Source organism: Panulirus ornatus, chromosome 7 (genome assembly GCF_036320965.1).
Source record: "Panulirus ornatus isolate Po-2019 chromosome 7, ASM3632096v1, whole genome shotgun sequence".
NCBI lineage: Eukaryota > Metazoa > Arthropoda > Malacostraca > Decapoda > Palinuridae > Panulirus > Panulirus ornatus.
Genome location: NC_092230.1, coordinates 48350646 through 48639003, shown reverse-complemented (window position 1 = coordinate 48639003; position 288358 = coordinate 48350646). Strand labels below are relative to the sequence as shown.

General features: G+C 40.0%; 5 protein-coding genes and 1 long non-coding RNA gene across 9 annotated transcripts in view; 4 read left to right on the top strand and 2 right to left on the bottom strand.

Moving 5' to 3' along the window:
• The window catches only part of LOC139749626 (transforming growth factor beta receptor type 3-like), a 141621-nt gene extending 140598 nt beyond the window's left edge, over positions 1-1023 (top strand). Inside the window, exon 16 of the mRNA XM_071663762.1 lies at positions 1-1023. This exon is cut by the window's left edge and continues 1643 nt beyond it. The gene's annotated coding sequence lies outside the window, so the exon portion shown is untranslated.
• A 24116-nt stretch (positions 1024-25139) lies between these two features.
• Positions 25140-61955, top strand: PIG-L (phosphatidylinositol glycan anchor biosynthesis class L). The gene is made up of 7 exons (XM_071663760.1): positions 25140-25470; positions 40791-40924; positions 44152-44301; positions 48995-49185; positions 53635-53734; positions 55530-55660; positions 55962-61955. Exons 2-7 carry the CDS (start codon positions 40810-40812, stop codon positions 56064-56066), a joined length of 792 nt encoding a protein of 263 aa, XP_071519861.1. The 5' UTR covers positions 25140-25470; positions 40791-40809; the 3' UTR covers positions 56067-61955.
• Positions 61956-79778: 17823 nt separating this feature from the next.
• Dhps (Deoxyhypusine synthase) lies at positions 79779-124849 on the bottom strand. 2 transcript variants are annotated; one of them, XM_071663758.1, is made up of 10 exons: positions 124524-124790; positions 123002-123097; positions 120200-120282; positions 115775-115884; positions 108121-108263; positions 99393-99633; positions 98621-98813; positions 93807-93910; positions 91805-91930; positions 79779-80919 (listed from the first exon to the last, which is right to left on the bottom strand). In XM_071663758.1, the coding sequence occupies exons 3-10, from the start codon at positions 120279-120281 to the stop codon at positions 80824-80826; spliced, it is 1095 nt and encodes a 364-aa protein (XP_071519859.1). In that variant the 5' UTR covers position 120282; positions 123002-123097; positions 124524-124790; the 3' UTR covers positions 79779-80823. The 2 variants fall into 2 exon arrangements, with proteins under 2 accessions (XP_071519859.1, XP_071519860.1); XM_071663759.1 differs by lacking the exon at positions 123002-123097 and having other exon boundaries at positions 124524-124849.
• A 5280-nt stretch (positions 124850-130129) lies between these two features.
• LOC139749621 (protein SCAI) lies at positions 130130-239004 on the top strand. Of its 3 annotated transcripts, none has more exons than XM_071663755.1 (12): positions 130130-130351; positions 140915-141097; positions 147510-147620; positions 151046-151142; positions 156843-157000; positions 165384-165477; positions 178165-178284; positions 199517-199703; positions 211271-211516; positions 219326-219499; positions 222768-222868; positions 237241-239004. In XM_071663755.1, exons 1-12 carry the CDS (start codon positions 130263-130265, stop codon positions 237382-237384), a joined length of 1704 nt encoding a protein of 567 aa, XP_071519856.1. In that variant the 5' UTR covers positions 130130-130262; the 3' UTR covers positions 237385-239004. The 3 variants fall into 3 exon arrangements, with proteins under 3 accessions (XP_071519856.1, XP_071519855.1, XP_071519857.1); XM_071663754.1 differs by having other exon boundaries at positions 199514-199703; positions 237241-237528; XM_071663756.1 differs by lacking the exon at positions 130130-130351 and adding an exon at positions 130428-130513 and having other exon boundaries at positions 199514-199703; positions 237241-237528.
• LOC139749622 (uncharacterized) lies at positions 237421-238308 on the top strand. Its single transcript, XM_071663757.1, has one exon. It carries the CDS (start codon positions 237421-237423, stop codon positions 238306-238308), a length of 888 nt encoding a protein of 295 aa, XP_071519858.1.
• Positions 239005-263116: 24112 nt separating the features above from the next.
• Positions 263117-268973, bottom strand: LOC139749620 (uncharacterized). Its single transcript, XR_011713002.1, has 2 exons — positions 268677-268973; positions 263117-267357 (listed from the first exon to the last, which is right to left on the bottom strand). It is a non-coding gene; the product is annotated as an uncharacterized lncRNA (long non-coding RNA).
• Between the last annotated feature and the right edge of the window lie 19385 nt (positions 268974-288358).

The window sequence follows — 288358 nt, the reverse complement described above, 5'->3', positions numbered from 1 at the left end:
AATAGGGCAGTTTTTTATTACCTGTTATGCATCTGCATCTGTGAAGATCACCATGAGGAGTATGCTATACTTGAGATTTCTTCAGTCCTGGAATATCTGGTATTACTCTCAGGTAGCAAACTAGGATAGGCAAGCAATACACCAGAGCTGGAGTGTTGTTGCCATGGTGGCCCCAGATTTGTAGATAATGTGAGCTTCTCATTACTATATGATCAACTGTTGTATAAAGGGACATCATTTGCTAGAAACAAAATTTGTTGGTGAAAGACAGGGGGAAGTAAAGCCTTTATTTTTGGGAAAATTTAGTGACAAGTGCTTAGCATAACTGATAACAAGGACATGTGCTTAGCATTGACTGATTACATGAACAAGTGCTTAGCATTAACTGATTGCATAGACAAATGCTTAGCATTGACTTTATTACTTGGAAAAGTGCTCAACATTAACTTATCACATAGACAGTTGTTCAACACTGACTGATCACATGAAAAAGTCTTTAGAATTGACTGATCTTGTGGATGAGTGCAAAACATTAACTGATCACATGAACAAGTGCTTAGCATTGACTGATCAATTGGAAAAGTGCTAAGCAATGACTGATCACTTGGACAAGTGCTCAGCATTAAGTGATCGCATGGACAAGTGTTCAGCTTTGTCTTATCACATGGGTAAGTGTATAGCATTGACTGGTTACATGGACAAGTACTTACCATTGACTGATCATATAGACATTGACTGATCGTATAGACAAGTTCTCAGCATTGATTGATCATATGGGCAAGTACTCAGTATTAACTGGTCTCATAGACAAGTGCTCAGTATTAACTGATCACATGGGCAAGTGCTCAGCATTGACTGATCACATGGACAAGTGCTCAGCATTGACTGATCACATGGACCCATGCTCAACATAACTGATCACATGGACATGTGCTTAGCATTGACTGATCACATGGAAAAGTGCTTAACATTGGCTGATCACACGAACAAGTGCTCATCATTAACTGATTACAAGGACAAGTGCTAAGTATTGACTTATCACTTGGACAAATGCTCAGCATTAACTGATCACTTAGACAGGTGCTCACTATTGACTGATCTCATGGACAAGTGCTAATCATTAACTGATCACATGGACAAGTACTAAGCATTGACTGATCACATGTACAAGTGCTGAGCATTAACTGATCACTTAGACAAGTGCTCATCATTGACTTATCACAAGGACAAGTGTTCAACATTGACTGATCACATGGACAAGTGCTTAGCATTGACTGATCACATGAACAAGTGTATAGCATTGACTCATCACATGGAGAATTGCTTAGCATTGACTTATCACATGAATAGGAGCTTAGCATTGATCACTTGAACAAGTGCATAGCATTGATTTATCACATGGGCTTTTTCATATATATATTTGTTTACTTGGATTGATAGTGTCTCTTATTAGAGAGATTGAAATAATGAAAGATATCCAGTGATACCCCTATAGATGGTTTATGTGACATGACTGGCTTACCTCGTTCTCTGTACCTGATTCTAAATGTGGCTCAATGAGAAGTTATCATACCTTGAATGGATTTTCAATAAGGAAAAATTTGAGCCTGTTGAACTACCAGCTAAAGGTAAAAATAGCTACTCATGTCACTGATACTAGACTGATGCGTGTAACAGTATGTAGGGTGTAAGAAAGTAGATGTAGTGGCAGAAGGCATAACACTGATGAGATCCACTAATGTAAAAGTTGGGTATTTAAAGCAGTTGAGCAGAAATTACCGAAATTGATAAGAATTATGCTTAGAGTGGTATTTTAAGAATGCTGTAGCTTGCCCAGCTAGCATTGATATCTTACAGTGAAATAATGGGTAGGTCATATGTGATGGACATGCCCATAGTATTGTCATAAACTCTTAAGGCAACTCATTATATCAAACCATGGCCCCCAGTCATTTATCACCACCAATTATATTACATCCCACAATCAGTCATGTGATGGGAAAATCCATACCATACCAATCATATCACCACAGTTCATGTCAGTTTATCCAGTCATGACCCACATTGACCAGGTATCTGTTTGTTACCATTCAGCACTTGCCATTTGTCATTTCACATTTTTGTTTTTTTCTGTCATACTACTACTTCCAGTTATGCTTAACTACAACCACCAGCCGTCATGCCACCAATTATGTCACACTAAAATGATTTATTATGACAGACACATTCACATTATGAAAAGAAGATTGTGTTCAATAACATATCTAAAATGATGGTGTATCGCAGGTTTATTAAATGTTTGTTATATCAAACTCGTTAACCTCTGCTCTATTGTCGAGGAAACCCATTTCTATTCTCTGACCAACAGACACTCCAGCTGGGAGGGATGGCTCGCCCATTCTCCAGGAAAATTAAGGATGTCATGAAATCTTGGGTTACTTTAAAAAATCAAAAATAATATCCCCAGTATTTCTCATTTATCACTTCTCGGAATATTGCAGTGATGAAGATACAGAGAACCGGTATGGTGTGAGTGGGTGACATTGTTTCCTGGCTGAAGTGCATTGCATTGGCCACATGCCTGTACATCATGAGAACCACTAACTTCTATGATAAGTTTCAGTAGTTATTTAAGTACAGTGGTTGTCCAAATATCTGCCATTATTTTGTATTCTTCATTCTAGAACCATATTCTTAGCTACCACTTAAGTAAGAGCATGAGAAATCCACTAATATTGTACTGGCAAGAGAGCACTTGTCTCACTTCATACCAGTACTTAAGTGGCCAATTTAAGAATTTGGAACTGAAATTTTGAGGGTAGATTATGATCTTTAGTGCAGCTTTCTTAAAGTTTTAAAGGTTAGTTTTTATCAGGTTGGAATAATATTTAGATATATATAATTGCTAACTTGCAAAAAAAAAAAGGATGAAAACATTCTTTATATTCTGTAATAATTAGATGAGAGTGATCAAGATGAGGATGCTTGATGATGGTGTCCTCATGTCAGCCAATGTCTGCAGATAATGTCCACTAATTCAAATGACTGACTATTATTTTTACAGAGTGCTCCAAGGAAATCTGTGTGGTATGTATCTTACCAAACCAATTTCAGGGTCTTCATAAACTCACTGCCCTGAAACAAAGGTGTGGAAACATGCGACACATTTTGGGTCTTGGTATTCTAAGATAAATGTAAAATATGTGTTTATTGAGCAAAGGGCAACTGAAAAAATATGACTGGATTTGTAACAGTATTCTGTTATGGCCTAAGAATATTTGAAGATATGATTTTGAAGTTAGTCTGTATACTTAAGTCCATACCTAATATTTGTTCTAGCTGCCTTTTGCCCAGCAATGATATTCTTGGTCGGCCACCCCTGCTTCTGTAAACAGTTGCGACAAGATGTGACTTAACTGAGCCTCATTCTTATAGGTTTTCTCAGGGTTTAACGTACAATGGTTTTGACGCAACTCAGACAGATGTTTTAGTGTTATTTAGCCCTTCTCATTTACCCTGTGTAGCTTTTTATATAGGTAACCAGAGTCTGTAGAGTGAAGATGAACTTTCATATCATGTTCCTTGCAAGAGTTGACCTGTAAATAGGTATGAATGGTCTAGATAAGTGCACATGAAATTATGGCAAGGCTTCCTGTTATTATTATTCTCAGATTATTACTGAACAGTCATGCAAGAATTAAGACAGATATAATGAATTTGTTTTAATTATTTGAGTGAATTCATTATGTTCTTGCCATACTTTCCTTTGAATTTGCTGAGAAACTGTATGCATGTAAAACATCCATTCACTATTGTAATTTTTGTACCATATTTGACAATTGGTAAGAAATTTATTCTCAGGAAAATACTGTACTGTTATGTCTATGCTGATGTATGATTAATAGTGTCATCATTCATATTATTAATGCCTAAAAATTTAGCTTTGGTATAAGGTTACCTGTTTCTCATAATCAAGCGAAAGTATTTGATTTTAGATTTTTTCATCAAGTTTCTGGTGTAAGTAGCAGTCAAAATGTTCAGTTCAAGAATGGAATTGAGATCTTCCTCACCATTCTTTAACTCATGTTATACAGTAGCAAACTCTGACTGGCCAAGACATGACATCCTCTTCTGTTTCATCACTGTAAACTCATTGACTGATGCCTGCAATCATCTGAATAAGTGAAGTATAATTACATAAGCTCTTAATTTTCTGTATTCAGTAGCTGTTCATGTTCATTAGTATTTGTTTGAAATGGTTTCAGTGTAAATCATGATACCCATGAGGTGAAATAGTACTCAAGGAATGCAATAAAAACTATTTAAATTGGCATTTGTCAAAATAGTAAGAAAGAACATAATCTTACATAAACAGTGCAGAAGATATGAGGAATGTGAATATACTGAATTACCTAGGTCCTCCCTGTTGATGATGGAGGATTAAAAACCATCCAGCTGTGTCTACAAAACCACTACTATTTTACTTCATATTTTATGCATGCTGAAATTTATTAATCTTTTTTATGATCAAAATTTTTTCTAAGAATGTATTAAGATACATACATTTCCCTTACCGTTACATGGTATCAGCAAGATCTGGAGCATAATCATTACAAGCATCTGAAGATCAGCTAGTCATTCAGACATGTTACTCGTTTAAAATGGAAGTGGTTGTTCAGAGGTCTAGCTGTTACTCACAACTCTGTTGGTTATTCACAGTAATGTTGGTTGTTCAGATGCATGCCACTTATTCAAAGATGTACTGGTCTAGAGAAATGCTATGTAATGAGATTTCTGTTGGCTGGTCAGAGATATATCAGTCATTCAGAGAGATGCTTTTGATTTAGAGATTTAGTAGATATTCAGAAATCTGCCTGTCATTCATTGTTCTCTCCTGTTCAAAATTCTGCTTTTTCAAAAAAAAATCAACCAATTGTAGAAATATTTGCCAGTCATTCAAAATTCTGCCAGCCACTTGTAGCTCTGTTGGTTGGTCAAAGATCTGCCATTTTTTCAGAGAATTGCTAGTTGTTTAGTGATCTGTTGGTCATTCAGAGGTCTTGCTGTTAAAGCTGCAGCACTATAAAGTACAAAATATATTGTGGTTTAGGCAGAGTGAGTTATGCAGCTAGTTAAAGGCCGAGACTGTGAGTGTATCAAAAGTTCCTATAAGTTTTACTTCTCACTTAGGGTCTCAGCATGTTTGATGAGTTTATTATTTCTATATGTTGTACATTTACATACACTGTACAGCATCTTAGTTACTTGTCAGTCAGCATAATACCTGTGTTGAGAAATATGGATAATGTGAAAATAATTGTTTTTCATCTTTCAGTGCAGAATCTTTTTATTTATGTTTTTTAGGCCTTTTTTATTGATATCAGTTGTGCATTATTTTCTGAAATTATTTTTCATAGTTTTTATCCTAAGTATATTGTTACATAACATGGGAAACCGCTACTCTAAAGTTGAGGGATGAAGTTAAACACAGGGATTAAAACTATTTACATTAAAAGATACAAATAATGCAAAAGGAAATGAATTATTTACAGGACACAACAAGTTACATTAACATAATCCGGATAAGTTTTCAAACCAAGAAATCTCTTCCTTCACACAAGCGTGATTATAAGAGTAATAGTATTAGTACAGTTTACGCAAGGGGGAAGGATATCACACAAATAAATGCAATGCATTTCAGTGGTTACAGATTATGGGCAAGAGAAAATTACACTTGCCTGGGCACTGGCAGCTGAAGGATTCAATCTCAAAACAACCCTTGGGGTAACTGTTAGAAGAGTAACTATGCAAGGGTCAGTTCTGATTGTTTGAGAACAAGAAATAGGCAAGTGATATGCCGACCTCACCCAGACATGCCCCCATCTTGACTGTGGTTAGCTAGAGATTGAGAACAAGAATCCTGTGAGCGAAATGCTTACACCACAGTCAAGAGATGAGCGTTTGCCTACCAGATGTGACAATTGACCCAACTGCATGTGTGCCCACCCTCTCAGCATCCACAATCTAAGCTGCAGACATGTGCTTGATTCTCAGTGCTGACTCTATATAATATGATACAACCCAGCACCCACAGAACAACACAATTTCATAACACACACACACACACCCTTAAGGAGAACTTTAAGAGTGGGATAAACAGTCCACAGTTACAATATTTTTACCAGCAACATGATGAATATTAATTATGTTCCTGAAGGAACGAAGCCCATCGAGTTAACTAATGATTTTTATCTCTAAACTTATTGACATATTTTAGGGGGTGATGGTCAGTATACACAATGATGGGATTGCCTTAAGGGCACAAATATACATGAAAGTGCTGTAATGCAAGTATTAAAGATAAAAGTTCCTCTTCAATTGTGGAATAGTTCTTCTAGGCTTGAATAAATTTCTTACTAGAATAGCTTACCAGATGGTCAATCTTTTCTTAGTCCAACTGCAAGAGGATAGCACCACACCTACATTATTGGCATCTACAGCTAATTTAGAATTAGTATGTTAAAATCAGGAGCCTGCGAAATTGGACCATTACAAAGTATGGCTTTTAACTGATGAAAGGATGTCTCATATTGTTCATTCCAAACATATTTTGAATCTTTCTTCAATAATTCTGTGATGGGAGCTGCAACAGTGACAAAGTTTACATTGAACATCTTGTAGTATCCAACCATACCCATAAAACATCTGAGTTTTTTCTAGGAGGGGCATGTATCTGGGCTAAAGCCTGGGCTTTTACTGTTGGTGGAGCTAGCTCACCTTGGCCGATCACATAGCCCAAATACTGTACCTTAACTTTTACAGTCACATTTGTCCTAGTTGAGAACAAGGTTAGCTTCACCCAAGACAACCAAAAGGTTGTCAAGTCTTTGTGAATGTTAGCCCCAACTTTAACTGTATATCATTCTGACTGTATATCTGATGAGAATGTCCTTAAGTTACTGAAATGTGGCAGGGGCATTTATCATGCCAAAAGGCATCACTTTACACTTATATGTCCATCCCAACACTACAAAAGCACTGATGTCTTGTGCTTTCTCAGTTGATTTAAGTTGCCAGGACCCTTTTTTGAGGTTGAGTTTTGTCAGATAGTGAGCATTGCCATCTTGATCTATGCAATTTTCCACATGTGGCATGGGGGATAACTGTCAGTCCTCTTTATCTCTTTGACTTTGCAGTAGTCGATACAGAACTGATAGGTCCTGTCAGGCTTGGGTACAAGGGTCATGGGCAAGGTCCACTCCGACTGACAAAGCTCAATCAGATCGTGCTCCAAGGATGGTTGCTCATTGTGGACTTACCCAGTAAGGAGTTTGTTTAATAGGCCAGGCATCTCCCACATCTAAATCATGGCTTGTTAGCGAGGTCTGTCCACGTGTGCTTCGGAAATCCTCTGGGTGTTTTGACAGCAGGGCAAATATATACATTTGTTGCTCCCCCATCAGGTGCAAGAGTTTTGCCTCCCATTTCCTGTCCATGGCTCTGTTAGGTCTCCAGGGCACCCATAGCTGGATTGTCCTCATCACACACAGCTCCTGCTAGAAGTTTGATCATACAAACTGGCACACTCTGAATAATGGGGAGAATCACGATTAAAATATGGTTTAAACATGTTGATGTGGCCTACTTTCTGCCCTCTTTGCTTGTTAGGAGTCAAAAAATGGTAATTTAAATCTCTTACCCTCCCAATTATTGTGTATGGACCCTGAAAACGGGCCACTAATGATTGTCCTGGTTGGGGTAATAGAAGCAATTCTTCGTAACCCATCAAAACTCTTCAGTTGAGATCGTTTGTCAAACCAGCTCTTCATTATTTTCTGGGTCTCTTAAATTATCTTGAGCTGCTTCCCAACATTTCTATAGTCTCTCCTTTAACTTGTTAACGGAGTGTAGCATCCAACACTCTCACTCTTGTTCAGCCATACATCTTTCAATAACTCGAGGGGCCTTCAGATCTTGTGAACAAATATCAGTTCGAACAGGGAGAAACCTAGAGTCTTTAGTGTTGTCGGCACAATACTTCTTCAGCATGGACTTTACTGTGGAATGGTAATGTTCCATCGTGCCCTGACTATGAGAGTGGTAAGCACTGGAAGTAATCTTACTGATACTCAGTTCTTTCAGGGTTTGTCAAAAAGTTCTTAACACAAGATTAGACCCCTGATCAGATTGCACCTCTTTGGGTTGTCCAAACTTCATAAAGAAGCTAAGCAGGTCCTGGACAACAGCTTTTGCACTCATGTTTCTTAAAGGTATCACTTCTGGGTATGTCATTGCCATATCAATACATTCAAAATGTAACAGTTGCCAGATAAGGTTTTTGACAAGGGGCCCACAATGTCAACTATAACATGGTCAAAGGGAGCCTCAAAAGGGGTAATAGGAACTAAGAGAGCAGCCTTCAGCTTTTAGTTAGGCTTCCCCATCACTTTACATTATGACATGTCTTTATATACTGAGCGACATCTCGGCAGACACCGGGCCAATACTCATTCTGCCACACTCTTTCCAGGATCACTCTCACCCCTAAGTGACCTGCAAAGCATGAGTCATGTGCAAACTTCATAATCTCCCCTCTTTAGGGATGTGGCATCACAACCTGCTGGACTGCCTGCCACTCTTTGTTTTCCTCACCCCATTACATGACACTGGATGCCATTTCCTCATTAGCAACCCATCCCAAATATAATACCATCAGTAGATTCTTCAGCCAACTTGAACAGTTTCTCAAATTCTGGTTTGGCCCTCTGTAATCTCTTCAGATTCTGCCGAGACAAATCATCAGCCTCACCCACTGATCCTTGTACAGATTCCAAACCAGCAAAGAAGGTATCACACTGCACCACTTCACTGGTTTCATCTTCAGAGGGTGTTCTCAGTTTCTCCGTCTCACCCTCTGTCTCCTCATGCACATGCTCTGCCTTACTATCTGTCATGGATTGATAACTGAGCACACTGGGAATAACCCTGGTACCTCTTCTTCAAGATGCTTTATTTCCATGGACTCCACCGATCTCACAGACAACACAGACACTGGACTCATTTTTTCTCCAACTAGGTCTTTGCCACAATCCCCACAAGAGCAGGTCCCGTGAAGAGATCTGTTTTCACACTTACATTAGCTAGTGGAGCTGCCTTGAAACTCCACAGCCCATCTAACAACACTCATTTTTCAGACTCTCCCATAGGCACCAAACCTAACATCAGAGACTGCAGCACACCACAATCATGCAATATGGTCAGGACCTTTCTTACTCCACAGCTAAAGACATATCCCTTAGACAGGAACACATTGTTGTTCCCCCCTATACAGATCTCACCTACAGACTTATTCCCATTCTTACAGCTCCCACTGTCACTAAGAGAAGGGTTAGCCTCAATTACATCACTAGGCTTTCACAAGGTTAAGACAAGATTGACTGGCTTATCTTTCTTAGTCTCTGGATTCTTTCAGTCTGGTCCAGCACTCCCTCACCTGATGTCCACCTTTGCCACAAAGATAACATGATCTAACTCTCTTGGGTTGTTACTCTTACATTTAGAGGCTTTCACCAAGGGGGCAGATTCAGATGGGGTTACATTATTATTGAATTTTCCCTTGCTTTCAAAATAATTCGGAGGTCTCTCCATACCAAGTTTGTGAGTTAGTGCATACTGGCCTTCTAGTAAGCCAGCCTTGTCAACAGACCTCACTTCTTTTTCAACCAAATAATTCATCACTTCAAAGGGCACACTGCACTTACATTCCTCGAGTAACATTAATTCATTAAGTTTCTCAAACTCACAAACTTGTTCAGAGCATAACCACCACATATATAAATCTCCCTTTTCATGAAAATATTCTACATAGGTCTGGTCAGAGTTTTTACTTTATTCCTAAACTTGTATGTATAAGCTTCTGGAGTTATCTCATAAGCTTTCAGTACAACATCTTGTACTACTTCATAATCAGTACACTGATCACTAGACAATGCTGTGTATGCGATGTGAGCCTTACCACTGAGAACAGTTTGTAACAAAGTAGACTGTGACGTCTTGGGCCAAGAGAGATTATTGGCCACATTTTCAAACATATGGAAAAGTTTAGTTACATCATCTTCACAGAACTTTGGTACGAATCTTACATGTTTAGTAAAATCAGACTCCGTTATTAGCTTTGACTCAACCTGCCATATTCTCTCTCTTGTTCCAAAGCTAGCGTAGTATGTTCAAGCCTAGTCTTTTCATTCATACCTTTGCATTAATCCTAGCTAGTACAGTATGTTTCTTCTGTGCATGTGTGTTAATTCTAGCAATTTCTGGTTGGAACTGCAGGTATTCAGGAATAACATTAAAATCACGAGGGAGCTGAGCAGGGGCTAAAACTTCATCCAACTTCATTGGTGGAACAGTATCATCAACACTTTTTTCAACATCATGTTCAGTAACCTCTTCTTTAACCTCAGGCACAGTACCTCTGAACTCCTCACCAACGAACCCATTTGTTACCAAATCCTTCAACTCTTCGAGCATTCCAGTCATACACAAATCCTAACCTATCTGCAACAAGCATCAACTCATAAACTAAGGTTTGATAGCATTTAGAGAAGGCTCAGACCGACAGAAGTGTTCCACATCGGTGTCTCAGGTCAAAAACATAATTAACTAATGAGGAAGAGACTTTAGGGTAAGAAAAATCCTGGCATGGTCGCCAATTTCTTGTTAAGCAATACAAGAAAACACTACTGTAAAGTTCAGGGATGAAATTAAACACAGGGATTAAAACTACTTGCATTAAAAGAAACAAATAATACAAAAAGAAATTAATTATTTATTTGGTGCTGAAAGTTACATTAACATAATCTAGATAAGTTTCAAACCAAGAAATCCTTTACACAAGCACAATTATAAGAGTAATAGTATTAGTACAGTTTACACAGGAGCAAAGTATATCACGCAAATAAATGCAGTGCAATACAGTGACTACAGATTATGAGCAATAGAAAATTACACGATCAGGCTGGGCGCCAGCAGCTGAAGGAATCAATCTCAAAACAACCCTCAGGGTATTTAGTAGAGTAGTTACTACACAAGGGTCAGTTCTGATTGGTTGAAAACAAGAAGTAGGCAAATGAGATGCCGACTTTCCCAGACATACTCCCATCTCGATTGTGGTTGGCTAGAGATTGAGAACAAGAAGCCTGTGAGATGCTGATGCCAATTGAGAGATGAGCGTTCACCTACCAGATGTGACACCACTGACCCGATTGTTTGTTTGCCCACCCTCTTAGCATCCACTTTCTAAGCCGTGGACATGTACTTGATTCACAATGCTAAGTCTATACAATATGATACAACCCAACACACACAGGTCAACACAATTTCGTAACAGTATAAACAGGAAAAGTACCATTCTTTATGTAATAGGATATAATTTCATTGCTTCATCATTATTATAATTTACAAAATGATAGCTTGCTTTGGTAAAATATTAGTTAACTTTCAATGTCAGTATGAATAATTGGCAGTGATAAAATAGCAACTAAATTTTAATGTTATTATAACCCCTTGCACAGCTGACTATAACCTGTTGTCTGTATAACCACTCCTGCCACCACTGTCTTTACTTGATGGGATTGGGAGAGTGCTGACGAACTAGAGTTTTGCTTAAGCCCCAACTATAAACTCATTTTTTGTATTAGGCCTTTGAGCCACATGTGGCCCAATTCCCTCAATTTTCAGTGTATGTAAGAAACTATATAAGAGTGACTGTTGAGAAGTGAATGATTTTTTTTTTTTTTTATCTCGGATGGCCATTCCAGCTAGTCGCCTGGGCTGTCCCTCATCATCAAATTAGAGATGAGCTACTAATTTTTTCCAGTATATTCATTTAGAGTAATTCAGATAAGGAAGCTGTAAGGAAATGCTGTTTTATGCTAACAGCAGCTTCTTTGGTTTTATTAGCTGAATTAACCAAATATTTTAGTTATGAGAAGTTTCTCAAAATGATTTCAGGGTCAAATTACTTGAATATTTATGGAAATATGTCAAGAGGTTACAGTGTGCCTGGGTAATTTACAATGGCTTTTAAGTCCTGCATTGATGGAATTCTGTGTGATGTTATAAAGTGTATCTATTAATACTAAGACAATCCAGACAATATTCAAGAAGATGCATACTTATACCATGTACCAACTTGTTTTTTATTCAAAATTCTTTTGTGTCATTCTTTGTAATATCAAAAGCTGTATGTGCTTCACCAGCAGCCAGTGCCCCTGTGTATGTACGGGTCCTATACTAAAGTTTATATAAGGGGTTGCCAGCTGTGGTTAGCTGAACAGCCAAGTTAGTATTGATTCTTCTCGAAGGGGAAATGTGTGGAAGGCATCAGTGTAGGAAATTGTTTCCATTGATCTGAAGTCACTGTGTAGGTATTAGATATGCTATAAATTTCAAGTATATTTATACATATGTTGTAGCTTGAAACTTGCTCATAGTGAAGTACCTGAACCAAGAGACTGCCTTCCATGCCTGTCTCATAAGTATTGTGTGGGTCAGTCTTTATTTCCATGCTAACAGCAATAGAATACATTTGTGCCACTTGATGGAAAAATTGGGTTTTTCACAGAATGTTATGGGCTAAACCTTATTAAAAACAATACCCACATTGTTCAATACTGCACTTGTCATTGAGCTCTTTCAGGAAGAGAACTGAAGTCAGTAACAGTAGGGTTGTATGAGAAATCATGTACTCCTGCTTGTATTGAATGTATCAGTTCTGCAGAATATACTGACAGCACCATAACATAATGTGAAGACCCTCCAAGTCTGGATTGTGGAAGTGCATAAATGTGCTTCTGATGTATGTATGTCAACATAGTGTGAAAGTTTAAAACAGAACTGAAATATAACCCAAACATTTTTATTGTTGTTAATGGGAATAATAATGGTAGTGTGGTTCTGCAGTACAAGATCATTTTTTCCTGTTATAGTACAGTATATGAAGAGGATTACACTTGTGTTCCGTTTGCAAGCTAAACTTTTAATACAGGAAAATTTTTTGTAATGAATTTATGATCTTAATTGTTCTTATATATCAGGTGCAGTTAACTGCAAACAAAATGAAGACCTGTAGTCTTGTCTTGGCATTAATGTATCAGCAGTGCCCACCTGATACTTAGGAAGAAACACTCACAAAGAAATCTGCCTGAGGTATCTAGATAATGGCATTTGCTTTTGTTGAGGTGACTTCAGATGCTGGGTTAAGGTTTTCATATTGCTGTAAGAGGCAGTAGAGAATTTAAGCTAAATGGCTTTTTTTTGCAGGTATTAACAAGACTAGAATTACTTCATTGTTTTATCTATTCTGTAAGTCACAGTAGACGCACTACAAGTGATGATATCTTCTGCATCTGAGGAGTGTTGACTATTGAAAGATCAAGTTAACATAAATCATACAAGCCTCAAGCTTTAAAGAATTTTGAAGCATGTTTCATAAAATGTAAAGTGAATCATGATCATATGATTTGATGCATTATATGTAAATTTTGAATTTCTTGTATGTTCATATTACTGTGATTAAATCATTCACAAATTATAAAGCAGCCCTTCTTTTTATAGATTGTTTTTTTTAACATTTATTGTTTCTTGGGCAGATTTGTATGTGAATGGTGAATATAACCTTAGCCTCGCTGAAATCATTGATTCAGGTTTCCGCATGTGCAGCCCCGGTCGTTCATTACTATGATTGACTGGCTGAATATCATTGTGTAGATTATTTTGATGAAATAAATGTTATTTTCTAAAATGACAACAGTATTTTTATCAAACCTACACTTCAAGTTTTAAACCACAGTAACCTCTAAAATCCAGATTTCAGAATACCATCAACTTAAGAAATATGGAAAAAATTTTCAAGATCTTGTCAAGAGTTATTTATTTTACGCATTTTTAGGGGGGCCTTCCTATTAAGTTTGCAAGTATTGTGACATGCATTTACACAGTATGAGAAAAGTAGAACAAAAAAGTCAAAAACCCAAACACTATCTTCCTCTTGAAAGCATACTTTGTTGCAGGATATCCCCAAGAAAGGAAAATGGTATAGTCCCTACCCACCTGCTCTCTCTTCATCTGCCTCCAGAGTGTTTGAAAACTTACGACTTTCTTAAATGTTTAGAATCCCATTTTTTTTTTTTAGCTCCAAAATGGATTTTGCCGAGCTAGGTCTACTGGTATCCTATGTAGTTCACCTCTGTTCCTCCTCTTTCCTGGGATTTTGTCAAGACTTTTGTGATAAATTTCATGTTGGATAGACTGGTAAGGATCTTTCAGCTAGACTTAAGCAACATTGTGTAAGAACAGGACAAGAATCAAATTCCATGCTTAATCATGTTAGAAATTATGATCATTGTATTGACTGGAGTAATGCTATCTCAGTTATTAACTCTTAACTCTTGTACCATGAGATATATTCTTGGATCTTCTATTATTGAATACACAAAGAATTGTAACATTAATTTTAGTGAAGGTCTATACAAATTAGATAGCTTTATTGTTGATAAGATTTGTAAACAGTTCCCTTTCTTGTCCACATAATAGGTTTATGATAAGCTTGTTGCCAGATTCATACACACCCGACCTACATTTGGGAAGTCACTTGTTTACCAAATGGTGTCCTCGCTATGTTTCTTCGTTGTATATCAGCTGACTGTTATATTTCTTTCTTGGATCTTCCATGATGACGTGATTATTACACAAAAGTGCATCTGTAACTTATTGTGTTTCATTTCCCCTAGCGCTGTCTTGATGAAGCAGGGGATAGCGATGCTGTTTTCCTGTGGGGCGGGGTAGCGACAGGAATGGATGAAGGCAAGAAGGTATGAATATGTACATGTGTATGTATGTAATGTCTGCATATGTGTATGTATATGTTCATATGTATATGTATGAATATGTGCATATGTGGGTGTTTATGTACATATATGTACATATAGCCAGAGGTTGAACCATTATGTGACATTCATTTTTTTTCATTCATTTCAAGCTAAAAGTTTGTTTTCTAAATTGTTTCTTACATTTTTCATATGTATATATATGTGTGTGTGTGTGTGTGTGTGTATGTGCGTATGTGTGTGTATGTGTGTGTGTGTGTATATGTATATATATATATGTATATTATCCCTGGGGATAGGGGTGAAAGAATACTTCCCACGTATTCCTCGCGTGTCGTAGAAAGCGACTAGAGGGGACGGGAGCGGGGGGCCGGAAATCCTCCCCTCCTTGTATTAACTTTCTAAAATGGGAAACAGAAGAAGGAGTCACGCGGGGAGTGATCATCCTCCTCGAAGGCTCAGAGTGGGGTGCCTAAATGTGTGTGGATGTAACCAAGATGTGAAAAAAGGAGAGATAGGTAGTATGTTTGAGGAAAGGAACCTGGATGTTTTGGCTCTGAGTGAAACGAAGCTCAAGGGTAAAGGGGAAGAGTGGTTTGGAAATGTCTGGGGAGTGAAGTCAGGGGTTAGTGAGAGGACAAGAGCAAGGGAAGGAGTAGCAATACTCCTGAAACAGGAGTTGTGGGAGTATGTGATAGAATGTAAGAAAGTAAATTCTCGATTAATATGGGTAAAATTGAAAGTTGATGGAGAGAGGTGGGTGATTATTGGTGCATATGCACCTGGGCATGAGAAGAAAGATCATGAGAGGCAAGTGTTTTGGGAGCAGCTGAATGAGTGTGTTAGCGGTTTTGATGCACGAGACCGGGTTATAGTGATGGGTGATTTGAATGCAAAGGTGAGTAATGTGGCAGTTGAGGGAATAATTGGTATGCATGGGGTGTTCAGTGTTGTAAATGGAAATGGTGAAGAGCTTGTAGATTTATGTGCTGAAAAAGGACTGATGATTGGGAATACCTGGTTTAAAAAGCGAGATATACATAAGTATACTTATGTAAGTAGGAGAGATGGCCAGAGAGCGTTATTGGATTACGTGTTAATTGACAGGCGTGCGAAAGAGAGACTTTTGGATGTTAATGTGCTGAGAGGTGCAACTGGAGGGATGTCTGGTCATTATCTTGTGGAGGCTAAGGTGAAGATTAGTATGGGTTTTCAGAAAAGAGGAGTGAATGTTGGGGTGAAGAAGGTGGTGAGAGTAAGTGAGCTTGGGAAGGAGACCTGTGTGGGGAAGTACCAGGAGAGACTGTGTACAGAATGGAAAAAGGTGAGAACAATGGAAGTAAGGGGAGTGGGGGAGGAATGGGATGTATTTAGGGAATCAGTGATGGATTGCGCAAAAGATGCTTGTGGCATGAGAAGAGTGGGAGGTGGGCTGTTTAGAAAGGGTAGTGAGTGGTGGGATGAAGAAGTAAGAGTATTAGTGAAAGAGAAGAGAGAGGCATTTGGACAATTTTTGCAGGGAAAAAAAGCAATTGAGTGCGAGAAGTATAAAAGAAAGAGACAGGAGGTCAAGAGAAAGGTGCAAGAGGTGAAAAAAAGGGCAAATGAGAGTTGGGGTGAGAGACTATCAGTAAATTTTAGGGAGAATAAAAAGATGTTCTGGAAGGAGGTAAATAGGGTGCGTAAGACAAGGGAGCAAATGGGAACTTCAGTGAAGGGCGTAAATGGGGAGGTGATAACAAGTAGCGGTGATGTGAGAAGGAGATGGAATGAGTATTTTGAAGGTTTGTTGAATGTGTCTGATGACAGAGTGGCAGATATAGGGTGTTTTGGTCGAGGTGGTGTGCAAAGTGAGAGGGTTAGGGAAAATGATTTGGTAAACAGAGAAGAGGTAGTAAAAGCTTTGCGGAAGATGAAAGCCGGCAAGGCAGCAGGTTTGGATGGTATTGCAGTGGAATTTATTAAAAAAGGGGGTGACTGTATTGTTGACTGGTTGGTAAGGTTATTTAATGTATGTATGACTCATGGTGAGGTGCCTGAGGATTGGCGGAATCCGTGCATAGTGCCATTGTACAAAGGCAAAGGGGATAAGAGTGAGTGCTCAAATTACAGAGGTATAAGTTTGTTGAGTATTCCTGGTAAGTTATATGGGAGGGTATTGATTGAGAGGGTGAAGGCATGTACAGAGCATCAGATTGGGGAAGAGCAGTGCGGTTTCAGAAGTGGTAGAGGATGTGTGGATCAGGTGTTTGCTTTGAAGAATGTATGTGAGAAATACTTAGAAAAGCAAATGGATTTGTATGTAGCATTTATGGATCTGGAGAAGGCATATGATAGAGTTGATAGAGATGCTCTGTGGAAGGTATTAAGAATATATGGTGTGGGAGGCAAGTTGTTAGAAGCAGTGAAAAGTTTTTATCGAGGATGTAAGGCATGTGTACGTGTAGGAAGAGAGGAAAGTGATTGGTTCTCAGTGAATGTAGGTTTGCGGCAGGGGTGTGTGATGTCTCCATGGTTGTTTAATTTGTTTATGGATGGGGTTGTTAGGAGGGTAAATGCAAGAGTCCTGGAAAGAGGGGCAAGTATGAAGTCTGTTGGGGGTGAGAGAGCTTGGGAAGTGAGTCAGTTGTTGTTCGCTGATGATACAGCGCTGGTGGCTGATTCATGTGAGAAACTGCAGAAGCTGGTGACTGAGTTTGGTAAAGTGTGTGGAAGAAGAAAGTTAAGAGTAAATGTGAATAAGAGCAAGGTTATTAGGTACAGTAGGGGTGAGGGTCAAGTTAATTGGGAGGTGAGTTTGAATGGAGAAAAACTGGAGGAAGTGAAGTGTTTTAGATATCTGGGAGTGGATCTGTCAGTGGATGGAACCATGGAAGCGGAAGTGGATCATAGGGTGGGGGAGGGGGCGAAAATTTTGGGAGCCTTGAAAAATGCGTGGAAGTCGAGAACATTATCTCGGAAAGCAAAAATGGGTATGTTTGAAGGAATAGTGGTTCCAACAATGTTGTATGGTTGCGAGGCGTGGGCTATGGATAGAGATGTGCACAGGAGGATGGATGTGCTGGAAATGAGATGTTTGAGGAAAATGTGTGGTGTGAGGTGGTTTGATCGAGTAAGTAACGTAAGGGTAAGAGAGATGTGTGGAAATAAAAAGAGCGTGGTTGAGAGAGCAGAAGAGGGTGTTTTGAAATGGTTTGGGCACATGGAGAGAATGAGTGAGGAAAGATTGACCAAGAGGATATATGTGTCGGAGGTGGAGGGAACGAGGAGAAGAGGGAGACCAAATTGGAGGTGGAAAGATGGAGTGAAAAAGATTTTGTGTGATCGGGGCCTGAACATGCAGGAGGGTGAAAGGAGGGCAAGGAATAGAGTGAATTGGAGCAATGTGGTATACAGGGGTTGACGTGCTGTCAGTGGATTGAATCAAGGCATGTGAAGCGTCTGGGGTAAACCATGGAAAGCTGTGTAGGTATGTATATTTGCGTGTGTGGACGTGTGTATGTACATGTGTATGGGGGGGGGGGGGTTGGGCCATTTCTTTCGTCTGTTTCCTTGCGCTACCTCGCAAACGCGGGAGACAGCGACAAAGTATAAAAAAAAAAAATGTGTATATGAGTGGATGGGCCATTCTTCATCTGTTTCCTGGCACTACCTTGCTGACATGAGAAACAGCTATTATGTGTATGATTATATACATATATAATTTTCCAAGAGAAGGAACAGAGAAGGGGGCTAAGTAAAGATATACCCTCTAAGGCTCAGTCCTCTGTTTTAATGCTACCTCGCTAATGTGGGAAATGGTGACTTTGTTTGAAAAAAAGAAAAATACATATATATTTATTTGTTTATTATGTTTATGATAATCGCTGTTTCCTGCATCAGCAAGATAACACCAGGAAACAGAGGAAGAATGGCCCATCCACTCAAGTACACACATATATACATAAATGCATGCATAGTGCCTTTGTACAAAGGCAAAGGGGATAAAGGTGAGTGTTCAAACTACACAGTCATAAGTTTGTTGAGTATTCCTGGACAATCATATGGGCGGCTATTGACTGAGAGGGTGAAGGCATGTACAGAGCATCAGATTGGGGAAGAGCAGTGTGGTTTCAGAAGTGGCAGAGGATGTGTGGATCAGGTGTTTGCTTTGAAGAATGTATGTGAGAAATACTTCAAAAGACAGATGGACTTGTATGTAGCATTTATGGATCTGGAGAAAATTTTAAGAGAATATGGTGTGGGAGGTAAGTTGCTAGAAGCAGTAAAAAGTTTTTACCAAGGGTGTAAGGCATGTGTACAAGTAGGAAGAGAGGAGAGTGACTATTTCCCAGTGAATGTCTGTTTGTGGCAGGGCTGTGTGATGTCCCCATGGTTGTTAAATTTGTTTATGGATGGGGTGGTTAGGGAGGTAAATGCAAGAGGTTTAGAGAAAGGGGCGAGTGTGCAGTCTGTTGTGAATGAAAGGGACTGGGAAGTAAGTCAGTTGTTGTTTGCCAAAGATACAGCTCTAGTGGCTGATTCAGGTGAGAGACTGCAGAGGTTGATGATTGAGTTTAAAAAAGTGTGTGAAAGGAGAAAGTTCAGAGTAAATGTGAATAAGAGTAAGATTATTAGGCTCAGTAGGGTTGTGTGACAAGTGAATTTGGATGTAAGTTTGAATGGAGAAAAATTGGAGGAAGTAAACTGTTTTAGATATCTGGGAGTGGGCTTAGCATTGGTTGGAACTGTGGAAGTGGAAGTGAGTCACAGGGTGGGGGAGGGGGCGAAGGTTTTGGGAGTGATGAAGAATGTCTGGAAGGAAAAAAACAAAGATGGGTATGCTTGAAGGAACAGGATGGGGTGAAAAAGATTTTGAGTGATCGGGGTATGAGCATGCAGGAGGGTGAAAGGCGTGCAAGGAATAGAGTGAATTGGAATGATGTGGTATACCGGGGTCGACGTGCTATCAATGGATTGAACCAGGACATATGAAGCGTCTGGGGTAAACCATGGAAAGTTCTGTGGGGCCTGGATGTGGAAAGGGAGCTGTGGTTTCAGTGCATTATACATGGCGATAGGGGAGAAAGAATACTTCCCATGCATTCCTCACATGTCACAGAAGGTGACTAAAGGGGATGGGAGCGGGGGGGCTGGAAACCCTCCCCTCCTTGTATTTTAACTTTCTAAATGGGGAAACAGAAGAAGGAGTCACGCGGGGAGTGCTAATCCTCCTTGAAGGCTCAGATTGGGGTGTCTAAATGTGTGTGGATGTAACCAAGATGAGAAAAAAGGAGAGATAGGTAGTATGTTTGAAGAAAGGAACCTGGATGTTTTGGCGCTTGAGTGAAACGAAGCTCAAGGGTAAAGGGGAAGAGTGGTTTGGAAATGTCTTGGGAGTAAAGTCAGGGGTTAGTGAGACGACAAGAGCAAGGGAAGGAGTAGCACTACTCCTGAAACAGGAGCTGTGGGAGTATGTGATAAAGTGTAAGAAAGTAAACTCTAGATTGATATGGGTAAAACTGAAAGTGGATGGAGAGAGATCGATGATTATTGGTGCAAATGCACCTAGGCATGAGAAGAAAGATCATGAAAGGCAAGTGTTTTGGGAGCAGCTGAATAAGTGTGTTAGTAGTTTTGATGCACAAGACCGGGTTATAATAATGGGTGATTTGAATGCAAAGGTGAGTGATGTGATGTGGGAATAATTGGTGTACATGGGGTGTTCAGTGTTGTAAATGGAAATGGTGAAGAGCTTGTTGATTTATGTGCTGAAAAAGGACCGGTGATTGGGAATACCTGGTTTAAAAAGAGATATACATAAGTATATGTATGTAAATAGGAGAGATGGCCAGAGAGCAATTTTAGATTACATGTTAATTGATAGGCGTGCAAGAGAGAGACTTTTGGATGTTAATGTGTTGAGAGGGATGTCTGATCATCATCTTGTGGAGGCAAAGGTGAAGATTTGTAGAGGTTTTCAGAAAGAAGAGAGAATGTTGGGGTGAAGAGAGTGGTGAGGTAAGTGAGCTTGGGAAGGAGACTTGTGTGAGGAATTACCAGGAGAGACTGAGTACAGAATGGAATTAGGTGAGAACAAAGGAGGTAAGGGGAGTGAGGGAGGAATGGGATGTATTTAGGAAAGCAGTGATGGTGTGGGAGATGGACAGATTAGAAAAGGTAGTGAGTGGTGGGATGAAGAAGTAAGATTATTAGTGAAAGAGAAGAGAGAGGCATTTGGACGATTTTTGCTGGGAAATAATGCAAATGAGTGGGAGATGTATAAAAGAAAGAGGCAGGAAGTCAAGAGAAAGGTGCAAGAGGTGAAAAAGAGGGCAAATTAAAGTTGAGGTGAGAGAGTATCATTAAATTTTAGGGAGAGTGAAATGATGTTTTGGAAGGAGGTAAATAAAGTGCTAAGACACGGGAACAAATGGGAACATCAGTGAAGGGGGCTAATGGGAGGTGATAACATGTAGTGGTGATGTGAGAAGTAGATGGAGTGAGTATTTTGAAGGTTTGTTGAATGTGTTTGATGATAGAGTGGCAGATAAAGGGAGTTTTGGTCGAGGTGATGTGCAAAGTGAGAGGGTTAGGGAGAATGATTTGGTAAACAAAAGAGGTAGTAAAAGCTTTGCAGAAGATGAAAGCTGGCAAGGCAGTGGGTTTGGATGGTATTGCAGTGGAATTTATTAAAAAAGGGGGTGACTGTATTGTTGACTGGTTGGTAAGGATATTTAATGTATGTATGACTCATGGTGAGGTGCCTGAGGACTGGCGGAATGCTTGCATAGTGCCATTGTACAAAGGCAAAGGGGATAAGAGTGAGTGCTCAAATTACAGAGGTGTAAGTTTGTTGAGTATTCCTGGGAAATTATATGGGAGGGTATTGGTTGAGAGGGTGAAGGCATGTACAGAGCATCAGACTGGGGAAGAGCAGTGTGGTTTCAGAAGTGGTAGAGGATGTGTGGATCAGGTATTTGCTTTGAAGAATGTATGTGAGAAATACTTAGAAAAGCAAATGGATTTGTATGTAGCATTTATGGATCTGGAGAAGGCATATGATAGAACTCATAGAGATGCTCTGTGGAGGTATTAAGAATGTATGGTGTGGGAGGTAAGTTGTTACAAGCAATGAAAAGTTTGTATCAAGGATGTAAAGCATGTGTACATGTAGGAAGAGAGAAAAGTGATTGGTTTGCAGCAGGGGTGCATGATGTCTCCATGGTTGTTTGATTTGTTTATGGATGGGGTTGTTAGGAAGGTGAATGCAAGAGTCTTGGAAAGAGGGGCAAGTATGCAGTCTGTTGTGGATGAAAGAGCTTGGGAAGTGAGTCAGTTGTTGTTCGCTGATGATACAGTGCTGGTGGCTGATTCATGTGAGAAACTGCAGAAGCTGGTGACTGAGTTTGGTAAAGTGTGTGAAAGAATGCTGAGAGTAGAAGTGAATAAGAGCAAGGTTATTAGGTACAGTAGGGTTGAGAGACAAGTCACTTAGGAGGTAAGTTTGAATGGAGAAAAACTGGAGGAAGTGAAGTATTTTAGATATCTGGGAGTGGATCTGGCAGCAGATGGAACCATGGAAGCGGAAGTGAATCATAAGGTGGGGGAGGGGGCAAAAGTTCTGGGAGCATTGAAAAATGTGTAGAAGTTGAGAACATTATCTCGGAAAGCAAAAATTGGTATGTTTGAAGGAATAGTGGTTCCAACAATGTTATATGGTCGCGAAGCGTGGGCTATAGATAGAGTTATGCAGAGGAGGGTGGATGTGTTGGAAATGAGATGTTTGAGGACAATATGTGGTGTGAGGTGGTTTGATCAAGTAAGTAATGAAAGGGTAAGAGAGATGTGTGGTAATGAAAAGAGTGTGGTTGAAAGAACAGAAGAGGGTGTTTTGAAATGGTTTGGTCACATGGAGAGAATGAGTGAGGAAAGATTGACCAAGAGGATATATGTGTCAGAGGTGGAGGGAACGAGGAGAAGTGAGAGACCAAATTGGAGGTGGAGAGATATATATATATTTTTTTTTTTTGCTTTGTCGCTGTCTCCCGCGTTAGCGATGTAGCACAAGGAAAGAGACGAAAGAATGGCCCAACCCGCCCACATACACATGTATATACATACAAGTCCACACACGCAAATATACATACCTATACATCTCAATGTACACATATATATACACACAGACATATACATATATACACATGTACATAATTCATACTGTCTGCCTTTATTTGTTCCCATCACCACCTTGCCACACATGGAATAACAACCCCCTCCCCCCTCATGTGTGCGAGGTAGCTCTAGGAAAAGACACCAAAGGCCCCATTCGTTCACACTCAGTCTCTAGCTGTCATGTAATAATGCACCGAAACCACAGCTCCCTTTCCACATCCAGGCCCCACACAACTTTCCATGGTTTACCCCAGACGCTTCACATGCCCTGGTTCAATCCATTGACAGCACGTCAACCCCGATATACTACATCGTTCCAATTCACTATATTCCTTGCAAGCTTTTCACCCTCCTGCATGTTCAGGCCCCGATCACTCAAAATCTTTTTCACTCCATCTTTCCACCTCCAATTTGGTCTCCCACTTCTCCTCGTTCCCTCCACCTCTGACACATATATCCTCTTCGTCAATCTTTCCTCACTCATTCTCTCCATGTGACCAACCCATTTCAAAACACCCTCTTCTGCTCTCTCAACCACACTCTTTTTATTTCCACACCACTATCTTACCCTTACATTACTTACTCGATCAAACCACCTCACACCACATATTGTCCTCAAACATCTCATTTCCAGCACATCCACCCTCCTGCGCACAACTTTATCCATAGCCCACGCCTCGCAACCATACAACATTGTTGGAACCACTATTCCTTCAAACATACCCATTTTTGCTTTCCGAGATAATGTTCTCGACTTCCAAACATTCTTCAAGGCTCCCAGAATTTTCGCCCCCTCCCCCACCCTATGATTCACTTCCGTTTCCATGGTTCCATCCGCTGCCAGATCCACTCCCAGATATCTAAAACACTTTACTTCCTCCAGTTTTTCTCCATTCAAACTTACCTCCCAATTGACTTGACCCTCAACTCTACTGTACCTAATAACCTTGCTCTTATTCACATTTACTCTTAACTTTCTTCTTTCACACACTTTACCAAACTCAGTCATCAGCTTCTGCAGTTTCTTACATGCCCCTCTTTCCAAAACTCTTGCATTCACCTCCCTAACATCCCCATCCATAAACAAATTAAACAACCATGGAGACATCACACACCCCTGCCGCAAACCTACACTCACTGAGAACCAATCACTTTCCTCTCTTCCTACACGTACACATGCCTTACATCCTCGATAAAAACTTTTCACTGCTTCTAACAACTTGCCTCCCTCACCATATATTCTTAAAACCTTCCACAGAGCATCTCTATCAGCTCTATCATATGCCTTCTCCAGATCCATTCTTTCGACTGTTTCCTTGCGCTACCTCGCTAACGAGGGAGACAGCGACAAAGTATGATATAAATTATATATATATATATATATATATATATATATATATATATATATATATATATATATATATATATATATATGTGTGTGTGTGTGTGTGTGTGAGTGAGTGGATGGGTCGTTCTTCATTTGTTTCCTGCCGCTATCTTGTTGACGCGAGAAACGACGATCAAGTGTAATAAAAGAAATAAAAGTGAAAATTAAAGGAAATAGACTAACTGATGAAGAGTAATTAGAGATGAGCTGATTTATTTTAAAAAGTATATAATGTGAGCATATGTATATATTCAAAAAAAGTTAGCATTCAAAGCATATGCGAATGCTGTTAATGTAGTCATAATACATGGCACACGGTAAAGAATAGCAATGAAAAAGTACAAAAATAGTTAAAAAAAAAAACAATGATTTATAAATGATAAAACGCTGATATTAAAGAACCTACTTATTAGCACTACATAGTTACTAGCAATAACGTAGAAGAATTCAAAGTTAGTTACATTTACATTAACATCCAACTTATTCCATAAAAAGGTTTTGTTTTTAACATTGTTAACAGAAAAAATACTAAAAAAAGAGAAATAAGGGAGATGAGGGGCACAAAAAAGTAAAGAAAAACATAAGTGTAGAGGGACAGTGACAGTGATGATAATCTTGGACAGATAAATGTTCTAAAGATTTTATGATGAAGGTACAGTAGGCTCGTAGCCTCCCAGGGTTACCGTAGGTGCGTATCCCGCTTTGTTTACAACAGTTTTCGTCTGCTCTGCCGTGTGAATCCTGGTCACATCTTCCGCCCACCATCAATATAAGCCGCACATACAAAACAAGAAGATCCTTTGATGATAAAAGCCTTTCCTCTAAGATACCTGAAACATGTAAAGTAACCGGGATCTTTATTAACCTTGTAGACATTACACACGAAGAACAAGAAGAATCAAGGAGACGAAAGGACCTGATTTGTTGAACCGAGGAAGAGGCGAAGCAGAGATGTGTGGGAGACTGTGCATCGTTGAAATCTAACCCTCAAGTTTTCAAATGTTGCTCTAAACACGACAGACAAACCATTACCAGTCAAAGGTTGGTGGCAAACAATGAAGCATAAGAAATATGTTTTTTAATTATAGAGTATTTCAAATGTTGAAATACAACTGTAGCTCATCACTACTATAAGCTTTGGAAATGCAGTAATTCTGTTCTATAATGTGTCAACACAATAAAGGTTTTGGAACATATAATGTTGAGCATTATTTTTCATTGAATGCTACTAGTTAAGACAATAATAGGGAGGGTTCTAAATCAGAGAAAATGTGGAAGTGATAATATTGAAACAGGAAACAAGTTAGATATTGAGAGAACTTGTAGGGGACTATTGCTGTTGTTTCATTTAGAAAATCCCAAGGATTTGAAAGGCTTTTTAAAGTCTACAGTACCTCAGATATATATATGTATTTATTTATTTATTATACTTAACCACTGTCCCCTGCATTAGTGAGGTAGTGCAAGGAAACAGACGAGGAATGGCCTAATCCACCCACATACACATGTATATACATAAATGCCCACACACGCACATATACATACATATATATTTCAACATATACATACATATACATACAGACATATACATATATACACATGTACATATCCATACTTGCTGCCTTCCTCCATTCCTGTCTCTGCCCTGCCAGACATGAATTAGCATCTCCCCTCCAGCAAGGCAGCGCCAGGAACAGACAAAAAAAAAAAGGCCACATTTGTTCACACTCTGTCTCTAGCTGCCATGTGTAATGCTCCAAAACCACAGCCCCCTTTCCACATCTAGGCCCCACAGACCTCTCCATGGTTCACCCCAGACACTTCACATGCCCTGGTTCAATCCATTGACAGTATGTCGACCCCAGTATACCACGTCTTTCCAATTCACTCTGTTGCTTGCATGCCTTTCACCCTCCCGTATGTTCATGCCCCAGTTGCTCATAATCTTTTTCACTCCATCATTCCACCTCCAATTTGGTCTCCCGCTTCTCCTTCCCTCCACCTCTGACTCATATATTTTCTTTGTCAATCTTTCCTCACTCATTCTCTCCATGAGTCCAAACCATTTTAAAATTTATTTATTTATTATCATACTTAATCTCAGTTTTCTACGTCAGCGAGGTAGCGCGAGGAATAGACAAAGAATGGCCCATCCACTCATATGCATATATATGCATAGATGCCCATACAAGCACATATACATATATATACATATCAACATATACATACATACACATACACAGCCATTTACATATATACACATGTACATATTCATACTTGCTTGCCTTTATTCATTTCTTTCACGATCCTGCCACAACAAACTCACATACACATGTATATACATACACGCCCACACATACACTTACCTATACATTTCAACGTATACATACATATACATACACAGACATATACATATATACACATGTACATATTCATACTTGCTGCCTTCATCCATTCCCATCGCCACCCCACCACACATGAAATGGCACCCCCCTCCCAACACACGCGTGAGTTAGCGCTAATAAAAGACAAAAATGGCCACATTTGTTCACACTCACTCTCTATCTGTCATGTGTAATGCACCTAATCACAGCTCCATATCCACATCCAGGCTCCACAAACCTTTCCATTGTTTACCCAACACGCTTCACATGCCTTAGTTCAAAATATACATATAAAATATATATATATATATATATATATATATATATATATATATATATATATATATATATATATATATATATATATCCCTGGGGATAGGGGAGAAAGAATACTTCCCATGTATTCCCTGCGTGTCGTAGAAGGCGACTAAAAGGGGAGGGAGCGGGTGGCTGGAAATCCTCCCCTCTCGTTTTTTTTTTTAATTTTCCAAAAGAAGGAACAGAGAAGGGGGCCAGGTGAGGATATTCCCTCTAAGGCCCAGTCCTCTGTTCTTAACGCTACCTCGCTAATGCGGGAAATGGCGAATAGTATGAAAGAAAGAAAGATATATATATATATATATATATATGTATTTTTTTTTTTTTTGCTTTGTCGCTGTCTCCCGCGTTTGCGAGGTAGCGCAAGGAAACAGACGAAAGAAATGGCCCAACCCACCCCCATACACATGTATATACATACGTCCACACACGCAAATATACATACCTACACAGCTTTCCATGGTTTACCCCAGACGCTTCACATGCCTTGATTCAATCCACTGACAGCACGTCAACCCCGTTATACCACATCGCTCCAATTCACTCTATTCCTTGCCCTCCTTTCACCCTCCTGCATGTTCAGGCCCCGATCACACAAAATCTTTTTCACTCCATCTTTCCACCTCCAATTTGGTCTCCCTCTTCTCCTCGTTCCCTCCACCTCCGACACATATATCCTCTTGGTCAATCTTTCCTCACTCATTCTCTCCATGTGCCCAAACCACTTCAAAACACCCCCTTCTGCTCTCTCAACCACGCTCTTTTTATTTCCACACATCTCTCTTACCCTTACGTTACTCACTCGATCAAACCACCTCACACCACACATTGTCCTCAAACATCTCATTTCCAGCACATCCATCCTCCTGCGCACAACTCTATCCATAGCCCACGCCTCGCAACCATACAACATTGTTGAAACCACTATTCCTTCAAACATACCCATTTTTGCTTTCCGAGATAATGTTCTCGACTTCCACACATTCTTCAAGGCCCCCAGAATTTTCGCCCCCTCCCCCACCCTATGATCCACTTCCGCTTCCATGGTTCCATCCGCTGCCAGATCCACTCCCAGATATCTAAAACACTTCACTTCCTCCAGTTTTTCTCCATTCAAACTCACCTCCCAATTGACTTGACCCTCAACCCTACTGTACCTAATAACCTTGCTCTTATTCACATTTACTCTTAACTTTCTTCTTCCACACACTTTACCAAACTCAGTCACCAGCTTCTGCAGTTTCTCACATGAATCAGCCACCAGCGCTGTATCATCAGCGAACAACAACTGACTCACTTCCCAAGCTCTCTCATCCCCAACAGACTTCATACTTGCCCCTCTTTCCAAAACTCTTGCATTTACCTCCATAACAACCCCATCCATAAACAAATTAAACAACCATGGAGACATCACACACCCCTGCCGCAAACCTACATTCACTGAGAACCAATCACTTTCCTCTCTTCCTACACGTACACATGCCTTACATCCTTGATAAAAACTTTTCACTGCTTCTAACAACTTTCCTCCCACACCATATATTCTTAATACCTTCCACAGAGCATCTCTATCAACTCTATCATATGCCTTCTCCAGATCCATAAATGCTACATACAAATCCATTTGCTTTTCTAAGTATTTCTCACATACATTCTTCAAAGCAAACACCTGATCCACACATCCTCTACCACTTCTGAAACCACACTGCTCTTCCCCAATCTGATGCTCTGTACATGCCTTCACCCTCTCAATCAATACCCTCCCATATAATTTACCAGGAATACTCAACAAACTTATACCTCTGTAATTTGAGCACTCACTCTTATCCCCTTTGCCTTTGTACAATGGCACTATGCACGCATTCCGCCAATCCTCAGGCACCTCACCATGAGTCATACATACATTAAATAGCCTTACCAACCAGTCAACAATACAGTCACCCCCTTTTTTAATAAATTCCACTGCAATACCATCCAAACCTGCCTGCTGCCTTGCCGGCTTTCATCTTCCGCAAAGCTTTCACTACCTCTTCTCTGTTTACCAAATCATATATATATATATATATATATATATATATATATATATATATATGTATGGTTGTTTAATTTGTTTATGGATGGGGTTGTTAGGGAGGTAAATGCAAGAGTCCTGGAAAGAGGGGCAAGTATGAAGTCTGTTGGGGATGAGAGAGCTTGGGAAGTGAGTCAGTTGTTGTTCGCTGATGATACAGCGCTGGTGGCTGATTCATGTGAGAAACTGCAGAAGCTGGTGACTGAGTTTGGTAAAGTGTGTGGAAGAAGAAAGTTAAGAGTAAATGTGAATAAGAGCAAGGTTATTAGGTACAGTAGGGTTGAGGGTCAAGTCAATTGGGAGGTGAGTTTGAATGGAGAAAAACTGGAGGAAGTGAAGTGTTTTAGATATCTGGGAGTGGATCTGTCAGCGGATGGAACCATGGAAGCGGAAGTGGATCATAGGGTGGGGGAGGGGGCGAAAATTTTGGGAGCCTTGAAAAATGTGTGGAAGTCGAGAACATTATCTCGGAAAGCAAAAATGGGTATGTTTGAAGGAATAGTGGTTCCAACAATGTTGTATGGTTGCGAGGCGTGGGCTATGGATAGAGTTGTGCGCAGGAGGATGGATGTGCTGGAAATGAGATGTTTGAGGACAATGTGTGGTGTGAGGTGGTTTGATCGAGTAAGTAACGTAAGGGTAAGAGAGATGTGTGGAAATAAAAAGAGCGTGGTTGAGAGAGCAGAAGAGGGTGTTTTGAAATGGTTTGGGCACATGGAGAGAATGAGTGAGGAAAGATTGACCAAGAAGATATATGTGTCGGAGGTGGAGGGAACGAGGAGAAGAGGGAGGCCAAATTGGAGGTGGAAAGATGGAGTGAAAAAGATTTTGTGTGATCGGGGCCTGAACATGCAGGAGGGTGAAAGGAGGGCAAGAAATAGAGTGAATTGGAGCGATGTGGTATACAGGGGTTGACGTGCTGTCAGTGGATTGAATCAAGGCATGTGAAGCGTCTGGGGTAAACCATGGAAAGCTGTGTAGGTATGTATATTTGCGTGTGTGGACGTGTGTATGTACGTGTGTATGGGGGTTGGGCCATTTCTTTCGTCTGTTTCCTTGCGCTACCTCGCAAACGCGGGAGACAGCGACAAAGTATAAAAAAAAAAAAAAAAAAAAAAAAATGTATATCTCCCTTTTAGAAAGTTAAAATACAAGGAGGGGAGGGTTTCTAGGACCCCGCTCTTGACCCCTTTAGTCACCATCTATGACACGTGAGGAATGCATGGAAAGTATTCTTTCTCCCAGGGAAATTATATGGGAGGGTATTGATAGCAAGGGTGAAGGCATGTACAGAGCATCATATTAGAGAAGAACAGTGTGGTTTCAGAAGTGATAGAGGATGTGTGGATCAGGTTCTTACTTTGAAGAATGTATGTGAGAAATACTTAGAACAAATGGATTTGTATGTGGCATTTATGGATCTGGAGAAGGCATATGATAGAGTTGATAGAGATGCTCTGATTAAGGTATTAAGAGTGTATGGTGTGGTAGGTAAGTTGCTAGAAGCCGTGAAAAGTTTTTATCGAGGATGTAAGGCATGTGTACAGGTAGAAAGAGAGGAAAGTGATTGGTTCCCAGTGAATGTTGGTTTGCGGCAATAGTGCGTAATGTCTCCATGGTTGTTTGATTTGTTTATGGATAGGGTGGTCAGGGAGGTGAATGCAAGAGTTTTGGAGATAGGGGCAAGTATGCAGTCTGTTTTGGATGAGAGGGCTTGGGAAGTGAGTCAGTTGGTTGTTCGCTGATGATACAGCTGGTGGCTGATTCGGGTGAAAAATTGCAGAAGCTGCTGAGTGAGTTTGGTAAAGTGTGCGAAAGAAGAAAGTTGAGAGTAAATGTGAATAAGAGCAAGGTTATTAGGTACAGTAGGGTTGAGGGTCAAGTCAATTGGGAGGTAAGTTTGAATGGAGAAAAACTGGAGGAAGTAAAGTGTTTTAGATATCTGGGAGTGGATCTGGCAGCGGATGGAACCATGGAAGCGGAAGTGAATCATAGGGTGGGGGAGGGGGCGAAAGTTCTGGGAGCCTTGAAGAATGTTTGGAAGTCGAGAACATTATCTCGGAAAGCAAAAATGGGTATGTTTGAAGGAATAGTGGTTCCAACAATGTTGTATGGTTGCGAGGCGTGGGCTATGGGTAGAGTTGTGCGCAGGAGGGTGGATGTACTGGAAATGAGATGTTTGAGGACAATATGTGGTGTGAGGTGGTTTGATCGAGTAAGTAATATAAGAGTAAGAGAGAAGTGTGGAAATAAAAAGAGTGTTGTTGAGAGAGCAGAAGAGGGTGTTTTGAAATGGTTTGGTCACATGGAGAGAATGAGTGAGGAAAGATTGACCAAGAGGATATATGTGTTGGAGGTGGAGGGAACGAGGAGAAGTGGGAAACCAAATTGGAGGTGGAAAGATGGAGTGAAAAAGATTTTGTGTGATCGGGGCCTGAACATGCAGGAGGGTGAAAGGCTTGCAAGGAATAGAGTGAATTGGAACGATGTGGTATATCGGGGTCGACGTGCTGTCAATGGATTGAACCAGGGCATGTGAAGCGTCTGGGGTAAACCATGGAAAGTTGTGTGGGGCCTGGATGTGGAAAGGGAGCTGTGGTTTCGGTGCATTATTACATGGCAGCTAGAGACTGAATGTGAACGAATGGGGCCTTTGTTGTCTTTTCCTAGTGCTACCTCACACACATGAGGGGAGAGGGGGCTGTTATTCCATGTGTGGCGAGGTGGCGATGGGAATAGATAAAGGCAGACAGTATGAATTATGTACATGTGTATATATGTATATGTCTGTGTGTATATATATATGTATAAATTGAGATGTATAGGTATGTATATTTGCGTGTGTGGACGTGTATGTATATACATGTGTATGTGGGCGGGTTGGGCCATTCTTTCGTCTGTTTCCTTGCGCTACCTCGCTGACACAGGAGACAGTGACAAAGCAAAATGATAAGATATATATATATATATATATATATATATATAAAGTATAAAAAAAAAAAAAAAAAAAGAATATATATTTTTTGCTCTGTCGCTGTCTCCCGCGTTTGCGAGGTAGCACAAGGAAACAGACGAAAGAAATGGCCCAACCCACCCCCATACACATGTATATACATACGTCCACACACGCAAATATACATACCTACACAGCTTTCCATGGTTTACCCCAGACGCTTCACATGCCTTGATTCAATCCACTGACAGCACGTCAACCCCGGTATACCACATCGCTCCAATTCACTCTATTCCTTGCCCTCCTTTCACCCTCCTGCATGTTCAGGCCCCGATCACACAAAATCTTTTTCACTCCATCTTTCCACCTCCAATTTGGTCTCCCTCTTCTCCTCGTTCCCTCCACCTCCGACACATATATCCTCTTGGTCAATCTTTCCTCACTCATTCTCTCCATGTGCCCAAACCACTTCAAAACACCCTCTTCTGCTCTCTCAACCACGCTCTTTTTATTTCCACACATCTCTCTTACCCTTACGTTACTCACTCGATCAAACCACCTCACACCACACATTGTCCTCAAACATCTCATTTCCAGCACATCCATCCTCCTGCGCACAACTCTATCCATAGCCCACGCCTCGCAACCATACAACATTGTTGGAACCACTATTCCTTCAAACATACCCATTTTTGCTTTCCGAGATAATGTTCTCGACTTCCACACATTCTTCAAGGCCCCCAGAATTTTCGCCCCCTCCCCCACCCTATGATCCACTTCCGCTTCCATGGTTCCATCTGCTGCCAGATCCACTCCCAGATATCTAAAACACTTCACTTCCTCCAGTTTTTCTCCATTCAAACTCACCTCCCAATTGACTTGACCCTCAACCCTACTGTACCTAATAACCTTGCTCTTATTCACATTTACTCTTAACTTTCTTCTTCCACACACTTTACCAAACTCAGTCACCAGCTTCTGCAGTTTCTCACATGAATCAGCCACCAGTGCTGTATCATCAGCGAACAACAACTGACTCACTTCCCAAGCTCTCTCATCCGCAACTGACTTCATACTTGCCCCTCTTTCCAAAACTCTTGCATTTACCTCCCTAACAACCCCATCCATAAACAAATTAAACAACCATGGAGACATCACACACCCTTGCCGCAAACCTACATTCACTGAGAACCAATCACTTTCCTCTCTTCCTACACGTACACGTGCCTTACATCCTCGATAAAAACTTTTCACTGCTTCTAACAACTTTCCTCCCACACCATATATTCTTAATACCTTCCACAGAGCATCTCTATCAACTCTATCATATGCCTTCTCCAGATCCATAAATGCTACATACAAATCCATTTGCCTTTCTAAGTATTTCTTACATACATTCTTCAAAGCAAACACCTGATCTACACATCCTCTACCACTTCTGAAACCACACTGCTCTTCCCCAATCTGATGCTCTGTCCATGCCTTCACCCTCTCAATCAATACCCTCCCATATAATTTACCAGGAATACTGAACAAACTTATACCTCTGTAATTTGAGCACTCACCCTTATCCCCTTTGCCTTTGTACAATGGCACTATGCACGCATTCCGCCAATCCTCAGGCACCTCACCATGAGTCATACATACATTAAATAGCCTTACCAACCAGTCAATAATACAGTCACCCCCTTTTTTAATGAATTCCACTGCAATACCATCCAAACCTGCTGCCTTGCCGGCTTTCATCTTCCACAAAGCTTTCACTACCTCTTCTCTTTTTACCAAATCATTTTCCCTAACCCTCTCACTTTGCACACCACCTCGACCAAAACACCCTATATCTGCCACTCTATCATCAAACACATTCAACAAACCTTCAAAATACTCACTCCATCTCCTCACATCACCACTACTTGTTATCACCTCCCCATTTGCGCCCTTCACTGAAGTTCCCATTTGCTCCCTTGTCTTACGCACTTTATTTACCTCCTTCCAGAACATCTTTTTATTCTCCCTAAAATTTAATGATACTCTCTCACCCCAACTCTCATTTGCCCTTTTTTTCACCTCTTGCACCTTTCTCTTGACCTGTCTCTTTCTTTTATACATCTCCCACTCAATTGCATTTTTTCCCTGCAAAAATCGTCCAAATGCCTCTCTCTTCTCTTTCACTAATACTCTTACTTCTTCATCCCACCACTCACTACCCTTTCTAACCAACCCACCTCCCACTCTTCTCATGCCACAAGCATCTTTTGCGCAATCCATCACTGATTCCCTAAATACATCGTATTCCTCCCCCACTCCCCTTACTTCCATTGTTCTCACCTTTTTCCATTCTGTACTCAGTCTCTCCTAGTACTTCCTCACACAGGTCTCCTTCCCAAGCTCACTTACTCTCACCACCCTCTTCACCCCAACATTCACTCTTCTTTTCTGAAAACCCACGTATTCCCTGCGTGTCGTAGAAGGCGACTAAAAGGGGAGGGAGCGGGGGGCTGGAAATCCTCCCCTCTCATTTTTTTTTTAAAAATATATATATATATATATATATATATATATATATATATATATATATATATATATATATATATATATATATTTTTTTTTTTTTTTGCTTTGTCGCTGTCTCCCGCGTTTGCGAGGTCTTCTTTCTTTTTCTTTTAAACTATTCGCCATTTCCCGCGTTAGCGAGGTAGCATTAAGAACAGAGGACTGGGCCTTTGAGGGAATACCCTCACCTGGCCCAATTCTCTGTTCCTTCTTTTGGAAAATTAAAAAAAAAATGAGAGGGGAGGATTTCCAGCCCCCCGCTCCCTCCCCTTTTAGTCGCCTTCTACGACACGCAGGGAATACGTGGGAAGTATTCTTAATCCCCTATCCCCAGGGAGGTAGTGCAAGGAAACAGACGAAAGAAATGGCCCAACCCACCCCCATACACATGTATATACATACGTTCACACACGCAAATATACATACCTACACAGCCTTCCATGGTTTACCCCAGACGCTTCACATGCCTTGATTCAATCCACTGACAGCACGTCAACCCCGGTATACCACATCGATCCAATTCACTCTATTCCTTGCCCTCCTTTCACCCTCCTGCATGTTCAGGCCCCGATCACACAAAATCTTTTTCACTCCATCTTTCCACCTCCAATTTGGTCTCCCTCTTCTCCTCGTTCCCTCCACCTCCGACACATATATTCTCTTGGTCAATCTTTCCTCACTCATTCTCTCCATGTGCCCGAACCATTTCAAAACACCCTCTTCTGCTCTCTTAACCATGCTCTTTTTATTTCCACACATCTCTCTTACCCTTACGTTACTTACTCGATCAAACCACCTCACACCACATATTGTCCTCAAACATCTCATTTCCAGCACATCCATCCTCCTGCACACAACTCTATCCATAGCCCAATCACTCTTGAAGTAGAACCTTCAGACACAATTGAAAATGTGAAGGAAAATAGTGAAATTGGAGAAAAATGTAGCTTAGACATTGAAGCTTATTGATACAGTGAAAACTGCTATTGACGTTTGTGTAAATAAGTTATACATTTCCTTTTTTCCATAGCCAGAGGTTGAACCATTATGTGACATTCTTTTTTTCATTCATTTCAAGCTAGAAGTTTCAGTTTTCTAAATTGTTTCTTACATTTTCTCATATGTATATATATGTATGTGTGTGTGTGTGTATATGTGCGTATGTATGTATATGTGTGTGTATGTGTATATGTATGTATATATGTATATTATCCCTGGGGATAGGGGTGAAAGAATACTTCCCACGTATTCCTCGCGTGTCGTAGAAAGCGACTAGAGGGGACGGGAGCGGGGGGCCAGAAATCCTCCCCTCCTTGTATTAACTTTCTAAAATGGGAAACAGAAGAAGGAGTCACGTGGGGAGTGCTCATCCTCCTCGAAGGCTCAGAGTGGGGTGCCTAAATGTGTGTGGATGTAACCAAGATGTGAAAAAAGGAGAGATAGGTAGTATGTTTGAGGAAAGGAACCTGGATGTTTTGGCTCTGAGTGAAACGAAGCTCAAGGGTAAAGGGGAAGAGTGGTTTGGGAATGTCTGGGGAGTAAAGTCAGGGGTTAGTGAGGGGACAAGAGCAAGGGAAGGAGTAGCAATACTCCTGAAACAGGAGTTGTGGGAGTATGTGATAGAGTGTAAGAAAGTAAATTCTCGATTAATATGGGTAAAACTGAAAGTTGATGGAGAGAGGTGGGTGATTATTGGTGCATATGCACCTGGGCATGAGAAGAAAGATCATGAGAGGCAAGTGTTTTGGGAGCAGCTGAATGAGTGTGTTAGTGGTTTTGATGCACGAGACCGGGTCATAGTGATGGGTGATTTGAATGCAAAGGTGAGTAATGTGGCAGTTGAGGGAATAATTGGTATACATGGGGTGTTCGGTGTTGCAAATGGAAATGGTGAAGAGCTTGTAGATTTATGTGCTGAAAAAGGACTGATCATTGGGAATACCTGGTTTAAAAAGCGAGATATACATAAGTATACTTATGTAAGTAGGAGAGATGGCCAGAGAGCGTTATTGGATTACGTGTTAATTGACAGGCGTGCGAAAGAGAGACTTTTGGATGTTAATGTGCTGAGAGGTGCAACTGGAGGGATGTCTGATCATTATCTTGTGGAGGCTAAGGTGAAGATTTGTATGGGTTTTCAGAAAAGAAGAGTGAATGTTGGGGTGAAGAGGGTGGTGAGAGTAAGTGAGCTTGAGAAGGAGATCTGTGTGAGGAAGTACCAGGAGAGACTGAGTACAGAATGGAAAAAGGTGAGAACAATGGAAGTAAGGGGAGTGCGGGAGGAATGGGATGTATTTAGGGAATCAGTGATGGATTGCGCAAAAGATGCTTGTGGCATGAGAAGAGTGGGAGGTGGGTTGATTAGAAAGGGTAGTGAGTGGTGGGATGAAGAAGTAAGAGTATTAGTGAAAGAGAAGAGAGAGGCATTTGGACGATTTTTGCAGGGAAAAAATGCAATTGAGTGGGAGATGTATAAAAGAAAGAGACAGGAGGTCAAGAGAAAGGTGCAAGAGGTGAAAAAAAGGGCAAATGAGAGTTGGGGTGAGAGAGTATCATTAAATTTTAGGGAGAATAAAAAGATGTTCTGGAAGGAGGTAAATAAAGTGCGTAAGACAAGGGAGCAAATGGGAACTTCGGTGAAGGGCGCAAGTGGGGAGGTGATAACAAGTAGTGGTGATGTGAGAAGGAGATGGAGTGAGTATTTTGAAGGTTTGTTGAATGTGTTTGATGATAGAGTGGCAGATATAGGGTGTTTTGGTCGAGGTGGTGTGCAAAGTGAGAGGGTTAGGGAAAATGATTTGGTAAACAGAGAAGAGGTAGTGAAAGCTTTGCGGAAGATGAAAGCCGGCAAGGCAGCAGGTTTGGATGGTATTGCAGTGGAATTTATTAAAAAAGGGGGTGACTGTATTGTTGACTGGTTGGTAAGGTTATTTAATGTATGTATGACTCATGGTGAGGTGCCTGAGGATTGGCGGAATGCGTGCATAGTGCCATTGTACAAAGGCAAAGGGGATAAGAGTGAGTGCTCAAATTACAGAGGTATAAGTTTGTTGAGTATTCCTGGTAAATTATATGGGAGGGTATTGATTGAGAGGGTGAAGGCATGTACAGAGCATCAGATTGGGGAAGAGCAGTGTGGTTTCAGAAGTGGTAGAGGATGTGTGGATCAGGTGTTTGCTTTGAAGAATGTATGTGAGAAATACTTAGAAAAGCAAATGGATTTGTATGTAGCATTTATGGATCTGGAGAAGGCATATGATAGAGTTGATAGAGATGCTCTGTGGAAGGTATTAAGAATATATGGTGTGGGAGGAAAGTTGTTAGAAGCAGTGAAAAGTTTTTATCGAGGATGTAAGGCATGTGTACGTGTAGGAAGAGAGGAAAGTGATTGGTTCTCAGTGAATGTAGGTTTGCGGCAGGGGTGTGTGATGTCTCCATGGTTGTTTAATTTGTTTATGGATGGGGTTGTTAGGGAGGTGAATGCAAGAGTCTTGGAAAGAGGGGCAAGTATGAAGTCTGTTGGGGATGAGAGAGCTTGGGAAGTGAGTCAGTTGTTGTTCGCTGATGATACAGCGCTGGTGGCTGATTCATGTGAGAAACTGCAGAAGCTGGTGACTGAGTTTGGAAAAGTGTGTGGAAGAAGAAAGTTAAGAGTAAATGTGAATAAGAGCAAGGTTATTAGGTACAGTAGGGTTGAGGGTCAAGTCAATTGGGAGGTGAGTTTGAATGGAGAAAAACTGGAGGAAGTGAAGTGTTTTAGATATCTGGGAGTGGATCTGGCAGCGGATGGAACCATGGAAGCGGAAGTGGATCATAGGGTGGGGTAGGGGGCGAAAATCCTGGGGGCCTTGAAGAATGTGTGGAAGTCGAGAACATTATCTCGGAAAGCAAAAATGGGTATGTTTGAAGGAATAGTGGTTCCAACAATGTTGTATGGTTGCGAGGCGTGGGCTATGGATAGAGTTGTGCGCAGGAGGATGGATGTGCTGGAAATGAGATGTTTGAGGACAATGTGTGGTGTGAGGTGGTTTGATCGAGTGAGTAACGTAAGGGTAAGAGAGATGTGTGGAAATAGAAAGAGCGTGGTTGAGAGAGCAGAAGAGGGTGTTTTGAAGTGGTTTGGGCACATGGAGAGGATGAGTGAGGAAAGATTGACCAAGAGGATATATGTGTCGGAGGTGGAGGGAACAAGGAGAAGAGGGAGACCAAATTGGAGGTGGAAAGATGGAGTGAAAAAGATTTTGTGTGATCGGGGCCTGAACATGCAGGAGGGTGAAAGGAGGGCAAGGAATAGAGTGAATTGGAGTGATGTGGTATACCGGGGTTGACGTGCTGTCAGTGGATTGAAGCAGGGCATGTGAAGCGTCTGGGGTAAACCATGGAAAACTGTGTAGGTATGTATATTTGCGTGTGTGGACGTATGTATATACATGTGTATGGGGGGGGGGGGTGGGGCCATTTCTTTCGTCTGTTTCCTTGCGCTACCTCGCAAACGCGGGAGACAGCGACAAAGTATAATAAAATATATAAATAAATAATATATATATATATATATATATATATATATATATATATATATATATATATATATATATATATATATATGTATATATATACATATATATATATATATATATATATATATATATATATATATATATATATATATATATATATATATATATATATGTATATATATACATATATATATATATATATATATATATATATATATATATATATATATATATATATATATATATATATATATATATATATATATTTATTTATTTATTTTACTTTGTTGCTGATATGTATGTATATTTTTATTTTATATTTATTTATTTATTTTATATATATGTGTACTGTCTGCCCAGGAGTCCATACTATATGAGGCTCCTGTAACACTCAGGAAACTGGCCATGTCTACCATACAGGACTATTATTTTGTTATTTACTGTTATACTTTATCACTGTCTCCTGCGTTTGCGAGATAGTGCATGGGAACAGACGAAAGAATGGCCCAACCCACCCACATACACATGTATATACATACACATCCACGCATGCACATATACATACCTATTCATACACAGACATATACATATTTACACATATACATAATTCATACTTGCTGCCTTTATTCATTCCCGTCGCCACCCCGCCACACATGAAATGACAACACCCTCCCCCACATGTGCACGAGGTAGCAGTAGCAAAATATAACAAAAGTCACATTCGTTCACACTAAGTCTCTCGCTGTCATGTATAATGCACCGAAACCACAGCTCCCTTTCCAGATCGAGGCCCCGCAAAACTTTCTGTGGTTTACCCCAGACGCTTCACATGCCCTTGTTGAACCCATTGACAGCACGTCGACCCCGGTATACCACATCTCTCCAATTCACCCTTTTCCTTGCATGGCTTTCACCCTCTTGCATGTCCAGGTCCTGATCACTCAAAATCTTTTCCACTCCATCTTTCCCCCTTCAATTGTATTTTAACTTTCTAAAAGGGGAAACCATACAGGACTATAGGTCATAAAGTTTGTTGATGATTGTGTGCTTATGTGTACAGAGAGTGCTGGGCAAATGAGTAGTAAGTGCATGGGGTTTTCATAGTGTTAGTTGCATCATGGGTATGAAGTGTTTTTGGATATGTTGAAATTATATATGTAGTTTTGTAGTGGTGGATGATGTATAGAGCATAGAATGGAAGTGTGACATGTATTTGAATGGGGGAGTGTGCCTTTTGATATGGGTATGTCTGGTGGGTTAGAAGAGAGTAAAATAGTTTTTTTTTTGTCTGGTTATTTGAGTGTGTTTGTATTTTGTCACCATTGTATTTGTTAGGGCTAGGGGAATGTATGAGTAGAGGTTGCCGAAGTTGAGGCAGGGGTAAGCTTTTTACTTCTGCTTGGGGGTTGGTGGTTAGTTATAGAATAGTTTGGATGGGAGGATTTGAGTGCTCTAACAGAATTGAATGCTGAGCATTTTGAGGTGGGATTACATTCAGAGGACATAAGATTCGTTGTTTCATCCCCCACCCAAAAAAATTAGTTTCTAAATGAGAATTTTTACAGGGTATTGGAGTGTAGCAGCATGTTTGACACCATTCTTGTGGTGGTCTGCTGTGCTGGCATCGGATTGACACTCTCATATTTTACACTTGGGAATTCTCGGATGCCCCAACACTCACAGGAGGAGACAGAAGCAGGTTTGATTAAATTTTTTGTGTTGTAGTTTTTGCCGTAATCATGGTTAAGGTAAATCTCTTGATTTTGTATGTCTGTTTCTTTATACCATGAAGTATCTGTCTGGCTGGAATAAGAAATTCTTAATTTTTGAACTGTTAAATAAGTACCAATTAATTTTCTTATTGTTTTGCAGTACCTGAGTTATGGTAATTGATAATTTTTTCTGCATTTACATGTGTCTTGTGCTTGAATTGAATACCTGCTGTTTCTCTTAAAGTGGCCAACATTCCTACCAATTTTTTTTAGGCTTATTATATGCCACATGTGTACTTTTTATATTTTTACAGTTCAAATATAAAGTAGACTTATTATCATAGAGTGATGAGGTATAATCACCCTTGATAGAGGTTTGATTTTAGATAAGACAGTATATTTTATGAAGATGAAATGGAGTAAGTAGACTAGAGGCAAAATTAAAAGATATTTTTTGAGAACACTTGTGTAAAAGAGTTGCTGGTTTTATTAGATGTGTTGTGATGATCAGAAAAGATGATGTATGTCACCAGAGAGGAAATTACATATTAGTCTCTAGATATTGTGTGTATTGTGTGCCATAGATGTCCATGTTAGGAATAGATCTGGAAAAAGATTTACTGGTCAAGACTAAAAAAAATCCAAGCTTCTATAGATTGAAAAACTAATGATTTCTAGTGCAGCACATTAAGAAGACTGCTGAATTAACTCACTTTCCAGAGTTGCCTACTATGCACTGTATAGAATCTTTTGAAATGTGCAGGTCTCTAAGAAAGATAGAAAACCTCAAAAGTCTTTTGAATTATGAGCTGATAGAGAAGGCCCAGGGAAAAGCATCACAGATGATACCATCATTAAATTATGTGTTACAAGTAAAGGTTAGAGGCCTTAAATTTGTCCACAATGGAAGAAAGAAGAGTGATGGGTGATTTGATCATAACCTTTAGATTCTTAAACCAGTTTGAAAGTTCAAGAGATGGGGTTGTATAAGTGTATAATTCTTTCCCTGTGCAGTGCAACTAGGTAATTGTAGTGTCCACAAAAACCTTGTCTGCCTCCCCATGCATTTTCAGAGGTGATGTCACACTTACACTTTAGTACTTTGTCATCTCTTCTTTGGCCTTGATCACCATGTGCAGATGCCTGGGCATGGAATTGGCAAGGTCCCCAGAGTACTCAAGGACCATGTTTTGGGTCCATAGTGTCTTGATATCCTGAATGAAGTGAGGCACTAATGAAGAGTTAAAGGAAGCAGCTGCCTGATCATGCACTCTGAGTGCCTAGTCACCTAGAAATCTCATGTATACCCTTATTTTTTTGCTAATAGGTGAGAGTATAGCCTTTTTTTTTCTCCATAGAAAGGTGGAAGAAATGCAGCAGTCTGAAACAAAATTCCCAAAATAGAGTAGCATCCTGGGTAAAGAAAGAACATCCTTTACTCAAGATAGCATGAGGCACCCTGATGCTGGTTACTGGTGCTCACACTGTTAGAAACACTTTTTTTAGTGACCAGATTTGTAATGCTTACACCCTGAGAGTGTCATGTGCTTTATCTCACAGTAAACCATAGCCATGTATTGCCTTTGAAACTACCTAGGAGTGGGAAGTGTATTTTTTAGACATATTACACAGTGTCTCACATTCACTGTGTTTAGTGGCAGGACATCAAACACTTAAACCTTTGTCTCAGTACTGTATAGGGGGGCCCATAAGTCCTAATTGAGTGTAATAAATGCAGAAATAACATGAATCAAAGTAAAAATGTTGCAATAGCCTTAGAAATATTAACATGTTTATGCAAAGTACAAAATATAGTCATCAATGGAAATATTCTTTCCTTAGCAGTCAATTATAGAAGTCTGAGCTACATCATAGATTACAGAAAGTTCTGTGTGATGCCATGCTCACCTGGATGCTCCCTTCAACATTTAAGAGCTAATCTTTGTGTATGCTTTGCAGGAGGCTGTTCTCAATTCTTCCATGTTATGTATATACCCTTTGCTCACTAGATCCTTTACAAATGACCAAAGCCAGTTGTTACACATTGTCAAATTAGGGCTATTTGCAGGCTAAGGTAGGAGTCCTGATCAACTGATACAGACAGGGAATTGGTGCGACAAGACCTCTTCATATAACTAGTAATGGGCTGATGTGCCCTGTTGTTGCAAAACATCATTGTTAATCAGCCCTTGTCTGTCCACCTTAGGAATAGGCCAGTGCTCCAGCACATCCAAATTGGACTCACAGGCCAACCTCTACTAATAAAACAATTATCATAAAAGAATGATTAATAGTGATATTAAAACATGTTTAAAAAGGATATGTTTTTTTTAGAATATCTTCATGTATCTTCATCCATGGGAATAGAAGACAAACCACTACACATATATCTCCAGCATGTCGTGAAAGGCAACTGCGAGGAGTAGGAGTCGGGGGGCTGGAATTCCATTCTTAGTGTATTATTTTTTCCAAAAGAAATCATAAGAAATAGGCATGATGAATAGTCTTTTAAGAAGTTATGGCCTTCTAGAATACATGATAAGATGTTTTGGTGTAGAAGGTATATGGTAGTACAGCTGAAGATGAAATGATTGTTAGACTACAGAAGGTTAATCGATGAAGGCTCTATGTATTCTAGATGATGTGAGATGGATAACTGTATTTTTGGTTCTGTGAAGTGTAGTTATATTATGTATGAAGTGGCAGTGTAGGTGGAGGCTTTGACCTCATTGATGAATGAATTCAACAAGTGAAGTGAACAAGAAAGAGTGCTTATATTAGCAGGGAAGTCCATGTTTTCCATAGTATACCTGTTTAAGAATTATGGTATGCCCTTAATGCACCCAATGTGAGTAGGAATAGAATTAAAGATATTAGATAGATAGGTAGATCAAGTATTAATGGAGACAGTGGTGCTTGCGAAGGATGTCATGACTTTTCAAGGAGGAAGAAACACTCAAACAGTAAGAGTAATGCTGGAGATAATTTTAATTGGAATCACATTTCATTAAATTACTATACTATATACATGCTTTGCATGTTACTGACTGTATGGTAGAATGCTGAATTACATTGCTTCTTGAAGAATTTTTCATAATATATTGATAAAGTTGGAAATAGTTGAGATTATAATTGAAATGGTCGTTTGAGTAATGATATAAGGTAATATTATGATATATAAACCATGTAAATTAAGTAGTAACAAAATTTTCAGAGAAAAGCTGTCTCCATGTAAAAGCTGGCAGAAGGAGAGTTCTGGTAGTGACAGCACACCCAGATGATGAGGTTATGTTCTTTGGACCAACCATATTGCACTTTACCCAACGGGAGGGTGCTCTAGTTTATCTCCTCTGTCTTTCCACCGGTTAGTACTGTTTTTGATAAATATCAGTTTTGTTACACAGATTTCAGTTTTTTGACAATTGTGAATATTCACATTAATTGAAATTCATTGAATGAAAAACTATATACTCAGAGAGGATGTTAAGTTTGTGTTCTTTCAGTTAGCTCTATAATTAAATGTGTTTGATGATTCTTATAAATTAAGCTTTTCCAAATAATCTTCTCTGATTTTCAAATATCTCTACTTGTATTTCACACATTGTTAATATTGTTGCATAGATGCAGCCCAGTGAATTGAAATTGGAATTTATCTTTCTGTATTCCAGGAATTCTTAAGATTTCCAACTTAACACTTTTCCATGAGTCTTTATTTTTATAACCAAAATAGAATGATGTCTTAAACTGTAGCCCAAATGTCCTCAGTTCTATGACCTGTGAGAAATGAACTTAGAGCTCAAAGTAAATAACTCATACCGCTGACAGCTTGTTTTCAATATCATAGTTTCAAGGAGTATGTGTTATGTATGTACTGTACAGTACCCCATGAGTGGATAATTTTCTTACCTCATGTCTTCATATTTCCAGTAACATCGTGTTGATTGTAACATATAGGTGGCATTATCAGACTCAGATATTACCTGCTATCATAGTGCTAGATGTATCCCAACTGAATAGTTGCAAAATGAAATTGTGTTCTTACTTTTTTGTTTCTAGGGTGTTAAGCTATTGATTATTTTATAAAAGCAATGAAAATTTATATGGTTTTCTGAGTTTTCTTTGAAACTTGGGTAGAGCTAAGTTAAAATGCTCATCAAGATTTTCATGCATTTTGAGAAGTCAAATCGTTATGGCACCAGCTTGCATTTCTGATAAACATGTCTTGAATTCAGGACCTTACAAGAGCAGCAGGCAACGTGATAGTCAGAGCTTTAAAGAAGGATGACCATTATAACCCTTTCTACTGTCATCCCATGACTGACTTTTACTGCTTCCAGAGTCTTTACATATCTCCTTGACTTCCATTTCCATAACCTTTTCATTGTACAGTTGATATTTTTCTCCTGAGTGCCCCAGAAAAACGGAATAATTTCTTTGTGTAGGAATAGGTGCATTGAAGTATGAAATGATCTTTTTTCTTATAAAGTACAGTTAAGACATATGCTATTTTCTTTTTTCTTACGTACTTTTTTGCCATTTTCTGCATTGGCAAGGTAAAGCCAAGAACAGATGAAGAAGTGGCCTCATTTGCTCACAGCCATTCTCTGGGAGACATATGAAATGCACCGAAACTACAGTCCCCTTATACATAACCAGACCCCCTTATGTAAAAAAATACATTTATTACCAGATTGATGAATCCTTAGTACAGTAAACCCTTGATTTAACGGACCCCAATATAATGGATTTTGGATTTAACACATAAATGATAATTCACAAACTAAGAAAAAACCCAACTCAAATGCCGCACCATGTGCATTTCATATCACACTTGTTTTTGGTTGCAAGTGGTAGACTCACTTTGTTCCAGTCTCAGTCTGCCTCAGGCTATCGTGCAGTCAGGTTGTATACAGTGTTTGTATCATTTCAGAATTGTAGCTTTATTTATTAAATAATTTTGCAGTCCAATTCAGAATAGCATCAAGTGATTGTAAGAGGTGCAGTGAAGGCAGGTAGTTAGTTCTCACTTTATAAAGAAGTATCCTTTCACTGGAGAGGGATGGCATCACCTCTATATCTGCCTGACTCCTGCCTCCAACTGCCCGGCGAGTATTCCTATGTTATCAGGTGCCTGCCACCCAACTATTATACCACACACTAAATCCTACAGTGATAGAGGAGTTAAAAGACAGTGTGTGAACTTGAATGTGGCACAGAAATAGGTTACATTTGATTTAATGGTCTTTTGGCATTAACGGTCAACCCTTCCCCCTATTAGTTTGTTAAATGGAGAGTTTATTTGTATGAATAGGTGCACAAAAAACTATCAAAACCATTATTTTTACATATGAGTTAAGACTTACCATTCCAAGATTAGGTAAACACCAAATTTACTGGATTGGCCAATCCCAAGGCTGCAGGGACTACTTTCAGTAGCAGGAATATAATGGACTCCTTTGGAGTGAGACGTTCTTTGACAAGACTGTGCATTCAGTGGTACATCCTCACCAAAACTATCTTTTCACTTACAGTGTAACCCCATGCAGGTGGATTCTGGTCAGTCTTATATATTTCAATTTTAAATTCCAAAAGTTGGCACAGAGGTAGTAGCCAAGCAAGAACTGCTCATACTCCTTGAAGGATCAGGTGGGGTGTCAATGTGTGTGGATGTAACCAAGATGGGAGAGATAGATGACATGTTTGAGGAGAGAAACCTGGATGTTCTGACTCACAGTGAAACAAAGCTCAAGGGAAAGGGGAAGAATGGTTTCAAAATGTATTAGGGGTTAGTTTGAAGGTGAGAGCTGAGGAAGAGGTAGCATTTCTGTTGATAGAGGAAATGCATGAAAGTATGTAACAAAATAAATCTCAATTCTGTTGATAGAGGAAATGTGTGAAAGTATGTAACAAAATAAACCTCAAATTGATATTGGTAAAATTGAAAGTGGATTATGAGTGGTGAGTGATTATAAGTGCTTATGCACCTAGAAGCAAGAGAGTGAGGAGGAGAGATGAGTGAATGTCAGCACTTTCAATGCAAAGGATGGGGTATTGATGATGGAGAATTAGGATGGAAGAGTGGATAATGTGGCAGTTGAAGGTATAATTGGGGGGCATAGGGCACAATGTGATATGAATGAAAATAATAAACATCTTGTTATGTGCTGAAAAAGAACTGGTGATTGGGAATGTCAGATTTTTACAGAGGGTCATATAATATTATACTTGGATGAGTAGGAAAAACCTTAAATGATCCACATAGGGTTATGCACTTACTGATCAGTGTGCAAAAGAGAGACTCTTGGATGTGAATGTGCTGACAGGGGCAGCTTTAGGGATGTTTGATCATTACTTGATGGACACAAATGTGAATTTTGTTGAGGATTTTAGAAAAGAGGCAATCATATTGGTGGAAAGAGGGTGGTGGAAGTGACTGAGCCTGGAAAGAGGCTTGTGTAAAGATTTACCTGGAGAGATTGAGTCTAGAATGGCAAAATGTGAGAGTAAATGAAACTAGGGGAGTGGATGGAAGGTGAAGTAATCTTGGTATGTGTGAGAAGTGTGTTTGTGTGTGGCATGCAGAAAGTGGGAGGTGGGTATATGAGAAAGTGTAGTAAGTGGTGGATGACAGAGTTGCTAATGAAAGAGAAAAGATGAATGTGTTGGGGTACTTGTTGGGAACAAGTGTGAGTGATTGGAAGATGTACAAGAAAAAGTGGCAGATTGGTAGGAAGGTGCAGGGACTGTAAAAGGAGGGCAAATGAGAATTAGGATGATTGCATATGAGCAGGTTTCATGGAGAATAAGAAAATTTTTTGGAAGGAGGTTACTCATTCGAGATAAAAAACAAATTGAAGCATAGGTGAAAGGAGCAAATGGGGGAAGTGGTAAAAAGCACAGATGGGGTGAAGAGGAGATAGAGTAGGTGCTTTAAACAATTTTTGAATGTGTTTGATGAAGGATGGCATGTAAAGTGAGAGAATCTTGGCAAGTATATTGGTGAAAAGAGAAGAAAGAGGTGCTAAAAGCATCACATAAAATAGATTGTGGCAGTGTGACTGAAATGCATAGGATTGCAGTTGAAGTTCTCAAGAAAGGAGATGGCTGTTTTGTTGATTGGTTAGGTATGATTTTTTTATTTATATATGGCTCACAGTGAGGGAAAATGCATGAATGGTAGCATTACATAAAGGTAGGGGGACAAAATTTAATGTTTTTATTTGTTGAGTGTACCTGATAAGTTGTTTGGCAGAGTGCTTGTTGAGAGGTTGGTGGTATGCATAGAGTTTCAGATTGAGCAGGAATATTGTGGCTTTGGGAGTTTGTGTTTACTTTGAAGAATGCATGTGAGAATACCCAGAGAAACAGAGGGATCCGTATGTGACATTTAAGAGCCTAGCAAAACCATTGCATATGGTTGATGGAGATGCTCTTTGAAAGGTGTTATGAATGTATGGTGTGGGAAGAAAGCTTCTGGGAGCAGTGATGAGTTTTTATCAAGAGATAAAGGTGTGTTTGCAGTTAGGAGAGGAGACTAAGGGATTCCAGGTCTGTTGTAGCGGATGTATGATATCACCATGACTGTTTAATTTGTTTGTGGATGGGATGGTGAGGAAGGTGAATGAAAGGGTCTTGTAGAAAGTAGCAGGTTTGAAGCTTTTTAGGGCTGGGGAAGCTTGGGAGGTGAGTCAGTTATTGTTTGCTGATGACACGACTTTGGTGGCAGATTCAAAAAGAAAACTGCAGAAGTTGGATTCTGAGGAGTCTTATGTTACACTTAATCTTAGTGTCTTACTCAGATATGCTCCCTTTTATTCATTCCTAATGAATCCATTTTTTCTCTGTATTTTCATCACCTCATCATGTTCTTTACTGTACCAATGATTTTTTTTCATTATTCCAAGATCTCTTGGTTTTCAGTCATCATTCTATCAGTTTTTCTAATTCCACAGTCTGTTACACAAGAAAATCCATGCATAACTTTTGTATTTCCCTCTCCACCATTCTGTTCGACACCCAGATTCAATTAGGTTACTGAATGGTTTAAGTTTTGTTAGGTAATTACTATGGACAAGGAAGGATTCGCTGTCAAGAATTGTGGGCAAGCTGCCGCCTCCTGGGTATGTCAAGAGAAAACATAATCTTATATAGATGTGATGACCTGCCAGATGACCCAGACATTATGTGGCCCACAGTGAAGACAGCCAACCTCATCAACCAATACCTTCATGCCCTTGATATTGATATGGTAAAGACATTGTTTTATTTTGGCTAAAGCCTTTCAGTAATCCTTACTGATTGTTTATAACAATTGTTTTTGTGTTGACCAGCAGCAGCTTTCAGACTTAAAACTGTAGCATCCCCTGACTCAGCAAAGTTTTTGCTGTGCCCTTTCATTCATGTTTCATGATTTTTTTTAATGATAACAGCAAATTCAGTATTTTGCTCTCCTTGTTTCTTTACACCATCATCAATGCCTTTACTTTGTTTTCTGTGTGTAGTGACATTTGCTATGAATTGCAAAACATATACCATGATGTTTAATGAATGCCTGTTTGTACTCTTGTTAGATGACAAAATGTCATGGAAAATGCTTGTGAGGAGTGAGTAGATGTGGAAAAAAAAAAAGAAAAGTTGGGAGAGCAGAGTGATGGTAGGTAGTAGTTGCTACACAGCCATTGACCATGGAGGTACTACTGGTGCTACCCGCATGGGTATCATGAAGGTTAATGGCAGCTGCGTAATGAGCCAACACTTCAGTGGTTGTCAAATTGCATTCCTTTTCTTTTTGTCTTACCCACATGTGGATTGCCAGCATTCTGTCCACAAATATACAATCTCCTTGTTACAAATAACACTTGGTAACACTTAACTAACACACCTCATTCTTTGTAACAATATTTTTCTGTGTTGAGTGCTGTGCACTAGCCCTGCCTTTTGGCAGAATGTTAGGAGCAGTAAACAGAAGTTGTAGGTGGGAACATTAGACTGGAGCATTAGGTGGAAATATTGGTAGGAACATTAATTAGGAGCATTGGATAGAAATAGTAGGCAAGAACATTAGGTAGAAATAGTCAGAAGGAACATTAGGTATGAGCCTTTGGAAACTCTATACTAGAGTTGCCCTTTTGGAAACTATATTAGAGTTACCCTTTGCCAATCTGCTGTTAAGTGCGAGGCACTAAAGGTTAAGAAGCAGCTCTGGAGTTTACCAGTTAGGGAGACTCATTTGCCGTGGCCACCCCGTTAAGGGAGTTTCAAGTGGGACAGGCATCAGAGAAATAGTTAGATAATCAAGTAGATAGAGTGATAGTCAAGTAATCTGGTTAGGTTATTATTATCACCAGTTCTTGTGCTTCTTCCTTTATTATTTTAGGCTGTCCCACTAAAAGACTGCACCCTTTAGGGGGGAAGGGGTCCCCCAAGCCCCTCAGTTTGGAGATCAGTGCTTGTGGGGTCTAAAAATCAAGACCAGCTCTTTTTGAAGATGATATAGGAATAGGGCAGCTTCAACAAGTTTGTAAAACAAGGAGAAGGGACCCCATGGAATATTATTTCAAAGCAGTAACAATTTGCTGTGATAGAGTAAGATGTAAAAAGAGTACTAGATGTGAGGGAAAATTGCTTGCGAATGATTCCAGTGCTGTAGCCAATGGGAATAGCTGGATATTTCATAATGATGAGGCATTACACTTGACAGCTAGAGAATGTATTTGAGAGAATGAAGCCATTTTCTTTTTCTGTTCCTGGCATTAATTCGCTAACATGGGAAATGGTGAACAAGCATGAGAGAAAAAATCTTGGTCATTCTTTGGTAATTATTATGAGAAGCATCATGGGCATACCTGGGATTAAGGTAATTAATAAGAAGTGTGTTTATAGAACTCTCTTACTCTCTCTACACAAATTTACTTAACTTACTTCATCTTGTTGGTGATTGGATTCTCTGAGTTTCTTATGAGCTACTGTCTTAGACAACATGCAGTTTTTTACTTCACTGTTCCACCAACTTAGTTTCATTTCAGAAATACACCGTCTGCTACGCATTGACACATATGTTCCCTCTGCTGCTTTGAAGGTTTAAATGAAGCTTTCCCAAGCAGCATTCATGTCATTTTCATTCACCATATCATCCCAGGTATGCCTGTCAAGAGCAATGCAATCAGTAAAAGTTGCATGTTTGAAAAATGACCTCAAAAGTAATTTATCGGTGACCTCTTATACCAAACTTTTCTCCAACTTCAACATTATTGATGAGATCCTTATTTGTAGTTAGAACTAAGTCTAATATTTTCTGTCATGAGCAGGTTTCTCAGCTAATTGGATTAGGGCACTGTCAGGCAAATTTAAGTAGAGTCCAACGGCAGAGCTACTGGAAAGGGATTCTCCCCATTTAGATACTGGTATATCACAATCACCTACTATGATAAAATCTTCGTTACAGATTTTGTGCCAACTGATCATTAAAATTTTTGTCTACCTCAGGTGTCTGTGTGGGGACCTATAAACTAGTCTTACTGTTAGTTTCTTTTTTATGTAGTTATTGATTTATTATACTTTGTCACTGTCTCCCACATTAGCAAGGTAGCGCAAGGAAATAGTCGAAGCAATGGCCCAACCCACACACATACACATGTACATACATACACGTCCACACATGCACATATACATACCTATACATCTCACCATATACATACATATACACACACAGACATACACATATATCCACATGTACATAATTCATACTGTCTGCCCCTATTCATTCCCGTCGCCACCCCGCCACACATGAAATGAAAACCCCCATCCCCCGCATGTACACGAGGTAGCACTAGGAAAAGACAACAAAGGCCACATTTGTTCACACTAAGTCTCTAGCTGTCTTGTATAATGCACCGAAACCACAGCCCCCTTTCCACATCCAGGCCTCCACAGAACTTTCCATGGTTTACCCCAGATGCTTCACATGCCCTGGTTCAATCCATTGACAGCACGTCGACCCCGGTATACCACATTGTTCCAATTCACTCTATTCCTTGCATGCCTTTCACCCTCCTGCATGTTCAGGCCCCGATCACTCAAAATCTTTTTCACTCCATCTTTCCACCTCCAATTTGGTCTCTCACTTCTTGTTCCCTCCACCTCTGACACATATATCCTCTTTGCCAATCTTTCCTCTCTCATTCTCTCCATGTGACCAAACCATTTCAAAACACCCTCTTCTGCTCTCTCAACCACACTCTTTTTATTACCACACATCTCTCTTACCCTTTCATTACTTACTCAATCAAACCACCTCACACCACATATTGTCCTCAGACATCTCATTTCCAGCACATCCACCCTCCTCTGCACAACTCTATCTATAGCCCAAGCCTTGAAACCATATAACATTGTTGGAACCACTGTTCCTTCAAACATACCCATTTTTGCTTTCCAAGATAATGTTCTCGACTTCCACACATTTCTCAATGCTCCCAGAACTTTCACCCCCTCCCCCACCCTATGATTCACTTCTGCTTCCATGGTTCCATCCGCTGCCAAATCCACTCTTAGATATCTAAAACACTTCACTTCCTCCAGTTTTTCTCCATTCAAACTTACCTCCCAATTGACTTGTCCCTTAACCCTACTGTACCTAATAACCTTGCTCTTTTTCACATTCACTCTCAACTTTCTTCTTTCACACACTTTACCAAACTCAGTCACCAGCTTCTGGAGTTTCTCAATGGATACAATAGTTTTTCCCATGGGATTTAAGTGAGCTTTAACAAAGAACAGGACACCACCGCCTTCTTTCTTTCCCCTGTCCTTATGGAACAGAGTGTACCCTAGAATTGAGTAATCAGTGAGGAAATCTCTGTTGCTGATATCTAACCAAGATTAGGAAATGGAAATGACATCATAATTTCCTTTTGACATTCTTGTCACTAACTCTGAGACTTTGACATTCTTGTCACTAACTCTGAGACTTTATTTCATATACTCCTGGCAATAAGTTATTTTTAGTCGAAACAGAGACCTATTTAGAAAGGTGCTTACGGAAGGGGTCTGCTCCACCTAGGCTGCATTATTTTGAACAAAACATGTGTAGGCTACTAAGAGCCTACCAAAGAGTACAGCTATCATTCAGGTGTAGACCTTCCATCATAAACATCCCAGACTGTGTGTAGAAATGCTGCCACAAGTTTATGAACTCCTTCCTGAACACTGAGGTTCACTGGTCTGTTATTTAGACTGAATGCCTTATTAAAGAAGGTATTTCTGGTGCCAATCCTGAGAAAAATTCCTGAAATCATAGAATTATTAGCTTTATCTCAAAAACGTTGAAGTGGGCAATATTTCTCCTACAGCTCTTCCAGTCTCTCCTCAAGTACTTTGTTAGTATGTACGTGACAAGTAACAAGTGTATTTTAGTTAGTGTCATCACAAACCTCATTCACAGTGTCAGCAACATCATCTACCATGGAACCTGGAAAACAAAATAGTTTATAGATATACTTTATTAGTAACATCATCTGTAATATTTACTTGGACACTGTATATTTATAATTAGGAATTGGCAAATATGGCAACATCAAGACAAACTGTTCCCTTCCCTTCCCCATTGCATCTGCAGGGTAGCTTAGAGTAATTCTTTTTTTCTCGTTTCTCTCCTCATCCTTTTCCATCTTTCACCAGCAGTATTGATTTCTCTCAGGTTGTGACCTTCGACATGGGAGGTGTCAGCGGCCACATAAATCACTCAGCATTGTTTTCAGCTATTCAGCACTTAGTAGATGAAGAGTACCTACCAGAAAGTGAGTATCTGTATTTTCAATTGATTTTTATATTTTTGATGTATAGAAGTCCTCTGTTTACCATGATGTTATCATCAGTGGTTTTGATTATGTGTTCTTGAAGTATTATTATTATTATTGTTACTATACTGATTGCCATTTTCTACTTTAGTGAGGCAGCACCACAAAAAAGATGAAGGAAGACCCATCTTTTCTTCTATTCTATTATACTTATTCGCTGTCTCCCACGTTATCCAGGTAGTGCAAGGAAATAGATGAAAGAATGGCCCAACCCACCCACATACATATGCATATACATAAACGCCCACACACACACATATACATACCTATACATTTCAACCTATACACACATATACATACATACACACACATACATATATACTTATTCATACTTGCTGCCTTCCACCATTCCCATTGCCACACATGAAACAGTAACCCCCTCCCCCCAAGTGCGTGCACGAGGTAATGCTAGAAAAAGACAACAAAGGCCACATTCATTCCACTCAGTCTCTAGCTGTCATGAGTAATGCACTGAAACCACAGCACCCTTTCCACCTCCAGGCCCCACAAAACTTTCCATGGTTTACCCCGGACGCTTCACATTCCCTGGTTCAATCCATTGACCGCACGTCGACCCCGGTATACCACATCGTTCCAATTCACTCTACTTCTTGCACGCCTTTCACCTTCCTGTATGTTCAGGCTTTTGATAACCATCACTTGTTAACTTATTTGTGCCCTCAGATAAGGCCTCTATGCCTAAAGCTAGTTTTTTGAATTGTGCTACCCCAAGGAGGGCAAGAAAAGCGATGTCGGTAGAGCAGAAAGTAAACTTACTTGACTGCCTTCCAAGTGGTGAAAGTACAGTGTCTCTTAGTATGTATTTTGGCATTAGGTAATTAGTAGTGTGAATTACAAAGAAACATGTGGCAGCCTTTTATGTAGCATAACTAGCTTGCTGCTTTATAGGAGTACAGGGGCTAAGCACACAGCATCAGGGATGATGTAATGCCATCATTCTATACAGCATTATTTCTTTATTGCATTTCTTTGCTATTATGTACATCATTTCTTTATAATTTTGTATGATAAATGTGTTCATGAAGTATTCATTACAGGCCTTAAGGTAAGTCTCTCGGTGGTCATTCACCCTAACTCCTCCTTTTTTCTGTATGCTTGTTACCTCCTTGATTATGCTTTTGCCAACCACAGGGTCTTCCAGGAACATAACCACTACAGTTCCCAAGGGACCTCTGTGCTTGTGTTTGTTACTTGATTTTTGTTTATTTATTCAGATCCTTCCCTGTACTTCCATGGTTGGAGAATTGTGCATCCCTGTAATGTACATTATTACATTTCATGGTAATAACAAGACAAGTAATTTTAGTTGTGAAGGGGACATGTTTGTACTTAATTGTACATGTACAGTTCTGAAAGGTAGCTTTACATTCATGGGCCTCCATCTCTTAAACTGGTTGTTATGTAAAGCAACTTTTTAAGCATATGTCTACTATACTCTCTTACTACCATACTACATTCTTTTCAGACTGTCTGAAAAGTAACTTGAAACATGTAGATACATACAGCTATTTTGAGCATTTTGTAATTGTGCTTATGATATAACTTGTTATGTAAACTAGTTTCATTTTGAGACTGGTTCTGATAGCTGTGAATAGTGAGTCATAAAAAACAATTCAATCTAACTTGTTCCCCTTTGTATCATTAATGCCATTTCCCACCAGTCATCATATATTTTTTTAGAGAATGGTAATCTGTTTCATTTTTCTCTCCACAGCCTGTGAAGCATTTTCCTTAGATACAGTAAATATCATCCGAAAATACTCTTCCCTTCTTGATGTCCCCTTGAGCTATGCACTCTCTTCATGTGCCTTCACTGTAGACTGTAAACAGCACTCTATTTTGCAGGTAAGTTTCTTGTGTGTATTAGCATTTTTTGGTCCTAAGATTTACATAGGAAAGAGACCAGTTCTTGCTCACGTTGAATACTTTCTCCAAGAACATGTAAGTAGTATCTTTAACTATAAGTTGAAACTTCATATTCATTCTGAATATCTTCAGTAAAGCTGAGTGACTAAAGGGTTTTTCAACACCAATTTAAAATTTTGCTTTTACAGTTTGAATATACTGATTCTGAGCCTGATTTTGTTGGGAGAAGTTTTTTTTTTCATATCAAAGGTTACTAGTGTATATATTTTTTCTGTTTCAGAGTGCCATGAGAGCCCACAAGAGCCAGTATGTTTGGTTTAGGAAATTGTACATGTACTTTTCTCGGTATGTTCTCATCAACACACTCACCAGAATCACCCCTTAATCAAAAATTTTTCTGTATAAGTTGCTGAAGACTCAAAGCATGTGTTGAGACTATTAGAGCTATTTTCTATGTAAAATCTATTTAGATAGTACTTAATTTTTAAGATTTTTAAGAAACTCTACTTTTCATACAGATCATTCTTGCTAATATTGATACCTAGACTGATATAGTCTGCCTTGCTGTCTTGGCATTCATACCATTCATGTGTTGGCTCCAGGTATGTAAGAATCATGTAATCAGCATAAAGAACAAATGGATGGCCAGTTTCTGCAAAGGAGAAAATGTGTTATGTTTATATTAGATTTTTTTGTGTATATCCTGGATAATATCTCTCACTGTGAGGAATAGTCCATACACATTCTTCCTCATTTGCTTCAGCTGTGCAAAGCAACTTGATGACTCATCTGATTGTTTAGTGATGTGTTTTGAACATATACGCCCTTCTTGGGTCAGCTTCTATTAATCCTGCTCTTAGATGAATTCACTTCATTGGTATCTGTGCATTCCTATAGCTCTTTAAGGAAAGTAACATGCACTTTAAGATAACCAAAACTTCTGATCCGTGATTCTCTTTACCTTTGAAATGGTAGACTACTTTTGTCTCCGGTCACCCTACTATAAACAGTTTCATCCTTGATCTACTGGTTAGACCTTTAGATTATGGATTTTTTATTTGGTTCATGCAATAAGTTATTCTGACTCACCATTTGGTCACAGTGGTAGGAACTTACAAGTACATCTGTAGGGTTAAATGGTGGGTTAAGTGTTTGTTTATTTTTTTCATTTTGTTGCTGTATTATTTGTGATTTGGCAGTTTAGTTAAGCTTTAATTTGTAATGTAGAATTTTATCTCTCTGTTATCATTAAGTGTTTTTCTATTTACTTGGGATGAATCAAGTGCAGACATTTACAGGTATGCACTATATGTGGGAATTCATTTTACAGAACTGGGATTTCCAACATGTCATGCTAACAGGATTTGCTTTGTTACTGTTTGTAAGAAAATTATATTTCGTGATGATAATCCCTTGGTTATCCCTTGATTCTTTTTGTAACTTTATAAATCAGGTAAGTTTTTTCATAGAGTCATAGTAGGATAGTTGATGAAGATTGACTCTTAAGCATTTGATTTGCTAAACTCCCATCTTTAAGTATCAAAGACTTATCAATAGTTCTTAAGATATTTATTGTACATATTCACCTTTTGAGTTGGTTATACCATACAGTCAAGTAAGCACTCTGTTTGCACCAAGAATGTACAGTGCTTTGAAGAATAAGGATTTCTTTGTAAGTAAGTGAAAAGGCAAAATCTAGAAGTAAGGAATCCAGTAAAGACACAGAAAGGTAGAAGAGAAAAGAGAAATTAATAGACATGGAAAATAGTGATGTTTGTAGGAAAATTGGAGTTTGAAAAATTGTGGAAGGCTATCAGCAGTTCTGTTTTTTTAATGTGGCTTTAGAAAAGAACCATAAGCAAAAGAGGAGCAAATCCTTAAATGCTCTGATAGTAATCCTTTTGTGGACAACTGAAGGTTGCTAGTTTCCCACAGATTTTAAACAAAGTCTGATTTCCTCAGATAAGAAGTGTAGGTTTATCAAGTGAGATAACACAAGAATTTGGGTAAGCATGTCATGATTACCTGTGGCTACTACTACATCTACTGTAGATGTTAACTGAAATTATATTCAGTTAAGTACTTGCATTCTTGTAGGAAAGACAGTGACTGGATAATCTGACATTTTTTTCTGTGCATGCTTGTGTGCTTTTGACAGCAATATTCTAATTCCCTTTCCAGGTTATGATTAGAGTAAGTATCATAGAAATTTACCCATGGAAGTGCTGATATCCTGACTTAAGAGTGTTAGAATTATAAATGAAACCATCTTGCATCCTGCATATCAAGATTTTTTTTGTCATACTTGTATGCCATTTCCCACATTAGCAAAGTGGCGCTAAGACCAGATGAAGTAAAGGCCTCATTCACTCACATGACTAAAATCACAAGCTATCCTCATCTACAAACAAGCCCTACAAGCCTCTCTGTGGTTTCCCTCAGTTGATACATACACCATGGTTCAGTCCATTTATAGTACATTGTCCCTTGTATACCACATCGCTCTATCACATGCACACCTTTCACCCTTCTGTATCTCCATTTTGATCTCTCTCCTCTCCTTGTCCCCCTCCACTTCTGACATATATATCCTATTTGTCACCCTCTTCTCACACATTCTTTCCACATATCCAAACCATTTCAGCATATCCTCTTCAGCTCTCTCAACTACACTTCTTATTCCCATATCTGTCTCTTATCTTTTTATTACTTACTCAGTCAAACTACCTCACACCACATATTGTTCTCATTCATTTAATGTGTAAAGCATCCACCCTTCTCTGCACATTCTCATCTATATCCCATGGCTCACATCCATACAACAACACTGGGATTACTGTACCTTCAAACATACCCATTTTTGCCTTCCCAGATAACAGTTTCTCTTTCCACACACTCCTCAACGCTCCCAGAGCACTCTACCCCCTCACCCACCCTATCCCTCACTTATGCTTCCATGGTTCCATTTGCTGCCATGTCCATGCTCAGTTCTCTGAATCTTTCCTCTTCCTCCAAACTCTCTCCATTCAAACACACCCCATCTAACCTGTCCCTCTGCCCTGCTAGCTTTAATGATCTTGCCTTGATTCACATTCACTCTCACCTCCCTTTTTTCACATACACTCCCTGACTGAAACACCAACTTCTGTACATTCTCTCTTGAATTTCCGCTAGTGCTGTGTCATCAGCAAAAAACAATTGACTCATTTTCCAGGCCCCCTCTCTTCCCCAACAGACTGCAAACTCGTTCCTCTCTTCAAGACCATTGTGTAAGATGAATTATAGCAGTGTGGCTGGAGTGGATAGTATTGCAGCTGAATTTCTTAAGATAGGGAGTGACATTGTTAACGATTGGTTGGTTAGGATTTTCAGTGTATGTATGGATCATGGAGGTGCCTGAGGCCTGTTGGAATGCATGTATAATGCCATTATATAAAAGCAAGGTGAGTGTTCAAACTAAAGAGGTATAAGTTTGTTGAGTGTAGTAGGTAAGTTGTGTGGGAGAGATATTATTAAGAGGGTGAAGGTATAGATAGAGCATCAGACTGAGGAGGAACAAAGTGGTTTTAGGAGTGGTAAAGGATGTGTGGATTAGTTGTTTGCTTTAAAGTATATGGTTGAGAAATACTAGAGACAGAAGGATTTGTATATGGCATTTATGGGTCTGGAGAAAGCATTTGATAGGCATGTAAGGCATGCGTGCTAGTGGGTAGAGAGGTGAGTGGTTCTGGGTGAAGGTAGGTCTTCTGCAGGGATGAGAGATATTACAATGGCTGTTTGATTTGTGTATAAATGGGATGGTGAGGGAGGTGAATGCATGGGTTTTACTTTTGGTCTTATTAAAAACTGTATTACCAGGCAAGACGTGATGTCTTTTCCTTATTTTCGGCATACACCTATCCCCCTTTTTTCACCTGTCGCCACACGTTTTTTTTTCTCCTTCTGTTACTGTTCCTCTAAATCTAAGAATTTTTTTTTAAAGTAAACTCCCACACTTGTCCATCCATACTATAGTTAATTCTAGAGCTGTCAGATTACTAGGGATGAGGTAGAACACAGGATTAGTAATATCACAGTCATGGTACTTATAGCTTGCAAAAAAATTAGCTCTAATATTTTGAGCCGAGTCTAAAAAATGCTTAAAAGCAATGCCTTAACCATTGGCTCATTGATGAAGACTTCACTCAGCTAGCTGTGATGTCATGTCACCAGATCTTGCTCCACTTACTGAACATGCACATGCCTCATCAGAGTTGTCAGGAGAGGTGGTCAGTAGTATTCTGATTGTTAAATTTGCCAAGTCATTGACTTAGTTTGCACCTTTATTGTGTGATATGTTTCAGTGAAGGCATGTACAGAGCATCAGCTTGGAGAGAAATAATGTGGTTACAGGAGTGGTAAAGGATGTGTGGATCAGGTGTTTGCTTTGAAGAATGTGTGCAAGAAATACTTAGAGAAACAGGGATTTGTATGTGGCATTTATGGATCTGGAAAAAGCACATGAAGGGGCTGATAAAGATGCTTTAAGGAGAATGATACTGATATATGGTGGGGGGAGGAAAGTTATTGGAAGCAGTGAAGTCATTCTCAGGAGTATAAGGCATGTGTGTTAGTAGCTAGAGAGGAGAGTGAGTGGTTCCAAGTGAAGGTGGGTCTGCAGTAGGGGTGTGTGATGTCACCATGGCTGTTTAATTTGTTAATGGATGTGGTGGTAAGAGAGGTAAATGTAAGGGTCATGAAAAGAGTATATGTGCTGTAGGGGGTGAAGGGGTCTGGGAAGTAAGTCAGTTTGAGACAACACTAGTGGTAGATTTGAATGAAAACCTGCTGAAGTTATTGTCTGTATGGGAGAGTGTGCGAGAGGAGGAAGTTCGAAGTAAATGTGAATAAAAGCAAGGTTATTAGGAAATTTGGAGGAAATGGTGTGTTCTTGGCACCTGGGAGTGGATATGGCAGTAATGGAACCATTAAATTGGAAGTGTCATAAGGTGGGTGAGGGGACAAGGAGAGGCAAGGATTGGGTGTCAAAGATTTAGAGTGCTTGGAGCTGAACATGCAGGAGGATGAAAATTAAGCATGGGATAGAGTGAGTTGTAATGATGTGGTATACAAGGGGCAATATGCTGTCAGTGGACTGAACCAGGGCATGTGAAGCAGTTCGGGAAAACCATGGAAAGGTCAGTGGACCCTGGTTGTGGCTAGCAGGATATGTTTTCAGAGCATTACTCAAAACAGCAAGAGAATGGATGCAAATGAATGAGGCTTTTTCTTTATCTGTTCCTGGCACTACCTTACTAACACTGGAAACAGCAAATGAGTTTAAAAAAAAAGGTAGTGGTTGAGTGGAATAAACTAAGTGATGAAATTGTGCATGTTGCTGTCAAACAAAAGCTTAAAAAGCTGTTGGACATTATGAAAAGTTGAAGTGTAAAACTCCCTCTGAGAACTGTACAAATAGGTGAATACTATTGGTTTCACAACTGCACAAATGAAAAGACTTGTTTTATTATTACTGTGAAATGTAATATGTTATTGGAATTCATGATTCCCAACTGTGGAAATAAAGTGAAGAATCTGAATTGCATCAAACAGAAATCAAGTGACAAATACGGAAGTACAGTTCCCCAAGTAGTGATGTCATATTCTGCAAAATGTTTCGGACAAATATACTTGGTATCTGGCAACTACCTCCACCCCTCACATCCCCAGGTCTTCTTTGTCTTTGCAGAGCTTCTCCTAGTAATAAGCAATTCATTAATCCATATTTTAAGTTTTATTCAGTTTATAGACATGAATGCATTTGGCGGTCCACCAATATATGTGTCAAGTTACTTACTTCCTTTGGTGAATCGAGGTGGATATGCTAGCAGACACTGCCACCTGTGATGCCATATTGCTGGAACTTTTATAACCCCACAGTTACGGAGTGCTCCTCTCATTTTAGATGATTCCAAAAACTCTAGCAAAATGTTATGATATTTTGGGAAGAAAAAAATCATAGACAGCTTAGAAATTTGTTGTGACTGAGCTTCAGCTGAGTGGGTATGAAAGAGTGAGGGGGGTGGTTACATTGATTCATAATATCTTAAATTGATAAGTAACATCTTTGTTATTCTTGTATTTTATTGTTTCTTTTATGCAGTGTCATGACGGGTGTAAATAAATATTTTTTTTCAATATGGTAGCAACACCTACTTGCTGGGGACACCTCCCTATCCATCCTCCACTCCATACCCCATCCCACCCACCCACTGCAACCTTAAGAACTGTTAAATGCCCTTCTGTGTGCAACCTGTGTTGAAGCTTATCTGTAAAACATTGATTTTGTCTGTATTTTACCCAGCTCCCTCCTATACCAGCCACCCTTTGCTCCACCTGCCTTGAATACATGTCACCCACCCTTAGACTTTCTTCCTCTCTCTGGAAATCGTTCATTGTATTATTATTATTATTATTATTATTATTATTATTATTATTATTATTATTATTATTATTATTATTATTATTATTATTATTTTTTTTTTTTTGCTTTGTCGCTGTCTCCCGCGTTTGCGAGGTAGCGCAAGGAAATAGACGAAAGAAATGGCCCAACCCACCCCCATACACATGTATATACATACGTCCACACACGCAAATATACATACCTACACAGCTTTCCATGGTTTACCCCAGACGCTTCACATGCCCTGATTCAATCCACTGACAGCACGTCAACCCCGGTATACCACATCGCTCCAACTCACTCTATTCCTTGCCCTCCTTTCACCCTCCTGCATGTTCAGGCCCCGATCACACAAAATCTTTTTCACTCCATCTTTCCACCTCCAATTTGGTCTCCCTCTTCTCCTCGTTCCCTCCACCTCCGACACATATATCCTCTTGGTCAATCTTTCCTCACTCATTCTCTCCATGTGACCAAACCATTTCAAAACACCCTCCTCTGCTCTCTCAACCATGCTCTTTTTATTTCCACACAATCTCTCTTACCCTTACGTTACTTACTCGATCAAACCACCTCACACCACACATTGTCCTCAAACATCTCATTTCCAGCACATCCATCCTCCTGCGCACAACTCTATCCATAGTCCACGCCTCGCAACCATACAACATTGTTGGAACCACTATCCTTCAAACATACCCATTTTTGCTCTCCGAGATAATGTTCTCGACTTCCACACATTCTTCAAGGCTCCCAGAATTTTCGCCCCCTTCCCCACCCTATGATCCCACTTTCCGCTTCCATGGTTCCATCCGCTGCCAAGATCCACTCCCAGATATCTAAAACACTTCACTTCCTCCAGTTTTTCTCCATTCAAACTCGCCTCCCAGTTGACTTGACCCTCAACCCTACTGTACTAATAACCTTGCTCTTATCACATTTACTCTTAACTTTCTTCTTTCACACACTTTACCAAACTCAGTCACCAGCTTCTGTAGTTTCTCACATGAATCAGCCACCAGCGCTGTATCATCAGTGAACAACAACTGACTCACTTCCCAAGCTCTCTCATCCCCAACAGACTTCATACTTGCCCCTCTTTCCAAAACTCTTGCATTCACCTCCCTAACAACCCCATCCATAAACAAATTAAACAACCATGGAGACATCACACACCCCTGCCGCAAACCTACATTATTATTATTATTATTATTATTATTTTTTTTTTTTTTTTTTCATACTATTCGCCATTTCCCGCGATAGCGAGGTAGCGTTAAGAACAGAGGACTGGGCCTTTGAGGGAATATCCTCACCTGGCCCTCTTCTCTGTTCCTTATTATTATTATTATTATTATTTTTTTTTTTTTTTTTTTTTTTTTTTTATACTTTGTCGCTGTCTCCCGCGTTTGCGAGGTAGCGCAAGGAAACAGACGAAAGAAATGGCCCAACCCCCCCCCATACACATGTACATACACACGTCCACACACGCAAATATACATACCTACACAGCTTTCCATGGTTTACCCCAGACGCTTCACATGCCTTGCTTCAATCCACTGACAGCACGTCAACCCCTGTATTCCACATGACTCCAATTCACTCTATTTCTTGCCCTCCTTTCACCCTCCTGCATGTTCAGGCCCTGATCACACAAAATCTTTTTCACTCCATCTTTTCCACCTCCAATTTGGTCTCCCTCTTCTCCTCGTTCCCTCCACCTCCGACACATATATCCTCTTGGTCAATCTCTCCTCACTCATTCTCTCCATGTGCCCAAACCACTCCATCTTTCCACCTCCAATTTGGTCTCCCTCTTCTCCTCGTTCCCTCCACCTCCGACACATATATCCTCTTGGTCAATCTCTCCAAACTCAGTCACCAGCTTCTGTAGTTTCTCACATGAATCAGCCACCAGCGCTGTATCATCAGTGAACAACAACTGACTCACTTCCCAAGCTCTCTCATCCCCAACAGACTTCATACTTGCCCCTCTTTCCAAAACTCTTGCATTCACCTCCCTAACAACCCCATCCATAAACAAATTAAACAACCATGGAGACATCACACACCCCTGCCGCAAACCTACATTATTATTATTATTATTATTATTATTTTTTTTTTTTTTTTTTCATACTATTCGCCATTTCCCGCGATAGCGAGGTAGCGTTAAGAACAGAGGACTGGGCCTTTGAGGGAATATCCTCACCTGGCCCTCTTCTCTGTTCCTTATTATTATTATTATTATTATTTTTTTTTTTTTTTTTTTTTTTTTTTTATACTTTGTCGCTGTCTCCCGCGTTTGCGAGGTAGCGCAAGGAAACAGACGAAAGAAATGGCCCAACCCCCCCCCATACACATGTACATACACACGTCCACACACGCAAATATACATACCTACACAGCTTTCCATGGTTTACCCCAGACGCTTCACATGCCTTGCTTCAATCCACTGACAGCACGTCAACCCCTGTATACCACATGACTCCAATTCACTCTATTTCTTGCCCTCCTTTCACCCTCCTGCATGTTCAGGCCCCGATCACACAAAATCTTTTTCACTCCATCTTTCCACCTCCAATTTGGTCTCCCTCTTCTCCTCGTTCCCTCCACCTCCGACACATATATCCTCTTGGTCAATCTCTCCTCACTCATTCTCTCCATGTGCCCAAACCATTTCAAAACACCCTCTTCTGCTCTCTCAACCACGCTCTTTTTATTTCCACACATCTCTCTTACCCTTACGTTACTTACTCGATCAAACCACCTCACACCACACATTGTCCTCAAACATCTCATTTCCAGCACATCCATCCTCCTGCGCACATCTCTATCCATAGCCCACGCCTCGCAACCATACAACATTGTTGGAACCACTATTCCCTCAAACATACCCATTTTTGCTTTCCGAGATAATGTTCTCGACTTCCACACATTTTTCAAGGCTCCCAAAATTATTATTATTATTATTATTTTTACACTCACATTAAAGCATTGGGATAATAAAACAAAAAATACGGTACACAGCTAATATTTAGTGTAACCTCCTTCAACATCTATGATTTTACTGAGTCTGTTTGGCAATTTGCCACAAGATTTTCACATATATTTGCCTCCCTTAAGTTTTCCCTAATGTTCAAAGGCATGCCGTGATAAGTTTTCCTTGTTTTTCACTTCCCCAGATTCCCATTCCCAGGACATATTTTATTCATAGATGGATTATTCATAACATGTAATCATCACTAATGTTCAAAGCTGGCAACACTGCCCAGTGCTCTCTCCCTCTTTGTGAGCAAAATTTTGTCATAATGCTTCATTTACCAATATTTCAGTCTGTAATGTGAACAATTTTGCTAGGTGATTAAGGCTTTATTCTTCACTCAAATAGTGAATGATATTTTCATTTCTTTATTTTATTATACTTGATTGCCATTTCCCTTATTGGCAAGATAGCTCCAGGAAATGGATGAAGAATGGCCCATCCACTCATATACACACACACACATATATTTATATAATTATATTTATTTCCTTATATATTATACTTTGTCGCTGCCTCCCGCATTAGCTAGGTAGTGCAAGGAAACAGACAAAAGAATAGCCCAACCAACCCACATACAAATGTGTATACGTACACGTCCACACTCGCATATATACATACTTATACATTTCAACGTGTACATATATATACATACAAAGACATATACATATATACACATTTACATAATTCATACTTGCTGCCCTTATTCATTCTCATTGCCACCCCGCCGCACATGAAATGACAACCCCCTCCCCCTGCACGCATGCTAGGTAGCGCTAGGAAAAGACAACAAAGGCCACATTCATTCACATTCAATCTATAGCTGTCATGTATAATGCACCGAAACTACAGCTCCCTTTCCACATCTAAGCCCCACAAAAATTTCCAAGATTTACCCCAGATGCTTCACATGCCCTGGTTCAATCCATTAACTGCACGTCGACCCCAGTATACCACATCGTTCCAATTCACTCTATTCCTAGCACGCCTTTCACCCTCCTGCATGTTCAGGCCCCAGTCACTCAAAATCTTTTTCACTCCATCCTTCCACCTCCAATTTGGTCTCCCACACCTCCTCGTTCCCTCTACCTCTGACACATATATCCTCTTAGTCAATCTATCCTCACTCATTCTCTCCATGTGACCAAACCATTTCAAAACACCCTCTTCTGCTCTCTCAATCACACTTTTTTTATTACCACACATCTCTCTTACCCTTTCATTACTTACTGGATCAAACCACCTCACACCACATATTGTCCTCTGACATCTCATTTCCAACACATCCACCCTCCTCCTCACAACCCTATCTATAGCCCACGACTCGCAGCCATATAACATTGTTGGAACCACTATTCCTTCAAACATACCCATTTTAACTTTCTGAGATATTGTTCTCGCCTTCCACACATTTTTCAATGCTCCCAGAACTTTCGCCTCCTCCCCCACCCTGTGACTCGCTTCCACTTCCATGGTTCCATCTGCTGCCTAATCCACTCCCAGATATCTAAAACTCTTCACTTCCTCCAGTTTTTCTCCATTCAAACTTACCTCCCAATAGACTTGTCCCTCAACCCTAGCGACCTCTAGCAGAGGTGATTTGCTTCATAAAATTCGAAGCACATTTCAACTGACCTATGGTAAGTCTCATGTACTTCATTAATTATACCTGATAACCTTGCTCTTATTCACATTTACTCTCAGCTTTCTTCTCTCACACACTTTACCAAACTTAGCCACTGAAGTTTCTCACCCAAATCAGTCACCGGTGCTGTATCATCAGCAAACAACAACTGAATTCCTTCTTCTACTACCAATAACTGCATGCCAGTCAGCAGCAGTCACACATTTTGATCTATATCTCACTATGTTTTGAAAGAAAACAAATGTAACTACCTTTCTCAATCTTCTGTTGTCCAACAGGCAGTTGTAATTTTCTAGATGTTTCAGTCTTAAAGGCTGAGTAGACAACTAAGAACTAGGTACTTTTGATTTGTTCAGTAATTTAGAAAAGATAGACATTAATACACCTCTCTTGTTTGTCAGATGTGTAGTGCAGGTTGCATAAATTCTTAGCTAGTGATGGTTAGAGTATTTAAAGCAGTCCATAAGTGAGGCTGGCAGCCTTAATAGGCCATGCTTTGTTTCATTCTTTAGCTGATTTCTGAGTTTTCAGTAAGTAAGGATTTTATTATGTGATGTGGTTACTAACCACAAGTGAGACACACTTTTGTTGATCCGAGTGATATGGCTTGCACTCGGTTCCAGTCAGACACACAATCTGGTCTGCAGCTGCAGCCAGTTGTTCAGGTGTGAGCTGAACAACTTTATAAGGAATTGCAGATGTTCAGCCAGCTTGCAGGTCTTCTAGAAAGTGTGCTAACTTTTATTTTACATTATGACACTGTTATCTTTCCCTTCTTCAGGTAACGAAAAGAACTAATGCATTCTGCCACAGAAGATGAGACAGAATATTCCTTCATATAATTGCATTTATCATGAAGGATAATGAAGGTGAACTTATGCATCATCACAGCTTTGTTTTGTGGTTCCTAAAATACCTGAGTTGTAGCAGATCATGGAAAACATTTTTTTGGCATCTCATTAGAATTAGACTGTTAATACCTCAACAAAACTTATTCTTTCATGATTGATCCTGAGTTTCCTTTCAGACAAATTCCTAAAAGTAAAAACAGTGAAGAACCTTGTCAAGGGAGATAGTTGTCAGAGATTAAAGATTAATTGAGTCAAGAATTGAGTACTGGAATGACATTTTTATATGCTTTTAAGCATTCTAGAATCACCTCCTTTGCTTACATCAATTCCAATTCCAGAACTTGCCACAGATGCATTTATTTATTTGGTATTTTTTTCTCTTGCTATATACTATATCCATTTTTTGAGAATCACCAGCAGACATCCCTTCTACAAGGCAGTCTGCACTTCCCAAGCTTCATTGTACAACATCTACCTCTCATCAATTCTGGGGAACTTTTTTCTTCCTTATATATATATTTTCTGGAAATTGAATGCTATTTGTGAAATCTCAGTACAGGTATGTTACAGTTATGAAAATGGATATAGCATTTAGACATCTTGTTGCTGAGTATGTTTTCCTTAACAAATCAGTGATAGTGACATCATAGAAACGTGAGATCTTTATGAAGTGAAATTATCTGTGAACACAAAACATTGTTCAGAAGATAGTTTTCCTCATTTTAGAAGACTGAATGTTGCCATGAAACTGAAATTACTTCAGTCTATTAGAGGCTTAAAGAGTCAAGATCCCTTTGAGGTAAATCACTCTGCCATTGAAGGAAATTGCCAATACAATGTGTCTCCATCTATTTCTGATTTCCATAGCTATGATTAATAAATGCCTTGTATACAGATTAGTAGGTATCCTTGTACCTTTGTCATCTTTCCTTTTTATCAGTAGTGGCAATTAAGCCATTTTAACTGAAAAGGCAGAGGAGTTCAGGTTGCTTTCTATATTCTGCCTAGTCCATAGTTCCCCATCTTGTCACAAAGAGCTATGTGAGTGGTGCATTTCAGGTGCATTCTGTAAATTCTCAAGTAGGTACAGTATTAATATCTCATGTGAAGGTATAGGTTTGTAAAGAGACTATATAACTTCAAGGATCCTCTTTAACATGTAGTTTTCATTCATTTTTATCAGTGCCCTTTTGATATATAAAGAAGTCAAGAGATAGATGGTATTATTGTTGAAGAGTTGCTTTTGGTTAGTTGAATGTGATAGGCTTCTGTGATGGTTCTCAAGCAATTCCATTACAGTTGAATACATTAACCAAGGATGTTAAGTACTTGTCCATTGCAGTTTTACTCGGAAGAAATATTTGTAAGGAAAGCTTTAGTTGTAACAGGATGTAGCAAGAGTTTTTACATGGACATGGATGGTAAGGTCCCACTGATGTGCCTCTATGCATGGGACTACCATATTTGCTGCCTGGGCAGTGCAGCCAGGTATGATTTCTCATTTTCCTCCCTATATCTCCACTGGTTTTGTGAGTAAAACTATACTTTTGGGTTCATGCATTAGGTAAGATGTTTCAAGAGACTGCAGAAAAATTAGTGTGAAATGAAAAAGTCCTGTATATTTTGATGAGCAGATGAATGTTAAGTGCATTGGTCAAATAACATTAATAATTGGTGTACTTATGAGTAATGTACATGCAGTGATATTGTGATTATTTCCCATATCATTAATAGTTCATGAGTTAGGCAGGATGTATCTAAGAGGATCTGTCTAAAAATCAGTTTGAAATGAAAAATGTAATGTATATTTTGACAGATAATGATACAGGATATGGTAAATGTTTAGGTTGAATAGCATATGTAAATAGTGTAATCATGGGCAATAATTATGCATTTATGTTGCGATTATTTTCCAAAGTATTACTTTAATGAGTCAGAGAAGTTTCTCAAGGGAAGTGTATAGAAATCAGTATAGAATAAAAAATACTATACATTTATAAAACGAAAGAAAAAATAGTAAGCATGTCAGTCAACAAGTGTTAAAGTGGTGTAATTACAAGCTGTAATTACATATTTGAATCATGATTATTTCCCTCTTTTTGAGTTTAAGACATAAGTGCAACATTTCTGGAGAGCACTGTACTAAGATCAGTATATGGTAAAAAGTGCTATATATATTGATAAGGACAAGAAAATAAATGTTAAGCATGACAGTCAAGCAACCTAGAAAAGTAGTGTAATTACAAATGGTATTTACACATTCATATCATGATTATTTTCCATGTTATTAGAGTTAGGTAAAATGTTTCTGAAGGGAACACTGTAAAGCTCACATTTACGTAGACATTTTTAAGCAGTTTTTTTACCAATTGGATGCATATGTGGCATCACTGGAGCCTGATCAGCATTGAATATATTGGATGCATGTATGGCATCATGTTAATCAAATTGAAGAGGTGATCCACTGCCTTAGCTTGGGTGTTCAAAGCTGAAAAGAATTTCTGAAGAAGGAAAGATTCTCATTTTTCTTTGTGTTGTTGTAAGAGTTTATTGAGAAATTGCTGTGTACTTTCCCCCCTCCCTTCTCTCTTTCTGAAATCTAGCTTCTGTACAGAAGTTTAACTAGTAGATCTGAATACTGGAGTGATTTGAGGCCTAGTGTGTGTGTGTAGTATGTATAAGATGTTATCATGTTATTTGCCAAACTTTACAGCCTGTTTTGTAGAGGCTGATGGCTGTTTAAAAGATTTTCAAGAATTTTTGGTACTTTGATATGCAGTGTACCCTTTCACAGGATGGTGAGGCATGAAATATCTTCATTCTCAACATCATAAAGCAGAGATGTATCTTCTTAATCATAACTCCTTTTTATTATGCAAGTACAGTGATATTTATTATATTTTGCATTTCATAATAATTTGCAAACCATCAATGGTGTGCAATTTTTTTTCATAAGCACCATGAAGGCAAATTAGTTTACTAACCATGTACTTGGAGTTCCAGACACTTAGGTATTTGGTCACTTAGATAGGTCAGTCCATTGTTTTTAAGTGTCCATTACAACTTTGTTGCAAAGTACTTCCTCTGGTTTAGAAACCTACAGGGAAAATTATCAAAAGGAACTTCACGTTGTATGAAGAGAATATACTCCCTTAGAAATTTTATAGGGAAATGTGAACTAGAAAAGTTCCCTACTGCATTAGGTTTTTTTTGGGAGGAGGCTCAATTCTGTTATAGGAAAAAAAGATTCAGTTTTCAAGAAAGTAATAAGGTTTTTTCCTCTCAAAAAGATGTAGGGTCTTTCTACTGTTATCACTGAAGTATGTGTCTAGCTTTGATTTGAAGGTATTGATAGTCTACACATTCACTAAATCTATTGGTAGCTTATTTCAATTTTCTAAAATTCTTTAAGTGAAAAAGTTATGTCCACATTGCATGTACATCTCCCTATTCATTTCATATTTTTATTTCTGGTTGTTGAATCTTTGTATGATGTAAAGAAATTTTTGTATACTATGTTACCAAAATTATTCAGAATTTTGAAAGTTACTGATAATCTCATAAAGTGTGTCCTTTTTAGGGAGAATAATTGTAGGTCTCCAAACTAAAGTTTGCTCATTTGATCAGGTTTAATGGCCAGAATTGAACAATGAAATACAACTGAGGTCTGGCCCAGGCATTCTGAAGAATGATGATTCTTTCTTGTTTTATAGATTTAAATGGTGAGAGGTGAATCCAAGAGTTTCAAGAGTGAGTGCTAGGTCTGCAGTATTCTGAGGATCAGGGATGGGGAGGAATGAGGTGAATAATTGCTGTTTCCAGATGATACGGTTCTAGTAGCAGATTCCAGAGAACTCCAGAACTTGGGGATAGAGTTGAGGTGAGTGTGTGAATAAAGAAAGCTGAGAATTAAACTCCAGAACTTGATGAGAGTTGAGGTGAGTGTGTGAATAAAGAAAGCTGGGAATTAATGTGAATGAAAGTAAAGTCAGAACTTGATGAGAGTTGAGGTGATTGTGTGAATAAAGAAAGCTGGGAATTAATGTGAATGAAAGTAAAGTTATGAGGTGCACTAGAGAGAAGAGATAGGATAGTTGAAGAGCAAATGTGAATTGGGAAGACCTAGAGGAAGTGGAGTACTTTGGGTACCTGGTAGTGGAATTGTTAGTGGATGTAAACATAGGAGATGAAGTGAGTTATGGATTGGGAAAGGGTGGCTAAGGTCCTGAGTACATTGAAGAATGTGTGGAAAGATGGGTCACTGTGTTTTAGGGTAAAGATGAGTACGGACTGAAGGAATAGTTGCCCTGACAGTGTTTTATAAGTGTGAGCTTTTGACCCAGAATGCAAAAGAATAGAAGAGGGTTGATTTTTTGTAAATAAAATGGCTGAGGACAGTGTATGATGTGAGATGGATTGATGAGAGGACTGATCAGTATGAAGCAAAATGGTTTATTCATATAGAGAGGATGCATGAAAAAAATGTTGAGGAAGAGGATCTATTATGTCAAAGGTGGAGGAAGAAAGTAAGAGGGGAAGACCAAGATGGAAAGGTGGGGTCAAATAGACTGGTTAGGTTGGTTATCAGGGTCTGAACTTTCAGAAGGGTAAGTGGCACACATTGAGTAAATCGAACTGGATTGATTTGATATACAGGGGCAACATGCTAGGAATGGGCTGAACCAGGGCATGTGAAACAGTTAGGGTAAACCATGGAATAGTCTGTGGACTTGGCTGTGGATGGTGGCATTTGCTGTCAGTGCATTACACATGACAGCTAGGGAGTGGATGTGTGCATTTAGGGTCCATTGTTCATCTGTTCCTGATGCTCCTGCTCTGAGGCAGGAGAAGCAGTTACATATAAAAAATGTCTGGTCCCAAAATCTAGCCGTGTGTTAGTTTCATTGCATTCTGTATATCATTGCTTTTAGGTCAGTTTTGGTAATCTCTCTTGAGATCTCTCTCCTAATTCTAATTATGGTTTACCAGACATTTCTATTCATGACTGATATTTTCATGACAAAAATGCATTACTTTATATTTGTTTATAGGGAAGTTCACTTGCCAAGTTTTTGAATCTTGGTGCAATTTTCCTTTGACTGAGCTATATTTCTTAATTTCATGTTATTGACAAATTCTGAAAGTACACTGGTGAGACCTGTCTCCAGATAACCAACACAGATTATAAAAAGTATGGTTCGAAGGACTGAGCCATGTAGTTGAACACTTTCCTGTTTAATATCATGCATTGTTTCTTGTCTGTATGGTGGTATGCTGTCCATGTGTACATATTGAGACATTGCTTGAAGAAAAGTCTGTTCAAAGGATCAAGGTAAATCTTGGCTAGGGAAATGTTAGGTTGGGTCTTAAGGCCCACTTTCAATTCATTTACTTTTTTTTTTCTATTGTATAAAAAAACTACTCTGAATTAGAAGACTTGCCACAAAAAACATTCTCCAAAGTGTAAACCAGTTTCATAACAAAGTCAACATACATAGTTTATAAAAGTGTGCTGCTAAATTTCACCTTTACCTTGTTAATGCATTCTGAAAACTATGCAACTTTGTGCCTCCATAAATAAATCTATATTCTATAAGAATTACCCCAACTGAGAGTACCACATGCACGATTCTCTCTTATGGTATATTCCAGTCCATTCTACATGTCAGCAAAATTATTGTTATTTAATAACTAACTGGCAGTTAAGGTATACCTGACACAAAACTTATTGCTGTATTTCCTGAAAGCACACTTTGTTTACTGTAGTTTTTTATTCATTTTACATGAACAGTAATCATCAGAACAGTAGACCTAGTTAATTTTCATTTAGTAAAAAATTTTTTAAAGAATGTGTTCAAGCAATCAAACCCCTGTAAGTTTACTACTTTTATTCATACTATATTGATGTACTTCTGCCTTTTACCATATGAGGAAGAATTTCTCCAGGAACACGGTTGTGGACACTGAACAAACCAAGTGAAGAGGAAGTAAATCTGAGCTGCACTGGAAATTTCAAAAGCCATTTTGATAAGATATAAAGGTAAGAGGTGGCACCCCAAGAATGTATGGCTATCTCCCCATATGTACAAATAGGTAACAAATTGATAACATTCACAGCAGGTTGGTGTGAATTTTTGGAAGCTACATATTACTTAAAGTTTATGTGCTATAAAATGTATAGACTCAGGACCATTCTTATTCTGATGCACTGAAATTCACCATTGGTTAGTGTTGCATCTCCTACACAAGTGGGTTGTTGTCTCTCTTACTACAGTACTGGTTACATGCCACTGATTTTTGCTGTTCTTGTCTAGTTTGTTATGTGTAGCCATAACCTCACAATTCTGAACAAGTGCCATATGTAAACTTCCACAACAGGTAAGAGACCATTCAGGTTTTTTAATCTTGGCAAACTTCCTGATATGTCCTTTACATGATTAGCCACTTGTGTATCTATTTAGCAGATCACTTACATTTTTTCAGAGAGTAATTCTTAGATTTGTGTGACTCTGAAGAAAAGGTTATATAGAGCAAGTGTAGTAATATGAAGATACCGTCCAAAGCATCGGTGACATTTGACAACTTACAAGACTGCTAAAGACTGTGTGGCATCCAGAAATCTGCTATAACTATTCTAAATGTCATGATTGATATTAGCATAATCAGTCCTCTGTCTGGAATGCTTGGCTTATGGAATCTAGTCTCATCTCCCGAAAAAAAAATTTTTTTGTCAAAAGTTATCAGCATTAGGTAACAAGTCTCAAAAATGCTGAGCTGCAATCTGTTTCATTTGCTTGAAGTGCAATTTGATGATGGAAAAGCTCATTTTAGATGATGATCCACAAGGCATAAAACCCTTGATCAGTTACTAGCAGCCTTTTAGGAAGGTAAGGACTTTTCTCAGCAGTAAAAATCTTGTTATATGTTTTATTTATCTAGTGATGTTTTTGAGTTGAAATTGCACAACAGTCACATGACATAATTCACCATATACTGCAGTTGGACTAGTCATGTGGTATTACATTTTCAGGACTATAGTTACTTAAGTTAATAACTAATTGGATATGTAGGTATCTAAATGTATCAATAAGTGTATAGGTACCAGTTTTATAGTTATAGGTTTTCAGGGTAACTGGATTTAGATACATGTGGAACTTTGGGTGCCATGATTAAAAGACACAAAAACTTGTCTTGGAGTGGTAGCCTAAGATTACTTGATATACCTGTGCGAATGTGCAAAAGCAAGATGTAACTAAACTGTTCTACAGTGTTCTTTATTTTTATATTTTGCTTTATTTGGGGTAGTGCATCATATTTGGGTGGGAGGTCTAAACTCCGGCATTTTATTTTTAGATGTACTGTAATAATATGTTCATCTTTAGATGTATGTAGCTGTTGAATCCCGTAAGGACCTAACTGTAGATGTTTTGAATATTTTGTGCCAAATATTGAGGTTTTATAATAAATGTAAGCTATTTAATATAATGCAGCAAATCATACTGAAAATATGTTAAAAAGCCTTCTAGTTGATTATAATATTTCTTAAGGAAATAGATATTTTAGATTTATAAAATATTGACAGTGGTGTAATCTATAATCAAGTTGAGAGGGAGGGCTTATATGTCATTGGTGCATGCCACTTTAAGGAAAGAGTTCCTCTCAGATTAAAGGTCTGTTGAGAACTGCCCTTGTAATGATTGCTAGTGTAGCTTTAATTTGATATTGTATTGAGATTATTGTTAAATCATATATTTATATGTATATAAAATGAATATATTAATAGAAGGCTGTTTTATTGAATTTATGTGTGTAAAATTAGTTATTAGTTACTTGGTTTGCTTTAGTATTTACCTAAATATGGAATGAAATGTTCAAAGTAGGTAGTGCCTTTTTTCATGTGTATATATATTCTTTCGTCTGTTTCATTGCGCTACCTTGCTAATGCGGGAGACGGCAACAAAGTATAATAAATATAGAAAAGAAAAGTGAATGTTGGGGTGAAGAGGGTGGTGAGAGTAAGTGAGCTTGGGAAGGAGGCTTGTGTGAGGAAGTACCAGGAGAGACTGAGTACAGAATGGAAAAAGGTGAGAACAAAGGAGGTAAGGGGAGTGGGGGAGGAATGGGATGTATTTAGGGAAGCAGTGATGGCTTGCGCAAAAGATGCTTGTGGCATGAGAAGCGTGGGAGGTGGGTTGATTAGAAAGAGTAGTGAGTGGTGGGATGAAGAGGTAAGATTATTAGTGAAAGAGAAGAGAGAGGCATTTGGACGATTTTTGCAGGGAAAAAATGCAAATGAGTGGGAGATGTATAAAAGAGACAGGATGTCAAGAGAAAGGTGCAAGAGGTGAAAAAGAAGGCAAATGAGAGTTGGGGTGAGAGAGTATCATTAAATTTTAGGGAGAATAAAAAGATGTTCTGGAATGAGGTAAAGTGCGTAAGACTAGGGAGCAAATGGGAACTTCAGTGAAGGGGGCTAATGGGGAGGTGATAACAAGTAGTGGTGATGTGAGAAGGAGATGGAGTGAGTATTTTGAAGGTTTGTTGAATGTGTTTGACGATAGAGTGGCAGATATAGGGTGTTTTGGTCGAGGTGGTGTGCAAAGTGAGAGGGTTAGGGAAAATGATTTGGTAAACAGAGAAAAGGTAGTAAAAGCTTTGCAGAAGATGAAAGCCGGCAAGGAAGCAGGTTTGGATGGTATTGCAGTGAAATTTATTAAAAAAGGGGGTGACTGTATTGTTGACTGGTTGGTAAGGTTATTTAATGTATGTATGATTCATGGTGAGGTGCCTGAGGATTGGCAGAATGCGTGCATAGTGCCATTGTACAAAGGCAAAGGGGATAAGAGTGAGTGCTCAAATTACAGAGGTATAAGTTTGTTGAGTATTCCTGGTAAATTATATGGGAGGATATTGATTGAGAGGGTGAAGGCATGTACAGAGCATCAGATTGGGGAAGAGCAGTGTGGTTTCAGAAGTGGTAGAGGATGTGTGGATCAGGTGTTTGCTTTGAAGAATGTATGTGAGAAATACTTAGAAAAGCAAATGGATTTGTATATAGCATTTATGGATCTGGAGAAGGCATATGATAGAGTTGATAGAGATGCTTTGTGGAAGGTATTAAGAATATATGGTGTGGGAGGCAAGTTGTTAGAAGCAGTGAAAAGTTTTTATCAAGGATGTAAGGCATGTGCACGTGTAGGAAGAGAGGAAAGTGATTGGTTCTCAGTGAATGTAGGTTTGCGGCAGGGGTGTGTGATGTCTCCATGGTTGTTTAATTTGTTTATGGATGGGGTTGTTAGGGAGGTGAATGCAAGAGTTTTGAAAGAGGGGCAAGTATGAAGTCTGTTGGGGATGAGAGAGCTTGGGAAGTGAGTCAGTTGTTGTTCGCTGATGATACAGTGCTGGTGGCTGATTCATGTAAGAAACTGCAGAAGCTGGTGACTGAGTTTGGTAAAGTGTGTGAAAGAAGAAAGTTAAGAGTAAATGTGAATAAGAGCAAAGTTATTAGGTACAGTAGGGTTGAGGGTCAAGTCAATTAGGAGGTAAGTTTGAATGGAGAAAAACTGGAGGAAGTGAAGTGTTTTAGATATCTGGGAGCGGATCTGGCAGCGGATGGAACCATGGAAGCGGAAGTGAACACCATAGGGTGGGGGAGGGGGCAAAAATCCTGGGAGCCTTGAAGAATGTGTGGAAATCTAGAACATTATCTCCGAAAGCAAAAATGGCTATGTTTGAAGGAATAGTGGTTCCAACAATGTTGTATGGTTGCGAGGCATGGGCTATGGATAAAGTTGTGCGCAGGAGGGTGGATGTGCTGGAAATGAGATGTTTGAGGACAATGTGTGGTGTGAGGTGGTTTGATCGAGTAAGTAATGTAAGGGTAAAAGAGATGTGTGGAAATAAAAAGAGTGTGGTTGAGAGAGCAGAAGAGGGTGTTTTGAAATGGTTTGGGCACATGGAGAGAATGAGTGAGGAAAGATTGAGTGAAAAAGATTTTGAGTGATCGGGGCCTGAACATGCAGGAGGGTGAAAGGCGGGCAAGGAATAGAGTGAATTGGATCGATGTGGTATACCGGGGTCGACGTGCTGTCAATGGATTGAATCAGGGCATGTGAAGCGTCTGGGGTAAACCATGGAAAGTTCTGTGGGGCCTGGATGTGGAAAGGGAGCTGTGGTTTCGGGCATTATTGCACGACAGCTAAAGACTGAGTGTGAATGAATGGGGCCTTTGTTGTCTTTTCCTAGCGCTACCTTGCACACATGAGGGAGGAGGGGGATGTTATTCCATGTGTGGCGAGGTGGCGTTGGGAAAGAATAAAGACAGTGTGAACTGTGTGCATGGGTATATATGTATGTGTCTGTGTGTGTATATATATGTGTACATTGAGATGTATGGGTATGTATATTTGCGTGTGTGGACGTGTATATATATATATATATATACATGTGTAGGGGGGTGGGTTGGGCCATTTCTTTTGTCTGTTTCCTTGCGCTACCTCGCAAATGCGGGAGACAGCGACAAAGCAAAATAAAGAGAATAAATAAATATTATTTTATTCTATTTTGCTATGTTGCTGTCTCCCGCGTTAGTGAGGTAGTGCAAGGAAACAGACGAAAGAATGGCCCAACCCACCCACATACACATGTATATACATACACGTCCACACACGCAAATATACACACATATACATACCTATACATCTCAATGTAAACATATACACACACAGACATATACATATATGCACATGTACATAATTCATATTTCCTGTCTTTATTAATTCCCGTCGCCACCCTGCCACACTTGAAATGACAACCCCTCCCACCGCATGCATGTGAGGTAGCGCTAGGAAAAGACAACAAAGGCCACATTCGTGCACACTCTAATCTCCTAGCTGTCATGTATAATGCATCAAAACCACAGCTCCCTCTCCACATCAAGGCCTCACAAAACTTTCCTTGGTTGACCCCAGACGCTTCACATGCCCTGACTCAATCCTTTAACAGCACGTCAACCCCAGTATACCACATCGTTCCAATTCACTCTATTCCTTACACGCCTTTCACCCTCCTGAATGTTCAAACCCCAATCGCTCAAAATCTTTTTCACTCCATCCTTCCACCTCCAATTTGGTCTCCCATTCTCGTTCCCTCCACCTCTGACACATATATCCTTTTGTCAATCTTTCCTCACTTATTCTCTCCATGTGACCAAACCATTTCAAAACACCCTCTTCTGCTCTCTCAGACACACCCTTTTTATAACCGCACACCTCTTACCCTTTCATTACTTACTGGATCAAACCACCTCACACCATATATTGTCCTCAACCACCTCTTTTCCAACACATTCACCCTCCTGCACACAACCCTATCTACAGCCCACGCCTTGCAACCATATAACATTGTTGGAATCACTATTCCTTCAAACATACCCATTTTTGCTCTCCAAGATAACATTCTCGCCTTCCACACATTCTTCAATGCTCCCAGACACACACACATACACACACACCCCGTGATTCACTTCTGCTTCCATGGTTCCATCTGCTCCTAAATCCACTTCAAGATATCTAAAACACTTCACTTCTTCCAGTTTTTCTCCATTCAAACTTACCTCCCAATTAATTTGTCTTTGTGCTCTCACTAGATCAGTCTCCTAAACAGCAATATATATGTTGAATAAAAACATTTCTCATAAAGTGAAAGAACATTACAAAAGTTTAATAAAACAACCAAGAAACAAGTGATATAAGCCTTACATTGACTAAATGTGTAGTGGTGTAAATGCAGTACAGAAATTGATTTGGATGCTGTTATCAGTAACCCAATAACAGCGAGCAACTGCTGAAGTCCCAGACCAATGCTCAAGTGCTTCCAGTACTGTAACCTTTATATCCAAGTTAAAGGCCTTCCATATCCTCTTGGCAGGTCCACTTTTAGCAGAGGTACCTGCTGGATGCTTAGGCATAATGGTGACTGGTACATATATGCAGAGGTGTACACGAAATACCCTTACTCAGTGAATGTCAGCAGAGAACTGACAGGATGGTCAGTATCAGCACTAACGCCACCTGACCTTATGTTGTATTACAATGGATAGTGGTAAAACAAAAAGATGGGGGTAATTTAGATGCTCGTGTTATATTTGCACTATATTCCAACCCGTCTGTAGAATAAATAACATTCTAGCAAGAATTTCTTTGATTAAATATGAATGAGCTACATAAATAATCCCTTTGATAATGAAAAACAAGAAGACCCACTGAAGGTAAAGCACAAGAGTGAAGTACATCTGACAGACTAGTAAGGTCACAGAAAACGATATATAAGACCAAAGTGATATAAAAGGCCAAGGTGAAACAATGTGACGGGTATTTTTATGCTGGAAAGAAAAGGGAGGATAAAAGAGTACAAGAGGCATATTGTGGAAACGTTTAAGGAAGAGAGAGAGAGGCAGTACATGTAAAAGAAGTGTTAGGATAAACACGAGGAGAAAAAAAAACAAGAAAAAGGCTTGTAAAATAAATTATAGTATGGAGGAGTGCAAGGCAAAAAGCACAGTGAATATTGTATGTGTGTGAGATGATAGCACAGAAATGAGGCAAATGGACCATCTGAAATACACATAAGATGCCATTTGGGAAATGTCAAGTAAAACAGTAGTGAAGGCATGCATGTGAAAAAGGTATCAAGGAAAACTGTGAGATATGTGGGCAAGGTGAGAGAGTGTACAGAAGAGAGGTTATTATGGAGAAGTAGTAGGAAGAAGGACATAGTAATAGAGCATGTATGAAATGTATTAGTTTGGAGAGTGCAGTAATAGGGCAAAGTGTGTGTGAAAGAAACAATAACAGCAAAATAGTGTAATTTGGCAAAACAGACTAATGGAGTTTGAGTGAAAGAGGTGTTCATACAGTGAAGAGTAAAGGTTAGAAAGCAGCATGAAGATTATTAGTGAATGAATAAGGCATCAGTATGGAAATTTAGGATGAGGGACTGGGTCATGGAATGTAAATAGGAGTGCAGTAACAAAAGATCTAAAGAAAGTTTTGCAAAAACTTTCAAAGCAGGTAAAAGAACTAATGTGTTTTCTCAACTCCATACTCATCCATGATATTTGGCCCTTGAATTTCCTTTTTAGAAAATCAGTTAGGTTTTTGAATATGTTTATTCTCCTTGATCATCTTTATGACTCTGATGATAATGTCTTGCAAATGTCTCTCCAACCAACAGTGGAAACACGAATGAAGCCTCCCCATACACCTGCAAAGAATACAATGTTTATCATACTAAGATGAACAGTGTAATTTATCTGACAGATATATATAAATGGTTTAGATAGAAAATCTCTCTCTCTCTATCAATCACACAGTCTAAAAATGCCACCATTCTCTTACAGAAATCACTGGAAGATATCAAATGGACTTTATATGAATATATGATCCATCTGAAACAAAATAGCTGAATTGCATTGTTTGATAAACTGTGAACATGTTGATATCAATGGTTTATCAGAAACATTTCTGAGCACAAAAAACAATAATCTGATTTGCAAGAACAATCTACCAGAATATAAATTAAAAGTATGATGGTCGGGAAGGCTGAACTGCAATGTATGTACAAATCTTACCTAAACCCCATCGAAATTCAGACTACAACATCTGCCACTGTTGAACACTTGTGTGCTCAGATTAGCAAAGAATTTTCCAAACTTTACATACATGTCATCTTTAGACACCCTAATAAACAAACAGATACTGACACTGTCATGTACAAGAGTTCATAATGAGTAATACAGGGTAGACTCAATCATTCTTAGGTATTTTAATTTTCTATTAACTGGCAGACTATCTCAGGAGTAGAAAGTGAATCTACTAGACTTATCAGATATGTCAAAAACAATTTTCTCTACCAAACCATCACCAAGCTAACAAGGGAACTAATGTACTTGATGAAAAAAGGGCCACATCTGTTCACATCCATTTTTTAGCTGTCAAGTGTAATGCATTGAAACCACATCCATATCTAGACCCCACAGACCTTTCCATGATTTACCCCTAATGCTCCACATGCCTTGGTTCAGTCCACTGACAGCATGTAGACCCCTGTATACCACATAATTTCCAACTAACTTTATCATATGCATGCTTTTCACCCTCCAGCATGTTCAGGCCCTGATCACTTAAAATCTTTTCACTCCATCCTTCCAACAATATGGTCTTCCCATTCTCCTTGTTCTCTCTCTGACACATATATCCTCTTTGTCAATCTTTCATCACTCATTCTCTCCATATGTCCAAACCATTTCAGCACACCTCTTCTGCTCTCTAAATCACACTTTTTATTACTGCACATTTCTCTTATCCTTTCATTACTTATTCAATTAAACCACCTCACACCACATATCATCCTCAAACATTTCATTTCCAGCACACCCACCTTCTCTGCACAGCCTTATTTATAGCCCATGCCTCATTTCCCATTTTATTGGGACTACTACTACTTCAAACATACCCGTTTTTGCCCTCCCAAATAACGTTCTCTCTTTCCACAGATTCTTCAGTGCTTCCAGAACCTTCATCCCCTCCCCCACCCCATGACTCGCTTCCTTTTCCATGGTTCCATTCACTGTTATGTCCACTCCCAAATATCTAAAACATTTCTCTTCCTCCAATTTTTCTCCATTCAAACTCACAACTCAACTGCTGAACCTAATAACCTTGCTTTTATTCACATTCTCTCTCAACTTTCTTTCACACACTCTTCCAAACTCAGTCACCACCAACTTGTGTAGTTTCTCACTCAAATCTGCCACCAGTGCTGCATTATCAGCAAACAACAACTGACTCACTTCCCAGGCCCTATCATCCCCAACAGACTGCACACTCACCCTTCTTTCCAAGACTTGCATTTAGCTTCTTACCAACCCAACCATTAACAAACTAAACAACCATGGTGATGCCACATACCCACTGCAGATCAACCTTCATTTATAACCATTCCCTCTCCTCTATTCCTACTCATAAACAAGTCTTAAACCCATCACAAAAACTGTTCACTGCTTCTAGCAGCTTTCATCCCTCAAAGTACATTCTTAAGATCTTCCACAAAGCATCCCATCAACCATACCATATGCCTTCTCCAGGTCCATAAATGCCACATGCAAATCTGTCTATTTTTCTTAGTATTTTTCATACACATTCTTTAAAGCAAACATCTGATTCACACATCCTCTACCACTTCTGAAACCACACTGCTCCTCCCTACCTTGATGCTCTGTACATACCTTCACCCTCTCCATCAATACCCTCTTATACATCTTGCCAGAAGCACTCAATAAACTTATACTTCTGAAGTATGAACACACACCTTTATCACCCTTGCCTTTACTTTATACAGTGGCATTGTACATGCATTCCACCAATTGTCAGGCACCTCACCATGATCCATATTTACAATGAAATCCTCACCAACCAATCAATAATACAAACACTCCCTTTCCTTACAAATTCAACAGGAATACCATCCACTCCAGCCACCTTGCAGCATTTCATCTTATACAAGGCTTTCACCACCTCTTCTCTCTTCACCAAACTACTCTCCATGACTCTCTCACTTCACACACTACCCTGACCAAAACACCCTACATCTACCACTCTTATCATCAAACAAATTTAACAGTCCTTGAAATACTCACTTCATCTCCTCACTTCATCACTACCTGTTCTCACTCCCCTTTTTGGCCCCTTCAATGATGGTCCCATTTGTTCTCTTGTGTTTCTCACATTATTTATCTCCTTCCAAAACATTTTATTCTCCCCAAAGTTTACTGATAATTGCTCACCCCAACTCTCATTTGTCCTCCTGTACACCTCCCAATAATTTGTACTCCTTCCTTGTAAGTAATGTTTCTACTCAATGCTCCGGGCTAATGTACCTACTGACTACCTCTATTTATTGCTCCTCCCACTTTGCCAAAAGGCAGGGCTGGTGCACAGCAGGAAAATATATTTACAAAGAATGAGCTGTGAAGTTAAGTGCAGTCAAATGTTATGTGTGACATAGAGAAATGTTTGTGGACAGAATGCCAGCAATCCATTTGTAAGTGAGGCAGAAAGAAAAGACAGCTATCTGGATCAGAGGTGTGCAACTTAACCATTGAAATGCTGGCTCACTACGAAGCCATTACTAAACATCCCGATACCCAGGCAGGTGGCACCTCCTGGTCAGTGGCTGCCTACAAACTAAAACCTCCCTTAACAGACTTATTCCCCTATAATAGCTACATACAACCTTAGCACCTCTTTCTTTGAACACAGTATTATTATTATTATTATTATTTTGCTTTGTCGCTGTCTCCCGCATTTGCAAGGTAGCGCAAGGAAACAGACGAAAGAAATGGCCCAACCCACCCCTACACACATGCATATACATACACGTCCACACACGCAAATATACATACCCATACATCTCAATGTACACATATATATACACACACAGACATATACATACATACACATGTACATAATTCATACTGTCTGTATTTATTCCCATCGCCACAATAATAATAATAATAGCATTCACCCAGTCCTCAAGCATAACTTTCTGTTTCCATGCTAAATTACATATCAAATGCACCTTATCTAAACCCATCCACTCCCGGTGCCTTTCCTCCCTTCAACCTCATTATCGCCCTTTTCACCTCCCTTCTTGCTACAGGGTATTGCACTTGTATCTTTTTCCTTCCAACCTCCAAACCCATGCATGTAACAACTGCTGCCTCACCTTCTCCCACATACATCAGTTCTTCAAAATACTTCTCACATCTACAATTCCCATCTTACATCAAGCTCTTTCCTTTTACACCTTCCAGTACAATTTCTTATTTTCCTTAAACTTTCCACTCAACTCTCTTCCAAAATCTTCAACCACTCATTCTTTGCTTTCCTCTATCAGCTTCGTAACATTCCATCTATACACTTTATATTCTTCCACTGAACTTTCACTGATAAACTCCTTTTGAGCAAAAACCACATACCATTTTCTTCAGTTCCAAGGCCTTTCTAATCTTATCCATCCACCATGCATATCCCTTTTTATTCTAATAGCTCAGTACCTCATATCCAATTAGTATTTTCTATTTCTTAATTTTTCCCATACCAGAGGAGTTGAAATTTTTACCTCCATTGAAAAGTGTTTTTTTTTTTCTTTTTTTGTTGCTCTATTAAAGACTCATTTATGTCTCTTTGTAACTTTGGCATCTTCTAGTGATGTGATTTTCATACTTATTCTTGTATCATCTGCAAAGGATGATATGAAACAGTAGCTTGTGTTCATGTCCATGTCAGGTTTAAGGAGGAACGGGACAGGTGCAAGTACATTTCCTTGGGGGACTGAGCTTTTTACTGTGAAGGCACTGGAGATAGCATTGTTTACAACAATGTGTTGTGATATGCAAGTTAAAAAGTTGTATAGCCATCTAACAATTTTTCCAATAACTCCCATCTTTTGCATTTTATATGCTATGATACTGAGGTCACATTCATCAAATGCTTTAGCAGAGTCTGTGTAAATCAAGTCAGTATTTTCTTTATTTTCCAGAACATCAACAATCCTATCATAGTGGTCAAGCAACTGAGAAAAGAAAGATCTTCCCACCCTGATATATTATCCTGGGTTATGAAGATTATTCTATCTATCTCTCCGATGCCTGTTCCCTTCAACAATTCCCTCAAGGGGGTGGCCATGACAAAAGTCTCCATAACTGGTAAACTCCAGTGCCACTTTTTGGCCTTTAGTGCATCAACCTTTAATAGGTCACCGGAAGAGGCAACTGTAGAGCAATGTTTTCAGAGGCTTTTACCTAATATTCCTACCTGCTACTTCTACCTAATGATCATATCTAATGCTCCAACCTCATACTTCTACCTATTGCTCCCACCTATTGTTCCTAACCAGTACTTCTACTTAATGTTTCCACCAAATGCTCCTGTCTAACATTCCTACCTATTACTTCTATATAATGCTCCAACCTAATACTTCTACCTAATGCTCCCACTTATTGTTCCTAACCACTACTTCTACTTAATGTTTCCACCTAATGCTCCTGTCTAACATTCCTACCTATTACTTCTATCTAATGCTCCCATCATTTTCAAAATCTAGAGTTACAAAGAATGAGTTGTCAGAGTTAGGTGTTGTCACGTGTTATGTGTGACAGGGAGAGATTGTATGTTTGTGGACATTTAGAGCATGTGTTAAAGATTTTTTTTTTTTTTTTTGCTTTGTTGCTGTCTCCCGCGTTTGCGAGGTAGTGCAAGGAAACAGACGAAAGAAATGGCCCAACCCATCCCCATACACATGTATATACATACGTCCACACACGCAAATATACATACCTACACAGCTTTCCATGGTTTACCCCAGACGCTTCACATGCCCTGATTCAATCCACTGACAGCACGTCAACCCCGGTATACCACATCGATCCAATTCACTCTATTCCTAGCCCTCCTTTCACCCTCCTGCATGTTCAGGCCCCGATCACACAAAATCTTTTTCACTCCATCTTTCCACCTCCAATTTGGTCTCCCACTTCTCGTTCCCTCCACCTCCGACACATATATCCTCTTGGTCAATCTTTCCTCACTCATTCTCTCCATGTGCCCAAACCACTTCAAAACACCCTCTTCTGCTCTCTCAACCACGCTCTTTTTATTTCCACACATCTCTCTTACCCTTACATTACTTACTCGATCAAACCACCTCACACCACACATTGTCCTCAAACATCTCATTTCCAGCACATCCATCCTCCTGCACACAACTCTATCCATAGCCCACGCCTCGCAACCATACAACATTGTTGGAACCACTATTCCTTCAAACATACCCATTTTTGCTTTCCGAGATAATGTTCTCGACTTCCACACATTCTTCAAGGCTCCCAGGATTTTCGCCCCCTCCCCCACCCTATGATCCACTTCCATTTCCATGGTTCCATCCGCTGCCAGATCCACTCCCAGATATTTTAGTCTAAAACACTTTACTTCCTCCAGTTTTTCTCCATTCAAACTTACCTCCCAATTGACTTGACCCTCTACCCTACTGTACCTAATAACCTTGCTATTATTCACATTTACTCTTAACTTTCTTCTTTCACACACTTTACCAAACTCAGTCACCAGCTTCTGCAGTTTCTCACATGAATCAGCCACCAGCGCTGTATCATCAGCGAACAACAACTGACTCACTTCCCAAGCTCTCTCATCCACAGCAGACTTCATACTTGCCCCTCTTTCCAAAACTCTTGCATTCACCTCCCTAACAACCCCATCCATAAACAAATTAAACAACCATGGAGACATCACACACCCCTGCCGCAAACCTACATTCACTGAGAACCAATCACTTTCCTCTCTTCCTACACGTACACATGCCTTACATCCTTGATAAAAACTTTTCACTGCTTCCAACAACTTGCCTCCCACACCATATATTCTTAATACCTTCCACAGATCATCTCTATCAACTCTATCATATGCCTTCTCCAGATCCATAAATGCTACATACAAATCCATTTGCTTTTCTAAGTATTTCTCACATACATTCTTCAAAGCAAACATCTGATCCACACATCCTCTACCACTTCTGAAACCACACTGCTCTTCCCCAATCTGATGCTCTGTACATGCCTTCACCCTCTCAATCAATACCCTCCCATATAATTTACCAGGAATACTCAACAAACTTATACCTCTGTAATTTGAGCACTCACTCTTATCCCCTTTGCCTTTGTACAATGGCTTTATTTTTATGAAGATTGAGTTCCAAGAGTCTGGGCATGGGGCTGAGTGAATAAGCATACTCTCAACAGCCCTCTCAAAATCTGCTATGTGTACACTTATGGGCTTACAATTTTAGGAAGAAGTCTATTGGGTCATTTATCTCTAATGTAATTTTTAGCTCAATGAATACTGATTTATGTTGCCTTTTTAGAATCTCACTTATCTCTTGGCAGTCATCTGTAAAAATACCCTCTGTTTTCAGAGGGCCAATGGAGTTTGTGGTCCTAGATTTGCATTAAGCATATGAAAAAAAGTATTTGGAGTTCCTTCTTGTTTCATTAAGGGCTCTTCTTTTTCCTAAGTTTCATATGACATTTTTAGTTTATGGTCTATGTCCAACAATCCACTTGATGGGTTTTCCTTCCTTCACAGGGTGAGCTGTGACTTCTTTAGTAGGTCTGTAATTCTTTTTCACCTCTTGTAGAGTGCTTGTTTTCCTCATTCTAAGCTAGACCTTTTGTGCTTTCTTGTCGCTGGTATATGTCCTTTGCAAGTTTGAAGTACGAAAGCAGTCATGTCATTTACACATTCCTCCTGTGTTTTGGTACTCAGCAGGGCTTCCCATTGTGTTGCACACATCTCATTGATCACACCCTCCTAATTCATCCGTTTAGAATTAAAAATGAGATTACTGAAATCACTTCCACTTATACATGTGCTCTAACTGAAAAATGTAATAATAAGAACTTTATATTTGAAAGATGGGAAGCTGATGAAAAATATGTTTAATGTAAGTATAAGAAGCAAAATTAACGTATTGTATGGTCCTCAACTAAGCAAGCTGAAATTATTAAGCTCGAGAGAATTCAGAAAACTTTACAACCTTTGCAGGTAGAGAACCTATGAACTTTCATGGAAGATGGTAACAACTTGAACAATACAGTTTAGAAAAAAGAACAGAGAATAGAATACTTAAATCTTTCATTAAAGATTGAAAGAAACTAAACTATATACTCTAGAAACAGAAAGATATATGATACTTTATGCTTGGCAGCAGAGACAGAATAGAAAAAACTTCCCTGGATTAAAGAATTCATAATATGGAAGAAACAAGTACATCTACAAAACCTCTGAGGAATATATCAGACTATATTTCTGACACCTGTTCCAACTGGATCTCCTTCAAGTGGGTGGCCATGGCAATACTTTCTCCATAACTAGAGACTTCCAGTGGCACTTCTTAACCTTAACTGCCTCACCCTTAACATGCCACTAGCAGAGGGCAACTCTAGCACAGTGTTTGCAGAGGCTCCTCCCTACTATTATTCTTTTTTTTCTATTATACTTTGTCGCTGTCTCCCGTGTTTGCGAGGTAGCGCAAGGAAACAGACGAAAGAAATGGCCCAACCCCCCCATACACATGTATATACATACGTCCACACACGCAACTATACATACCTACACAGCTTTCCATGGTTTACCCCAGACGCTTAACATGCCTTGATTCAATCCACTGACAGCACGTCAACCCCGGTATACCACATCGCTCCAATTCACTCTATTTCTTGCCCTCCTTTCAGGCCCCGATCACACAAAATCTTTTTCACTCCATCTTTCCACCTCCAATTTGGTCTCCCTCTTCTCCTCGTTCCCTCCACCTCCGACACATATATCCTCTTGGTCAATCTTTCCTCACTCATTCTCTCCATGTGCCCAAACCACTTTAAAACACCCTCTTTTGCTCTCTCAACCATGCTCTTTTTATTTCCACACATCTCTCTTACCCTTACATTACTCACTCGATCAAACCACCTCACACCACACATTGTCCTCAAACATCTCATTTCCAGCACATCCATCCTCCTGCGCACAACTCTATCCATAGCCCACGCCTCGCTGCCATACAACATTGTTGGAACCACTATTACTTCAAACACACCCATTTTTGCTTTCCGAGATAATGTTCTCGACTTCCACACATTCTTCAAGGCCCCCAGAATTTTCGCCCCCTCCCCCACCCTATGATCCACTTCCGCTTCCATGGTTCCATCCGCTGCCAGATCCACTCCCAGATATCTAAAACACTTCACTTCCTCCAGTTTTTCTCCATTCAAACTCACCTCCCAATTGACTTGACCCTCAACCCTACTGTACCTAATAACCTTGCTCTTATTCACATTTACTCTTAAATTTCTTCTTCCACACACTTTACCAAACTCAGTCACCAGCTTCTGCAGTTTCTCACATGAATCAGCCACCAGCGCTGTATCATCAGCGAACAACAACTGACTCACTTCCCAAGCTCTCTCATCCCCAACAGACTTCATACTTGCCCCTCTTTCCAAAACTCTTGCATTTACCTCCCTAACAACCCCATCCATAAACAAATTAAACAACCATGGAGACATCACACACCCCTGCCGCAAACCTACATTCACTGAGAACCAATCACTCTCCTCTCTTCCTACACGTACACATGCCTTACATCCTCGATAAAAACTTTTCACTGCTTCTAACAACTTGCCTCCCACTCCATATATTCTTAATACCTTCCACAGAGCATCTCTATCAACTCTATCATATGCCTTCTCCAGATCCATAAATGCTACATACAAATCCATTTGCTTTTCTATGTATTTCTCACATACATTCTTCAAAGCAAACACCTGATCCACACATCCTCTACCACTTCTGAAACCACACTGCTCTTCCCCAATCTGATGCTCTGTACATGCCTTCACCCTCTCAATCAATACCCTCCCATATAATTTACCAGGAATACTCAACAAACTTATACCTCTGTAATTTGAGCACTCACTCTTATCCCCTTTGCCTTTGTACAATGGCACTATGCACGCATTCCGCCAAACCTCAGGCACCTCACCATGAGTCATACATACATTAAATAACCTTACCAACCAGTCAACAATACAGTCACCCCCTTTTTTAATAAATTCCACTGCAATACCATCCAAACCTGCTGCCTTGCCAGCTTTCATCTTCTGCAAAGCTTTCACTACCTCTTCTCTGTTTACCAAATCATTTTCCCTAACCCTCTCACTTTGCACACCACCTCGACCAAAACACCCTATATCTGCCACTCTATCATCAAACACATTCAACAAACCTTCAAAATACTCACTCCATCTCCTTCTCACATCACCACTACTTGTTATCACCTCCCCATTTGCGCCCTTCACTGAAGTTCCCATTTGCTCCCTTGTCTTACACACTTTATTTACCTCCTTCCAGAACATCTTTTTATTCTCCCTAAAATTTAATGATACTCTCTCACTCCAACTCTCATTTGCCCTTTTTTTCACCTCTTGCACCTTTCTCTTGACCTCCTGTCTCTTTCTTTTATACATCTCCCACTCAATTGCATTTTTTCCCTGCAAAAATCGTCCAAATGCCTCTCTCTTCTCTTTCACTAATACTCTTACTTCTTCATCCCACCACTCACTACCCTTTCTAATCAACCCACCTCCCACTCTTCTCATGCCACAAGCATCTTTTGCGCAATCCATCACTGATTCCCTAAATACATCCCATTCCTCCCTCACTCCCCTTACTTCCATTGTTCTCACCTTTTTCCATTCTGTACTCAGTCTCTCCTGGTACTTCCTCACACAGGTCTCCTTCCCAAGCTCACTTACTCTCACCACCCTCTTCACCCCAACATTCACTCTTCTTTTCTGAAAACCCATACAAATCTTCACCTTAGCCTCCACAAGATAATGATCAGACATCCCTCCAGTTGCACCTCTCAGCACATTAACATCCAAAAGTCTCTCTTTCGCATGCCTGTCAATTAACACGTAATCCAATAACGCTCTCTGGCCATCTCTCCTACTTACATAAGTATACTTATGTATATCTCGCTTTTTAAACCAGGTATTCCCAATCATCAGTCCTTTTTCAGCACATAAATCTACAAGCTCTTCACCATTTCCATTTGCAACACTGAACACCCCATGTATACCAATTATTCCCTCAACTGCTCCTCCCTACTGTACATACTATTTCATAAAGACAACAACCAACATATTTGAGAGACCAACAACAAACAATGAGAGACTCTTCAATGTTATATGCAATAAGAATTCTACAAAGAGTACCGATACCTTTATAAGAAGACTGGACAAGTGGCTACAAACTGATCTGGATGAGCCTAAGGTATACAACTATCTAAAGTGTGGGGGCACCATGATGCAAGAGTCTTGTGAAACAAACAGCACATGTGGTAGGCACAGTGTGTTAATCCTGCCTCAGGGCAAAATATCGTCAATATTCTTTCCTCAAAAATTTTACCTTGTTGCCCATCACCTCAATCTGCCCAAGCAGCTGTACATAGATCTTACTTTGACAGGAGTGGCGTCCATCTTAATCTTGCCCCATGATACAGCTTCATCAGGCCGAGCACCACTATCACTACCATCCCATTCACTGGCTGTGTTTAAGAATACAGAGAAGTTTGCTCCATTCCTCTGCAAATGATAAATATTAAAGTTAAGAGAGTCATGATACCTAAAACAGTCCAATAAAGCAATTAAAATAACCTGTAGGGTATCATGCAATGTGATAAAATGGAAAAAATTCAAAGAAACAAATTATGTGAAAAATCTCCAATTCACTGTAACTCTTTAGGAAATGTTTCATTTGATAATAACATACTGTGACTCCTTTCGATGTTAACACATTTAGCCTACTCATGAGCTAATTCCAGCATGGGTCTCCTTTGAAGGTTAAAAAAACTAAGTCTTATCCAGTGAATAACCCACGAAGAGCCTCAATACATAATTGACAAAAAATGTAATACCACCATGAACTTTTCACAATGCAGTCTTAATTTATGATTAACAGGATTCTCACCATGGACTTAACCCCATCAAAGTCTCACATTTCACCTAATCTCTTAAAAGTTTTTCCATTCAGGTTACCCCACAAAAGTCTCAAAATTCAGTCAACTCAATAACAAAGAGCCTTAGCAATCAGTTAACCCTTAAAAGTCTCACCATTCAGTTAACCCCTTTTACAAGTCTCACCTTTCAGTCAACTCCTTAAAAGTCTCACCATTCGGTTAACCTTTTACAAATCTCCCCTTTCAGTTAACCCCTTACAATTCTCACCACTCAAATAACCCTATAAAAGTCTCACCATTCAGTTAACCCCATAAAAGTCTCACCATTTAGTTAAACCCTTAAAAGTCTCACCATTCAGTTAACCCCATAAATCTCACCACTCAGTTAACCCATCAAATTCTCACCATTCAGTTAAACTTTTAAAAATGTCACCATTCAATTCACCCATAAAAGTCTCACCATTTGGTTGACCTATAAAGTCTCATCATTCAGTTAACCCTTTAAATGTCTTACCATTCAGTTAACCTGAAACAATTTTCACAATTCAGTTATGCCCATAAAAGTCTCAACATTCAGTTAACTCTGTAAGTTTTACCAATCAGTTAACCCCTGACAAGTTTCACCATTCGGTTAACCTCTTAAATGTCTCACCATTCCCTCCTGGGACAGTACAAATAGGTGTCTCACCATATCCATTCTGTCTTACCAAGCAGATACCACTAAAATATTCTTACCATGAAATTAACACAGAAAAAGTCTCATCATACATTTAGCTTAGTAAATGCCTTATCATATACTTAACCCAGTAAAAGTATCATCTTTTGGTTAACATTATAAAAGTTTCATCCAGCAGTTAACCTAGCAAAAGTGTCACATTCTGATTAACATCATAAAAGTTTCACCCTAAAGTTAACAAATTAGAAGTATAACCTGTGGATAATCACTTTAAATTACCAAGATAAAGGTAAACCAGTAAGAGTTTCACCATAGGATTATCACACAAAATATTTCATGCAGATAAACAAATAAAGTCTCATCATTAATCTAACATAAACAATCTCCGTGTGTGTGTAATACCACAGTCTCACCAAATGTCCAACTCGGTACAGTCTCACCACACAGCTAATTAGATAAAATTTATGCTTTTTATTTAACACAACAAAGTCCCATCATAAATTTAACATATAAAAGTCTTGCTACATAGTCAAGACAGTAAAGTTTCAACATTACGATCACATATGATAAACCTAAGCAAAAGATAACATGACAAATTGTGCCAATGGTTTTAAATCCTCCCCATGCAGATAGGACAGTAAAAGTTTCAAGCTTAAACATTAAAGGAACCAAAATGCATCTTACACTAAATTTCTTACCAGGCATTTAACACTATAAAAGTTTCACTAAGCAGGTAACAAATGAAGTTTCATTACATATATGACAAGAGTTTCAGCATGCAATTAACAGGGAAAGCCTTACCAAAGGGTTAATAAAATAGACTCACCATAAGGTTGGCATTACAAATATGATGCTTGATGAGTCCACCACCAATAATGATCATGCCTGTGTTCAAAGACTTTACGGCAAACCGATTAAGTTTTTGCAGATCTGAAAATGATATTAATTATCAGTAATTTATAGGGCTTGGCTATGGATGTTAGGCTCTGATTTCAGTACATTATATATGACAGCTAGTAATTAGATGTGTGCAAATGAAACCATTGCTTGTTTGTTCCTGACCTACTTTTGGTGGGATGCTGAAGTGCTCATCAAGATGTATACGGAGTTACTTTTACATATATCAAACAGTGGGGTAGAACTGAACTCATATGTACATTTTAATCACAGTGCAGACATTCACACAAATGCAAACATGGATGTGGATGCCCAGGGAGAAAAGTTTTCCTCTACTTCAAAGAAGCAAATTAAAAATTAAAAAATTCCAGATTAGATTCACGTTAGGAATGTATTCCTGATATAAGTTACTAACACTGTGTAACAAAATTTTTTTTCCTAGGTAGTAAGTGTTATTTCCTAATTGCTTGTGTAAAAAATAGAGGAAAAGGCTTATTCCCTTCAAACTTTGCATTTGTGACCAAACAGTAATATTTTGAAATTTACCTATTTCCAATTGGACAATGGACAAATTTGCACATTTCCATTCACATAAAATCAGGAAAACAACATGTAAATCAAAATCAACATGTGTTTACACTAATGTTAAACAAAAGTGATCACAAAAGATTTAGAAGTGAGTAGTTTTTGGAGATTTACGATTGTACTGTAAATCACTTTCACGAATCAGACCCCAAATATGATCTTCCATCATGTTCTCGTTGCATGTTCCTTGGAAGCGGCTTTCAAAGTCCAGTATATCCTGGTGGAACTGTTTGCCTTGTTCCTTCAAATGTGCTCCCATGTCCTTGAATTTATCAAGATTTGCGTCAAGGGTATGTACTTTGAGGGTGATTCCGCACCCCATTTTGCCATAGTTCTTCCCCATAGTCTCCACCAGCTCCAGATTGTTTTTGGCCTTATGATTTCCCAGGAACCCCTGAACCACTAGGACAGAGCTGTACCAAGCTTATCATAAGGCCTAATTCTACGTGCACTGGTGGCATCAACTCCCTCCACGGGTCATCAGTGGCTCCCGCTTGACATTGTTCATCCCCACAGATAATTCAGTCCACTGTGGCCAGCCCCACCTGTGGTATTGCACCTGTGTCCCTGCTGTCCCAAAGGAATAGATAGCAGGCAAACTTCGTAAAATTGCATTGGAAACCCATCAGGAATGCCATCATTCTGAAGTCTCTGATGACTTCCCAGCTGTACTCATCATACTTCAAGGCATCTAGCAAGGTCTTGACACATTCTTTAAGGTGCACCAAGTGAGCCAGGGGAAGAGACGGGTACTTGTTCCTGTTATGGAGCAGCACAGCTTTGAGGCTCCTCTGATCAGCGATTTGCACACTTTCATCCAACAAGTTCCACTACTTGAGCCCAAATGTCAAAAGCTCAGCACTGGACTTTGTGAGACCATGATCTCTGATCATGTCACTGAGGTCTTTTTAATTAGGGTAGTATGGTTTTTTCCTCAGCTGCAACTCTGAAATTGTAATCTGGATCTATGTCTTCCTCTCCCTTTGACTTGCTGGTTTGTTCTGATGATGGTTGCTCTCTCTCCACAGGAGTGGATACAGGGAACTTAGGCCGTGTGGCACTGGGGCAATGGATGATAGAAGGTCTGAATGTGTGAAAGCAGGTGCAGTACTGCCAGTCCAACATATGGAAGGGTACACCATGGAGAAGAGTAACAATTGCTTGAGTGGTTAATGGGTTCCTGCCAAATTCTTAAGATAATGAACTTCATGGCTCTCTTTTCCCCTCAGTACCATCCTGCAAAAGAACAATATAAAATTGTGATTATGAAAAAAAATATACTTGTTAATAAATTTATTTCACCCAAGACTAATATGTAAGAGATTCTCTCAACATATTCCGTATATGATATTTTTCCAATAACACTGAAAATTTTTAAAAAACATAATTAGAATTTTTTAAATTTCAGAAATTCTAAAATTGCAACAAAATTCAGGCATCCAAATGATCAACTACTGTCTATCTTACCTTCCAGAGTTTTCCAGTGCTCACAGGTGAAATCAAATGCCCAGAATTTGTCTTGATCCATGACAGGCATGCCGAAATATGCCTTGTATGCTTCACACAGGTGATGTTGCCACGGAGTACATTTTCGCTCATTTTGATAAATTAGCCGCAAACATAGCAAAATGTGTCTGATGGACACTTGCAGCCTCTAGATACCATCTCAGAAAAATTTATGTATATGTATCCACTTAGGCAGCTAAATCTAAATTGAACTGGTTGGCTTACGGCTCTTATATCCATACTACTAATTATATTACTACTGAAAACTTCTAGAAAGTTCTATATCAGCCACTCAGCACTGAATCCATCTGGAATGTTCTGAAGAATTGGTAAATTTCAAAATATCTCTGTCCTGATCACAAAAGCAAAGTTTCAAGGCAGTAACAGCCATTTTTTATACTGTGTAGACTTAATCAATTAGAAAATAGCACTCATTTACCCCCCCCCCAAAAAAAAAAAGTTACATTGTGATTCACTGATATTGGGAACAAGCTAAGAATGGCAGCAGTCTGTTTTGGTGAAATTTAGGAGTGTGTTTTTGAAAAAAATAAAGAGCATGAAGAATGAGAAAAAATTTTCTTTATGAAAATGTTACTTTGTAAAGGACAGATACAACAAAAATGTTATGAAAGTTTACACATTTGGAACTATATTAAGTTCACACCTTACAATGGGGGCTGGCATGTAAGAAAATTCTGAAAGTTAAGTATGCTTCTAGAAGCCTTACAGGAGTAATGAAATTAGAATTTTTTTTTTTTTTTTTTTTATACTTTGTCGCTGTCTCCCGCGTTTGCGAGGTAGCGCAAGGAAACAGATGAAAGAAATGGCCCAACCCCCCCATACACATGTATATACATACGTCCACACACGCAAATATACATACCTACACAGCTTTCCATGGTTTACCCCAGACGCTTCACATGCCTTGATTCAATCCACTGACAGCACGTCAACCCCGGTATACCACATCGCTCCAATTCACTCTATTCCTTGCCCTCCTTTCACCCTCCTGCATGTTCAGGCCCCGATCACACAAAATCTTTTTCACTCCATCTTTCCACCTCCAATTTGGTCTCCCTCTTCTCCTCGTTCCCTCCACCTCCGACACATATATCCTCTTGGTCAATCTTTCCTCACTCATTCTCTCCATGTGCCCAAACCACTTCAAAACACCCTCTTCTGCTCTCTCAACCACGCTCTTTTTATTTCCACACATCTCTCTTACCCTTACGTTACTCACTCGATCAAACCACCTCACACCACACATTGTCCTCAAACATCTCATTTCCAGCACATCCATCCTCCTGCGCACAACTCTATCCATAGCCCACGCCTCGCAACCATACAACATTGTTGGAACCACTATTCCTTCAAGCATACCCATTTTTGCTTTCTGAGATAACGTTCTCGACTTCCACACATTCTTCAAGGCCCCCAGAATTTTCGCCCCCTCCCCCACCCTATGATCCACTTCCGCTTCCATGGTTCCATCCGCTGCCAGATCCACTCCCAGATATCTAAAACACTTCACTTCCTCCAGTTTTTCTCCATTCAAACTCACCTCCCAATTGACTTGACCCTCAACCCTACTGTACCTAATAACCTTGCTCTTATTCACATTTACTCTTAACTTTCTTCTTCCACACACTTTACCAAACTCAGTCACCAGCTTCTGCAGTTTCTCACATGAATCAGCCACCAGCCCTGTATCATCATATATATAAAGTTTATTGAAACAAGTGGTGCAACATTCAGTAACAAGATAGTTGGTAAAATGAAGGTGATATGGAAAATTTAAATGGTACATACAGAAAGAAAATATTAATGGAGATACTGAAAAAAGGAAAAACACTAAAGTCTACAATGGGTACAGATAAAGACAAAAGACTTTTTTATTATCATTCTTTATCGCTGTCTCCCATGTTAGTGCAAGGAAACAGACGAAACAATGGCCCAACCCACCTACATACACATGTATATACATACACTTCCACACACACACACATACATACCTATACATCTCAACGTATACATATATACACACTCAGACATATACATATATACACATGTACATAATTCATACTGTCTGCCCTTATTCATTCCCGTCGCCACCCCATCACACATGAAATGACAGCCCCCTCCCCCCGCATGTGCACGAGGTAGTGCTAGGAAAAGACAACAAAGGCCACATTCATTCACACTTAGTCTCTAGCTGTCATGTATAATGCACCGAAACCACAGCTCCCTTTTCATATCCAGGCCCCACAAAACTTTCCATATTTTACCGCAGACGCTTCACATGCTCTGGTTCAATACATTGACAGCACGTCAACCCCGGCATACCACATCGTTCCAATTCACTCTATTCCTTGCATGTCTTTCACCCTCCTGCATGTTCAGGCCCCGATCACTAAAAATCTTTTTCACTCCATCTTTCTACCTCCAATTTGGTTTCCCACTTCTCGTTCCCTCTACCTCTGACACATATATCCTCTTTGTCAATCTTTCCTCACTCATTCTCTTTATGTGACCAAGATATGTATTGAAATATGTGGAGTGACTATAATATTTTCAAAGGTTTCACCATGTGCTATCCAATATACAATGTAAAAAAGACAAGATATATTGTACATAATCTAAATTCTTTCATACCTGCATTTATATCCAAAATAAGACCCGGACTCTTGATGCTGTGGAAATACATCATATCTCCTAAACTTCCATCAGTAAGTGCTGGACTGAAGATTGGGATTTTGTTTTTTGCTGCCCAGTAAGCAATGCTCTCTGGATCATTTATCTCAGTACCCAAGCGAGCTATGATCTTAGATGGTGTCCAAATGACTCCCTGTTGAACATATTGGGATCATTTCTCTCCATAGATGCAGTAGATTAGAGTTAAGATGATACTTAACATACAAATACATTACATGGAGATTATAACTAATAACCATTCAAAGGCCTTTAACATATCAGGCCAGACTGGTCATGGATTCACTATCAAGAAACAAAATAGGTTATCTTCATTCCATTAACTATTCTTTGACAACAAACATGCTGTAGCACCATCAAGTAGTTTATACAAGAGCCCCATTTTTTCTACGTTCAATTTTCTTTATCGTTTCAATGCTCCCTCATACATTATCCTAAGTTCCATTTTCTGGGTATGTTTTCAATATCCCCTCTTACTATTACTTTTCTGACTTTTTATGCTTCACTACCTCTACCTTCCCCACTTATGTCTAACAGGTGATCTGCTTTTTAAGGACAGATAATAGAACAATCAACAGGTTACCGAGATGTTGCCTATCATTACCAATGAGAGTGGGAATCTCACACTTCCCCTGATCACTATCTGACTCCTGTTAGGAAGAAAATGTTGAGTTTGAATAATCTGAGAAACTTTCTTCCTATAAGTCCAACATACCTTGGTCTTCTGTTCCTCCAGCATATCTTCAAGAATTGGCATGACCCAATCCTCAAACTTGCAGTAGTTGTTGTTGGGCACAATGAGGTTACCTATCCTGTTGAGGCCCTTCACACGCAGATCCTTTCCCTTGAGGAACCAGTCACCAAGGTAGGTTGGGGCTAAGCACTTGATGAGGTCTTCCTCCACACCTCCTGCAGTGGTTACCAGGCAGTCCACCAGCTTATGCTCTACCAAAAATCTGTTAAGGTGAGACATCTGTCATCAATGTACAATCTCTAGTCATATCCAACATACCAGTTTTCATTATACACCAGAGCTTAGATTAAACAATCCTCCAGAAATTAAGCTCCTTTGTAACAAAGTCAGCAAAAATTAATCTCATCTATATCATACATGCTTTGCTCAAATACATAGCAAGGTAAGATGTGCAAGAAATCTTCCATACAGTATAGCTTTGGCATTCTTCCGCAAATTTCACAAATAAGGCATCCCTTTTTCACATCCATACTCCTTCACTCCATCCTATCATCTTACCTTCAATGAAGATTTACCATTAACATATAATAAAAGCTTATTTATCAAGTTATTTCATTACTGCATCTTTGAAGTCTTAAAACCTTTTTGTAACAGTCCATAATAATATTGCGTGTATTTGTTCATCTCACACATGAAATGAAAAACTTTCACTGATTTCTTAAACATCCATTCCAATTATGTTATCATTTTCAACAAATTTTATCACTATATTCAAGGCTTTGTTGACACTATAAAAGAACCACAATCTTATTTTGACATACTTTTTCTTCTATAGTACCTGTCATGGTACAGACAAAATGTGCCTCAAAGAAAGGCTATCTCTGGTGAAAGAAAAAGTGTATGTTCATTCCTTGATTGCTAGATAATAAAATAACCATGAGTTTTTAAATGGTCTCTTACGTTCATTATGTTCCAGGAAACTGGGCACAAAAATTCATTTAAGTATCAGCAAGTTTTAGGTACAAGAGATGTATAGGTATGTACATGTGCATGTGTGAACATGTATGTATATACATGTGTATGTGGGTGGGTTGGGCCATTCTTTCATCTGTTTCCTTGCGCTACCTTGCTAACGCGTGAGACAGCGACAAAGTATAATAAGATTTTTTTTTTTCTTTTTTTGCTTTGTCGCTGTCTCCCGCGTTTGCGAGGTAGCGCAAGGAAATAGATGAAAGAAATGGCCCAACCCACCCCCATACACATGTATATACACACGTCCACACACGCAAATATACATACCTACACAGCTTTCCATGGTTTACCCCAGACGCTTCACATGCCTTGATTCAATCCACTGACAGCACGTCAACCCCGGTATACCACATCGCTCCAATTCACTCTATTCCTTGCCCTCCTTTCACCCTCCTGCATGTTCAGGCCCCAATCACACAAAATCTTTTTCACTCCATCTTTCCACCTCCAATTTGGTCTCCCTCTTCTCCTCGTTCCCTCCACCTCCGACACATATATTCTCTTGGTCAATCTTTCCTCACTCATTCTCTCCATGTGCCCGAACCATTTCAAAACACCCTCTTCTGCTCTCTCAACCACGCTCTTTTTATTTCCACACATCTCTCTTACCCTTACGTTACTTACTCGATCAAACCACCTCACACCACACATTGTCCTCAAACATCTCATTTCCAGCACATCCATCCTCCTGCGCACAACTCTATCCATAGCCCACGCCTCGCAACCATACAACATTGTTGGAACCACTATTCCTTCAAACATACACATTTTTGCTTTCCGAGATAATGTTCTCGACTTCCACACATTCTTCAAGGCTCCCAGAATTTTCGCCCCCTCCCCCACCCTATGATCCACTTCCGCTTCCATGGTTCCATCCAGGTAAGTGATATGCCTATATCTTAGAAAGGAGATCAGGAAATCATGCTGAACTACAAGCCAGTCTCATTCATGAGTATGGTTTGTAAACACTGGAAAAAAAAATATGAAAACAAAAGCCCTGAAAGCATAGCAGAAACCATTTAACTGGAAAACATCACAATTTCAGAGAAAGGTTTTGAATCACATATCTTTAGAGCTCTAGGTCAGGGCAAGCTTTTTCTTAGAATAAAATGATGGATGGGTAGATTATGTGTTCTTAGACTGCCAGAGGGTCTTTGACACTATACCCCATAAATCTGATTAACACAATGACAAACTGATGACAAAGCTCTCATCACCTAAAGTGCTTACATAGACTAACCAATAAACAATACTTTGACACAGACTTTGAAAATTCACAGAAAACCCATCTATTCAACAAAAGTTTTAGGATGATTTTTCAATGATGTGCAAGATATCTCACATTATCTTTGAGAGAAGTGTGCATACAAGTGGAGTGGCATGGAAGCTGACCAAGCCTCACCACACAATATCCACTGTCTACCACCAAGCATTATGAATATATCATCACCTCTTTTTTTCTTTTAGTCCAAAGTGTTTAGTGTAAGTGATATGAATGTTATTATAGAATAATCACTTACAAATAACTTTATGCTAAAAAAATCATATGACAAAATAATGTCAGAAATTAGAAGAGATAGTAAAAATTTGTGAGCGATGCTGGAAGCTGCCTGATTCATCTTGGATATCAGCCACAATGGGTTAAGCCAGCTGCCTGATTTAATCTTAGATATAAGCCACAACGGGTTCACTAAAGTGTGAAGATATTTGAACAGGCAGGAATAAGTGGCAAACTTCTTCACAGAATAGATTACTTCTGTGAAAGGAAACAAAGGCTTCAGGTAGGAGGTACATCCTTGAAATGAGTTGAGTTTACAAGTGGTGTGCCACAGGGTTCAGTCTTGAGCCTACAACTGTCCCTAGTGCATGTATGTGACTTGCCTGATGGACTATACTCATACATACCATATCATGTCTGCAGATGATGCTATGGTCATAAGAGAAATAAGATATGACATCAACTGCATCTCCTGAAAGGGGACCCTAGAGAACCTCCAAAGTTAGTCTGACATATGGATGATAAGATTTAATCTAAGCAAGTGCAAAGATAATAAGGATGTGACACAGTGAAAGAAGGCTCTGGTGTGAATACTACCAAGTGGGAAAAAAAGCTACAATGCACTGATGTGTGAAAGAGATATAAGGTTGAAAGAGCACCCTATCTGACACCAGAGCTACACACCAAAGTACTGTACAAAATGGACAGTAAACTGTCTCTGCAAAATCAAAATTGCATTCAAGTATATGGTTAAGGAAATGTTTGGCAACCTATTCACTATATACATAGAGGTGGAGGGAACAAGAAGCTGGAGACCAAACTGGAGGTGGAAGGATGGAGTGAAAAAGATTCTGAGTGATCGGGGCCTATACATACAGGAGGGTGAAAGGAGCACAAGGAGTAGTGAATTGGAATGATGTGGTATACCAGGGTTGACGTGCTGTCAATGGATTGAACCAGGGCATATGAAGCGTCTGGGGTAAAAATTGGAAAGATTTGTGAGGCCTGGATGTGGTGCATTAGACAAAACAGCTAGAGACTGAGTGTGAACGAACGTGGCCTTTTTGTCTTTTTCTGATGCTACCTCGCTCTGTGTGTGTGTGTGTGTGCTGCTGTTGCCTGTGTGGTGGGGTGGCAATGGAAATGGATGAAGGCAGCAAGTGGAAATATGTACATGTGTATATATATGTATATGCATGTGTACGTTAAAATGTATATGTGCGTGTATGGGCATGTATGTCGACGTACTGTCGGTGGATTGAACCAGGGCATGTGAAGCATCTGGGGTAAATCATGGAAAGTTCTGTGGAGCCTGGATGTGGAAAGGGAGCTGTGGTTTTGGTGCATTATTACATGACAGCTAGAGACTGAGTGTGAACGAATGTGGCCTTTGTTGTCTTTTCCTAGCGCTACCTCATGCACATGAGGGGGGAGGGGGTTGTTATTTCATGTGTGGCAGGGTGGCGATGGGAATGAATAAAGGCAGACAGTATGAATTATGTACATGTGTATATATGTATATGTCTGTGTGTTTATATATGTGTATACGATGAGATGTAAAGGTATGTATATTTTCGTGTGTGGACGTGTATGTATATACATGTGTATGTGAGTGGGTTGGGCCCATTCTTTCGTCTGTTTCCTTGCACTACCTCACTAACACGGGAGACAGCAACAAAGCAAAATAAATAAATATAAATAAATACTTAATCGCCATGAAAAGACACTCAGTCTCTAGCTGTCATGTGTAATGCACCGAAACCACAGCTCCTTTTCCACATCCAGGCCCCATAGACCTTTCCATGGTTTACCCCAGACACTTCACATGCCCTGGCTCAATCCACTGACAGCATGTCGAATATATATATATATATTTTTTTTTTTTTTTTTTTTTTTTTTTTTTTTTTATACTTTGTCGCTGTCTCCCGCGTTTGCGAGGTAGCGCAAGGAAACAGACGAAAGAAATGGCCCAACCCCCCCCATACACATGTACATACACACGTCCACACACACAAATATACATACCTACACAGCTTTCCATGGTTTACCCCAGACGCTTCACATGCCTTGATTCAATCCACTGACAGCACGTCAACCCCTGTATACCACATCGCTCCAATTCACTCTATTCCTTGCCCTCCTTTCACCCTCCTGCATGTTCAGGCCCCGATCACACAAAATCTTTTTCACTCCATCTTTCCACCTCCAATTTGGTCTCCCTCTTCTCCTCGTTCCCTCCACCTCCGACACATATATCCTCTTGGTCAATCTTTCCTCACTCATTCTCTCCATGTGCCCAAACCATTTTAAAACACCCTCTTCTGCTCTCTCAACCACGCTCTTTTTATTTCCACACATCTCTCTTACCCTTACGTTACTTACTCGATCAAACCACCTCACACCACACATTGTCCTCAAACATCTCATTTCCAGCACATCCATCCTCCTGCGCACAACTCTATCCATAGCCCACGCCTCGCAACCATACAACATTGTTGGAACTACTATTCCTTCAAACATACCCATTTTTGCTTTCCGGGATAATGTTCTCGACTTCCACACATTTTTCAAGGCTCCCAAAATTTTCGCCCCCTCCCCCACCCTATGATCCACTTCCGCTTCCATGGTTCCATCCGCTGACAGATCCACTCCAAGATATCTAAAACACTTCACTTCCTCCAGTTTTTCACCATTCAAACTCACCTCCCAATTGACTTGACCCTCAACCCTACTGTACCTAATAACCTTGCTCTTATTCACATTTACTCTTAACTTTCTTCTTCCACACACTTTACCAAACTCCGTCACCAGCTTCTGCAGTTTCTCACATGAATCCGCCACCAGCGCTGTATCATCAGCGAACAACAACTGACTCACTTCCCAAGCTCTCTCATCCCCAACAGACTTCATACTTGCCCCTCTTTCCAAGACTCTTGCATTTACCTCCCTAACAACCCCATCCATAAACAAATTAAACAACCATGGAGACATCACACACCCCTGCCGCAAACCTACATTCACTGAGAACCAATCACTTTCCTCTCTTCCTACACGTACACATGCCTTACATCCTCGATAAAAACTTTTCACTGCTTCTAACAACTTGCCTCCCACACCATATATTCTTAATACCTTCCACAGAGCATCTCTATCAACTCTATCATATGCCTTCTCCAGATCCATAAATGCTACATACAAATCCATTTGCTTTTCTAAGTATTTCTCACATACATTCTTCAAAGCAAACACCTGATCCACACATCCTCTACCACTTCTGAAACCACACTGCTCTTCCCCAATCTGATGCTCTGTACATGCCTTCACCCTCTCAATCAATACCCTCCCATATAATTTACCAGGAATACTCAACAAACTTATACCTCTGTAATTTGAGCACTCACTCTTATCCCCTTTGCCTTTGTACAATGGCACTATGCACGCATTCCGCCAATCCTCAGGCACCTCACCATGAGTCATACATACATTAAATAACCTTACCAACCAGTCAACAATACAGTCACCCCCTTTTTTAATAAATTCCACTGCAATACCATCCAAACCTGCTGCCTTGCCGGCTTTCATCTTCCGCAAAGCTTTTACTACCTCTTCTCTGTTTACCAAATCATTTTCCCTAACCCTCTCACTTTGCACACCACCTCGACCCAAACACCCTATATCTGCCACTCTGTCATCAGACACATTCAACAAACCTTCAAAATACTCATTCCATCTCCTTCTCACATCACCACTACTTGTTATCACCTCCCCATTTGCGCCCTTCACTGAAGTTCCCATTTGCTCCCTTGTCTTACGCACCCTATTTACCTCCTTCCAGAACATCTTTTTATTCTCCCTAAAATTTACTGATAGTCTCTCACCCCAACTCTCATTTGCCCTTTTTTTCACCTCTTGCACCTTTCTCTTGACCTCCTGTCTCTTTCTTTTATACTTCTCCCACTCAATTGCATTTTTTCCCTGCAAAAATCGTCCAAATGCCTCTCTCTTCTCTTTCACTAATACTCTTACTTCTTCATCCCACCACTCACTACCCTTTCTAAACAGCCCACCTCCCACTCTTCTCATGCCACAAGCATCTTTTGCGCAATCCATCACTGATTCCCTAAATACATCCCATTCCTCCCCCACTCCCCTTACTTCCATTGTTCTCACCTTTTTCCATTCTGTACATAGTCTCTCCTGATACTTCTTCACACAGGTCTCCTTCCCAAGCTCACTTACTCTCACCACCTTCTTCACCCCAACATTCACTCTTCTTTTCTGAAAACCCATACTAATCTTCACCTTAGCCTCCACAAGATAATGATCAGACATCCCTCCAGTTGCACCTCTCAGCACATTGACATCCAAAAGTCTCTCTTTCGCACGCCTGTCAATTAACACGTAATCCAATAATGCTCTCTGGCCATCTCTCCTACTTACATAAGTATACTTATGTATATCTCGCTTTTTAAACCAGGTATTCCCAATCATCAGTCCTTTTTCAGCACATAAATCTACAAGCTCTTCACCATTTCCATTTACAACACTGAACACCCCATGCATACCAATTATTCCCTCAACTGCCACATTACTCACCTTTGCATTCAAATCACCCATCACTATAACCCGGTCTCGTGCATCAAAACCGCTAACACACTCATTTAGCTGCTCCCAAAACACTTGCCTCTCATGATCTTTCTTCTCATGCCCAGGTGCATATGCACCAATAATCACCCACCTCTCTCCATCAACTTTCAATTTTACCCATATTAATCGAGAATTTACTTTCTTACATTCTATCACATACTCCCACAACTCCTGTTTCAGGAGTATTGCTACTCCTTCCCTTGCTCTTGTCCTCTCACTAACCCCTGACTTCACTCCCCAGACATTTCCAAACCACTCTTCCCCTTTACCCTTGAGCTTCGTTTCACTCAGAGCCAAAACATCCAGGTTCCTTTCTTCAAACATACTACCTATCTCTCCTTTTTTCACATCTTGGTTACATCCACACACATTTAGGCACCCCACTCTGAGCCTTTGAGGAGGATGAGCACTCCCCGCGTGACTCCTTCTTCTGTTTCCCATTTTAGAAAGTTAATACAAGGAGGGGAGGATTTCCGGCCCCCCGCTCCCGTCCCCTCTAGTCGCTTTCTACGACACGCGAGGAACACGTGGGAAGCATTCTTTCACCCCTATCCCCAGGGATAATATACATATATATACACACACACACACACACACACACACACACACATACATATATATACATATGAAAATGTAAGAAACAATTTAGAAAACAAACTTTTAGCTTGAAATGAATGAAAAAATGAACGTCACATATATATATATATATGTATAAATATATATAGAGATATGACTGACGGATCTATAGAAGAGCAACCAAGATGTACTTGAATTATGATAACAAAGCCAAACTGAAAGGTTGAGGGCTACAAAGCTGTCCAGTATGAAGGATAGAAGAGAGATGGGTGACGTGACAACAGCCTTTAAGTTCCTAAATCAGCTGGATGACATTGACAGTAAACAGTCCTCCAATAGGTACAGTACCACAGTTACCAAAGACCACAAGCAGAAGCTGAGAAAGACGCTGGTTAGGAAGGATGTAAAAATATACTGAATTAACATAAGGGCAATGGACTGAAAGGTTTAAGAAAAAATAGTGAAAGCTGGAAGCTTACAAAGATTTAAATTTTCTTGACTGTAGAGAAAGTAAAGGAGATAGAGCCCCTAATGCACAGAACTCTCTCCTTATAATATGCAAAGAAGCATATTGGTAAATACAATCTTATACTCAAAAATACCCACACAAACACACACCTGAGCAAGAGTTCTCTCAGATACTCACATGGTTCTGTCCATAGGTGAAAAATGTATGAACAATCCTAGCCAAGTAATTAAAAAGGTTGCATCAACAGTAAAATGAATGATAAAAGATTAACACATGTTAACAAAAACAGTACTGTAAAAAAAGTATACCATATATACTATTCTTATGCATTACTAAGTGGAACATATTTAGTTTGTTATTCTGTTAATCTGAAAACATCTTTCAATGACAAATTTTACAAATAAATGTAATTCACCGATCTGTAAGTCAAAGCACATTAACTGACATCTCTTTCCAGTTCTTTTATACTGTATCTGTAAAATGTTAGGTCCTTATCATTATCAATAATGGCAAGAAAACATCCTCACCTAATAGTTTCTCTAACCCCACATGAGACCATGTTGGAGGTATAACCGAGGAAAATTGTGCAATTTTTTCGAACTTGAATAAACTCATCGCCTTCAATCTCATCACTAAGGTGTTCTGGCAAAGGCAGCTCCCTAGCTGCTATCTGAAATGATAAGTTCCTCTGATTATTCATTCTTACATCAAATTAAAAAAATCAGACAAAATAAAAAAACTAGCCTTTCTACAAACTTCACTGCTAAAGCATTGATGAACAAGATGTTACTGATTCACTTCTAATCCAAAATATATTAGACATCCAATCATCTTTGGCTCCATAATAAACAAAGAAATTATATTCCTCTCTTGGCATTTTGCGAGTCAAATTGAAAGCATCTATGCTTAGTGCAAGCATTAAGTAATATACACACTTACATTCACACTCTTCTGCATTCACTCTACCTCAATGACTCTATCACTCTCCCTGTCATCCCCATAAAGCAAAATATATAATATCCAGCCATCTATTATCCATTAAGTCCACTTATCCAGTTTATTTAGGAAAGGTTCTATTGGAAATATTACACCAACTTTCCAGCCATGAAAAACAGAGAGCTGGCCACCAAGCAGTATCACTGTTTAGATATAAGTAACATCAATCAAACATATACATAAGTTGCCCCAAGTCTTAACTCTGAATTATATACTGGAAAAATGGATTATTCCTCATACACTGATACAAATCCACTAACATAACTTATACAAAAGCAGTACTGCAAAAAAGTATGCTATATATACTATTCTTATGCATAATCTAAGGGAACATATTTAGTTAAGTTATTCTGTTAAACTGAAAACATCTTTAAATGGCAAATCTTACAAACAAATTTAATTTACTAATCTGCACAGTCAAAATACATTACTTATAACTGACATTTTTTTTAATTCCTTTATACTGTATATGTAAAATGTTATCTGTCTACCATTATCAATAATGGTAAGAGAACATTCTCACCTAATAATTTCTCTAACCCCACACAAGACCATGTTGGAAGTATAACCAAGGAAAATTGTACAGTTTTTCGAATTTGTTTGTGGATGGGGTAGTGAGGGAGATAAATGCAAGAGTCTTGGAGAGAGGGGCGAGTGTGCAGTCTGTTGGGGATGAGAGGGCCTGGGAAGTAAGTCATTTGTTATTCACCACTGAAACAGCACTAGTGGTTGATTCAAGTGAGAAACTGCAGTTGATGATTGAGTTTGGCAGTGTGTGAAAGAAGAATGTTGAGAGTAAATGAAAAGAAAAGCAAGTTTATTAGGTTCAGTAGGGTTGAGGTACAAGTTAGTTGGGATGTAGGTCTGAATGGAGAAAACTTGGAGGAAATGAAGTGTTTTAGATATCTGGGAGTGGACTTGGCAGCAAATGGAACCATGGAAGCAGAAGTGAGTCATAAGGAGGGGGATGAGGCAAAGGTTCTGAGAGTGATGAAGAACGTGTGGAGAGAATATTATCTCAGAGAGCAAAAATGGGTATATTTGAAGGAATAGCAGTCCCAACAATATCATATGGTTGTGAGGCATGGCCTATAGATAGGGTTGTGCAGAGGAGGGTGGTGTTGAAAATGAAATGCCTGAGGATATGTGGTGTAAAAGATAGTTTGATCGAGTAAGTAATGAATGGGTAAGAGAGATGTGTGGCAATAAAAAGAGTGTGGGTGAGAGAGCAAAAGAGTGAGGAATGGTTAACAAAGAGAATATATGTGTCAGAAGCAAAGGGAACAAGGATTATGAGAGATAGAAAGAAGAGACAAGGGAAAAAAATTATGAACTTTGGAGAAAGTGAAAAACTTGTTTTTAAAATCTTCCAGGTCATAGTTATTGGGACAGACATGAAAGGGTAGAGAGTTTCAAAGCTCTGAGGTGCAGGGAAAGAAACAGTTATCAAAATGACCCACTCTTGAGTTGCTAACAGCCACACAGCAATTATGTGATGCAGCAGCTTACCAAGTATAGTGTGGTCTAGCTAGTTGTGAGGACATACAAGCAGCCAGCTCCAGTAGCAAAAGCCAAAGTAATGAGTAACACCTACAGAAGAGGAAAAGTGAAGCAAAATGTGGTGTTGGACAGGATGCTCAAGTCTTGAAGAGTTTACAAGTCAGACCATTTTCAACTCAACTCTGTCAAGTAAGGATGCAGAGCTAGAACCATCCCAGATGTGAAAGCAGTGCTCCATACAAGGACAAATCAGTCCTTTGTATAAATGGAGCAACTGTCCAGAAGAAATGAAATTTTCACATCTAAACAGGATTCCCAGTTTCTTAGTGGCAGAATTAGCTATTTCCATAATGTGGGGTTTCAAGAAAGAGTGGATGTTACAGGAATACCAAGTATGTTCACCGAGTCAAGAGGTAGAATTACTGAACCATCAAGGGAGAAATGAGAGCTGTAAGGAGTTTTTGATAAAGCAATGGGTAGAAATAGCGTCTTGGAGGCATTAAACTTCACTAGATTTTGTCTACCCCACTGAGATATCCTGTCCAAGTATGTTTCTTGAGGAAGCTGTGTCAAGATGAGATGCAGATCAAGTGAGAGAAGGAGCAGAATTGAAGTATATGGATGAATGCAGTGTTGAGTCATGAGTATATGAGTGCATTTGGTTATTTGTGGAAGAAAGGAAATCATCATTAAGAGGAGAAATTGTGTAGGGGATAGGACAGAACCATGAGGGACATCCCTGTTGATGGAGAAAGGGGAGGCTGATCCATTAACAACCACAGAGAGACTGGCTGAAGAAGAAGCTACACATAAGGAGCAAAGTGACAGAGGGATCCAAAAGAGAGGAGCTTAGAGATGAGAGCCCAGTGCCACACCTTGTAAAAAGCAACATAAATTTCAAGCTCAGATTCACATTGGCATGAAAAATACTCCTTATGCTGATTTTTTAAGGAAATCTATTTTCCTCAAATATACCAAAAATTGCAGGTAATAGTTCAAGGAATGTTTTTATCCAGCAACACACTCAGGTGTTCCAGGAACACACACAGATGTTCAAGCAATACATTAAGTGCATCTATACAACATATTCCAAAATCTTTCAGGGTTGATGAACAGACATTAATAAGATAAAGAAGAATATCAAAAGTGGATCTCACCTTAAGAAAGCCATACTGGTGATAAGAGAGAAGACTAACAGTCAATTACTTATTTACAGGCCTTAATGTCCCCATACATAAATTTCAAGCTCAGATTCACTTTGAGTATTAAAAATACTCCTTATACTAATGTTTTTAAGAAAATCTATTTTCCTCACAAAAATACCAAAAATTGTAGTTAGTAGTTCAAGGAATTCTTTTATCCCAAAAAAAACTTTTTGTTTTCAAATTCAAATATGACATAAGGAAACCCCTTTTATACTTCATATAATCAGAGAAAATATATTAGAATGCTTACTTAAGTTGCCAGATACCCGATAAATATGAACCAAATAACATAATTTTCAAATGGACTAATAACTGATTACTTGTTTACGTGCATCAATGCCCACAATATATATTTCATCCCAATTCAAATTAAGCATGATAAATAGTCCATATACTGAGATTTTCAAGCAAATCTATTATTTTTACAAAAATATTAAAATTTACAGGGAATTTTCTTGCCCAAAAACCTTTTCATTTAAAAACTGAAATATGACAAAACAAAACCCTTTTATACTTGATAAAATAAGAGAAAATATCTTAGAATGCTTACCTAAGCAGACAGATACCCAATAGACATGAACCAAATAATTACACAATCACTGAAAGGAGTAATAATTGATTACTTATCTAGAGGCATTCTTATACTCCAATATATATATTTCAATGCAAAATTCACATTCAGCTTGATAAATAGTCGTTATACTGAGATTTTCAAGCAAATCTATTGTCTTCACAATAATATCAAAAATTACAGATAATAGTTTAGGGAATTTTTTAACCATAAACCTTTTAGGTCAAATATGGAACATGACATAATGAAAAGCTTTTACACTTGAGATAATCAAGGAAACTATCTTATAATTCTTCCCCAATCCGAAATATACTCAATCAATTGGTAGTCTCTTTACTCTCTCTATTCTGTCTATGTATTTCCTCATGTACAGGTACTAAATCCAAACACAATGTTTGAGATGGGGATGCACAAGTGACGTGTAAAGATTACCAATAATTTCCCTGAACTTAAATTCAATAGCCCTACCTATAAACCCAAGAATTTTGTTCACTTTTTTAAGTGCCTCTATGCACTGTTTACTTAGCTCTAGATCACCAGAGATTATTACATCCAAGTCTTATTCCTCATTTGCAGTTCAAAAGAATTCATACTGACACTTTCCTTTCCAGTTTTACTCCAGACGTAAAACTTTGCACTAATCGATATCAGAAAGTCATTAGCCTAGTCCATCATTTGTTTATGTCCATTTGAAGTTGTAGACATTAAATTTCTATTGTGGATTTGTTTCCCAACTTAGTATTGTCTGCAAATTTCGATATCTTACAATGCAGCCCATTACCAATATCATTAATGCATATGAGGCAGAGAACTGGTACCAAGATTGATGCTTGTGGTACACCATTTGTTATGTTTAACCATTCTGTGGTTTGACCATTAATCACAACTCTGTTTACAGCCAGTGAACCAAGATCCTAGCCACTGAAGTATAACCCCATCTATACAACGTCCCTTAACTTTTGTTAGTAACCTTCGATGTGGAACTTTAATGAATGCTTTTTAAATATTTAGTTAGATGACATCACCTGCTTTATTTTCATTGTACATGCTGCTTATATCATTAAAGAAATCAAACATATTTGTCAGACATGAACGATTTTGTTAAAAACCATGTTGCAAGTCATTTATTAATTGGTGGTCATCTAAATAGTTTACAATCTCACCCTGAGTGATGGCTTCCATAACTTTATCAACTTCAGACATTAAGCTGACTAGACGAAAATCTCCGGGCAGTGATATATTACCTTTTTTTAGAATGGGTGTTACATCAGCAAGCTTCCATTCCTCTAGTACTTTCTCCATTGCAAGTGACTTATTAAAGAGAATAGTCAAGGGTTTAACTATCTCATTTTTTGCCTCTTCCATTGTCCTTGGATAAATCTTATCAAGGTGTGGTGTTTTATCCATCTTTAATTCATTCAGTGCTGATACTATATGTTCAACACTAATATCCGTATGTTCAACACTTATATCAATATGTCACAAAATGTTTCCCTCTCTTAGGACTGGAACTGGATTCGGGACATGAGCAGTATCCTCAATTGTAAATACAGATACAAAAAAAATCATTCAAAATCTTTGCCATGCCTTCATTGTTGTGAAACAAATCACCATTTACAATTATCGATGGGCCAAATGACTAGGTGATGACTCTTGCTTCTAATATACTCATAAAACTCCTTTGGGTTTCTTTTGCTATTTTCAGCAATGTACGCTTCATACTGACATTAAATTTGATGTATGAATATCTTAGTTTCTTTATGTAGATTTACATAATATGCTTTATCATGCATATTATGGGTATGTTTGAAGTAACAGTGGTTCCAACAATGTTATATGGTTGCGAGGCATGGGCTATAGATAGAGTTGTGCAGAGGAGGGTGGATGTGCTGGAAATGAAATGTTTGAGGACAATATGTGGTGTGAGGTGGTTTGATCGAGTAAGTAATGAAAGGGTAAGAGAGATGTGTGGTAATAAAAAGAGCGTGGTTGAGAGAGCAGAAGAGGGTGTTTTGAAATGGTTTGGTCACATGGAGAGAATGAGTGAGGAAAGATTGACAAAGAGGATATATGTGTCAGAGGTGGAGGGAATGAGGAGAAGAGGGAGACCAAATTGGAGGTGGAAAGATGGAGTGAAAAAGATTTTGAGTGATCGGGGCCTGAACATGCAGGAGGGTGAAAGGCATGCAAGGAACGGAGTGAATTGGAACAATGTGGTATACCAGGGTTAACGTGCTGTCAATGGATTAAACCAGGGCATGTGAAGCGTCTGGGGTAAACCATGGAAAGTTTTGTGGGGCCTGGATGTGGAAAGGGAGCTGTGGTTTCGGTGCATTATACATGTCAGCTAGAGACTGAGTGTGAATGAATGTGGCCTTTGCTGTCTTTTCCTAGTGCTACCTCGCGCACATGTGGGGGGAGGAGGTTTTCATTTCATGTGTGGCGGGGTGGCAATGGAAATGAATAAGGGCAGACAGTATGAATTACATACATGTGTATATATGTATATGTCTGTGTATGTAAATATATGTATACGTTGAGATGTATAGGTATGTATATGTGTGTGTGTGGACATGTATGTATATACATGTGTATGTGGGTGGGTTGGGCCATTCTTTTGTCTGTTTCCTTGTGCTACCTCGCTAATGCGGGAGAGAGCGACAAAGTATAATAGAATAGCTTTATCAAGCTGGTTATTGGTCTCTTTGAGGTTCTTAAATGTTACTTTCCTATACAAAAGACACTTCTTTATGTCATCATTCCACCATTTTGGCTTCATATTGAAAAAAGACTGTCTACTATGAATTGGCACAAATCATCCCTCCACTGTTTTGAACATTTCACCAAAACTCTCCTAAGCTACATCCATATCGTTTTCACTTATAATATCATTCTAGGCTTCCGATCAAGAACAATGTGATGATGTTTAAAATGTACAAATCTAAATTTGGTATTTTTTGACAACTCTCATGACCACCATTATTAACAATACAGGAAGTTAAAGGAGATTTGCCAGAGATCTTTTGTACTCAACTTTTCTCTGACTTCAACATCGTTAACAAGACATTGTTCTGTCTTTGAAAGAGAAATACTTGAAAAACAATTTGATCCATCTTTCTGTTTATACCAACAATACAATAGCTGTTTCTTCTTACAGTACTACTCAATTTGACTTTTTTTAGTAAAAAATTCATGTCATGGAGAGAGGTCACCACTAAGGCCAGGCCTTGACTGAAACAAATATATCCATGATTAACAATCTCGTGGCATGAAGTCTTCATATATCTTCATGTATGAACCAAAGTTCCCTCAAGAAAATGATACAGAGGATGTACTAGAAAACTAAGTCACGTTCAAGTACATTGCTTCAATAGAAATATAACCTCCATAATCCAATTTTCATTCCAAAATGAAAGGCCACCAAAAACTGGGACTAATCTTGGGTAACTGGGTCTTATTCAATACAGCTTGTGATTCACCCAGACCTGAGCCCAAATCCCATCAGAATTAACTAAAATTATCCAAGATTCTACTGAATAAATCTGGCCATGATGTCTTGCATGTGACACCCCTGCATCTTTCTACTTCCTAATTAACATGACCCATCCTCTTATCTACTTAGACCAAACATCAGGCTACATGACAACTCTAGACTCTCTAGTCATAAGCCATTGAAATTTGATAGAGGAGCTGTCTGCCAAGTAAAATCTCTCATAGATCCACAGATGTAACCATCTCCATTACCTTATCTAGTTAAGTCAAACTTAATGCAATATGCAGAGACTAAGTGAAAAGACTAGGAAGGTGAAGAACATGATAAACACAAACAGGTCCTATAGAATATCATGCATTGATTACAACTATGCAGCTCAAGGAATAGTTTGGACACAGTAGCTTAAGTTTACCTACCATCTTATTGATTTCTTCCACAGCACAACCAAAGCTTGTTGCTTGAAAACCAGAATACCTGTATGTCTGGAACAATTTGTGGTAGTTGATGCCATTATTGAAGTCATAACCTGAAAAAAATGCCTTCAATCATCATCACAAATAATATCAATATTCTGTATAACAACACTACATAACACAAAACATCATAAAAACACCAAGAAATTATCTTTTAATGATTCTTTATCAAAAAGGCTAAGAATGCATGGAATTACAACAGTTAATCTCTAAATGTTCTGATTAACCTATAAACATGAGAAATGCAAAAAAGATTATCTTATCTTCTTAATACCTATTTCTGATAAATAATTGTTCAAACTTGCATGCAAAACAGATTACCTTATCTTCTTAATACCTATTTCTGATAAATAATTGTTCAAACTTGAAGATATACCAACCTATCAAAAGTCTTCATTGAGAAAATCAAATACAATGAATATAGCAAGATATACAATGATATCCTTTTTTGATTCCCAACATATAATAATTCAAAATAATCTCCAAGGGAGGCATATAAGGAGACCATTTTGCCATGATCATTCCCTTGATGGGTGTTCCCAGAGGGAACAGGCATCAGAGACAAAAACAGACAGATAATCTCAGAATCAGAAACCTCACCAGGCCACCAATTTTCCACTTCAAAGGCACCAACTTCACCCCACTACCAAATGCAGTGCAGCCTCAAGCTGTCCCTGGTCACTGAGCTACACCATGGGTCATACCTAAACACCTCACAATTACACACATACCAGGTACCAATACCAAGTACCTCCCCATTCAAATTCATACTCAAATATCCAGCCTTGCCATCCTCCTACTCATTATCTTGCTTTCAATCACATTATCTCTGATTCCTCCCTCCTTACATTTTCTTACACTCAAATTCACTTTTGAGTCTGTTGCAAGAGCCATATCATCTGTAAGCAGCAACTCACTCCCCTCTCAGGCCCATCCCATCCCGAGCATACTGTAGGTCCCTTGCTCCAAGACCATCACATTTACCTCCCTCACCATCCTGTCTATCAGTAAATTAAACAATCATCTTGGTATCACACACCCTTGGTGCAGACCTACAGTAGAGAATACTAAGGGATTTGTTTCATGTCTAAAACTGGTGCTGATAGGTGTTCTGAGGGAATTTTTTCAGTTTATGGCCACTGTACTGATGCTTGTGGCATGGAGAGTGAATGTTGTGTGCACTGTAGGTAATGCCTCATATGATTGGAGTTTTGAAGAGCAAGAGTGGTTGACAATTCAGGGATAGTGGAGGATGCAGGTAGGATTCATGTGAGTTTCTGGAGGGATGCAGACATTCTGTTTTGAGGGAGCCAATATTCTAATCATGTAATGTAGTGTTATAAGTTTGTTGTTTGAGTAATGTCAATGTGTCATGATGTGACTGTGAGGTCATCTGCAAATGATAGGACTTTCAGACACTGCTTTGCAGACAGTAAAGAGAGGTCACATAGGAAGAGACTGAACACAGTACGAGAAAGCACTGCTCCCAAGGGAACTCAACTGCAGAACATGAGGATTTTGGAGAAGAAACTGCTGTGAACGACTCTGGCTTGGCAGCAAGCTATGAAGCAGGCTAACTTTTTTTTCTCTTTACTGTGGTTAGGAATCATTTGTGTTACAAAAGACATCACAACAGCATCAAATGTTTTGTTGATACCTACTGGCACTAGTACTGTGTGGGAGTGGGAGACAGTTGGCTGAAGCAATCTAAAATGTGCTACGCAAAGTATGTAAGCTTTGAGGTACTGAAGCAGCTAAGTTTTAAGCCAACCTGGGTAAGAGTGGGATATTTTAGTGGACTCTGTCATGGAAGATTTATGAGGAGTTTGGATATTGACGATGGCAATGATACAGGGTGACAGGAGGATGGGGAACTGGGTGGTTTGGAGGGTTACAGGGTGGGTAATATTTTGGTGAGTTTCCAGATGTTGATTCTCTTGTGTAATCAGAATTGGTTGGAGATGTCCAAATGCACTTGGAATGCAACTGGGTCAAACTATTTTATGAGTACAGTTTGATATGATTCATGGCATACTGTATAGGAGTTCTTTAGGATTTCATCATTGCTATCATTAATATCATTATTATCATAATTATTTTGTAACCCTATGACTCCTTTCATGGGGCTCGTGTAGTTTCAAGGATGAACTCCATGCAAGAGTAAGAGTGGGGAAAGATAGGGTACTCTAAGGCAAGAAAATCCTTGTCATCACTTTACTTTTTTTGTCTGCTAATGATGATACATCCTCATAAAAGGTGGAAGTGTGGGTAGGGGAGGACGGAGGCGATGGTAGTGTAGGTGAGTCATGTAGAAAGAGCTGACGGAATGTGGGAGGGAAGGAAGGGAGTGGTGATAATGTGGGTGATGTAGAATGGGAAAGGTGGTGGTGTCAATAAGAGAGGGATGGGAAGGAGTCAATGGGGGTGTCAGCATAGAAGGAAGGGAGTGCTGGTCATGTGAGTGGGTTAAAGGGGAGTGGTGGTGGTGTGGGTGAGGGAAGAGGGGAGTGTTGGTGGAGTGAGAGAAGAAGGAAGGGAGTAGTACTGGTTTGGTTAAGAAGGGAGCAGTGGTGGTATGAGTAAGGAAGGAAGGGTGCAATGCTGACATGCGTGGGTTAGGAAGGGTGTGGTGTAGTGGGGGATGAAGGAGAAAGGGAACTGTGACAGCATGAGTGGTGGTGGAAGTGGTAGTGGTGGGAAGGAAGGGAGCAATGGTGGTGTGGGTGGCAGAAGAAGCAGTAATAACAAGCCACTCAGAATAGGGGTAAAAATCTCCATTCATCAGTTAATACCCTCAAACATCAAATAACTAGTAAGTATTTGACCATGGACAAAAATTTTCCTTATCATTTTCATAAATCAGTAATCAACAAAGTTTGGAGATTTTTCTTTATCTTTAGACATTATTAATGCATTATTCATATCATATGAATAATGAAACTGCCTAAATAAGCATCACATGGTCATTTTGTCATAGGTCATTTCAAGGCCATGGCTCCACAAATACAGCAGATTTTTTCTCAGCATACACTGTCCACAAAAACACTGTCTGCCCCATATATTTTCAAAGGGGATACAAGGCAAAAGTTTATTGTAGGTACAAGCATTTGATGCTCTCATGGTGAAGTCATCATACATCTGGTCACTAAAATTATTGTGTTTCTATTGTTGCAAACATCAGCAACCCACTTCAGTGTGCCTCAAGCTATGTGTAAGCACCAACAACCCACTTCAGTGTGCCTCAGTCTATCTTGAAGGAACCATGTTCTTTCTTTAATCTTCCAGGTGGCTGCTTCATTTTAAGAATTTCACTTCTGGGTGTTGCATTTCTTACACATGTGCTTCAAGACTGTTGGCTCTTACCTTTCTAAGGGGAAGAAAGACCAATTCTTGCCTGGAAGCAAGAAAATGTGGGTACATGTGAGATTTCTAGGTGCACTGGGTGCTTACTGCAACACCTCACCAATGCCTCACCTAATTCTGGGTATCAAAGTCCTATAGACCTAAAAGATGGACCACTAATACTTTAAGAACCTTGCCAATCACATGACCAGACATCTGGAGATGGTACTAAAATGTAATGTGACATTACTTAAGAAAATGTATGGGAAGGCAAACAAAGTTTTTTGTGGACACTAATATAATAGTAGTTTATCATGTATCATAAACCAATCTATAATCACTAATACTATCATGTTTCATATACCACTCTATTATCACTAGTAATATAGCATGCTTTTACTGTTCTTTATCACTTATAAATAAGCACAAGATAAATATTTTCTGTTGAAATACATATTAGAACCATTGTGTATAACATTTTCAATATAGTTCTCCTTATCAGTATCAAGGTTACCATAGTTAAAGAAGGTTCGAAGATTTCAGTTTTTCATTTTCAAGAAGAAGTAATGCACTATTCAAACTACTAAACATTTAGACCGAAAATGAGCACCACACGATGCGCTGTGGGCCACAGCCCCACACATGCATTTTTTCTTTCAAATGTAACATATTGTAAATGTATTGTTTAACCTAGCTTCCTTTAAAATTATTCAACAAATTTAACAGTTTTTATCACTATTAAACATGCAAAAACTAATTAAAAAACTAATTAAAATTAATTAAACTAGGTTTGAAGATTTTTTTGACAATACTAATGCACTGTTCATAATAGTTAAGTAATATGTGGTTACATTTTCCAAGATTAATTACTACAGCTCAAAGTACTTATAATTATTTTTTCAGCTAATCAGTCAAATCTGTTCACCAAAGCACATATCAATTTTGCATACTATCACCCTGGGGTAAACAAAAACTACAAAAGAGTTGTGCTTACATCCTCAGTCAATGTATTCATTAAAATAGTACCTTGGACTGTTGGTGTTTCTTTAGGTAATGGTTCAGAATGGACTAAAACTGCTTCCTTGGAAATGTCCTTTTCACCTTCCATCCTGCAAGGAAATACACAGTATTTTACTACAAAGTAAAGTACTCAGGTGAAACTGGTGTTTGGACAGAATAATAGCTTTTCAACTCTTACTTCAATACTATAATATTATAATTATCACCCAAAGAGAACAGTGTAAAGGATTGCACAATGTTTTAAATGTTTAAAGTTAACAAGTAGAATTTCACGTAAAAGATGTTTTAGGATATGGTACTGATCTCAGCTCTCTATATTCTGCTTTTCAGTTCACGTGTTATCAAGTTTATCTTCTAGTCTAGATTATCATGAGACTACAAGATTTTGAGTGGTGTCTGTGCTACTATACCTTTAAATGCATGCTCATATAGAAATGTATGATAACGTGTTGTAAAAATGTACTATATCAAAATGCTGTTTCATGTGTGGCGGGGTGGCGACGGGAGTGGATGGGGGCAGCGGGTGTGAATATGTACATGTGTGTATATTTATATGCCTGTGTGTGTGTATGTATGTGTATGTTGCAGCGAATAGGTGTGTATATGTGTGTGTGTGGGTGTTTGTATATATGCATGTGTATGTGTGTGGGTTGGGTCGCTCTTTCATCTGTTTCCTTTAGCTACCTCGCTGACGCGGGAGACAGTGACTAAGTATAATAATATATATATTATCCCTGGGGATAGGGGAGAAAGAATACTTCCCATGTATTCCCTGCGTGTCGTAGAAGGCGACTAAAAGGGAGGGGAGCGGGGGCTGGAAATCCTCCCCTCTCGGTTTTTTTTTAATTTTCCAAAAAGGGGGCTAGGTGAGGATATTCCCTCAAAGGTCCAGTCCTCTGTTCTTAACGCAACCTCGCTAATGCGGGAGATAGGGAATAGTATGAAAGAAAAAGAAATCAAATATTAAATGAAAATGAACAGCATAAATCCAACCACGACAATATTAGCCTTTGCAATAATAAGATTGCAATGATGGATATACTGACTTAAAAGTGTACATCTTTGCAGTTTTAGGCTAAACTGCAGCAGATCTAAAGGATCAAAGATTTTATCTGACCGGACTTTGAAATAAAGCCATCTTGCAATTCAATAAGATAAAAGATTTCATTCTGCTGGACTTAGAAATAAAGCCATCTCACAATTCAACTCTACCTGTAAAAGGGATGAAAAAAATTCACTACAGATGAATTATGTCAGATGCAGAGTAACATCAGACTTTGGTAATTGTACCATGAGACTAACTGAACTTGTTCACAAATAGTCTGAAGCAAAGAGACTGTCTAACAATGAGCAAAAGGTAATTATTACTCTTATATAAGGATGTATAGTACAAAATTAATATAAAAACTATGAAAAATGAAGATCTCAAAATTAATATAAAAACTATGAAAAATGAAGATGTTCCAGGGAATATGTACAATAGGAAATGCAGTGCTGATTAATCAGAAAGTTGCTGTGTTGGTGATACTGGTATATCCATGTATAATCTACTTTAACATCCTCATATCAATCTGATAACCACCTCTCTATCTCCACATCTTGATGAGAACACATGACACTTTCTTTGTGCTGATCAGTCAGGATTCTTCGAAATAAGAAGCAAACCTTTTCACTGTACAGATCACCATAGCACAAAGGATCAAAGGATGCAAGTTAGTGGAACATTCTCAAAATAGGCAGAGATCACCAGTGATGTGCTATTCTTGGTATAGGTAAATGATTTACCTGATGGACTGGACTCTTACCTCAATAATTTTGTGGATGATGCCCATGTCACAAAAGAAGAAAAGAACAATAATTGTATCAAAGGGAGACCTGGACGAACTCCAAATTTGGTCTGACAAATGGCTAATGAAATTCAAGATGAGAAAGTGCAAAGTAACGAGGATATGATACAGTGAAAGAATGCCTCACTCTAACTATGATACAGTGAAAGAATGCCACAATCTAACTATTACATTGTTAGAAATAATTAGCTACTGGAATATGTACATGAAAGAAACGTAAGGGGTGACATTGTGACAAACCTATCACCAAAGCTTGACATGAGGAGAATTGTGAGAGGCAAAATGTCAGCTTGCAAAAATCAGAATCCCATTTAAGTATATAGGTAAAGAAATACACAAATGGGACAATCATTTCTGTCCTCTACTCTTGAGGAATTCAAACAGCAACAGACTATTGGGTCACTTCAAGGCTGCATGTGATAGTGGAAGATATCAGAAACTTATAATTTAGTATTATAAAAGTAGAAAAGTATAGAGATAATTTGAAAAGGAAACCTGCAAATTGTCAATGTAACTAAATAGGTGCAAATAATGTTAGTCGTGGACCTGAAGCAAACTATTTATAAACCATTCTTAAATGTACCTACAGTACTGCTTTCAACCAAAGTAACTGGGAAATCATACCATATGTAACGCTCCTGTTAAAGAAAATGAACTTTGCCTCATTTGAAATAAAACATTTGCCCACAGCTTTGTAACCATTATAAGTAAAAGAAAATCTGAAGACTCAAGTCTTAATTAGCTTCATAGATCAAGATTATCAAAGCCTTTCATAATCTTGAGTACCTGTATCACATCATCTCTTAACCTCTTTTCTAAGCCAAATAGAATGAAGCCATCTGTTCCCAAATGATTAGTTTCTTGTTCTGAGAATCATCAAGGTAGCTTGAGGGAGTTCCAATTGGAACAGGCATTAGAGAAATAGATAAGATAAAATACTTTCCAAGCAGTAACACATTACCTTTTTTTGAATATATGTTTTACACTGGCAAACTTCCTTTCTTCTGGAACAATTCCAAAGCAACTGGTTTATAATTCCTTATTCCATTATTCAGACCTGGCACAAAGGAAACAATCAGTAAAAAAGAAATTAAATACGTATCAAAAAATACCACACAACACCTACTGGGCCCTTCTATCCCACATATAGTTGGCCCAACAGCCTTGAGGGCTCTATTTAAACCCATAATTAGCAGAAAATAAGTAAACTTCACTGATGGTTACTTTTTCATATTTTTAATCTTTTTTTTTTTATTTTTATTTTTTTTTTTTTTTATACCTCGTCGCTGTCTCCCGCGTTTGCGAGGTAGCGCAAGGAAACAGACGAAAGAAATGGCCCAACCCCCCCCATACACATGTACATACATACGTCCACACACGCAAATATACATACCTACACAGCTTTCCATGGTTTACCCCGGACGCTTCACATGCCTTGATTCAATCCACTGACAGCACGTCAACCCCTGTATACCACATCGCTTCAATATTTTTAATCTATGCACAAAAAATACGACATGTTGCAGACACATTCAGCATTCCAATAATCCAAAAAAAGGGAAATTTTTTGAAAAAATAATTAATGGAAAATACACTCAAGCAAATTTTCAATATCTGTTAAGATGCACACTATTTCCTAAGTAATCATTAAGGAATCAAATGCACATCTAATAAGTAAATGAAATAAATTTTCCTCAATATGGCATAATAAACCACTACCTTAGGGCAGACCTGATTATCCCTTGATGGACCCATTCTCCGGGAAGCAAAAAATTATTCAGCAGCTTTGTTATACCTTGACTGTCTTGAATCATCACCATTTTCTGCAATTAATGGCCCAGTTGACTGGGTGAAGATTCTTACTTCTATCACAACTCTAAAACTATAAATCATAAAACTCCCTCTAGATTTCCATCTACTTCGAAGCTCTTCCCACTTTGTTGGGACTTCATACTGAAAGAACTGAAGGTAAAATGCCCACTCACTAACTCAACTCCTCACTGTGTAAGCTATTCATTAGTACCACTTTGATCAAAATATATCTGACAGAACATGTATAGAGGGAATGCTCAACAAAATGTTAGTAAAGAAATAACTATCCGTTCAGAAGGCTGGAGAAATTGGGGTCCAGTACCGGTTCTGTATCATTACCGTTTCAGATGACCAGGTTTTGGTTAAGTTAGATTTGTTAAATCGAATCTCTTAAGTTATCTTTGGTTGAAAATTTTTCTATCACAAATCACTACTTTGTGATTTTCTACACCCAAAATCACGGTCGCACAGGGGATCCCCTAATATCGTTGGATAAAGGAAGGTGGGAAGGATATTTCAAAAGACAGTGATTTGAGGTAGAAATTAAGGCCAGAATCGAGTGAGACATCAAAGTGAATCGGAAAACAAAATTTCAACATGTAAACATGCAGATATCCCAGACGGCCATTCTACCTAAAGATCCACAATGAAAACCTTTGACATGAGATTACCTGAATTCACGGCCAGGAATCTCGTTGATATCGATACCATACAATTGCTGCCTAGCTTAGTCTCTAGCTTTAGTCTCGATTTCCTTAAGAGCCTCACGTATTCTTGTCCGCATTCCTTGAACTTGCTTGCTTTCAGTTATGATTTACGTGCTTTGCTATACAGTTTACTTGCAGTCTATTTCACTTCCGATCACTAAACACACTACCACTCGTCATTACTGAATCATGTGCTCGTGTTGGACTTTGCCGGTCATTCTTGAGGCAAAATATTTATGCTCGCTTGAAATACAAACTTAAGTTATTCCTTTTGGCACGTTTTCCTTTATAAAGCTATTTTTTTCTTACATGTATATTCTTTTTGCATATATCTATTTCAATAAATTTTGTGTAGCCTAAAAAATTGTATTTTGGTCACTTTTTCCCTTCGTTTACAAGGGTAATACCAGCGCGGACTGCATACATAATGCTGGCCCGCCCTCAATTTCCTCTCATTTATTCAGCCATCGACAGTAGTTTTTCTATAGCCTGAAACATCCTTGTTAGCCAAGCCTTTCGTTCATCTACCAGAGTCATATTCGACAGCGTTGCTCTGGTAAGGGCTGGGCTGCTTACCAGCTTTGGTGGATTCTCATCTGTCTCCCGGGCCATCAAGTTTGGGCTCATCTGTGTAATTGGATTGAACCCCCATCCCCCTCCCCCTACCTTAATACCCTCTTTAACAAGGCTGATATTTGCTTTAGCCTTCACCCGATGCCCTATCATTTCTCAATAGTAGTAGTTTGTTCTAGTGGACGAGATATCTTAAGATTTACCTAATAGGCGTATCCCATTTGGTCACATCACACAGTGATGTTATGTTTAAGTTTTAAAAATGTTGTTTGCTATATCTCAGCAATCTTTCTTGTAAAACTATTCTGAATTCTTGTTAGGTTACAATGATATTATCAAGGTCTCTAAGGCTCTTTCTCATTGTTGATGGTGAAGACAGCAGATCTCTCTGCCTTACCCAAGAACACCTACCCTCCCCCTCCCCTTTCTCTCTGTCCTTTTCCAGTTCCCGCATCTTTCACTGCTTTCTTCCACAACCCCGTCTCTCACTTCCTTCTCCGGGAGCCTCTGCGTCTATTGCTGCCGTCCCGGGTCTCCTGCGTCTCTCACTATCGTTGCCAGGTAAAATAGGGAAGAGTTGTATAGGGGAAGGTACAGCTGAGGAACAGTGTGTAGATATGTGGCATTGGTTTCACTGGAGTGTGTAGGTGGATTGCTGGATACATACTACTGTTGTCTTATCAATACACGCCCACGATCTGGTGCATCTTAACCCAATGATATTGTCGTGTTATGGTATCCTCTTTAATAACCAGACTAAATCAGTTCTCTTTATCACTTTAGATAAGTAAGATAAACGGATTAAATGGAATTTATCCTTCCTCCCTGGTCTACGTATGGACGAGATTTCAGCTGTTCTCCAGTGTTTGTGGTCATCCACAGTCGTGACTAAATTTTCTGCAGCGCAGCAAACTCCATCCCCTCAGTAACATTAAAGAGAGTATAGATAACACTGGTTGGAATGGTACATGAAATGGATCATCTTGCGACTCAGACCAGTCAATAGGTCCCTCAGTACCTGATAATCTTACGACCCAGCCCAGTTAACGGGTTTCTATTTGCCTGTACCTCTTGAGACCCAACCCAATTGATGGATGTCTCCGTGCCTGTACCTCTTTACCCCAGGGTGCTCCTCATTTCTCTAGGTAAACGTAAACGGCGAGGGATGAAGCCAGCTATAGTGTTAGATCATCCTTCTTGTCATTTGTTCTCTGATAACTTGCTGAAGGACGCCGTGATTATCTACCTAGGTTTCTCCCAAGCACATGTCAGCACTTCGACTGAATTTTCACACCAAGATGTTCCGTCAGTTATCTTCATGCCTTTAGTTCTGAGGAATCTTCAATACAGGGATCTTAGGAAACTTCAGTCTTTTAAGACGATATTGATCATTTGAATGGTGTTTCTATTTGTGGATATTTTGATACAGTTTCTTGCCATCACATGGAGTTAGTCTGGTCAGTAGATCCCGTGTGAGTAGAAGTACTGTAAGCATTTGTCACTGATGTCAGTAAGGAGAATGTGCTGTGCCAAGTCAATCACTTCACCTTCGGTCGTTGGTCAGAAATGTTTGGTGAAGGTAATGTTAGAGTGAATATAATATAAACAAAAACGATTGATTCATAGTATATGGTAAAGAATTAGAATTTAGGGATAGTATAAGGGGAAACACCTGATATTGTTGGAGTTGTGGAGACAATATTTACACCAGCGTGTGCGGCACATGATGGTCAGGAAGGTAAGGAGAAACAAAGGGAAGTGGAGAATAGGCTTTCCTAATATACAAACCTTAAGTTTCAGGAAATCCATCCACACTATACATAATGGGAAGGGTAACCATGGGAAAGAAATGATTAGTGGTGTTGATATCATCTTTCCAAGAATTTTAACGCACCAGATCAAACATAAATGACAACAATGATGAGAGGATGAAAGGTCAAAGGTTCTGGAACGTTGGGGAACGTGAAAGAAGAGGTGTCACTATCTGGGAGGGTTATAATGTGTATATATCAAGGCATGGGCTATAGATGAGAATGTACGGAAGAGTGGTGTTGGATATGAAATATCTGTGGACAATATGTAGTGTGAAGTAGGCTGATTGAGTAAATCATGCTTAAAGAACCTCTTAGATTTCTTTGAGAATGAGTTCAGCACTAGAGTAAAGAGAAAGCTGGGTGGATTACTTGTATCTGGACTGCCGGAAAGCATTTGCCACGATGCTATATTAGAGGCAACAAGAAACTGGATCAACAGGCACGAATAAATCCCCAGTAAAGTAGGACCTTTTTGGTTCTAACAGCGCGACTTGTAATATTCCTTGTGAGTTCTCTATCATCATGGTCGTCATTATTAATCTCCACGCACGTAATCGGGTCCTGAATTTATGCTCTAGCAGTGAAAACTCCTTTGAAGATGCCCAGTGGCTTGGGACTTCATAGTTGACCGGGATGACGACTGAAGCTTCTGTTCTAGGATTCACATAAGATGATTCGGTGAAGACTCAATTATGAGGGGATTAGAGAACACAAAAAAGTAGAGAGGCAAAAAGAAAAAAAATAGAAAGCAAAGACGTATGCCACATCCTCTCAAATATGTTGAAGATATTAAGGGCCAATATACAAGAAAAACATCGCTAGTCGACCAAGCACAGTGAAAGCTTTACTAGTGATCAGGAAGAAGTGATTGTGATTCTAAGAGTTAGAGATATTGTAATGAGAACATTAGACTCTGGGGAGAGAAGGAGATGAGTGGGCGACAGCTGGGAGTGAGAGATCTCCCTTATGGATAGACTGCACCACAGCAGCATGCACCACAGCAAACTGTACCACAGCATGATTCCGAGTGTGAAAAGTTTGAATTTTTAGACAGACAAAATAGGCGAGTGAGGATGGAATATAAATCAGAGGCACATTGTAAAAGTGTGGAGGAATAGACCCATAACAACGAGACACATGCTCAACAGGAGGTCATGTTCATAAGGGTTATGTTTACTGTGGGGAAAGCAGAAGAGATCGAAGTGGTGGTGTCTGTCTCTATGTTAGGCAGATGTCCTACCTGTCTGTGTTAAGGAGATATCTTACCTGTTTGTGTTAGGCAGATGTCCTAACTGTCTTTGTAAGGCAGATGTCCTAACTGTCTTTGTGTAAGGCAGATGTCCTAATTCTCCCTTAAGCAGGTGTCCTAACTGTCTTTGTAAGGCAGATGTCCTAACTGTCTTTGTAAGGCAGATGTCCTAACTGTCTTTGTGTAAGGCAGATGTCCTAACTGTCTGTTAGGCAGAAGGCCTAACTGTCTCTGTGTTAGGCAATGTCCTGACTCTATGTTTAGCAGATGAACTAACTGTCTTTTTGTCAGGCAGATGTCTTGACTCTGTTAGGCAGATGACCTGACTATCTGTTAGGCAGATGTCCTAATTGTCTGTTAGGCAGATGTCCTAACGTTCTCTTAAGCAAATGTCCGAACTGTCTTTGTAAGGCAGATGTTCTAACTGTATCTGTTAGGCAGATGTCCAAACTGTCTCTGTTAGGCAGATGATCTAACTGTCTCTGCTAGGCAGATTATCTAACTGTTTTTGTTAGGCAGATGTCCAAACTGTCTCTGTTAGACAGATGTCCAAACTGTCTCTGTTAGGCAGATGATCTAACTGTCTGTTAGGCAGATGAGCTGGTTAGCTGACCAGAGGCTCTGTCTGTGTATACTGGTGGTGATAAATGATAACGATATATCAGTATATCTTGTTACAGAAGCAGTGTTGGCACTATAGGTCCCGGGTGTTGGCACTATAGGTCCCGGGTGTTGGCACTATAGGTCCCGGGTGTTGGCACAAGTTTGGACACTTTGGATGGTGTGTGGAAGCTGAGGCAGTTCCCCCTTAAGTTGCGGCCAGCTTAAATCCCCCAGAGATCATGGCATCTAGGATTTAAAACCTCAGTTTCTATTTAGGGACAAGAATTCAAACTAAACTCAAGTATGTTGATGTTTTGTCTTACCGTAGATATACAAGATGTTTATATCCTGATGACAGAGCCTTCCTCCAGACGGCAAGGCGGCAAAGTTTATTGTCCTTCCACTCCTCCCACTCACACCCTTACTCACTTCACAGGAAATGTTCTGATATTCTCCAGGGAAATACATAGCTTATTAGGTGATAATGATGAAGTTAAAAAGAACTATATCAGATGTAATATTTATGTAGGACGATAGTATTTACATATACGAGAAGGAGTTAGTTATGCAATGCCAGGACCGTTTTATGGAGCTTCACCAGGTTGGAGGCTGCTTCTCACATGAGGGCTGGGTAAGGTGGGTTTCTTTGGGTCACAAATATCCTCAACAAACACGTGCTCTTTTCTGTCCTCTAATGATGACTCGTCGAGGGTAACACCGCTCGCGATCGTTGAGAGGTTACATTTCTTGCTGTCACTTTATGTCGATAAGGTTGATTTACCATATCGTTTATTTTTCTTCTTTATAATAGATCTAGCAATTTTGTTGCTCGCCCACCTGATTTTCGCGAAGATTTTGGATACTGTAATTCCACCAAATACGCTTTAGGAGTATACAGAAGTGTAAGCATAGTGAATGCTTTACGACTTAAACTACAGAAATCAAGAGAAAATAACATAAACTATGAATACTCTTAATAACACGAGTAAACATGCAGATCAATAAAGTATATCGCCATAATTCCGTCCAATTTAGGTTCTCTTGTTTTACATGTAAGAATATACTTGTCAAAAGTGCTTATAAGCAATCCCACTACGCTGACGTTTCCTGATATTAAATGGTTGATATAGCCAAATAATTTTCTAGGGTGGATTAAAGAACCGGCGGGCAGGTTCTCGAGGGGAGTTGGCGCCATCTAGCTGGTTTGTCTCTATTTCCTTACATGGCTAGCTACACCATCAAAGGAATTATTCGAAAGTACAATACACTTGAACATAATATTAACTAGCGAAATAAATAAATTATTGCGAAACAAACACATTCTCTGTGACTTAAACTAACTTGGCCTTGATCTTAGTACAACATGCATGGTGTAAATAGCCTCATGAGGAACTAGTGACGATCTATTATTAAGGAACGTAAGGTTTGTGTGAATGTGAAGATCGAGTGCCATCCTATCTTACCATGGCAGAAATGGACGAACATGAGAGGAAAATTGTGAATGAGTTCTGCCACTTACTAGAGAAGTCAAAACAGCTCTTTAATGGACTTCGGTAAGGAATCAATGATCGATTAAATGGGTTTTACTTATTTCGTCTGCAATGTTTACATTTTGTGACAGCGCGGGAAAGCAGACGACGCTTATAGGTCCGGTAAATAATGGATGAAGATGATGGGTGTTGGGTAGGACTCTGCTGGGCCACACATGACAGGCGGTGGGTACTGAAAATGGAAGCCATGGTTGGTCTAAGGGAACACAGGGGCTCGTGGTATCTTATCGGGCTTCTTGCTATTAAGATACAAAAAAGTATAACATCCTTATTTGAGACCTGTTTTTTTTATTTTAAGTTTTTGATTCATTTTCGTGGCATTACGGTTGATTTTGATATGAAGGATTTGTTGTTTTTGTTTTATTTTCTTTCCCTTAGTGCATTGAAAGTACAACCTTGTTCCTCATGACTTATTTGAACATGTCGACAGGTATCTACTAGTACCAAATTTGATATAAAAAGAGTAATTGTTATTCTGCCGACATTTCGTTCTTGTAACTTACCAGTGTATGGCGCTTGGCAAGTTACAGTAACGACATATCATTATTGTAGCTTACTAGTGGATTAAACTGTATTATGCTAATATTGTGCAACGTTATTCCTGCACCGCCATACTACTCATTACATTTACCATACATGTCACAATTCATGCAAAGCAATATTGATGAGTTGACAGATGAATTCTCATTTCATTAGGGGTCGTTGTTAAGCTCTTGTCTTGGTCATTTTGAAGTGCAAGGTAAATGTTTCATTAGACCAATCAAACCAGTTAGCTTTTCTAACTTAATTAGGGGTTCCATCCCTTGGCCCCCCTATCCTAGATTACTTGAACCTTCAGGTGGAAAGTAGATTATAATTGGATTAAGAACTTAGTGTGGTGATGTTGGTGTTATGATAGCATTTGATGTGCCCAGCCAATATGTTGACTTATTGAACCACTTGAATATTTACCTTTTCACTTATTCTAGGTTTGGTAAGTCGGGTTAGGAAAAAGGTTACAGACCTAACTTATCCTGGTTTAAGTTAGATTACAGTTTAAACCAACCCTAATCCAAGTTAGATTTGTGACCTACCTTACCCGTAGCCTAGACGAGTAAATCTTTTGGAAAAATAAACACTTCAAATAGAAAATTGCAGTAATTATTTATTTGTGCTTCCTTATTAAGTTACTTTTATTAAAAGTGACTTTATGTGGCAGTTGAATTTCTGCTCCTATGAGAAATTTGTTGTAAAGGAATAAAGACTTCCATGTACACTAAGTGCACTTACATATCCAGCCTCCCTGTGTTTTGACCCAATGTGAACTCTACCAAGTGGGATAGACTTTGAAGATAAAGGAAACTCTAGGGTTAAATATAGCAGATTTCATTGACAAATGACAGCCTGACCGCATTTCACTTAATATGACCAAACCTAACATAACACATTCCATCTTCTGCTATCTTATCCCAACCTAACCTTTCCTAGGATAGCTGAGCCTCACATAAGCTGTTGGCAGGTTTGGTTAGGGGGAGACTACGGAAATCTTTTATGGATTTGGAAGAAACTCGTATCACTGGACTTCTTTTACTTTGTACAAGGGATTCTTTTACTTTGTACGAGGGATTTAAATAAGCATTGCAATATTTTGAGGAGAAGTTTTAATTCTTTTGGAAGTTCTTTGAAGATCATGTAAACTGTAGGGTGTATTGACAATGATGTATGATGAGTGAAACAATTTTGGAAATCATCAGAACCTATGAAAGGCACCTTATAAATTCCCGACACATTTCAGTGTCGTAATGAAAATGCATCAGACACACCCATGATCCCAGCTTCGTGCTAGCTATCCCAAAATGAACTGTAAACATTGCAGACAACACAAGGCAGCTGATGGCTCTGCTACCCAACCATCTCACAAGGAGCCATTTTATGTAGTTCCCAGCAGTTCACCTCAGTAACACTGCTATATTTCTGCCATAAATTTTGGCTGCTGGGAGAAGTTAGGTGAGATTATTTTAGGTTCTGTCAATGTGAATATGTATTTCATGTTTATGTTAACCCCACATATTCGCTGATCTTCATAGCCTTCCACCCATATTACTTAATTATTAATGCTCCAAATATGTAGCACCAGTCTGAATCATGTATACTATGTGTAAGGAGTCCATTAAGAAGTTTCTAACAATCCACATGGGAAATACTTTATCCCTTTTTTCATAACTAATCTCTGGATCACTGTGTACTGATTTATCCCATGCCGTTGTGAAACATAACCCACAGACTGCCACTGTACTTTGTTATCAGTTAGTCTGAGGTTTTAGTAAAGGGCTACTATTGTTTTGAAAGGAAAACACATTGGCTGTGAAAAATTTACATAAGTTACACATATCATTAGAATTAACTGTTAGTAATATGTATTGGTCCAAAATTAACGAGGCTAAAAATCAACCTGAACTGTGGTAGAAAAAAGTTAATGTAATGACTACTTTCATTTATAAGGTAATTATAATGGGTGGTATTGCAATATATCAAAAATATACTTTTGTCACATAGGGTAAAATAACTGAATTTTTTCTCAACATATTGTAATATTTCAATATGCAATTACTTAAACTGTGTGTGGACAAGATGTAAAATCAGAACTTGCCATTACCTCTGATCTCAGGCCATGAAAACCTCACTTTTACCATCTTCTTGATGGAGACTCAGAACAGTATGGCCATAAGGTCACAGGACACTATCAGGAACTTGTGTATTTAATTCAGAGTTCATTTCATCTTACTGCTCATGAGACAGAATATTTTTTGCTTGTTTTAGGACTCAATGAAGCAGTCCATAATAGTCTTCCTAAAAGGGACCACCTTGGCTAAGGAAGAATATGTTACTGTCTGTTTCATATATCCTCTTTGGCAATCTTTCCTCACTCATTCTCTCCATGTGACCAAATGATTTCAAAACACCCTCTTTTGCTCTCTCACCCACACTCTTTTTATTACCACGTATCTCTCTTACCCTTTCATTACTTACTCGATCAAACCACCTCACACCACATATTGTCCTCAAACATCTCATTTCTAGCACATCCACTCTCCTCCGCACAACTCTATCTATAGCCCATGCCTCGCAACCATATAACATACCCATATAACATACCCATTTTTGCTTTCTAAGATAATGTTCTCAACTTCCATGCATTTTTCAACGCTCCCAGAACTTTCGCCCCCTCCCCCACCCTATGATTCACTTCCGCTTCCATGGTTCCATCCGCTGCCAAATCCACTCCCAGATATCTAAAACACTTCACTTCCTCCAGTTTTTCTCCATTCAAACTTACCTCCCAATTGACTTGTCCCTCAACCCTACTGTACCTAATAACCTTGCTCTTATTCACATTTACTCTCAGCTTTCTTCTTTCACACACTTTACCAAACTCAGTCACCAGCTTCTGCAGTTTCTTACACGAATCAGCCACCAGCGCTGTATCATCAGCGAACAACAACTGACTCACTTACCAAGCTCTCTCATCCACAACAGACTGCATACTTGCCCCTCTTTCCAAGACTCTTGCATTCACCTCCCTAACAACCCCATCCATAAACAAATTAAACAACCATGGAGACATCACACACCCCTGCCGAAAACCAGCATTCACTGAGAACCAATCACTTTCCTCTCTTCCTACACGTACACATGCCTTACATCCTCGATAAAAACTTTTTAACTGCTTCTAACAACTTACCTCCCACACCATATATTCTTAATGCCTTCCATAGAGCATCTCTATCAACTCTATCATATGCCTTCTCCAGATCCATAAATGCTACATACAAATCCATTTGCTTTTCTAAGTATTTCTCACATACATTCTTCAAAGCAAACACCTGATCTACACATCCTCTTCCACTTCTGAAACCATTCTGCTCTTCCCCAATCTGATGCTCTGTACATGCCTTCACCCTCTCAATCAATACCCTCCCATATAACTTACCAGGAATACTCAACAAACTTATACCTCTGTAATTTGAGCACTCACTCTTATCCCCTTTGCCTTTGTACAATGGCACTATGCAAGCATTTCGCCAGTCTACAGGCACCTCACCATGAGTCATACATACATTGAATAACCTTACCAACCAGTCAACAATACAGTCACCCCCCTTTTTAATAAATTCCACTGCAACACCATCCAAACCTGCTGCCTTGCCGGCTTTCATCTTCCGCAAAGCTTTTACAACCTCTTCTCTGTTTACCAAATCATTCTCCCTAACCCTCTCACTTTGCACACCACCTCGACCAAAATACCCTATATCTGCCACTGTATCATCAAACACATCCAACAAACCTTCAAAATACTCACTCCATCTCCTTCTCACATCACCACTACTTATCACCTCCCCATTAGCTGAAGGTGATACGCACTTAATCTACCTCCTTCCAAAACATCTTTTTATTCTCCCTATAATGTAATGATACTCTCTCACCCCAACTCTCATTTGCCCTCTTTTTCACCTCTTGCACCTTTCTCTTTTTCTCATTTTCTCATTTCTCTCTTTCTCATTTCTCTTTTTCTTATTTCTCTTTTTTTCATTTTTTTTGCACATATTCACCATTTCCTGCATCAGCGAGGCATTGTTAGGAACAGAGGACAGAGACTTAGGGGGAAAATATTCACTTGGCCCCCTTTTCTGTTCCTTCTGGTGATAGAGGAGAGAGAATGATTCTCACATATTCCCTGCATGATGTAGAAGGCATCTGAAAAGCATGGGAGCAGGGGGCTGGAAATCCTCCCCTGCGGTTTTACTTTTCCAAAATAAGGAACAGAGAAGGGGGTCATGAGAGGATGTTTGCTTGAAAGCTCAGTCATCTGTTCTTGACGCTACCCACAGACATTTCCATGGTCAACCCTAGACGTTTCACATGCCCTGGTTGAGTCCATTGGCAGCACATCGATCCTAGTATACCACACCATTCCAATTCACTCTATTCTATTATTGAGATGGCCATGATTAGGGCATTCAGTTGCCTATGCCATCTCAGCTAACTTAAGAAAAATTTCTACATCCGTATTGCCTCCAGGAATGATCAAGAAATAGATGTAGGTATTGTCAGAGAAGCAAACTAACCTCAAAAGTCTTCTTTCTCATGAATTCACTTTCTGGAAGTCAGTTGATAAGTTGATCACTTTACTGTGAGGATCACTGCAGTCTTTCCCGTTACATATCCCTGGTAAAAGTTTCACAAGGGATAGCAGTTGTTTCATATAAAACTGAAACAAATGGAAGATTGTTCATATTTGCCCCATGATACTTTTTCACCTCCAGTTCCAAGAACTAATCTTAGACAGTGATTTGAAGATTGGGAATTATGCACATGAATAATGAATTTCTTTATTTACCCACTGAGTTCTTCAATATAAAAGATATTCCACTCTGTTTATAAGATTTTTTAAGAACTTGATTAGTGAGGAGGACATTTTATTCTTTTTTAAGAAGGATTGTACCTATATGTTTTTTCCATTCTTTTTTTTTTTCACAGTTCTTGGGAAGCTAGTAACTGTTGTCTCTTATAAGATTGAGTTACTGATCAGTCTTTGAACAGATCTGGCTAAAACCTAAATACTTGTTGTTGAAGGTTACTCAGTATGCTAGTTTCCAAGCAATTTTCTTAGTCTTTCACTTGTATCCCTTCTCTTACATGTTATAAAATTGGTTTTCTTTTTAGACATAGGTACAAGAAGAGAACCTGAGTTATATGCCATACATCAGAAACTTAATTTTTTTAATCACTGCTTTGTTTGATTAAAGTTCACCAAGCATCAACGTCCTGACAAGATATGAAGTTGTTAAATTCAAGGATTAACCTTTCTGCATTCAAACTTGGAAACTTTTCAAGGATTCTTATCATTTCTTGTGTCAGGTTGAGTGATTCAAGTAGTTCCTCATCTTGATAGAAAACAGCCAAGAATACCCTTTCTGTCCTCCCCATGCTCCAATTCTCTTTCTGTATGAAAGATTGCCTTGAAATTTAGTTATTTTCCACTGTCACATCTTTCACTTAAGGCATATGACAAATGGGAGTCGCTCTCCACCTTAGTTTTCCTCCAGAAGTTAATACTAAAAGCTGGTGAACAAGGCTTGTGTAGACTACCTGTAGTTTTCTCATTTCTGTCTCTGCTTTGATTATGTTTAATGTTTGCAGACATGAGAAAAGAATAGTTCTTTAGAAGTTTCCTTCTATCTTCCACATATATTCTCGGATTCTGACCATGAGATGTTTTTGGATGACTGAAGACTAGAAATGTATTTCTTTACCATAGGGGAATGCCTTATAGGCATTAGCATGTCCTTCTTCTATCTATCCCAGTAGGTCTTGTTAGGTACTCCAGCTGTTGATGAGTTGGCTGGTAGGTGGATAAATGGACGTGATTACTCCTAGTCATGTAGAAGAATCCTAGTTATAGGACCTGTCCTTGCATCAAGTAGGTAGAAGGGGATGTAATGTGGAGAAATATTCTTCAGGTTCTTGTTACGTAGCATGATAATCATATTTCCTGAAGTGCTCTCTCAATGCCCTTTGGCTTTGGGTATCCAGCAAAGCAATGAATTTTTGTTATACAGAACCATTTATATGATTTCATTAGCTGCTAAGATAATATAGTACAATATATGTTTTTTATTATATCATGGAGAGAATGAGTGAGGAAAGATTGACAAAGAGGATATATGTGTCAGAGGTGAAGGGAACGAGAAGTGGGAGACCAAATTGGATGTGGAAGGATGGAGTGAAAAAGATTCTAAGCGATTGGGGCCTGAACATACAGGAGGGCGAAAGGTGTGCAAAGAATAGAGTGAATTGGAACGATGTGGTACACTGGGGTGGACATGCTGTCAATGGATTGAACCAGGGTTTGTGAAGTGTCTGGGGTAAACCATGGAAAGTTTTGTGGGGCCTGGATGTGGAAAGGGAGCTGTGGTTTCAGTGCATTACACATGACAGCTAGAGGCTAAGTGTGAACGAATGTGGCCTTTGTTGTCTTTTCCTAGCACTACCTCGTCCACGCATTGGGGGAGGGGATGCCATTTCATATGTGGTGGGGTGGTAACGGGAATGGATGAAGGCAGCAAGTGTGGATGTGTACATGTATATAGTGATGGGTGATTTGAATGCAAAGGTGAGTAATGTGGCAGTTGAGGGAATAGTTGGTATGCATGGGGTGTTCAGTGTTGTAAATGGAAATGGTGAAGAGCTTGTAGATTTATGTGCTGAAAAAGGACTGATGATTGGGAATACCTGGTTTAAAAAGCGAGATATACATAAGTATACTTATGTAAGTAGGAGAGATGGCCAGAGAGCGTTATTGGATTACGTGTTAATTGACAGGCGTGCGAAAGAGAGACTTTTGGATGTCAATGTGCTGAGAGGTGCAACTGGAGGGATGTCTGATCATTATCTTGTGGAGGCTAAGGTGAAGATTAGTATGGGTTTTCAGAAAAGAAGAGTGAATGTTGGGGTGAAGAAGGTGGTGAGAGTAAGTGAGCTTGGGAAGGAGACCTGTGTGAGGAAGTATCAGGAGAGACTGTGTACAGAATGGAAAAAGGTGAGAACAATGGAAGTAAGGGGAGTGGGGGAGGAATGGGATGTATTTAGGGAATCAGTGATGGATTGCGCAAAAGATGCTTGTGGCATGAGAAGAGTGGGAGGTGGGCTGTTTAGAAAGGGTAGTAAGTGGTGGGATGAAGAAGTAAGAGTATTAGTGAAAGAGAAGAGAGAGGCATTTGGACGATTTTTGCAGGGAAAAAATGCAATTGAGTGGGAGAAGTATAAAAGAAAGAGACAGGAGGTCAAGAGAAAGGTGCAAGAGGTGAAAAAAAGGGCAAATGAGAGTTGGGGTGAGAGACTATCAGTAAATTTTAGGGAGAATAAAAAGATGTTCTGGAAGGAGGTAAATAGGGTGCGTAAGACAAGGGAGCAAATGGGAACTTCAGTGAAGGGCGTAAATGGGGAGGTGATAACAAGTAGTGGTGATGTGAGAAGGAGATGGAATGAGTATTTTGAAGGTTTGTTGAATGTGTCTGATGACAGAGTGGCAGATATAGGGTGTTTGGGTCGAGGTGGTGTGCAAAGTGAGAGGGTTAGGGAAAATGATTTGGTAAACAGAGAAGAGGTAGTAAAAGCTTTGCGGAAGATGAAAGCCGGCAAGGCAGCAGGTTTGGATGGTATTGCAGTGGAATTTATTAAAAAAGGGGGTGACTGTATTGTTGACTGGTTGGTAAGGTTATTTAATGTATGTATGACTCATGGTGAGGTGCCTGAGGATTGGCGGAATGCGTGCATAGTGCCATTGTACAAAGGCAAAGGGGATAAGAGTGAGTGCTCAAATTACAGAGGTATAAGTTTGTTGAGTATTCCTGGTAAATTATATGGGAGGGTATTGATTGAGAGGGTGAAGGCATGTACAGAGCATCAGATTGGGGAAGAGCAGTGTGGTTTCAGAAGTGGTAGAGGATGTGTGGATCAGGTGTTTGCTTTGAAGAATGTATGTGAGAAATACTTAGAAAAGCAAATGGATTTGTATGTAGCATTTATGGATCTGGAGAAGGCATATGATAGAGTTGATAGAGATGCTCTGTGGAAGGTATTAAGAATATATGGTGTGGGAGGCAAGTTGTTAGAAGCAGTGAAAAGTTTTTATCGAGGATGTAAGGCATGTGTACGTGTAGGAAGAGAGGAAAGTGATTGGTTCTCAGTGAATGTAGGTTTGCGGCAGGGGTGTGTGATGTCTCCATGGTTGTTTAATTTGTTTATGGATGGGGTTGTTAGGGAGGTAAATGCAAGAGTCTTGAAAAGAGGGGCAAGTATGAAGTCTGTTGGGGATGAGAGAGCTTGGGAAGTGAGTCAGTTGTTGTTCGCTGATGATACAGCGCTGGTGGCGGATTCATGTGAGAAACTGCAGAAGCTGGTGACTGAGTTTGCTAAAGTGTGTGGAAGAAGAAAGTTAAGAGTAAATGTGAATAAGAGCAAGGTTATTAGGTACAGTAGGGTTGAGGGTCAAGTCAATTGGGAGGTGAGTTTGAATGGAGAAAAACTGGAGGAAGTGAAGTGTTTTAGATATCTGGGAGTGGATCTGTCAGCGGATGGAACCATGGAAGCGGAAGTGGATCATAGGGTGGGGGAGGGGGCGAGAATTTTGGGAGCCTTGAAAAATGTGTGGAAGTCGAGAACATTATCCCGGAAAGCAAAAATGGGTATGTTTGAAGGAATAGTGGTTCCAACAATGTTGTATGGTTGCGAGGCGTGGGCTATGGATAGAGTTGTGCGCAGGAGGATGGATGTGCTGGAAATGAGATGTTTGAGGACAATGTGTGGTGTGAGGTGGTTTGATCGAGTAAGTAACGTAAGGGTAAGAGAGATGTGTGGAAATAAAAAGAGCGTGGTTGAGAGAGCAGAAGAGGGTGTTTTGAAATGGTTTGGGCACATGGAGAGAATGAGTGAGGAAAGATTGACCAAGAGGATATATGTGTCGGAGGTGGAGGGAACGAGGAGAAGAGGGAGACCAAATTGGAGGTGGAAAGATGGAGTGAAAAGGATTTTGTGTGATCGGGGCCTGAACATGCAGGAGGGTGAAAGGAGGGCAAGGAATAGAGTGAATTGGAGCGATGTGGTATACCGGGGTTGACGTGCTGTCAGTGGATTGAATCAATGCATGTGAAGCGTCTGGGGTAAACCATGGAAAGCTGTGTAGGTATGTATATTTGCGTGTGTGGACGTATGTATATACATGTATATGGGGGTGGGTTGGGCCATTTCTTTCGTCTGTTTCCTTGCGCTACCTCGCAAACGCGGGAGACAGCGACAAAGCAAAAAAAAAAAAAAAAAAGTCTGTGTATGTATATGTGTGTATACGTTGAAGCGTATAGGTACGTATATGTGCATGTGTGGGCGTTTATGTATATACATGTGTATGTGGGTAGGTTGGGCCATTGTTTCGTCTGTTTTCTTACGCTACCTCGCTAATGCGGGAGACAGTGACTAAGTATAATAAATGAAAATATAGATATCTTTTTTTATGTGAAATAGGAAGATATCCTCTTAATTCAGTCATGTTGTAAAATATCTTCTTGAGAAAGCGGTGACGGGGCAGAAAGAGGGAAAAAAAGAAAAAAAAAATATATCCCTGGGGATAGGGGAGAAAGAATACTTCCCACGTATTCCCTGCGTGTCGTAGAAGGCAACTAAAAGGGAAGGGAGCGGGGGGCTGGAAATCCTCCCCTCTCGTTTTTTTTTTTTTTTTTTTAATTTTCCAAAAGAAAGGACAGAGAAGGGGGCCATTTGAGGATATTCCCTCAAAGGTCCAGTCCTTTGTTCTTAACGCAACCTCGCTAATGCGGGAAATGGCGAATAGTATGAAAGAAAGAAAAAGAAAAGAGAAAGTAGTGTCTCTGATGTATGCCTCTGGTCCTGTACATTTTTAGTTGTTTGATGAGCAGTAGTATGTAAACTTTTGTAGGTTAAAAATGAGGTTTATATTGAATATTGCTTTATGTTTCCTCATTCATGCTCTCAGTCTTTCATGTCATTTTTCAGAGACTTGCCTCAGTATGGCCACAAACAGTGGCAAGCATATTTTGGGCGCACTTTTGATATATACACCAAGCTTTGGAAGTTTCAGCAGCAGCACAGACAAATTCTTGATTCAAAGTTTGGACTAAAACGTTGGCAGATTGGGGAGATTGCATCCAAGATTGGTCAGCTTTACTACCATTATTAGTAAGTGGATGTCAAGTGCTCAATCAGTAAAGAAATGATAATCATTATTGATATGTGTGTTTTTTTTTTTTTTGCTGTCTCCCGCGTTTGCGAGGTAGCACAAGGAAACAGACAAAAGAAATGGCCCAACCCACCCCCATACACATGTATATACATACACGTCCACACACGCAAATATACATACCTACACAGCTTTCCATGGTTTACCCCAGACGCTTCACATGCCCTGATTCAATCCACTGGCAGCACGTCAACCCCGGTATACCACATCGATCCAGTTCACTCTATTCCTTGCCCTCCTTTCACCCTCCTGCATGTTCAGGCCCCGATCACGCAAAATCTTTTTCACTCCATCTTTCCACCTCCAATTTGGTCTCCCACTTCTCCTCGTTCCCTCCACCTCCGACACATATATCCTCTTGGTCAATCTTTCCTCACTCATTCTCTCCATGTGCCCAAACCATTTCAAAACACCCTCTTCTGCTCTCTCTCAACCACGCTCTTTTTATTTCCACACATCTCTCTTACCCTTATGTTACTTACTCAATCAAACCACCTCACACCACACATTGTCCTCAAACATCTCATTTCCAGCACATCCACCCTCCTGCGCACAACTCTATCCATAGCCCACGCCTCGCAACCATACAACACTGTTGGAACCACTATTCCTTCAACCATACCCATTTTTGCTTTCCGAGATGATGTTCTCGACTTCCACACATTCTTCAAGGCTCCCATAATTTTCGCCCCCTCCCCCACCCTATGATTCACTTCCGCTTCCATGGTTCCATCCGCTGCCAGATCCACTCCCAGATATCTAAAACACTTTACTTCCTCCAGTTTTTCTCCATTCAAACTTGCCTCCCAATTGACTTGACCCTCAACCCTACTGTACCTAATAACCTTGCTCTTATTCACATTTACTCTTAACTTTCTTCTTTCACACACTTTAGCAAACTCAGTCACCAGCTTCTGCAGTTTCTCACATGAATCAGCCACCAGCGCTGTATCATCAGCGAACAACAACTGACTCACTTCCCAAGCTCTCTCATCCCCAACAGACTTCATACTTGCCCCTCTTTCCAAAACTCTTGCATTCACCTCCCTAACAACCCCATCCATAAACAAATTAAACAACCATGGAGACATCACACACCCCTGCCGCAAACCTACATTCACTGAGAACCAATCACTTTCCTCTCTTCCTACACGTACACATGCCTTACATCCTCGATAAAAACTTTTCACTGCTTCTAACAACTTGCCTCCCACACCATATATTCTTAATACCTTCCACAGAGCATCTCTATCAACTCTATCATATGCCTTCTCCAGATCCATAAATGCTACATACAAATCCAATTGCTTTTCTAAGTGTTTCTCACATACATTCTTCAAAGCAAACACCTGATCCACACATCCTCTACTACTTCTCAAACCACACTGCTCTTCCCCAATCTGATGCTCTGTACATGCCTTCACCCTCTCAATCAATACCCTCCCATATAATTTACCAGGAATACTCAACAAACTTATACCTCTGTAATTTGAGCACTCACTCTTATCCCCTTTGCCTTTGTACAATGGCACTATGCACGCATTCCGCCAATCCTCAGGCACCTCACCATGAGTCATACATACATTAAACAACCTTACCAACCAGTCAATAATACAGTCACCCCCTTTTTTGATAAATTCCACTGCAATACCATCCAAACCTGCTGCCTTGCCGGCTTTCATCATCCGCAAAGCTTTTACTACCTTTTCTCTGTTTACCAAATCATTTTCCCTAACCCTCTCACTTTGCACACCACCTCGACCAAAACACCCTATATCTGCCACTCTATCATCAAACACATTCAACAAACCTTCAAAATACTCACTCCATCTCCTTCTCACATCGCCACTACTTGTTATCACCTCCCCATTTGCGCCCTTCACTGAAGTTCCCATTTGCTCCCTTGTCTTACGCACTTTATTTACCTCCTTCCAGAACATCTTTTTATTCTCCCTAAAATTTAATGATACTCTCTCACCCCAACTCTCATTTGCCCTCTTTTTCACCTCTTGCACCTTTCTCTTGACCTCCTGTCTCTTTCTTTTATACATCTTCCACTCAATTGCATTTTTTCCCTGCAAAAATCATCCAAATGCCTCTCTCTTCTCTTTCACTAATAATCTTACTTCTTCATCCCACCACTTACTACCCTTTCTAATCAACCCACCTCCCACTCTTCTCATGCCACAAGCATCTTTTGCGCAATCCATCACTGATTCCCTAAATACATCCCATTCCTCCCCCACTCCCCTTACTTCCATTGTTCTCACCTTTTTCCATTCTGTACTCAGTCTCTCCTGGTACTTCCTCACACAAGTCTCCTTCCCAAGCTCACTTACTCTCACCACCCTCTTCACCCCAACATTCACTCTTCTTTTCTGAAAACCCATACAAATCTTCACCTTAGCCTCCACAAGATAATGATCAGACATCCCTCCAGTTGCACCTCTCAGCACATTAACATCCAAAAGTCTCTCTTTCACGCGCCTGTCAATTAACACATAATCCAATAACGCTCTCTGGCCATCTCTCCTACTAACATACGTATACTTATGTATATCTCGCTTTTTAAACCTGGTATTCCCAATCACCAGTCCTTTTTCAGCACATAAATCTACAAGCTCTTCACCATTTCCATTATATATATGCTTCACATGCCTTGCTTCAATCCACTGACAGCACGTCAACCCCTGTATACCACATGACTCCAATTCACTCTATTTCTTGCCCTCCTTTCACCCTCCTGCATGTTCAGGCCCCGATCACACAAAATCTTTTTCACTCCATCTTTCCACCTCCAATTTGGTCTCCCTCTTCTCCTCGTTCCCTCCACCTCCGACACATATATCCTCTTGGTCAATCTCTCCTTACTCATTCTCTCCATGTGCCCAAACCATTTCAAAACACCCTCTTCTGCTCTCTCAACCACGCTCTTTTTATTTCCACACATCTCTCTTACCCTTACGTTACTTACTCGATCAAACCACCTCACACCACACATTGTCCTCATACATCTCATTTCCAGCACATCCATCCTCCTGCGCACATCTCTATCCATAGCCCACGCCTCGCAACCATACAACATTGTTGGAACCACTATTCCCTCAAACATACCCATTTTTGCTTTCCGAGATAATGTTCTCGACTATATATATATATATATATATAGATCTTCATTCTTTCATTCAAACTATTCGCCATTTCCCGCGTTAGCGAGGTAGCGTTAAGAACAGAGAACTGCGCCTTTAAGGGAATACCTCACCTGGCCCCCTTCTCTATTCCTTCTTTTGGAAAATTAAAAAAAAATAAGAGGGGAGGATTTCCAGCCCCCCGCTCCCTCCCCTTTTAGTCGCCTTCTACGACACGCAGGGAATACGTGGGAAGTATTCTTTCTCCCCTATCCCCAGGGTGTTTTGAAATGGTTTGGGCACATGGAGAGAATGAGTGAGGAAAGATTGACCAAGAGGATATATGTGTCGGAGGTGGAGGGAACGAGGAGAAGAGGGAGACCAAATTGGAGGTGGAAAGATGGAGTGAAAAGGATTTTGTGTGATCGGGGCCTGAACATGCAGGAGGGTGAAAGGAGGGCAAGGAATAGAGTGAATTGGAGCGATGTGGTATACAGGGGTTGACGTGCTGTCAGTGGATTGAATCAAGGCATGTGAAGCGTCCGGGGTAAACCATGGAAAGCTGTGTAGGTATGTATATTTCCGTGTGTGGACGTGTGTATGTACATGTGTATGGGGGGGGTTGGGCCATTTCTTTCGTCTGTTTCCTTGCGCTACCTTGCAAACGCGGGAGACAGCGACAAAGTATAAAAAAAAAAAAAAAATATATATATATATATATATATATATATATATATATTTTCTTTTTCTTTCATACTATTTGCCATTTCCCGCATCAGTGAGGTAGCATTAAGAACAGAGGACTGGGCCTTTGAGGGAATATCCTCACCTGGCCCCCTTCTCTGTTCCTTCTTTTGGAAAATTAAAAAAAAAATGAGAAGGGAGGATTTCCAGCCCCCCGCTCCCTTACCTTTTAGTCGCCTTCTTTATATATATATATATATATATATATATATATATATATATATATATATATATATATATATATATATATATATATATTTATATATAAATAAATAAATAAATGAATAAATGAATATATATATTTATTGATTTATTATGCTTTGGCGCTGTCTCCCGCATTAGCGAGGTAGCGCAAGGAAAGAGACGAAAGAATGGCCCAACCCACCCACATACACATGTATATACATACACGTCCACACACGCAAATATACATACCTATACATCTCAATGTACACATATATATACACACACAGACATATACATATATACACATGTACACAATTCATACTGTCTGCCCTTATTTATTTCCATTGCCACCCCGCCACACATGGAATAACAACCCCCTCCCCCCGCATGTGCATGAAGTAGCGCTAGGAAAAGACAACAAAGGCCACATTCATTCACACTTAGTCTAGCTGTCATGTATAAAGCACCGAAACCACAGCTTCCTTTCCACATCCAGGCCCCACAAAACTTTCCATGGTTTACCCCAGGCGCTTCACATGCCCTGGTTCAATCCATTGACAGCACATCGACCCCGGTATAGCACATCGTTCCAATTCACTATATTCCTTGCACGCCTTTCACCTTCCTGCATGTTCAGGCCCCGATCTCTCAAAATCTTTTTCACTCCAAAGATTTGGTCTCCAATTTGGTCTCCCACTTCTCCTCATTCCCTCCACCTCTGACACATATATCCTCTTTGTCACTATGATTCACTTCCGCTGCCATGGTTCCATCCGCTGCCAGATCCACTCCCAGATATTTAAAACACTTTACTTCCTCCAGTTTTTCTCCATTCAAACTTACCTCCCAATTGACTTAACCCTAAACTCTACTGTACCTAATAACCTTGCTCTTATTCACATTTACTCTTAACTTTCTTCTTTCACACATATATGAGGACAATATGTGATGAGGTAGTTTGATCAAGTAAGTACGAAAGGGTAAGAGAAAAGTGTGATGGTAAAAATAAGTGTGGTTGGGAGCGATGAAGTGGAAGTGCTGAAATGGTTTTGATATTTGGAGAGAATGAGTGAGGAAAGGTTTATAAAAAGGATGTATCTGTCAGAAGTGAAAAGAACAGGGAGAACTGGGAGAACAAATTGGAGATTGAAGGATGGAGTAAAAAAGATTTTGAGCGATCAGGGACTGAACATGCAGGAGGGTGAAAGGCATGCAAGGGATAGAGTGAATTGGAATGATGTAGGATAATGGTGTCATTGTGCTGTCAGTGGACTGAACCTGGGCATATGAAGGGCCTGGGGTAAACCAAGAATGGTCTGTGGGGCCTAGATGTGGATAGGATGCTGTGGTTTTTGTGCTGGTAGGGCTAGCACATTGGATTCACCTTTTGTCTTGTATGTTGATGAACAGTGTTTCTTGTGACTGCCTTCTCTCATCCCATCACTTGTCTTGCTTACGGACCATAGAGTCTGCTCATCTTTTGAATGTGTCTGTAGTCATTTAAATCAAGTTTCTTAGATCACCAAGTATCTTATATCTCTTCCTGCTAGATTTTTTAGAACTTGATCCCTACATAAAGTGAGGGATGAGTGCATTACAACTTCTAAATTATTTAATGTATTCAATAAACCCAAATAACAAATTTTTTTATGTGTGTATTACAACTTGTGAATTATTTGGTATATGTTATAAACCCAAATAACAGATTTTTTAAAGATACAAAATGACTGATTCCCCAGGCATTTTGGGTTACAGAGATTTTACTGTACATAACTCAAATTTTGAAGTTGTCACATCAGCAACTATTTTTTCAAATCATGCAATGGCTCTTGAACAATGTTAATGTCTACGTATTATTGTATGTCATGTCATGTGACAAGTTCAGCTTTTGTCATTTGCTAAGATAACCAGAGAATAGTATAGGGGAGCAATCCACTCTGCTATCCTTCATTTTTCGTGAATGACCCTCTTAGTAACAGATTTGTTGGTTACAGAATTAGTAATCTATTTCTTCCCTGGATGCTTCAATGATAAGATTTGCATGAAAAAAAAGCTGCGATTTATATGTAATTAGCCTTGCTACACCCAGGGGTTCACCCAACTCATACCATCATATGTCTTTGTGACCACCATTTTATCCTATTTTTATGCTGCTTTATCATTGGTCAAAAGAAAAAGTTGGTACAGAAAGCCTCAAGTGAGAAAGTTTAGTGCTTAACCACATGGAGTCTTGATAGTAATGTTTACTATCTACTGAATAGAGTTATTGATTTTCATTTATTTTTTTTCACAGCTTGAGGACAAGTGAGACAAACTACTTGAATGAAGCATTTTCTTTCTATGCAGCCATCAGAGGTCGGGCATATTATAGTAGAACCAGCAAAGATGATCGCTCAGTACAAATGTAAGTGCTACCAGTTAATGACAATCATTTCTTGTATGACAAAGAAACCTCAATAGTATCTTTTTGAAAAAGTCTCTATCTTACTCTTCATCCTTGTAGTTTTGTAAAGCTGTCAAAATCACATGGGTGACATCAGTGAGATTGGCAAGTGTATGAAAGAAGAGTCAGTCATATTTAATGCACACAAGAAGTGTAACTAATGTATCCTGCAAGGCACTATGACAAAACTGTTCAACAACACTGCTATGTAGGTCACACTGCAGTGTTTTCCTTCTCTGCTTTTTATGCCAATAGTCTCCTATTTACATTGAGTTCCTGAAGTTAGGCTTTGCTGTAGTCAAGGCTAAGCTGTATGTGAATAAGTTTGCCTTCTTCATTAGTTAGCTTCTTGTTCTTGTGAATACATATATGCCTTCTGTGTTTATACAGATAATACCATGCTAGTCAAATCATTCTGACAGTTGTGAACAATACTTGTAATAAGTTTTCTTGCTGATGGGCTAAAGTCAGAACTAAACCCACCTTGCTGAAGTTTGGTATGAACGTTTCTGTGCTTTTTTTCTGACTGATGACAATAGCCCACAAAGAAACATTATTTGTCAATGATCTGTCATTGGGGTCTTAGCATCCGGCTGTACTTATACTGTCCATAAGTATAGGGAGGAAGAATACTGCCCATTTATCTCCTGTGTGACTTAAAAGGTGACTAAGTGGAGTCTGAATGGGGGGCTAGAAAGCTTCCCTTCCTGTCCTACTTTCCAAAAGCTGAATCGGAGGAAGGAATCATGCAGGGATTTTTCCTTTAAGGCTCAGTCATCTGTTCCTGATGCCACCTTACTATGTAGGAAAAAGCAAACATGGAAGAAAGATAGAATATGCAAATATTGAAGATACAACACGTATCATTAAGTACTGATATCAGGTTAGACCCACATCTTCATGCATTTAGAGTAACTGTTAGATATTTGCTGATTGATAACAATGGCTTATAAGGAAACATGGTTTATTGATTATTTTTCTCAATGTTTTTCTTGAAAGAATCAAAAGGAGTTCTCTGTGAAATGTACTTGCCTAGTGAATAACATAAAGGTGTGGAGGAGAGACTAATGTTAGACAGCACAGTATAGACTGATATGCTTTACCTGGACAGTGTCTTCTTTGAAGTGTCAAGCGGTACAGTACATGCTGTGTAATGACAGTGTTTTGTGGATATTACATTTTTCACTGTTGCTTTTAGTGATTTCAGCATGGATCACTCAATAAATGCCAGAAAGTACTAACAACAGCTTAAGGCCCACAATTTTGTTTTCAAAGTGAAAATTTATGCCTTCATCAGAGTGATGGCATTGTCCAGAAGAATGAAACGTTTATTGGTCATCTGTTTCAGTGTTTTATAAGAAAGTCTGTATCAGTCCTTTTGTATATATCCAACTAGCAAAAGGTATAACAGTATGGAGAGACCTATGAAGTGTCATGAGGTAAAGTTCATGCTGACATGTTATTGCCTGTACAGTGTTTCATCATGAGGCAGTACAATCATTCTTTTGTGTTTTTGCCCACACTTTCTTATTATACAACAAGTAAAGTAATATATGTCCTTCTGACTTGACTTTGCTGATAGTCTTATCGTGTGATATATCAGGCAATACAGTGCATTCTGACATCTCTTTGGCTGAAGATGTTTTCCTTGAATGACAATGAGAGTGGTTTATGTAGTAATTTGCATTCTTGTGACATGTGATTATGAAGCTATTTATGAATCAGACTGGTTGAGTGATATGCACAAAATATGAGTTGGTGGACTTAGTGTCCTTTCTTGCCCATGAATATGCATGATGTGATAAAACATAGTCAGTACAGGTAAATGTACAGTACAGGCTCTTATAGTAGTCATGGTGATCAGACTTTCATAAGTATGATTCCTTCCATTATCATGTCTGATGCAGTTACCCATTTTTTGAGAGGCACATGGATATGGGTGAAAAACATCTTAACAAATGCTGTTAGCTATCCATGGGGATAGGGGAAAAAGAACACTGTCCACACATTCACATGCATGTCATAGAAGGCAACAAAGAGGGGTGGGAGCAGATGGCTGGAAAATCTCCATTCTTGTAATACTTTCTAAAAGAAGGAATAGAGCAAGAAACCATGCGAGGATTTTTCCCGCTAAGGCTCTGTCATCTGCCCTTGACACAATCTTGCTCGTGTGGGAAGTGACAAGTATGTATGAAAAAAATACTAATTGTATCTACAAGGATGGGGTTGTTAGGGAGGTAAATGCAAGAGTCCTGGAAAGAGGGGCAAGTATGAAGTCTGTTGGGGATGAGAGAGCTTGGGAAGTGAGTCAGTTGTTGTTCGCTGATGATACAGCGCTGGTGGCTGATTCATGTGAGAAACTGCAGAAGCTGGTGACTGAGTTTGCTAAAGTGTGTGAAAGAAGAAAGTTAAGAGTAAATGTGAATAAGAGCAAGGTTATTAGGTACAGTAGGGTTGAGGGTCAAGTCAATTGGGAGGTGAGTTTGAATGGAGAAAAACTGGAGGAAGTGAAGTGTTTTAGATATCTGGGAGTGGATCTGTCAGCGGATGGAACCATGGAAGCGGAAGTGGATCATAGGGTGGGGGAGGGGGCGAAAATTTTGGGAGCCTTGAAAAATGTGTGGAAGTCGAGAACATTATCTCGGAAAGCAAAAATGGGTATGTTTGAAGGAATAGTGGTTCCAACAATGTTGTATGGTTGCGAGGCGTGGGCTATGGATAGAGATGTGCGCAGGAGGATGGATGTGCTGGAAATGAGATGTTTGAGGAAAATGTGTGGTGTGAGGTGGTTTGATCGAGTAAGTAACGTAAGGGTAAGAGAGATGTGTGGAAATAAAAAGAGCGTGGTTGAGAGAGCAGAAGAGGGTGTTTTGAAATGGTTTGGGCACATGGAGAGAATGAGTGAGGAAAGATTGACCAAGAGGATATATGTGTCGGAGGTGGAGGGAACGAGGAGAAGAGGGAGACCAAATTGGAGGTGGAAAGATGGAGTGAAAAAGATTTTGTGTGATCGGGGCCTGAACATGCAGGAGGATGAAAGGAGGGCAAGGAATAGAGTGAATTGGAGCGATGTGGTATACAGGGGTTGACGTGCTGTCAGTGGATTGAATCAAGGCATGTGAAGCGTCTGGGGTAAACCATGGAAAGCTGTGTAGGTATGTATATTTGCGTGTGTGGACGTGTGTATGTACATGTGTATGGGGGGGGGTTGGGCCATTTCTTTCGTCTGTTTCCTTGCGCTACCTCGCAAACGCGGGAGACAGCGACAAAGTATAAAAAAAAAAAAAAAAAAAAAAAATCTACAAGGATACTTATTTTAGATTATCTTGTTTCTGTTTTCAGGACCCTGAAAGTTCATCTATAATGCTAGAATTTTTTTGTTACAGGTCAGATTTAATGGTGAAGAAGCTTCGATACTACGCTCGGTTTATTGTGGTGTGTTTACTACTGAAGAGAATGAAGCTAGTCCGTGATCTAGTCAGAGTATGTATGTGCCATTTTATTTGGGTATGTTCTCTTCTGGAAATGGGCACTGTAATAAGAATAGGAAGTCATAGAATTTTAATGAATACATATCTTGGCTGGATTCCTGAATGAAGATAAAGCCTTAGGAGCTTGGCATGGATCCTGCCTATGATGGCCAGGCTTTCACAGGAGAAACATAAGTTAATCTAAACCCTCATGCTTCCATAGCACAGTTGTGTAGACACACAGAAAGCAGTTTGTTATTATATATCTGTCTATGTACATTCAGTAAGCTTTCTCATGCTATACAAATGAGTGACAAATGCAAGATATCTTTTGTGCACGACAATCTTAATAGTTTTGGAGGTTTCTCCATCAAGAGTCTGTCTCTCCTACACATTAGCTTCCTTAATGTACCCTTTCACTGTACTGATGATGGGGGAGGGGGCGAAAGTTCTGGGAGCATTGAAGAATGTGTGGAAGTTGAGAACATTATCTTGGAAAGCAAAAATGGGTATGTTTGAAGGAATAATGGTTCCAACAATGTTATATGGTTGCGAGGCGTGGGCTATAGATAGAGTTGTGCGGAGGAGGGTGGATGTATTGGAAATGAGATGTTTGAGGACAATATGTGGTGTGAGGTGGTTTGATCGTGTAAGTAATAATAGGGTAAGAGAGATGTGTGGTAGTAAAAAGAGTGGTTGAGAGAGCAGAAGAGGGTGTTTTGAAATGGTTTGGCCACTTGGAGAGAATGAGTGAGGAAAGATTGACCAAGAGGATATATGTGTCAAAGGTGGAGGGAACAAGAAGTGGAAGACCAAATTGGAGGTGGAAAGATGGAGTGAAAAAGATTTTGAGTGATCGGGGCCTGAACGTGCAGGAGGGTGAAAGGCATGCAAGGAATAGAGTGAATTGGAACGATGTGGTATACCGGGGTCAACGTGCTGTAAATCGATTGAACGAGGGCATGTGGAGCGTCTGGGGTACACCATGGAAAGTTGTGTGGGGCCTGGATGTGGAAAGGGAGCTGTGGTTTCGATGCATTATACATGACAGCTAGAGACTGAATGTGAACGAATGTGGCCTTTTTTGTCTTTTCCTAGTGCTACCTCACGCATGTGTGGGGTAGGGGGTTGTTATTTCATGTGTGGCAGGGTGGTGATGGGAATGAATAAGGGCAGACAGTATGAATTATGTGCATGTGTATATATGTATATGTCTGTGTGTGTATATATATATATATGTATACGTTGAGATGTATAGGTATGTATATTTGCGTGTGTGAACGTGTATGTAAATACATGTGTATGTTTATGGCCATTCTTTCGTCTGTTTCCTTGCGCTACCTCGCTAACACGGGAGACAGCGACAAAGCAAATTAAATAATAAATAAAATAATATATATATATATCTGGGGATAGGGGAGAAAGAATACTTCCCACGTATTCCCTGCGTGTCGTAGAAGGCGACTAAAAGGGGAGGGAGTGGGGGGCTGGAAATCCTCCCCTCTCGTTTTTTTTTTTTTTATTTTCCAAAAGAAGGAACAGAGAATGAGGCCAGGTGAGGATATTCCCTCAGAGGCCCAGTCCTCTGTTTTTAACGCTACCTTGCTAATGCGGGAAATGACGAATAGTTTGAAAGAATAGAAAAAAAAATATTTATGATATCATGATATTGAAAATAACAGAAATGAGTGTGTGTTCCTGTTTGGAAACCAGTTCAAAACAGTATATGAAGAAGTGATGTTAATTCTAGAATAAAACGTAGGAAAAAACCAAGAAATAAGTTCATGCTTGAGAGGTACCTCTTTAAGAGAATTAATTATGGTAATAAAGTTTGAGTGTTAGCTTGAAACTTAATATGTTAAAGTGTTTTGATTATGAAAATATGGTAACAAATAATAAATTGAAGATTATGAGCAAAATGATTAATGCAGATAGTTTTAGGAGATCGGTATGTTTTTGCTCGTTCATCATTTTGAAATAGATCTTTGTTGTGTTTGCACCTTGTGAGGCATATTCAAGATATATTTAGTTCTCTTGCCGTGGAGTTTATGCTCCTGACCCTTCTTTTGCTTAAAAGTTTTAATTTTCAACCATATTGTTACCCAGCAGTTATCTGTGGGATTGTTCCTTCGCTAAGTGGTGCAAGCTATAGATGTGTCTGACCATTTCTACTTCAGATAATTTCCTAACCTTGTGATGTCCCTTTCAACTATTCCCATGTCTTATGGTTTAGCCATGCTTTAGACCATTTCTTTCCCTAACAGCTCCTACTTTGAAGCACTTCTTGCCATAGATAATTTACTTGCTTAGCAGCTTATTACTTTGTTTCCTTTCTTTGTCATTCTCACTCTGAACCATTTCTACACCTAACAGTATCAGCATATATTTACAGCTTCCATTCCTCCATCAGTTTGTGTACTTTCAGCTGCTGGGGATGGGTATATTTTATATGGGTTCATATTTTACTTCAGTATATTGCCTTATAAAAGGTCATGTTTCCTTCATCTCAACCAATTTTTATTTTGTATTGTCCCTTTCCTTTTTGTTCATATTTCCTTCTCTTGAGTATCATATTCTTATTGATTTTGATATGGATGGTACAGGAAGAGTTTTTTCTTGCTTTTTTTTTATTTGTGCTTCCACATATTTGTTACTGGATCCACTTTATGGAGTGGCCTGAATGGCATTTGCCACCCATAAGTTGTGCACTGAAGAACTGCACTACACTGAGTTCTGCAAAAGTGACCCATATGACTATTATTCTGTCTACAGCCCTTGCATCAAAGGGATCTCTGTGATTCATCCAGCTGCAAGGTCTACCACTCCTCAACAGAGTAGATATTTTCTCTCTCCAACCACACCAGTGTAAAGGAGAGTGAGATTGCTCTTTCCACAGTGATAGAACTGACAAGTTGCCCAACATTCATTGCTGCACACAGCTGATTTTATAGTTCATGTGAACTCTTTTGAGCATCACCAACTGTTGTATCTGACCATCATTTACAAGTCCATAAACCAGATTTAGCCATACATCACCAGTTTTATATCATAGGTCACTATTTTTATTGTCAAAACTAGCATGCACTGACAAAGCATTTAAAGTTTGACAGTTCTTGTACCTGTTCCCATGATGGAGATTTGATGCTGCGTCAATTCTGTTCCTGAATATGGAGAATTTCACTCATTCCTTGTAGTTCATCAGCTTCAAGCTTATATTTCTTTGTAACCTTAGTGCTCCCCTACCAGAATCAGCTCTGGTTGAGTTAAGAGCCCAGAAATCCAATCTACGTGTATTATGATGAATTTTTCCTTGTTTTATCTTTCTTCCAACATCTAAATCCCTCTGCAGTGGCTTTCTGAGCATCATTTTGACATGGTCTATATCCAGTCTTGCTCCAGAACCATATATTTTGCCACATCATTATTGGACATGTCCTAGAACAGGATTCTGACCCAGTAAAGGTGCTTCATGGAAGAACATTGGTATCTTCTAGACCGCATCTGCCATCAGTCCTCTTAGGCAACAGCATTGATTCATAGAACTACTGTTACTAGCAGATGACCTTAAGAGGCAATCAAGGGAGTCACCTCTTTCTAGTTAGTTAAGGCTGCAGTGAAGACATTGTATAACCTCCTCATTGTTTGACTCTTGTCAGTATCAAGAATCACATTAAATGAACTGGATCTGCCAACAGGCAGAACACCAAATAAGAACATGTCTCGGCTCCCTCTCCTTTGCTATTTCCTTAATCCAGCCCCAATTTTGCTTCACTAACAATTACACCTGATGATCACAACAAGTCTAAATGTTTAGTCCTTGGTATTACATGAGGAGAATATCTTTTCTCATGTATGATATTAAGGAAATCTCATGTTTGTTGTGTACCAAACCTTTTACAGCACACTCATATCAGTCCATTTGGAGGGTCTTCCAAGAGTTTGTAGCAAGAAGCCCAGAATGAAATCACCTTTTAAGAAGGCATGTGTCTTCACATCCTTTCTTCTCTGTTCCAGCAAACATTTAAGTGCCTTTTAGATGGGCATAGAATTCATTGTAGAATTCCCAAACTGACAAACTAGTGTATATTTTTTTTTCTTCGACAGCATTGAGCTCCTAGGATCCTAGGAGTGCTCTAGATATTTGCAGTCCATTACCTTCTTACTCACTTTCCTGCTGGTCCCTTATTCCTTAAGTCCCTGCTTCTTGTCCTTGTAGTACAAGAACCTAGAGAGAATGAGACTCCTCCACTGTTATCCTTGAGGAACCTCCTCATTTTATAAAGATCTGGATTTTGATAAGGATTCTTCCTAATCACAGATTTCTTGCAAAGAATGAAAGAGCAAGTTTATTGACAAAAACTTCAGTATTTTCATTTGGAAGGAATGGGGCATTCATCATATTCTTTGTCTAATAGGCATCATGAAAGCTGTTATGGATTTCATGATTAACTATTGTGAAAATCATCATTTTCTCTCTCCTTCAAACTTCCTCATCTGGTAAGAAACATTGCTGTATATATTAGACATCTCATTGTAAAGTCCCAGTCTGTATCATCATTTCAGTTCTATGATGTCATAAAGGTGATCTCCTCTCAAGCTTATATGTGTAACCTCTCTGGAGGATATTTGTCTTAGAAGGCTATGGAGTTCGACTAGCACTTTTGTCTACTTTTACCAAAGTCTGGATATGCAAGACTTTCCCTGTTTTTGTACTTTAGAGTCTGCCAGGCACCGCATCTTTACATACAGTGTGTCACATGTATATCAGCTTTAAGTTCAAGAGTTTTCTACCAGTATTCATTGATCATGGTTCTTATTTTCACTGTTCCCTGGTTGATCCCAGTATAAAGAAAAATAGTTTTGAATTCTTAAAAAGCTGTTTCTTCTTACAAAGGAGTTTGTTTAGAAAACCTAATTTCTTCCTTTCCTTCTTTACTCTCTTGTACTTTCTATAGTGTAGTTTAGGGTTTTGCAGGATTTGAGCTTATGAAGTAAGCCTTACCCTTCAGAGCAAGCATTGGGGAGCAGTGGTTCAGAATAGCTGATCCTTTCCCAAGGGACAGATCGAGAAATTACCACAGGTTATTGTTGAGATTTTGCTGGGTTCAGAACTTATGATAATTGAATGTTCCAAATTTGCCTTCATATGTTACCTTTGACCTGCACCTTCTTGTGGTCCAAAAAAGTTGCAGTGCTTGCAACACTCAGATTTCCTCCACCCACACAGCATTTGTTCCCTTCATTGATATATCAAGTATTATCATCACACCATCCTCAACTACATTTGCATTGTTTGCCCTGAGCTTGGTATTTTTCACCATTTCAGAATTAGTGTAAAAACCCAATAACAGCTTGTGGTTATCTTGTGTGTTTCACATGACTGGAGATTATGGCTGTGTGATTCAACACCTCAGAGGGAAAAAGATTAAACAGAACTTAATGAAACAGTGTTATCCAGCATGATAAAACTTTGTATTGTAATGAGATATGTGTTTCGTTCAATTGTTTCATGTGTTCCATTTTTACACCATAGATTGTACAGCTTCATAAACTGTTCTCTGCCTTCCTTGATATTAATTTTTTCTGTTTACTTATAATTACTGGTCAAGATTGACAAGAAAAATAAGAAATTTGTCTCTTTAGTTTTAGATACAAAAATGTTGTGTAGAGCAGTGTAACATTTTCATCTAATGTATTATTTGTATAATGGCAGGAACTAAGTAAACAGATAGATGAATACACGACTACATATGAACCAGAGGACCAGCTGGAGTGGTCACTTGTGCTAGCTGAAATCAAGTCCTTCATTGATGCTGATAACACCATCAATGTCTTAGATATGGACTCAAACACCATTGTGCTTTCTCATAGGTAAGCAAAACAGGATACTTTATGTGTGAGAGAGAGAGAGAGAGAGAGAGAGAGAGAGAGAGAGAGAGAGAGAGAGAGAGAGAGAGTCCATGAGGCAGGGCTATTTCATAGTGCTCACTGCATATTTTACTTGCATATTGTTTTCCTTTGTGGACAGACTTCTGTGGGACAGCTTGGTTGGGTAAACACACTGTGTGAGTGGAGTTGAAATTTCCAAACGTGGTTAGTTGTTCGAGCCTGGTTACTGTGGTTAGTTTTGTAGTTGGGTAGAAGGGAGGGCAGTGTGGGAGCAGCTAGCAGGTCTCACTATTAGTTTGTCACACTGAGATCATTGTATAAATTTAATTACCCAGCTGATGCATGATACATAAAATAGAATCTGACACTTTGGGTTGAGGTTATAAAGTAAACACAAAGGTTTCTTGGGTATGTATTAGTTTCAACATATCCTTAGGCAATAGGGTTGGTTTACAGAGGTGTCACTTCACCACACACACACACACACACACACACACACACACACACATGTTGTATGATAGTACAGAGTAGTCAAGAGATAAGGCCCCATGACTATAAAACTTATTCCCCATATTGGACAGTAGATAATTGTAGACACACACACACACACACACACACACACACACATGTTGTATGATAGTACAAAGTGTTCAAGAGACAGGGCCCCTTGAGTATAAAACTTACTCCCCATATTGGACAAATAGCTAATTGCACACACACACACACACACACACACACACACACACACACACACACACACACACACACACACACACACACACACACATACATACACACACACACAAATGCCTCCATGCACAAAAGCCAACCAACCCTGTGTTGTAACATGGTTTAAAACATTTAGTATGACTTGAATTTTGTATATCATTATCTGTGTACATATAAGCAAAGCTGGGGAGTATAGACCTTTGGTTAAACGCATTAATATTATATCTAGTATTGCTTTCTTTGTAGACCTCTCTAAAAAAAAATTCATTTTCCATTAGATTTTCCCTTATATTCATGTGTAATGCAAACAAGGAGAGTACAGAAATTTACTTTGCATTTTTGAGTATTATTTAATAACCTGTCCAGTCCACTTCCCTCTGATTGACCACATATTTGAGTGCATTAAAATGGCCCTCTACCTGGACCACTTCCCCCATACCATGGAGATGTGTCCATCCCCACACATTCAGAGTCTGGAAACCAGACCTTGCCTTTTCATGTGTGTTTTGTTTGTCAAACCTGTGACAGGGAAAAGAAATGACATTAGTCTAATTTTATGGGTTGAATAAACTGAATATACTGAACTCTGTTGCATAAATTCTTGTTTTGCCAAAGAATACGAAAGACATGAGAAAGTGAAAATAACAAGCTTAAACATGCAGAAGGATGAATGGTGTGCTCAGGATAGAGTGAATTGGAGCATTGTGATGTGCAGTAGGAGCAATGAGCAGTCATTGGATTGATTAAGGGCATATGAAACATCCAGGGGAAATCACAGAAAGGACTGTTGGGCCTAGTTTGGGATAGGGGATGTGTTTTCTGTGTATTACATATGATAGCTAGAGAATGGATGCAAGAAGTGAGGCCTTTTTTCCTGTATTTCTGGCACTACTTTGCTGCTGAAAAAAACCTCTCATTGCATAAATTCACATTTTGCCAAACAGTATGAGAGACACGAAAAAGTGAAAGTAACTTAAGAGTGTTGTTTTATCTTCAGCAGTGTAGCTTGCCATGAGGTGCACAATTGAGATTTTTCTCGTCCATGAAAATCACTCACAACTAAAGCTCCTCCCCAGACCCAGCGTACTGGTGTGCAAATTCAAGCCTTCCTTCCCAGTGACACTCGGTGAGGAGCTCCTTAGCCACTAAAACTCAGTGGTGTGTTTATGCCTCATGGCAGCACCTTACTGTCTATGTTCATGCCCCTCCAGGCGCAGGGTGTTGCAAATGTGCTGCAGCATTTGTTAGTGAATTTGCCTTTGCTGCTGTGACTAAAGTGCTGTCTGCAGCTGGCAAGATGGTGTGCCAACCGTGTGACCTTGTTGTGTTATCAAACTCTGATGCCTGTCCATGTTATTTTTAGTGGTTGCAGGAAATACCTAACAATGGCAAGACCCTCAACACTGGTTAACCATGAAACATGTCATATTGACTTATGCTGTATGGTTTTATCTATTATCAGTTATGAATAGATAAACCCACACTGCCCTCCAACCCAACCATCTACACTGCCCTTATGTCAACCTAAACTAGGTGTGTGGGAGGGTTGGAGGACAGTGTGGGTTCATTTGTGTATGATTGATAACATGTAAAATGAGTATGCATTAGTTAATTTTCTCCATGTTTTGCCCTGAAACACCTATGAACTTAAAAAGTATGAAAGTATGATGAATTTAGCATTTATATATTTTACTGTAAACTGAGATGTTGAGGGTGCTGTCATTGTCATATATTTCTCACAACCAGTGAAAGCAACTGCCTCCACAAGGCAAACATTCACCACTGAGTCCCACTGACAAAGAGCTCCTAACTGAGCATCACCAGAAAGGGAGGCTTATGTTTAAACGCTATGCTGAAGACAAAGCAACTCTTTGGATGTATGGAGAGGATGAGTGAGGAAAGATTGACAAAGAGGATATATGTGTTAGAGGTGAAAGGAACAAGAAGTGGGAGACTGAATTTGAGTTGGAAGGATGGAGCCTGAACATACAAGAGGGTGAGAGGCATGCAAGGAATAGAGTGAATTGGAAGGAAGTGATATACTGGGTTCGACATGCTGTCAACGGACTGAACCAGGGCATGTGAAGCATCTGGGGGAAACCATGGAAAGGTTTGTGGGGCCTGGATGTGGATAGGGAGCTGTGATTTCGGTGCATTGCACATGACACCTAGAGACTGAGTGTGAATGAATGGGGCTTTTTTTTTTTTCTGTTTCCCTGGCGCTTCCTTGCTGAAGCAGGGGATAGCTACGCTATCTCCTGTGTGGCAAGGTAGCAACAGGAATGGATGAAGGCAAGAAAGTATGAAAATGTACATGGGTATATATGTCTGTATATGTGTATGTATATGTATGTATGTGTTGGTATGTATATGTGTGTGTGTGGGCATTTATGAAAGAATAAGGGGATGGGAGCAGGGGGCTAGAAACCCTCCCATCCATGTATTTTAACTTTCTAAAAAGGGAACGGAAGGAGTCATATGGGGAGTGCTCATCCTCCTTGAAGGCTCAGATTGGAGTGTCTAAATGTGTGTGGATGTAACCAGGATGAAAAAAAAAGGAGAGATAGGTAGTATGTTTGAGGAAAGGAACCTAGATATTTTGGCATGAGTGAAACGAAGCTCAAGGTGGTTTGGGAATGTCTTGGGAGTAAAGTCAGGGGTTGGTGAGAGGACAAGAGCCAAGGGAGGAGTAGCACTACTCCTGAAGCAGGAGTTGTGGGAGTATGTGATAGAGTGATATGGGTAAAACTGAAAGTGGATGGAGAGATGGGTGATTATTGCTGCCTATGCACCTGGTCATGAGAGGCAAGTGTTTGGGGAGCAGCCGAGTGAGTGTGTTAGCAGCTTTGATGCAGGAGACTTGGTTATATTGATGGGTGCTTTGAATGCAAAGGTGAGTAATGTGGCAGTTGAAGGGTATAATTGGTGTACATAGGGTGTTCAGTGTTGTAAATGGAAATGGTGAAGAGCTTGTAGATTTGTGTGCTGAAAAAGGACTGTTGATTGGGAATACCTGGTTTGAAAAGAGAGATATACATATTATACGTTTAATTTGTTTATGGATGGGGTTGTTAGGGAGGTAAATGCAAGAGTTTTGGAAAGAGGGGCAAGTATGAAGTCTGTTGGGGATGAGAGAGCTTGGGAAGTGAGTCAGTTGTTGTTCGCTGATGATACAGCGCTGGTGGCTGATTCATGTGAGAAACTACAGAAGCTGGTGACTGAGTTTGGTAAAGTGTGTAGAAGAAGAAAGTTAAGAGTAAATGTGAATAAGAGCAAGGTTATTAGGTACAGTAGGGTTGAGGGTCAAGTCAATTGGGAGGTGAGTTTGAATAGAGAAAAACTGGAGGAAGTGAAGTGTTTTAGATATCTGGGAGTGGATCTGGCAGCGGATGGAACCATGGAAGCAGAAGTGGATCATAGGGTGGGGGAGGGGGCGAAAATTCTGGGGGCCTTGAAGAATGTGTGGAAGTCGAGAACATTATCTCGGAAAGCAAAAATGGTTATGTTTGAAGGAATAGTGGTTCCAACAATGTTGTATGGTTGCGAGGCATGGGCTATGGATAGAGGTGTGCGCAGGAGGATGGATGTGCTGGAAATGAGATGTTTGAGGACAATGTGTGGTGTGAGGTGGTTTGATTGAGTGAGTAACATAAGGGTAAGAGAGATGTGTGGAAATAAAAAGAGCGTGGTTGAGAGAGCAGAAGAGGGTGTTTTGAAGTGGTTTGGGCACATGGAGAGAATGAGTGAGGAAAGATTGACCAAGAGGATATATGTGTCGGAGGTGGAGGGAACGAGGAGAAGAGGGAGACCAAATTGGAGGTGGAAAGATGGAGTGAAAAAGATTTTGTGTGATCGGGGCCTGAACATGCAGGAGGGTGAAAGGAGGGCAAGGAATAGAGTGAATTGGAGCGATGTGGTATACCGGGGTTGACGTGCTGTCAGTGGATTGAATCAAGGCATGTGAAGCGTCTGGGGTAAACCATGGAAAGCTGTGTAGGTATGTATATTTGCGTGTGTGGACGTATGTATATACATGTGTATGGGGGGGGGGTTGGGCCATTTCTTTCGTCTGTTTCCTTGCGCTACCTCGCAAACGCAGGAGACAGCGACAAAGTATAATAGAAATAAATATAAAAAAATTAGGAGAGATGGCCAGAGAGCAGTATTGGATTATGTGTTAATTGATAGGCGAGTGAAAGAGAGACTTTTGGATGTTAATGTGCTGAGAGGGGCAACTGGAGGGATGTCTGATCATTATCTTGTGGAGGCGCAGGTGAAGATTTGTAGAGGTTTTCAGAAAAGAAGAGAGAATGTTGGGGTGAAGAGAGTGGTGAGAGTAAGTGAGCTTGGAAAGTAGACTTGTATGAGGAAGTACCAGGAGAGATTGCTTGCAGAATGGAAAAAGGTGAAAGCAAATGACAAGGGGAGTGGGGGAGGAATTGGATGTATTTAGGGAAGCTAACGTAACCTAACCTAACCTAACCTTGCACAAAAGATGCCTGTGGCATGAGAAAGGTGGGAGGTGGGCAGATTAGAAAAGGTAGTGAGTGGTGGGGTGAAGAAGTAAGATTGTTAGTGAAAGAGAAGAGAGAGGGGACTAGATGATTTTTGCAGGGAAGTAGTGCGAATGATTGGGAGATGTATAAAAGAAAGAGGCAGGAGGTCAAGAGAAAGGTGCAAGAGGTGAAAAAGAGGGCAAATGAGAGTTGGGGTGAGTGAGTATCATTAGATTTTAGGAAAAATAAAAAATGTTTTGGAAGGAGGTAAATAAAGTGTGTAAGACAAGAGAACAAATGGGAACATTGGTGAAGGGGGCTAATGGAGAGGTAATAACAAGTAGTGGTAAAGTGAGAATGAGATGAAGTGAGTATTTTGAAGGTTTGTTGAATGTGTTAGATGATAGAGTGGCAGATATTGGGTGTTTTGGGTGGGATGGTGTGCGAAGTGAGAGGGTCAGGGAGAATGGTCTGGTAAACAGAGAAGAGGAGGTGAAAGTCTAGCGAAAGATGAAAGCCAGCAAGGCGGCGGGTTTGATTGATATTGCAGTGGAATTTATTAAAAGAGGTGGTGACTGTGTTGTTGACTGGTTGGTAAGGATATCCACTGTGTGTATGATTCGTGATGAAGTGCCTGAGGATTTGCAGAATGCTTGCATAGTGCCATTGTACAAAGACAAAGGGGATAAAGGTGAGTGTTCAAATTACAGTGGTATAAGTTTTTGAATATTCCTGGGAAATTATATGGGAGGGTAAAGGCATGTACAGAGCTTCAGATTGGGGAAGAGCATGTAGTTTTAGAAGGGATAAAGGATGTGTGGATCAGGTGTTTGCTTTGAAGAATGTATGTGAGAAATATTTAGAAAAACAAATGGATATATATGTAGCATTTATGGGTCTGGAGAAGGCATATGATAGAGATGGTCTGTGGAAGGTATTAAGAGTATATGGTGAGGGAGGTAAGTTGCTTGAAGCAGTGAAAAGTTCTTATCAAGGATGTAAGGCATGTGTTCAAGTGGGAAGTGAGGAAAGTGATTGGTTCCTAGTGAATGTCGGTTTGCGGCAGGGGTGCATGGTGTCTCCATGGTTGTTTAATTTGTTTATGGATTGGGTTTTTGGGAGGTAAATGCAAGAGTTTTGGAGAGAGGGGCAGATATGCAGTCTGTTGTGAAGGAGAGGGCTTGGGAAATGTGTCAGTAATTGTTCGCTGATGATACAGTGCTGGTGGCTGATTCGTGTGAGAAACTGCAGAAGTTGGTTACTGAATTTGGTAAAGTGTGTGAAAGAAGTAAGCTGAGAGTAAATGTGAATAAGAGCAAGGTTATTAGGTTCAGTAGGGTTGAGGGACAAATTAATTGGGAGGTAAGTTTGAATGGAGAAAAACTGGAGGAAGTGAAGTGATTTTGATATCTGTGAGTGAATTTTGCAGCGGATGGAACCATGGAAGTGGAAGTGAGTCACAGGGTGGGGGAGGGGATGAAGGTTCTGGGAGCGTTGAAGAATGTGTGGAAGGCAAGAACGTTATCTCGGAAAGCAGAAATGGGTGTGTTTAAAGGAATAGTGGTACCAACAGTGTTATATGGTTGCGAGGCATGGGCTATAGATAGGGTTGTGCTGAGGAGGGTGGATGTGTTGGAAGTGAAATGTTTAAGGACAATATGTGGTGTGAGGTGGTTTTGATCGAGTAAGTAATGAAAGGGTAGAAAAGATGTGTGGTAATAAAAGATTGTGGTTGAGAGAGCAGAAGAGGGTGTATTGAAGTGTTTTGGCCACATGGAGAGAATGAATGAAGAAAGATTGACAAAGAATATGTGTCAGAGGTGAAGTAAAAAAGATTTTGAGCGATTGGGGCCTGAACATACGGGAGAGTGAAAGGCATGCAAGGAATAGAGTGAATTGGAATGAGGTAGTTTACCGGGGTCAACACGCTGTCAGTGGATTGAACCAGGGCATGTGAAGCGTCTGGGGTAAACCATGTAAAGTTTTGTGGGGCCAGGATGTGGAAAGGGAGCTGTGGTTTTCGTGCATTACACATGACAGCTAGAGACTGAGTGTGAACGAATGTGGCCTTTGTTGTCTTTTCCTGGCACAACCTTGCTAGGACGTGGGGGGGAGGCGGGTGCCGTTTCATGTGTGGGGGTTGCGACGGGAATGGATGGGGGCAGCAAGTTTGAGTGTGTACATTTGTATATATGTATATGTCTGTGTATGTCTTTGAATGTATATGTTTGTGTGTGGGCATTTATATACTTATATACTTGTGTATGTGGGTGGGTTGGGCCATTCTTTCATCTGTTTCCTTGTGCTACCTTGCAAACGCAGGAGACAGCGAATAAGTATAATAAGATAAGTATAAATGTGAGTGGATAGGCCATTCTTTGTCTGTTTTCTGGTGCTACCTTGCTGACGCAGGAAACTGTGGTTAAGTATAATGATAATTATATTTATAAGAATAATGATAATGATAAGATCTGTTTGATTTTTTCCCCAAGCAACAACTCAAAACAACCCTAACCTAATTTGAATGGCCAGCTCAACATTACCCAACCACATTATTCTGATAATCTCTGGCTTCATCTAACTAGTGCTTGGATGTATTTTAGCTGTACTGGTGCTTGATTTCTTTACTGTCAAACTGGGTTTATAGTGAGATCCTCTTTTGGGAGTCTTCTCATTCTCTGGGAACCTGGCCTGACTTTCTTGGTTCATTGTGGAATAGGCTTTAGCCAGTTACAAAGTGGAGTACACACTTTGTATGCTTATTGCTGAGCCAGATTCTTAGTTATGCAGCTGTTTCTTGTAATTTTGGGTTTGATTAGGCATGCATTTCTCTCCTATGCAAATATGGCTTGGAGTTTGAGTACTAACCATTTTTATTCTCCTGATCTTGTATCTGCTTTCACAGTGCAGAAATAAGCAACCTCACATAAAGCTTTCTTCTTTACAAAGATGGTATGTAGAATTTTGCCTGGATATGGTATTTTAGTGGATATTGTTCATATAGTACTGGTGCACATAGGAGGTTATAGTTTGATAAGAATGAGTGCAGAGGTAAAGTTATTGGAATTGGTACTTAAATAGCAGATTACATATGAAGGCTACCTTATGGGTATCTATCATCAATATTATTTTATATACAGATTGAGTGGCCACAACACCCCACCTGTGGAGAAGACCCCAATGATGAACCTCACTTTGCAAGAAATACTTATAGTAGGAAACTGCAATGAGCAGGTAAGATGATCCACAAATATTTCAGGAGTAGAACCTTCAGGAAATAGGGAAAATATTGAGGATTGGCAGAATGCTGGTGCTTTAGTATTGATAATGAAAGAAATGAAGATAATCAAGAGTTCCAGTGTCATGCAAAGGTAATAAAGAATATTTATATGGAATGTGGACATGGTGAGAAAATGGATGGAGCTATGAATACTTAAAGCATGTATGTAAATTCAGAAGTTTGTTAAAGCAGCTAGAGTAGATGGGATTGCAATTGAATTTCCTAAGAAAGGGGGTAACTATGTTGTTAATTGGTTAGTTAGGATTTTCATTGTATGTATGAATCGTGTGTGAGGAAGAAGAAAGGAGGGTTAATAGTTTCAGGAGAAGATGGATCTGCAGCAGGAATGTGTAATGTCTCCTAGGATGTTTAATATTTATGGATGGGGTAGTTAGGGAAGTGAATGTAAGTGTTTTGGAGAGAGGGCCAGGTCTGCAGTCTGTTGGGTATGGAGGTCCTAGGGGTCCCTGGGAGGTGAGTTAGTTGATATTTGCTGATGACAGCACTGGTGATAGATTTGAGTGAGAAATTGCAGAAGCTGGTTTCTGAGTTTGAAAAAAGTGTGTGAAAGGAGAAAGTTGAGAATAGATGTAAATAAACTCTAAGTTATTAGGTTGACAGTGGAGAGAAACAGGTTAGTTAGAATGTGAGTTTGAATAGGGAGAACATGTAGGAAGTAGAGTGTTTTAGGTACTTGGGAGTGGACATAGTGGGTGGACCCTTGGGTTATAAAGTGAACTGTAGGGTAGGTAAGGAGGCAAAGATCCTGGATGCATTAACAAGTGAATGGAAAGAGAGGTCTTTGTCTGTGAGGGCAAAGATAGATATGCTTGATAGTATGTACAGTAGTCCTGACATTGTTATATGGCCATGAGGTTAAGTCCCTAAATAAGAAAAGTATGGAACTGAGTGGATGTGTTGGAAATGTTTGAGAACAATATGCTTGAGGAAGGTTGATTGAAGAAGTGACTGGGTAAGAGAGAGGTGTGGCAGTAAGAGACATGCATATGAAGGGGTTGAAGAGGATGTGCTGAAATGGTGTAGACATGTAGAGAGGATGAGTGAGGAGACAGTGTCTTAGAGGATGTGCATGATGGAAGTTGAGGGAACAAGGAACAGGAGGAAACCAAGGAGGAGATGGAAGGATAGAGTAAAATGTGCTTGGAGATATTGGGGCCTGAAGATGCAGGAGGGTGTGAGGCATATAGTATAAAGGATAGAGTGATTTGGAGCAAAGTGGTATACAGGGGTGATGTGCTGTTGATGGGCTGAATAGTGCATATGAAGCAGTTGGGAAAACAGGGAGAGGTCCATGGGGCCTGATTATGGATGGGGGCTCATGTTTCCATGCATTATACATAAAGCTAGAGAGTGGACATAAGTGAAGTAGGTCATTCTTCATTTGCTCTTGGCATTACTTTACTATTACAGAAAATGACAAAAAATTTTAAACAATCATTACCTGTGTCATGCATAGGTAATGAACATGGGCAAGATGAGAAAATGGATGGAGAAATGATTACTGAAAATATATTTGTGAATGAGGCAAATAGAAAAATTATTGAATAGGGATGTTGTGGAATTAACTCCCTTCTTCCATCTTTTCATCTTGCTATGACCTTTCTACCTTTAAGATTCAGCTCTACAAACACTTGCAGAGCCCTGATTAATTTCTTTTACTTTTTTCCTTTTCACCCAAGATGGCCTTGGTTGAGGCTTGTCACATAAGAGACCAAGTGTTGAGTTTAACAATAGAAAATTGTTTGGATATATTTCATTTTGGTTTAGCATTATAGAGAATGTGCATGATCCATCATACTGTGTTACAGGGAATGGGAAGGCCATGGAAAGACAAGTTACTTGGTTATATTGTACAAATGTTGGATTGGTAGTAGGTTGCAGAATGGGATTTAGGTATAGATTTATAAATTGTGAGTCTGATTGCTCTTTCAGCTCATTAAGGTAATACACTGGCAATGCAAGGTCTTAGAAGAGTGACTGCTGCATACCAGTGGCATGGAGGAAGTGTCTTTGATTAAAGGAACATATGCTTCTGAAATGTCAAATAACCTTTCTCCAAAAATTCAAACTTTTCACTCAGTGATGTAAGTAATGCGTGCACAAGGATTAGCTTAGGCTTGACCTTCAGTGTAACATGCTTCATTAAAAGATCTGAGATATTCATCCGGTTGTATAAATTCTTCAAGGGATTTAGCAATGATTTGCAGTTGTGCTTGTTTTCATTAAATTGCAGGGACATTTATTTGGTGTCTTCTGGATCTTACAGGATGAGCAGTAATGCCATTTATTTGAATTACCCATTTGAAAATGGATAGTTTGTCAAATTCTTTGAATTTTATGAATTTATTAGAGTGATAGAAATGACAGAGCAAGTGAAGCACAAGAACTATAATTTCATGTTCTTGTGTAACCACAGCTGGCCGGAACTGGTAAAAAACTAGCTGGAAACACTGGCTGGAACAGGTTAATGTTGCTAACCATATCTCTTCCACCACCAGTTAATATCTCTCGATTTTTCTTACCATACATTGTGGTTCTCATTTAGCTGGGATTGTGTATAGAAAAATTACATACAATAAATGAAATCCATGATTTTTATGAACAACAATTATGTTTTGTTTTCATATACCTAGTAATGATGAAAGTTACAGAAACTGCCTAAAGTCAGGGATGTAAGGACATCAAGAACAATATTCATCACACAAAGATATATGGTGCTTACTGGTCTTCAGGGACTGTAATCCAACATGTACCAGCATGTCTCCTTACCATGTTTTGCTTTGCTAGGGGAAAATGCAGTTGAGTATTTCAAGCTTAAAATGGTAGAGTGGCTTACTTCTCCTGAAAGATGATATGTACAACTGAACATGAAATTCATGTCAGTATGATGAATGTCACATGTGACAGTGTGCTTTGTCTTTATACTTGTTGCTACTACAGAGAAAAACTTTTTCTCATTGAAATCACCAGGAGGAAGTAATTTCTGAACAACAGAAGATATCATTTACAAATATTAGATTTTTTATTTTGTTTGTTATTTTTGCTATATTTTGCTTTGAAGAAAGGAAAGTAAATTGGGTGTATATTGACACATGGTATCCACCTGGCAGCCACTTGGAGGTCAGCAGATTGTGGCAAGTGTGGGAGGGTGTGTTTATGATAGATTACTAAGATAATATTCACTAGTCTGCTAGCTACTACATGCACTTTATTTAAAAGATGCAGTAATGAAGAGCTGTGTAGACTAGAAAGAACATATTTAGGATTTGTGTAGTTTATGCTCTGTGCTACAGCTGGGCCTGGGAAAGATTGTTGTGTTCGATATAAGATGTACTGCATATGGTGCCTGGCTTAATATACAAAAGTATGGTGGAAAGAAATTTGCTTTTTCTGGTGTATTTTGGATCTGTTTCTGAATAAGTGTATGTAAACATACTGTTTATTGTTTGAATCTTCTCCCAAGCTGTAAGTAATGATTACCTAATGATTACACATGAGATTTTCTAGGCAGAGTGGAGGCTCAAAATGCACAATTAGGTGGCTGCTTCCTGCAACACCCTTTTCAGTGGCTCTCTTCATTCAGGAGATCAAGACTCTGTGGGCCTAAAACATGGACCTTGAATACTTTAGGAACCCTGCCAATTCCATGATCAGCCTTTTGCAGATGGTAATTTAGGCCAAAGGAGAGATGACTTAAGTACTAGAATGTACGTGTGCTGTTGCCTTTGAAAGTGTATGTGGAGGAGGACAGGATTTTGTATGGGCACTGTATGTTGCTTGATTCATCATAGAATTTAACATTTTATTGTTAGAAATGTGTCAGTAGTGGCTGAGCTTGACATGGAAAAAGGCACTGTATGGACTGAAACAAGTTAGCGTGAGTTATCAGATCACATCAGCATGCATTCTGCTGCTTGGTAAGGTGTAGGGGAAGACACTGTGTGGACAGAGACACATCAGCATGTTCACACATGAAAAAAGCACTGTGAAAGTAGAGATACTACGATTTGTTGTGTTGTTTAACATGTTAAAGGAATAAACATTATGCAGGTAAGAGAATATTGACATGTACTGACAGTTGTATAGGAAATGAAGTTATATATGCAAGACTCATCTGCATTTTCTGTGCTGCATGATATGTCTTTATGTCTCCATACCTCATATGCTGGGTAGATGTATGCTTCAGTGAGTGTCTCTTCATACTTTATGTACCTCTTGTTTGGTGGACACATGGTTACTGAGGAATGGTCTGTTCCGTGTACCTCTCAATAGGCAGGTAAATGCTTATAGGAAATTTTTCTTTGTGCTGTGTACCTCTTGCTAGGAAGGTACATTCTTACTGAGGATTTTTCTGTATCCAATGATCCCTTTTGATAGGCAGGTACTTGCTTATTGAGATTAAGTTTTTACCGTATATGTCTCATGATAGCTGGATACATGCTTTTTTAGTATTTCCCTGTACCCACTGTCTCCCTCAGTAGGTATTTACATGCTGCATTGAGTATCTATTCATATCCAGCGTGCCTATCATAAGGCAGTCATATGTTTCATTAATTTTTTTTCCCCGCTGAACCTGTGCCACCTATATTCTCTTTGTGCAGGGTCCTCCAAGTATTCTTGTAGCTCCAGGTGGATAAGGCAAATGGCTCACATGTCATATCTCTGAAGGGAATGTGCCTCTGAGCTAGCACCAGTCCTGCCTGCCTAATTTGCCCATGTTCAAAAACCCAGAACTTTTCTTCTGCTTGGAAGCTCACCATGATGCAGCCTCTCCTTAAGAAAGGGGACCATTAACCCCTCCAACTATTGCCCCATTGCTATCATTTCTGATATCTTCAGTCTTTTTGAAGTTCTAAACTCCCATTTTTCTAAACACTTAGAATTCCATTTCCTTCTTTCTTATCATCATTATGGCTTTTGCAGTGAACTTCTCTATGTGACTCATCTCAGGTCCTCCATTCTCAGGGATTTTAGTGAAACTTTTGTAATAGCCTTTGACATCTTCAAAGCACTTGGCTTTATGGTATAAGTCTTTGCTTTCTAAACTCTCTTTGGTTTCTCTCCTCTGTATCTCTGATGCACATTCCCCTTGGGAACTCCCTCCTCCTCTATTTGCTTATGCCTAGTTCCCTCTCTGGTTGTTCCATTGCATTAATCATCAATGGATTGACATCCCCCTCTTATCCTATTATTAGTGGTGTTGCTCAGGGTTTTATCCTATTGCCTACTCTCTTTCTTTTCTCAGTAAATGATCTCTTCTGTACTTCTAATCCTGTTCACTCTCATGCTGATGATTACACTTTACATGCTTCAACTCATTTTCTCCCATCTTCCTTCTTAGACTCATTCTCTCTCTTAATGATCATATATTTTTCTCAGTTTGGAGCAGTGCAGCATCTCAGAGTAGGGAAGCAGTAAACTTTTCAAACTCAGTAGTGCTAAAATGCAATTCCTTCCTATATTTTATTTAACAAGCCTTCATTTCCTACTATTCTATTACAAAAAACCACTTTTCAGCACCATAATAACATACACCTGTTGGGCTTAACCATATCCTCTACACTGTCATGGAAGCCCTATATGATCAAAGTCTGCCTAACAAAAGCCAGGAGTGTTGTATAGTTGTCAGAATTATGTCCATGTGTGCAGTATTTTATATTTTTGCATTCTTCTTTCTTTCATTTGTGTTTGTTATTTTCTGCATGAACGAGGTATTAGCTAGAACAGATGACTGAGCTTTACAGGAAAAAAGTTCATTTTGCTTTTCCCTCTGTTCTCTTTTTTGAATACAGGTGAGGATATTTAGTCCCTCACTCCTCCCCCTCAGTTGCTTTCTAAGACGTGCAGAAAATACATGGGCAGTATTCTTTCTCCCTTGCTTCCAGGGATATCTGTAGGAGTATTACTCACCCAAGTATGGAATACTGCCCGCTCATCTGGGATTTCTTATCCTCCACCTCTTTGTTGATCAGAGTTGAATCAAAAGCCTTTTGCCTTAGTTCTCCTGGCATTGTCTCTTCAGTGGTTTCTTTCAGTACTCTGTGATGTTGGTTTCTCTGTTTTATTGGTTTTATATTGGCCATTATTCTTTTTGTTTGTCTGCATGTGTCCCTGCACCCAAGGTTTGGACCTGTGTTTGTTTGCAGCTTCCCTCAGTATCTGTGTGAAGACCAGCCACTCAAGGCTTGGTTGATATACCTTCTCTTTCCCTTAAATAGCTCAGCTGTGGAATTCTTCTTCTCTCCTCTTTACATCCTCATATGACCTTTCTTCCTTTGGGAGTCAGGTCTACTAACACCCGTGGAGCCCAGACTAGTTTGTCTTTCTTTTTATTTTACTTTTTCTTTCACTTGAGATGTCTTTGATTGGTCTCAGTACACATACTATCTCTGCTAAAAGAATAACTCACTTATGTCTAGAGGCCAGTTCTACCAAAAAGTTTTGAAATTTAATGTTTTAAAGAGTGATTAATGTACAATTCTGTTTTGCAAAAAATCCAAAACCTTATCCAGCAGCCAAACCGGTTCCTTACTAAACAGCTTTGACTCACATGAAAACATGTCTTCGACAGTCTAGAAGAACCTGTAGAAATATCAGCACCAAATCTTAATTTCATGTGCTTTACCAGCATTGACCTGTACAACATTAGTTTGCAACAGACTAAACAAAATGGAGTAAAGTCTTGTCAAGGAACTTCTTACTCTAAAGGAGTTCATGATATCCGTTCTACTGATTGTAGTGTAGTCTTGAAGCTGCAGGAGCTGATTTTTCCATGCCTGCCCAGCAATAAAAGAGGCCTCTATAGGTTGGATATTTAAACAAAGGCTGGAAAACTTAGATCATGAAATGACAGTGACTGCTGTTACCCTAGGGAACATTATGTGATGATAGCCACACAAATTAAGTGTTAAGCAGCATTATTCATCACATGAGATCTTAGTGTTACCATGTTGCAAGCAAAAGAAAAAAACAACAGTTGTCATCAGTGCTGATGAGCATGTAAAAGATTTTGAGAAAATTCTGAGTGATATCATTTTGTCCATAAAGCAACAGTTACAATGTTGATGAAACTATTGTTTTTTAGTTGTTTCCATATCATAATGTGGTGATGGAAAGCCTTCTGCATGTGGTTTTAACCCACCGACTGTCTACTCAAGATATTTAATGTAACCCTACTGTAGCACTTCTCAGTCAGTTTTTTTTAGATTTTAATGATTTTTTTGTCTACAATGTGAAAAAGCTTTTTTTTTTCTGAAGAACAAAATATCTATATTCATATAGTGATATAGTAAAACATTACTTATGTAGTTAGCTTATTAAATGAATATATGTTCAAGCAGCAACTCCCCATGGTAGTGATGCTGTTTCCTGTGGGGCAGGGTCACACCAGGAATGGATGAAGGCAAGCAAGTATGAATGTGTACATGTGTATATTCCTATGAGTCCACAGGGAAAATGAATATTTCATAGGAATATTTATAGGAATATCTTGATCACGCACAAAATTGTGATCCTTTCCAACATGTGTATATATGTAAATGTCTGTATATGTATGTTTATGTATGTATATGCTGATATGTATATATATGTATATGTGTGTGTGTATGGGTGTTTATATGTATATATGTATATGAGTGGATAGGCCATTCTTTCTCTGTTTCCTGGTGCGACCTCGCTGTTGAGTATCCTTGGGAAATTATATGGGAGGGTATTGATTGAGAGGGTAAAAGCATGTACAGAGTATCAGATTGGGGAAGAGCAGTGTGGTTTCAGAAGTGGTAGAGGATGTGTGGATTAGGTGTTTGCTTTGAAGAATGTATGTGAGAAATCCTTAGAAAAACAGATGGATTTGCATGTGGCATTTTTGGATCTGGAGAAGGCATATGATAGGGTTGATAGAGATGCTTCATGAAAGGTGTCAAGAGAATGTGGTGTGGGAGGTAAGTTGCTAGAAGCAGTGAAAAGTTTTTACCAAGGATGTAAGGCATGTGTACGAGTAGGAAGAGAGGAAAGTGATTGGTTCCCAGTGAATGTCGATTTGTGGCAGGGGTATGTGATGTCTCCATGGTTGTTTAATTTGTTTATGGATGGGGCAAAAATCAGTCTGTTGTGGATGAGAGGGCTTGGGAAGTGAGCCAGTTGTTGTTTGCTGATGATACAGCGCTGGTGGCTGATTTGGGTGAGAAACTGCAGAAGTTGGTGACTGTGTTTGGTAAAGTGTGTGAAAGAAGAAAGTTTAGAGTAAATGTGAATAAGAGTAAGGTTATTAGGTTCAGTAGGGGTGAGGGACAAGTTAATTGGGAGGTACATTTGAATGGAGAAAAACTGGGGGAAGTGAAGTGCTTAGATATCTGGGAGTGGACTTAGCAGCGGATGGAACCATGGAAGCGGAAGTGAATCACTGGGTGGGGGAGGGGGCGAAGGTTCTGGAAGCATTGAAGAATGTGTGGAAGGTGAGAACGCTATCTCGGAGAGCAAAAATGGGTATGTTTGAAGGAATAATGGTTCCAACAATGATATATGGTTGCAAGGCATGGGCTATAGATAGGGTTGTGTGGAGGAGGGTAGATGTGTCGGAAATGAAATGTTTGAGGACAATATGTGGTGTCAGGTGGATTGATCGAGTAAGTGATGAAAGGTTGAGAGCGTTGTGTGGTATTGAAAAGAGTGTGGTTGAGAGAGCATAAGAGGGTGTGTTGAAATGGCATGGACACATGGAGAGAATGAGTGAGGAAAGGTTGACAAAGAGGATATATGTGTCAGAGGTGGAGGGAAGAAGAAGCAGGAGACCTAATTGGAGGTAGAAAGATGGAATGAAAAAGATTTTGAGCGATTGGGGCCTGAACATACAGGAGGGTGAAAGGCGTGCAAGGAACAGAGTGAATTGGAATGATGTGGTATACCGGGGTCGATGTTCTGTCAGTGGATTGAACCAGGGCATGTGAATCGTCTGGGATAAACCATGGAAAGATCTGTGGGGCCTGGATGTGGATAGGGAGCTGTGGTTTTGGTGCATTACACATGACAGCTAGAGACTGAGTTTGAACGAATGTGGCCTTTTTTGTCTTTTCCTGTTGCTACCTTGCTGGGGTAGCGGGATGGTGACGAGAATGGATGAAGGCAGCAAGTATGAATATGTGCATATGTATATATGTATATGTCTGTGTAGGCATATGTATATGGGCATTTATGTATATATATGTGTATGTGGGTGGTTGGGCCATTCTTCGTCTGTTTTCTTGCGCTTCCTCGCTGACACGGGAAACAGCAGCTAAGTGTAATAGATAAATTATTTTATATTTATTTATTGTGCATAATCAATGTTTCCCGCATCAGTGAGGTAGTGCCAGGAAACAGATGAAGAATGGCCCATCCACTCATATACACGTATATATACATAAATGCCCACATGTGCACAAATACATACATATACATATGAACATATACATGCACAGACTTATACATACATACACATATATATATATTCATACTTGCTTGCCTTCATCCATTCCTGTCACTACCCTGCCCCACAGGAAACAGTGTCGCTACTCCCTGTTTCATGATAAAATGTTCAGTGCCATATTTTTCATTCATATGTATATATTGTTTATATAAATCTGTAAACATTATTTATATAAATTTTCTTTGCTGCCTGGGTCAAAAAAATATGGTCAAAGGATTTAGGAATATCATCTGAGTTACTAATAAAATTTTTTCTGACTTGCTGCTTGTTTCTTACTCCACCTGGGATTTTTAATTGACCCAGACTCTGTACAGCACACTTTCAGTCAACTGCCAGAGGCATCCCATACTGTATAAGGCACGTCAGCAGTCTGTGGATTAAGAATATTGATATAGGGTGAGTATACCGACATACTCAAATGGTGCCAGAGCACATATTTGAATTGCTGAGTGATAGTGATATGTGAAAAATCACAGACTCTTAAGACTGTAACTGCAGACAACACTGTGTGGATAACACAGTTAACTCTATCAGTGTGGTTTGATTTGTGTTTTACTGTATAAGTGAAAAAGTGCTCATGAAAGCCATGCTACACAAAGTGAGTGATGCAAGGCTGTTGTTAGACAGGTACAAAACATAATGTCCACAAAACTCATCTGTCCACATATCACAAAGAAGATGTATTTGGAGCCAAATGATGACATTATAACATGTAATGTTATGTCATCCATATGTGCATATTCAGGTGTCTTGATGTCATTCACATCAGAGCTAAACTTTTTCCACATGTGCCCACAAAATTTGCTTTTGAACATGAAATGTCAACATTTTAAGTCTTAAACTAGCTTAGATTTGAAAACTTTAATATGAAAAGTACTTTCATTTTTGGTTTAAGGCTTCTGACAGCTTTATGATTTATAATTATGCTTTTTGTAGATGATATTGGAATGAGCACACCACTATATGTTCCATCTTAAGTGGAATGATCCAAATTTGGTGATTTATCTTCTCAGGAAAACCATTGTAATTCAAGGACATAAATATATCTTTTTGACTTCTAAGGGCCGTAACTAGCTCTTCACAGTTCACAGCTCATTTACTGGATGATGTACAATTACATAGATATTTATGCAAAACTATTGTGTGCTTGTGTGATCCTGCATCCCTTGGACATGAAAGATTTTAAATGCAAAGGGTATTGTGCCAATTACGCAAGCCAGTTGCATCATGTTCTGTCAACTGAGGATACTTATTGGTTTTAACTTTGCAAAAAATAGGTTCTGAAGTCTCAGAGATTTTGTTTGAAAAATAGATTTTCTTTAGTTCCCTGTGTCTCCCTGGAAGTTACTTTTCCTTGTGTCATTAGCTTGTTTTTTGAACTGTAGCCCACAATTTTTTTTACCTTCTAGTATTTTGGAGATTCTTTAATGTATGATGAGTGAACTAAATGACCTCAACATATTTTGATTAATTTTCCATACATTTTAGCTACCTTGCACTCATCTCACCTGTCAGGCTCAGAAAAAAGTTTGAACTAAAAACTCTTTTCAGAGACTAGACAGGGAAGCTCTGGGTATCCACTGCCATTATACCCACTCCATTGGTTCACTTGTTCTGGATAAGTATATTCTGACTCCTGCTAGTCAAATCACCCTGAAGTTGAGTGGTGGGATCAGGCAACAAGGTAAATGATTTTTTACAAAGGTTATGAATGGTTAAAGTTTGGTCGTTAGTCATTTGCAGTGGTTATGAGGGCTACCATACCCTTTTTTTTTCTTTTGGTAGGGGGGCTTACCATAGAAAATATACCTGGTAGTCCAAAAATTGTCAAGACAGGACTTCAGAGCTAGTATACCCTAAGCGTACCCCATCCTAACCTAGAATAGAGTGTCAGTTCTAAATGTTTTCATAATCTTGTTTATTAGTATCTTACCCTTTACACTTGGGAGGACAGTACCCTTATAGTTGATACATTCAGTCTTGATACCTTTTCATTTATACACTGCATTAATGTAGTTCTTTGGCACATTACCTGTCTTCCATGTCCACACATATATTGCATGAAAGTACAAGGGTACCATTAGGCCCCCATTTTTGATATGTAATGCATTTGTTTTGGTAAATGAAAATGATGATGGTTCATGACATAATCTCATTGATTTTTCATAGAAAGCTCAGCTGTTTGTTCCTGACGCTACCTCACTAAAGCAGGAAAGGCGAATAAGTATGAAAATAGAAATTAGGTGTATGGTGTTATTTGTTGATGAATGACAACATTGTCAGCTGAAGTTTGACGATGTAGTATGAATTCTGTTGTAGTGCAAATTAGGATGTGTTGTGTATTTATGTTTTTCAGTGAATTTACTCTAATTAGATTATTTTTGGCCTGTCTGTTATCCTTATATTACAGTATGGCCCATCTGAAGTCAGTGGAGCCTCTAATCTATGAGGCTTACGCTTCATTATGTGATGCACAATACCATTATTGATCAGAAGGAAATAAGTTATTAAAATTTTTATTAAATCACAGTAAATGATATATGTCCTTCCATTCTTGAGCAGTCTTAAACATAACTTCAGATTTCTTTATCTTTCATTTGAACGAGAAATGGAAAACAGTTTTTCGAAGACCTGGTGTTTCTTTAGAAAACAAAGTTTTCCATACTGAATGAAAGAGTCACATCATGATAGAAAAGTTAATAATATACTCCAACGGTATTTGTACTCTCAGTCACTTGTATTCTAGTTTAGCATCTCGAGCATACTTGTATTCTAGTTTAGCATCCATGTCAAAGATCCTGTACAGTGGTAGGATAAGTTATTGTGCACTGAGAACAAAGTGACCATTGGTTTTTAAAGATTAGTGGACAAATAAGAGTACAGAAATGGTAGATCATGCATTTTCTCATACCAGAATATTCTGGTAAAGGTAAAAATACAACATTTGATGTAATCAGATTCTGTGATATCTTCAAGGTTTTTATATGTTGAAATATTAATATTATAATGACAACTTAGTTCTATTCAGAACACATTTACAGCTCATTTAATGGTCTTCACATCTAAAAGACTTAATTTGAATTACATGTTAGGTATATATTGATAAATGATGAACATCTCATATCTCTTTACAAATGCAAGATGTTTTAATTTTCAGGTGAAGTTCAGTGAACTAACAATTGATATGTTCCGGATGCTGCAAACATTGGAGCGAGAACCTCAGGAAGATGTAGCCCAGATCTATGATTCTTCCCCAGCACCCAACAAAGTACCCTTTGTATGTATTTTGCCTGTTAAGAGTGATGGCATTGTTTATCTTGTATCTTTATGTTTCCTTGTTATGCTATCATTTTTTTTAAATGACTCTGTCTCTGCAGTTATCTATTTGTGCACATGGATAGGAGTCTAATCTCATAGGGTCCCATCTCTTAAACTTGATAACTAGTGTGCTATCTCCCTTCATATAGAAGTTTTATCCAAATACTCAGTAAAAGTACATCTCACTTTTCTTTTTTTCTTATTCTCTGTTGCAAACATACTTCTCTTTAGTATCCATCTTTTAACTTAATTGTCATGTCATCTGCACCAATTTCCATTTGTCTTCACTCATTTTTATCATTCCCCTCATATTCATTCCCTCCATTCACTTATGCTAACAAGCATTTTATTTTTATATGCTTTTCCTTTAGCTTTTTCTAATGATTATTATCATTATCTTTTCTCATTCTTGTCTGTCCTAATTCAGCTAATTTTGTCCTATTTATAGTTTACAACTGAGTTTTTCTTTCCAAAATTCTGCAAAATTTAACAATACTCTCTCACCCCAACTCTCATTTGCCCTCTTTTTCACCTCTTGCACCTTTCTCTTGACCTCCTGCCTCCTTCTCTTATACATCTCCCAGTCGTTTGCACTATTTCCCTGCAAAAATCATCCAAATGCCTCTCTATTCTCTTTCACTAACAATCTTACTTCTTCATCCCACCACTCACTACCCTTTCTGATCTGCCCACCTTCCACCTTTCTCATGCCACAGGCATTTTTTGTGCAAGCCATCACTGCTTCCCTAAATACATCCTATTCCTCCCCCACTCCCTTTACATCATTTGCTCTCACCTTTTTCCATTCTGCACTCAGTCTCTCCTGGTACTTCCTCACACAAGTCTCCTTTCCAAGCTCACTTACTCTCACCACTCTCTTCACTCCAACATTCTCTCTTCTCTGAAAACCTCTACAAATCTTCACCTTCTCCTCTCGAAGATAATGATCAGACATCCCTCCAGTTGCCCCTCTCAGCACATTAACATCCAAATGTCTCTTTCACGCGTTTATCAATTAACACGTAATCCAATAATGCTCTCTGGCCATCTCTCCTACTTACATATGCATTTTTATGTATATCTCTCTTTTTAAACCAGGTATTCTCAATCACCTGTCCTTTTTCAGCACACAAATCTACAAGCTCTTCACCATTTCCATTTACAACACTAAACACCCCATGTACACCAATTATTCCCTCAACTGCCACATTATTCACCTTTGCATTCAAATCACTCATCACTATAACCCTGTCTCATGCATTAATGCTGGTAATACACTCACTCAGCTGCTCCCAAAACACTTGCCTCACGATCTTTCTTCTCATGACCCTGGTGCATAGGCACCAATAATCACCCATCTCTGTCCATCCACTTTCAGTTTTACCCATATCAATCTAGTGTTTACTTTCTTACACTCTATCACATACTCCCACAACTGCTTCAGGAGTAGTGCTACTCCTTCCTTTGCTCTTGTATAATGATAGAAAAATACATATTTATTTTTTTCATTATACTTTGTCGCTGTCTCCCGCATTAGTCAGGTAGCGCAAGGAAACAGATGAAAGAATAGCCCAACTCACCCACATACACATGTATATACATACACGCCCACACACGCACATATACATACCTATACATTTCAACGTATACATACATATACATACACAGACATTCATAAATACACATGTACATATTGATACTTGCTGCCTTCATCCATTCCTGTCGCCACCTTGTCACACATGAAATAGCGCCTCCTACCCCTGGGCGCATGAGGTAGCACTAGGAAAAGACAACAAATGCCACATTTGTTCACACTCAGTCTCTAGCTGTCATGTGTAATGCACCGAAACCACAGCTCCCTTTCCACACCCAGGCCCCACAAAACATACCATGGTTTACCCCAGACACCTCACTTACCCTGATTCAATCCATTGACAGCACATCGACCCCAGTATACCACATCGTTCCAGTTCACTCTATTCCTTGCACACCTTTGACCCTCCTCTATGCTTACGCCTCGATTGCTCAAAATCTTTTTCACTCCATCCTTCCTCCTCCAATTTGGTCTCCCACTTCTCCACATTCCCTCCACCTCTGACACATATATCCTCTTGGTCAATCTTTCTTCACTCATTCTCTCCATGTGACCAGACCATTTCAATACATGATCTTCTGCTCTCTGAACCACACTCTTTCTATTACCACACATCTCTCTTGCCCTTTCATTACTTACTCGATGAAACCACCTCACACCACATATTGTCCTCAAACATTTCATTTACAACACCTCCACCCTCCTCCGCTCAACCCTATCTATAGCCCATGCCTCGCAACCATATATCATTGTTGGAACCACTATTCCTTCAAACATACCCATTTTTGCTGTCCGAGATAACCTTTTCACCTTACACACATTGTTCAATGTTCCCAGAACCTTCGCCCCCTCCCCCACCCTGTGACTCACTTCTGCTTCCATGATTCCATCCTCCCTGGGGATAGGGGAGAAAGAATACTTCCCACATATTCCCTGCGTGTCGTAGAAGGCGACTAAAAGGGAAGGGAGCAGGGGGCTGGAAATCCTCCCTTCCCTTTTTTTTTTCTTTTTTTTTTTAAGAAGGAACAGAGAAGGGGGCCAGGTGAGGATATTCCCTCAAAGGCCCAGTCCTCTGTTCTTAACGCTACCTCGCTAATGCGGGAAATGGCGAATAGTATGAAAGAAAGAAAGATATATATATATATATATATATATGTGTGAGGAAGTACCAGGAGAGACTGAGTACAGAATGGAAAAAGGTGAGAACAATGGAAGTAAGGGGAGTGGGGAAGGAAAGGGATGTATTTAGGGAATCAGTGATGGATTGCGCAAAAGATGCTTGTGGCATGAGAAGCGTGGGAGGTGGGTTGATTAGAAAGGGTAGTGAGTGCTGGGATGAAGAAGTAAGATTATTAGTGAAAGAGAAGAGAGAGGCATTTGGACGATTTTTGCAGGGAAAAAATGCAATTAAGTGGGAGATGTATAAAAGAAAGAGACAGGAGGTCAAGAGAAAGGTGCAAGAGGTGAAAAAGAGGGCAAATGAGAGTTGGGGTGAGAGAGTATCATTAAATTTTAGGGAGAATAAAAAGATGTTCTGAAAGGAGGTAAATAAAGTGCGTAAGACAAGGGTGCAAATGGGAACTTCAGTGAAGGGCGCAAATGGGGAGGTGATAACAAGTAGTGGTGATGTGAGAAGGAGATGGAGTGAGTATTTTGAAGGTTTGTTGAATGTGTTTGATGATAGAGTGGCAGATATAGGGTGTTTTGGTCGAGGTGGTGTGCAAAGTGAGAGGGTTAGGGAAAATGACTTGGTAAACAGAGAAGAGGTAGTAAAAGCTTTGCAGAAGATGAAAGCTGGCAAGGCAGCAGTGGAATCTATTAAAAAAGGGGGTGACTGTATTGTTGACTGGTTGGTAAGGTTATTTAATGTATGTATGACTCATGGTGAGGTGCCTGAAGATTGGCGGAATGCGTGCATAGTGCCATTGTGCAAAGGCAAAGGGGATAAGAGTGAGTTCTCAAATTACAGAGGTATAAGTTTGTTAAGTATTCCTGGTAAATTATATGGGAGGGTATTGATTGAGAGGGTGAAGGCATGTACAGAGCATCAGATTGGGGAAGAGCAGTGTGGTTTCAGAAGTGGTAGAGGATGTGTGGATCAGGTGTTTGCTTTGAAGAATGTATGTGAGAAATACTTAGAAAAGCAAATGGATTTGTATGTAGCATTTATGGATCTGGAGAAGGCATATGATAGAGTTGATAGAGATGCTCTGTGGAAGGTATTAAGAATATATGGTGTGGGAGGCAAGTTGTTAGAAGCAGTGAAAAGTTTTTATCGAGGATGTAAAGCATGTGTACGTGTAGGAAGAGAGGAAAGTGATTGGTTCTCAGTGAATGTAGGTTTGCGGCAGGGGTGTGTGATGTCTCCATGGTTGTTTAATTTGTTTATGAATGGGGTTGTTAGGGAGGTGAATGCAAGAGTTTTGGAAAGAGGGGCAAGTATGAAGTCTGTTGAGGATGAGAGAGCTTGGGAAGTGAGTCAGTTGTTGTTCGCTGATGATACAGCGCTGGTGGCTGATTCATGTGAGAAACTGCAGAAGCTGGTGACTGAGTTTGGTAAAGTGTGTGAAAGAAGAAAGTTGAGAGTAAATGTGAATAAGAGCAAGGTTATTAGGTACAGTAGGGTTGAGGGTCAAGTCAATTGGGAGGTAAGTTTGAATGGAGAAAAACTGGAGGAAGTAAAGTGTTTTAGATATCTGGGAGTGGATCTGGTAGCGGATGGAACCATGGAAGCGGAAGTGGATCATAGGGTGGGGGAGGGGGCGAAAATTCTGGGAGCCTTGAAGAATGTGTGGAAAATGTCTAATCTTTCACTGTGGACCATTATCTCGGATAAGCAAACTCTATTATGGGTATATGCTTCGAGAAGGAATTTAGTCGCAGGTCCATCCAACAATGTGTATGGTTGCGCGCGTGGGCTCTGAAGCGAGATCAGAGGTTACCCGTGTGTCTTGCAGGGGAGGGTGGGATAATTCAACCAATTTTTTGTGCTGGAAATTGTGAGATTTTTTGAGGACAATGTTGTGTGTGAGGTGGTTTGATCGAGGTAAGTTAACGTTATGCGTAGACAGAGATCGTTGTGGAAATAAAAAAGAGCTGGTTGACTGGAGAGCAGATCGAGGTTGCTAGTTTTGAATGGGCCTTGGGCACATGGAGAGAATGAGAGTGTGTCTGGACGCGAAAGGATTGACCAAGAGGATTGTGTACTGTGGTCGGAGGTGGAGGGAACGAGGAAGACGTGGCGAGACCAAATTGGAGGTGGTAAAGAGGGAAGTGGAACTCTAAAAGAATTTGTTTGATTGGCGGCACCTGAACATTGCAGGGGAGCGGTGTAGTATCACTCTGATTGAGGGCAAGGAATCTCGCAGTGACTCGCGGGATTACGATAAATGTATACATGCGCCACAATCATACCGCGTGTGTTCGCGCCGTGCTGTCAGCTGGATTGAATCCGGGCCATGTGCGCAGAACACGCGGTCTGGGGAAAACCCCATGGAAAGCTGTGTGGGGTATGTATTTTTGCTCTGTGTTGGACCATATGGTATATACATGTGTAGGGGGGTGGGTCTGGCCATTTCTTTCGTCTGTTTCCTTGCGCTACCTCGCAAACGTGGAGGGAGTGGGAAGACAGCGACAAAGCAAAAAAGAAAAACCAAAATGTACATATCTATATATATATTGGTTCTCGTGAATGTAGGTTGTCTGCGGTCAGGGGTGTGTGGATGTCTCCATGGTTGTTTATTTGTTTATGGAGCTGGGGTTGTAAGGGAGAGGGTATAATCAGAGTCCTGGAAGAAGAGGGGCAAGTATGAACTCTGTCTGTTTTGGCGCGAGTATGGAGTTAGAGCTCGCGGGAGTCAGAGTCACGATCGGGTTTCTGTTGTCGCGTCGATGATACAGCGCTTGTTGGTGTCGGGAGTTTGTCCTAGATGGTGAGGAAACATGCAGAGTGGTGACTGAGTTTGTGTAAAGTGTGTGGCCAAGAAGAAAGGTTGAGAGTAATTGAATAAGAGCAAGGTTATTAGGTGACTAGTCTCGGTGGTGGGGTCCAACTGTCAATTGGGAGGTGAGTTTGAATGGGGAAAAATGGAGGTGGAAAGCTTGATAGGCGTCTTTAGATACGTCTGGGTATCTGGGATCTCAGCTACCGCGGATGGAACCATGGAAGTGCGGAAGTGGATCCTGTAGGGTGGGGCGAGGCGGGCCTAGAGTATCCATATTAGTAGAGGGGCCATTGAAAAATGTTGTGGCATAGTCGACGAACATCATATCTCGGAAAGCACAATGTATTGTTGGTATGTTTGAGGGAAATGTGGGTTCAACAATGATGATGGTTGCGAGGCGTGGGCTTCATGGATAGAGATGTGCGCAGGAGGAGGATGGATGTGCTGGTAACTCCGAGATGGATTGAGGACAATGTGTGCCCACCCTCTGTCACCCAAACACATTACATTTTTCCTTTTCTGGGGAACAAAAACCCCTATACAAAAAATCTTCACCTTAGCCGTGTCGATCCAGGGGTTTGATATAGAGGATAAGAAGTTAATGACATGCTAGATCTCAGGATGGTAAGCAGAGAGTGTGGTAAATAAAAAGAGGCGGGTTGAGATGAGCCAGCAGATAGAGGGTTGTGGTTTCTGCAAAATGTTTGGGCACACTATGGACTCGAGGAATGCAAGTGACGCGAGAGATTGACAGAGGGATATATGTGTCGGAGGTGGAGTGGGAACGGAGGAGAAGAGGGAGCAATTGGAGGTGGAAGGATGGAGGTGAAAAAGATTTTGTGCGCCGATCGGGGCTGAACATTGCAGGAGGGTGGAAAAGGAGGGCAAGAGAATAGAGTGAATTGGAGTCATGTGGTATCAGGGAGTTGACGTGCTGTGTCAGTGGATTGAATCAAGGCATGTGAAGCGTCTGGGGTAAACCATGGAAGCTGTGTAGGTATGTATATTTGCGTGTGTGGACGTGTGTATGTACATGTGTATGGGGGGGGGGGTTGGCATTTCTTTCGTTCTGTTTCCTTGCGTACCTCGCAAACGCGGGAGAACAGGGACAAAGTATAAAAAGAAAAAAAAAAAAAAAAAAATCTATAATATATTATATAGTATAGTATAATATATATATATATATATATAATATATTATATAATATTTTATAATAGATATATATAAATATATATATATATTATCTATCTATATATATATATTATTTTTTTTTTTTTTTTTTTTTTTTATACTTTGGTCGCCTGTCTCCCGCGTTTGCGAGGAGTGCGCAAGGGAAAAAGAAAGAAAGAAAATGGCACCATCCCCCCCCCCCCCCATCCACTATAGATAACATACAACTCGTCCACACACGCAAATATTTTACATACCTACACAGCTTTCAGGGTTTTTACCCCAAGACGCTTCTTACTTGCGCTTGCTTCAATCACTGACAGCACGTAAACCCCCTGTATACAACATGACTCCAATCACTCTATTTCTTGCCCTCCTTTCACCCTCCTGCACTGTCTCAGTGCCCGATTCACACAAAATCTTTTTCATCCATTTTTCCACTCCATTTGGTCTCCCTCTTCTCCTGTTCCCTGCCACCTTCGACCACGCATATATCCTCTTGGTCAATCTCTCCTCATTCATTCTCTCTGTGCCCAAACCATTTCAGAAACACGCCTCTTCTGCTCTCTCAACCACGCTTTTTTTATTTCCAACATTCTCTCTTACCCTTACGGGTTACTTACTCTGATCAAACCACCTCACACCACACATTTCTCAAACATCTCATTTTCCAGCACATCCATCCTCCTGCGCAATCTCTATCCATAGCCACGCCTCGCCAACCCATACACATTGTTGAACAACTATTCCCTGCAAAATACCCATTTTTGCTTTTCCATTGTATTGATAATGTTCTTCGACTCTTCCACACATTTTCAAGGCTCCCAAATTTTGCGCCCCCTCACCTCCCTATGACCACTTCCGCATTCCTGGTTCCATCCGCTGACAGATCCACTCCCTAGTAATTAAAACACTTCATATCCTCCAGTTTTTCTCCATTCAACTCCCTCCCAATTGACTTGACCCTCACCACCCCTTATGGACTAATATACCTTGTCTTTTTTCGTACATTTACTCTCAACTTTTTCTTCCACACACTTACCAACTCAGGTCACCAGCTTTCTGCCGTTTCTAACATGAATCAGCCTTGTCTCAGCGCTGTATCATCATGCGAACAACAACTGACTCAATTCCCAAGCTCTCTCACCCCCAAAACAGACTTTCATACTTGGCCCCTACTTTCAGGACTCTTGCATTTACCTCCCTTACAACCCCATCCATAAACAAATTAAACAACCATGGAGGCATCACACACCCCTGCCGCAAACCTTACAATTCACTGAGAACCAATCACTTTCCTCTCTTCCTAACGTACACGTGCCTTACATCTCTCGATAAAAATTTTTTCACTGCTTCTAACAATCTAGCCTCCCACACCATATATTCTTAATACCTGCCACAGAGCATTCTATCAACTCTATCATATGCCTTCTCCTGATCCATAAATGACTATCATACAAATCCATTTGCGTTGTAGTATTTTTTCACATACATTCTTCAAAGCAAAACCACCTGATCCCACTCTCTACCTACTTCTGATACAGCACTGCTCTTCCCCAATCTGATGCTCTGTACATGCCTTCCCCCTCTCTGTCAATACCCTCCCATATATATAATATATATTTTTTTATTTTTTTTTTACCCATCCTATTTACCATTTCTTCGCATAATAGCGAGATTTTTCCGGTAGCGCTAAGAAAATATAAATAAAAAAGAGGACAGAGCCTTTGTGGGAAATATCTCACTTGGCCCCTTCTCTGTTCCCGTTTGGAAAAATTGATGAAAATATTGTATATTATATTTTTTTTTTCATACATATTTTCCATTTCTTGCATTAGCGATATTCAAGGGTTAGCGCTTTAGTTATTAAGAAACGAGGACATGAGCCTAATTGAACGAATATCTCAATTGGCCCCCTTCTCTGTTTCCCTTTAGGGGGAAAATTAAAAACGAGAGGGAGATCGGATGTATATAAGTGAATCTTCGAGGACAAGAGCAAGTGGAAGGAGTAAGCAACTTACTCTTATTGAATACAGGAGAGGTCGGGAGTATGTGATAGAGTGATAAGAAAGTAAAACTCTTAGATGATATGGGATTAAAAAATGAAAGTTGATGGAGATTAGAGTGATGGGTGTAATGTGGCATATCACTCTGGCATGAGAAAAAAAGATCATGAAGATGGCAAGTATTTTTTGGGGATGCAGTCTGAGTGATGGTGTGTAGTGTAGTTTTGATAGCACGAGACGGTTATAGTGATGGGTGATTTAAATGCAAAGGTGAGTATTATGGCTAGTGGAGGGAATAAGTGGTGTACCAGGGGGGTTTACTGTTGATAGCTTGTCGATTTATGTGCTGAAAAAGACTGGTGGATTAGGAATACCTGGTTTAAAAAAGAGAGATATTAAATAAAGTACATTCTATGAGTCCAGGGGGAAAATGAAAACTGAAGAGTTCCCCGTGCACTTTCGTGTTAATAATCAATCATCAGGGGAGACCACATGAGAGAAATAGACCAGTCAGTTGAAATAACATCGAAGAGACGAAGTTAGGACGCAATTGGTAAACATGTGATTGTCCGAAAACATGTTTTGGGACACTTACTATGGCCAGTGAGTGTTATTGGATTACGTGTTAATTGATAAGGCGTGCTGAAAGAGAGACTTTTGGATGTTGATATGCCTGAGAGGTGCAATGGAGAAAAAGAACAGGATGTCTGATCATTTTTCTTGTGGAGGCAAAGGTGAAGATATGTAGATGTAAGAGTGTATTTCAGGAAAAGAAAGATGGAGAATGTTGGGGTGAAGGGCTCTTCATAAAAGAATCAAGTGGTGAGAGTAAGTGAGCTTGGACGAAGACTTTATGTTGAGGAGTACCAAGGACAAGACTCTGAGTACAGAATGGAAAAAATGGTGTGAGAACAAAGGATGGTAAGGGGCAAGTGGGGAGGGATGGGATGTATTTAGGGAATCAGTGATGGATTGCGCAAAAGATGCTTGTGGCATGAGAAGCGTGGGAGGTGGGTTGATTAGAAAGGGTAGTGAGTGCTGGGATGAAGAAGTAAGATTATTAGTGAAAGAGAAGAGAGAGGCATTTGGACGATTTTTGCAGGGAAAAAATGCAATTAAGTGGGAGATGTATAAAAGAAAGAGACAGGAGGTCAAGAGAAAGGTGCAAGAGGTGAAAAAGAGGGCAAATGAGAGTTGGGGTGAGAGAGTATCATTAAATTTTAGGGAGAATAAAAAGATGTTCTGAAAGGAGGTAAATAAAGTGCGTAAGACAAGGGTGCAAATGGGAACTTCAGTGAAGGGCGCAAATGGGGAGGTGATAACAAGTAGTGGTGATGTGAGAAGGAGATGGAGTGAGTATTTTGAAGGTTTGTTGAATGTGTTTGATGATAGAGTGGCAGATATAGGGTGTTTTGGTCGAGGTGGTGTGCAAAGTGAGAGGGTTAGGGAAAATGACTTGGTAAACAGAGAAGAGGTAGTAAAAGCTTTGCAGAAGATGAAAGCTGGCAAGGCAGCAGTGGAATCTATTAAAAAAGGGGGTGACTGTATTGTTGACTTGTTGGTAAGGTTATTTAATGTATGTATGACTCATGGTGAGGTGCCTGAAGATTGGCGGAATGCGTGCATAGTGCCATTGTGCAAAGGCAAAGGGGATAAGAGTGAGTTCTCAAATTACAGAGGTATAAGTTTGTTAAGTATTCCTGGTAAATTATATGGGAGGGTATTGATTGAGAGGGTGAAGGCATGTACAGAGCATCAGATTGGGGAAGAGCAGTGTGGTTTCAGAAGTGGTAGAGGATGTGTGGATCAGGTGTTTGCTTTGAAGAATGTATGTGAGAAATACTTAGAAAAGCAAATGGATTTGTATGTAGCATTTATGGATCTGGAGAAGGCATATGATAGAGTTGATAGAGATGCTCTGTGGAAGGTATTAAGAATATATGGTGTGGGAGGCAAGTTGTTAGAAGCAGTGAAAAGTTTTTATCGAGGATGTAAAGCATGTGTACGTGTAGGAAGAGAGGAAAGTGATTGGTTCTCAGTGAATGTAGGTTTGCGGCAGGGGTGTGTGATGTCTCCATGGTTGTTTAATTTGTTTATGAATGGGGTTGTTAGGGAGGTGAATGCAAGAGTTTTGGAAAGAGGGGCAAGTATGAAGTCTGTTGAGGATGAGAGAGCTTGGGAAGTGAGTCAGTTGTTGTTCGCTGATGATACAGCGCTGGTGGCTGATTCATGTGAGAAACTGCAGAAGCTGGTGACTGAGTTTGGTAAAGTGTGTGAAAGAAGAAAGTTGAGAGTAAATGTGAATAAGAGCAAGGTTATTAGGTACAGTAGGGTTGAGGGTCAAGTCAATTGGGAGGTAAGTTTGAATGGAGAAAAACTGGAGGAAGTAAAGTGTTTTAGATATCTGGGAGTGGATCTGGTAGCGGATGGAACCATGGAAGCGGAAGTGGATCATAGGGTGGGGGAGGGGGCGAAAATTCTGGGAGCCTTGAAGAATGTGTGGAAGTCGAGAACATTATCTCGGAAAACAAAAATGGGTATGTTTGAAGGAATAGTGGTTCCAACAATGTTGTATGGTTGCGAGGCGTGGGCTATGGATAGAGTTGTGCGCAGGAGGATGGATGTGCTGGAAATGAGATGTTTGAGGACAATGTGTGGTGTGAGGTGGTTTGATCGAGTAAGTAACGTAAGGGTAAGAGAGATGTGTGGAAATAAAAAGAGCGTGGTTGAGAGAGCAGAAGAGGGTGTTTTGAAATGGTTTGGGCACATGGAGAGAATGATTGAGGAAAGATTGACCAAGAGGATATATGTGTCGGAGGTGGAGGGAACGAGGAGAAGTGGGAGACCAAATTGGAGGTGGAAAGATGGAGTGAAAAAGATTTTGTGTGATTGGGGCCTGAACATGCAGGAGGGTGAAAGGAGGGCAAGGAATAGAGTGAATTGGATCGATGTGGTATACCGGGGTTGATGTGCTGTCAGTGGATTGAATCAGGGCATGTGAAGCGTCTGGGGTAAAGCATGGAAAGCTGTGTAGGTATGTATATTTGCGTGTGTGGATGTATGTATATACATGTGTATGGGGGTGGGTTGGGCCATTTCTTTCATCTGTTTCCTTGCGCTACCTCGCAAACGCGGGAGACAGCGACAAAGCAAAAAAAAAAAAATATTTATATTGGTTCTCAGTGAATGTAGGTTTGCGGTAGGGGTGTGTGATGTCTCCATGGTTGTTTAATTTGTTTATGGATGGGGTTGTTAGGGAGGTAAATGCAAGAGTTTTGGAAAGAGGGGCAAGTATGAAGTCTGTTGGGGATGAGAGAGCTTGGGAAGTGAGTCAGTTGTTGTTCGCTGATGATACAGCGCTGGTGGCTGATTCATGTGAGAAACTGCAGAAGCTGGTGACTGAGTTTGGTAAAGTGTGTGGAAGAAGAAAGTTAAGAGTAAATGTGAATAAGAGCAAGGTTATTAGGTACAGTAGGGTTGAGGGTCAAGTCAATTGGGAGGTAAGTTTGAATGGAGAAAAACTGGAGGAAGTAAAGTGTTTTAGATATCTGGGAGTGGATCTGGCAGCGGATGGAACCATGGAAGCGGAAGTGGATCATAGGTTGGGGGAGGGGGCGAAAATCCTGGGAGCCTCGAAGAATGTGTGGAAGTCGAGAACATTATCTCGGAAAGCAAAAATGGGTATGCTTGAAGGAATAGTGGTTCCAACAATGTTGTATGGTTGCGAGGCGTGGGCTATGGATAGAGTTGTGCGCAGGAGGGTGGATGTGCTGGAAATGAGATGTTTGAGGACAATGTGTGGTGTGAGGTGGTTTGATCGAGTAAGTAACGTAATGGTAAGAGAGATGTGTGGAAATAAAAAAGAGCCTGGTTGAGAGAGCAGAAGAGGGTGTTTTGAAATGGTTTGGGCACATGGAGAGAATGATTGAGGAAAGATTGACCAAGAGGATATATGTGTCGGAGGTGGAGGGAACGAGGAGAAGTGGGAGACCAAATTGGAGGTGGAAAGATGGAGTGAAAAAGATTTTGTGTGATTGGGGCCTGAACATGCAGGAGGGTGATAGGAGGGCAAGGAATAGAGTGAATTGGATCGATGTGGCATACCGGGGTTGACGTGCTGTCAGTGGATTGAATCAGGGCATGTGAAGCGTCTGGGGTAAACCATGGAAAGCTGTGTAGGTATGTATATTTGCTTGTGTGGACATATGTATATACATGTGTATGGGGGTGGGTTGGGCCATTTCTTTCGTCTGTTTCCTTGCGCTACCTCGCAAACGTGGGAGACAGCGACAAAGCAAAAAAAAAAAAACCAAAATGTACATATATATATATATATTGGTTCTCAGTGAATGTAGGTTTGCGGCAGGGGTGTGTGATGTCTCCATGGTTGTTTAATTTGTTTATGGATGGGGTTGTAAGGGAGGTAAATGCAAGAGTCTGGAAAGAGGGGCAAGTATGAAGTCTGTTGGGGATGAGAGAGCTTGGGAAGTGAGTCAGTTGTTGTTCGCTGATGATACAGCGCTGGTGGCTGATTCATGTGAGAAACTGCAGAAGCTGGTGACTGAGTTTGGTAAAGTGTGTGGCAGAAGAAAGTTGAGAGTAAATGTGAATAAGAGCAAGGTTATTAGGTACAGTAGGGGTGAGGGTCAAGTCAATTGGGAGGTGAGTTTGAATGGAGAAAAACTGGAGGAAGTGAAGTGTTTTAGATATCTGGGAGTGGATCTGTCAGCGGATGGAACCATGGAAGCGGAAGTGGATCATAGGGTGGGGGAGGGGGCGAAAATCTTGGGAGCCTTGAAGAATGTGTGGAAGTCGAGAACATTATCTCGGAAAGCAAAAATGGGTATGTTTGAGGAATAGTGGTTCCAACAATGTTGTATGGTTGCGAGGCGTGGGCTATGGATAGAGATGTGCGCAGGAGGGTGGATGTGCTGGAAATGAGATGTTTGAGGACAATGTGTGGTGTGAGGTGGTTTGATCGAGTAAGTAACGTAATGGTAAGAGAGATGTGTGGAAATAAAAAGAGCGTGGTTGAGAGAGCAGAAGAGGGTGTTTTGAAATGGTTTGGGCACATGGAGAGAATGAGTGAGGAGAGATTGACCAAGAGGATATATGTGTCGGAGGTGGAGGGAACGAGGAGAAGAGGGAGACCAAATTGGAGGTGGAAAGATGGAGTGAAAAAGATTTTGTGTGATCGGGGCCTGAACATGCAGGAGGGTGATAGGAGGGCAAGGAATAGAGTGAATTGGAGTCGATGTGGCATACAGGGGTTGACGTGCTGTCAGTGGATTGAATCAAGGCATGTGAAGCGTCTGGGGTAAACCATGGAAAGCTGTGTAGGTATGTATATTTGCGTGTGTGGACATGTGTATGTACATGTGTATGGGGGGGGGGGTGGGGCCATTTCTTTCGTCTGTTTCCTTGCGCTACCTCGCAAACGCGGGAGACAGCGACAAAGTAAAAAAAAAAAAAACAAAAATATATATATATATATATATATATATATATATATATATATATATATATATATATATATATATATATAATATATATATATATATATATATATATATATATATATATATATATATATATATTTTTTTTTTTTTTTTTTTTTATACTTTGTCGCTGTCTCCCGCGTTTGCGAGGTAGCGCAAGGAAACAGACGAAAGAAATGGCCCAACCCCCCCCCCCCCATACACATGTACATACACACGTCCACACACGCAAATATACATACCTACACAGCTTTCCATGGTTTACCCCAGACGCTTCACATGCCTTGCTTCAATCCACTGACAGCACGTCAACCCCTGTATACCACATGACTCCAATTCACTCTATTTCTTGCCCTCCTTTCACCCTCCTGCATGTTCAGGCCCCGATCACACAAAATCTTTTTCACTCCATCTTTCCACCTCCAATTTGGTCTCCCTCTTCTCCTCGTTCCCTCCACCTCCGACACATATATCCTCTTGGTCAATCTCTCCTCACTCATTCTCTCCATGTGCCCAAACCATTTCAAAACACCCTCTTCTGCTCTCTCAACCACGCTCTTTTTATTTCCACACATCTCTCTTACCCTTACGTTACTTACTCGATCAAACCACCTCACACCACACATTGTCCTCAAACATCTCATTTCCAGCACATCCATCCTCCTGCGCACATCTCTATCCATAGCCCACGCCTCGCAACCATACAACATTGTTGGAACCACTATTCCCTCAAACATACCCATTTTTGCTTTCCGAGATAATGTTCTCGACTTCCACACATTTTTCAAGGCTCCCAAAATTTTCGCCCCCTCCCCCACCCTATGATCCACTTCCGCTTCCATGGTTCCATCCGCTGACAGATCCACTCCCAGATATCTAAAACACTTCACTTCCTCCAGTTTTTCTCCATTCAAACTCACCTCCCAATTGACTTGACCCTCACCCCTACTGTACCTAATAACCTTGCTCTTATTCACATTTACTCTCAACTTTCTTCTTCAACACACTTTACCAAACTCAGTCACCAGCTTCTGCAGTTTCTCACATGAATCAGCCACCAGCGCTGTATCATCAGCGAACAACAACTGACTCACTTCCCAAGCTCTCTCATCCCCAACAGACTTCATACTTGCCCCTCTTTCCAGGACTCTTGCATTTACCTCCCTTACAACCCCATCCATAAACAAATTAAACAACCATGGAGACATCACACACCCCTGCCGCAAACCTACATTCACTGAGAACCAATCACTTTCCTCTCTTCCTACACGTACACATGCCTTACATCCTCGATAAAAACTTTTCACTGCTTCTAACAACTTGCCTCCCACACCATATATTCTTAATACCTTCCACAGAGCATCTCTATCAACTCTATCATATGCCTTCTCCAGATCCATAAATGCTACATACAAATCCATTTGCTTTTCTAAGTATTTCTCACATACATTCTTCAAAGCAAACACCTGATCCACACATCCTCTACCACTTCTGAAACCGCACTGCTCTTCCCCAATCTGATGCTCTGTACATGCCTTCACCCTCTCAGTCAATACCCTCCCATATATATATATATATTTTTTTTTTTTTTTCCCCATACTATTTACCATTTCTCGCATTAGCGAGGTAGCGCTAAGAACAGAGGACAGAGCCTTTGAGGGAATATCCTCACTTGGCCCCTTCTCTGTTCCCCTTTTGGAAAATTAAAAAATATGTATATATATATTTTTTTTTTCATACTATTTACCATTTCTTGCATTAGCGAGGTAGCGCTAAGAACAGAGGACAGAGCCTTTGAACGAATATCCTCAATTGGCCCCCTTCTCTGTTTCCCTTTTGGAAAATTAAAAAAAACGAGAGGGAAGGATTATATATAGTGAGAGGACAAGAGCAAGGGAAGGAGTAGCACTACTCTTGAAACAGGAGAGGTGGGAGTATGTGATAGAGTGTAAGAAAGTAAACTCTAGATTGATATGGGTAAAACTGAAAGTGGATGGAGAGAGATGGGTGATTATTGGTGCATATGCACCTGGGCATGAGAAGAAAGATCATGAGAGGCAAGTATTTTGGGAGCAGCTGAGTGAGCGTGTTAGTAGTTTTGATGCACGAGACCAGGTTATAGTGATGGGTGATTTAAATGCAAAGGTGAGTATTATGGCAGTTGAGGGAATAATTGGTGTACCTGGGGTGTTTACTGTTGTAGCTTGTAGATTTATGTGCTGAAAAAGGACTGGTGATTAGGAATACCTGGTTTAAAAAGAGAGATATACATAAGTACATTCCTATGAGTCCATGGGGAAAATGAAACATGAAGAGTTCCCAAGTGCACTTTCGTGTAATAATCACATCATCAGGGGAGACACATGAGAGAAATATAACAGTCAGTTGATTAACATCGAAGAGACGAAGTTAGGACGCCATTTGGTAAACATGTGATTGTCCGAAACATGTTTTGGACAATTACATTGCCAGAGAGTGTTATTGGATTACGTGTTAATTGATAGGCGTGCGAAAGAGAGACTTTTGGATGTTGATATGCTGAGAGGTGCAACTGGAGGGATGTCTGATCATTATCTTGTGGAGGCAAAGGTGAAGATATGTAGAGGTTTTCAGAAAAGAAGAGAGAATGTTGGGGTGAAGGGAGTGGTGAGAGTAAGTGAGCTTGGGAAGAAGACTTATGTGAGGAAGTACCAAGAAAGACTGAGTACAGAATGGAAAAAGGTGAGAACAAAGGAGGTAAGGGGAGTGGGGGAGGAATGGGATGTATTTAGGGAAGTAATGATGGCTTGCGCAAAAGATGCTTGTGGCATAAGAAACGTAGGAGATGGGCAGATTAGAAAGGGTAGTGAGTGGTGGGATGAAGAAGTAAGATTGTTAGTGAAGGAGAAGAGAGAGGCATTTGGACGATTTTTACAGGGAAATAATGCAAATGACTGGGAGATGTATAAAAGAAAGAGGCAGGAGGTCAAGAGAAAGGTGCAAGAAGTGAAAAAGAGGGCAAATGAGAGTTGGGGTGAGAGAGTATCATTAAATTATAGGGAGAATAAAAAGATGTTTTGGAAGGAGGTAAATAAAGTGCGTAAGACAAGGGAACAAATGGGAACATCAGTGCAGGAGACTAATGGGGAGGTGATAACACGTAGTGGTTATGTGAAAAGGAGATGGAGTGAGTATTTTGAAGGTTTGTTGAATGTGTTTGATGATAGAGTGGCAGATATAGGGTGTTTTGGTCGAGGTGGTGTGCAAAGTGAGAGGGTTAGGGAGAATGATTTGGTAAACAGAGAAAAGGTAGTAAAAGCTTTGCGGAAGATGAAAGCCGGCAAGGCAGCAGGTTTGGATGGTATTGCAGTGGAATGTATTAAAAAGGGGGGTGACTGTATTGTTGACTGGTTGGTAAGGTTATTTGATGTATGTATGACTCATGGTGAGGCGCCTGAGGATTGGTGGAATGCTTGCATGGTGCCATTGTACGAAGGCAAAGGGGATAAAAGTGAGTGCTCAAATTACAGAGGTATAAGTTTGTTGAATATTCCTGGTAAATTATATGGGAGGGTATTGATTGAGAGGGTGAAGGCATGTACAGAGCATCAGATTGGGGAAGAGCAGTGTGGTTTCAGAAGTGGTAGAGGATGTGTGGATCAGGTGTTTGCTTTGAAGAATGTATGTGAAAAATATTTAGAAAAGCAAATGGATTTGTATGTAGCATTTATGGATCTGGAGAAGGCATATGATAAGAGTTGATAGAGATGCTCTGTGGAGGGTATTAAGAATATATGGTGTGGGAGGCAAGTTGTTAGAAGCAGCGAAAAGTTTATATCTAGGATGTAAGGCATGTGTACGAGTAGGAAGAGAGGAAAGTGATTGGTTCTCAGTGAATGTTGCTTTGCAGCAGGGTTGCTTGATGTCTCCATGGTTGTTTAATTTGTTTATGAATGGGGTTGTTAGGGAGGTGAATGCAAGAGTTTTGGAAAGAAGGGCAAGTATGCAGTGTGTTGTGTATGAGAAAGCTTGGGAAGGGAGTCAATTGTTGTTTGCTGATGATACAGTGCTGGTGGCTGATTTGGGTGAGAAACTGCAGAAGCTGGTGACTGAGTTTGGTAAAGTGTGTGAAAGAAGAAAGCTGAGAGTAGATGTGAATAGGAGCAAGGTTATTAGGTACAGTAGGGTTGAGGGACAAGTCAGTTGGGAGATAAGTTTGAATGGAGAAAAACTGGAGGAAGTGAAGTGTTTTAGATATCTGGGAGTGGATTTGGCAGCGGATGGAACCATGGAAGTGAAAGTGAATCATAGGATGGGGGAGGGGGCAAAAGTCCTGGGAGCCTTGAAGAATGTGTGGAAGTCGAGAACATTATCTTGGAAAGCAAAAATGGGTATGTTTGAAGGAATAGTGGTTCCAACAATGTTATATGGTTGCGAGGCATGGGCTATGGATAGAGTTGTGCGGAGGAGGGTGGATGTGCTGGAAATAAGATGTTTGAGGACAATATGTGGTGTGAGATGGTTTGATCGAGTAAGTAATAATAGGGTAAGAAAGATGCGTGGTAATAAAAAGAATGTGGTTGAGAGAGCAGAAGAGGGTGTTTTGAAATGGGTTGGTCACATAGAGAGAATGAGTGAGGAAAGATTGACCAAGAGGATATATGTGTCAGATGTGGAGGGAACGAGGAGAAGTGGGAGACCAAATTGGAGGTGGAAAGATGGAGTGAAAAAGATTTTGAGTGATTGGGGCCTGAACATACAGGAGGGTGAAAGGTTTTCAAGGAATAGAGTGAATTGGAAAGAATTGGTATACCAGGGTCGACGTGCTGTCAATGGATTGAACCAGGGCATGTGAAGCGTCTGGGGTAAACCATGGAAAGTTTTGTGGGGCCTGGATGTGGAAAGGCAGCTGTGGTTTTGGTGCATTACACATGACAGCTAGAGACTAAGCATGAACGAATGTGGCCTTTTGTCTTTTCCTAGCGCTACCTTGCCCAGGGGGGCAATGCTGTTTCATCTGTGGCAGAGTGGTTACGGGAATTGATATAGGCAGCAAGTATAGATATGTATATGTGTATATATGTATATTTCTGTGTATGTATATGTTAAAATGTGTCGGTATGTATATGTGCGTGTGGGCTTGTATGCATATACATGTGTATGTGGGTGTGTTAGGCCATTCTTTTGTCTGTTTCTTTGCACTACCTCGCTAATGCAGGAGACAGTGACAAAGTATTATAAAAAAAAAGATAATGGTATATATATATTGCATGAGGTCACAGTGGTGCATGTTATATAATGTATGCATAAAAAAACAAGGTAAATGAAACATGATAAGTTCCTAAGAGCTCTTTCATGTACTGATCACATTATCAGGGGAGATACAAGAATAAAATAGAAGACATAGAACAGGCAGTTGATATACAAGGAAAAGGCGTAGCTAAGATGCCATTGCTAAACAAGTGTTACGGGGATGGTCATAAGATTTTTATTATGTGGATATGAGAGGGAACTGTTTACTAATTTTGCCTTCAACAAAGCTATCCATTTGTACAGACCTTCTCTAATATTAATGTTACAATTCTTTGTGTAATTGATAATAGAAGATTAAATGATATTTCTTGTGGTAAAGGAGTTACAGTTAGTAACTGAATTAGCATGACTCCAGTCAACTCACTGGTCATAGTTTTTAACATGATTAAACAGAGCATTTGATTTTTGTCCTTTTCTTATAATGTATTTATGTTGCTTATGTGTAACATAAAGATCCTTACCAGTCTGCCCAATATAAAACATTAATAGTACAGTTTTTACAAGGGATTCTGCAAACACAGCCTGCAGAATTTTCCAGTGAGTTTTTGATTAAGATATTCTTTATAGTATTGCTATTGCTGAAGGCTACAATTACATTGAAGGATTTAAACAACCTGGGAAATAATGTAAAATTATCACTAAAAGGGAGAATTAAAAGATTCTTGGTATCAAGGGGAGGTTTGAGTTTAATGCTATAAATTATTTCTTTGCCAGCTTAAAGGATTTATCAATGAAAGATCTAGGATACTTTAACTTAGATACAATAGAATATACCTCAAACTCATCTTCATTAAATTCCAGACTGCATATACTTAATGCCCTAAGGGACATCGACTGGAATGATGATAGTTAACTCTGTCATGAGCTAAGTAATGATGAATATAAGAATAAACATTGGTAGGTTTTTTGTATATATTAAACTTAAACATGTTTGTACCCCTATTGATCCTGCAGTCTAAAAATGGCAACATACTATTATTTTCCAATTCCACAGTAAAGTTGATGGAAGGTACAAAATTGCTTTAGAGGGTAAGATATCCCATAGTGATTTTGTTTCAAAGCATTCCATGCAAAAAATGCTTAATACTGATGAAAGAGGGTTACCCATTGCCAAATTAAATTTCTGAGAATAGTATTCTGGATCAAATTGAAATACACAGTCTTTTGTACACAATTTTATCAATTCAGTAACACAGAATGTGAAACAGGTAAATTAAGATTATCCAGAATATCAACCAAATATTCTAAGAGGTCATCAACTGGAACTTTTGTTTTACCATTTATGATTTTGCCATTGAGGTCCTGTCTGCTAAGGTTAAACAATGGCTCCAGTGCTAACTTAAGTGCCTTTCACCATTTCACCATGAACATTCAGTTGATTCATCGAATGACACAGATATGTACTAACACATGCGCTCTCATAGACAGAATGACTTACTGCCCTCAGTCAAAAATGTTTTCTCTGGCATCCATATCTGAGATACCTTTAGCTTTAGTGGATTCACTTACTGCATTTGCTTATCTCTTCTACAGTCTGCATTTTTCTTCATTTACCTTCAACTGTACTGCCATATGTCATTTTTAAATGAGAGTATTTAGTATGTATTATAAACAGAGCTCACTGTGTTAATTGATACCTCTCTGATTTTTTGTGATAGAGATTATGTGAGTGTTATTTACCCAGGAGAATGGAGATGCAAGTGCCAGGACACTTAAGCGAGAGAATCCACACAAATACCTGCTGTACAAACCCACCTTCTCTCAGCTGATGGTATTCTTGGCATCAGGCTTCAAAGAACTACCAGCCAACGGGGCTATGCTGCTGTACATCTCTGCTGATGGGGCATTCACCAACTCTAAGCATCCTCAGGACTGTTAGTTAATTTGTTTATTTTTTGTATTCAAATTTTAGGAAACTGAGAAGTTAAATTTAATGTCCATAGCTGAGAATGCTAAAGTAACATAACTGTTGTCAGTGATGCAGTTTGAATTTAACTTTTAACTCACAGTTACTGTGTGGGCCATGTGTGTGTGTTGTTGTCATAGTGGGGGCTTGTGTTTGTTGAGAGCAGATATCTTTGACACTTATCCTAAAAACAAAACAAAAAGGTAAAATTGGATTAAGAAAAGGGAAGAATGTTAAAGAATTCCCAGTTAATGTTCTACTGCTTCACCACATGGTAATGCATGTTTGTCCTTGAGAGACACGAGACCTACTCGCCATGCCATAGCTTCCATGTGTCCAGTGACTCGTTGATAGTGAATTTTTATAATGGACTCTCTCTCTCTCTCTGTCTCTCTCTCTCTCTCTCTCTCTCTCTCTCTCTCTCTCTCTCTTGTCTCTCTCTCTCTCTCTCTCTCTCTCTCTCTCTCTCTCTCTCTCTCTCTCTCTCTCTCTCTCTGTCTCTCTCTCTCTCTCTCTCTCTCTCTCTCTCTCTCTCTCTCTCTCTCTCTCTCTCTCTCTCTATTATTATTATTATTATTATTTTTTTGTTATCCTTGATTGCCATCTCTCACATTTGTGAGGTAGCTCCGGGAAACAGATGAAGAAAGAACCATCCACTCACATACACATAAATAAACATATACACACATACATATATAATATATATATTGACTGAACCAGGGCATGTGAAATATCTGGGGTAAACCATTGAAAGGTCTGTGGGGCCTGGATGTGGATAGGGAGCTATGGTTTTGGTGCATTACACATGACAGCTAGAGACTGAGTGTGAATGAATATGGCCTGTTTTATCTGTTTTCCTGGTGCTACCTCAGTGATGCAAGGGGTGGCGATGCTGTTTCCTGTGGGGCCGGGTAACACTGGAAATGGATGAAGGCAAGCATGTATTAGTATGTACATGTGCATATATTATATGTCTGTATATATATATATATATAACGCGGGAGACAGCGACAAAGTATAAAAAAAAAAAAAATATATATATATATATATATATATATATATATATATATTTTTTTTTTTTTTTTATACTTTGTCGCTGTCTCCCGCGTTTGCGAGGTAGCGCAAGGAAACAGACGAAAGAAATGGCCCAACCCCCCCCCATACACATGTATATACATACGTCCACACACGCAAATATACATACCTACACAGCTTTCCATGGTTTACCCCAGACGCTTCACATGCCTTGATTCAATCCACTGACAGCACGTCAACCCCGGTATACCACATCGCTCCAATTCACTCTATTCCTTGCCCTCCTTTCACCCTCCTGCATGTTCAGGCCCCGATCACACAAAATCTTTTTCACTCCATCTTTCCACCTCCAATTTGGTCTCCCTCTTCTCCTCGTTCCCTCCACCTCCGACACATATATCCTCTTGGTCAATCTTTCCTCACTCATCCTCTCCATGTGCCCAAACCACTTCAAAACACCCTCTTCTGCTCTCTCAACCACGCTCTTTTTATTTCCACACATCTCTCTTACCCTTACGTTACTCACTTGATCAAACCACCTCACACCACACATTGTCCTCAAACATCTCATTTCCAGCACATCCATCCTCCTGCGCACAACTCTATCCATAGCCCACGCCTCGCAACCATACAACATTGTTGGAACCACTATTACTTCAAACACACCCATTTTTGCTTTCCGAGATAATGTTCTCGACTTCCACACATTCTTCAAGGCCCCCAGAATTTTCGCCCCCTCCCCCACCCTATGATCCACTTCCGCTTCCATGGTTCCATCCGCTGCCAGATCCACTCCCAGATATCTAAAACACTTCACTTCCTCCAGTTTTTCTCCATTCAAACTCACCTCCCAATTGACTTGACCCTCAACCCTACTGTACCTAATAACCTTGCTCTTATTCACATTTACTCTTAACTTTCTTCTTTCACACACTTTACCAAACTCAGTCACCAGCTTCTGCAGTTTCTCACATGAATCAGCCACCAGCGCTGTATCATCAGCGAACAACAACTGACTCACTTCCCAAGCTCTCTCATCCCCAACAGACTTCATACTTGCCCCTCTTTCCAAAACTCTTGCATTTACCTCCCTAACAACCCCATCCATAAACAAATTAAACAACCATGGAGACATCACACACCCCTGCCGCAAACCTACATTCACTGAGAACCAATCACTTTCCTCTCTTCCTACACGTACACATGCCTTACATCCTCGATAAAAACTTTTCACTGCTTCTAACAACTTTCCTCCCACACCATATATTCTTAATACCTTCCACAGAGCATCTCTATCAACTCTATCATATGCCTTCTCCAGATCCATAAATGCTACATACAAATCCATTTATATATATATATATATATATATATCCCTGGGGATAGGGGAGAAAGAATACTTCCCACGTATTCCCTGCGTGTCGTAGAAGGCGACTAAAAGGGAAGGGAGTGGGGGGCTGGAAATCCTCCCCTCTTGTTTTTTTTTTTCCCCAAAGAAGGAACAGAGAAGGGGGCCAGATGAGGATATTCCCTCAAAGGCCCAGTCCTCTGTTCTTAACGCTACCTCGCTAATGCGGGAAATGGCGAATAGTATGAAAGAAAAAGAAAATATATATATATATATATATATATATATATATATATATATATATATATATATATATTTTATTTTTTTTTTTTTTATTTTTTTTTTTTTTTTTTTAAATTTTCCAAAAGAAGGAACAGAGAAGAGGGCCAGGTTAGGATATTCCCTCAAAGGCCCAGTCCTCTGTTCTTAACGCTACCTTGCTATTGCAGGAAATAGCGAACAGTATGAAAAAAAAAAAAATATATATATGTATATATATATATATATATATATATATATATATATATATATATATATATTTATATAAGGAATAGAGTGAATTGGAACGATGTGGTATACCGGGGTTGACGTGCTGTCAGTGGATTGAATCAGGGCATGTGAAGCGTCTGGGGTAAACCATGGAAAGCTGTGTAGGTATGTATATTTGCGTGTGTGGACGTATGTATATACATGTGTATGGGGGTGGGTTGGGCCATTTCTTTCGTCTGTTTCCTTGCGCTACCTCGCAAACGCGGGAGACAGTGACAAAAAAAAAAAAAAAAAAAAAAAAAAAAAAAAAAAAAAATATATATATATATATATATATATATATATATATATATATATATATATATATATATCCTCCCCTCTCATTTTTTGATTTTCCAAAGGAAGGAACAGAGAAGGGGGCCAAGTGGGGATTTCCCTCAAAGGCTCAGTCTTCTGTTCCTAAAGCTACCTCGCTAATGCGGGAAATGGCAAATAGTATGAAAAAAAAGAAAAAATATATATATATATATATATATATATATATATATATATATATATATATATGTTATCCCTGGGGACAGGGGAGAAAGAATACTTCCCACATATTCCCTGTGTGTCGTAGAAGGCGACTAAAAGGGAAGGGGGCAGGGGGCTGGAAGTCCTCCCCTCTCGTTTTTTTCCTTTTTTTTTTTTCCAAAAGAAGGAACAGAGAAGGGGGCCAGGTGAGGATATTCCCTCTAAGGCCCAGTCCTCTGTTCTTAACGCTACCTCGCTAACGCGGGAAATGGCGAATAGTATGAAAAAAAAAATATATTTTTTTTTTAGGGATAATACTTCCCACGCATTCCTCACATGTTGTAGAAGGCGACTAGAGGGGATGGGAGCGGGGGGCCAGAAATCCTTCCCTCCTTGTATTTTAACTTTCTAAAATGGGGGGGTAAGAGAGATGTGTGGTAATAAAAAGAATGTGGTTGAGAGAGCAGAAGAGGGTGTTTTGAAATGGTTTGGTCACATGGAGAGAATGAGTGAGGAAAGATTGACCAAGAGGATATATGTGTCAGAGGTGGAGGGAACGGGAAGTGGGAGACCAAATTGGAGGTGGAAAGATGGAGTGAAAAAGATTTTGAGTGATCGAGGCCTGAACATGCAGGAGGGTGAAAGGTGTGCAAGGAATAGAGTGAATTGGAACGAATTGGTATACCGGGGTCGATGTGCTGTCAGTGGATTGAACCACGGCATGTGAATCGTCTGGGGTAAACCATGAAAAGTTTTGTAGGGCCTGGATGTGGTAAGGGAGCTTTGGTTTCGGTGCATTATACATGACAGCTAGAGACTGAGTGTGAAGCAATGTGGCCTTTGTTGTCTTTTCTTAGTGCTACCTCGCACACATGCGGGGGGCCAGGGTTGTCATTTCATGTGTGGCGAGGGTGGCGACGGGAATGAATAAAGGCAGCAAGAATGATATACACGAGTATACATGTGTGAAAAGGAGGGATGGACATTGTGCATTATTGGGTTATATAGTAATTGTTAGGTGTGTAAAAGGGAGCCTTTTGGATGTACATGTGCTGAGAGGGGCAGCTAGTGGGATATCTGATCACTATCTTCTGGAGGGTAGGATGAAGATTTTCAAAGAAAAGGAAATGTTATTGGGGAGAAGAGAGTGTGAGGTTAAATGAGCTTGGAAAAGAGACTTGTGTGAAGAAATACCATGAGAGATTAAGAGTAGAATGACAAAAGTTGAGAGTAAATGAAGCAAGAGGAATGGGAAGGAATGGGAGGTATTTAGGGAAGTAATGTTGGCATGTGCAAGTGATGCATGTGATCTGGAAAAGGTTGGAGATGGGTGGATTAGAAAGGGTTGTGAGTGGTGGGATGAAGAAGTAAAGTTACTAGTGAAAGAGAAAAGAGAGGCATTTGGGTAGTACTTACAGGGAAGGAGTGCAGATGATTAGGGGATGCATAAAAGAAAGTGGCAGGAGGTCAAGAGGAAGGTGCAGGGGTTGCAAAAGGGGCAAATGAGAGTTGGGGTTAGTGAGTATCAGTAAACTTTAGAGGGAACAAGATGTTTTGGAAGGAGGTAGATAATGTGTGAAAGACAAGAGAACAAACAAGAACATTAGTGAAAGGAGCAAAAGGGGAAGTGATAACAGGTAGTGATGAAGTGAGGAAGACATTGGGTGAGCATATTGAAGGAATGTTAAATGTGTTTGATGATAGGGTGGCAATTGTAGGGTGTTTAGATTGAGGTGGTATGCAAAGTGAGAGAGATATGGAGAGTAGTTTGGTAAAGAGAAAAGAGATGATGAAAGCTTTTTGCAAGATGAAATATGGCAAGGCAGCTGAAGTGGATAGCATTGCAGTAGAATTTATTATGAAAGGGATGACTGTGTAGTTGATTGGTTGATAAGAACTTTTAGAATATGTATGGATTATGGTGAAGTGCCTGAGGATTGGCGGACTGCATGCATAGTGCCATTGTATAAAGGCAAGGAGAATAAAGGTGAGTGCTTAAATTACAGGGGCTTAAGTTTGTTGAGTATGCATGATTAGTTGTATTGGAGGATATTGGTTGAGAGGGTGAATGCACATACAGAGCATCAAATTGGGTAGGAGCAGTGTGGTTTCAGAATTGGTAGAGGATGTGTGGATGTGTTTGCTTTAAGTAATGTGTATGAGAAATACTTAGCGAAACAGTTGGATTTGTATATGGCATTTATTGATTTTGATAAATCATATGATAGTGTTGAAAGAGATGCCTTGTGGAAAGTCTTAGGAATATATGGTGTTGAAGGAAAGCTGCTTGAAGCAGTGAGAAATTTTTATCAAGATTGTAAGGCATGTGTGTGAGAAGAACGAGAAGAAAGTGGATAGTTCCAGGTGAAAGTTGGTCTGTTGCAAGGGTATATGTTGTCACCATGGATGGGTTGGTGAGGAAAGTAAATGAGAGAGCCCTAAAGAGAGGGGTGAGCATGCAGTCTATGAGGGATGAGAAGTCCTAGAAAGTGAGTCAGTTGTTGTTTGCTAATGATACAGCACTTGTGGCAGATTCGAGTGAGAAACTGTAGAAGTTGGTGAATGAATTTGATAGACTGTGTGAAAGGAGGAAGTTGAGAATAGTTATGAATAAAAGCAAGGTGTTTAGGGTTAGTAGGGTTGAGGGACAGGATAGTTGGGATGAGTTTGAATGGATAAAAATTGGAGAAAGTGAAGTGTTTAAGATACCTTTGAGTGGACATGGCAGCGAATGGAACCATGGAAGCAGAAGTGAATCATAGGATGGGAGAGGGGTTGAAGGTTCTGGGAGCTCTTTCCATTCAAACTTACATTCCAACTAACCTGTCTCAGTCCACTGCAAAATTACAGTTACTCTCAGCTTTCTTGTCTTACCCAATTCCCTAAACTCAGAGACCAGTTCCTACAGTTTCTCTTTCTCATCTGCCACTAGAGCCATGTCATCAGCAAGAAATAACTGACCTCAAGGCCCCCAACCCTCAACAGACTGCTAACCCTCCCCCTGGCACGAACACCCCTCACATTTACCACCCTCACCTTCCCATCCATGAGCAGATCAGATATCCATGGTGACATTGCACACCCTTGCTGCTGATCCACATATATTTGGAACCATTCACCATCCTTTCTTCTTACATGCACACATGCCTCACTCTTTTGATAGAAACTTCTCACTGCTTTTAGTACTTTTCTTCCCTTCACCATATATTCATAACACCTACTGCAAAGCATTTCTGTTGACCCTATCAAATGCTTTCTCCAGATCCAGTAATGCCTCATACAAATGCATCTGTTTCTTTTAGTATTTTTGGTGCAGATTTTTTGAAGCAAATGCCTGATCCATACATCCTTGACCACTCCTGAAGCCACATTTTTCCTCCCAAGTGTGATGCTTTATGTATGCCACCACCCTCCTCAGTCATACAGTTTATCAGGTACACTAAGCAAACATATAGATAAAACCTCTGTAATGTGAAGATTGTTTAGTAACCTTGCCTTTATAGAGACAATGTACAGGCATTCCACCAATCCTTGGACACCTCACCTTGAGTTATACATACATTGAAACTCCTAGCTACATAGCCTGCAACATTGCTGCCGCCTTTCTTAATATATTCAACTGCAGTCCCACCACTCCAGTTGCTTTACCGCAGTCATTTTACGTAAGGCATTCACTACCTCTTCCTTTTTCACCAAACCACCTGCCTTGACTCTCTCACTTCATGTACTCCATGCCTTGAACACCCCATATTTGTTAACCCTATCATCTGCATTCAGCAGTCCATCAAAATACTCATTCCATCTTCTTTTCACCTCTTTGCTTGTTACTGCTGCCTCATCTTTTTCCTTCTCTGATGACAATGCTTCCTTGTATTACAAGACTCTGCCTGAACATGGTTACACTGCAAACAAGTAGTCAGCTTCAGCAAGGTTATAGAATCATCAGTGGATGGAAAGGAGTACAGTCTCATTAAGGAACTTCTTGCTCCGAAAGAGTCCTTCATTTCTTGCTTTTTTATGGAGTGCAGCCTTGAAACTGCAAGAACCTCATAAAAGGGGTCTTACTTCGTGTAATGATACTGCACTGATACAATTCTTCCACACCATCCTAAACTACACCTCGCCTGCTCGGTCATCCACTGTTTCAAATGCATATATTGAATTTACAAATGAGATTGCTCAGAACAGTCACTGGAGCTTTGCAACAGTAGACTTTTAACACTTCTGCAACAAAACCAGAATTCTTCCAATACAGTCCCTGCCCCCATGCTTTGCTTTCAGTTTGTTATAACAGCACTAGACCTCTTCCACCCAAACCTCTACATAACCAACAACCAACCCCGTGCAGAAAGAAGCTCACCCCTGCCTCACTTATCACCTTATACTCACAAAATGCTGGGCCCTTTCCCAACAAACACAACATAATGACAGTAACTGAACAGCTGCCCCTCAATCCAGTTTTTAAATTCCACTTGACTAGACATACATCCTGAGGAAACTATACTCCCCAGATATGTACAAGTTACTCTTTCACAGCAGTATTCAGGACACCATCCATCTCAGCAGCATTACAGACATTGATTCACTATATCACATGACCCATTGTTACTAACATGCAACATCTACACTGAAAACATTGAACATACACCCTTCACTTGTCCCACACTCACCCCTCAAAAACAGCAAACAAAATCACTACACTTCTTGACCTGTGGTTCTGCCATAGATTGGTTTCCTGGGGCAGAAAGGGAAGGTAAGGTACAGATATAGTTATATGTGTTCCAAGGCTCCTAGGTTTTAGGCTAGACAGAGACAGGCTCTCAGTATGATAATGAGAGTTTTTGAAGACAACTGATTAAGTTTCTGCTTATCAGAAATGTTTTATCTGCTCAATATGAATGTTTCATTTTTTAAAGATATCCTATCAGTGTTTCATTTTGTTATGACATCTGTCTCATTGTTCTTCCCTGTGGTCATCTTGAGTTTCTTCATTTAGTGGAGAATAAGTATGGATAATGGAACATTTTAGGATCAGGAACTTCATGCTTCATTTGTAGAATCACCAAATGCCTCTAAAATCATATTTTCATCCTTTGTCAGCTTGTCTTTGTAGTCTTTCTGACCATCAGTGAAAAAATATAGATATAAAAGTAATTTTTCATTATATACAGTATTATCCTTTATCATTGTGACATTGTTGCTCATTGTGAAAGAACATATAGATATTCACCAATTTTGCTGCATTTTATTGGTGTGATAACTATAAATGTTAGTAAATAATTGCCTGTGACATAATTTGAGTAGAAACCCTGCTTCACTTTGCATATCTTCCCAACCCAAATACCTCATATCTGCCACCTAATCATCAAATGCGTTCAATATTCTTTTAGAGTACTCACTCCATCTCCTCTTGACCCCATCTCTTCCTGTTTACCACTGTCCTTTTTGCCCCCAATCATTGATGCTCCCATTTCTTCTCTCTTTTTTTCTCACACAATCCTTTTCATAAAAATTGCCAAAGTATTCTCCCAGTTCTTTTCATAAATCACCCCTTTTACTACCAAGTGCATATCCACTAACAGTCACCCACCTCTCATAGTCTGCTTTCATTTCAACCCACATCAGTTCTGAATTCACTCCTTTATACTCTTTGATGCAGTCTTACAGTATCATCATCAGCAATACTACCTTCTCTTTTGTCCATGCTCTCTCACTAATGGCATGCTTCATCATTTGAATATTCCATCCCCTTAAACCTTAGTTTCACTCAAAGCCAGAACAACTGGATGTCTTTGTCAAACACAGCACCTATATCTCTTTATTTATAGCCATGGAAAATGGTGCTCCAATTCTTCTAAGTGGTTTCCTACAATATGCAAATGATATATGGTTAAAATTCTTACTCAACTGTCCCTGGGGATTTATTTCATGCGCATTTGCTTCCACTTTAGTGAGGTGGTGCCAGGAAGAAATGAACAATGGCATCACTTTCACATGTCCACTCTCAGACTGTCATGTATAATGAATTGAAATCAAAGACCCTAGAGTGGATGATGGGGCAGGTGTAATGTAGTTTAGGATGGAGTTGATGAAAAGTGTTTAGTGGATGCTAAGGAATTCATTTTCTGTACACATCTGGTATGACTTGGTGTTCTGAGAGCATGTAATTTGTTTTCTGCTTTTGTTTTGGTGATTGCGGTTTGGGAAGTGAATTTCATGTGTGTTTTATGTATTGCCCAGAACATTAAGTATTTTGATAAGTGGAAACGATTGACCCTTCAGGAAGACAGGATTGTTTAAGTTGGATTCATGTCTGTTGGGTTAAGAGAGTGATGATGGACTTATGTATGTAGTGATGCATTGATTTTGTTCTGGATGACCCAGTGATCTAGTTGTGTGATATAATGTTGCATGTTTTTTGTTGCTTTGATAGTTGCACGGTGCTGTAATGGGACTGAGGTCATCCACATATGAAAGAACTTTCACAGTGTGTTCAAAAGGAGATGAATGAAAGGCATGTTGGAAGAAATCAAAGAGAATTAGAGAACAGGCTTCTCCATGGGATACTCCATTGTAGAGCTCAAGGGTTTTGTGAGTGGGCAGAAATGAAAGTGGATTACAAGAGGTGGGTGATTATCAGTGCTTATGTGCCTGGAAATGATAGGACTAAGGAAGAAAGGTGAGTATTTTAGGGAAGCTGAGTTTGTGTGTTATCAGTTTTGTTACAAAGGTTAAAGTATTACAGATGGATGATTTGAGTGCGAGAGTGGGTGACGTAGTAGTCAGGGGTATGATTGAGGGGCATAAGGTAATGTGGAGTCATTTGCTGGAAAAGGACTACAGATTGGAAATACCAGGTATAGAAAGAGAGACATGCATAAGTATCCATGGGTTAGTAGTAAAAATGTTAAGGGAGCATGTACATGAGAAACTCTTTGATGTGAATGTGCTGAGAGGACCAGCTGTTGGGATGTCTGATCATTACTTGTTGGAGGTGACTGAAGATTTATGAAGGCTTTAGGAAAAGAGACAATTATATGGGTGAGAAAAGGGTGTTGAAAGTGAGTGAGTTTGGAAAAGAGACTTGTGAGAAAAGATACCAGAAGATATTGAGTGTAAAATGGCAAAAGCATAGAGTATATGAAGCTAGGGGAGTGGGTAGTTAATGGGAGGTATTTAGAGAAACAGTAATGACATATGTAAGAGAAGTTTGTGGCATGAGAAAGGTTAGAAAGGGCAGTGATTGTTGAGATGAGAAGGTTAAGTTGCTAGTGAAGGAAAAGAGAGAAGTGTACAGGTATTGTTTGCAGGGAAGGTAAATAAATAAGCCCTCCCTTTTTCATAACTCTCTTGCCTTTCATTATATTAGTACACTGTTGGAAGTGTCGTGTGTTTTTTATGAGAATGAATGGATTGGATGTGCTCAGTCTATTTAGATTTGAGTTTAAGATGTTAGTTTTGTATGTGGAGAGATGTCGGAGAGCAATAGTTCAAGCAAGGTGATCCTGTCCTGGGGGGCAAATAATCGGACTACCCACTAGTAGTTACTGTGATTTGGTTTATTATTTCCAAAGAGAGAAGAATCCTCCTATATCCCTTGATCATGAGAGTAGATTCCTCTCATATCCTTTGCTCATTGGTCTCATCTGCAGGAAGAAATAGATTTTCAGTCATTCAAGATTTATTATTTTAACTAGACATGCTGAACAGTTGCCATGGCCTGTTACATATTCGTGATAGTCTAACAGGTTTGAATACTCCCATATATTTTGACACAAAACTTATTATGAATGTAGGTTGAAGTAGTATCTTTACAGTTTTGCACAGAATACAAATTTATATTCTTCAGAATTTTAGATGAATTAGGAAATTAAATAGAACTTGCTTCTTGTTGTATTTGATATCCCTCTTATCCTTCTTCTACCAAAGTCTTCATCCTGTATCCCTCTCTATACTGGGTTTTTATTTCATATTCCCTCCTTCTCTCCCTAATCTTAAAGTACTTACTATACAGTGAAGTTTATGATGTCACCACAGGTATATAAGATACATAAGTTTTGTCTGTTTTTGGATGTTATTTTTTAAACATCTTGATATCTGCTTTACTTCCACAACACTTGCTTTACTAACTTTGGGTGATGCTTCAGCTGGCTATGATTATGGGGGAGTCGTAACAAACAGCAAAAGAGATGCTGAGCATACCAACAAACGTGCAATGCAACTCAAGGACATGCACTGCTTCTACCCTGGGGACCTCTATGCTTTCACTCGTAAACCTCTCTTCATTGTGGTGGACTCGGATAACTCTCCAGTGTTTGCAAATATGCCTCATTACTTTGGCCAGCCTCTAGTTGTACTTATGTCAGCACAAGATACCCCGCCACAATTCCATGGTGAGTAAGTTTCCAAATAAATGTATGTAGTTTGATGCCCCTTTTGATTATGTTTTTAGTATTTAGAAATATTGTAATGGAAAAGAATTTTTTATATGTTATGTTATAGCTGGTGACTGAGTTTGGTAAAGTGTGTGAAAGAAGAAAGTTAAGAGTAAATGTGAATAAGAGCAAGGTTATTAGGTACAGTAGGGTTGAGGGTCAAGTCAATTGGGAGGTAAGTTTGAATGGAGAAAAACTGGAGGAAGTAAAGTGTTTTAGATATCTGGGAGTAGATCTGGCAGCGGATGGAACCATGGAAGCGGAAGTGGATCATAGGGTGGGGGAGGGGGCAAAAATCCTGGGAGCCTTGAAGAATGTGTGGAAGTCGAGAACATTATCTCGGAAAGCAAAAATGGGTATGTTTGAAGGAATAGTGGTTCCAACAATGTTGTATAGTTGCAAGGCGTGGGCTATGGATAGAGTTGTGCGCAGGAGGATGGATGTGCTGGAAATGAGATGTTTGAGGACAATGTGTGGTGTGAGGTGGTTTGATCGAGTAAGTAACGTAAGGGTAAGAGAGATGTGTGGAAATAAAACGAGCGTGGTTGAGAGAGCAGAAGAGGGTGTTTTGAAATGGTTTGGGCACATGGAGAGAATGAGTGAGGAAAGATTGACCAAGAGGATATATGTGTCGGAGGTGGAGGGAACGAGGAGAAGTGGGAGACCAAATTGGAGGTGGAAAGATGGAGTGAAAAAGATTTTGTGTGATCGGGGCCTGAACATGCAGGAGGGTGAAAGGAGGGCAAGGAATAGAGTGAATTGGATCGATGTGGTATACCGGGGTTGATGTGCTGTCAGTGGATTGAATCAGGGCATGTGAAGCGTCTAGGGTAAATCTTGGAAAGCTGTGTAGGTATGTATGTTTGCGTGTGTGGACGTGTATGTATATACATGTGTATGGGGGTGGGTTGGGCCATTTCTTTCGTCTGTTTCCTTGCGCTACCTCGCAAATGCGGGAGACAGCGACAAAGCAAAAAAAAAAAAAATGTGCAAGTACAGTAGCTGGTTAGTTGTTTTCCACTTTCCGTCTGTTCTCATATATGTCCTCTCATTTCATAGACACATATTCTTTAATTATGCAAATTGTATTGAAGCAGGGTCCCAGAAGTTAGAGAAATGTCAGGAGAATAAATGGTAATCAGAGATAAGGTATTTCATATTTTGGTTAATAGCTGATACTATGTCTGTGTACACCCATGTATAATGTTATAACAACAGTTTCTGTATCTTTTGATATACGCTATAGTTCCTTTATATGCAACTCATTTAGGACCTGGCCAGAGTTGGTTAGGCAAGACTTGGTTAGCTGGACCTTATTCATAGAAAAGTAGGTTTGAAAATAGAAATCTTTTTCTCTTTCAGGTGTTATTCCAATCACTCTATTCCTTGCATGCCTTTTGCCCTTCTGCATGTTCAGGCCCTGATCACTCTTAATCTTTTTCACTCCATCCTTCCACCTCCAATTTGGCCTCCTGCTTTTCCTTGTTCTCTCCACCTCTGACACATATATGCTCTTTGTCAACCTTTCCTCACTTATTCATTCCATATGTCCAAACCATTTCAACATGCCAGAGTTGAATAGGCAAGACTTGGTTAGCTGGACCTTATTCATAGAAAAGTAGTTTTGAAAATAGAAATCTTTTTCTCTTTAAGGTGTTATTCCAGTTCACTCTATTCCTTGCATGCCTTTTGCCCTTCTGCATGTTCACGCCCTGATCACTCTTAATCTTTTTCACTCCATCCTTCCACCTCCAATTTGGGCTCTTGCTTCTCCTTGTTCTCTCCACCTCTGACACATACATGCTCTTTGTCAGCCATTTCTCACTTATTCATTCCATATGTCCAAACCATTTCAACATGCCCTCTTTTGCTCTCAGCCTCACTCTTTTTATTACCTTTTCATTACTTACTCGATTAAACCACCTCACACCACATATTGTCTTCAAACATTTCATTTCCAACACATCCACCCTCTGTACAAACCTATCTATAGTCCATGCCTTGAAACCATATGATATTGTTGGAACTACTTTTCCTTCAGACATACCCATTTTTGCTCTTGGAGGTAACGTTCCCTCTTTCCACACATTCTTCATCTCTCCCAGACCCTTCACCCCCTCCCCCACCCGATGACTCACTTCCACTTCCATGGTTCCATTCGCTGCCAAATCCACTCTCAGATATCTAAAACACTTTACTTCCTCCAATTTTTCTTGGTTCAAACTTACATCCCAACTAACCTGTCCTTCAGTCACCAGCTTCTGCAGTTTCTCACACGAATCAGCCACCAGTGCTGTGTCATTGGCAAACAACAATTGACTCTTTTCCCAGGCCCTCTCATCCCCAACAGACTGCATACTTGCCCCTCTCTCCAAGACTCTTGCATTTACTTCCCCAATCACCCCATCCATAAACAAATTAAACAACCATGGGGATATTGTACACCCCTGCCACAGACTGACCTTCACTGGGAACCACTCATTATCCTCTCTTCCTACTCATACATATGCCTTTTACCTTTGATAAAATCTTCTAACTGCTTCTAGCAGCTTACCTCCCACACCATATATTCTTAACACCTTCTACAAAGCACTTCTGTCAAGCCTATCATATGCCTTCTCCAAATCCATACATGCTACATACAAATTCATCAGTTTTTCTAAGCATTTCTCATGTATATTCTCTACCACTTCTAAAACCACACTGTTCCTCCCCAATCTGATGCTCTATGCATGCCTTCACCCTCTCAATCAATACCTCCCCATATGATTTTCCAGAAATACTCAACAAATTTATGCCTCTATAGTTGGAACACTCACTTTTATCTCCTTTGCCTTTGTACAGTGGCATTGTACATGCATTCTGCCACTTTTCAGGCACATCACCATGATCCATGCATACATTGAACATTCTTACCAACCAAACAAAAACACAATCACCCCCTTTCTTAACAGATTCAACTGCAGTACCATCTAAACCCGCCACCTTGCCAGATTTTTCCTTCTGCAAGGCTTTCTCATTTGTGAACCAATCATGTTCCTCACCAACAAAGGGTTCAGTGACTCTTTTAGAACAATCAGCTACTATCCTACCATACTCCCTTTTCCTTTTACTGTGGGACATTTACTACTTTCATTTAGTCATCAGACACCTCACCACTTTCCCATGCTTCCATACACACTTCCCAAATCTAGTCCTTTGCAGTTTCATCTCCATTCTTCACCTTCTCACTTACCACTTCACCTACTTTTCCACCTTTTCCAATATTTGAAATCTATATTGTTCTTTTTATTTCCTATGTAATATTCAGAATCTATATTATTCTTTTTATTTCCCCTCTAATATCTTTCTCTTCCATGTAGCTATTTTTTCTCTTCCATGCAGCTATTTTTTTCTCTACCTATATTCCTACTATACAAGTAGACATGTCATCACCAATCATTTGTTTAAGATGTCTCTAATGAACTTCATCTTTAGTTACAAGCATTATCTTAGACTTATTAGATATACTTCACTACTTACATATCCCTCTGTTGAACTCTTAATTAATCACCTAGAATAGTTTGTTGTTTTCTTTTAAATCCTGGTTAATTATTCTTTGAAGCTCCTCATTTGCCAAACTTTTATTAATATATACAATCCTTTTAACTCTTGTATTTTCTGCTTTATATTTTACACTCTGTGCTCCATGCATTACTGTTTTACAGTAGATTTAGCTTCTCCTTTCAGATATTTTCTATCACCATTTGTCCATATATCTATATCTCTGATGCCAATTCCCACCTGAACCCCCACAGTGCCTCTTCTTAGCTTTTGATACCTCACCCTCTACAGGCCACTTGTGAAGGGCAGTTCAGATGCAGTGTTTGCAGAGGCTCATACCTACTGACTGCTACTATTTAATGTTCCGACTACTTTTTTTTTTTTACCAATTGTTAATTGAGGATGAGAGGAAGCTAACTACTGAGGGGAGAAAGGATACTAGCTACTTGTAGATAGTGAAGCAAGTTGTTATTCAGAAATGTGTAGGTCACCAAGAGGAAGGTAACAGATCAGACTGCAGATAACAAAGCCAGAAGTAAGGAGAGAACATTGACAGTTTGGAAAGGTGGTTAGATATATCCTTACCCTGAACCTCAGTAGGATCCCTCATCATTGCATGCCATCTGTTCGGCCTGACAGACAAGAGTAGCAAGCTTACCCTGACGAGATGTTTACTTTTCCTTCTTGCCAAACCACTCTTGGGAACTGGTACCTGCCATGGTAGCCTTGGAGTTATGACCAGATCCAACACTCCACAAATGTACAAAGGAGACACCACCCATGCCAGCCTGAGGGCCGACACCAGATGTTACAGGCAGGCTGACTGATCTTAACCTGTGCTCTTGGACCACATCCTGTAAAGGGAATGGGTCCAGGTTAGGAGGGCCTTCATGGAGCACACCTTGAAGTCCCAGTAGGAAAACCCTAACCTCCTGAGAGCACTTGCACTCTCCTTACACCATGCATCATGCCAGTTCAGAGTAGCTGATGAGATCTGCTTGGAATCTTTACCAGCTGAGAGTGCAAAGTAAACTCCAGAGACTTGGGTGTCAATGATGACAGTCTCTGTACCTTTGAAAGCCATAATGTCTGGATTCCTAAAGGACCGTGCAATGGGGATACAAGGCTCACAAATCACATCGTATCCCTTCACACGCTTTTCCAAACTCAGTCACAAACTTCTGCAGTTTCTCAGTGAATCAGCAGCTAGAGATGTATCATCAGCGAACAACAACTGACTCACTTCCCAGGCCCTCTCATCCTCAACAGACTGTATACTCGCCCCTCTCTTCAAAACTTTTGCATTTACCTCCCTAACCACCCCATCCATAAACAAATTAAACAATCATGGGGACATCACACACCCCTGCTGCAGACTGACTTTCTCTGGGAACTAATCACTCTCCTCTCTTCCTACTCATACACATGCCATACATCCTTGGTAAAGACTTTTCACTGCTTCTAGCAACTTACCTCCCATATCATATACTCCTAATACCTTCCACAAAGCATCTCTATCAACCCTATCATATGCCTTTTCCTACATACAAATCCATCTGATTTTCCAAGTATTCCTTACATTCTTCAAACACCTGATGCACATATCCTCTACCACTTCTGAAACCACACTGCTCTTCCCCAAACTGATGCTGTGTACATGCCTGTACCCTATCATTCAATACCCTCCCATATAATTTTCCAGGAATACTCAACAAACTTATGCCTCTGTAGTTTGAACGCTCACCTTTATCCCCTTTGCCTTTGTACAGTGGCACTATGTATGCATTCTGCCAATCCTCAGGCACTTCACCATATCTCTACCACCAATCAACAACAGTCACCCCTTTTTTTTTTTAGTAAATTCCACTGCAGTACCATCCAACCCTTCAGTCTTGCCAGCTTTCACCTGCAAAGTTTTCACTCCCTCTTCTGTCTTTACCAAACTATTCTCCCTGACCCTCTTGCTTTGCATACCTCCCTGACCAAAGCACCCTATATCTGCCACTCTCTCATCAAACATATTCAACAATTCTTCAAAATACTCACTCCAGTTCCTTTTCACTTCATCACTACCTGTTATTACCTCCCCACTTGCCCCCTTCACCGATGTTCCCATTTGTTCTCTTGTCTTATGCACGTTATTTACCTCCTTCCAAAATATCTTTTCATTCTCTCTAAAGTTTAATGATACTCTCTCACCCCAGCTCTCATTTGCCCTTTTTTTTTCATCCCTTGCACCTTTCTCTTGACCTCCTTCCGCTTTCTTTTATACATCTCCCAGGCATTTGCACTACTTCCCTGCAAGTATCGCCTCTCTTTTCTCTTTTACTAACAGCCTTACTTCTTTATCCCACCACTCACTACCCTTTCTAATCTGCCCACCTCCCACTTTTCTCATGCCACATACACATTTTGTGCACACCATCACTGCTTCCCTAAATTCATCCCATTGCTCACCCACTCCCCTCACTCTCACCTTTTGCCATTCTACTCTCAATCTCTCCTGGTACTTCCTCAGACAAGTCTCCTTTCCAAGCTCACTGTTCCAATTGGACCTCTCCCAAAAGGGTGGCCATGACAATAGAGTTAAAAATAACAAGTGAGCTCCAGATAGATAGATATGATCTGATAGATATCTTCCCATTCTTCTCCTAGACTGCACACTACACTATTGGCAAGAACATATCAGTCATGATCTGTTCACCCTGTGTCTGTATCTGTACCATGTTGTCTACCCTGTCTCTCTGAGTCTGTACCATGTATATTTATAACCACTTTTATGTTTAAAGTATGTATTTGTAGCACTCATGCCTGATTTTCACTTTCTGTGTATGGAAATTGACATTATGACTGAGAGTCACATACCATCTATTCAAATGACTTGCCAGAAAGACTAATTTATGTATGAGTACGTTTACAGATAATGCTTGAGTCGTGAAAGAAATGAAGAATGATGAGATGATCTCAAGATACAGAGGGACTGAGACTAGCTTCAGGGTTGTCTGTTACATAGCTTTTGACATGGGGTAGTGATGTGTGTGAGGACTGTAGATGGCAGTGTAATGTGTTTTAGATATCTGGGAGTGGATCTGTCAGCGGATGGAACCATGGAAGCGGAAGTGGATCATAGGGTGGGGGAGGGGGCGAAAATTTTGGGAGCCTTGAAAAATGTGTGGAAGTCGAGAACATTATCTCGGAAAGCAAAAATGGGTATGTTTGAAGGAATAGTGGTTCCAACAATGTTGTATGGTTGCGAGGCGTGGGCTATGGATAGAGTTGTGCGCAGGAGGATGGATGTGCTGGAAATGAGATGTTTGAGGACAATGTGTGGTGTGAGGTGGTTTGATCGAGTAAGTAACGTAAGGGTAAGAGAGATGTGTGGAAATAAAAAGAGCGTGGTTGAGAGAGCAGAAGAGGGTGTTTGGGCACATGGAGAGAATGAGTGAGGAAAGATTGACCAAGAGGATATATGTGTCGGAGGTGGAGGGAACGAGGAGAAGAGGGAGACCAAATTGGAGGTGGAAAGATGGAGTGAAAAAGATTTTGTGTGATCGGGGCCTGAACATGCAGGAGGGTGAAAGGAGGGCAAGGAATAGAGTGAATTGGAGCGATGTGGTATACAGGGGTTGACGTGCTGTCAGTGGATTGAATCAAGGCATGTGAAGCGTCTGGGGTAAACCATGGAAAGCTGTGTAGGTATGTATATTTGCGTGTGTGGACGTGTGTATGTACGTGTGTATGGGGGTTGGGCCATTTCTTTCGTCTGTTTCCTCGCGCTACCTCGCAAACGCGGGAGACAGCGACAAAGTATAAAAAAAAAAAAAAAAAAAAAAAAAAAAATTAAGTATGAGTTGAGAACATACTTTACATGAATGAGCTGTGGCTATATGTATTTTATCCATCCCATGTAAATAGGAATAAAGTTGAAAATTTTAGATACATAGACGTATTTTGCTTACGTCAAATCACCAGGTAAACAGTGAACATTTTTGATAATTGAGATCTGGTATAGAGGATGAGGTGATCATTAGGCTAGCTGTTAGTTTGTTAGGTTAGTATGTTTAGTTGGTATGTTCATAAATCATTAGTTAGCAGATAAGATCTTTGAGAGTGATCTTACCATTGTGGATCAAAGGAAATTTTGAAAAGTTGTCCCGTGCACTGTAGCGAGTGAAAGAGGTATATACTGAAATAAGTGATAATCATGGTGGTATAAATTTACAGATCAGCACCACAGAGGGAATCTCTTCACGTTATTCTTGCACTGTCCGCTGATGGGCATGTGTTTAGTGAGTTCGCTGTGTGATATTCCAATGAACTTATGGGAAAAGTGTCAGACGCTGGTTGATAGATTCATCTCAGAAGCATCCAGATTAGTTACGCGTGGAAGGAATGTTGGTAAGTTTTGAGGCTTATTTTCAACTTTTGCAATTTTAGATAGCATTTATCTTTAGTTCCTCTTTATTTCTTAAGTAGTTGGGTATTTACCAGAAGTGATGACAGAATTTGTAGGTATGGGATTATAGTATTATTAAGTGAAATGGGCCCCATGCATCCCATGGAACTGGGAAGATTTTGTGATTGATAGATATAATGAATATGATAGGAATATTGCATATTTACCATTTCCAGTAATCTGAACTACCAAATTTAAGATGCTTTTTTGTGAATGCCTTATTTCTTTCTGCAAGAGATGATTAAGAATCAGATAATGTGATGGTTGTGGTAACATGGCCTGATTTGGCCATTGAAAAAACAGTAACAAAAGAAGAATAAGACACATTCTTCCATTAGAGGTTCTTTGTCATCAGCTGCTTCCACATAACAGGTTATTATAGCTGTCCATCAAGTGATCTCAGGATTCGCCTTATCCTTTAACCCTTGAATGGCAGCCACCGATATATGATGTTATCTAACAGGACAGCAACTAATATCATATGATGTTTTTAACTTTCCCCACGGCTAGTTAAATATCCAGCTGGTTTATGGTAGCTTTTGTAGCCTGATGAGGTCTCTTTCTTCAACCAACAGGCTTGGGAAAAATTCTTGCCTCAGTACTCCATCTCTAACAATTGTAAGTTTGTGTCTGTTGACAACAGTAGTCATATATGCGTGACCCCAGGAAAATACATAGGTTACTGGGTGACCTAAGTGATGAGGAGGACTACTTATCATGAGATAAATCAGCTGGTGAGGAAAGTGAAAAAAAATACATACGTGAAGAAATAAGTGACTTAGAGAATAGCAGGAATGACATTCCCTATTTTCCCTTGATGAGGGAAGATTGCTTAGATGTGTCTGCCACACCCCCTCTCACACTAATTTTTAGTGTTTATAGTGTAACATTTCTAAAGACATTCACATTATTCACTACCAATGTTGTATCTGTGTAAGAGATTACAGTATTATAACATGTTCAAGAGAATGAAACAAGGCTTCTTTGTCCTCCCCTCTTATCTTGAGCTGTGAGACTTATTGGCTACATACCCCCTCTTGCTCACACAGCACTCCATCAAGCCATCATAAAGGTTGCTGTTATGAACGGTGATAAAAGCTGAATGGGAGCTAAAGGCAGGAGAGTGTTTCCAAGCCTGATATGCCTGATCCCTTGTCTAAATGGCCTCAGTACAATAACGGTTGAACCATGGATTGGATGAAGTGGTCTTGGAGGAAGAGGGGATAAATCTTCCATTCCCACAAGATACCTCTAATAACTACTAATTCTTGAACGTTTATTAGTCTTTCTGTGGACATTTTTAACTCCTCATTCACATATGACCGCTTCCCTACATTCACAGCACTTTCATCTAAACTGTTTCATTCTTCTTTTATAATCCTCCTTGCATTCTTTCTGATTCTTCTTCTTGCTTGCCAACACTTTTACATCTCCATTCTTCCTCATGTCATACTTCCACTTCTCCCTGATTCTCACCTCCACTAGAACTGAAAAATTATCAGAATCTCCAAAGAATCCTCTCATAACTTTAGCATCCAGCATAACCTTTCTCAGCCTTTCATCTGTTGCCACACAGTCATTCAAACACTTTTGTTCTTCCCTTCCGTCATTTCTCATTCACATGTATCGGTGAATCATCTTGTGCTGAAAAAAAAAGTGTTATAAGGATTAAACCCCTCTCAGCATAGAAATCATTTCATATTTAGTTCATATATTAAAGATGAGTATGATACTTGGTTTTGAGCTAGGAAAATCTCTGTCTGTTATTGTTCTACCCTCTGTAGTCAATATAAAGTTCAGGAATTGGCATAATTTCTTTCAGATATGGCATTTGGATTATTAGGGCTATTCAGGATTGAGGTATTTCCCATATCTTAGTTGCTTATGTTTTCTAGGAAAGTTTTAGTAATCTGCATTAACTTAGCTAATGCTATCAAATGATTGGATAACTAAGTAAGACTTTCATTTGTTGTGTAAACTTTAAATTATTGATTTATAAAATCTTATTTAGTGGTCCAAAATAGATTGCCTGTTTTGCAACTTGTCTCTGCAGCTTTGTATCAAATTCAGAAAATCGAAATAAATGTATGACTTATTTTTACCAAATCATAGATTACCTGCAGGGATGTAGTTTCCTTCCCATCCACCCTTTATTCTTTAAGTGTCTTCTTTAGGATGTTACAGGTTTCATGATATATCTGAGCTTAAATGGTGAGGTAGTGTCATGGGCATTGTGGGATGACAGTAATTGCTAGTTTGCACTTTGACTCCAAATTCTGGTGAGGTAGTGTCATGGGCATTGTGGGATGACAGTAATTGCTAGTTTGCACTTTGACTCCAAATTCTCTTTGCTTGTCTTTGTTTACAACATCTTATCTTTGGTTATGTAATACATACTTGACTTTCCATAGGCAGAACTTGACAGCTAGTCTTTTGGAATTGTGTAAGTACACCATTTTTTATACATGGGATGATTGGCTATAAACTTGTCTTTAAAGATGATCTACATAAATGTACAAAACTAAGTCTCATTTTCATGTTCTTTTATCATCTTAATCTTTTTTTTTTTTCTATCCATGTGCTATGTTTCACATTCTGGGCAGGTTGGCATAGATAGCATCCTTCCATCCATAATTGCACTACACAGTCTGCCCTAATTCAGATGTGGAGAATAAGTGTCTAGATATTGATTGGTAAGTCTCCCTCAGTATCCACCTTCATGAGACTTGAAGCATTTGTAAATTAAACTGTATATCGATTTGAGACTAGATATTTGAAATATCTAGAAATATAAAGAAGTTAGCTTTTATTATCTGTCTTTTGTGTGGTGGATGACACTTTTAGTAACTGCTGCATTCATTGTGCTTTGTAATACAATTCTCTTTCTGGTTTTCTCTCAGGATGGTACAGTAATCTGTTGATAATGAAATCTGTGTCCAGACATATAGCTACACAAAAAGAAAAATGATAAGAATTATCTGTATGCCATTTTCTCAATGTACATGTTACTATACCAACCTGTAAGTAATTAAGTAATTTGACCTGGCATGTAGTGTCTTTTAGGGCAGGACATATATGATGTGTGTGATTGATACTGCAGTGCTACTTTACTGCTGTTGGTTCTTCAGAAAAGGGAGGACTATATCATTTATAATCTCAGCGGTCATCAGCTTTGTTGTTCCTTTAAGTTGATTATTTTGTATATTCCAGATCCATCTTTTCTTCAGTTTTTTGGTGACGACTTTCTGAGACTGTTGACGCTGAGGTTTATTTTCTGCTCAACAGTTTTAAGGGCACACAGAGCTTTTAAGGTATGTTAGCTTTTTTGATCTTTTTAAACATGCTTACAGAACTTTTAATGGTTGTAAGCTGTGGACATCTTTTTTATATAAACACAAAGTTTTCAATGTATGTTAGCTTTGTGGATCTTTTTAAATATTCACTGATCATTTGATTTCATATTGTAGTTGTTAGAAGCACAAGCACTATTAGGAAATATTTTTGTACATAGAGATATCTAGATCTTTTAAGTTAGGTAAATTTCCTATCTGATTTTGTCTGTCATATAACAGATAAAGATGTAATGTGTTTCTATGTATCCTTCAACACTTATTATTATTATGTATGGTTGCGAGGCGTGGGCTATGGATAGAGTTGTGCGCAGGAGGATGGATGTGCTGGAAATGAGATGTTTGAGGACAATGTGTGGTGTGAGGTGGTTTGATCGAGTAAGTAACGTAAGGGTAAGAGAGATGTGTGGAAATAAAAAGAGCGTGGTTGAGAGAGCAGAAGAGGGTGTTTTAAAATGGTTTGGGCACATGGAGAGAATGAGTGAGGAAAGATTGACCAAGAGGATATATGTGTCGGAGGTGGAGGGAACGAGGAGAAGAGGGAGACCAAATTGGAGGTGGAAAGATGGAGTGAAAAAGATTTTGTGTGATCGGGGCCTGAACATGCAGGAGGGTGAAAGGAGGGCAAGGAATAGAGTGAATTGGAGCGATGTGGTATACCGGGGTTGACGTGCTGTCAGTGGATTGAATCAAGGCATGTGAAGCGTCCGGGGTAAACCATGGAAAGCTGTGTAGGTATGTATATTTGTGTGTGTGGACGTGTGTATGTACATGTGTATGGGGGGGGTTGGGCCATTTCTTTCGTCTGTTTTCCTTCCGCTACCTCGCAAACGCGGGAGACAGCGACAAAGTATGAAAAAAAAAAAAAAAAATTATTATTACTATTATTATTATATGGATGGAACCATGGAAGCGGAAGTGGATCATAGGGTGGGGGAGGGGGCAAAAATTCTGGGAGCCTTGAAGAATGTGTGGAAGTCGAGAACATTATCTCGGAAAGCAAAAATGGGTATGTTTGAAGGAATAGTGGTTCCAACAATGTTGTATGGTTGCGAGACGTGGGCTATGGATAGAGTTGTGCGCAGGAGGATGGATGTGCTGGAAATGAGATGTTTGAGGACAATGTGTGGTGTGAGGTGGTTTGATCGAGTAAGTAACGTAAGGGTAAGAGAGATGTGTGGAAATAAAAAGAGCGTGGTTGAGAGAGCAGAAGAGGGTGTTTTGAAATGGTTCAGGCACATGGAGAGAATGAGTGAGGAAAGATTGACCAAGAGAATATATGTGTCAGAGGTGGAGGGAACGAGGAGAAGAGGGAGACCAAATTGGAGGTGGAAAGATGGAGTGAAAAAGATTTTGTGTGATCGGGGCCTGAACATGCAGGAGGGTGAAAGGAGGGCAAGGAATAGAGTGAATTGGAGCGATGTGGTATACCGGGGTTGACGTGCTGTCAGTGGATTGAATCAAGGCATGTGAAGCGTCTGGGGTAAACCATGGAAAGCTGTGTAGGTATGTATATTTGCGTGTGTGGACGTATGTATATACATGTGTATGGGGGTGGGCTTGGCCATTTCTTTCGTCTGTTTCCTTGCGCTACCTCGCAAACGCGGGAGACAGCGACAAAGCAAAAAAAAAAAAAAAAAAAAAATTATTATATGTAGGAAGAGAGGAAAGTGATTGGTTCTCAGTGAATGTAGGTTTGCGGCAGGGGTGTGTGATGTCTCCATGGTTGTTTAATTTGTTTATGGATGGGGTTGTTAGGGAGGTGAATGCAAGAGTTTTGGAAAGAGGGGCAAGTATGAAGTCTGTTGGGGATGAGAGAGCTTGGGAAGTGAGTCAGTTGTTGTTCGCTGATGATACAGCGCTGGTGGCTGATTCATGTGAGAAACTGCAGAAGCTGGTGACTGAGTTTGGTAAAGTGTGTGAAAGAAGAAAGTTAAGAGTAAATGTGAATAAGAGCAAGGTTATTAGGTACAGTAGGGTTGAGGGTCAAGTCAATTGGGAGGTGAGTTTGAATGGAGAAAAACTGGAGGAAGTGAAGTGTTTTAGATATCTGGGAGTGGATCTGGCAGCGGATGGAAACATGGAAGCGGAAGTGGATCATAGGGTGGGGGAGGGGGCGAAAATTCTGGGAGCCTTGAAGAATGTGTGGAAGTCGAGAACATTATCTCGGAAAGCAAAAATGGGTATGTTTGAAGGAATAGTGGTTCCAACAATGTTGTATGGTTGCGAGGCGTGGACTATGGATAGAGTTGTGCGCAGGAGGATGGATGTGCTGGAAATGAGATGTTTGAGGACAATGTGTGGTGTGAGGTGGTTTGATCGAGTAAGTAACGTAAGGGTAAGAGAGATGTGTGGAAATAAAAAGAGCGTGGTTGAGAGAGCAGAAGAGGGTGTTTTGAAATGGTTTGGTCACATGGAGAGAATGAGTGAGGAAAGATTGACGAAGAGGATATATTTGTCGGAGGTGGAGGGAACGAGGAGAAGAGGGAGACCAAATTGGAGGTGGAAAGATGGAGTGAAAAAGATTTTGTGTGATCGGGGCCTGAACATGCAGGAGGGTGAAAGGAGGGCAAGGAATAGAGTGAATTGGAGCGATGTGGTATACCGGGGTTGACGTGCTGTCAGTGGATTGAATCAAGGCATGTGAAGCGTCTGGGGTAAACCATGGAAAGCTGTGTAGGTATGTATATTTGCGTGTGTGGACATATGTATATACATGTGTATGGGGGTGGGCTGGGCCATTTCTTTCGTCTGTTTCCTTGCGCTACCTCGCAAACGCGGGAGACAGCGGCAAAAAAAAAAAAAAAAATTATTATTATTATTATTATTATTATTATTATTATTATTATTATTATTATTATGCAGACCCAAGGACCCTTTTGTAAAAGGGGTCTTGGGGCTATAACCACAAAACCCTTAGTCTAAACGCTCCTTGCAGCCCAAGGCTGCAATACTCTGCTGAAGTGCGAAGTTCTTTAACGAGACTTTACTCTCTTCATCAAATGATAATGGTACAGCCTCATGCTCTTTTCATCAGATGGTATGGTACAGCCTCACCAAAGGTGACTTTTCTTTTGTGATGTAGCCTCAAGCAGGCAGAGCCTGGTAACACCACAACAGTTAGTAGACATATATTTGATCTGTTTAGTCATGACATCACTTGACTTTAGTTCACTTACTTAATAAAACTTTTTATACTAATAGTTTACAATGAATCCTTGTTCAGAGTAGGTTTTTTAGAATGTTGATTCATTTATCAACATTGAAGGAATGGAACACTTATTTCCTGAAAATCTGTGGGTTAGAATTTGGCATACTGTGTGCCATATAAATGTAGCATAATGTTGGCATCTTTCAGCATTATTCCCTTTGGAAAAAGCTTGCACAATGGGAATTCACATTACTCATTGTAACATGTAAGAGATAGGGATGTGTTCCTAATTCTTGGCCATCCTTCCTTAAACCCATTTTTGTGACTCGTTCATGACATTTGTAAGACGGAAATATATATATGATGCACCTAATTGCAGCAATAATATTAACTGAATATATGGTATATAAAGTGTATGGTATGGAAACAGTACAGAAGGTAAAAAAAAGTATTCGCCAGTATATGTAAACATGCAGGCTTTGGTAGACTCTGTAGTGAAGGTTGCCGGTTGAGTTCTGTTTGGCATATGGAGCGGGTAATATATAATATAGTTCCAGTGATTACTCAGATTACTGAGGAGTAACCCATAAGCTTGCTTAAGGAGCTCTTAGATTTATAAGATTTGGTTAACTGTCCACATATCTGACCATTAATGATTAGAAAACAATCAATTCGTATGAGGAGAGTGTGATTAGAGCATTCAGTCTCAGATGAGAATCAATTCTAGGATAAGCCACCTTTGCCAGAAGGCAAAATATACAACCAGTGATGCATGTAGTTGCATTCCATGCATTGTTTTGAGACAGTACAGCCTATTGTTTTCCATAAATTGGTAAGTCTATGCAAAGGTGCCAGCACAAGATTTGCACTTCTGTGTTATGTAATGCTTTTTTTTTGGAGCTGTGTCACTCTTCCAAAATGATAGACATATTTAATGAAAACCCTAAATACTCATATTCTTCAGTAACAAAAACAATAACAAAGATACCAAACATCTCAATTTGCTTGATGATACTCGTAACGTAACTTTTATGAGTAGCAGCAGTACAGCACAAGCTAATAGGCTTGTGTCCTAGCAGATTGAGTTGATTACTGTTTAATTAGAAAATGATATTCAAGCTAACCTTAATAGCAAATTCACAAAGTTTTAATAATAAATCAGATTTTGCTCTCACAGAGTGTAGTACATATTGCAGTTGTCTCAGACAAAGTTAAAATCAAATGTAGGCATAAGATGTCATTAGATGGAGATCATCCCCTAGTTCTCACACTAGTATTGATTCTGTAACATTTGTAGTAGACGGAGGCAATAATAGGATTGTATTAAGTAAATACTGAGTATAAAGGTATTCCCTGCATGCCATAGAAGGTGACTAGAGGTGGGTGGGAGTTGAAACCTTCCCCCATCTTGTATTTCAATTTCTAATTAATGGAACAGAAGGACCAGGCAGGGAGTGCTCATCCTCCTCAAAGGCTCAGGCTAGGATGTCTAATGTGTGTGGATATAACCAGGATGAGAGGAGAGCAGAAATAGGTAATATGATTGAGGAGAGAAACCTTGATGTTCTGACTCTGAGTGAAACAAAGCTCAAGATTAAAGGGGAAGAATGATTTGAAAATGTTGTAAGGTAAAGTCAGGGGTTGATGAGAGGACAAGCAGTAGCAATAATCTTGAAGCCAGAGTTATGGGAGTATGAGAAAGACTGTAAGATAGTGAATTCTAGACTGATATAGGTAAAAATGAAAGTGGATAATGAGTGATGGGTGATCATTAGTGCTTTTGCACCTGGCCATGAGAAGAAAGATCATAAGAGGCAAGTGTTTTAGAAGCAGCTGAGTGAGTGTGTCATCAGTTTTGTTGTAAGACACCAGGTGTTAGTGATGGGTTATTTGAACATGAAGGTGAGTAATGTTTAGGGTATAACTGGGGAATGGGGTATTCAGTTTTATGAATGGAAATGGTAAACAGCTTGTGGAATTGTGTCCTGAAAAAGGACTGCTGATTGGAAATACCTGCTTAAAAAAAGTAGTGGTGGCCTGTGCAAGAGATGCATGTGGCATGCAAAAGGTGGGAAGTGGGCTGATTAGAAAGGTTAGTGAAGAAGTAAAGTTGCTTGTGAAAGAGAAAAGAGAAGTGTTTAGGTATTATTTACAGTAAAGGAGTGCAAATGGTTCGGGGATATATAAGAGAAAATGGCAGGTCAAGAGGAAGATCCAGGAGTTGAAAAAGAGGGCAAATGGGAGTTGGGTTGAGAGAGCATTGGTAAACTTTAGGGAAAATAAAATGTTTTGTAAGGAAGTTAATGATGTTCAAAAAATAAGAGAACAAATAGGAACATTGGAGAAGGGGGGTAAAAGGAGAAGTGGTTATAGGCAGTGATGAAGTGAGGAGGAGATGGAGTGAAGGACTCATGAATGTGTTTGTTGACAGGGTGGCAGGTGTAGGGTGCTTGGGTCAGGTTGGTATGCAAAGTAAGAAAGTCATGGAGAGTGGTTTGGTGAATGGAGAAGACGTGATGAAAGCCTTACATAAGATGAAATGTGGCAAGGTGGCTAGAGTGGATGTTATTGCAGTTGAATTCATTAAGAAGGGGGTGACAGTGTTGCTGTTTGGTTAAGGATTTTCATTGTACATATGGATCATGGTGAGTTGCTTGACGATTGGCAGAATGCATGTAAAATGCCATTATGTAGAGGTAAGGGGATAAAGTTGAGTATTCAAACTACAGATGTATAAGTTTGTTAAGTGTACCTGGCAAGTTGTATGGGAGGGTAGTGATTGAGTCAGTGAAGGCATGTACAGAGCATCAGATTAGGGAGGAGCAGTGTGGTTTAATAAGTGGTAGAGGATATGTGGGTCAGGTGTTTGCCTTAAATAATATATGTGAGAAATATGTAGAGGAACAGATAGATTTGAATGGGGGATTTATGGATATGGGGAAAACATATGATAAGGTTGCCAGAGATGCCTTGTGAAAGGTCTTAAGAATTACAGTGTAGGAGGTAAGCTGCTAGAAGCATTGAAAAGTTTTTATCAAGGGTGTAAGGGATGCATATGAGTAGGAAGAGATGCGAGTGAATGATTCCAAGTGAAGGTTGGTCTGTGGCAGGGGTAAGTGATGTCACCATGGTTATTCAGCTTGTTAATGGATGGGATGGTGAGGGAAGTAAATGCAAGAGTCTTGGAGAAAGGGGCAAGTATACAATCTGTGAGGGATGAGAGGGCTTCGTGAGTGAGTCATTTGTTGTCTGCTGATGATACAATACTGTTGTCAGATTCAAGTGAGAGACTGCAGTAGTTGGTGACTGAGTTTGGAAGAGTGTGTGAGAGGAGGAAGTAGAGAGTAAATGTGAATGAAAGCAAGGTTATGAGGTTTAGCAGGGTTGAGGTACAAGCTAGTTGGGGTGCAAGTTTGAATGGAGAATATGTGGAGGAAGCGAAGTGTTTTAGATATCCGGGAGTGGACATGGCAGTGAATATAACCATGGAAACAGAAATGATTCATAGGATGGTTGAGGGGATTATGTTCCTGGGAGCACTAAAGAATGTCAAGTTACAGTCAATGGAGTGAACCATGGCATGTGAAGCATTTGAGGTAAACCATGGAAAGGTCTGTGGGCCTTAGTTGTGGATAGGATCTGTGGTTTTGATGCATTACACATGACAGCTAGAGAATGGATGTAGGCTTTCTTTGTGTGTTGCTGACACTACCTTGCTAATGCAGGAAATAGTGATCAAGCATGACAAAAAGTAAAGGCAGGAAGAGGTACAGTATACACGATAACAGCCAATCACAGGGGGTGACTGTAGTGGGAGGAATGGCTGTGGTGGAAGGGTGTATGAGAGAAGAGATATACACAATAGCAGTCATTGGCAAAATCCAGCTGTGAAAAGGAAAGTGGTGGTACAAGGGAGGGACAAGTGGTGGAGAGCATATACATGTGCAGTGAGATGCTCTCTGTGTAGCCGTTGTTCCTTACTGCACCCCACAACCTCCACTTTCCCCTCATCACTTTGGGGATTAGCTATTTTTGTGCAATAGATTATTGTTTTTCCTTTCATTTCCTGGGTTTGCAAGGTAGCCCTAGGAACAAATGAAGAAAGGCCTTATTAAGTCACATTTATTCTCTAGTTGTTGTGTGTAATGTATTGAAACCATAGCCCCCATCCACAAAAAGGCCCCACAGACCTCTCCATGGTTTCCCTTGGCTGCTTCACATGCCGTGGTTAAGTCCACCAACACATTGCCCCCATGGACCATAATACCCCAGTTCATTCTGTCCTGTGCATGTCTTTAACCCTCATGCATATTTAGGCTCTGAGCACTGAAATTCTTATTTTTGTCATCTATGGATGTGATAAGACTCAATATTAATGAGAATACATTACATCATGCAAATTCATTCATGACACAGTAGAAATACATTTTTAGAAAAACTGTTTATTGTCTTATTTCTTTTCTTATGCATTTGTTTTGAAATGAGTTATTGATTTGGGCAAAATATCAATGCACAATACTAAAATGTTATAGTGTGAATACTATGTATGAGTAAATGATGCTCTAGAGATATGCATCCAAGATAGATTGCTTCAGTATCTTTCTTTTCTGGTGTATTTGTACTGAAATTAGATTGATTTATACCAGCACTGTTCCAAACAAGTAGTAAACTACAAGTATTATAGTATGGTATTTAGTTTATAGTAAGTTATAGTAAGTTAATTGGGTGTACATCATGTGCTGGCTGTATTGTAGTGACATAAGTATACCTCAGGATTCAGATTTAGATTATCTCAAGATTCAGTTTTTTATCTCTAGAATCAAGTTTAATATACCTTAGAATTAAGTTTAGTTTGCCTCATGATTTTTGTACTATACATCTTCAATGCCTCAAGATTATCACAGGAAACTTGATTGGTGAGTAGCTACAGTATATACTGTAATGTACTTAGTATTTATTTAGTTCTATTTCGCCTGTGTTGTCACTGTTTATTGTTTTATTATCAAGCAACGTTTCATGTTTTTGATACTGTTTATTATTTTCTATGTATGTAATGCATATGAGAATATGTGCAGGCAGTGTAATGTGATTGCAAATCTCGCTCAGCCATGGTAAGTAAGCAAAAAAATCTTTTTATTTTAATTTTTGATTGCGTCATATTGCCATTATTAGAAATGTACATCATATACTTTTAGACCATGTTTTTGTAGTATACTTAGCAGCAAGATAAGATCACAGATACTCTATAAAGCATATTTGCACAAATGATAAAGCTAGTGAATATCAACACATGACAGGTGGTCTCACAAGGTAGGGCATGTACAATCATTCCACAGGCATGCAATCTATACAGTTGATATCGGTTCATCCAAAAATTTTCTCCAGTATTGGACATTTTTTCAATCATTACGGACTGCACTGAATGTCATCAAGGGGACCTGGAGTGAAGTTGAACCATCTACAGTGGATGTATACTGGCACTATCTTTGGCATGCAGTTGTGAACAACTTCAAGGAGTTAGCCACTGTTGACAAAGAAACTTCCAATATCATGAATTTAGCCAAAAAACTTGGAGGGTAGATGTGCATGACAAGTGAGATGCAAAAAGGCAGAAGAGCTGCTGCAGTCTTATCTCAAAGAGCCAACCAGTGAGGAGCTTCAAAAGCTAATAACATCTGGAAGCAGTGACAGCAGTAGTGATGAAGAGGACAGACGTGTTATGCCTATTCTTTCAAAGAAGGTAGTATGAGGCAAAAAAGCTAGAAGAGAATGGGTTTGACATGGATCAAATAATTGAGAGAGGTCTCAGACTTTATAGGGAACGTTAGGTACTCCTGGCAGTTTACAAGGAGCTCTTGAAAGATTAACAAAGTACAACTAGCTGTCACCATCTCTTTTGAATCTGTGATTGTATCTTCTCAAGCATCCACTGAAATGTTGTTTAAGGCTGATGTTCCTACAGCCTCGTACAGTTAACCCCTAATCTCCCCAATGCATCATCATCATCAATCCTCGTCACTCATCGATGAGTGCAGAAAATCACATACATTACTAAATTCTTATTATTTCATTTCAGTATACAAGTACAGTATCTGCATGCATATTATATCAATATATCCTTGTTTTGATATTTGTTTAGTTCATATCTGTGCATAACTATTCACTCTTAAAGCTTTTAGTAAGAGAAACAACATATTTTTCTGTATGTTATGTACCACTTCTGCTTTCTTCTGTTCCTATATATCCTGTAAGGTATTAATTTGTACAATGCAGTTTTCCAAACAAGCCATTTTCCTGGATTGTAACCCCTATGTTGGACAAGGATTGATTCACTTTCATGAATATGTTAGTGAGAATTTTTGATTCATCTATTTTACTTGCATTTATGGTTTATTCTGTTTTCTCTATATATTAACAAATTTATGCTGTTACTAGATCTGTTCTTATTTGCATTTCCATGTAAAAGCTGTCCCTTAATTTTTGTTTTTAAAAAAAGATTCTTGATTGTTCATATACTTTATGTAAAAGTCGACCTTATTTTCAAAGGAAGTGTAACCTAATACTTTAAGAGCCTGGGTACAGTTCTAGGGACATTTGATGATGCTGAGTTGTCAAGGAAGAATGAACTTAGTTATATTTCATTCAACAGATTTGGACCTTTATTTATATTCATCACAAGAGACTATACAATATATTTAGAATATATTGAAGAATAGGGGTTAGGGAGAAAGAATGCTGCCCTCATATTATCTGTGTCACAGAAGGTGACCCTTCCTTCCTCTTAATCACCAGTCTTCCATACAGTTTACCATACAGCTCCTGCCTATTACTATTATTTTTTTTTTCATGTTGTTAGTATAGGGTGACAGGGAACTAACTACTACAGGGGAGAGGGGATACTAACTATGTGTAGATAGTGAAGCAAGCTGTTAATCAGAAGTGTGTAGGTCATCAGGAGGAAGGTAAAAGATCAGACTACAGATAGCAAAGCCAGAAGTAAGGAGAGAACATTGACAGTTCGGAAAGATGATACAATACCTTATGTCACCCCCGGAACCTCTGTAGGATCCCCCATCAACTCACACCATCCAGTGCAGCCCAACTGACAGGAGTAGCTGGCTTACCCTGCTGAGATGTCTACTTGTCTATTCTCCTGCCTTGTCAAACTGCCCTCCACAAATGCGTGAAAGGGTACAACTCATGCCAGTCCGAGGGCTGACTCCAGATGCAACAGGCAGGCTGACTGATTTTAACCTGTGCTCTTGAACCACATCCTGTAAAGGGAATGGGTCTGGGTTAGGGCCTTCAGGGAACTCACCTCAAGGTCTCAGTAGGAAAGCCCTAACTCCCTGAGAGCACTTGCATCCTCCTACCACCATGCACTACTCCAGTTCAGAGTAGCTGATGTGACCCACACAGTCTTTACCGGTATATCCCATATACCCTGTAAGACTTCTAGGGTACCGTAATAGCTGCTTTTGTGTTCTTGTGCAGCAGAGAGCATAAAGCAAACTCCAGAGACTTGGATGTCGATGATGACAGTCTTTGTACCTTTGGAAGCCATAATATCTGGCTTCCTAAAGGACCCTGCAATGAGAATATGAGGCTCACAAACCACGTTGTATCCCTTCTATTTCACCCGGCCAGCCACAAAGTTACTGATATTATTGTAACGTTTAACTCTACCCCATGGACGTTTCTACTTAATGCTCATGCCCAAATGGTCCTACTTACAACTTTTACCTATTGCTCCTTCCATTTTGCCAAAAGCCAGGGCTAGCACATAGCACTCACCACAGGAAAAGCTAGAGTTACGAGAAATGAGCATGTGAGTTTAGTGTTGTCAAGTGTTATGTATGCCAAGGAGAGATTGTATGTTTTTGGACAGAATACCAGTAGTCCACATGTGGGTGAGGCAGAAAGAAAAGACGGCTTCATGGGTCAGAGGAGTGTAACTTGACGACCGCTGAAGTGCTGACTCACTATGCAGCCATCACTAACCCTCCTGATACCCAGGCGGGTTGTACTGAGAACTGGTAATATACCTCCGTAGTCATTGGCTGCTTACCAGCTACTACCTGGTACTTCTCACCCATATTCTTCACAGTAAACACCTGATCTACATATCCTTACCACTCCTGAAACCATATTGTTCTGACCCATTCTGATACTTTCTGCATACCACCACTGTCTCATTTACCATTCTTCCATACAACTTACCAGGTACTCAGCAAACTTATATCTTTGTAAGACAAACTTATATCTTTGTATTTCAAAATCCCACTTTTGTTTCCTTGCTTTTATGCAATATACAGTTCCACCAATCCTCAGGGACCTCGCCTTGATCTATATGTACGTTAAAAATCCTAATTAACCAATCAATGTCACAGACACCCCTTTTTTTAAGAATTTCAGCTGCAATCCCATCTGCTCTTGTTGCCTTGTCACATTTCATCTAACAGAAGGCCATTACCACCTCTTCTCTTTTCACCAAACCACTTGCCATGACTCTCTCATATCACATACCTACCCAACCTTGACCTGACATTTCCTGGATGACCTCACTCAGGTAAAACTGGACACAAGGCTTACTTATGTAATACAATATATACTCAAGAATATCTGATAAAACATTTTATGATTTTATCTACAATAACTGGGTGTAATTTGTACTTGCCTTGACTAATATTCAGTACATTGTCATGGTGTTTGATTATGGTAGATTCTGTTATATCGCTTTTATCCCTCTCTCTACACTTATCCTTGGCATTTTTCATGGAAAAAATGACAAGGTTATTCCTAAGTGTAGGGATAGGGAAGAAAGACATGGAATAGCACTAGCATGATTAAACACCATCATGATAATGTATTGAATGTCAGTCAAGGTATGTACAAATTAGATCCATTCATTGTAGAAAAATGGTAAAAAATGTTATCAACTGTTTTGGGATTGTGTTGTATTATGTAAGTCAACCTTATGCTCAGTTTACCTGAGTGAGGTCATCCAGGAGATGTCAGGTTAAGGTTAGATAGAGATTGGGTCACATAGACCCTCATGCCAACCTTGCCTCTCATTAATTGCAAGGTCACTTGACTTCATTCCATGTTTCCTTTGGTTCTTTATGTATAACCTCTGTTGTATCTATTTTCTCTCTCTGTAATACAGAAAAGTGCTCAGGATTCTCCTGTTTCCTTTTCATAATGGTGTTTTAGCATATAGTATATAGTAGTTTGGTGGAAAGAAGAGGTGGTGAAAACCTTGCACAAGATGAAATGCGGCAAGGAAGCTGGAGTATATATTATTGCTGTTGAATCCGTTAAGAAAGGGGATGACTGTGTTGTTGATTGGTTGGTAAGGATATTCAATGTATGTATATACTGAGGGAGATAAATGCCAGGATCTTGGATAAATGGGTGTGTAAGTGTGCAAACTTTTGGGGGTGGAAGAACTGGGAGATGAGTCATTTGTTGTTTGTTGATGATACTGTGCTTGTGGTGCATTCAAGTGAGAACCCACAAAGTTGGTGACTGAGTTTGTGAGAGTGTATGAAAGGAAAAAATTTGAGAATGTATATGATTAAAAGCAAGGTTATTAGGTTTAATAGTACAGAGGGGCAGTTATTTTTTTTCTTTTTTGGGTTGTGAGTTTGAATGGTGAAAACTTGGAGAAAGTGAAGTATTTCAGGTACTTGAAAGTGGACATGGCAATAATGGAACCATGGGAGCAAAGGTGAGTCATAGGGTGAGTGAAGGGGGCAAAGGTCCTGGAAGCATTGAGGAATGTGTGAAAAAGAGTTCACTATCTTGGAAGGCAAAAATTTTTAGATTTGAAGGTATGAGTGTCCCAATGATATTGTAAGGGTGCATGGCATGGACTATATATAGATGAGGATGTACAGAAGAGAATGAATACATTGGAAGTGAAATAGCTGAGGACAATATGTGGTGTAAGGAGGTTGATTGAGTAAGAAATGATAGGGTAAGAAGGTGTGGTAATAAGAAGAGCATGTTTGAAAGAGCTGAAGAAGGTGTGCTGAAATGATTTAGATGTACAAAGAGGAGGGGTGAGATGTTGACAAAGGGAATATGTGTGTTAAAAGTAGATGGGACAGGAAGGAGGGAAGACCATATTGGAGATGGGCTTGATTACACATAACAGGTAGATAATGGATGCGAATGAATGAGACCTTTTCTTTGTCTGTTTCTGGCACTGCTTTGATAATGCATGAAACAAGTATGAAGGAAAGAAGAAAATAATGATGATGGTAATAATGATATTCATAAATGATTCATAAATTTGTTCATTCATCTCTTCAGTATTTGTCTTTGTATACACTTTACTACTTCACTGAAGATATTTGTTGTGACATGACTCACTCTGATTCAGGTACTTTCTCCTGGCTTGGATCTGCTTCTTATGGTTAAGCTCTTCTCTCATTACAAGTACATATTCCATCTCAAAGATCACAAGTACCTCATTCTTGCTATTATTATATGTAAAAATTATATCTATCCTTGTTGGCCTGTAACTACCTCAGGCCCCAGTGAACTCCATGATATGCTGGCACACCGAATTCTCCAGTACCCTTTTAGGACCTCAATCGCCATGTTGTGTCACCCCAATGCAGGTCCAAGTTTAACATGTGTATTTCCTTGTATTATAGTTGATTTCCATATGGGAGGATTGTAGTAAGGTAATGTAGCTGAAAATTGAATAGACACAATGGTTATATAAAAGATAAGTTATAAGAAATGGAAGTAATAATAAGTTTGCATTGTACAGTAAGGTCTGGAGCTGATTATGGAAAGAATCATGAAAATTCAAATGGCACATTGAAAAAGGAGTAAGGAAGATTTACTGTAGAATATTTTTTCCCTGAGATCTGCACTATGAAATGATTCTCTAGAAACTAATACAAAATAAGAGTGTGTGCAAAGCATTTATTGACTCGAGGTCAAGTAGACAAAGTAGTGTCAAGTGTATGAAGAGTGTGTTGCAAGAGAGGAAAGTATGTGAAACAGAGAAAACCACAAAAATGAGTGTATTATGTGCTTTGGACAATAGTTAATTATGTGTTTGGTGTAAGCCTAAAGTTGAAGTAAGATAAAGCTTTCTTCTGTTGTAAGTCTTGTAAATGTGATCAAAGATGGAGTCACCATCTAATTTGTCTTGTGCTTTCAGGGACGGCAGTTCTATCCCCGATGTCATCCAAACTTACCAGAGGGTGAAGTATTGGATCACCCAAGTCTGTATGCCATAATTCTAGACTTGGCCACTACACTCGATGTATCACATCTTTTCTATGACACACATGACCTCCAATGACCTTCTGCTACATGCTGACCTTCAGCTAGGGCAGGAATGCGACATGGTGCAACATTTATTAGTGAGGTACACCGGCTCTCTAACTGGGTTGGGTCTTTTTTAGTGAGCCAGTCTGAAGGTGAACAAAGAATGATGCATTATGCCAGCAACCATGTGACACAAGTAACAGGTGATGGCAGTTATGTGTCTCACTCCAGGGTACAAGGCAGTGTTGTTGCACGAACCAGAGCTGAAAATCACATAGATTTTCATGCACAAAATGGGATTCACTATGTCTCCAGAGGCCAGAGCAATCAACTGTCATACCGGATGACACAACAGAAAGGGAAGCAGACCAGCAAAAGTAAAAGCTCAAAGTTAAGTGCACCCTCTGCAACTCTCAGTGCACCAGTTGCCACCAGTTCAGACCTCAACTGGAGTCCAATTCCAAGGCGACATGCTTCAGCTTCAGGAAATCTCTGCGTTGCTCTGTATTGTGATGATGGCTGGGAGGAGGGTGAGGATGCATCTGCAGACTTGCAGCCTGGTCAGTCTGCTCAGTCACATATGCCAAGCTGCAGCTCGCCTAAACCCAGCCGACCTACTCTCAGGAGCCTCACCTTTGGCGATGAAGTGCCAGACAACATCCCTGACCACACTTCACTTTCTCCACCTCAAAGTCCTGCTTTACAACTTCGGCCATACACTAATCCCAGGGACACTCCTACCCACCACCCTCCCATTCTTCATAGCCCAACTCACCGTCTGGCTCCTGTTCCAGCTCATGACCTAACGCTTGAATCACTACATGACCTGAACTGGTTGCATGAGATGGAGCCAGAGGATCAGGTTGTTCTTGAGGTTCATGTTATATGGTCCATTTTATCTCTCATGGTCGTCCTTCTAGCATGCTACACTTTGCATCATCAACCTCTCACTGGTTAAAGATACATGAATAAAAATAGAAGGTTTACCAGTTAAAGTTTTATACTCAGCAGTTAGTAAAACAAGCCAACATTATAACCTCATGTGCAAGTCTTCTCTTTGAATGGAGATGATACATTTGGAAACAGAGTATTTTACCTTATCTTGAAAAAATTCTTAATTATTTATTGATAATCTGACTGACCAAGATGACACTGCCCTAAAACTAAGAACGGTGCTGTACATAACACTGTGAATTGTTCAAGCTAGATGATTTGGAATGAAGTTAGACTCGTTCTAAGCACTTTGTATATTTTACATATATATGTATATGTATATAAATGTCTATAAATAAAAAACCTACAGCTTCCTTTATCATGTAATGTAAGCATAGAGAAGTGAATCTATACTGAGCAGATACTTTATTTATATTCATTTACGGTATTTACTTTGTGAGTTCAGTTGAGAATTGAAAATTTTAGTGAATGAAATGTTAATGTTACAGCTAGAGGTTGGTGGTGTTTAAGATGAGAGATGTCTTATGTCAACTTTTATGTGAACAGGTTGTTATTCACCTCATAGTTTAATATCTTTAACATTCCCTTATCTGTTATACAGCCAGTATCACAAGTACCTTGATGTGTATGTATGTTGCAGGTTTTTGTACCAGGATTTCCTTTTCAGTTACCATTATGTTTGCTGAATGATAGTTTTACCAAATATGTTTTCCTTCAAACAAGAAGATTTAAGTATAGCTTTTTTTTTTTTAGCAACAATCATATTCCAGATATTGAACAATAATTTTGTTTGTTCCTTTGAAGCAAGTATGTTGTATGTACAAATATATAACATACCTCTAATGTATGTCATACCCAGAATATATGTGCCAGGATATGATTTATCTAGGATATGGTACAGATGTGTTCCATGGTGTACAACATGCCCAAGGTATATGTCCTTAGGATATGTAACATACCCAGAATGTGCAACATACCTAGTATGTGTGATATACCAAGGTTGTGTAACATACCCAAGAAATGTTACATACTAAATACTTTGTTTTCTAAATACAAGGACATACCTGGGTATGTGACATACCAAGGATTATGAAATACCCAGAATAGGTGACATACTCCTAATATGGTATATGGGAGCCCCAGAGAAGGGGATCCTGAGATAGGAAGGTAAAGTAAGGTGCCAAGGCTATTTGATACTTAGGTTATATAATGTACCAGGATTCATATTAAACCTAGGATGTGATATAACTCCAGGTAAGTGGCACATTTAGGATATGTGACATGTTCAGGATATGAAACATACCCAAGCAGTGTATTAAGTCTAGGATATATGATAATCTCAGAATAGGCAGTACAGTCAAGAAATATTATGTATCAAGGATGTGTGACCTACCTAGGATATAACATTTTTCTTGTGCATACAGTGTAATTTTCCAGTCATTCAGCCTTGTGATTTAAAATTTTGATGTCTGTAACCAGTTGTACACCATGAAACATCATATGAAAAATACATTGTTTCGATGAAACAAGGAAGTCACCAAAATGCTGGAGTTTACTAACTTCAGCATTCTTTGTTTTGAAAAAAATAACATCTTTCTTTCAGGTTTCACATCTATATTTCCAGGTTTTTATTTTTTCATATATTTCATGTGTAAGCTAAAAAGATGGATGGAAGAGTGTTTTGTTTAATGCTTGTTTAACCCTTTTCTTCACTACTGACATTTTTTTGTGAAATGGGTACAACATTTTGAGTTAACTCTTGGCTGGTCTCTCTGATATGCTTGTGGTCAGTCACCCTGAAATGTTACATTCTCATATGATTATCTCACCATCATACACTATTACATTTGTTTGGTCAGTTTTCTTCCAGACACTCATTGCTGGTCTCTCATACATTATGCTCATTATTGGTCCTTCTGCTTTGTCTTGCTTGGGGCTGGTCACTTTGCTGGGTTATGCTGATGACTCTATTATATATGTGATGCTCATAGTTGGTTGTTCTACTGTATTATACTCATGGCTAGTCACTATACTATTTTATACTCATGGCTTATCTTCATGTGTTATGCTCGTAGATGGTCATTATGCTGTGTTATGCCATTGGATATTCACCATTTTATGTCATGCTCTTGGCTAATCATTGTGCTGTCATAACTTATGGTAAGTGTGCTCTTTTACACTCATGGTTGATCACCATTTAATGCTCTGCTTATAAATGATGACCTTATGTAAGCTTGAGCTTCTTATGGGTGGGAGGTTGTGTATAAGATGTTGCCATCAGTTGTGAAATTCAGAGTGCAAACCAGTGTTGTTGCTCCCCTCGGGGAAAATATTTCATCAGTTGCTGGCTTTGATGCTTATGTTTGATTTCACAAATGTACTTGAATCAAAGACATAATCAGTATTTTTCATGTCTTTCATAAATATGTTATTTCTAAGTTCCATAGAATATAGGATTGATCTTATTTGGTGTTTAGTTTTTATTTGGTACTGTACTCTGAAAATTGTGAGATGTAAACATGCCATCAGTACAAAGAAAAATATACATATGGCTGAAAAAAAAGGCATAAAATGAAGTGTTTTTCATGCGTCAACTTTTGTCAAATGATTTATTTATATTTTCTTATTTTTCACACAGTTCCCAAAACTCCATATAGAATCCTTCAGTACAGTATGTTTGAAACATTACAATTGGAAGTGGAGAATATGGAGATAGTTAGGAATGAAGTATGGACAAAATTTTGCATGAGCCATTATGCTTTGATTATGGGAAACTGGGATGATATTAGTTCATGTAATGTTTATTTTTGTTTCATCAAAGATATTTGTCAGGAAGATATTATTTTTTAAAACATGTATAAGAAGGTCATCATTTTGAATGAAGATACATTTTCTCATTACACCGTTGTCATACTTTGACTGCCATGATGAATGTTCCGTTGTCCATGTTTTTTTTATCTACACTCAGTTAGCAAAGCTTTGTCTTTACTTTTCAAGATGCCATTTAAGTTGGCTCAAGGTCTGCATGAGGTATTCATGAATACACAGAAAAGTTGCATTGCAAATGTTACTGGGTACAGTAGTAGTAATAGAAAATAAAACAGAAATGAGAAACCAGTCAAGAGGAAGTTTTCATTTCTGTCAGAAAACACATTCTCTTGTAGTTCATATCAAAAAACATATTCTAGTCGAATTAGTCATATTTAGCAAAGTTTTGCATGACAGTGTCTTATTTGATCAGCATGTGTTTACAGCACAAACAAACAAATGCCTTGGGATGTGATTTAAGATCTTACTTATTTGAATATTTTTTCAAAGTTTCCTGATTGTAATTAGATACAGTATTTATAAGATATAGCAGATTGTAGAAATATTCTTAGAATTTAGTAGTATACTCAACAGATGCAGGAATATTAAGTGGTATCTTATTATGCCTTAGAAATACATCATTAAAGATGCTTATCCAGGCTGCAAGTGCAAATAGTGGCAGAATTATTGATACTGAAAAGTTCTTCATCTAAATGTAAGGTAGTTTTGTAATATTTGTGTATTTCACAGTGTGGGTTGATGAAAGCACCAACCATTGACCTTACATTTGGCCAGCCATGCCAGAGATGAAGACTTACATTAGTATTTCAAACCACCACTTCCAAGTAGACCTCAAGAGAAGACATAACCATTAGCAATAAAGGGATCAATATTGCCAATGAATTACTGATTTATTTTTTTTAGTTATTGCCCCAGAATAGTTACAAAGAAGATATTAAAGATAAATGTTTCATAAGTGAATTTGAAGATCGTGAAGTATGTGTACCTTCATCACCAGAATGGTGTTTAGTTAGTAGATTAGACTGAGGGCTTTTTGAAAATAATTCATTTACATTCCATTTATGTCCTAATTTTGCAGATTTCAGATAGTTTTAAGTTATATTTCATTCACCCAATTAATTTGGCATAAGTTTTAAGTGACTTATACATTGTAGCTCTAGTCATGTATATATGGGTTGATCTCTCCATTTATTATTCAGCTATCAGTAAATACCTTTCTACAAGCTTTCATACCCTTATTTTAATGCTTGTTCAAATTTTGTGTCAATCTTGTTAATAGACGAGTCACTTCCACAACCATCCTCATGTGTGTTTTTTCATTTTAATGTTCAGCTTTAATTTTTTCATCCATCACATTTTCATCACTTGCATCTTGTTCACTTTATCTGTGCCTTGCATATACACTTATTCATTTTATTTCATTTTGACAAATTTCATATTCGGTGATAGGATTCATGATATTTTTTTATATGTTTTTTGTGTGCATATTCATGCATCATTCTTATTCTTACAGTTATTAATGTGTGATCCAAAGTCATATGTTTCAGGCAGCTTGGGAATATTCATTTCTTTGAAACTGATATATAAGACCTATAAGGCTCTTAATTTATTCATTCATTGAATTATGATTACCCCAGGACCAATTTCTGTGAAAGAGCCTTGGTTTTACATAGGACCTTTCTAAAGGCTCCTGCAGCCCAAGGCTGCACTACTTTCAATAGCAGGTAAATGTTAACTCCATTGGAGTGAGAAGCTCTTTGACAAGACTGTACTCTCAATGATATAGCCTTGCCAAAGGTGACTCTTCATTTATGATGTAATCTTTAGCAGGCATAGTCTGGTAATGCTGCTATAAATTTACATTTCACCATTTTATTCTCCTATGACAGTTGCTGTAGTGTTATATTTTATCATCTTTATACATACCACTTTTTTTGTACTTTGTTACTAACATTCACACTTTAAGACAGTTGTGTTTACCTTACAAAATGATCTCTCCTCTTTTTTCATATATATTTTATTACTGTAAGTGTTGCACTTCATTCTTGGTAATGCTAGTTGGCTGCATTAAATTCATTGTATATATTGTACTTAAGATTTCTTAATTTCAGTGACCAATTTAAGCTAGCACTAACCAATTTAACATCCCTTTCTTATGTCCTTGATACAGTTTGCAATATTTTTTGTATATTGTGTATTCTGATGTACATTTTTTTTAAACTGGTATTCTTTATTTGATTGTTACAATGAAAAGATGACATAAATGATCATGTTACAATGAAAAGATGACATAAATTATCATAATTTACTTTCGTTTGGAAATATGACAATTTTATATGCATTTTGTATCTTCTTTTGAATGCTGTTTTAGGGAAATTTCTTAAATTGGGTTGTGTTCTGAGTATACTTAATCTCATCTTGATTTTGTCTAGAAGTTATCAAGAATTACATGACCTCTCAGTTTGAATTTTGTTATCACTGACTATTTTTTAGGTTTTATAAAACTTCAGGATTATGTTCTAACTCAATTGTCCTTATTCTTAAGTATGATATAGCAAAAAAAATTCACTAGTTTTGATTGTATATAGGGCAGCAGTCAGGTCAGATCAATTACTTTTCTAAATTACTGAAATTGTGATAACCCAGGTATTGGGCATCCCTGCCCTTTTCCAGTCTTCAGGGTCAGGGACCCCAGTACAGCAAAATTAAATCCAGCAGAAGATCCAGGCCTGTATGCACTTGATCCACTCAACAGAAATGGGATTAAAGTTCATGATGATATATAGGTATTATCTACATTAGATACAAGGTAGTATGATAAACAAATGATAATGTGAATATTTATAAACAGTATTCAGCATATTACGGTTAAGTGCTGTTATACCACATAAACTAATTAGGTAAATTTTAAACATTTAGCCGATTTTTTTAGTTTTGATTTAGTATAAATTACTCTTTATGGCTAATCACTACAGTAGTTGAAGTTGTGAACTTTTGATGCAATTCCTTAAATGGTTTTCCTCATCTATTCCTTCTTGAAAGTTGTACAAGTATTATCATACTATTTAGGAATGTGGCATGAATGAATTTGTGACCTGTTCTGCTGCTTATTTCTATGTAAAAACAATTATCTTTTCTTAAATGATTTTAATATTTGTTCAAGATCATCAAATGTGAAATGCTACTTTAAGCTTGTAGATGTGTTTTGACAAATCTTTCTACTGTTTAGAGTGTATTATATAGTTTGGTATATCACCAGTTATTACTGTCTGTATTCGCACATCTGTGACATTTTGTCTTCTAAGACTCTTTCACTTATTATGTGTGACTTACTAAATTGATGGCTAAAGAATAAGAAGACATTTGACTTTACTAGAGAAACAATAGACATTTGACTTCACTGTTTTATCCTCCATCCAACACAGAGCCTCATTTTGAAGTCTTCTTGGTTAACCAGATTGAGGAACACTTTCAAATATATAGAGAGGTTTTTTAGGGCTTAACCAGGAAATTTCTCAAAAAAAGAGGAACACCTGGGCTATAGACATATATTAAGTTGGTATGTGCCCAAAAACATTCAGAAACCAGTCCCAGCTGACTGATAAATAAAGGTTTCTCAGGCCATCTGTTTCTCCTAGATCAAGGGTTATTCTGTAGGAATACTGTAATCATACTACAGCAGAGGGATTCACTCAAATACCACACATCTTTTGTTGAGTTAATGGTAAGGTGCCACAAATAGCAAGCCAAGGGAAAGTAACCCTCTTTCATGTTTGGATACAAATAGGACACTTAAGTCTTACTGATGTAATTTACATGGTCATTAAAGCACACTAATCACACAGTAATTGGGTTTCTTCTTGGATGGGGTGTCATTATGAAAACATTATTGTCATTGCAGTACTGTATATAGCATCAAATGTGGTTTTAATGTCACCAATCTTTATTTCTCAGAATTGCACATGTTGTTAGCTATTTAGAATACTGAGGGCATTAATCAACAAAATCCTTATGAGTACTTTATGGTTTAGAGCTACCGCCATCATGGGATATGGAGAATAGTAGGGTCATGTGAATGTAGGCCATGTTCATAAATGTTCATTTAGGGCCATGGAAAACATGGAGCATCATGAAAAAGGGGGATTTTTAGAGCTTAATTTTAGGAGATAAATGATTTTTAAAAGCTGTGAAAATCAATGGGCAACTAGCAGAATGATGATTGCATTGGATATTATCTTGGAGGTTTTAAGGTTATGAAGTACTAGTCAGAATGCTAAGGGTTTTGCTGAACATATTTATGGCTAAAAACTTGTTTAGAACCATGGAAATCAGAGAGTACCTAAAGCACTGAGTGATCTGTTGAATATCCCCTTCCTTGATAGATGATAGTTGAATCATACAAATCATGAAGTAACCATAACCTAGGGATCTATGGGAGATGATCCTGAATGTTACAAAGTTTTAGTGTGATTGTTGAAGTTCTGCATTTATGTATCATTTTGGAATAGTGCAGTACAACTGAAGGTTGCAGTTCCTTCTGCAACATTCATGGCACAGATAGTAGCGTTGCTAGTGTCACTAGTTATAGTGAGCAGAATCAAAGAATGTATCAATAATTTCAGAGTCTGACAAGCAAATGAGGACACTTACACAAAATTTGATTCAGTATTTTGTTTTGAGCAACAGATTATGAAGAAAAAATCCACAGAATTTGACTAGAATGGTCCTATCATTGCCATGATGTCAGAATAGTCCTATCATTGCCGTGATGTCAGAATGGTCCTATCATTGCCATGATGTCAGAGATTGACAGTTTGCTCTCATTGAAATGAAAGTACATTCCTTTTGCATTCCACTTCAGGCTCTCAGTAACCAAATCAAATGCAACCATTTTTAGTTTATTTCAGATTACAGCAGAATAATGTAACAAAATTAATACTTTAGGTAATTATATTACTGTAGTGCACAGAATTTCATTACTCATAACCCTGTGTTGCAACCATCATCCTAAGGGGTTATTATGTAGTGTGTACATTCTATGTCTGCAGCTTTGTCAATAAAACTTTTCCCAGTTTAGAACTAAAGCTCTTTCAGTGTGCTCTTCAAGAAGTTGCTTTAAATTCTGGAGAAACAATAATACTTAATTTGAATTTAACCTTGAACAAGAGAGGCTTATTACTTTGTTTTTCACATGTCCTCTGGGAGATGCATTAATATGAGCTTTCCTTAGAGAAATGGGCCAAAAAGACATATACGCCTATTGTAGTATCTGGGAAAAGATTAAGGTTCAAGATGATCTTTGATGGTTTTCTCAAAAGAATGTCAAAGTATTTGTTCATAATTCAGAATATACATGTCTTTATGCCTCCTGAGGTTAGTACTATCATATTTACATACTAAAGCCCCTTTGTATTCTGAGTACCCTTTGTCCACACTATGCTTACTCTGTGGTACTTTCGATATGCTGACTGCAACTTTCTCATCACACCAAGACAGGATTTGGCCTTGATATAACTGAAGATTGGTTCTAAAATATGTTCTAATCATTTCTCTTCATCTTAGCTGATCTTTCTTTTATAAGTGTTTGGTATTTTTAGTCAGCCTTAGCCACTTCCATTAAGTATGTGCTTGTGATATCAGGAGGGCACCCAGTTTTGCTATGAGAGTGGTTTGAAACTTAAAGGGGAGATTGGTAACCTCAGTTCACTTAAAATATCTCAGCTGAGCTTGTCACATGTAGCATGTGTACCTGAGTTGTGTCTTTTTTAAAGTCATATAACCACTATTTTTCAAGCGTACTAGGCTCTGTGACATGAAATCATCTTTCAGGATAATGTTACAAACTTGGCTGATAAAAGCAGACATTTTTACAGGAGTGCAAGCTAAAAAAAAAATCAGTAGTCAGCTATAAACTCTTCATAATTCTTAGCATGCTTAGCAGTGCTTGCACATGAATCTTTCAAGAGAGATATTGTGTTACACAACTCCTGCCTTCTCTGGTCATAAAGCAATCCTGGATTAGTAATTGGAGACATACTCCATGTAACACTCCACACTTCACCTTACAACAACAACATGGATACTGAGATGAATGTAGTACAAAGAATGAATTCAGTTGCACAGCTTCTCATGCTTAGAAATAACCATATACACATAGCTTTCATACTCCAGCTTTAATTTCTTTAATCCATTCAAAAGCATTATTGAGATAACTTAGCTCTTAGTTATAATGCCATATCATACAGAAAGGACACCTTATCCCATCTGAAATTATTGCCTAATTTTATGCATGCAAAAACACTTGCAATTACTTTGAAACTGCCACCATTACAGAGGGACATATTTTGCCTCAGGGTTTAGCGTAGCCAGTGACTCAGTTTACAGATGAATTGGGGAGCAAGGCAGGTCTCTTTCACTGTGCTCCAACAGTTTCAAATGTACTGCCTTTAGTTTTACTCTGTTTAGTTTATGCATCCTTCACCTAAGAAAGTAAAACAAATGGTATGTTCAGGAAGTCAAAGCACTGTTAAACATTAAAAAAGGTGTACAGGAATCTACATTTTCAAGCATTCATTGCAAAGTTGATGACAGTTACAAAAATTATTTAAGAAAAATAACCATTTTGTTAAAAAAAAAGTGACCAGTGGGAGAGCAGCTGCAGTCATAAGTAAAATGGTTCGACAGTGAATAAGTTGACTGTCTATTCTCTGTTCATGGAGGGGAGGGTGGAGGGGAACATTCATTGTTAGTTTTATGGATTTTTATATATTTACCCTATGAAGTGCACATTAGGTTAGTATGAACTTTGCTACTCATAGGTGGTTGATGGGATGATTCTGAAGTGAAACAGCTATAGTACCTACCCAAGTCATTGTATACACTTCTCGGTACTCACTGGTTGTAACACTTTTATCCCAATGCTCCCAGTGCTAGGGCCTGGTATGAGCTTGAGAGAAAGTGACCACTTTCCCATTTTATCCACTCCCCAGGATAGGTAGGAATCTCAAAGTAGTGAGGATTGCTCAGGTTTGTGACTCCTTTATTTTTCTGGACATGCACATAACATTTTTTATTCTTCTTCATATCTGTAGAACTTTTCACAGGCAGAGAACCAAGTACCATTTAATTTCATTTTCTTTTTACCTACCCTCAGCTTCTAGGATTTGAGTAGAATGTATTTCCAAGTTCAAATTAAGGTGAGAACACAGATGCTACTCCAGCCAATCCTTAAGTTCACTTTGACTGGGCAAATGATATCAGTTATCTTGAGAATATGAAATAGGCCACTATCATCCTCTTGTGGGCTTTGACAAAAAGGGTGAAGGTTTTTCTTGTAATTTTTTTTTTATATGTTACCTGAGACACCATCAGCAACAGAGGCCCTAATCAAGGTATTAAGAATATATGGTGTGGGAGGCAAGTTGTATGAAGCAGTGAAAAGTTTTTATTGAGGATGTAAGGCATGTGTACATGTAGGAAGAGAGGAAAGTGATTGGTTCTCAGTGAATGTAGGTTTGCGGCAGGGATGTGTGATGTCTCCCTGGTTGTTTAATTTGTTTATGGATGGGGTTGTTAGGGAGGTGAATGCAAGAGTTTTGGAAAGAGGGGCAAGTATGAAGTCTGTTGTGGATGAGAGAGCTTGGGAAGTGAGTCAGTTGTTGTTCACTGATGATACAGCACTGGTGGCTGATTCATGTGAGAAACTGCAGAAGCTGCTGACTGAGTTTGGTAAAGTGTGTGAAAGAAGAAAGTTAAGAGTAAATGTGAATAAGAGCAAGGTTATTAGGTACAGTAGGGTTGAGGGTCAAGTCAATTGGGAGGTAAGTTTGAATGGAGAAAAACTGGAGGAAGTAAAGTGTTTTAGATATCTGGGAGTGGATCTGGCAGTGGATGGAACCATGGAAGCGGAAGTGGATCATAGGGTGGGGGAGGGGTGAAAATCCTGGGAGTCTTGAAGAATGTGTGGAAGTCGAGAACATTATCTCGGAAAGCAAAAATGGGTATGTTTAAAGGAATAGTGGTTCCAACAATGTTGTATGGTTGCGAGGCATGGGCTATGGATAGAGTTGTGCGCAGGAGGGTGGATGTGATGGAAATGAGATGTTTGAGGGCAATGTGTGGTGTGAGGTGGTTTGATCGAGTAAGTAACGTAAGGGTAAGAAAGATGTGTGGAAATAAAAAGAGTGTGGTTGAGAGAGCAGAAGAGGGTGTTTTGAAATGGTTTGGGCACATGGAGAGAATGAGTGAGGAAAGATTGACCAAGAGGATATATGTGTCAGAGGTGGAGGGAACGAGGAGAAGTGGGAGACCAAATTGGAGGTGGAAAGATGGAGTGAAAAAGATTTTGTGTGATCGGGGCCTGAACATGCAGAAGGGTGAAAGGAGGGCAAGGAATAGAGTGAATTGGATCGATGTGGTATACCGGGGTTGACGTGCTGTCAGTGGATTGAATCAGGGCATGTGAAGCGTCTGGGGTAAACCATGGAAAGCTGTGTAGGTATGTATATTTGCGTGTGTGGACGTTTATGTATATACATGTGTATGGGGGTGGGTTGGGCCATTTCTTTCGTCTGTTTCCTTGCGCTACCTCGCAAACGCGGGAGACAGCGACAAAGCAAAAAAAAAAGTATATATATATACATATATATATCCCTGGGGATAGGGGAGAAAGAATACTTCCCACGTATTCCCTGCGTGTCGTAGAAGGCGACTAAAAGGGGAGGGAGTGGGGGGGCTGGAAATCCTCCCCTCTTGTTTTTTTTTTTTAATTTTCCAAAAGAAGGAACAGAGAAGGGGGCCAGGTGAGGATATTCCCTCAGAGGTCCAGTCCTCTGTTCTTAACGCTACCTTGCTAATGCGGGAAATGGCGAATAGTTTGAAAGAAAGAAATATATATATATATATATATATATATATATATTTTCTGGAAGGAGGTAAATAGGGTGCGTAAGACAAGGGAGCAAATGGGAACTTCAGTGAAGGGCGTAAATGGGGAGGTGATAACAAGTAGTGGTGATGTGAGAAGGAGATGGAATGAGTATTTTGAAGGTTTGTTGAATGTGTCTGATGACAGAGTGGCAGATATAGGGTGTTTGGGTCGAGGTGGTGTGCAAAGTGAGAGGGTTAGGGAAAATGATTTGGTAAACAGAGAAGAGGTAGTAAAAGCTTTGCGGAAGATGAAAGCCGGCAAGGCAGCAGGTTTGGATGGTATTGCAGTGGAATTTATTAAAAAAGGGGGTGACTGTATTGTTGACTGGTTGGTAAGGTTATTCAATGTATGTATGACTCATGGTGAGGTGCCTGAGGATTGGCGGAATGCGTGCATAGTGCCATTGTACAAAGGCAAAGGGGATAAGAGTGAGTGCTCAAATTACAGAGGTATAAGTTTGTTGAGTATTCCTGGTAAATTATATGGGAGGGTATTGATTGAGAGGGTGAAGGCATGTACAGAGCATCAGATTGGGGAAGAGCAGTGTGGTTTCAGAAGTGGTAGAGGATGTGTGGATCAGGTGTTTGCTTTGAAGAATGTATGTGAGAAATACTTAGAAAAGCAAATGGATTTGTATGTAGCATTTATGGATCTGGAGAAGGCATATGATAGAGTTGATAGAGATGCTCTGTGGAAGGTATTAAGAATATATGGTGTGGGAGGCAAGTTGTTAGAAGCAGTGAAAAGTTTTTATCGAGGATGTAAGGCATGTGTACGTGTAGGAAGAGAGGAAAGTGATTGGTTCTCAGTGAATGTAGGTTTGCGGCAGGGGTGTGTGATGTCTCCATGGTTGTTTAATTTGTTTATGGATGGGGTTGTTAGGGAGGTAAATGCAAGAGTCTTGGAAAGAGGGGCAAGTATGAAGTCTGTTGGGGATGAGAGAGCTTGGGAAGTGAGTCAGTTGTTGTTCGCTGATGATACAGCGCTGGTGGCGGATTCATGTGAGAAACTGCAGAAGCTGGTGACGGAGTTTGGTAAAGTGTGTGGAAGAAGAAAGTTAAGAGTAAATGTGAATAAGAGCAAGGTTATTAGGTACAGTAGGGTTGAGGGTCAAGTCAATTGGGAGGTGAGTTTGAATGATGAAAAACTGGAGGAAGTGAAGTGTTTTAGATATCTGGGAGTGGATCTGTCAGCGGATGGAACCATGGAAGCGGAAGTGGATCATAGGGTGGGGGAGGGGGCGAAAATTTTGGGAGCCTTGAAAAATGTGTGGAAGTCGAGAACATTATCCCGGAAAGCAAAAATGGGTATGTTTGAAGGAATAGTAGTTCCAACAATGTTGTATGGTTGCGAGGCGTGGGCTATGGATAGAGTTGTGCGCAGGAGGATGGATGTGCTGGAAATGAGATGTTTGAGGACAATGTGTGGTGTGAGGTGGTTTGATCGAGTAAGTAACGTAAGGGTAAGAGAGATGTGTGGAAATAAAAAGAGCGTGGTTGAGAGAGCAGAAGAGGGTGTTTTGAAATGGTTTGGGCACATGGAGAGAATGAGTGAGGAAAGATTGACCAAGAGGATATATGTGTCGGAGGTGGAGGGAACGAGGAGAAGAGGGAGACCAAATTGGAGGTGGAAAGATGGAGTGAAAAGGATTTTGTGTGATCGGGGCCTGAACATGCAGGAGGGTGAAAGGAGGGCAAGGAATAGAGTGAATTGGAGCGATGTAGTATACAGGGGTTGACGTGCTGTCAGTGGATTGAATCAAGGCATGTGAAGCGTCCGGGGTAAACCATGGAAAGCTGTGTAGGTATGTATATTTCCGTGTGTGGACGTGTGTATGTACATGTGTATGGGGGGGGTTGGGCCATTTCTTTTGTCTGTTTCCTTGCGCTACCTCGCAAACGCGGGAGACAGCGACAAAGTATTAAAAAAAAAAAAAAAAAAAAAAAAAAATTCTTTTTTTCTTTTAAACTATTCGCCATTTCCTGCGTTAGCGAGGTAGCGTTAAGAACAGAGGACTGGGCCTTTTTTGGAATATCCTCACCTGGCCCCCTCTGTTCCTTCTGTTGGAAAATTAAAAAAAAAAAAAAAGAGAGGGGAGGATTTCCAGCCCCCCGCTCCCTCCCCTTTTAGTCACCTTCTACGACACACAGGGAATACGTGGGAAGTATTCTTAATCCCCTATCTCCAGGGATATATATTTTTTTTTTTTTTTATTTTTTTTTTATACTTTATATATACTTTATATATATATATATATATATATTTTTTTTTTCATACTATTCGCTATTTCCCGCGATAGCGAGGTAGCGTTAAGAACAGAGGACTGGGCCTTTGAGGGAATATCCTCACCTGGCCCTCTTCTCTGTTCCTTATTTTGGAAAATTAAAAAAAAAAAAAAAACGAGAGGGGAGGATTTCCAGCCCCCCGCTCCCTTCCCTTTTAGTCGCCTTCTACGACACGCAGGGAATACGTGGGAAGTATTCTTCCTCCCCTATCCCCAGGGAATGTATATATATATATATATATATATATATATATATATATATATATATATATATATATATATATTTCTTTCATACTATTCGCCATTTCCCGTGTTAGCGAGGTAGCATTAAGAACAGAGGACTGGACCTGGGAATGTCCTCACCTAGCCCTCTCCTCTGTTCCTTCTTTTAGAAAATTAAGAAAAAAAAAAAAAACGAGAGGGGAGGATTTCCAGCCCCCCGCTCCCTTCCTTTTTAGCTGCCTTCTACGACATGCAGGGAATACATGGGAAGTTTTCTTTCTCCCCTATCCCAGGGATAATATATATATATATAAACATACCCATTTTTGCTCTGTGAGATAACATTCTCTCCTTCCACACATTATTCGTCACTCCCAGAACCTTCATCCCCCTCTCCCACCCTGTGACTCATTTCTGCTTCCATGGTTCCATTGGCTGCCAAATCCATTCCCAGATATCTAAAAGACCTCTCTTCCTCCAACTTTCTCCATTCAAACTTACATCCCAATTAATTTGTCCTTCAAACCCGCTGAACCTAATAACATTACTCTTATTCACATTTGCTCTCAACTTTCTCCTTTCACACACTGGAAATCCTCCCCACCCATTTTCATTTTGTCCAAAAGAAGGAGCAGAGAAGGGGGCCAAATGAGGATATTCCCTCTAAGGCTTAGTACTCTGTTCTTAACCTTGCCTCACTAATGCAGGAAATGGCGGGGTGGCAATGAGAATGGATGAAGGCAGTAAGTATGAATGTATACATGTGTATATATGTATATGTGCGTATATAGGCTTTTATTTATATATATATATTTATATCTATTTTTATTTATTTTGCTTTGTCACTGTCTCCTGCGTTTGCAAGGTAGCGCAAGGAAACAGACGAAAGAAATGGCCCAACCCACCCCCATACACAATGTATATACATACACGTCCACACACGCAAATATACATACCTATACATCTCAATGTACACATATATATACACACACAGACACATACATATATACCCATGCACACAGTTCATACTCTGCCTTTATTCATTCCCATCGCCACCTCGCCACACATGGAATGACATCCCCCTCCCCCCTCATGTGTGCGAGGTAGCGCTAGGAAAAGACAACAAAGGCCCCATTCGTTCACACTCAGTCTCTAGCTGTCATGCGATAATGCCTGAAACCACAGCTCCCTTTCCACATCCAGGCCCCACACAGCTTTCCATGGTTTACCCCAGATGCTTCACATGCCCTGATTCAATCCATTGACAGCACGTCGACCCCGATATACCACATCAATCCAATTCACTCCATTCCTTGCCCACCTTTCACCCTCCTGCATGTTCAGGCCTTGATCACTCAAAATCTTTTTCACTCCATCTTTCCACCTCCAATTTGGTCTCCCACTTCTCCTCGTTCCCTCCACCTCTGACACATATATCCTCTTGGTCAATCTTTCCTCACTCATTCTCTCCATGTGCCCAAACCATTTCAAAACACCCTCTTCTGCTCTCTCAACCACGCTCTTTTTATTTCCACACATCTCTCTTACCCTTACATTACTTACTCGATCAAACCATCTCACACCACATATTGTCCTCAAACATCTCATTTCCAGCACATCCACCCTCCTGCGCACAACTCTATCCATAGCCCACGACTCGCAACCATACAACATTGTTGGAACCACTATTCCTTCAAACATACCCATTTTTGCTTTCCAAGATAATGTTCTCGACTTCCACACATTCTTCAAGGCTCCCAGGATTTTCGCCCCCTCCCCCACCCTATGATCCGCTTCCATGGTTCCATCCGCTGCCAGATCCACTCCCAGATATCTAAAACACTTTACTTCCTCCAGTTTTTCTCCATTCCAACTTACCTCCCAATTGACTTGACCCTCAACCCTACTGTACCTAATAACCTTGCTCTTATTCACATTTACTCTTAACTTTCTTCTTTCACACACTTTACCAAAATCAGTCACCAGCTTCTGCAGTTTCTCACATGAATCAGCCACCAGCGCTGTATCATCAGCAAACAACAACTGACTCACTTCCCAAGCTCTCTCATCCACAACAGACTGCATACTTGCCCCTCTTTCTAAAACTCTTGCATTCACCTCCCTAACAACCCCATCCATAAACAAATTAAACAACCATGGAGACATCGCACACCTCTGCCGCAAACCTACAATCACTTTCCTCTCTTCCTACACATACACATGCCTTACATCCTCGATAAAAACTTTTCACTGCTTCTAACAACTTGCCTCCACACCATATATTCTTAGTACCTTCCACAGAGCATCTCTATCAACTTTATCATATGCCTTCTCCAGATCCATAAATGCTACATACAAATCCATTTGCTTTTCTAAGTATTTCTCACATACATTCTTCAAAGCAAACACCTGATCCACACATCCTCTACCACTTCTGAAACCACACTGCTCTTCCCCAATCTGATGCTTTGTACATGCCTTCACCCTCTCAATCAATACCCTCCCATATAATTTCCCAGGAATACTCAACAAACTTATACCTCTGAAATTTGAGCACTCACTCTTATCCCCTTTGCCTTTGTACAATGGCACTATGCAAGCATTTCGCCAATCCTCAGGCACCTCCATGAATCATACATACATTAAATAACCTTACCAACCAGTCAACAATACAGTCACCCCCTTTTTTAATAAATTCCACTGCAATACCATCCAAAATCCATACCTGCTGCCTTGCCAGCTTTCATGACAGCTAGAGACTGAGTGTGAACGAATGTGTCCTTTGTTGTCTTTTCCTTACGCTACCTCGTGCACATGAGGGGGGAGGGGGTTGTTATTTCATGTGTGGCGGGGTGGTGATGGAAATGAATAAAGGCACAGTATGAATTATGTACATGTGTATATATGTATATGTTGGTGTGTGTATATATATGTATACATTGAGATGTATAGGTATATTTGCGTGGGTGGACGTGTATGTATATACATGTGTATGTGGGTGGGTTGGGCCATTTCTTTCGTCTGTTTCTTTGGGCTACCTCGCTAAAGCGGGAGACAGCAACAAAGCAAAATAAAATAAATGAAAATATATATATACACACACATAGAATTGAATACGACAGCATATTTAGTCACTTATCTTTTTTATATTCTCTAATTTTATCAATATTTTTCTGCCATTAGGTGGGTGCTCAAACACCAGCTTTCCAAAATTATCCATTTTACTTCAATCAAGCTTTCATTTCCACAGAGGCATAATCAGGAATCTAAAAAAAAAAAAAATTGACCTCACAAAACTTGGGTGCAAAATGTAAAATGCAAACAACATGTACATAAGATTCAAACCACAGTACATTGAGTGCAAAAAGTGTGGTAAAACAATATAAGTGATACAAATTAATGATATCATGATGGATAGTATGAGCTACAACCTAAATACAAAATATGGATACAGAAATATAAAAACTTACAGAAGCGGAAGTACAGAACAATCTCACATGAAGTAGGACTATAGACAGTCCATCACTAACTACGCCATGTTAGATCAAGTGAGACCGTTCTTGTCATTGTGACACTTAGGTCAGGTAGGGCTCATCTGATTCTGGTGTTTGAGCACCCACCTAATGTCATAACAATATTGAGGAAATTAGAATAAAAAAGATGATTAATAACTCAATATGGATACAGAAATATAAAAACTTACAGAAGCGGAAGTACAGAACAATCTCACATGAAGTAGGACTATAGACAGTCCATCACTAACTACGCCATGTTAGATCAAGTGAGACCGTTCTTGTCATTGTGGCACTTAGGTCAGGTAGGGCTCATCTGATTCTGGTGTTTGAGCACCCACCTAATGTCATAACAATATTGAGGAAATTAGAATAAAAAAGATGATTAATAACTCAATATGCTGTTGTATTCAATTCTATATGCTTTAGAGAAAACCTGCTCCCAGCTTACTCTAATACATATATACACATTTGTGTATTCATGCTTGCTTGCTTACTTACATTCCTTCCCAACACCACCCCACCCCATAGGAAACACCACAAATGCATAAAGGAAAAGAATAAAGATGACATATTCATTCTCTTCTCCCCTACACCTGCTCACCGTCCCCCGCTGGCTCCCCTACACCTGCTCACCTTCCCCCGCGCCAGCGAAGTAGTGCTAGGAAACAGACAAAGAGAAGCCACATCCATACACAAGCTGTCATGTATAATGCACATGATATAGATACACCTTAGTATTAGCCAGATACTCAAGTTATTAGACCAGCACCTGGGAGAAGGTGAACAGCTGGATTGAGTGTGGACTGACTGCTTTAACTAGGATTCAAATCCAAGCGCTCAACCCTGGGTGGCCCATGAGTGCATCATGGTCATGAACATTAACCACTACACTCTTAAGTGTTTGCGTGGCTGTGATTGTCAGTAGTTTATGAAATTGCCATTATCCTGTGGTTTGTGGAAATATACATGTAATTTATTACTCAAATGAACCTAAATCTGTTTATAGTTGTGTCCTTGTCTATCTCTTTAGGCTTAAGATTATATCTCTCAAACCCATTTCATTTGCTAAAGAATCCTTTATTGCAGTACATTGCCTCATATTGAAAACCTTTCATAATTTCTGTTTACTCTCATTTGTTAAACCATATTTCCTTTGTAGATACTTATTGGAATAATGCTTAACTTTTGGAAGCATCTAAAATTAATGGTTATTTTTTGGCTACTCATACTACATGGTGAAGAACTATAATTCCAAGAATATAATACAGATAGTTTAACAGCCATGAGGATCCCTATAGTGGAGGCTTGAGTCACAAAGGAATTAGTTCCGGGAATTAACATTTATTGAAGATGCAGCAGCAAAAATTAACACATGCCAAAAGCACTGTTTTAGGCACAAGTCACTCAGGTTCTGACATCAATAGTTGAAGTGTCATTACAGGACCACTTTTAGAAGTATACATTCACACTGGACCAACATAGAAGTTAGGACTCTAGTCAGCCATTGTGGAGGGTTAACAATAATGAAAGACCAATCTTGTAGATAATAATATCACACCAGACTAGTTTTAAGGTTAAGAATTACTTGGGTCCCATTGTTGAATGTTAGTAATTGAAGGGTGACCCAGAAGTAAAATTTGTCATCAGAGTCCTAGTATTTAAGGTCAACAATCGTAAGGGGACCAGCAGTCCAAGTGAACAACCACTGGGAAGTGCATCATTAGTCTTATTCTTTATAGTATCTAGCACAAAGTTTGGCTTTTTACCACACTTCTTCATTCATCTGGCACCAGTTTTCATTTCTAATTGTTCCTTGTCTAAAATACAATATTTATTATAATAAAAGTTGTGTATATTAAATGTTATAAGTGTGTAGTAATGATTACAGTCTTATGGAAGAGACTTATTTATCTGATTTAGAAATTAATTACATTTTGAATGTCTAGATCTGTGAGTACGTGTGGTTGTAGATTTACCGTGTGTCTTTCCATATATACTTAAGAATATGAACTTTCAAGTATGTGTACTATAATATCAGCGTAGAAAATTCAAAAATTTATTTCATTACCAGTTGTTTTGAACGTTCTTTATTTCGGTACTTGTAAACAGTGCTACCACTTCTTGCCAATACCTGTTTCTGGTCATTTGTGTATGAATGATTTTGGCAGACATCTGAGTTTTCCTCACCAGAGACCTAATAAATCAAGTTAGGAGTAAAGAATTTTATGTAAAGGAATCATATGAAAGCCATTTCCTTAAACAATTTAATCACTCTTAAGAGTATTCTCTCTTCCTTCTTCATTTTTTGAGGGAGTTCCATAGCTTATGCTTGCACCATGACACCAGTCATCATTTGATATAGCAAATGAGCATTTTTGAATAATTCATGTGTTGTATCATCTATGAGAAGACTCTTGGACCTTATCATGTTTTCCATTCACATTTATTCATCTTGAAAGATTGCTAACATGCATAAACTTTCATGATTTCCATTTTTATTTTTCAGTCATTTACAGTATGTAAACTTAGATCATAGACACTTCACATGCTGCTTTTTCAACTTGATTGAAATGCATAAGGAAATCTGCATCTTAGTGTTACAGAACTCTTATGCTTCTCGGACAGTTCAGAAGTTTCACTCTTGATAAAATTTTCTATGAATCCTTGATGATCACAACTTACTGTTTTTAAGATTACACTGTAAATATGAAAAGGAGAGATGAATGCAACATGCTACAGGCTAACTGTGTACTGGTGTAAGTACTGAGGAGGTGGATGGAAGAAACCCAGTCACTCTGTGAGTTCCTCTGTTGTTGACACTAGCAGTCTTAATCAACTCTTACTCGTTCAAATTCCCCCCCGCCTCTGCACATGTGCATGCACACACACACACAAACCTGCTACACAGGTTTGGTCACCACACCTAAAGAAGCATGAACTGCTAATAGGGAAGGTCCAGGGGTGAACAGCAAAGATAATAGCTGAATCATGAAAGCAGGGTGACATGGAAAAGTTAGAGGCCTTAAATTTGCCCACCTTGAAAGAAAGAAGAGTGAGGGATGACCTGATTATACCCTTTAAATTTTTAAAACAGACTGATGACTTTGACAGTGAGCAGTACTTTGAGAGATGAAATAAAGGAACAACCAGAGAACAGAGTGAAACATGATAATAAAAGGTGAAGAACTACTTTTAAAGTGAAAGTAGGGTAGACAAATGTACTAAAATGACAAAAGACATGTTTAATGCAGACAACATACGTAAATTCAGTTAGTATAATGTTGGAGAACATTCATAAGATGGGGCCCCAAGAGTGCAAAACTCCCTCCAGGTCGAGTACAATACTGTAATTACAACAAGCACAACCACAAAAAGTATGTGGATACTCAAGGTTTGCTGTAGGCTGAATTATAGATGGTAGAGATAGCACTGTTGTTTATTAGAACATCTTTTTATTTACTGATTTTTTTTGTTAAGTAGTAGAAATGATGAAATCAGCAAGATCCCAAACCTTTTACTGTGTGTACTAAAGATTTTAGTAGAAGTAGTGCAAGTGTTCCATCATTTGCAGCTTGAAATCCTGAATTTGGCATGACCAACAGCTTTGTGTACCAATTATCAGTGTCCTAATTATCTAGTCAGACAGATCTGATTATAACTCTAAAAGTTCATTAGTCTTGTAGCATTTGGCAAACAATTACGAAATTTAAAGCCTTTGCCAATGACATTTAATATGACTCAAATTATGAAAACATTGCTGCCAGCTTTTATTATTTGCACCTACAAAAGTAGTTTAACCACAAATTTTTTAATAGTCTGAATTTACATGTGCAAGCAATTTTGAATCATGAATTTATGTATAGTTTAAGAGAAACTCAAATATTCTTGTGTAATTATTGAATACTTGTTTCTAAATAATTATAAAAGTAATTTCCATGTAATTAAATAATAGCTGTTAATCAATTATACAACCCAAGGGCCCATTTTATGTAGTTCTTTTGGCATCATACAGCACTCAAAGCCGGAGCAGGAAAATGATGGACACCTCCGGAGCAATAAGTTCCTCAATGAGACTGTACTCCTCTTTTGTTCAAAGACAATAATACAACCTAGCTAGAGAGGGAACTGTTCTCTTGCAGTGTGACCACACGCAGACGGAGTCCAGTAATACTTTGCAACAATTCATTTTTAAAGTAGTTATGAGAGGTTCTACAACTTATATCCCATGTCATTACCTTATACACAAGGTAATGACCCATCACAGTAAGTTCTGAGATTACTATTAACATGAAAGTTGTGAAAATGGTTTTGTTCAAAAAGTATATTCTTCATAATTCAATGAAATAATTGAACAATAAACCTGTCATTCCAAAGTTTAAGTATTGTTCAAGAAAATTCATCAGGTCTGAAATGCCTCTCAGACTATGTTAAGTAAATAAGAATACAGTAATTAAATATTAGAAGACATACTGCTATCATCAACTCAAGTTCCATCATATCAGTACAACATTTTAGGATAATTTTAGTAGTATGTCACTTTAGATATGGTGATATACCTAAAGTTTCTTGACATTTTACATATTCAACAATGGACCCATTATTTTTATTATACAAGAAACCAGTAGGTCAACAGCTTATTGAATTTTGGCATTTGAGGTAACATATAGTAAAGAATTATTCCTGCATATTAATGTGATATTAATTCATACATATCATTTAGTTCCCTAACGGAAAATTATTGCCTTATGTGTTAGAGATGATCCTCTATTTGACCCTCAATCAGATCCCTTGTTCAGACCTGCACAATACTCTGACATGTTGTCTTTGATACTTAAAAAAATCCTTGCCCGTGTTGACTTTCTGCTTTTCAGCAGATGTGTATTTTGTATCATGCCTGACAACCATAAAGTTGCTTAAGCAAGATATGGTGTCACTTTGCTTACTATTTTTTTTTTCTTCATACATTACATCATTTATGATACTTTGGAAACTGTGCGATGTTACCAGTGTTATGAGTCTTATTGTCTGTAGTGCTATCAGTATTTTTCATATCTAGAATGAAATAAGAAAATTATGATGTATCCTTCCCAACAGGTATTATTTATTATAAGTTAAAAGCTGAATGCATATGACATGAATCACTGGCAGGAACTCGTTTTCATTCTAGAGAAACATGACATCTGAATACTCGAGTTTAAGTTTTCAGTATACATTCACTCTCATACAATATATAGGTACAGCATTAACTTGTTTATAGATGTCCTGTGACATTTCGTTCAACGTGATAATGCTCACAGTTTTCTCCTACCAGAGGTACTTCTAGTGCTCATTACCATATCTTTCTAATGGATTTCAAACAAGATCATTTTCTCATAAACACTTGCTTTTATAATTAATAGGGTTCAACACTAGATAATCTTTTGTTAATTAAAATTCAGTCAAATTAATAATGTATATCACATTTTCTCTATGTATGAGCCATAAATAATAATAGTAGCCATGACTGCCATGTTTCTGATGAGGAGATGATGGTTTAAAAGAATGACATGAAATATAAAATGCATTTTGAGTGCTTTAATGTTAAGCAGTGTTTAAAGGAGTGTCCAGAATAAACTTGGACTTTTAAGAAAGTTGTGATTTTTTCCTGCTTATGTGTTGAATGTGAAGTATAGAACAGTTCTGAACATTGTTTAATACATTACTGTAATGTCTGCTCTTTTATAGTGGTTGTAGGATTCAAGAGATGAGTTAACTCTTTTGGTGCAGCAGCAGGTACACAGCACAATCCTTGAACTCAGGCAAAATTACCTTTAAAAGTATAAAACACCTAAACAACATTGAAACTCCAAAAAAATATAAAACTATTGCCTATAACATTTGTTGGCAACACAATAACCTAAAACTAGTGGTGAAAGGGCAAACAAGTTTACATTCCGCCCACTAACAGACACATCAACATGTCTTATGGTCCACATTATACTTGTACATTGATCTGTACTGACTATCCTTGAAGATAGATTCATATTTCAAGGCCACTGTTTTGTGTCCACTCGGGGTGTACATAGGTGACAAAAATGTAGAGATATAATGCATAACTATTTCATGGGAAAAACATTAAATAAATCGTAAAATTTTAGTAAAAAGAATGAAATATGGTGACAATGGTTAGCATATCATGACATCACTCTTTTTCATTTGGGCGAATAAATTGTGGCCTTGGGAAACATACAGTCACCATCGTAAACAAACTAGTATACTCTTAAAGGCATAAGATTTAAATTATCAAAAGTCTTGATTTGATCAGAAATGTGAAGTGGATGAATGTCATGGGATGCATGGAGAGGGTTAGGAAGACACTTTTATGTTGTAGTTCATGAAATAATGCAGTTAATTTACCATAGTGTTAGTATAGGAAAAGTTCTCTTTAAAGTATCATCAGTTGCACATGGCAAGTGATAAGTTATCTAGTTTAAAAAAAGTGATGAAATCTAACTTCTTGGGCTAATAATCTTTCCTACAGTCATGTCATCTTTCAACATTTCTTATCATTTTTCATGAGATCATGTAATTGGCCTTTATATTAAGCAGCCAGAAGAGTTGTATGAGATGACTTTCCAATGCATGATATCAGTGACGATACGAGAGGAACATAAGATTCTGTTAAGTGACACACCTAGTCACAAATGTACTGGGGTCTACTGTACCATAGTAATCTTTGGGGCTTGGCTGTAGTTGTAGGCTCAGGTTTCAGGCACTGTACATGACAGCTACAGAGTGTATGAGTGCAAATGATGTCATTGTTCATTTGCTCCTGATATTACCTCACTAAAGCAGAGAAGGCAATTAGGTATAAGAAAAAATTTATCTGAATGACACAATACAACAAGGGGGACGTACCATTCAATAATCATGTGTAATGCATGACATAAGTGTAGCAACAGTGATTATCTAAGCTTACCTTAGTAACTTTGTAATGATCTAGTAGGAACAGTATGGATAATATCAAGGGTGACAATAAGTTAGACATATAATATTTTGTTGGATAACATTAAATGGCAGTGGTAGGGATATAACATCGACTTGTTGACAAGGGATGATGATAACATGAAGATAAAAATTCAGGTAACTGACACATCAATAAATGAGGAACATATTGATAATGTAAATGACAAAAGGGAAGGGAATATTACTATGCATTGAGCGACATGGTGATGACATTAAAAGAATACTGAAGGTGGATGACATTTTAATCATATAGTATGGTGAAGTGATATTTTAGGTGACAATCTTAGGGGAACATAATATAAGTTACATATGTAGAAATGATGTTATAGTTTAGTTGGATGCTAAGAACAGCAAAATTGTAAGGAAAAACTGAACTGGTTGTTGTAAGGAAGACAGCACACAGTACTAGGGAAAGTGCTTCATAACATGGAGGTGATAACAAAGTGGAGACCACATTTAATTCACTGATGAGGTAATGACATAGTAGACCTGATATTTACTCAAGCAACAAAGTGGAAATATTGCCAACAACAGGACTGACAACATGGAAATATGTTTAAATGAGTGACCTGGTGATTATAAAATGGGAAAAGAGTATGGCTGGGAGACCCAAACTGGAAAGATGGAATCATAAGTGTTCTTGGGTGACACGGGGTAATAACATGGTAATCCTGTAATTTTGTAATTAATTACTGTACAGTAATAATAAATGTAGTAAAATACACATAGTGAAATTGTGACCTGTCATACTCTTTTCAATGCAGTACAAGGTATAATTATCACTTCGATCATTATGTATGAATTTACTTTGTCAATGATGTCTTCTTGTGCTTAGGAAGTCAAATTATTTTCTACTTATTTACTTAAATATATATATATATATATATATATATATATATATATATATATATATATATATCTTGCTAACTAAAGCTACCTGTTTATATCTTAAAAGTGGTCTAAGACATGACCATACTGTGATTTCTTTATTAAATATATGTAATAAAACTTTCATAATAAAAGAAATGGCTTTCTCTAAACCATACAATGAAGAAATTAGTCCTTAAACATCCTTAACAAAGATCATTCCCACTCATTAAGCATGGTCGTTTTTGAATGTATGTATGTGAAAAATACCACCAAGACTATCTACAATAACGTCCAGAACAATAATCATGAACCAACTCCAAGGTTAGGATATACACTCAAAATACATAACTGCTGAAAGTTCTGTGAAGTTAATAATGAGGATCAATACATGGATTTCATTCAACGGGAGTGGAGAGAGAACAGAAGAGTTATGGTTTACTAGAAGGCATCAGAAAGTTAAAGAAACTAAGAATGTATTGTGAAGATATAGGCAGCACAACTAGCCAGCATTTAAAAGGCATAAGAGAGCAAGAAGTGAGTAAGAAACTGAAACAGAAAAAGAAAGAGGAGGAAGGCACAGCAAGTGATAAGCTGACTGAAAAAGAATGCACATAATCAGTCTGGGATTCAGAGAGGAAAGTTGCTAAAGCTTAGAAAATACACAAGGAACTTATGTCTGCCACCACAGCCATGTTTTCTGCAAACCCTGACTGACTCATTTCCCAGGAGAAATTTTATTACCTATAACAGAACATAATACTCTGGCTGTGTATTTTGATGGCACAGAGGCAGTTCCCTGTGATGTAATTTCTCCATCAAAAAATGGAAATTATTATGACTGTTTTAGTGCTTTTCTATTATGGCAAGACCTTGAAGTTTCTACATGACACTAAAATTTCTTAAAAAAACATACTTTCCTAAAAGAATTTGAAAAATATCACAAATGATCAAAAAGATAAAAATATGCCCAAATACATAAATAATCACAGCATCGTATGGAATGATTTCAAGAAACAGAAGTACTGTAAATTCTACAGCTTTATTATTAGAGAAGATTCAATCAGAAACATGCAGCTCTCTAGATATTGGCAAATTTTTTTAATGATGTCAAAAGTCAAGCCACACACATACGGGAAGAAACACTGTCTTGGCTTAGGTCAAGCCATGCAGCTTAAGGGTAAAGAATGATTTTCATCTTCCAGGTGTCAATACAGCACTAATCACTTTAGTCAGTTTCTCTGAAAACTTTAATATCCATTATTCAGAAATAACAAAGAAATAAGGTGGCTCCTCAATTGTTTCTAGAAATTTATACAACTTTACCACATAATGAATAATTATGAATAATGTAAAGAGACATGAGTAAATTTCAAATGGTTTGAAAAAATCAAAGAACAAATAAAATATTCACAGCATATATTAACAGCAACACAAAAACAAGAATAAAGCTGTGCTGCTACCATTACATAACTACTGATTTTTTCTCTGACTCATCAGGGAATAATTCACAGAAAACTTGTTTCATCCTTAATATCTAAAGGATCATTTTCTATTTTGACTGAGTCTGTGCACTGCTGCAGAGACAACTCTGAATTTTCTTTTAGATCACCTTCCACTTTCACAAATATAGAGTCTTGGTGGCACATGTCTGAACATTCTTGGTGGGTATTTTCCAGCTTAACAAATTTTGTACATTCTGAGAGAGATTTTGAATAATTTTCTGAGGTCTTTATACCAACTGAGTGTTTTGTGTCATTTTGAGTTGCATTAACCTCACCAACCAGTTGACATGTGGAGGCTTTCCCACAGCCTCCACATGACCTACTTGTCATCAAGTGTTCCCTTAATGCACACTTTGCAACAAATGTTTTACCACACTCATCACAACCAAAAGGTCGGTCATGACAATAATACAATCTTTTGTGATTTGATAAATCTGACTTCCGAGTGAATGCTTCACCACATTCCACACACTTGAATGGTTTATCACCACTGTGCAACCACAAGTACTCCTTAACACAGCCCCCACATGAGTTGCTTGTGATCAAATGTTCCCTCAAACCACACTTTGCCACAAAGGTTTTTCCACACTCATTACAACCAAAGGGCTGGTCATGAAAATAATAGAGCAGTTTATGATTAGATAAGTCTGACTTCCATGAGAAGGCTTCTCCACATTCTACACACTTAAATGGTCTGTCACCAGTATGCAGTCGGACATGCTGAATTAGAGTTGACTCTAAGAAGAAAGACTTTCTACACACGTTACAGTTAAAGGGTTTTGAGCTAGAATGCACTTTCATATGTTGATTTAATGTTGACTTCTGAGTAAAAGTTCTCCCACACTCAACACAATTAAATGGTTTTTCACCATGTACCTTCATATGTCGTGACAGGCTTGATTTGCGTGCACATATTTTACCGCAGACATTACACCTGTTCAAAACACAAACGCCTGCTTGGCAAGCATTCATGTGCTCAGTTAGGTATGACATGAAAGCAAATACTCTTCCACATTCAGAACAAGCATAATATGATTTGCTGTTATCCATTTCCCTTTTGTAACTGACAGTAAACTTTCAAAATAATTATGTTCAACCTACAACACTATTGCACAGTCTAACAACAGCTGAAGGATAAAAAGAACTATGGACTTACCAGCAGACAGTTACATTAAACAAATGAGAGTTCCAATAAGAAAAAGCAATAAAGTTAGCAAAGAGTACTGATGTATCTAAATCATAACTCTTGTCTTTTATATCAACACATTAAGTGCTTGTACCACCTAGCAAAGCTGGTTATAGCCAGTAATAAACTCTTCAATAGAGCTAAGAAAGTTATATTTGTTACATGTCCCTTAAAGGAGATTCAATTCAGGTGACAATATAATATAAAGCTGGCAATACTCATTCCTGTAAATAAAATAATGATCTATATTACCTTGAATATCCACAGATAAAAGAAATGAGTCAGATCAAAATATGTAAATTGTATTAAAAAATTACTAAAAACAACAAATCATACTGGCAAAGTAAGTAATGTTAATGATAAATCACATGACATGATGGAAAGAATCATTCTAGACAAACCAGTGTTGACGATAACCATCTTACACAACACAAGGGTAAACCCACGAGACTAATTCTGCTAAGCAACTTCATCTCTATAAATCATCTTAGTATTTTCTGTAAAAGTTAATCATAAAGGCTTAAGTTGCCAGTATTAAACAATATGAATTTATTTCAAACATTTCTCAAGCCTGTGTGGTTACCCAGTGATGTGTCTCTGCTTAGTCCTGCCTTTATCATTTCCTTGTCTTGTTTTGCAACTTCTTCCTTGACTCTTCATAATGCTTACTCAGCTCCAACCTCCATCTACATGACATTGGTTCCTTGTGATCTGAAGAAAGATATTACAGACAATATCACTAGTATCCCACATCAGACTGTGTTACTGGACTCTACCACACATATTTCTGTCTTCGTCACAAATTAACTGAAAGTTGACGAGAATTACCAAAAAGAATAATTTCATGAACTTGTCAAGATGAAAGGCCTAAAATGCACTTTTGTCACCAAGGCCTCACCAAATGGACAATAGTAATTATCTTAACAGCAATATTACAAAACTGCAATACAACAATGAAAGATTTAAGAGATTACAACATTTGCCACAAAAAGTCGTCATATAATAAATTCCTGCAAGATAATGTATACCCAAACCTACAATACTGTAGGCCAGCCTTGTGTGCTTGGTTATAATCTCTGAAGATATTATAGGTTAAACCACCTTGTTATGTTAGACATATAAGCTATCCTGGGTTAGGTTAGGTTAATCTCTCGTACTCAGGTTTGGTTAAACTTTCCTAGGTTAGGATTGTTCACACTATCCTTGGTTAGCAAGGCTAAGTTACATTAGGTAAGGTTTCTTTTGCTTGGTTAAGCTTTTCTATGTTTGGCTGGATAAGGTTGGTTTTCTGCTAGGTTAAGCTTCCTAGGTTAGGCTAGATTAAGTTGTTTTTTCTGCTAGGTTCAACTTTCCTAGGTTAGGCTAGATTAGATTGGGTTTCTACTAGATAAAGCCTTCTTATGTTAGGCTAGATTGGGTTGGTTTTCTGCTATGTAAAGCAAGATTAAGTAGGTTTTCTTATATAATCACAACATTTATACAACCCTGAGACGTAGTACGGTACAAAACAACAAACCACCAGCTTAATAAGCTTACTTAATAAGCTTACTTAATCAAATCTCCAACTTTCTTTGACAAATGACAAATTCCATGAGAATCTTAGATCTTGCCGATAGTTTGCAAGGGCTGACCTGATCTATAATAACTTTATGAAGAGGTTATTACTATAGTAGTTAGGATGACGTCATCAAGTGACAACTACTACGGTTAGCGTGACGTCATCAGCAGGTGACAACTCCAGTGGTCAGCATGACATCAGCGTCAAGAGACCGTTTCTGTGGTTTGCATGACGTCATCAGCAGGTGACAAGTACAGTGGTTAGCGTGACGTCATCAGCAGGTGAGTTCCCGTGGTTAGGGTGACGTCATCAGTAGGTGACAGGTGCAGTGTACAGGAGGAGAGGAGGGTTGGTCCTCCATGCCACCTCACAATCATCTCACACTCACATCCATGATGACCCACACCCAGGCATCGTGACACACCAACAGAATAGTAAGACAACTGTTGACAATAGAGTAATTACTAATTACCTGATAACACCTGTTCAGGGGTCGAGTTGACAAAACACTACACATTGTTCCTCTACGTCAAGTGTATATTGTGTCTACTTTCCCGGGCAAGAGCGGGAGATAATGTTCACCTCTCCCTAACTCTTCATATTTAACCACTTGTATCGTTTTTTACTAATAATTTGTGTTTATCCCACTGATACGCATGTCTTGCTTTATTTCCTTACATCTTTGTTATATTGAGTGACGCAAACAGCCAAGGAGATGTGAGATAACCTTTCCATCCCCAACACACAGGCAGTTGGTTGCTAACCTTTGCAACTCACGTATACAGATTCCGTCGAGTAACCTAACTTTATGTAACACGTTACCGGAGTAATGTTTCCTATTTATATATAATATAATTCATATGTGATCAATATGAAAGTCAGATAATGTCAAAGTTATTTTTTTCAAAAACTATCTTGATCGTAGTATTTCCTCTGTTTGTGGCAAACCCAAAATGTTTGGTCCCGACTCTGAATGTATCGTCCAGATCCTGGCCTTATGTCCGAATTTTGAAGTTAGCTCCAGGTCCAGGATGTCAGTTCCAGGCCCGGGATGTCTGCTCCAGGTCCGGGATGTCTGCTCCAGGTCCGGGAAGTTAGCTCCAGGTCCGGGATGTCTGCTCCAGGTCCGGGAAGTTAGCTCCAGGTCCGGGATGTCAGTTCCAGGTCCGGGATGTCTGCTCCAGGTCCGGGAAGTTAGCTCCAGGTCCAGGAAGTTAGCTCCAGGTCCGGGATGTCTGCTCCAGGTCCGGGATGTCTGCTCCAGGTCCGGGAAGTTAGCTCCAGGGCCAGGATGTCAGCTCCAGGCCCGGGATGTCTGCTCCAGGTCCGGGATGTCTGCTCCAGGTCCGGGAAGTTAGCTCCAGGTCCGGGATGTCAGTTCCAGGTCCGGGATGTCTGCTCCAGGTCCGGGAAGTTACTCCAGGTCCAGGAAGTTAGCTCCAGGTCCGGGATGTCTGCTCCAGGTCCGGGATGTCTGCTCCAGGTCCGGGAAGTTAGCTCCAGGTCCGGGATGTCTGCTCCAGGTCCGGGATGTCTGCTCCAGGTCCGGGAAGTTAGCTTCAGGTCCGGGATGTCTGCTTCAGGTCCGGGATGTCTGCTCCAGGTCCGGGAAGTTAGCTCCAGGTCCGGGATGTCAGTTCCAGGTCCGGGATGTCTGCTCCAGGTCCGGGAAGTTAGCTCCAGGTCCAGGAAGTTAGCTCCAGGTCCGGGATGTCTGCTCCAGGTCCGGGATGTCTGCTCCAGGTCCGGGAAGTTAGCTCCAGGTCCGGGATGTCAGCTCCAGGTCCGGGATGTCTGCTCCAGGTCCGGGAAGTTAGCTCCAGGTCCAGGATGTCAGCTCCAGGCCCGGGATGTCTGCTCCAGGTCCGGGATGTCTGCTCCAGGTCCGGGAAGTTAGCTCCAGGTCCGGGATGTCAGTTCCAGGTCTGGGATGTCTGCTCCAGGTCCGGGAAGTTAGCTCCAGGTCCAGGAAGTTAGTTCCAGGTCCGGGATGTCTGCTCCAGGTCCGGGATGTCTGCTCCAGGTCCGGGATGTCTGCTCCAGGTCCGGGAAGTTAGCTCCAGGTCCGGGATGTCAGCTCCAGGTCCGGGATGTCTGCTCCAGGTCCGGGAAGTTAGCTCCAGGTCCAGGATGTCAGCTCCAGGTCCGGGATGTCTGCTCCAGGTCTGGGATGTTAGCTCCAGGTCCGGGATGTCTGCTCCAGGTCCGGGATGTCATCTCCAGGTCCGGGATGTCTGCTCCAGGTCTGGGATGTTAGCTCCAGGTCCGGGATGTCAGCTCCAGGTCCGGGATGTCTGCTCCAGGTCCGGGATGTCAGCTCCAGGTCCGGGATGTTAGCTCCAGGTCCGGGATGTCTGCTCCAGGTCCGGGATGTCAGCTCCAGGTCAGGGATGTCATTTCCAGGTCCGGGTGTTAGCTCCATGTCCGAGATGTCTGCTCCAGGTCCGGAATGTCAGCTCCAGGTCCGGGATGACATCTCCAGGTCCGAGATGTCAGCTCCAGGTCCGAGATGTCAGCTACAGGTCCGGGATGTCATTTCCAGGTCCGAGATGTTAGCTCCAGGTCTGGGATGTTAGCTCCAGGTCCGGGATGTCATTTCCATGTCCGGGATATCAGCTCCAGGTCCGGGATGTCTGCTCCAGGTCCGGGAAGTTAGCTCCAGGTCCGGGATGTCAGCTCCAGGTCCGGGATGTCTGCTCCAGGTCCGGGAAGTTAGCTCCAGGTCCAGGATGTCAGCTCCAGGCCCGGGATGTCTGCTCCAGGTCCGGGATGTCTGCTCCAGGTCCGGGAAGTTAGCTCCAGGTCCGGGATGTCAGTTCCAGGTCCGGGATGTCATTTCCAGGTCCGGGAAGTTAGCTCCAGGTCCAGGAAGTTAGTTCCAGGTCCGGGATGTCTGCTCCAGGTCCGGGATGTCTGCTCCAGGTCCGGGATGTCTGCTCCAGGTCCGGGAAGTTAGCTCCAGGTCCGGGATGTCAGCTCCAGGTCCGGGATGTCTGCTCCAGGTCCGGGAAGTTAGCTCCAGGTCCAGGATGTCAGCTCCAGGTCCGGGATGTCTGCTCCAGGTCTGGGATGTTAGCTCCAGGTCCGGGATGTCTGCTCCAGGTCCGGGATGTCATCTCCAGGTCCGGGATGTCTGCTTCAGGTCTGGGATGTTAGCTCCAGGTCCGGGATGTCAGCTCCAGGTCCGGGATGTCTGCTCCAGGTCCGGGATGTCTGCTCCAGGTCCGGGATGTTAGCTCCAGGTCCGGGATGTCAGCTCCAGGTCCGGGATGTCAGCTCCAGGTCAGGGATGTCATTTCCAGGTCCGGGTGTTAGCTCCATGTCCGAGATGTCTGCTCCAGGTCCGGAATGTCAGCTCCAGGTCCGGGATGACATCTCCAGGTCCGAGATGTCAGCTCCAGGTCCGAGATGTCAGCTACAGGTCCGGGATGTCATTTCCAGGTCCGAGATGTTAGCTCCAGGTCCGGGATGTTAGCTCCAGGTCCGGGATGTCATTTCCATGTCCGGGATGTCAGCTCCAGGTCCGAGATGTCAGCTCCAGGTCCGGGATGTCATTTCCAGGTCCGGGATGTTAGCTCCAGGTCCGGGATGTCTGCTCCAGGTCCAGAATGACATCTCCAGGAGTGTCATCTCCAGGTCAGAGATGTTAGCTCCAGGTCCGGGATGTCAGCTCCAGGTCCGGGATGACATCTCCAGGACCGAGATGTCAGCTCCAGGTCCGGGATGTCATTTCCAGGTCCGGGATGTTAGCTCCAGGTCCGGGATGTCATTTCCATGTCCGGGATGTCATTTCCAGGTCCGAGATGCTAGCTCCAGGTCCGGGATGTTAGCTCCAGGTCCGGGATGTTAGCTCCAAGTCCGGGATGTTAGCTCCAGGTCCAGGATGTCATTTCCATGTCCGGGATGTCATTTCCAGGTCCGAGATGCTAGCTCCAGGTCCGGGATGTTAGCTCCAGGTCCGGGATGTTAGCTCCAAGTCCGGGATGTTAGCTCCAGGTCCGGGATGTCATTTCCAGGTCCGGGATGTCATCTCCAGGTCCGAGATGCTAGCTCCAGGTCCGGGATGTTAGCTCCAGGTCCGGGATGTTAGCTCCAGGTCCGGGATGTCATTTCCAGGTCCGGGATGTCATTTCCAGGTCCGGGATGTTAGCTCCAGGTCCGGGATGTTAGCTCCAGGTCCGGGATGTTAGCTCCAGGTCCGGGATGTCATTTCCAGGTCCGGGATGTCATTTCCAGGTCCGGGATGTTAGCTCCAGGTCCGAGATGCTAGCTCCAGGTCCGGGATGTTAGCTCCAGGTCCGGGATGTTAGCTCCAGGTCCGGGATGTCATTTCCAGGTCCGGGATGTCATCTCCAGGTCCGGGATGTTAGCTCCAGTCCGGGATGTCATCTCCAGGTCCGGGATGTCAGCTCCGGATGCTGAATTCGTAGTTTCCTGCGTGAGCAAAGTAGCGCCAGGAACAGACGAAGAAAAGGTCTCATTTGTTCATCCAGCTGGCGTGAGCGTGCAAGGTCAACCATGGGAAGGCGTCGTGCAGCGCCTGGTTGTGGGTAGGGAGCCACCTGCAGATGACCTTCCTAGATGATATTGACCTCAGCTAGACTGAAGAGGTCACCTGATGACCTTCCTAGATGATATTGACCTCAGCTAGACTGAAGAGGTCACTTGATGACCTTCTTAGATGATGTTGATCTCAACTAGAGTGACGGGGTCACTAGATGACCTTCCTAGATGATGTTGATCTCGACTAGAGTGACGGGGTCACTAGATGACCTTCCTAGGTAGTATTGACCTCAGTCAGACAGTCGGGATCATCAGATGACTTTCCCTGAAGCTCTGGTGACCCAGTCAGAGGGATGAGGTCATTGTATAATCCTATCACCAGCAATACCTCATACTAATGAACAATAGTTACTGTTTAATGAACAATAGTTAGTGTTTAATGAACAACAGTTAGTGTTTAATGAACAATAGTTACTGTTTAATGAACAATAGTTACTGTTTAATGAACAATAGTTAGTGTTTAATGAACAACAGTTAGTGTTTAATGAACAATAGTTAGTGTTTAATCTACTTTTCTTACCCGATCGCAGAAAATTGTACATGTATATGAATGACATCGATATATATATATATATATATATATATATATATATATATATATATATATATATATATATATATATATATATATATATATATATATATATATATATATATATATATCCAATCTGATGCTCTGTACATGCCTTCACCCTCTCAATCAATACCCTCCCATATAATTTACCAGGAATACTCAACAAACTTATACCTCTGTAATTTGAGCACTCACTCTTATCCCCTTTGCCTTTGTACAATGGCACTATGCACGCATTCCGCCAATCCTCAGGCACCTCACCATGAGTCATACATACATTAAATAACCTTACCAACCAGTCAACAATACAGTCACCCCCTTTTTTAATAAATTCCACTGCAATACCATCCAAACCTGCTGCCTTGCCGGCTTTCATCTTCCGCAAAGCTTTTACTACCTCTTCTCTGTTTACCAAATCATTTTCCCTAACCCTCTCACTTTGCACACCACCTCGACCAAAACACCCTATATCTGCCACTCTGTCATCAGACACATTCAACAAACCTTCAAAATACTCATTCCATCTCCTTCTCACATCACCACTACTTGTTATCACCTCCCCATTTACGCCCTTCACTGAAGTTCCCATTTGCTCCCTTGTCTTACGCACCCTATTTACCTCCTTCCAGAACATCTTTTTATTCTCCCTAAAATTTACTGATAGTCTCTCACCCCAACTCTCATTTGCCCTTTTTTTCACCTCTTGCACCTTTCTCTTGGGGAAGAGCAGTGCGGTTTCAGAAGTGGTAGAGGATGTGTGGATCAGGTGTTTGCTTTGAAGAATGTATGTGAGAAATACTTAGAAAAGCAAATGGATTTGTATGTAGCATTTATGGATCTGGAGAAGGCATATGATAGAGTTGATAGAGATGCTCTGTGGAAGGTATTAAGAATATATGGTGTGGGAGGCAAGTTGTTAGAAGCAGTGAAAAGTTTTTATCGAGGATGTAAGGCATGTGTACGTGTAGGAAGAGAGGAAAGTGATTGGTTCTCAGTGAATGTAGGTTTGCGGCAGGGGTGTGTGATGTCTCCATGGTTGTTTAATTTGTTTATGGATGGGGTTGTTAGGGAGGTAAATGCAAGAGTCCTGGAAAGAGGGGCAAGTATGAAGTCTGTTGGGGATGAGAGAGATTGGGAAGTGAGTCAGTTGTTGTTCGCTGATGATACAGCGCTGGTGGCTGATTCATGTGAGAAACTGCAGAAGCTGGTGACTGAGTTTGGTAAAGTGTGTGGAAGAAGAAAGTTAAGAGTAAATGTGAATAAGAGCAAGGTTATTAGGTACAGTAGGGGTGAGGGTCAAGTCAATTGGGAGGTGAGTTTGAATGGAGAAAAACTGGAGGAAGTGAAGTGTTTTAGATATCTGGGAGTGGATCTGTCAGCGGATGGAACCATGGAAGCGGAAGTGGATCATAGGGTGGGGGAGGGGGCGAAAATTTTGGGAGCCTTGAAAAATGTGTGGAAGTCGAGAACATTATCTCGGAAAGCAAAAATGGGTATGTTTGAAGGAATAGTGGTTCCAACAATGTTGTATGGTTGCGAGGCGTGGGCTATCGATAGAGTTGTGCGGAGGAGGATGGATGTGCTGGAAATGAGATGTTTGAGGACAATGTGTGGTGTGAGGTGGTTTGATCGAGTAAGTAACGTAAGGGTAAGAGAGATGTGTGGAAATAAAAAGAGCGTGGTTGAGAGAGCAGAAGAGGGTGTTTTGAAATGGTTTGGGCACATGGAGAGAATGAGTGAGGAAAGATTGACCAAGAGGATATATGTGTCGGAGGTGGAGGGAACGAGGAGAAGAGGGAGACCAAATTGGAGGTGGAAAGATGGAGTGAAAAAGATTTTGTGTGATCGGGGCCTGAACATGCAGGAGGGTGAAAGGAGGGCAAGGAATAGAGTGAATTGGAGCGATGTGGTATACAGGGGTTGACGTGCTGTCAGTGGATTGAATCAAGGCATGTGAAGCGTCTGGGGTAAACCATGGAAAGCTGTGTAGGTATGTATATTTTGCGTGTGTGGACGTGTGTATGTACATGTGTATGGGGGGGGTTGGGCCATTTCTTTCGTCTGTTTCCTTGCGCTACCTCGCAAACGCGGGAGACAGCGACAAAGTATAAAAAAAAAAAAAAAAAAAATATATATCCATCATTGTAATGTGGAAATTTTCTGTTGAGACAGACTAATGATGACAATGAATATTGATGTGATGTTAATGAGACGTATCATGATCATGTGATGTTGTGGGAAATAAAGGATGACACAACACTTTGTACAACTGGTCATGAAGGTCAACGTGCAGCGGTGTGATGTGACACCCAGGTGATCAAGTACCTACACCCACTCACCACGCCCCTCACTAGGCCCAGTAAGTAGGCCACGCCACTCACCAGGCCCAGTAGGTAGGCCACGCCCCCCAACAGGCCCAGTAGGTAGGTCACGCCCCTCACCAGGCCCAGTAAGTAGGTCACGCCCCTCACCAGGCCCAGTAAGTAGGCCACGCCCTCACCAGGCCCAGTAAGTAGGCCACGCCACTCACCAGGCCCAGTAGATAGGTCACGCCCCTCACCAGGCCCAGTAGGTAGGCCACACCCCTCACCAGACCCAGTAAGTAGGTCACGCCCTCACCAGGCCCAGTAAGTAGGCCACGCCACTCACCAGGCCCAGTAGATAGGTCACGCCCCTCACCAGGCCCAGTAGGTAGGCCACACCCCTCACCAGACCCAGTAAGTAGGCCACGCCACTCACCAGGCCCAGTAGGTAGGTCACGCCCCTCATCAGGCCCAGAAGGTAGGCCACGCCCCTCACCAGGCCCAGTAGGTAGGCCACGCCCCTCACCAGGCTCAGTAGGTAGGTCACGCCCCTCACTAGGCCCAGTAGGTAGGTCACGCCCCTCATCAGGCCCAGTAGGTAGGCCACGCCCCTCACCAGGCCCAGTAGGTAGGTCACGCCCCTCATCAGGCCCAGTAAGTAGGCCACGCCACTCTCCAGGCCCAGTAGGGAGGCCACGCCCCTCATCAGGCCCAGTGGGTAGGCCACGCCACTCACCAGGCCCAGTAGGTAGGCCACGCCCCTCATCAGGCCCAGTAGGTAGGCCACACCCCTCACCAGGCCCAGTAAGTAGGCCACACCACTCATCAGACCCAGTAGGTAGGCCACGCACCTCACCAGACCCAGTAAGTAGGCCACGCCCCTCACCAGGCCCAGTAAGTAGGCCACGCCACTCACCAGGCCCAGTGGGTAGGTCACGCCCCTCACCAGGCCCAGTAGGTAGGCCACACCCCTCACCAGACCCAGTAAGTAGGCCACGCCACTCACCAGGCCCAGTAGGTAGGCCACGCCCCTCATCAGGCCCAGAAGGTAGGTCACGCCCCTCACCAGGCCCAGTAGGTAGGCCACGCCCCTCACCAAGCCCAGTAGGTAGGTCACGCCCCTCACTAGGCCCAGTAGGTAGGTCACGCCCCTCATCAGGCCCAGTAGGTAGGCCACGCCCCTCACCAGGCCCAGTAGGTAGGTCACGCCCATCATCAGGCCCAGTAAGTAGGCCACGCCACTCTCCAGGCCCAGTAGGTAGGCCACGCCCCTCATCAGGCCCAGTAGGTAGGCCACGCCACTCACCAGGCCCAGTAGGTAGGCCACGCCCCTCATCAGGCCCAGTAGGTAGGCCACACCCCTCACCAGACCCAGTAAGTAGGCCACACCACTCATCAGACCCAGTAGGTAGGCCACGCCCCTCACCAGGCCCAGTAAGTAGGCCACGCCTCTCACCAGGCCCAGTAGGTAGGCCACGCCCCTCATCAGGCCCAGTAGGTAGGCCACACCCCTCACCAGACCCAGTAAGTAGGCCACACCACTCATCAGACCCAGTAGGTAGGCCACGCCCCTCACCAGGCCCAGTAAGTAGGCCACGCCCCTCACCAGGCCCAGTAGGTAGGTCACGCCCCTCACCAGGCCCAGTAAGTAGGCCACACCCTTCACCAGACCCAGTAAGTAGGTCACGCCCCTCACCAGGCCCAGTAGGAAGGTCACGCCCCTCACCAGACCCAGTAAGTAGGTCACGCCCTCACCAGGCCCAGTAAGTAGGCCACGCCACTCACCAGGCCCAGTAGGTAGGCCACACCCCTCATCAGGCCCAGTAAGTAGGCCACGCCACTCACCAGTCCCAGTAGGTAGGTCACGCCCCTCATCAGGCCCAGTAGGTAGGTCACGCCCCTCACCAGACCCAGTAAGTAGGCCACGCCACTTACCAGGCCCAGTAGGTAGGTCACGCCCCTCATCAGGCCCAGTAGGTAGGTTACGCCCCTCACCAGGCCCAGTAAGTAGGCCACGCCACTTACCAGGCCCAGTAGGTAGGTCACGCCCCTCATCAGGCCCAGTAGGTAGGTCACGCCCCTCACTAGTCCCAGTAAGTAGGCCACACCCCTCACCAGGCCCAGTAAGTAGGCCACGCCACTCACCAGGCCCAGTAAGTAGGCCACGCCACTCACCAGGCCAAGTAAGTAGGCCACGCCCCTCACCAGGCCCAGTAAGTAGGCCACGCCCCTCATCAGGCCCAGTAAGTAGGCCACGCCACTCACCAGGCCAAGTAAGTAGGCCACGCCCCTCATCAGGCCCAGTAAGTAGGCCACGCCCCTCATCAGGCCCAGTAAGTAGGCCACGCCACTCACCAGGCCAAGTAAGTAGGCCACGCCACTCACCAGGCCAAGTAAGTAGGCCACGCCCCTCATCAGGCCCAGTAAGTAGGCCACGCCCCTCATCAGGCCCAGTAAGTAGGCCACGCCACTCACCAGGCCCAGTAGGTAGGCCACACCCCCTCACCAGGCCCAGTAGGTAGGCCACGCCCATCACCAGGCCCAGTAGGTAGGCCACGCCCCCCTCACCAGTGTTGTAAAGTTGTAGCCAATATTCAGGGTTGTAAAGGTTGCTATAAATAAGGGACATCCCTCACCCCAGGTCCCCCCCCCCCACCAGATATTACGAACCCTGGTACTGTAGTTAGCCAGGAGACGACGTACCTCAGGCGCCAGGCCCTAAAAGCCTTTAGGGGAAGCCTGAGGCCCAGCACTGTACCCATCCCTAAAGCTTTAAGGGGAGTCAACTGGTCTGACCCTTCCCTAAATATTTAAGGGAATGTGAGCAGGGCAGGTGGACCTTGTGAGAGATTAAAGTCGGTGTGGCCAGGTCCTCCCTCCCTCCCTCCCTCCCTCCCTCCCTCCTGCCTCCCTCCTGCCTCCCTCCCTCCCTCCCTCCCTCCTGCCTCTACACCTTTAAGGTTCAGGCGTCGCCTCGCTGTGCACACTGCTAAATTATATATACCCCAGCCTCTGGTACCTCCCATACCCCAGCCTCTGGTACCTCCCATACCCCAGCCTCTGGTACCTCCCATACCCCAGCCTCTGGTACCTCCCATACCCCAACCTTTGGTACCTCCCATACCCCAGCCTCTGGTACCTCCCATACCCCAGCCTCTGGTACCTCCCATACCCCAACCTCTGGTACCTCCCATACCCCAGCCTCTGGTACCTCCCATACCCCAGCCTCTGGTACCTCCCATACCCCAACCTTTGGTACCTCCCATACCCCAGGCCGCCGGTACCTCCCATACCCCAGCCTCTGGTACCTCCCATACCCCAGCCTCTGGTACCTCCCATACCCCAGCCTCTGGTACCTCCCATACCCCAACCTTTGGTACCTCCCATACCCCAGCCTCTGGTACCTCCCATACCCCAGCCTCTGGTACCTCCCATACCCCAGCCTCTGGTACCTCCCATACCCCAGCCTCTGGTACCTCCCATACCCCAACCTTTGGTACCTCCCATACCCCAGCCTCTGGTACCTCCCATATCCCAGCCTCTGGTACCTCCCATACCCCAACCTTTGGTACCTCCCATACCCTAGCCTCTGGTACCTCCCATACCCAGGCCGCCGGTACCTCCCATACCCCAGCCTCTGGTACCTCCCATACCCCAGCCTCTGGTACCTCCCATACCCCAGCCTCTGGTACCTCCCATACCCCAGCCTCTGGTACCTCCCATACCCCAACCTTTGGTACCTCCCATACCCTAGCCTCTGGTACCTCCCATACCCCAACTTTTGGTACCTCCCATACCCCAGTGTCTGGTACCTCCCATACCCCAACCTTTGGTACCTCCCATACCCCAGTGTCTGGTGTAATCCATCCTTCACTCTCCCAGTAAGATAACTGAAGGTAATAATGTAATCCATCCTTGACTCTACCAGTAAGATAACTGAAGGTAATGATGTAATCCATCCTTGACTCTCCCAGTAAGATAACTGAAGGTAATAATGTAATCCATCCTTGACTCTACCAGTAAGATAACTGAAGGTAATGATGTAATCCATCCTTGACTCTCCCAGTAAGATAACTGAAGGTAATAATGTAATCCATCCTTGACTCTCCCAGTAAGATAACTGAAGGTAATAATGTAATCCATCCTTGACTCTACCAGTAAGATAACTGAAGGTAATAATGTAATCCATCCTTGACTCTCCCAGTAAGATAACTGAAGGTAATAATGTAATCCATCCTTGACTCTACCAGTAAGATAACTGAAGGTAATAATGTAATCCATCCTTGACTCTACCAGTAAGATAACTGAAGGTAATAATGTAATCCATCCTTGACTCTACCAGTAAGATAACTGAAGGTAATAATGTAATCCATCCTTGACTCTACCAGTAAGAAAACTGAAGGTAATAATGTAATCCATCCTTGACTCTACCAGTAAGATAACTGAAGGTAATAATGTAATCCATCCTTAACTCTCCCAGTAAGATAACTGAAGGTAATAATGTAATCCATCCTTGACTCTACCAGTAAGATAACTGAAGGTAATAATGTAATCCATCCTTGACTCTACCAGTAAGACAACTGAAGGTAATAATGTAATCCATCCTTGACTCTTCCAGTAAAATAACTGAAGGTAATAATGTAATCCATCCTTGACTCTCCCAGTAAGATAACTGAAGGTAATAATGTAATCCATCCTTGACTCTACCAGTAAGATAACTGAAGGTAATAATGTAATCCATCCTTGACTCTACCAGTAAGATAACTGAAGGTAATAATGTAATCCATCCTTGACTCTACCAGTAAGACAACTGAAGGTAATAATGTAATCCATCCTTGACTCTCCCAGTAAGATAAATGAAGGTAATAATGTAATCCATCCTTGACTCTACCAGTAAGATAACTGAAGGTAATAATGTAATCCATCCTTGACTCTACCAGTAAGATAACTGAAGGTAATAATGTAATCCATCCTTGACTCTACCAGTAAGACAACTGAAGGTAATAATGTAATCCATCCTTGACTCTACCAGTAAGATAACTGAAGGTAATAATGTAATCCATCCTTGACTCTACTAGTAAGAAAACTGAAGGTAATAATGTAATCCATCCTTGACTCTACCAGTAAGATAACCGAAGGTAATAATGTAATCCATCCTTGACTCTTCCAGTAAGATAACTGAAGGTAATAATGTAATCCATCCTTGACTCTTCCAGTAAGATAACTGAAGGTAATAATGTAATCCATCCTTGACTCTCCCAGTAAGATAACTGAAGGTAATAATGTAATCCATCCTTGACTCTTCCAGTAAGATAACTGAAGGTAATAATGTAATCCATCCTTGACTCTTCCAGTAAGATAACTGAAGGTAATAATGTAATCCATCCTTGACTCTTCCAGTAAGATAACTGAAGGTAATAATGTAATCCATCCTTGACTGTACCAGTAAGATAACTGAAGGTAATAATGTAATCCATCCTTGACTCTTCCAGTAAGATAACTGAAGGTAATAATGTAATCCATCCTTGACTCTACCAGTAAGACAACTGAAGGTAATAATGTAATCCATCCTTGACTCTACCAGTAAGATAACTGAAGGTAATAATGTAATCCATCCTTGACTCTACTAGTAAGAAAACTGAAGGTAATAATGTAATCCATCCTTGACTCTTCCAGTAAGATAACTGAAGGTAATAATGTAATCCATCCTTGACTCTTCCAGTAAGATAACTGAAGGTAATAATGTAATCCATCCTTGACTCTTCCAGTAAGATAACTGAAGGTAATAATGTAATCCATCCTTGACTCTTCCAGTAAGATAACTGAAGGTAATAATGTAATCCATCCTTGACTCTCCCAGTAAGATAACTGAAGGTAATAATGTAATCCATCCTTGACTCTTCCAGTAAGATAACTGAAGGTAATAATGTAATCCATCCTTGACTCTTCCAGTAAGATAACTGAAGGTAATAATGTAATCCATCCTTGACTCTACTAGTAAGAAAACTGAAGGTAATAATGTAATCCATCCTTGACTCTTCCAGTAAGATAACTGAAGGTAATAATGTAATCCATCCTTGACTCTTCCAGTAAGATAACTGAAGGTAATAATGTAATCCATCCTTGACTCTTCCAGTAAGATAACTGAAGGTAATAATGTAATCCATCCTTGACTCTACCAGTAAGATAACTGAAGGTAATAATGTAATCCATCCTTGGAATGACCCTGGTTGGAGGCACTATGAGGGAACCCCCGGAGGTATATGTGTGGTAACCATGTGTGTCACCGACCTCCTCATGAGCGCGGTGCCGGGGGGGGTCACGGGACAATATACCCCCCCTCACCGGTGATCATTGGAACGAACAATAAAGTTAATGATGATTGATATGTTCTTACAGCCATCCGGTTCATTTTAATCTCCGGGACGTGGAAGCCTGAGTGTCTGTCATATATATTCATAAGTGATTGTGATTAACTCTGAATAATCGAGTAATGGAAGCATTGTATTGCATTCATCACCTTACAATGCTGCAAGTGGATTATGAGGTCATTTTCCCCTGCCATGAGAAGGATGATATTGATATGTTGCAGCAAATATAACATTCTTCATCCTTGTTATCACATATATTATCTGATATAGTGAATATATTATCTAATATCAGGAATATATTATCTGATATCATGAATATATTATCTAATATCAGGAATATATTATCTGATATCATGAATATATTATCTAATATCATGAATATATTATCTAATATCATGAATATATTATCTAATATCATAAATATATTATCTAATATCATGAATATATTATCTAATATCATGAATATATTATCTAATATCATAAATATATTATCTAATATCATGAATATATTATCTAATATCATGAATATATTATCTGATATCATGAATATATTATCTGATATCATGAATATATTATCTGATATCATGAATATATTATCTGATATCATGAATATATTATCTGATATCATGAATATATTATCTGATATCATGAATATATTATCTGATATCATGAATATATTATCTGATATCATGAATATATTATCTGATATCATGAATATATTATCTGATATCATGAATATATTATCTAATATCATGAATATATTATCTAATATCATGAATATATTATCTAATATCATGAATATATTATCTAATATCATGAATATATTATCTGATATCATGAATATATTATCTAATATCATGAATATATTATCTTATATCATGAATATATTATCTAATATCATGAATATATTATCAAATATCATGAATATATTATCTTATATCATGAATATATTATCTAATATCATGAATATTATTATCTAAATATCATGAATATATTATCTAATATCATGAATATATTATCTAATATCATGAATATTTCATCTAATATCATGAATATATTATCTGATATCATGAATATATTATCTGATATCATGAATATATTATCTAATATCATGAATATATTATCTATATCATGAATAATTATCTAATATCATGAATATATTATCTAATATCATGAATATATTATCTAATATCATGAATATATTATCTTATATCATGAATATATTATCTGATATCATGAATATATTATCTAATATCATGAATATATTATCTGATATCATGAATATATTATCTAATATCATGAATATATTATCTAATATCATGAATATATTATCTAATATCAGGAATATAATATCTAATATCATGAATATATTATCTTATATCATGAATATATTATCTTATATCATGAATATATTATCTAATATCAGGAATATATTATCTAATATCATGAATATATTATCTAATATCATGAATATATTATCTAATATCAGGAATATATTCTCTAATATCATGAATATATTATCTTATATCATGAATATATTATCTTATATCATGAATATATTATCTAATATCATGAATATGTTATCTAATATCATGAATATATTATCTAATATCATGAATATATTATCTTATATCAGGAATATATTATCTAATATCATGAATATATTATCTTATATCATGAATATATTATCTAATATCATGAATATATTATCTGATATCATGAATATATTATCTAATATCATGAATATATTATCTGATATCATGAATATATTATCTAATATCATGAATATATCATGTAGAAGCTGTCAACACCTTCATGATAACCTCACTTCTACGTAACATCACACAACTTCACTTTTATAAGAATGTGGCTCATGCTGGTAATGCTGTCAAACATCAAATATGTCACAAACTAAAAAGTTCTCCAGGACACAATGTGTTGCTCTACATCACTTACTTGTGTTGCTCTACATCACTTACTTGTGTTGCTTTACATCACTTACTTGTGTTGCTCTACACCACTTACATGTGTTGCTCTACACCACTTACATGTGTTGCTCTACATCACTTACTTGTGTTGCTCTACATCACTTACTTGTGTTGCTCTACACCACTTACATGTGTTGCTCTACACCACTTACATGTGTTGCTCTACACCACTTACATGTGTTGCTCTACATCACTTACTTGTGTTGCTCTACATCACTTACTTGTGTTGCTCTACATGACTTACATGTGTTGCTCTACATCACTTACTTGTGTTGCTCTACATCACTTACTTGTGTTGGAAGCTTTTCATCGTTGTCTGTACCAGATCATAACTTCCCCCCATCCCTCCCCCCTCCAGGGAAAGCCCATTACTCCCCCCCCACCACACACACACACACACACACACACACACACACACACACACACACACACACACACACACACACACACACACACAACCATGAGCCATATCTATGGATGTCATGAGTATTTTGCTGACCCACGTAAGCGATGTCATTGTAATTCCAAAACTTTCCATCATGAACACCATGACTAACACAATAATTAACACCATAACTAATACCGTAACTAACACCATGACTAACACCATGACTAACACCATGACTAACACCATGACTAACACAGTGACTAACACCATGACTAACACCATGACTAACACCATGACTAACACCATGACTATCAGCATGACTAACACCATGACTAACACCATGACTAACACCATGACTAACACCATAACTAACACCATGACTATCAGCATGGGGAGTCGTCCGACTCTACAAGGTGGAGGAAGGTAAACTGTGAGCAACCCAGCTCTGCTTCTGCTCTACGGCAGAGCGAGAGCAGCCCAGCTCTGCTGCTGCTCTACGGCAGAGCGAGGCATCATAACGGTCAGTCCTTGGCTGACGGATCATCACACACCAACTGTGTGACGACTGGTCTTGTGTTACGACCAGGGTCGTACACTAGTGTTGCCCCGTCTGCTGGTCTTGTGTTACGACCAGGGTCGTACACTAGTGTTGCCCCGTCTGCTGGTCGTGTGTTACGACCAGGGTCGTACACTGATGTTGCCCCGTCTGCTGGTCGTGTGTTACGACCAGGGTCGTACACTAGTGTTGCCCCGTCTGCTGGTCGTGTGTTACGACCAGGGTCGTACACTAGTGTTGCCCCGTCTGCTGGTCGTGTGGTGGGGGCCCCGCCCAGCGGAGACCCCACCACACATCAAGAATATAATGGGTAAACACACCTGTCGAATGACGTCACCAGAGAAATGATCTTGATGTTTACAATAAATATTTTGCTATGACGTAAGTCAGGATCACAAACATGGATGACTTGAGGGAGGTGCATGAGGGAGGTACATGAGGGAGGTGCATGAGGGAGGTGCATGAGGCAGGTGCATGAGGGAGGTGCATGAGGCAGATGCATGAGGGAGGTGCATGAGGGAGGTGCATGAGGGAGGTGCATGAGGGAGGTGCATGAGGCAGGTGCATGAGGGAGGTGCATGAGGCAGGTGCATGAGGCAGGTGCATGAGGGAGGTACATGAGGCAGGTGCATGAGGCAGGTGCATGAGTGAGGAACATGAGGCAGGTGCATGAGGGAGGTGCATGAGGGAGGTGCATGAGGGAGGTGCATGAGGGAGGTACATGAGGCAGGTGCATGAGGGAGGTGCATGAGGGAGGTGCATGAGGGAGGTGCATGAGGCAGGTGCATGAGGGAGGTGCATGAGGCAGGTGCATGAGGGAGGTGCATGAGGGAGGTGCACGAGGGAGGTGCATGAGGCAGGTGCATGAGGCAGGTGCATGAGGGAGGTACATGAGGGAGGTGCATGAGGGAGGTGCATGAGGCAGGTGCATGAGGGAGGTGCATGAGGCAGGTGCATGAGGCAGGTGCATGAGGCAGGTGCATGAGGGAGGTGCATGAGGGAGGTACATGAGGGAGGTGCATGAGTGAGGTGCATGAGGCAGGTACATGAGGCAGGTGCATGAGGGAGGTGCATGAGGGAGGTGCATGAGGCAGGTGCATGAGGCAGGTGCATGAGGGAGGTGCATGAGGCAGGTGCATGAGGGAGGTGCATGAGGGAGGTGCATGAGGCAGGTACATGAGGCAGGTGCATGAGGGAGGTGCATGAGGGAGGTGCATGAGGCAAGTGCATGAGGCAGGTGCATGAGGCAGGTGCATGAGGGAGGTACATGAGGGAGGTACATGAGGGAGGTGATGAGGCAGGTGCATGAGGGAGGTGCATGAGGGAGGTGCATGAGGCAGGTGCATGAGGCAGGTGCATGAGGGAGGTGCATGAGGGAGGTACATGAGGCAGGTGCATGAGGGAGGTGCATGAGGGAGGTGCATGAGGGAGGTGCATGAGGCAGGTGCATGAGGGAGGTGCATGAGGGAGGTACATGAGGGAGGTGCATGAGGGAGGTGCATGAGGGAGGTGCATGAGGGAGGTGCATGAGGCAGGTGCATGAGGCAGATGCATGAGGCAGATGCATGAGGGAGGTGCATGAGTGAGGTGCATGAGGGAGGTGCATGAGGGAGGTGCATGAGGCAGGTGCATGAGGCAGGTGTATGAGGCAGGTGCATGAGGGAGGTGCATGAGGGAGGTGCATGAGGGAGGTACATGAGGCAGGTGCATGAGGCAGGTGCATGAGGCAGGTGCATGAGACAGGTGCATGAGGGAGGTGCATGAGGAAGGTACATGAGGCAGGTGCATGAGGGAGGTGCATGAGGGAGGTGCATGAGGGAGGTACATGAGGGAGGTGGATGAGGCAGGTGCATGAGGGAGGTGCATGAGGGAGGTACATGAGGAAGGTACATGAGGGAGGTACATGAGGGAGGTGCATGAGGGAGGTGCATGAGGGAGGTGCATGAGGCAGGTGCATGAGGCAGGTGCATGAGGCAGGTGCATGAGGAAGGTACATGAGGGAGGTGCATGAGGCAGGTGCATGAGGCAGGTGCATGAGGCAGGTGCATGAGGGAGGTGGTCAGGCTACTCTATATCAGGTTTCATGAGTTGGTTCGTGTGAGGTACCGGGAGAAGCAGTACCGGGGAGACCCCAGGAGTAGGTTGGTGTGAGGTACCGGGAGAGGCAGTACCGGGGCTGACCACAGGAGTAGGTTGGTGTGAGGTACCGGGAGAAGCAGTACCGGGCAGACCCCAGGAGTAGGTCGGTGTGAGGTACCGGGAGAGGCAGAACCGGGCAGACCCTAGGAGTAGGTCGGTGCGAGGTACCGGGAGAGGCAGTACCGGGCAGACCCCAGGAGTAGGTTGGTGTGAGGTACCGGGAGAGGCAGTACCGGGGCTGACCACAGGAGTAGGTCGGTGTGAGGTACCGGGAGAGGCAGTACCGGGCAGACCCTAGGAGTAGGTCGGTGTGAGGTACCGGGAGAGGCAGTACCGGGCAGACCCTAGGAGTAGGTTGGTGTGAGGTACCGGGAGAGGCAGTACCGGGCTGACCACAGGAGTAGGTTGGTGTGAGGTACCGGGAGAGGCAGTACCGGGCAGACCCCAGGAGTAGGTCGGTGTGAGGTACCGGAAGAGGCAGTACCGGGCTGACCCCAGGAGTAGGTCGGTGTGAGGTACCGGGAGAGGCAGTACCGGGCAGACCCCAGGAGTAGGTTGGTGTGAGGTACCGGGAGAGGCAGTACCGGGGCTGACCACAGGAGTAGGTTGGTGTGAGGTACCGGGAGAGGCAGTACCGGGGCTGACCACAGGAGTAGGTTTGTGTGAGGTACCGGGAGAGGCAGTACCGGGCAGACCCCAGGAGTAGGTCGGTGTGAGGTACCGGGAGAGGCAGTACCGGGCTGACCACAGGAGTAGGTTGGTGTGAGGTACCGGGAGAGGCAGTACCGGGGCTGACCACAGGAGTAGGTTGGTGTGAGGTACCGGGAGAGGCAGTACCGGGCAGACCCCAGGAGTAGGTCGGTGTGAGGTACCGGGAGAGGCAGTACCGGGCTGACCACAGGAGTAGGTTGGTGTGAGGTACCGGGAGAAGCAGTACCGGGCAGACCCCAGGAGTAGGTCGGTGTGAGGTACCGGGAGAGGCAGTACCGGGCTGACCCCAGGAGTAGGTTGGTGTGAGGTACCGGGAGAGGCAGTACCGGGCTGACCCCAGGAGGAGGTTGGTGTGAGGTACCGGGAGAGGCAGTACCGGGCTGACCCCAGGAGGAGGTTGGTGTGAGGTACCGGGAGAGGCAGTACCTGGGCTGACCGGGAGACAGTGAGGAGTGACTGTTGCATTAAGAACCATCGAGGTATCATGAGAACACGTTATACCCGACCTTACCTGCTGTATGCCACACCAGTTTGGTCTCACTTAAGAAAAAAAAAAAGTAA

Excerpts from the sequence above, each read along its gene's own strand:
- Dhps (XM_071663759.1), bottom strand. The coding sequence starts at position 120,281 with ATGGAAGGTGAAAAGGACATTTCCAAGGAAGCAGTTTTAGTCCATTCT. Across the intron at positions 108,264-115,774 it reads TGGAAGAAATCAATAAGATG|ATAGCAGCTAGGGAGCTGCC; the intron begins GTAGGTAAACTT and ends TTATCATTTCAG. Across the intron at positions 91,931-93,806 it reads TTTGTAATGCCAACCTTATG|AGGAATGGAGCAAACTTCTC; the intron begins GTGAGTCTATTT and ends TATCATTTGCAG.
- PIG-L (XM_071663760.1), top strand. The coding sequence starts at position 40,810 with ATGTTTGACACCATTCTTGTGGTGGTCTGCTGTGCTGGCATCGGATTG. Across the intron at positions 44,302-48,994 it reads TCTCCTCTGTCTTTCCACCG|GTAATTACTATGGACAAGGA; the intron begins GTTAGTACTGTT and ends AAGTTTTGTTAG. Across the intron at positions 49,186-53,634 it reads ATGCCCTTGATATTGATATG|GTTGTGACCTTCGACATGGG; the intron begins GTAAAGACATTG and ends GATTTCTCTCAG.
- LOC139749621 (XM_071663754.1), top strand. The coding sequence starts at position 130,263 with ATGGCAGAAATGGACGAACATGAGAGGAAAATTGTGAATGAGTTCTGC. Across the intron at positions 151,143-156,842 it reads TAGTCCGTGATCTAGTCAGA|GAACTAAGTAAACAGATAGA; the intron begins GTATGTATGTGC and ends GTATAATGGCAG. Across the intron at positions 199,704-211,270 it reads CTCTAAGCATCCTCAGGACT|CTGGCTATGATTATGGGGGA; the intron begins GTTAGTTAATTT and ends GTGATGCTTCAG.
- LOC139749622 (XM_071663757.1), top strand. The coding sequence starts at position 237,421 with ATGCGACATGGTGCAACATTTATTAGTGAGGTACACCGGCTCTCTAAC.